At 35.3% G+C, this 262,987-nt stretch overlaps 2 protein-coding genes and 3 non-coding genes across 6 annotated transcripts in view; 4 read left to right on the top strand and 1 right to left on the bottom strand.

Annotated features, from left to right (window-relative positions):
- Positions 1-31,529: 31,529 nt before the first annotated feature.
- Positions 31,530-176,008, top strand: LOC140141941 (uncharacterized). Of its 2 annotated transcripts, XM_072163824.1 has the most exons (6): positions 31,541-32,098; positions 136,767-136,817; positions 139,270-139,335; positions 155,500-155,573; positions 164,812-164,967; positions 175,066-176,008. In XM_072163824.1, the coding sequence occupies exons 1-6, from the start codon at positions 32,020-32,022 to the stop codon at positions 175,096-175,098; spliced, it is 459 nt and encodes a 152-aa protein (XP_072019925.1). In that variant the 5' UTR covers positions 31,541-32,019; the 3' UTR covers positions 175,099-176,008. The 2 variants fall into 2 exon arrangements, with proteins under 2 accessions (XP_072019926.1, XP_072019925.1); XM_072163825.1 differs by lacking the exon at positions 164,812-164,967 and having other exon boundaries at positions 31,530-32,098.
- On the top strand, positions 82,280-82,353 carry Trnat-cgu (transfer RNA threonine (anticodon CGU)). The gene has a single exon. It is a non-coding gene; the product is annotated as a tRNA-Thr (tRNA).
- Positions 82,589-82,662, top strand: Trnat-cgu (transfer RNA threonine (anticodon CGU)). The gene has a single exon. It is a non-coding gene; the product is annotated as a tRNA-Thr (tRNA).
- Positions 176,009-191,635: 15,627 nt separating the features above from the next.
- Positions 191,636-262,987, top strand: part of LOC140143029 (DC-STAMP domain-containing protein 2-like) — a 77,642-nt gene continuing 6,290 nt past the window's right edge. Inside the window, exons 1-4 of the mRNA XM_072165061.1 lie at positions 191,636-191,765; positions 192,708-192,770; positions 193,378-193,591; positions 198,087-198,244. Of these exons, the coding sequence (XP_072021162.1) occupies positions 191,636-191,765; positions 192,708-192,770; positions 193,378-193,591; positions 198,087-198,244 (565 nt within the window). The remainder of the gene's footprint in view (positions 191,766-192,707; positions 192,771-193,377; positions 193,592-198,086; positions 198,245-262,987) is intronic.
- Positions 194,267-194,348, bottom strand: Trnas-aga (transfer RNA serine (anticodon AGA)). Its single transcript has one exon. It is a non-coding gene; the product is annotated as a tRNA-Ser (tRNA).

Below are 262,987 nucleotides of genomic sequence, written 5' to 3'. Positions count from 1 at the left end.
TTGTTTTATAATATTAATTTCATGATTAATGATCGAATTAAATGAATAACAAGTAGGCATATAATGCCAGTCATGCTATTATTAAAACGTTATAACTTGTTGGAAACGCTGTATTTTGTTTTTAAAAAAATAAAATAAAAACGCCGATTTTCCTGTTGATGTTCAAAATGGGACCAAGTTTCAAAAAGTGAGCCGAGGTGGGGCTTTTTAAACTTGCTGCTTTCTTTACGTTGTCAACGTTTTTTGGTAGATTTCCTTTCTTTTTATGAATGAAGCCGAGTAGCTCCAAGCTTGAAAAGTCATCCGGTTACGAAGTACTCCATAAGACGAATAAAGCGAAAAATAGAATTTTGAATAATATTATCCTTGATTTATGACAATAAAAAATACGAGTAGGCCTATATGTAGCTAGACCTATAACTAAAATGTACGTGGTTCTTTGTAGCCATGGGGCAATCTAGTTGGACATCCAAATTTCGCCGTTTGTGGTTCTTTGTAGCCCTGCAGGCAATCTAGTTGGATATCTCTATTGAGCGGCGGTTGTTGGCGGTCTTTCGCGGTTCGTGGTATTCTTCAAGCCCTGTCCTCTATCGGGGCTAATTTATTGTTTAAGCTTGTTGGATATCCATATTTCGCGGTGTGTGGTTCTTTGTAGCCCTGCGGGGCAATCTAGTTGGATATCCAAATTTCTCCGTTTGTGGTTCTTTGTAGCCCTGCAGGCAATCTAGTTGGCTATCTCTATTGAGCGGCGGTTGTTGGAGGTCTTTCGCGGTTCGTGGTTATAATTTTCCTTATCCTTCAAGCCTTGCCCTCTATCGAGGGCTAACTTATAGTTAAAACTTGTTGGACATCCATATTTCGCGGTGTGTGGTTCTTTATAGCCTTGCGGGGCAATCTAGTTGGATATCCAAATTTCGCGGTTTGTGGATCTTTGTAACCCTGCGGGGCAATCTAGTTGGATATTTCTATTGAGCGGTAGTTGTTGGCGGTTTTACGCGGTTTGTGGTTTTAATTTGTAGGATATCCATATTTCAAGATTTGTGGTTCCTGAGTCCTGCGGGGCAATCTAGCTGGATATCATTTTTCAAAACTTGGTATGATAATTTATCTTACCATGTTGACTTATATTGTTTGTTAAGGCAACTTTCGCGGTTCGTGGTTATAATTTCCTTAATCCTTCAAGCCTTGCCCTCTATCGAGGGCTAATTTATAGTTAAAACTTGTTGGATATCCAAATTTCGCGGTTTGTGGTTCTTTGTAGCCCTGCGGGGCAATATAGTTGAATATTTCTATTGAGCGGCAGTTGTTGGCGGTTTTTCGCGGTTTGTGGTTTTAATTTGTAGGATATCCATAGTTCAAGATTTGTGGTTCCTGAGTCCTGCGGGGCAATCTAGCTGGATATCCACATTTCGTGGTTTGTGGTTCTTTGTAGCCCTGCGGGCAATCTAGTTTGATATCCCTATTGAGCGGCGGTTGTCGGCGGTCTTTTGAGATTTAATTTTCCCTTTAATTTCGGGTGCCCCCTCCTCTACATCCCGAGGATGCTTTTCAATAATTTAAATTATACGGTGTCAAAAATTACTATTCCTTGGTATGATAATTTATCTTACCATGTTGACTTATATTGTTTGTTAAGTCAACTGGACGTGACAAAATATCCTGCTATGTAGACATTAATTTGTTGCTAAATTGACTTGGCATAATAATTTATTTCGCGAAGACGACATCCACTTTTGGTATGTCGACTTAGCATGATAATTTATCTTGCCATGTTGACTGGTTTGTTCAGTTGTCTTGGCGAGATATTTTATATCGTCATGTTGACATAATGATGATAATAAGTCGACATGGCAAGATAATTATCTTGTCAAGTTGTGTCACATAGACGCTTCCGTACTATATATGCTTGATAAATGTTATTTGGATATTATTTTTTCCTGCTGGCCTTCCATACTAGCGGACCAACCTACAGAGTGTTTGTAATCAACCTACCGGGACGGTATGACAATTGTCATGTTCTACGATAGCTGAAGATGACAGAGAGTCAGGTCTCTAAATCGATTCAACAACCTTCATACATATCACAATCATGTTTTATTGTCCTATTATCATGCGAATTTGCCCGTGGTAGGACAAAATATATTTAAATGAGAATAACAATGAGTAACGTCGTATTGCATACCCTATAATACCTGATCTAGTTTCTTGTGTTATTCAGATTTCTTTTGATCCTTGATGGTGTTGTATCACACTATGCTGTGTTTTTAAATAGGCCCTTAACACAATAAACAATTTCCCTGAGAATCAAACAACTTGCTTTAATTTAAAAAAATTATATCACAATAGCACTGGATGTTTAAAATTATGTTATCCTTGGTTAATGACAATAAATTGTTTAATAAAACATTGAAAAAAAAATCAGTTTGTCACCGGGTTTCGAACTCAGGATAGCGTATCTGGAGTCAAGCGCCCTAACCATTAGGCCACGGGCCTCTGCTGTAAATTACTGTGTCGAAATACAGCATTTATTATATAAATGGATGCGTCGTCCGATAAGAACAAAAGAATTGTGAAAAACTTGATTTTTTTGGCGAATGGGGCTCAGAATTTGTATGTAGGGTATCTCAGAAACTGCTAGGGTATATTTGGAAGTGAATCTGAAAAAGTAGTGGGAAGGTGATAACCAGGTAGACCTGTAGCAGTGTCTAAAAATTCTGGATCAGTATGATTTGCAACTAATTTTCGCTATGAAATACCGCGTGAAATGGAAGCAAAAATATTTGTCTATTACCAACAATGATTGACTGTAGGATTGGTGGCCCTTTTGGAATTAATGAGTTGTCAAGATATTACACCTGGGACTGTAAATAACATTTAGCATGGTTTTAGATACATTTTGTACCCAGCGAAAAATAACATCGAACAATAGAAGTCAAGTGTTTTAATGTTAGGTGTAAATCCACCAAAAAACGTTGACAACGTAAAGAAAGCAGCAAGTTTAAAAAGCCCCCACCTCGGCTCACTTTTTGAAACTTGGTCCCATTTGTAAAAGATACTGATTTAATCTTTGTCATAATTATCAACTTAAAACATTTCCAGAAGTGTTATGTATCTTTAATGTGCCGATGCGATATTAAGTTGTTAGCATTCTGGAACGATCAGAAAGGTTATTATGTTGTTCTTGGCCAATATCCTTATATATATGTTTTGTTTTATGATAATTATTAAGTTCATGACCAATGATTGAATTAAACGAATAACAAGTAGGCATGTTAATGACAATGATACTATTGTTTAAACGTTAAACACCGATTTGCTGTTGATATTCAAAATGGGACCAAGTTTCAAAAAGTGAGCCGAGGTGGGGGATTTTAAACTTGCTGCTTTCTTTACGTTGTCAACGTTTTTTGGTGGATTTTTCTTTCTTTTTATGAATGTAGCCAAGCAGCTCTAAGCTTGGAAAGTCACCGGGCTACGAAGTACTCCATAAAACAAAAAATAGATGTTTGAAATTATGTTATCCTTGATTTATGACAGTACATAATTTGATAAAACTTTATCAGCCGTTTATTTTTAAAACTTGCTGGTCACAGCTACCGCGTGACTGTGATGTTAATAGGGATACATATACATTTTAATATACTTTAATTATTCAAGGCAACTAAGAAAATGTAAATATGGACAACACATACCCAATGTTGACGATGCCAGCGAGACACAGAGTCCGATTTACTTCAAATTGAAACTACGGAAGCGTCTAAGTGCCACGACTTAGCAAGATAATTATGTTTTAATGATTGTGGTTTTGTAGCCCTGCGGGCAATCTAGTTGGATATCCAAATTTCGCGGTTGATAGTTCTTTGTAGCCCTGCGGGCAATCTAGTTGGATTTCCTATTAAGCGGCGGTTGTTGGCGGTTTTCGCGGTTTGTAGTTTTAATTTCCCTCATTCTTCATGCCCTACCCTCTATCGGGGGTTAATTTATAGTTTAAGCTCGTTGGATAACTATACTTTTCGGTGTGTGGTTCTTTGTAGCCAATCTAGTTGGATATCCAAATTAAGCGGCGGTTGTTGGCGGTTTTTCGCGGTTTGTAGTTTTAATTTCCCTCATTCTTCATGCCCTACCCTCTATCGGGGGTTAATTTATAGTTTAAGCTCGTTGGATAACTATACTTTTCGGTGTGTGGTTCTTTGTAGCCCTGCGGGGCAATCTAGTTGGATATCCAAATTTCGCGGTTGATAGTTCTTTGTAGGTGCGTGGTTTTTGAAGCCCTGCGGGCCAATCTAGCTGGATGTCTCTATTGAGCGGCGATTGTTGGTTGTCTTTTACAGTTTGTGGTTTTAATTTGTTGGATATCCAAATTTCACAGGTTGTGGTTCTGTGTAGCCCTGTGGGCCAATCTAGTTGGATATCCCTAGTGAGCGGCGGTTTTGGCGTTCTTTCGCGGTTTGTGGTTTTAATTTCTCTACTTGTTCAGGCCCTATCCTCTATCGGTGGCTAAATTGTCTTTTAAACTGGTTGGGTATCCATACTTCGCGGTTTGTGGTTCTTTGTAGCCCTGCGGGGCAATCTACTTTGACATCCCTATTGAGCGGCGGTTGTTGGCGGTCTTTCGCGATTTGTGGTTTTTAATTTCCCTCATTCTTCAAGCCCTGTAGTCTCTAGGGGGGGGGGATAATTTATAGCTTAAGCTTGTTGGATAACCACACTTCTTTGTAGCCTCGCGGGGCAATTTAGGTGGATATCCAAAATTCGCGGTTTGTGGTTCTTTGTAACCATGTGGGGCAATCTAGTTTGACATCCCTATTGAGCGGCGGTTGTTGGTGATCTTTAGCGGTTTGTGGTTTTAATTTCCCTCATTCTTCAAGCCCTGCTCTCTATCGGGGTTTCCGTGTGTATGTGGTCATGGTGGTGGGGACAGTCCCTCCTTGCAATAGGCATTTGGGTATTTTTGCCGCTTTGCTAATTTGTCTTTACGTATGACTTTAATGGCCTTACATATTTGGTGTTCTCTTTTTGGATACGTTTTTGTCCCTGTTGGCCTTCCATACTAGTGGAACAATACTTTTTCACACATATATCCAAATACACGCATTCCTACACCTGACTAGCAGCCTTTAGTTGGGTCCCCGTCGGCTACAATGCATCCAAAATGTAAAATGATTCGGAAATATCATGATCGTCAGGCATGGTGAAAGCATCTGCATGGTGAAAGTAGGCCCTAGGCCTAAATGTGAATAAAAAATCAAACATGTTTGTTTGATGAAAAAAATATAATATCACAATAGCAATGGATGTTCGAAATGGTGTTATTCTTGATTTATGACAATAAATTGGTTAATAAAACATTTAAAAAAAAGGTGATGGGAAGTTTCGAACTTGAGCAAAACTTCTTAAGTGGATTAGAAGTCCATGTCCTTAACCACTTCGCCACGTGGACGTCTCGATATAACGACGTGTGAAAGTGGAGTATTTATTAATATGAATGTATGCTGTGGTCCGGAAAGAATAAAAGAATTGTGAAAAACTTGATTTTGTTGGCGAATGGGATCCAGAATTTGTATGTAGGGTATCCAGGAAAATGCTAGGGTATATTTTGAAAGTGAATCTCAAAAAGTAGTGCGACAGTGACAGCCATGTATGGCTGTAGCAGTGACGAAAGATTCTGGATATCAGTATGATTAGCTATGATTTGCCACTAATTTTGGCTATGAAATACCGCGTGAAATAAACAAGAATGTTAGTTTATTATGAAATAATCGGATTGACTGTAAGATTGGTATAACTTTTTGAATTAATGAGTTATTAAAATATTACACTTTGGACAGTAAATAAGATTTAGCATGGTTTTAGATATATTTTGTACCCAGCGAAAAATATCATAGAACAATAGCGTTTTGTTTCGTGTAAATATAGTCTTGCGGTGCATCTGCTTATTCTTCTTTATCAGTCGTTTTTTTAAAAACTTGCTGGTCATGCTACCGCATGACTCTAATATAGTCTCGCGGGAGCATCTGTTATTAGTCTTCTTTATCAGTCTTTTTTATTTAAAAACTTGCTGGTCACGGCTACCGCGTGACTCTAATTTTAATGTTAGGTGTAAATATAGTCTCGCGGGAGCATCTGTTATTAGTCTTCTTTATCAGTCGTTTTTTTAAAACTTGCTGGTCACGGCTACCGCGTGACTCTAATATAGGGCGCACACCACTAAATAAACTCCCATTGAAATACGTGTAAATATACATGAAAGTAAGTTTGTTTTTCTACCCCATGTAAAACCATTTTTCATATTTTGGTAGCACCAATGTCTTAAATAAAGATTAAAATTTAATTTAAAATGGGTTTTTTGACACAAGTTGAGACTAACTTTTAAGCTACGGGGACCTGAACAGCGCCACCCTTATTTTCAGCTTGCACGAATGCCTCCTTACCATGTCCGTACGCGGATTAGTTTTGGGAGCCAAACTTTTTGACCAGATCAAGATGCATCATTTTGTGATATTCTGAACATTTACCAATTGCATATCTTTTAATTTAATTATAATAAACAATCATGGCTACTCATCTTGCTCCCAAGGGACACCCACTTGTTTGCACTACCGACCTATGTTTACCGGGACTATCAAGGGTTACACCAAATGCGGAAGGATTTAGTGGTGTGCTGCCTATACTGCAGACTGGCCCACGTGCTGTTCAATCCCAGACACGTCACTGCAACCTCAGTGTGACCTCAGAACTCACAAGGACAGCCAAGGTGTGCACATGTATTCAGTACATGTGCCATATATCCTTTACAAATACAATGGGTGATAAATTTCTGGTTTGTTTTATTACAAAACGCAACAGTCGATATTATCCATATCCAAGAGATATCGGCCGTTGATAGCAAGTCGTAAATCCGTTTTTGAAAGTGGGGGGGTACACTGACAGTGGGTGGCCCAATGTAAGAAATCAATAAATACTGAAAAAATGGCCGCAAAGCAAGAAAGTAAGAAACTTTTGCAAAATGAATATATAATTGAAGCGATTTGGGGCCCATTTTTGGCACTATTAGTGTGTAAAAGTTTAGTTTTAAAATTGTTAAGGGCAAAAGTCTGACCATTTAACTGTTTTGCGTAGTGTATAAAAATGAGGACAAGCGTATAAACACTATATATAACAGTGTATATAGATCTGGTTTCAGAATAAAAAACCACCCCGCGTATATTAAGAGTTTTTTAAACTTATAGAATATCGTCCGCGCCCTCTGTGTTTGGCTTTAATTACGGTAGGTCTAAGGGTAAGAATAAGCGTTGAGGTTGGGATTAGGAAGATGAAAGGACGATGCCCCTAGGCACAATGGGCTTTTCCAGAAATAAAAGGTACATACCCTATAGAAGACAAATTTGACACATCTAACCTCGTAAATAAAAAAAAAATATTTTGGGAATCCCAAGTCTTCTATAGGGTAGGTGCCGTTAATTTCTGTAATAGCCCAATTTATTTATTTATTCCCCCCCCCCAAAAAAAATTTCATAATGCAGAACCATTTTCGACCACGCTAGTAGATGCCATAGTTAAGTAGTGTTTGAGTTGGTGTGGGTGGGGGAGGAGATATAATTATAGATAGTCGATAACCGATAATCAATGATCAATCAGTTATCAACGTTCAGTTAAATTCTAAACCCTAACACGCAAATGATGAAACAGACTCTCATGTTCAAATGGCTAAGGATGATATCCTTGTGGATACTGGGGGGTGAGGGGTATTGATTATCTATAATCAATTATCGATTATAGATAATCAATAATCGATAATCAATCATTTAACAATTATTCAATGTATAGGCCTACGCAACCGACAAATCTGGGAATCGCTAAGGATGATTTCCTTCTGGGTATGGGGGGGTTGTGCGTGGAATTAATTATGGCTAATTAATTATCGATTATCGATAATCAATTATCGATTATCGATAATCAATTATCTAAAAACAATTATCGATCATCAATCATTAGTTTATCAATATCCAATGTTTAAAAATGTATAGACCTACGCAACCGACAAAACGGGATATCTGCATTAATTTGAAAATATGATTTTCTCCAAAGTGCTAGAAAAGCACACTCTTTGACCATTTCTATGCACATCGTATCTCTTGCAACCTGAAGGAACGAAATTTGTTTCCGTTTTGGATTTCAACAGCTTAAAATTGACATTTTTCGTAAAATGCACATGAAATATTTTGTTCTGAATTGGAAAATCTCTCTTGGTATAAAATGAAAAATATTTCGGATTTCGGTTGTCAATTTCAAACTTTTTTATATCAATCATCATATCCGTGGGCACGTGGTACTCTATTTTGAAAGCCATCCGAGTCTCCATTTTGACAAACGGATAAAAACAAAAATAGTTTTAACATTGTCATCTATGGAAGAAAAATCACAAAACAGCCTTTTTCTCAAGATAAAAATTGGGACTCGAAGATAAATTTTCTTCAAACTCGTTTTTTAAAATCTTTATATATGCTTAATAACTTAAAAAAAAAAAAAAAAAAAAAAAAACGAAAAAAAAATCTTCAGTTGATACTCCACGTAAATGATTTCGTATACGCTAATCCGAACCCAAACCTAACCATTATCCTTCTAATAACCCTTACCCTAACCCTAATCCTAATTTCGTGTAAATTAAGGCCTACATGATGAAGAAATAACCAAACTTTATTAGAATGTTGGAAACTAACTCAATAATAGCCTCATACCCCCAACTCTGCCTGCTGCTTTAGCTTCACTCTTGCATCTCTGTTATTGAACTGTGACAGAAGATTGATATGCAACCTCTCACAGCGTCCGCAGTTTTGTGTCACGTGACCCTGCTCTGTATGGGCTTTTCCAGAAATAAAAGGTACATACCCTATAGAAGACAAATTTGACACATCTAACCTCGTAAATCAAAAAAAAAATATTTTGGGAATCCCAAGTCTTCTATAGGGTAGGTGCCGTTAATTTCTGTAATAGCCCAATTTATTTATTTATTCCCCCCCCCAAAAAAAAATTTCATAATGCAGAACCATTTTCGACCACGCTAGTAGATGCCATAGTTAAGTAGTGTTTGAGTTGGTGTGGGTGGGGGAGGAGATATAATTATAGATAGTCGATAACCGATAATCAATGATCAATCAGTTATCAACGTTCAGTTAAATTCTAAACCCTAACACGCAAATGATGAAACAGACTCTCATGTTCAAATGGCTAAGGATGATATCCTTGTGGATACTGGGGGGGGGGGCGAGGGGGTATTGATTATCTATAATCAATTATCGATTATAGATAATCAATAATCGATAATCAATCATTTAACAATTATTCAATGTATAGGCCTACGCAACCGACAAATCTGGGAATCGCTAAGGATGATTTCCTTCTGGGTATGGGGGGGTTGTGCGTGGAATTAATTATGGCTAATTAATTATCGATTATCGATAATCAATTATCGATTATCGATAATCAATTATCTAAAAACAATTATCGATCATCAATCATTAGTTTATCAATATCCAATGTTTAAAAATGTATAGACCTACGCAACCGACAAAACGGGATATCTGCATTAATTTGAAAATATGATTTTCTCCAAAGTGCTAGAAAAGCACACTCTTTGACCATTTCTATGCACATCGTATCTCTTGCAACCTGAAGGAACGAAATTTGTTTCCGTTTTGGATTTCAACAGCTTAAAATTGACATTTTCGTAAAATGCACATGAAATATTTTGTTCTGAATTGGAAAATCTCTCTTGGTATAAAATGAAAAATATTTCGGATTTCGGTTGTCAATTTCAAACTTTTTTATATCAATCATCATATCCGTGGGCACGTGGTACTCTATTTTGAAAGCCATCCGAGTCTCCATTTTGACAAACGGATAAAAACAAAAATAGTTTTAACATTGTCATCTATGGAAGAAAAATCACAAAACAGCCTTTTCTCAAGAAAAAAAATTGGGACTCGAAGATAAATTTTCTTCAAACTCGTTTTTTAAAATCTTTATATATGCTTAATAACTTTAAAAAAAAAAAAAAAAAAAAAAACGAAAAAAAATCTTCAGTTGATACTCCACGTAAATGATTTCGTATACGCTAATCCGAACCCAAACCTAACCATTATCCTTCTAATAACCCTTACCTAACCCTAATCCTAATTTCGTGTAAATTAAGGCCTACATGATGAAGAAATAACCAAACTTTATTAGAATGTTGGAAACTAACTCAATAATAGCCTCATACCCCCAACTCTGCCTGCTGCTTTAGCTTCACTCTTGCATCTCTGTTATTGAACTGTGACAGAAGATTGATATGCAACCTCTCACAGCGTCCGAAGTTTTGTGTCACGTGACCCTGCTCTGTAATACCAACGTCATGTGGGAAATGTTGGTATCACTGGATAGAGAATATCCATATGTGACATAGTTAAAGTGAAAATACTAATTGCTGTACAATATTTGATAAAATATTGGGAAAATATCTGAAGACCAAATTTGATACATAGTACTGGTCACCTTTGGTGAGAAAAACAAGTTCCTTAAAAAAACATAAGATTTTGGCATCAATAATATTTCTATAAAAGAGAGGATGTTGACCCATGGGTGGATCTCAGTTGATCACAATGAAAAGTAAAAGTAAAATGAATAGTAATAATATAGAATGATCTTCATGAAGTTATTAACCTCTTCATGAAGTTATTAACCTTCTCAAGGCTTTGATGACAAAAGAAATGCTATCGTCATGTTCTTCCCACATTTCTTGGTAATGGAAATGTGCCAAAAAATGAAGAAAGACAATAGATGGCAGTGGACCACAATTGTTCCTACTTGACCACTTGCTCATCTTGGAAATCAAACATGATGAATATTAATTATTAATATGATTGGCTATTAAAGGGGACGCCCCTTACTTTTGAGAATCCTCATTGGTTAAAAGTATATTTTGGGGTGACCTATTATTAAAATTTTTATATTTAACGTTTTATATCAATCCCAAATTAAGTTAGTCTAATCTACAACTTGACTCAGAGAGCACCTCACTGAGGTGTTCGAAGAAGATTTAAAACGCCATCGAAATGTGAAAAGCTTATCTTCAGAAATAAAATAGTTATGCTTAGAGATATAAACATCAATAAGTGTACTTGTGTGTTAATGGCCACGCTATTCAATCGTTACACCATATCTATCCATTAGTATCAGAAATTAAGATTTAAACAAAAACTCCTTACAGATGTGAGTGAGACCTCTATAGTGAAGGCAAGCAGTTATGCATGCTAGTATACATGGTATATAGGAGGGCGAGAAACTCAGGATATGTTGGATTTTTAAAATTATAACTATATAATATCCTTCGCACCTTATGTGTTTGGCTTTGCTTAAACTTATAGGGGTAAATATAAGGACTTAAGGGTTAGGGATTAGGATTTAGCCCTAATCTTACTAGAAGTGAAGGGTTGCCTTTTGCCACGGAGCACTAAACGATCCAATAATCTACCAGATTACTTGGGCTTACCTTAGGATCATCCCTCGCGTTCATTTGCTATTACAAATCCGGTGCAAATTGTCTATCAGTTTTAACCATAATATCAACGCCGTATGGAAAATGCTGGTATCATTGGATAGAGGCATAGCTCTCCATTGGTACCAAACAGCAACAGGAGGTATTGCTTTACTTACTTACTTACTTACTTACTCCGTCGACTCTTGCTGTCGGGCATCAATGATGGCTCGCCATAACCGCCTGTCCTGCATGCTGGTCTCAATTTCTGCCACTGTGTATCCTGTGTCTTGTTGAAGCAGGTCCACAAAGGTCTTCTTGGGACGTCCTTTGGTTCTTTTTCCTTGTATGGGCTTCCATGTAACCAGATCAGATGTAATCCTCCCTTTGGCTCTCTTACAGTGTCCCGCAAACCGTAGCCGGCTTGTGCTGATTTTCGAGGTTACAGGTGGAATGTTCCCATACAATTCCTTATTGGTCATATGCATTTTCCGGCTCACATTTAGTACTGATCTTAACATTCTTGTATAGCAGTCACCCATTGCTTTGGCAATTTTCTTGGTAATGGTCCAGGTTTCACAACCATACAGCAGGACGCTTTTTACAGTATAGGTGTATTTTGAGGTGTCTGGGTAGAGACGATTTCCAAATATTATTGAGCTTGTTATAAGCTTTCCATGTCATTGCCTTTCTTACTTTGATGTCTTGCTCAGTATTCCTGACCCACGACCCCAAGTACTTGAAGTCTTTTACTTCTTCCAGTAAACTGCCATCCTCGGTTTGGATTTCAACATCTGTTGAATGGTTGTACACCATGAATTGTGTTTTCTTCGCATTCATGTGTAATCCCACACGAAGTGCAGTGTTTTCTACGTTTTTGAGCAATTCCTGTGCTTGGTTGGCAGTATCAGATAGTAGCGCAATGTCGTCTGCGAAGTCAAGATCAGTTATTTTCAGTGGATCAACTCGTCGGCTTTCTCTAGGTTTTATTGTGAAGCCTAATCTGGTATTGCAATGTAGAGTTAAATAGAAGTCCTTAAAAACGTGAGTGCGACCTCTGTAGGCATGGTAAATAATTACATAGCAATATATGAGGTTTTGTTACTGTTAGAATTTTAGGTGTAGAGAACGGGTAAATATTTACACTCGACTTATGGTTTATCCCAGAGGATGATTTAAGGAAGCCCCATCATGCACTGTAAAAGTGTTATCACTAGAGTATCAACTGCCACTTTACTTTTCAAATCCCATTGAACTCTGTGCAAAAGATATTGTTTTAGAATTGCCCGTGTGTCATTATTACTTGGTCGATTTCAGATCTAAAGTGATGTATGCATGAAGGATAATTCACACCTTCTGTAGATAACATAAAATGTGAAATCGACCAACTTTTTGAAGGTGTTTTTATTGTAAATATATCTGTCCAAATTCAAATTTAACCATGCACGTGTGTATGCAGTGGGCGGGCAGTGGTGTCATGTTCACTCACACAGCTGTGCTAACCGCAAGACTTGCTGGGAAGTGCTTAAATCATCCTCTGGGTTTATCCTAATCTTGCTAAAGGTAAAAGGCAAAATAAGCCGCCAAATAACTTTTTTAGTTATTTTAGTGAAATAAACTCCTAGATAATTATGAGAACCATTATCATCATCAGTCGGCTACAAACTTTCTCCAACTGTTGCGATCTTAGGCAAGCGAAACAATTTTGATTGGCTGCAGCATCCCTTCAGTATCTCCCAGGAGCTGCTGGACATACTGTAAGCGGCGGCCCGGTTTCCTCTTCCCATGTGGTGGAATATAAAGGACATGTTCTTTGACAGGTCTCCTGCCATGAACATCAAGTTTCATCTGCGTTTTCTTGAGTATTAAAGGGGTTAAGGACTGTAGTGATTCTCTTCATATTGGAGTATCTCAATGGCTCCAAATTTTCATCATGGGCCAAAGAGCGGAGGAGAAAGTTTTACTTCCCAAAGGTCATTAGGCTGGTGTTGAACATGTCATCATTGGTCAACCTTCTTACACTGGCCAACATGTTCCAGATCAGGGGCGAACTACTATGCATATTGGTAGACCTCGGCTGCAGCTGCTGTGTGTCCAGAAATAGGCTGAAACAGGGCTGATCACCCGTACAGCTGCTGGGACTAGACTAAAGTAGTTCCCAGCAAACTCTATGATTACAAAAACTACTGTGAAAGTGAATGAGAGCCAATCAGAGCAAACGTTAGTAAATTACTAGCCGTGCATAAATGCCGGGATAAATATTGTATAAATGCACCGGCCGGGCGGGCACTCTGCGTAGTATTCGCAGTGCTCTCAAACGCGTTCATTTTTCTTACGGGTGGATGCATTTATATTTGCTTATATATTTTCCAACATTTTTAGTGGCAATTTTAATAAAAATAACAAAAATCACGGGATTTTTTAGTCGTGTATAAGTTTTTAATACGTATCGAGAAATTGTACAAAATAATGTACTTGTACTGAGATGTTGATTCGTCTAATGCACTCCCCCCTTCAAGGCTCGTACATCAGATACATCAACATTTCACTACGCGTGCATTATTTTGTACAATTTTGAGCATCGACTTCGCAACATCTTGCCATCGTCTTGCTCTGTTGTTGTCATTCATTGTCCGAAACCTTTATGTTAATGTATATTGGAGTACTTACTTGAGTTTAATCACCGCAAGTAATTTGTGGATCAGTCGATATATTTCAAAATCCGTCATTAATTAAGGCATGGGATATGAGCGACCTTGAAGTACAGGTATCTGGAGAAGGGAAGCAACGAATTACCCCAAATCACAGCGACAGGTAGTGCCTGGGCCGCCGAGTGCTAATTACACAGCCGTGACATTAGTCACGGCTGTGTCTTTTTCTTACAGGATCTTCTTTCTTCTTTCTTCTTCTGTCGACCTTTACATTTGCTCTAGCACTGACATCCGTACACCGATTTTGACCTAACTTGGTCACAATCATCACTGACCATGCCCCTACATGTCACATGAAATTTGTGGGGTCAAAGGTTACGTAAGGGTCACAGGGGTCAAAAACGTGATTTCAGCTCAATATGCTACTTCTCCCACAAATTACGTAGGACAGTAACGCCACTTGCACACATGCATTGTTATTGTCCAGTGTCTGTAAATCGTACACAGATTTAAGGTCAAAGGTCATTAAGGGGTCACTTCCGGTATAAAACCAAATTCCTTCAAAAAATTTTATTAGGAGAGTGACGGTATGTGCACACATGAATTATGTTTACCTTATGTATATGTAGTATTTTTTTGTTTAAGGTCAAAGGCCATTAAGGGGTCACTTCCGGTATAAAACGAAAAACCTTCAAAATTTGTTATTTGATAGGAAAAACATAGGACAGTAACGGTATGTTCACACATGAATTGTGGTTACCCAATTCATATGTGGTATTTTTTTATTTGGGTTCAAATGTCATTAAGGGGTCACTTCCGGTCTGAGACGAAAGACCAAAATGCCCCTTCTGCCACAAGTAACATAGCAAAGTGGTGCCACGTGCACCCATGCATTAACATTAGCCAATGTCTATGGGCGTTTTCATATATTTTGGGGTCAAAGGTCATTAGGGGTCACAACACAGCTGTGTTCGTGGGTTAGACCACAGCTAAGTCTAGTATATATTTATTTTGGAAGGTTCGTGTTTGTTTTAAATTTTGGGGCGTTTTTCCAAAATTTGATATTTTTTTTGCACATACTTTGTTATTGCTAATACAACTCTTTTCTGCATACCTACGTTACAATTCGTGTTGGTGATTTAGTAATATTATGAATTTTGTGACTGCATTTTGGCGTTTTCGATGCGATTTTAGGCTTACCGTGATTTAACGTTGATATGTGGTCTTGCTCCTTTTATAATTTTACTTTGATCGTCGGCTTTTGTAAATAACAGAATGTAGATTGGCTCTGAATAAGTATCGTAGTCCTCTTGGTGGGTTTTTTCGTGATATACACCAGGCACAAAAAGAAACTCGTCAGTTATATTCATCCTTGCTGTTCAATAACTTGATAATTTTGGATTATTCTGAAATATACATTTTGTTAATTGGACTTTTCTTTCTCATTTGACACCCTGTTCGTGAACATTGAGCAAGAATTGACCAAGATATGCGCCTTCAAACTCTCAAACCCCAAAATGAAAAGTTGCAATTTTAACGATTCAATTGTGCCTGTTACACTGTGTGCTTTATTGATTGGCCCGTGGTGCTTGTGTGCAATACAACGATGCGTTCCCATTGAAAATCGTTGAAAATGCAACTTTTGATTTTAGGGTTTGAGGCTTTGGAGGCGCATATCTTGGTCAATTCTTGTTCGTCTTTCACGAACAGGGTGTCAAATGAGAAAGCAAAGTCCAATTAACAAAATGCATATTTCAGAATAATCCAAAATTATCAAGTTATTGAACAGCAATGGTGATTATAACTGACGAGTTTCTTTTTGTGCCTGGTGTAATTAGTTTGTATTTGCATGTAACAACCCAAAATCGACCTCTGAATTCAGGGTTGAAGGCTGTTTTCGGAATACCCGTGGACTCAAACAAGTGAACGAGTGGCGACTATGGTTTTATACTTCCCGCATTGATGATTGCGTCTACGCCTAACAATATACTAGTACTTCTTTCTATATGTTGACTGTAGCTGGTATATAAAGATTATTTGGTTAGTATAACTTCATGGATATACCCTTTATGCGCCTTTCTATCATGCAGTATCTTTACCCGCAGACATGTGCCCGTGTCATGTGCCAATATTGCGTAACGTTAAAGGTTAATATATTTCTTTGACATTGAATAGATTGTGTGATTCTATGCTATGGCCGAGCGGTCTAAGGCCTTGTGGTTTCTTAGTTGCTGTTCTGAGCGTCGCTTGTTCGAAACCGTGCGTCTGTCACTTTTCTTATGCTGCTTTATTTTTCCAGCGTAGGGACTAGAAAAACTAATTTATAATTTCTTTTTGTATTATTTATTTATTTATTTATTTATTTATTTATTTATTTATTTATTTATTTATTTATTTATTTATTTATTTATTTATTTATTTATTTATTTTATTTATTTATTTAATGACGTTTTGGGGCTCGAGAGAACGGACACATTTATTTATTTATTTATTTTTCGATTGATTATTTGATGATTGAGTGAGCAGATTTATCGATTGCCACTTTAGTTGTGGGACTTCTATATTTGATTTTGAATGACATCGTACATTAGTATTGATTTTTTCCGTTATGCATTATCAAGAATTAATATCACAGGTTTTAGTGCAGATAGGAAGTTGGCTTAGTGATACTATCCTTTGATTCAGAACCGGAAGGTGCCGGGTTGGATTACCACTTATGCCTATTTTTTTAAAGACTTGGAAAATTACTGCAGTAAGTTTATTTGGCGCGCGATCTCAGTTATTCATTTTCTGATGGCTGTGCCTCTTACAGACACCCTCCCTCTGGAATCCAAACCACGGTTCGCTCATTACACCTCTCTTATGCACTCAAGGACAGTAGGATTGCCAATTAAGGTGAAAAAAGGGATCTTAGGCGGATTTGTTTTCTTTATCAGCAAAAAGAACACACATTTAGTTACTAATTGTGTGTATAATCCTATCGTGATATACAAATGGCTTGGATTAAGTCCAACGCAGTGTGAAAAGTCTCACATCTGAAACCATGATTGGATCATAAAGTGAAGGATGAAGTGAGCACAAAAGTGATGGATAAAACCAATTAGATTTTTGTTAGTGAGTTTGAAGTTAAACTTGACTAGCGTATATACCATTTTCATTGATGGTGGTTTGAAAACTGAAAACATTTTTTTATTCTTATTATTCATTCTTATATTAATTTTTACTGTATAAAATAAATAAATAATAATTAAAAGATACCATTGGCATAAAATAAATTTAAAAAAAGTTACAATTTGCATAGCAATTTAGGTATGTATGTAACACGATTAAAACTATTCAATCATTTTGGTTAACATTATGTTAGAACACACATAATATAGTACAGCACGAGGATTGCTCGCCCTAATTTACATGCATAGCTATATCACTTTACAATATGTAAGGGTATGTGCTGTAAGATTTGTTTCCGTAAAATATCATCAATACTTGAATGCCCTTACCACATGTACCAAGTATTTTTTATCCTTTTGCTGAATGCATATATATAAAATACATTGAAATAACAACATTTCTGAAATTGTTGTATTGTAATTAGATTTAAAAAAGAACATCCCAATAAGAAGTAACCATTTTTATCTTTTTTGTAACTTTTAACATTTATATGATTTGGAAAAGAATGTTTGGATTAAAGAAAAGTTAAAGTGTTATCAGCAATAAACCATTAAATGCCCTCGTTAAATCGGTTAAAAACTAGGTTAATATGGCTGGTCTTAACCCTGGAATTATGCAAACTTTTGAGCCTCATAACTGCTAAATTGTTGTGAGGTCAATTTTTTTGGACCCAAAGTTTTTTCGGGAAACGTAGCAAAAAATACTTTAGTTAAAAAAGAATTAAATACCCAAATGACAATTTTAATTTCATTTATTCTTCACTTTTTAGTAACTTGTACTCAATTTTATTTTTTTATACTTTCGCTGGGATCACTGAATGGGTCTTTAAGAGACATGATTTTTGTCTTTATGTCTAAAAACCTTTTATAAAAATAAAAAAAAGAAATGCCGGTACTTAAATGGGACCATTACGACTACTGTGTTTCATTTTGCTGCACAAAGATTGTAGTAAAAATGGTAAAAAATTATTAGAAGCATAAACTCGCTAGGGCGAGTAAACATAGGTGACATCGGGTGATTTATTCCAACAAACCCAGGTACGGATGATGTTATAAGGCATTTTAAACGGCTCAAAGCAAACGAAACCGACGCTTTCTACGGATTATTTATAAAAATGTTTACTAGCAGAGAAATGCATGTCACATATCACAATTTCAAATGTACTGTGTACAAGTATTTGAAATAACTATGAATGAAAAATGAAATGGACAACCATTCTGCATTACGTAAAATAATACATGTCACCTTAGTATTAAAGCGTTGGGGCATATGTTTAATATTAAATAATTCATTCTTTACGTTTCAGTTTATTCCAAGAAACACTTATTTAGGTTTCTTCTAGTGTAATTTCTCTCCTTCATAACGATGAACTTACAACTTAACAAGAAACAAAGAAACACTTCGAAAGAAAACAACTTGAGAAAAATTGCAAATAAAGAAGTTAAAAGTAGGAATATTATAAGAAACATGTAGGCCTATTGATGAATTAAAATATTAAATGTGTAAAATAAATAAATAATTATAACAATAATAATTCATAACAAGCATTAACATTTGCGTGATAAAAAATAAGACAATTTCAAACAAACATTGCAACAGGCCTATATTGATGTGACACCGATTTATAGGCATAATTTGATAACGTAAACAAAATCAACATGAAAAACAAATCAAACTAATATAGGCACCATTTTGAAAAACGGAAAAAGAAAATAGCACAAGCCAAAGTTTTGCATAAACTTACGGCAGTAAAAGTGTAAATTTGCAGTAGACCTTTCAGGAAAGTGACAAGAAGTAAAACAAAATGCATGCTAAGCCTATAAATCAATTTTAAATATAACAGAAAAATTCTTGCTTCAAAATAAGTAAAGTTTTGGCAAATCAAAATGTATAAATTGAAAATGCTAGGCCTATAATAGGCATACTTTGCGAACTTCGGCTGAAAATTAATATCTCTTTTAAAACATATAAAAAACACAATTCGTTTTAAATATAAAAAAAAGTTTCAATAGGCCTATATACGTTTTCATGCAAAATATGAAAAATAGGCCTAATTTGATAGTAAAACATGTCATCTAACCACTGAAGTAAACAAAGCAATGATATAAGTTTTGTGGGAAAACAAGCAAACAAATAAACAAAATAAAAATGTTTGAAATGAAACAAACAAATAAACCAAGAACAAGAACTGCAAATAAAACACACACAGTTGATGAGATTATTAAACAGGCAGCACGAAAAGAATTAAAATATTATAAAAGAGAACAATAAATAAATGAAACAAAATGAATCGGAAGTCTCACAGTTGAAATATAAATGATAAAGAATGCAAAAGCACGATAAAAACAAAAACAAAAACAAAGACGGCAGTAGAACCACAGACCCACTGTACAGCATGCATCAATCAATTAATTATAAAACCAACTCATTCCATTCATGAATAGTCCATACAGGACCAACGCAATATTTAGTACTATAATCAACGCCGTCAGGCGTTGGTCCTTATAGATCCGACATATCCTCCTTGGAAAGTCAAGGGAAATGTCAAACTGACTAACCACGCCTACTGACAGCTACTGACGATATTTAGCCAATCAGATTAGACTTGCCTTCCACCTGCCAACTACTAGCTTCCAGCTTTGGATCTAACACCACTATTGCGTAACAATATCGATAATCATGTCCATTCATTCATTCATTCATTCATTCAATTTATCTATGTCCTCTTCAATCGCGATCAATGTTCATCATCCACGTGAATGAGCATTGATCTGATTTTATTCACAGGAGCGTGCTTATAGTGAGCCAGATTATGCGGTATTTAGCTGGACTGCCACGCAGTCTATATTTGTTTATGTTTTACTAACCATTGCAAATCTAGACTACGCGGTAGTTTAGCCAAATAACGGAAAGATTGTCTCACTATAAACACGCTCAGGGTTACTAAACCCGCGAGGTCGTAGGCAATTGGGCAACTATTGAAGATTTTCCCCGGCACTTTTGATAATAGAGGTTATCCACTTCACTCATGTGTGACTTCTAACAAAAGGCACTGGTTCCCGTAGTATTCCTCATTCAAACTAATTCAATGCACGACCTCGGAGTTACCTGCATGACTTTGGCGGGCTATTTTGAAACAGTCATGGTTGCACATGCAGGTACTTCTTTAGAATGTCCTAAACAAGGTTTAGCAGTCGTTTAATATGACATGCAGCTTATAGAACATGGATAACCTCTATTTTTGTCCCATATAAATCAATGGTTAAGAAGATACTTGGCGATTATTTGACCCGTGATTCGGGCTGAAATGTTCTTTTTCAAGTTCTTCACTTTGTATAGTTGCGCACATTATACAGGGGTTTTTTTTGGGGGGGGTGGTTGGCCATCGTTTCATTTTATCATTAGGCCTCTGTTATTATTATTTGTTTTACAATAATATAAAAATGGATGACGCCGCTATTTTGCATGCTTCGAATAAACCAGGAATTCAAGAAGTTACCCGCCAACAGACGAAGGGAGTTACAAGTTTTTTACATGGACATGGTTTTCCAACAGGAAATGGCAAGAGCTTTATTTTCCAGTCAGCGCCAATTTGTGCAGTCCTTTACTTGATTTGTAGTTTAGTCCAATTCCTATTAAAGTGAAGTAGGCCTATTCACTTTCTTTACTAACACAATATTTCAAGAGTTTGTTTCCAAAAGGCCTATAAACATTTAAATTTTGCAGTGTTCCTCTTTTGGACCTCGCCTCATACAAACAGACGGCTGCCAAAAATTGAAAAACGATGAAAGCAGTGCACTTTTTAAAATTTTGTCTTGTCTTGTCTTTTCTTGTTTGTAACTTAGAAATAAAACAAAGACCAGGAAAGTATTACTATCAACGGAGCGGAGAGCCGTTACCTCAGCTCCGTCCGTGAATGACGTAGTTAAAAGTGATGAATCCCATGTCCCTCGGTTAAAACGAGAAGACCATGTTGTTTTTTAAAGATTTGATATTAAAATAGTTTGAATCAAAACCCTAAATTCAAATAGTAATCACAGGCCCTTTCATGCCTTCGGGATTAAAGAAATATACTGTGATTTTTCCGTTCCTTTTTTTCACATGCATTTGAAATATCAACACATTCAACAGTAGGCCTACTTGCGACTTGTATCGCCTTTTATTTTATTTGACTCACTCTGTTATTTCCAGTTAGGTGTTAAAGGCTTAATGTACAATTTCTTAAAATTTTTAATTTGTCATTATATATTTAAAATGCTAAAATAATACCAGTAATAGGCCCTAATTATCGGGAATGGTTTCTGTCCATTTTGAACTGAAATAACGAGGTAAACACTGCTTGTTATTTTGGCCGTTTAACACGCAGTTCTATAGGAGGACATAAAGTCATAATTCTTGAATTATGACTTTATGTCGAACTTTTGCTCTGTTTACCTACAAACACAACAAATTTGGCTGATTCCATTTAGATGCAAGTTGTAACATGTGTATACATTACAAATATGCCATAAAATCAGGTTTGAAAAAATTAACCAAATTCATATTATAAGATCGTACATTATGACTTTAATAAATCAAAGTTCAGTTCCAAATAAACGGTGTGTAGAATTGATGTTCTTTTAGCTCTTTTAATGGTATCACGGTTAGGCCTATCGACAAATGTGACAATATTAAATAAAAAAAGAAAACAAACCTAGAATTATACAAATGACTTTTTGTTAACACTGATTAGGCCTACATTATCTCTGCACTGATATCATATATAGCAACAAAACACTTTCATTTAATTCATACCAGCCCGATTTACACTGGTCATGGAAATTGTACATATCTACTATTTCCATGCACTGGTAAGCGACCTCAAAAGTTTGTATTGCTTTGATTGCATTATCAAAATCAATCGATTGAGATACCAAGTACTTGAGATGACTTGAGAGTCCCAGTTATGTAATAGATGCGGTTGAATGATGGCCCGAATGATAGGCGGGGCTATTTTCCATATTTGGATTCATGACGTAACTTATCGACTGGTTTGGGTTTGGTCACTGTTTATTATAATGAGGGTGCACTGCTGGGGGTAGCGAACGGATTTGTAAGGACCAACGCCTGACGGCGTTGATTATGGTGCTAAATATTGCGTTGGTCCTGTATGGACTATTCATGAACGTATGCAAGCAGTAAACAAGCATGATACGCGTATTTGTCATCAGCAGCGAGTATTTGGTAGATATACGCGCGCGTCCCCAGAGTGTTCGAACTCATAACAGGGTTCGGTCAACGACCTTTCGGCAGCGTAGTCACCTTCAAGTTCGCCGACTGGGCACCGAGCAGGCGACGCATGGGGCACTGGCTACGGAAGTCACTTTGATGTGACTACAAGATGTGGACCACTGTCGGAATCTAGTCAGTGGTGTATAGACAGTTGCCTTTTGTATCTCTTTCCTTGTTGGAAAGGTATAACGTTGTGGAGATAGGAACATGTACGACCATCCGGGACCTACTCTGCCATGTTTGGCTGAGTAACGCTACGTTGAACACGGTCTTTTGTGCCTATGTAAATTATCCTCTGACAGGTATTGTGTTGAGAAATGACCTAACGACTTTCACGTGCTTGGAATTGTACCATTGACATTTATCAAATTTTGACGTTCGGACAACGATCGGATCTTTCTATATATGCAGATCATATTCGTTAGCCTGATATCTGGCCTTTAAACTTACCAATATTCTTCAGAAACTTGGTCATACTTCTTTACGGTATGAAATAGACGACATTTGTGTGATATTGGCAATGTCAAAGGTTACGATAATTTGGACTATTCTACTTTACGGGGGAGTCCGAAAATGAACTTTGGCAGGGGCTGAACTGCATTTTTTACTAGCGCAATCTCTGTTTGTAACTAAAGCATTTGGAGTTCCAAGACAATCCAGCGTGTATTTTTTATTCCAACGGGCGGCCGGCCGGTCGGACATGCGTGAGTTATTCTCGTTTTATACAGGTGTTTTACGTTTCATGTTAATTTACTATTCCTAGTCCACTACTCCGTCATTTATCCACCCCACAAGTAAAATGGACATGACGACCCCGAGATGTGGCGAGGTCATAATTGAAGACCGAATTAAACAAGACTAGTTTGCGTCTGACGTCAGGGCAAAGGCGCGACGTGATTGGTTACTGACCTGCGCAGTACGGCATTTTTGGTCTGGTTGACAGGACGTCATACGCAAACTAGTCTTTTCAATTCGGTCTTCAATTATAGGGAAGATTTCGCATCAGGTCAAGAGGTCAAATGATGCCAATGATGTAAATAACGGAAGAACTGAACAATTCCCTCCAAGTAAATGCAAGCGTTTTCACGGCAAATCAACAGGGATCGTCGAATTGAAGGTAACACAAATGGGTACAATATGTTGGTCAATATTGAGGTTCATTTAAATAGGTAGGGAAAGTGTGCATAAATATGAAAAATATGTTTTTTCAAATGGAATTTTACAGCTCTTGCGGTGACCCACGAACACAATGAAAAGGTCAATTTTCATCATTTATTTGTTCTGTTGCGTTCAACCATCTCCAACAATTTTTTCAATGTAAGTGCCTCTGGCCCTAGTGGAAGTAAAAACGGATACTATGGCCAGAGTTCTAGGGCTAGTGGTGTACATCATGAGTTGCCGATGCGGCATCGAGCAGGTAACACATAGGAGGCTAGCAGTTGTAGTCACTACGTGATGACACTGCTGCATAGTACCCTACTGCCTTGTTTCCGATGTAGTCACTCTCCTGTAGTGACTCTGTCGGCCACCATAAGGTAGGTTATTCTGGAGTGACGGCGGTAGTGACTTCAGAGTTCCAGTGCGATGTAGTCACTCTGTCGCCAGGAATTTTGCAGTGTATGTATATCTTTAATACGAAGAGTAAAAAGTTACAAGTGATCGTCGACTTTTCCTCCCAACTACATATACTTTAAATAAATATCATTAGATTTACATTTAAAATAGACTTGGTGATTTATTAAAGCATTATTTACAACATTGTTTCATGCAAGCCAGCCGAACGGCGATCTACACTCGTCAGAATATGCTTATCACTGGAAACTGATTTCTATTTCTAGCGCGGAATGCTCACGCCGCGAAGTGGCGACGGCGAGCGCGAAGCGCGATCATCGAGCGTAAAACGCGCGGAGCTAGTGCTAGATCTTTAGACAGTTTACGCTCGGTGATCGCGCTTCGCGCTCGCCGTCGCCACTTCGCGACGTGAGCATTCCGCGCTAGAAATAGAAATCAGTTTCCAGTGATAAGCATATTCTGACGAGTGTAGGTCGGCTTCGGCTGGCTTGCATGAAACAATATTGTAATAATGCTTTAATAAATCACCAAGTCTATTTTAAATGTATTCCAGCTCCCTTTTTGGTTGAGCACTTTACTGTGGATGATTTACCTTACTTGGATTTATTTATTTATCATTAGATTTATAAATTTTATTTCTAGAACTGTTAAATGTCAAAAATATCCATTTTTAATAATTTGCCATAATTTTTTTATTATATATTCGATATGTGTGATGTGCTCTCAGGCCCCACAAAAATACTGTGTAAAGGTGGGTGACCGACCCTTAATGTGCAGTTATTTTAGTTTCGTAATAATTGCATACGAACTAAATATACGCTAGATATATATACTTGCACACTAAATGGTTCTATACTTAGAGGTCCATTACGCCACATTAATATGGTTCTATACCGGTTATAACATAAAACAGCGGTTTGACGACAATAAATCATCCAAAACATTTCATATACGTTTGTATTATTACATTTTGCGACGCAAGATGTCTTTAAGCCTCTACAAAGGGAATAAAAAATGTGTCAAGTATTCTAAAGGCGTAAGAAAATGTGTTTCGAAATAGGGGTGTGTTGATTCGCCTAAAGCCTCCATGGCGACATCCAGGCTATTAACTAGTACCTTCTTTAGACCCCTGGGTTGAACAAAATATACACATTTAGCGTTAGGAAACAGTTGACCTGTTGTTTTTGTATCTGTTAAGCTATTAGTATTTTGTACTTTATTACAGAAATTGACACTTGTTCAACCTGTACAGAAAACATATCCTTTTGATAAGAAAGCTGCATGAGGAATAAAAGAGCCAGTAGGAATGTGATAAGTCACTTGATAATGATAATACTCAGAGAAATTCGCAATATTTGGTTTCAAAAGGGCGTTAAAAGTAGGCTAGTTCATAAAATGTATACCTTTTGAAGAGCATAGAATAAATTGTAATAATCTTGAGAACAAATATATAAACAAAGGCCAGACGGTGGTGAACAGGAAAGAGACATGGACAAGACACGAAAAGACACACGCAGAGAGACAGGCAGACAGGGATAATGAAACACATTGCTCTACCTGTTTTTCATTTTAACCCTATACTGTTTTGTAAAATTTAACTGACTACGTCTTGCCAACAATTTTTAATCAACCGTTCTTGGCAAACGGTGTAGTATCAAGTTCGGTGTATAATACGAGTATTGGTATTACTTTTGAAGCAAATTTATCATAATATGTATTTGACCATATACTCGGTCATAGGTAGGCCATATATACACTGCTAAACAAAATATACCGCTATTATACAGTAACTTGAAAGAAATGGCCATGATTTATAATCCAAAAGAGTATTGAGCAAATTAATAAACTGGCTGAATGCACCATTTCATACTGTTAATTTTCACACCTGATTTGTTGCACTAACATTGCTTGCGATTTATATCTAAGGCGACTTGTTCTAAAGTTATAAGTTCATCGTTATGAAGGAGAGAAATTACACTAGAAGAAACCTAAATAAGTCTTTCTTGGAATAAACTGAAACGTAAAGAATGAATTATTTAATATTAAACATATGCCCCAACGCTTTAATACTAAGGTGACATGTATTATTCTATGTAATGCAGAATGTTTGTCCATTTCAAGTTTCATTCATAGCTATTTCAAAAGTTATAAATATTTCAATGGCAAGGCGTTGGATTTCAAAAGGTGCAGAAGTCCCTATACAACATGTACAATGAGTTGTGTGACAATTTAGTACCATAAGATTATTCAAGATTACTTCACTATGATAATTTTCTGTGGAGCAGTTTACTTATAAACGTTTATAAATGTATGTTTCGTGTCGTAAATTCTTCAACCCATCGTTCCGATACAGTTCAAACTCCAAATCAACAATTAGTTTTCTTTATAATGTCACACTGAACATGCTGAATGCGCATAGTTTATTACTTTGCACCAATCTCGCATGTAATGGTGATCAGATTACACCGAAGAGTGTGTTACATGTACAGGGAAGTTATTGATATAGCTTTCGCAACGCCAAGATATCATCTTCATTGTGCACTCTCTTGTCTCTACTACACTTCCCTTAACTAGTATTTTCATCTACAAGATTTCACACCACCAAATAGAATTATATCGCTGTGCGCCCTTAATTTCACTTCTTAGAACATTTAAAATGAGCAGAAATTTGCATAATTTTAGCCAAATTTGGATTGGTCATGATTAGTAATATTATTTCCTGCAAGTGTACCACAGATGGGCGAGATCAAATAACTTTTAATGATTTTAAGCAGCCTTTTCTTTACAGAAACACTGGCATGGCTTTGCCTGTAAAATAGGCAATTCCCAGACATCGTAGACTTCGAGGGCCAGTCGTAAAAAATAATGACGGTCAACCTATATTTTTTTCCCAGCCAGAGGGATCAGGCAAGGGCTGATTTCAACCATCATAGCTGTCGCTTAAAACTGAGTCGCTCCTGTGAAGAAAAATGACGTTTTCTAAAGGCAAATTTAGCACATATCTCTATGGGACTCTGATTTGGTGGTGTGAGATCACAACACTGTGATGTAATCTGGCCTACCTGCAATGCTAATGATATGGATATGGTGCAAAAACTCCAGAAATTGCAAAACTATCAAATTATTATTGGCGCAAATGTCTTATCCTAGTTCAAATAATGCAATACTTTCTCAAAACTAGGTTAGGATCGTATTAAAAAACCGATGTTGTTAATACTATGTTCAAAATGTTTAGCAACGACAAGACACCTTTTCTCTAAGTTTATTTAATCTGAGAAATCACGCGTGATATGACCTTCGTGGCTTTAATGGGCTATAACATTCTTGACTTTAACACAAATTTAAAAAAAAGAAAAGTTTAAGTTACGATGGCGATATGTTTGGAATGCTTTTGACAAATCTATTGTTCATTGACTCGACTGAAAGGGTAGTTATCAATTAGTTTTCTGTATTATTTGTGCGCATCGTTTATTACTTCACAACAATCTCGCATGTTAATGGTGATCGAATTACACTGAAGTGTGTTTTACGTTACACGCAGAGGAAAGTTACTGGTATAGTTAGATATCAATGTGAACTCTCTTGTCTCTACAAATTACTACACATCCCTCACCTATTATTTTCATCTACAACACTTCTGTTATCGTGAATTACAGAACTAGTACTACTGCCTGTCTCAAAAAGAGTGAAAAGCGCCCTCTTTGGTAATTAAAAAATACTGCTGTGACATGATGCTTACATCAACGTCAAGGGCGCGGTCCACAGTGTCAACACCTTATATTATAAATATTTTTTCCATACAGCTCCATACTCCGTTGGTGAGCGACGGGCGATTGGTATTTTACCGAACGCAAGAAAAGGATTCCTATCTGATTGGCTAGAAATCGATCGCTAGATCGCTCAGTGGTAAAGTACAAACTCAAAATGTATTCAATTCTATTGAAATCAATATTCTATTATTGACACAGATAAAGAAAGTTTACAATGCATTGTGTTATAGACGTGTGATATGGGCTAAACGTGTTCCTTTATAAGAGCTTTTATATAATTGTAATTCTCAAAATTAATATATCACAATTTTGATTTACGATTCAATATCTTTACGCATAAAATGCAGTAAAATATAACCACAGCAAACAGCCATGGCCGCTATTTAGTGTATTGCATTTTGTATTGAATTTTGTATTGGAAACAAAACATCATATGGGGTACTAGAGCATGCGCAAATCGTAATAATGTGCAGAATAGAAACACTGCGGTATCTCATTATGATAGTCACATGGTTTATATGGTACATGTATGCTTAGCCTGAGTCGCTCGGCCTATCTCGAACAAAATCGCCACGCGTAGCTGTTGAAAACGAGAGGATTCGCCGTACTATCACGGCAATTTTTACAAATGCTGTTTGTTCTCTTCCATTCGCTTGTATTAATCTCGAGATATGTTTAGTTAACAACGAAATAGGGTAAAATCTCAATTGTGCCACTTTTACTATGGAAGAGGGCTGTACATGTAAATCAATGATAGCATCAAGTTTATCAAGAGTTCTTCGTTAAATCAAAAGATTACACAACAATACAAAATTGTTTTTACTGTTCTATCATGGTACTGGTATAATGATTCTCTTTTTCCATGTAAAACAGATTAAAAAATAATAAATATTTCACATTCTGCTGTAAAATTTAATTCATGTACATGTCAATACCATCATAAAAGGGTAAATACTGTTCTCTTTGTCACTCAAGACATGTTAAAAGACAAACAAATAGTGCACACTCATGTCAAGATCAATACAATTACATACTGAGCAATTGTTACATAATCATTTCTAATCTTGCAAATGAATGTTCTTTAATTAACTGTGTCACAGTGTCGATGCCCTATACGATAAATATAAATTTAATACTCCGTTGGTGAGCGACGGGCGAGTGGTAGTGAGCGACGGGCGAGTGGTAGTGAGCGACGGGCGAGTGGTATTTCACCGAACGCAAGAAAAGGAGTTCTATCTGATTGGCTAGCAATCGATCGCTTAGGTCGCTCAGTAGTCAACTACAAACTCAAAATGGAGCAATGTATTCAATTCGATTGAAATCGATTATTCTATTATTGACGTAGATAAAGAGAGTGATAGTGTGTCAATAATGTACATTGTATTGCACCTGATTTTACATGCATTCCTTTATATAATTATTTTTTCAAAGAGTTGAATATTATCACAGTTTTTACAGCGGATTTCAAATGTTTTACATCAAAATTGCAGTTAAACATATCCACAGCAAAATACCGGTCCTCACTAATTAGTGAATTTAATTTCCAGTTAGTGTATTTAAAATAAAACATGTGATTTACCTGACAACAAATACAATTTTCTTGTGCAAGCATCATCTACACCCTCTGAGCAAGCATCATCTACACCCTGCTCTGTGCAAGTATCATCTACACCCTCTGTGCAAGCATCATCTACACCCTCTGTGCAAGTATCATCTACACCCTCTGAGCAAGTATCATATACACCCTCTGTGCAAGCATCATCTACACCCTCTGCTCAAGCATCATCTACACCCTCTGTGCAAGTATCATCTACACCCTCTGTGCAAGCATCATCTACACCCTCTGTGCAAGCATCATCTACACCCTGCTCTGTGCAAGTATCATCTACACCCTCTGTGCAAGCATCATCTACACCCTCTGTGCAAGTATCATTTACACCCTCTGAGCAAGTATCATCTACACCCTCTGTGCAAGCATCACATCTACACCCTCTGTGCAAGCATCATCTACACCCTCTGTGCAAGCATCATCTACACCCTCTGTGCAAGCATCATCTACACCCTCTGTGCAAGCATCATCTACACCCTCTGTGCAAGCACCATCTACACCCTCTGTGCAAGCATCACATACACCCTCTGTGCAAGTATCATCTACACCCTCTGTGCAAGTATCATCTACACCCTCTGTGCAAGCATCATCTACACCCTCTGTGCAAGCATCATCTACACCCTCTGTGCAAGTATCATCTACACCCTCTGTGCAAGCATCATCTACACCCTCTGTGCAAGCATCATCTACACCCTCTGTGCAAGCATCATCTACGCCCTCTGTGCAAGCATCATCTACACCCTCTGTGCAAGTATCATAGTGATATAATGTCTTGGAGCATCACCCCCTCCTTGCGTTGAAACCTCATGGCCATAAAAACTTCCTTTGCCCTTTATCTTAAAATGCACTCAGTGTGTCTTCAATAGTTTTTCTAGCTATCCATAATTCCCATCATATTATAAAGTTAAATAATTAACATATTTATAATATTCTCAATTCTAAAATTCAATGAAGCATACTTGAAACACGACATTGAAGCTCTCTTTTCATCATTTTACTGGTTATCGTCTATCTTTCTTTTAATAAGATATTACCATGCCATAAATCAACTTAAATCATCAATATTATTATGTCATTCAAAAGTTAAGTACACTTATGTTTACACTGTCAACATTATTTTTGGATAACGAAAATAAAAAAAATGAAGGTTTTATTTCAAACTATAATGGTGACCCGCAGGTCAAATTGCTATAATTGTACATTTAAACACACCTAAACAGACACAATGCAATTTGCAGGCAGCAGCTTAATCAGCGCCAATATTGCAACATTGAAACAAACAACTATACAAATATCCAATCCAACCCCACCCCATCCCCCAGTTACCCAGTAGTCAATGAGGATAAAATACCTTGCCCAAGGACACAACACGTTGGCACGAGCGGGGCTCGAACTCGCAACCTATAGATTATGAGTCGGGCGCCTTATCCACTCGGCTACACGTGCTCCACAAAATAAGCGTTTTCAAAAGGAACATCAGTGTTAGCTTTCTATTTTCTGGATTTCCAACAACTAGGCCTACATGTATTTTTTCACAGTAAGTGAGTCTGCCGAGTTGTGCGGGTGGAATGTATGGGTGGTGGTGTAGGTGATATGCAGGGGTGGAATGTGAGCTGTGTGCCCATGTGGATGTTGGGGTGCGTTGGTGGGCGTTTAGATGAATTGTATTACGGCCAAAAATTCTAGGAAAAGATAAGTGCTATTGGTAAACACAATGGCAATATTCTGATGATTTTGTAAAAGATTAAAGATCAAAGTACACATCTATATTAACTTTAAATCACAAAAAGTCCGTTCGAAATGGCGTTTTACTCTGTGAGTGGCGCGCTTAATGAAGCTCTGTAATATTTAACCCTCATTGATACTGACACGTCCACTACGACGACTAAATCACATTTACAAGATAATTGTACCGTGTTACCTCTATTAGCTTCTAATAACATCAATAATTTAACAAAGTAGCTTGTGTCGATGATTAAAAGATTCATTGACGCTTCAGGAGCTTAAGGTGTATAACTAACCTACAAAACCTCTACGTTACCAATACTATATACAGCCACCACTACCAGCTCGATTGATTGGCTATTTACCCTCAATATAGTTTTCAGGCATAGTGTTGCTCATAGGCACTTTTTTTACGTGGCATGGCCACAATGCGCGTTAACTGCTGACTACTGGGAGACTGAGTTAATAACGCATGCGACCAATTGAACCCGTTCATTTTACATTCAGCTCGTCTACCGTGTAAAGGTGTGACTTACTCCAAGTGTAGCGTTTCATTCATCCACAATACGAAGGAAAACAATACAAGCATATCAGATTGGGTTTATTAAGGAAGGACATAGCTGGAGACCAAGTGAAGACAACACACTAACATTGTTTTCTTATTGCCAAGGTTAAGTGATTAAAACCACCTGTACTGTTCTGATTAGAAAGACTTTTTAATACCATTGTACTTTGATGACAATGGCATCCAGTGTATTCTTATCGACATGGATGGTGGCTTTCTTCTTATTAATGCTTGTCTATATCACACAAGGTAAGTGGATGCCAATGTTTCTTTTGTTTTATTCTATATTTTAATCATTGTACCCACCAATTGATACATTGAATGAATATTTAAACGAGAGCAATAGTTTTCATACATACCGGTAAACTTATGTTATACATTTTTAGGGAACATAGTTTAATATTCATTCTCCCTTCTTTGGGGCTTTTTAGGATTAAGCCATCAAGTTAGATATCGTTATCATTTATCATTATTATCTTTCAATTGAAATTTCATTTTAATTGATTTCATTTAGGTGTTTTATTGTTTACAAATTACTCTGTTCTTCTCTTCTGCCTCTTCTTTCTTTCTTTCTTTCTTTCTTTCTTTCTTTCTTTCTTTCTTTCTTTCTTTCTTTCTTTCTTTCTTTTTATTTTCCAATTATTATTCTGTTAAGGTTCAGATGCAGAGAGCATTATCAAGACATGTAAACATTAATGGGTTGGAATGTATTAAATACCGTATCCACGGGAGATGTGTTCTAATTAATACAATTAAGATCATAATTGATATGTCTGTAAATATCAGTCATTCAACCATCCCTTATTAAACAATATGTAAGCAAGGCAGGTAGATGAATCATTCAGTGTAACGTACACAGAAATAATGAGTTTATGTTTATTTTCCCTCCCAATTCAAAACCCAATTAGAACAGATTTTTTGACCTATTCTGGTCCCAAAGAAAAATAAAAGCACATAAAACCGATTATTATTTAGGCAGATACTCCGAATACATTTGAATCAGTCGGTTTTCCTAAGTATCTGATAGTAATTAACTAGTTAACCCGGTGATAACATTTTTGAAAATGAAGTAAGCTTACATATACATCATTTTTTTTCTCATTCGCAAGCTTACAATTTGGAGAATCTTAAATTGGCATTTACCTGTTTACTACAAAATCCAGAATTTGTTAGTTAGAACCTTGTATTTATTTCTCAGCCTACGAATCTCACAAATGCTTCGAACTACGTAGAAATAAACGTGATACTCTCATTAAAAATACAATAATTGTTTCACAAAAATGAACTTTGTTATCCTTCTCAATATTTCAATCGTGTGAATTAGTTCGTTGATGATCTAATTCGGCCTAAAATAGACCCTTATAGGGACACTAGCAATATAACCGACAAAATATAATGTTCGCTATCTCCCTGGAAGTTTGCGCTTCTCATGATTTAATGCACATTACGTTGGGTACGGACTACGTATAACATCGACTGTTATATCACGATGTTCAAATAAAGACGTCGCTGTACTTTAAATAAGATAGTTGTGTCTTTTTAATTTAGAAAAAAACCACACTATCTTAATAAGATTGTGCTTTTATGCAGGATGGTAAAGAGAAAACGAAAAAAAATGCGCTGTAAGCTGTAGAATCACTACGATTCTACAAAACTTTGAATAATTGAATTTACAATGATTGAATTAAAAATGCATTATTGATTGGCTCAAAAAGTGTAGGAATAAGTGACGTTTATTTTTCTTCGGTCGGTTTTTATTTTCTACTTCTAGTTATCTTTAAGTTCAAGACATCTTTCAAAATACCTATTGTCTGAAATATATAGTGATTTAATATGCACATTAGATTTAGTTATTATTAGATTATATAAATACATGTCAATGATTTGCAGCTTCCATATTTAGTATTTTTCGAGTCATGCGAAAGGATTCCTGTATTCATGGAATAAACAACATGGAATGCTGCACTCCAGAGAATCAACGAAACGCAACACATTCATTACCATCGTTTTGCTAAATCGAGTCGCAAATAATCTATGTATATTAAGTCTTTCTTCATAAGCCACAGGCTCTCATGACATAGTCTGAACAATTATAACTAAATAAACCTATACATACATTTCCAAAATTGGGTACTTGTCTTTTTGGGGAAATTTATTGAACAATGCACAAGTACACATTTTCCCATCCGAACACTATTATCGCGCTTCGTAGCTTTGGTAAATATGTAAGTAATGAATTCGTAGTTAAAAGCGTCGTTTATTAAGCACGCGTTAATGTTATGGATGGGTAAATATTGGGATTTGACCACTCAAAATGGTTGCCATCCTATATGCTTCTGTTCTTCATGAAATGACGTACTCTACACATTAGTTGTATTTGGTTTTTCTTGATTGTTACTAATCCAGCTACCAACAATAAAATTAGACTCTTCGCAGTTGTGATATTCAATATCTCAGAAACTGCATGCCTTAAACATGAATTGATTCCATTTCAAATATGTTTCAGTACAATCATGTAAATTGTCTCATAATATCGTAATTATCTCTAAAGAAACACGTGTTTCTTGGACTTGAGTGTATTCATGAAACCCATAATCCTTTCAAGCTATTTCTGTATCACGGTTTACCAAGAGGCTTACCACCTCCTAGATGTTCAAGCCGGTTCTTATGTAATTGTTGACAATACTATATACATGTATGTTTCACAAATACTGATATTACTACTAGAAGTTACATTAACAAGTGCATAAAGACTACATTTGTATTTTGCTGCAATAGATAGTATTTCTAGTATTTCCACACCACGGACTTCTTCATTGTTTTCATCCGGGAAAAACCAACAAATTATAAGTGATTGTCCGCTGGCCGTTTGTTTCTGTGTCTAATCGCTCCTTTTAATTTGTTCGTTTGATTTTATGTCCTCTTTTCTTGTTCTGATCTATTTTCCTTATCTTTCATTGACATTGTACTATAAACACTTCATCTCAAAACGGGTAGTTTTATCGTTTAAACACGCATTATTTAGAGAGAATAATACTTCTAATAGTCACTAATAGGTGCTATTTCTGACATCATGTTCATCAGCCGTGAAACAACCAAAAACACACAACCAAAACGCATCAACATTGAATACGATAATAGTTATTATTACCGTCGAATAGCATCGCTCATTTCGACCATCATTCACAATAAAAAGAGTTAAGGTTATTAAACGAATCTTTGTTTAAAGTGCATTATGTTATAGAGGTGCTTTATTTTATAGGGAATTACTGAAAGGCATGAACACGGAAGGAAAGAACATGAGGAAACTGTATAATTATACGTCAATGAAAGTTTATTTTTGAACTTACAGAAGAAATAATACAAAGTCAATATTACGAGTAACAATCCACAGCAATTATTACGACACGCACAGAGGAGTAAGATAAGACAGAGCGCGTACCACCAGTCAAAGTCTCCGCCTCATCCGATAATGAGGGCCGATTGTTCCATGAAATGCGACAGGCGAGACTGCTACGCAATTACCGCGTATTTTCATGGTCTATCGCGTAATCGCGAAAGCACGCAACGCTCTATCGCGTATACGCGAAGGCACGCAGCGCTGGCGTGATTGTTAGACACGACACGATCGAACAATCGGCCCTCATGAATATGCGAGAACTGGTAGCATACAATACACGGGGACTTTGACTGGTGGTACGCGCTCTGTCTTATCTTACTCCTCTGTGACGACACGCCATTTCACTAAATATAGCTTGCCTCGACTACCAAGAAAAAAAGCAAAACCAGCCGTTTTGTGCACGTAATACTCGCGTAGTAATATTATTCAAATTCATAAAAGAACTCAGCAAAGTGGCCCTTCTGTCTAGTTACACGATATGGAATGCTAGGCAGAAGCCGGCCTGGGGCTCCGAAGATCAGCCCCACATCAGTTTGTGATCGCACTCGCCGCCCTGCTATTTTTTTTGGTTTTTTTCAGTCCTGCTTGGTTAACTTTGGTACGTTTTCCTGGTATGTTCTGCTTGTTTGTATATTCTTGTGTATTTTTGCTAATGTATAATATGTCACCCTGCATTCATTTGGGCATCTTGTCCAGATTTTGTCCTGGGTATTTGTTCCTCCTTGTATTCTTGCATTGCTTGAATTTTGTATTTTGCATTCCTGAATAAAGGTTGATATAACACATGAAGAGTAATGCCATGAAAATTAGTAATTAGCACCAATTCAACCACACAGTCTAACAACGTAATAAGTCAGAAGGTATTGAACTAACGTACCCCAAGTTATAAGCGAAGCACGCAAAGTGGCCGTATCAATTTTATTATTATTATTGTATAAGCTCCCAATTTCTACTTTTAGGTTAATCAAACCTGCATTTGTATGTTATATCCAATGACCAAGCAGTAAATCGTACTGCTGGTGCAACAACCCCCTCATAGTCTATGTTAAAAAAATTTAGCTCAGTAGTTCTAGGGTTAATGCTTTATTAAAAACATTTAATCATCATTTCTGATTACTTTAAGGGTCGGTCACCCACCATTGCACAGTATTTTTAGGGGGCCCGAGAGCACATCAGATACACCAAATTGCATTCTGAATACGAGAAATGTCCTTCTGATATCCAATAATTTTGATTGTTTGAAATTCGCAAATTTAGGTCAAAATACTCTTAAGTACATTAGATTTATAAAGCTTACTTCGAGGACTATTAAATGTCACAAATATAAAATTTTAATAATGTGTAAAATAATACATAAAATGTGTATTATATCGCGAATTTCAAAAAATCTAAATTATTTGATATCAGAAGGATATTTCTCGTATTCAGAATGCAATTTGGTGTGTCTGATGGGCTCTTAGGTCCCACAAAAATACTGTGCAAACGGCACTATCGAACCTTTAATGGCACAACTTAACCAAATATAACTTACATAAAATACAGCGCACCCTGTAGACACATAATCTAATTTCCTGATATAGATATGTTGATTAATTGTCGCATGCTATAAAATCAATCACCATAACACTTTAATGATCCCACTTCAGCTCATTTTCTTAAAATTACTTGGAAATTAGAGTGCATCAGGAAATGATTATCTTGAAATGCCTCTAGTAAGATGCGTCTGTTTGCTAGTAAAATTAACCACACGCATCTTTTTATTATTGTCGGTGCAAAGAGCTGGTCAAAAAATAGGGCATTTTCACAAATGCTCCAAATCTTGATTTTACATGACCATATTTGAAGATAGATATTGAAGATCATCCATTCAGGTAATTACAAACATTCCTATAGAGTTGGGTCACTGGTTCTCGAAATAATTTCATATGATCGATCCATGTTCTTGCACGGTAATGTGCAGATAAAGCCCAGTTACGTTAAAGGCATCAATGAGCTTTTCAGGGCCAGATTTACCATTGGTTATTTTAGTTTAGCCGTATTGGTTACATACCACTAATAGGCCTGGGCGATACATAGAAATACGACGAGTAACTATTTCATGGCATGGCATCTGAAAAGAATGCATTAAAATCGCTGAAATTGATCAAGTTATATATCCAAAGAAGTACTTTTTAGGGTTTGATGCTTCAAAATGGTATATTTTCTCTCATTATATGACATTTTTGTTGTAATAGTACCAAAATTCATAAGCACGGCTTCGGTTTTTAGTAAATATTCGCCCTACCATATTGTAACTTTCAACTTCGAGGGCGCACTGCCATTTTAAGGTGTTTACGGTTCAGTGCGTTAAAACAAGAAAAGTCTCAGGTCAACCTATGTTGAATTTTTGATCATTTGGCCTCTAAATCAGTTTCACCTGATATAAGTGGCATTTAACTGTGAGAGTTATGAATATGAGAAAATTCCACCCGAAATTAGCCATTTTCCCATTGAAACCCGTGTAATACATAATTAGTGGTATTTAACCTATAACAAAAGTCCTTGACTGATCATGTCTTTGGCAAAACTACCAAAATCAATAGATGCAGTTCCCCCTAAAAAGGCAATAATGATGCACATTATATAGTACTTTAAAAATACATTCGATGCACTTTGCAAGAATTGGAAGAGAAATATGTGTGTTTTCAAATTGCATTCGATAGGCGCTGGGAAACTGAATAGAAATATAGAAAGTAGTGATACAATACGAAAAACTTACAACACTCTCACTGGTCTGATAAATGCCATTAGGTGTTTGAGATGAAATGATCTTGCAATCTGACTTCAGAAAACTACAACCTAATCAGATAAAAAAAAATCAATCATAACCAACGACTAATAGTCATTCAGCACGTGCTTCTTTGAGCTCTTTGGCCCTTTTGGATAACGAACACAGCCATAGACCACATAGACTTTCAGGCTATTTAAATGTTCGAGATAAGGGCAAGCTTATATAATTTCAAAGATATCTTTGCTTCAAGTCAAGAGAATCAGTGATTAGTTTTATTTAAACGGTTATATGAAAGACAACCAAATACATGATGCAGTCATGTCTACAGTAGAATTCATCTCGACCTTTGCAGGACTTAAACCCCATTAAAAGCTATTAAACCAAGATAACACTCATTGAAGCAGCTCAACTGATTAAATCAGATCTTCTCTGGTTGTGCACAAGTGTCTGTTTTACATGTGCGACATCGCAATAAAGCTGGTATTATAGCTTCAGTTGGGTAACCGATTATAAAGGAAACGAAAGGAAACAATGGTATGTGTACCGTTGTTCACGAAATGAGACAATGCCCTGCTTTTTGTTAACCAGCATTCTTCAAAATGAGCAACATAATGATTGTTGACTTAACACGGTTTGGAAATAATTTCTTCATATTTTTGGTGTTATCTGTCGTTTACATATCCTTCCTAAAACACAAAAGTGCGACCCTCTCCAAACATCTAAATTAGCTAAAGATTTAGGACATGTTACAAAACTATATTTTCTAGAACCTATTTAGAATTGTTTAAATGTAGCTTGTACCGTTTTTTTTGTGGCATCCTTCAGAACGGAGCGGTCCGTTACCAATATAGCTCAATATTTCCGGTCAAATCGCCATTCAAGTAACACGGGGAGGTGCCTAGCTATGAGCTAGCTATGCTTTGCCCTCACTCATATTCTACGAACGTGCGACCCCTTCTGAACATCTAACCTAGCTGTAAGTTTAGGTCATGTTAGAGAAATATATTTGCTAGAAGTTTGGAGAATAGTTAAAATATTGGCCGGTTATTTTTCACACAGTGATGTTAACTAGGCAATGCCCATATACCTATAACATACACTGTTTGTAGAGGTCACGCGTCAATGGTGAGAGCACTGTGTATTGTGTATAGGAAAACGGGCAGTAACTGCAGTATGATACGTTCGTACAATGTAGCCCCTGTTACTTCTGCTCTTAATATTATTCCTATTATATTTTTCTAACGTTTTGGAAAAAAACTTTTATAATTTTTGTAATCATTAACCTAAAATCAAGTTCCTTTCGTTAAGAACACGCAGATTGCTATTATGAGCTTTCGAGGAAAAAAAAGGCGACCATAATTGTGATTCACTGAATAACTTACATACAGAGGAAATGGAAATAGAATAACCTTTAAAAAACATTAATCGTGTAGTAATAATGGTCTTAAAGAGACGCGACATGGGAAACGTTCATTAACATAAAACACACCCATAAGCAACACATGATTAACTTGTTGAAACAAGGATTTTCATCTATAATTAAAATCGTTTCACCGGATAGGTCTTAGAATCGATGGAGATTATTGGCAGAATGTTTGAGGACAATTCACAATGCATAATGAGATCACTGTGAAGCTACGTTATAGCATTTGAATGTACTACAACATTGTAGTTTCAGGTATTTGAATGTGAAGGCATTGTTGCAACTGTAATGCGATCAATTTAAATATTCCGACTTCATTTTCTATAATATTTGATTACAGTTCATTTTCTACAAATGGACTTACTTGTTGAATTATAGATAAATCTCTACCCCTCTTAACAATTATTTTAAACTTTCCATTTGTAAAAAAAGAGAGAAATAAAAGAGGATTCTTCTATTTGTAACTAAATTCACCATCTTTTAAATACCTATTTCGAGGTTTCATTTCTTGCTATTTCTATTCGTCCTTAATACAGTAAGCCAAATAATTAAGGTACCAGTTATGATCACCCCTGTATATCCCAAACAAAGATGAATATGTTAAAATTAAAACCAGCAGCCAATACCTGTACCTTTTAGCTTTGATATAAAACCCCACTTGTTGAAATTGGTTGAGAATTAAAGTTAAACACGGCGCTAGTTATCTTGTTCGAGAATGCATCTTCCTTAGGTTTTGGATCATTGTGGCTTTATTTCTTGACCAATTTTAACGAGTTGGGTCTTAAATCCGAGCTGAAATATGCAGCTATTGGTTTGTGGCTCTAAATATGACATATCCGCCTTTGATATACAGGGGTAACAATAACTGGTATCTTAATTGTTTTGCAGACTGTATATCATTATCTTTATTGCCACTAAAACTTTTGGTGAAATTTGTTCCCTTCATACCTGTATTACGTGACATTTTTAGGGAAAATAAACTTTTGAGCCATTTACTATATTTTTGACATCACATAATTATGGTTCGTTGACGTCATTCTTAAGTTAGATTTAATTTTAATGTTTTCCAAGCGTTTATCATTTTATTGATTATAGCGATTGCGTACTCGTTGAAACTCTGTACGTATAGACGAATCAAATTTCACGCATTCCAACACCTCAATGGCAGCCATAGCTGGGTCCCCGCTGGGTCTATCCCACCTGAAATGTGAAATGATGCGGCCTTGGCAGGGATTTTAAACTGTATTCCATCACCCGTGTTACACGTGGACAAAAGAATGATGAAAGTTTACAACACAATACAACAAAACATCGATTTTTAAGCGGCTTTCATCCACCCAATTGTTCAGTCACAATACCAGTTCGGTACGGAGGGGACCCAGTAATGGCCGAATGAATTCCGACCATCACTTGTCTCGTTGGATTCGTCTATACACTATTTTTGCAATTTCTATTACATTCCGCGCAAAAGGGCTTCAATACCATTTCATAAGAAACCAACTAGTACGTCGTTAGACTGGACAAGTTTCGGTCAGAAGTGACTCTGACTTCATTCCCAATGCAGTCCTTACGAAGTCAAACTCACTTAAAACGAAAATTGAACAACTTAGGAGTCCGATTGCGTACTCGTTGAACCTCCTATATTTCCATAGGTCTTGCGGTTCTTGGCCAATAATATATCCAAACTAATGTTTTGGGCTTTTTGGGACATCGTCTATAGAACCTAGACGATTCCTCTTATGCATTAGCTTTTGCTTTGTCTCAATAGTTGAATGAAAAACCGCTATGTCATCGTCCCCGACTTAATTGGCCTGAAAACATGGTCTTGGCTATTACAATTACATGATCTTTAATTAACACGGTTTTGTTCAAATAACACCTCAATGAAGCCTTAAATTGCACCGGTGTCATAACAAAAATATGAAAGTCTTTCCTGATGGCAAAATCTCAAATCTAATTTTTAGCCAATTGGAACACCCACATTTAAAAGCCAGACACTCCGATAATGTGACAATTACAGACATAAGCCATTACGTTTTAAACTTTCGCGTACCCTTGGTGTAACGCGAGAACCGGTGTACAGACTGTAACAATAAAAATTATACAATTGCAAAATATAAGAGATCATGGCAACAATGTTATATGCAGTGGAATCAGTAACACCGTGGCTAACAGAAAACCTTGACTTGGTTTCTTTACTAGTTCGAATTCACCGCTATGCTCAATCAACTAAACTGTCCAGAAAACGAGTTGCGCCACTTTTGACATTTTCGCGCATAATTATGAAGCCTGCATTGCGTAAAATCGATTTTCATGATTAGCAATTACATTTTTGCTTTTCAAAAAAATAAATAAAAGGGGTCATGTCATAAATGTGATATGCAGTAGAATTAGTAATATCTTGGCTAACAGAAACACTTTACTTGGTGTCTTTCCTATATAGTTCAGGTTTAAACGCTATGCCCGAGTTGGGCCACTTTTGACCAATTCGCATATCAAGTTTGTACCGCGTAAAATGAACTCTCATGCTTATCGTCAACCCAGAACAAAATCAAAGGTTAATTGACATTAGTAAATAAATAATATGATATTTATTTCAAAAATATAAATTAAAATACCACTTCAAATGCCATGCCATTGTTTACAATTACCCATCTTAATACTAGAGCACCGACCAGATGGTTCATTATTCAATTCAATTCAGTCACTTTTGCTACATTAAAACACGAAAGTAGCCCAATCTGTTTAAGGACTACTTTACTTAATTAGCATATCTTCGCTTATAGACAAAGCTTATGAAATCACCTTGGCGACCAAGTAAAATTAACGTGTTTACTATTTTCTAAATTGTATAATTTTTTTTGTTACAATCTGTATACCTCTGGAATACGCAATGGTGCACATCATCAACCCCAGAATGAATACTTATTTAACCTTTTCATACGTTAAGATGAGATTTCTCAAAATGTTTATTTTCTCCTTCTGATTGCTTTACCTTTTAGATGAACCAGTGGTGTATGCACTTACTATGTAGGCAGCACAAAATCCAGGTTACGTGTGTAGCACCATACGCGTACTTCATAAGTAGAGTACATTGCAGAGGGATATATGTTTTAATGTGCAAACATGAAGTCCTTCTCACATGGTTTGTGTTTCCTTCACATTCTAATGCACGCCCAAAGCCTGTAGGTTGCACATTATCTACCCTAGAATACTTACTAAACTTGTTCATACTTTCAGAATAAAGCCGGGCTTTCTCAAAAAGATCATCTTTCCTTCTGATTGCTTAACCTTTTAGATGCCCAAACATGGTAGAGCCAGCTAGGTTTGGCCCATCTACGATGTACACAGTACACGGCTCCCGGTTACGTGAGAGTAAACTAAAGTACCACCACATGATTAATATTCAGTGGTACACCATGGCACCAGAGTACATTTATGGGGACATTGTGTCCGTAAGTTTTACATACTTTCCATATCAGAAATATGTCGTCCAAACTAATTCATATAATATGACATTAAGGGCTGGGGTATGAACGTTTGGACAGTATTTATTTTGGGACATTAGAGCACATCAGACATATCGAATTGCATTCTGAATACGAAGAATGTCATTCTGATATCAAATAATTTTGGTTTTTGAAATTCGCAATTTAATACACATTTTATGGCAAATCATTAAAAATTGATATTTTGATATTTAACAGTACTCGAAGTAAACTTAATAAATCTGATACTTAACGTGTATGTAGGTGGGATGAAATGCCGACGATCAATTGAAAATTTTGACCTTTCGTATTGAAGATATGGATTTTTTCCCAAAACACCAAAAAAAATAGGTCTTTTGGGAAAAAATCTATATCTTCAATATGAAAGGTCAAAATTTTCAATTGACCGTCGGCTTTTTCCCTGCTACATACACTTTAAGAATATAATTAGATTTATATAATTTACTTCGAGGACTGTTATATATCAAAAATTTGTCATAAAATTTGTATTATATTGTGATTTTCAAAAAATGAAAATTATTTGATATCAGAAAGACATGCTTCGTATTCAGAATGCAATTTGATAGGTCTGAGGTGCTCTCATGTCCCACAAAAAATACTGTCGAAACGCAATAAACGCTCATTTTAGATCCCTTAACTTCGGAAGTTTCAGTGACTAAATTAGTCCATCGTATCGTGTTTTCGTCCACTTGAGCACCCTTAGTATTTCCAGTATCTAGAGCATACCAGCCCACATTTGTGTTACTCAATACTTTACAGCTTCTGCCGATAGTGGTTTAAGAATAATTTATCATTTAAACCTACGTCTATCATAAAAAAATGTTTCCTAAATTTTTCATCACCCAGCTGCATAAGATTCATTCTAGTGGGCGAGGAGAAAAACCCGTAAATTGCCGTAGATTACATTTCAAACTGATACGAATATAATCGAAGTCCATCAAAATATTATCATCCCTTTAATAGTTTGCTTTAACAATGAACCAGCGCAATTTTAAGATATTTGTCAATTTTGATATTGCAGTGTTGTACGCTTCAAAGACATAAAATAATAAGCATTTTTTCTCTTCTTATTTTAAATAATTAACACAAATTTGTACTTTTTCCTTAAGCTTGTGTCTCTCATTGAGATTTTCTATTTTCAACTGTGATTAGGGACCGTTCACAAACACTTGTAAGGGGGGCCTGATGCAAAAAAACTTTATCGCGAAAATTTGCCGGGGCCCCCCTTTACAGACCTCGACAATTTCAGGGCCCCCCTTTTTGACATGAAAATTATGGGTCAACCCCATAGAAAAGCATATAAACTCAATTTTTCCAGGAAAATTTGTGGTAATTTTTTCAGGGCCCCCCTTAGGAGGGTCAAAAATTTTCAGGGCCCCCCTTTTTGCATCAGGCCCCCCTAACAAGTGTTTGTGAACGGTCCCTTAGCAGATGACCAGTTGTCACATTGCCAGATGTAAAATATAAACTAGTTAACAGTTGATGACATTGTAAAGTCGATACCTTAGGGTCATAATATAAACACTGTAAAGTGTGCTGAGGCTTGTGGATCAATATGCGTTTGTTCCTGTGCGTAGCGCACTATAAATCACTGCACTTTTGTTTTTTTAAGTCTATACCTTTAATACGGGCAGTGGCATAATAGCTGCCACGAAGTGACCTTTTGTTTGATCCAATTGATGATCAAATGTCGATAATCGGTTACAAGTGTTAAGCAAGTGGCGGTTTATTTGTAGAATGAGTTACAATTGTTACAACATTTTTACCTGAAAAAAGATGATTAGGTATAACACGTTTTTAAGTAGTCGGCATCGTATGGAGGGGTGGTTATGTGGTGTTCATGGTGATGAATTTAATTTGATCTATATGTGGCCACCATTATTGTGATTAAGTGAGGTGGTGACCAGGTTACTTTTGAGGAGTAAGCACGCTGTAGGCTATGGTCGCTTGAGTCCTGTGAGGCGAAGCAAAGTTTTCCAACAAGAACATAAAATTCTGGAGAAACTAGAGTGGCTAGGTGTGTTATCCTAGCGGCCTTATAAGGTCTTTAGAAACAAATTGCCATCTCGATCAACTTTCATCATACTTAGCCATCATTAAGATCATGTCATTGCTATTTCTATATAATGTAACGGGGGTAAAGTTTCAATCCATGGCTTGGCTCTAGAGGCAAGCAATGTCTTCATGTAATCGTAATGTCATTCCTATCATCTTCATTATCTCTATTACTATAGTGTTAAGTTCCATTGCTTGGACTGATTTCACACTTCAACATTTAGGTATGTGTCGATGTTACTTACAAATGATTGATTACCACCTGTAACAGTAATGGGTTACCTGTCTGGTATTTATATACATAAGAACAGGCCATTACACTATTATACATTTAAAGGAACACTCCAGCAATCACAACATTATGCTTTATATGTTAGAAAAACAATTCGAATCACATAGTTTAAAATAAACTCATATTAATCATAAAACGAATATAAACGCTGGCTCTCAACACGCGACATTCAAAGTTCCCGCGCCAAAATTGCCTGTGGCAATGACGTCATGGTTATGTGTGCTCAATTGTCGTCAGCCTTTACTGTGTTACTGGGATGTCATTGCCATAGGCAATTTTGGTGGAAGGATAATTTGAATATGATGTGATCGAGAGACGGCTGTTTTTAAGGTCAATATAAGTTTGTTTTAAATAAAACCACAATAAGGCATATTATTGTGATTACCGGAGTGTTCCTTTAAATATCCATAAAAGTACATGTATCGATATCTCATTTGCTATTTATTCTTTCTCAATGATGTTAATATACATTTCTGAATAAATAACATTGCTTTATGCATTATTATGATTTTTGCAATGAAATGTGATCATTTGTTAATCCTTGCTTACAGTAAAAAAACCGATATTGGCACACTATACACAAATGTCATCAATATACAAACACTAACCTCGTAACACTGTTTGATTGACCACACGAGAGCAATAAATACTGGGTCAATTACACATCAATTAAGATCATTAGGTAGAACTAAAATGAATTATTTATGACGTAATCTAGACTACATGTTATGTCTGACCGCCATCGATTTTGACACTTACTCAATTGATTGATATTGTATTAGTGCGCTTGCCACAAAGTGTCAAATTATTAATACGAATGTGATATTCGTTTACAATTTGTATTTCGTTGTTTGGTTTTTGCTTTACAAGAGACAGATGAGATCTCGTTTCAATTTAAAGTTAAAAGCCCATTCAGTGATTTGCTCATCCGGACGATCGTAAAAATCATCGAAATTCAGATTTGGGTACCTTTGTCATTGTCAAAGATGTGCTTACATAGCCTGCTGGTGATTTAGGCGAACGCCGTCTATTTAAGACAAAATGCATTTATATGAATTTGTAATTTATATAATGACAGTATATAAATTAGCTACATGTATTTGAATGGGCTTCAACTTCGTCAATACTGTTTTTTTTTTAAATAATTTTTTGCAAAAGTTTTCATTTCAAAAATACCAAATTACAATTTGAATGACTTATCCTTTACCTTTAAGCAATTTATAAACAATTTAATTTGTTACACTTGCGCTGGATAGGTCTTTAACTCGTACTTCAAAAGCTAGTTAAGTAACCTCAGAAATGTCATGAATCAAAATTGTATTTAAAACAAATATATTGCAAGCCCTGGGCCTCAAGGAAGAACAGATGATTAATTGTGTTTTCAACTGATTGAGTGTCCCAGGTTAAAGAAGAACTAAAACAAACAAACAAAAGAGGAAGCACAGAAAAGAGAAAGATATCATGTTCTGGATTAAATCCGTGTTTGTATATACAGTGCCTGGTTTTAAAGTTCATTGAAATGACTTTCCTTTGAGAAGCAAATTTACTTGAAATTCACTCATAATGATTTAGCTTAATTATGTTAAGGGTTTCAGAAATAGGTCATGTTAATGCTGGTTCAGTTTCAGTTTATGTTTCCCCTGATATTAATTTATTCGTAGTATATCTTCTGTATTGTCTATCGGCAGGATAACATTAATCCATTATATTTGTGTTTGATATCAAAAGGTGCTAACATCCTAACGCTTTTGACACCATCCTTAAATCTATTGCGGTATCCTTTTCAAACATTTAACATAGTTCAATATAGCTCATTAAAACAGCGTGGAAACTTTATACTTGATACACTGAGGTAGTTTCTGAAAACATTGGCCAAGTAAATGCTATATTCAAATTTACAAATTCATCAAATTATTTAGAAGTCAATGTACATTCCTTGACATGCGAATAGGTTGCTGAGGCTTTGAAATCAAGATGAATGTATCGTTAACATCCTAGTAAAAACTTGAATGTCTCAACAAATGTAGGAATACAAATGGCTATGGGATTAATCATTCACAAAATACCAGGAAAAACAAATCATGAAAGATGTCATAAAACCCTAGAACCGCCCCTAAAAGATTTTGTATCCGTCATACAAAAACGCACGCGTTTACGTCCAAACGACCTAAGCTAATCATAGATCCATCCTTTGCGCTCATTTTAGTGATAATATATTACCCAGCACCTTACCCAGAGGTAGGACCAGCCATCAAAGATGACCATAGAGGGGTGGGGGGGGGGGGTGGTGAGGCCCCAATGATTTTCATTTCACTCTTGTGAAATTATTCCAAGAGCTATTGGCTTGTTACTTGTAAGCTAGGAGAAAATAGCATTTTTGTAGAATTTTTAGCCGAAAATCAATTTTGCCTATACTTTTGCACACAGCAAGAATTTCCCAAATTTGCATGGGCGCCCTCACATTATGACGTCATAGCGACATTATGTGGTGCATGTTTGTACTTATATTGGTACCACTGGATAGAGGCGACCCATAGCTATACATTAAAACCAAATAATTGTATATGATGTTTATAATTGAAAAATAGGGGGGTCGCAACAACCCGCTATTCGTAGTTCGTGTTACAAAATATGACTCAATAGTTCTAGGTTAACAACATAATAAACAAATTTAACTAAATTTGTTGATGGTATTTATAAGTTATTATAGTACATGCCTTGACCAAATGAGAGGAAAGTAAAAAATAAAAGCTGAGCTAAATATAGAAAAAATAAAGGTAGTAAAAACTGCGGCTCTAATGTACATCAATTATTAGAATATACAAATACATGTCAATGTTTTGCAGCTTCCATATTTAGTATGTTTATCATGCGAAAGGATTCATGTATTCTCTATGGAATCGACGAGATGGGGTATACTCAACAAAGAGAAAGAAATAACCAGCATATCATGTTTATCATCTGATAATAATTGGTTGCGTAAATCAATGAAACTCGAGTTGAATGTTACTCCAGCTCATTTTGCTAAATCAGCTCTGCCAGCTAACGAATAATCTATATAAGTAGGAAATCTTTCTTCACAAGCCACAGGCTTTCATGATGAACCCACACTTGGATTTTTATTTACCATGTGTTACTGTCTTGTCTTTTCGGAGAAAATGAATGAATAAAATAATGCGCAAGTATTTCCACATCTCCCCATTCTGAGCAATATCATCGCGCCTCGTAGATTTGTTTTAACATTTAAAAATGTGTATGTAATAAATTCGTAGTTAAAAGCGTAGTTTATTAAGGTGGTACTACACCCCTTGATAAATTTGTGACTATTTTTGCATTTTTCTCAAAAATAATAACGCAGTGGTAACAAAAGTTATGTATATTATAGGGACATGGGACTTTTGTTACCAGTGTGTAGTTATTTTTGAGAAAAATGCAAAATTAGTCACAGGATTTATTAGGGGATGTAGTACCACCTTAAGCAAAAATGTTATGGATGGGTACATATTGGGATTTGACCACTGAAAATGGTTTCCATCCTAAAGGCTTCTGTTTTTCATGAAATGACGTACTCTACACATTAGTTGTATTTGGTTTATCCTGATTATATTATAGGCTACTATAAAAATAATGTAGCTACGAATACTAATACTTAGAATCTCGCAATTTGTGATATTGCATACCTTAGGTTACAAGTCAAGAACATGAATTCAAAGAGGTTCTCAGTATCATAATTATAGTCATATTGCCGTAACTATTTTCCGGAATTTGGAATGCATCTTGTTATAATATTAACCTCCTCATCATAATGATGAAATCCTTAACCCTTCTCTTTCCAGCTATTTCTGTAACACACTTTACCAAAAGGGTTGCTACCCTCTAGATGTTCAAACATAAATGTCATTGGTATATATTTAATATAGGTACAGCTATGGGTCTTAAATTAATTTATTTTTCATTCAAGTGACATCCTAACCGGATTAATGAATGAGTATAACGCCATAAACGAATCCGACCGTTGAAATCGTCCATTAAAATTACACGTAATGTAAGCCAAAAATGGACACTTACTACGTACATTTCGACTACTTCTATATTGATTATAAACAGGTAAAGACTTTTTTAGCGAACAAAGTTACCGAAAGTGGTATTTTAGCTGATTTTATTATTTTCATTCGCAATAGCACCCTATTATATCATGTATATGTGTTATGGATATTTCTTAAAGATGTTTTGTCAATTGAAAATAAATACGCTGTTATTAAAGTATTTTGTTTGTATATTTTGTTATTGCATACATAAAATGTAAGATTGATTGTTACATGAATAAGTAGTTAAGACCATACTACATTTATGTTACATTTGTATTTTTCTTTCAATTGACAGCGTTTTACACGTTACTTTTTCAAGTATTTCTAGCATTGCACACTACGGGCTCCTTCACTGTTTTGATGCTGGAACGTTGCTAAAAACAACCAATTAATTAAGTTTAAAGTGATTGTCTGCGCTAAACGCTGCTGGCAGCTTGTTTGTATGTCTACTCACTCCCCCTAGTTCATTTGTTTATTTTTATTTTCTTTCCCCTTTTCCTGTTTCGTTTATTTTCCACTTTCATTTTATGCATGGAGTGCAAAGATGGGATTTGACTATACACGTTCTATCTCAAAAATTGTATCTTAATAGTTTAAACACGTTTTATTTGGGGACAATAAAAGCTGCTCTTGAAACAAATTCATCAGGATCGTTCATACCGTAAACGTTCGCCTAATGGCGCACCTGGGCTCATTTGGGTAAATTTCATGTACAAATAGAGAACTCACTCCTCTAAAAATCCCAACAAGAATTAAGGGTATGTGACCTTATTTCCTGGTGGGATTTTTATGGGAGGGCACTTTTAGTTTGTGTCTATATTTCAATTCCTATCAGGAATCTTGATCACTCTGCTGTGGTGTTTCTAGATGTTTGATGAAACGGCAACCCTGTTTGGTCTTGATGAAGTTTCCAAACTTCCTGGTTGCCGTTTATTGCTGAGTTAATCGTAGATCTTGTCCAGTTTGTAAGCCCCCTCGTCTTTGTTCGTGGTGTTATGCCCCCTACTTCTTATCCAGATTGCCTCCTTCAGCCAGCGTGTTGTTTTGTTTGCTTCTTGGTCAATGATCTTTGCCTCCTCCCACCCAATTACGTGATATTTTGCTGCTACATGTTCTGCTATTGCTGATTTATGAATGTCTGATGTTGAAACTTTTCCTTGAGCCCTAGTAAAGCTTTTTGCTTTCACTTTCTCAGTTTCTGTTTTGTGTTAGGAAAGTCTTGTACCGAACAAACGACCAGTTTCACCATTATGTTTTGGGACAGTTTTTGCATGGTATTTCATAAATCGCCACGGCTTTCTGCAAAGGGTCGCGTTTGTCCTTGGGGTGCGGTGTGCGGTGGGGTTTGAAGCAAGTGGAAAAATCCTGGGAACACGCTCTGACAATCCCTCAACCAGAGGATGATTTAAGGAAGCCCCATCATGCACTGTAAAAGTGTTATCACTAGAGTTTCAACTGCCACTTTACTTTTCAAATCCCATTGAACTCTGTGCAAAAGATGTTGTTTTAGAATTGCCCGTGTGTCATTATTACTTGGTCGATTTCAGATCTAAAGTAATGTATGCAGGAAGGATAATTCACACCTTCTGTAGATAACATAAAATGTGAAATCGACCAACCTTTTGAAGGTGTTTTTATTGTAAATATATCTGTCAAAATTCAAATTTCACCATGCACGTGTGTATGCAGTGGGCGGGCAGTGGTGTCATGTTCACTCCCACAGCTGTGCTAACCGCAAGACTTGCTGGGAAGTGCTTAAATCATCCTCTGTCCCTCAACATAGGGAATGACTTACAAAAAATAATGTAAAGTCGATCTTGTGAGAAACAATTCCGAGCGTTTTACGGCACGCCCTTTCCCTAACATTGACCCGATTACCAAGAACGAAGCAAGACCAGATTTTGATTTGACATGACCGTAATTAATATCACCCATTCAGATAGAACTATTATTAAAGTGATCTATTTTATTGGACTAAAAGGTGTAGAAAAAAACCCAGTCACATTCAAGCCACGTATTTTTACGTCAATCATGCGCCTTTTTCCGACACGTCATTGACAAAATATAGGTTTCGTGAGTGCAAAGAACTATTTAAGCTGATTTGTCCATTTTTTGCCATCCCATTCTAAATCATGCAGAATTAAATATTAAATCAGTTTAGTAGCTTTGTTTTAATGACTCTTCAGGAAGACCTAATTGTTGACGCTAAATGACATTCTGTTTCTGGATTGTTTTAAATTTCGTCCATTTTTTTCAAACACGATTTGCAAGGGAGGCCAATGATAAATCTTAAAACAAATTATTTGATTATAAAACAAAAACGTATAAAACTTCAAAGTGAAACACAGACCTACCATGCATTGGTTATTCTATAGCGGCATAACCAAATCCCTTTCTGATTCTGTCTTTGGCAAAACTAATAAAAACAATAGGTTTTACCAGCAATTCCCTAAATAGGCATAATGGTACACACTTTTAAAAATATATTTCACGCACATTTCACGAATTAGAAGAGAAATAAGGGAGTTATGAAATTGCATTCGACACAAGCTCTGAAAGTAAATAGAAAATGAAAGTATATGAATGCAATACAAAAAAGACTCACCGGCAATGCTGATAGGTATTGTAGATGATGATCTTGCAACCTAACTGCAAAATACTACTTCTTAATCTGATAAAAAGGCAATCTTTGCTAATGACAAAATAACTTCACAAAAGACGTTCTTCTTTAAGCTCTTTGGCCCTTTTGGACTTAATAATGAGCAAAGTCACAGAAGTCCAGGCTATTATTGAAAAACAAATTGAGGTAAGTAAGCTTATATGATTTCAAGGACCGAGTCAAACGAGAAAAATATTTCAACCTGGATTTTAATTGCCTTAATAAGACTTATTTGGATGTGCTAATAATATTCTTTTTTTATATATATAAATGTTATAAAAGCCTATCTTTAAATTAATATATGAACAAGTATACAAGTTTCTACAATGTACGCGCCAATAACTCTTAATAAATACTTATTACCGGTGGTCATCCTTAACATACACGTATCTTGATTTGTATTGCCTCTAAAACTTTTGGTGAAAGTTGCTCCTTAAATACACTCTCTGGTACGTGTCATTTATAGGAAACAAACAATATGAGTATTTAACGCTAAAGTGGTTCCATTGACAGATATTTGAAATGATGTTCGCGCCATTATCACTATCAGTATATATTTGACGTCACATATGGCTCGTTGACGCCATTCTAAAGCTAATTTTTTATCACACGTTTTTTTTCAAAACATTTACCATTTCATTGATTATAATGGTATACAAAAGCTTCATAGACCCAATTTGTATCATCATTCATTTGCAGCTTTACGTCCGTTTCTTTAATATAGATTTATCCACTTTGTTGGTTGTCTTGCGCCTGGCATGATATTATGTGATATATGCTGATATTGGTGCGATCAAGGTTTTTTTTAAATATTAATTATACTTTTATGATATTTATTATTTCAACTCCACATTTTAGTGATTTTATTCATTTTGAACACTTATAGGATAACAAAAAACTTCAACTTAGAGACCTTCAATTAAGACGCTAATTATATTATGTCGTTTTGTTTTTATTGTAATGCCGATATTCGTACATTTATATTCGATTTAAAATCCTCAATAATTCCTATTATATTCAAAACAGAAATGGCTTTGATAAGGATAATGAACTGAGTGCAATGCATTCGTCAAGATAATCGCACGCCGTGGAGTTATTGCATTTAGCTTGAGAGCCGATAGGCTCGAAAGCTAAATGCAATAACTCCATGGCAAGTGCAATTATCTTGACGAATGCATTTGCACGAGTACATTATCCGTCATACACTTTGAGTGTAGGCCTATTAAAACAATAGGCAATATTAATTGCTGCATTCATTATATTAGTTTTAATATTAGGAAAATATCTTACATTTTAAAAACACCGTCAGGACATTGACCAGCTACGTAGCATTTAACTGGTAAAGAAAATCAATCCCTGTAATCAATGGTATCGATTGCGCCATACGTCATACTTAGGTAACTTATTCACGCATGGTTTAATTGACTTGACTTTATGTTGTGATCATTTAATATCGTGGTTTCGAACACAGAGAGCACTGAACCAGTTGGAAACGATCGATTTAGATGTCAGACTAGTACTACGGTGAATATCAACTGGACTTTATAGCTCTATAATTTGAACTACTTATATTAAAACACACGACATTGGGATTTAACAATTTGTTCAGTATTATCATAGGCCTTCAAACACATGTGTTTGAAGGCCTATGGTATATAAAGCATGATCATGATATTATGCGCTAGTGTGTGTTTCCAGGCCCGGCTATGTTATTTTAGATATAGGCCTACATGTATTTCATTTGTAAAATGCTGAATATTTTGCAATGGTGTCATCTTGTATAATTATGATCCACCTGTTTTTGGCCCTTTTTAATTAATAGAAGCTCGATTATTCTCATTTGATGTTTGATTTATTTGAGGTCGTTAATTATAATTTATGACAATGATATTTGCAAGGGTGCAACTCTACTAGTCTTATTACAAGACTGCCCTATCCCAACCCTAAACCCTAATCCTAAACTCCGTAAACGAGGACTGGACTCAAGTCTAGCGAGTTGCACCTTATTCGGTAATTGTACACTATTATAGAACACCGTTTGTAACTATACCATTTTAACACCACAGAATGTATATTCGTATTTTTTTGTTGGTATATATATCGAACAGACAATTATATAGTTATGTGATCTCTGTGTCTAAAGCGCCACCTAACTCTACTTTATGGTTATGTGAAAGTAGTATTTCTAGTATTTGAGCGTGCACGTATTATCTAGAATCTATTGTTTAGCGTGCAGGTTTTAGATAATGCATTGTTTAGCGTGCAGGTTTATATAATTTGGGCTGTGAAGGGTAGTTCGCGAAAATAATGCACGGGAGAAGAATACATAACGATGAATAGAAACGGGCACTAGAAGTGTATATACTGGATAATTCATTTCATAAGAAAGAATTCCAACGAGTGCGTCATCAGAGTGTACAATGGTCAAGCCCGTGGTCAAGCTTCGGCCAGAATTGGCTCTGACTTCATTCCCCACGCAGTCCTATGAAGTCATAATCATTTCAAACTAAAATTGGACAACTTAGCAGTCCGATTGCGTACTCGCTGAAACCCTGTGTTTATTTGCCATTGAAAATCAACTTTCACTGCATGTTCATGCCAAGTATGTAGTTTTAAGTCAGAGTGAATTGGCAGGAGCCGGCCATATTCGTCCAGTTTTATCCATTTTCCTAACAAACTGCGGTGTATTTCTTTATATTATAAGACACCAGTCAAGGTTCTTGGCCAATAATATATCAAAACGAAAAATGTGGGTGTTTTTCTCCACCCGGAAAAATATAAGGCGCATGAAGCAAAAATAACACCCCTTATATCAAGCCTTGGGATTTCCTCTTATGAGACCATTCCTCTGGTGTCTCAGCTTTATTTGTCTCAATATTTGAGTGCAAACAACGCTAGTTCTTGCTCCTCTCCAACTTAACTGGCTGCAGGGTCTTGGCTATTAGAAGCAATTGAATATGCTCTTAGAGTTACACGTTTTTCCTTCAAATAACATCTAAAGGGAGTATATCTTAAGCCATAAATTGTAGTAGTGTCATAAGAAAATATATCAAATTTTCTTTGGATGGCAAAATCTCAAATCTAATTTTTTAGTCAATTGGATCAGCCACATTTAATAGCCAGACACTCGACCGGTAGATTTAAATTTGTAAACTTTAAACTTTTTCGTGCCCTTGGTGTAACTCGAGCATTACCGGTGTATACCTCTGGAATACACAATGTTGCAGATTATCTATCCTAGAATACTTACTGAACTTTTCCATACTTTCAGACTAAAGCCGGGCTTTCTCAAAAAGATCATTTTCTCCTACTGATCGCCCCATACATGGCAGAGCCAGTAGTATATAGCCCACTTACAATGTACACAGCACACGGCTCCAGGTTACGTGAGAGTAAATTTAAGTACCACCACATCATATTCAGTGGTACACCATGGCATCAGAGTACATTTAGGGGGACATAATGTTTTCATGTGTAAACATGAATTTGAGGTTCTTCTTATATGGGATGGGGTTACTTCCCATTCTAATGTACGCCTAAAGCCTGCATGTAAGTTTTACCTAGTTTCCATATGAGATATATGTCGTCCAAACTAATTCATATAATATGACATTAACTTCGGAAGTTTCAGTGACTAAATCAGTCCATCGTATCGTGTTTTCGTCCACTTGAGCACACTTAGTATTTCCAGTATCTAAAGCATACCAGCCCACATTTGTGTTACTCAAGACTTTACAGCTTCTTGCCGATAGTGGTTTAAGAATAATTTACCAGCTAAACCTACCTACCGTCATGAAAAATGTGTTTCCTAATTTTTTCATCACCCGGCTGCATTATAAGATTCATTTTAGTGAGCGAGGAGAGAAAACATAAGTTTACTGCATTTATGGCAGACAACACTGAAAAGTGGTCAGAATATTTTTTAAATGTTATTACATTGAACCAGAGCAACTTTAAGATATTTTTTCAATTTGAATCTTGCAGTGTCATACGAACGTTTCAAAGACATAAAACGTTAAACAAGTATATCCTTTAGATATTGATTCTTTTTGAAATTTTTCCTCAAGCGTGTGTCTCTCATTGAGATTTTCAATTTTAACTGAGATTACCAGATGACCAGTTGTCACAATGCCTGATGCAAAGTAACCAACGGTGGAATATAAGTCAACGGTTGATGACATTGTAAAGTCGATAGCTTAGGGCAGTGTCTTGATATAGCTGCCACGAAGTGACCTTTGTTTGATTCAATTCTCCATAGAAGTGAAGTAACAGGATTAACCACCATAGCAATAGAGGGATACAATTTTTGAATATATCGCCCTGCACTACAATCAGATTGCACTCATCACCTATCACCCCATATTTCGTATGCTGTGACAATCAAGCCCAAAGACTTGTACTAAGACTAAGACTAATTTCAGTTTATGCATTCTAATTCTGGGAAAAGGTATGTTTCATTTTTATAACCAATCCTTTAATTATAGTAACAAAAAAGTGAGATTTGAGGAAAGGTTTGTCAAATACTCAAGATATTTAGTGCTTAGACTTGTTCCAAGTTTTGATTTTTGTGACTTGATTGTCAGAAAACATGCCCAAAATGCATGTTTTTGGCTCCTTTTTTCAAGAAATTAGTAAAATAACGAAGTTTTTCTTTTATCTCCAGTTAGTACTAAATAAATGATTAGGACTGAGATAAGTTTCATTTGGCAGACTTTGATAATATTTTTTTAATCCAAAAAATTAGTGCTGTATTTTCCTGGAATGGGATGTGCTATTCTAGGGGTTTTATCAGGTCTTTAGAATCAAATTGTCCTCTCAATCAGTTTTCACCATACTTAGCCATCACTATATTAAAACACATGTCATTGCTATCTCACAACAATAAAGTTTCAATGCATGCCCTGGCTCTGGAGGCAATCAATGTGTTCATGTGATCGTAATGTCACTCCTATCATCATTGTTATCTCCATAGTGTTAGGTTCCAATACTTGGACTTTTACGTATGGCTGTGTTGATGTTACTTACAAATGATTGATTAGCACTATCTTCCACCTGTATTAACATTAATTTGTTACCAGTCTAGTATTTATATACAGAAGAACTGGTCATTGAATATACATAAAAGTACATATATCGATAGCTCATTTGCTTTTAATTCTTTCTCAATAATGTTAATTGTGATTACATATCTGAATAAATAACATTGCTTTATGCATTATTATGATTTTTGCAATGAAATGTGATATTTTGTTAATCCTTGCTTACAGTAAAAACCGATATTGGCACGCTACACAAAAAGTGTCATCAATATACAAACACTAACCTCGTAACACTGTTTGATTGACCACACGAGAGCAATAAATACTGGGTCAATTACACATCAATTAAGATCATTAGGTAGAAATACATATGACTTATTCATGACGTAATCTAAACTACATGATATGTCTGACAGCCATCGATTTTGACACTTAGTAGATTGATATATTGCATTATTGTGCTTCCCGCAAAGCGTCGAAATAATTATTAATACGAATGTGGATTTTCCAATCAGTATTTCAAAGGCTAGTAAACATGGTAAAGGAAAATAAAACAGATATATTACAGACAGAAAAAAGCAAGTAGCACAGGATAGAGTAAAACATCATATTTTAAGGACTTAAGTACGTGTTTGTACATTGCACGTTCGTCAAGGTATTTGTTAATTGAAATGACTTTCCTTTAAGAAATACATTGATAACAAATTCACACATAATGATTTAGATTAATTGTAATGTTTTTAAGAAGTAGGTCACGATAATGCTGTCTCCGTTGCGTTTTATGTTTTCCAGAAGGCGGAAGATGTCTCCTAACATTAATTTATTCGTAGTAAGATCTTCCGGATTGTCTTTCGGCAGGATAACATTAATCCATTACATTTGCCTTTGAATCGTAAATAGTGCTAACATACTAGTTTCTTGGGCACCATCCTTTTTGGCACTATACTCTGTAGTGATAATTTATTCAAATATTTAGGATACCTCAATATAAGTCATAAAGAGTAAAAACTATATACTCAATATACGAGTACTGAACTAATTTCAAACATTGACCATAAACATGTAGCATGCTACAAACGTTTACAAATAATTAATCAAATTATCTAGTAGACTATGCCATAGTCGATTTTTGATAAATAAAATCATGTTATTAATCATGATGAAAGCATTCAGTTGAACTCGAAATTATACTGATATTTATTACATCAAAATACTAGTATAAATTGTTATGAAAAAGTTTGTATAATTATATTAGTGACAGTAAAAGTAAAGTGTACGAAGGCTTATATTATTGAATGCAACATATCATAATGTCATAATTATATTGGCACTTCAATACTGAACAATTCTGATTTTATAATCTACCAGTTTACTAATCGCGAAAGTCCGAGTTAAAAATCGACTATGGACGTTGAATTTTAAACGGGACTTCGAACGGGTAAAGTCCCTAACACACACACACACACACACACACACACTGTCAATCATACTTGTTTATCAATCCAATTAAACCGCAAGCAAGTATAGACGCGCTCATGCACCTAATGAGAATTTTTAAATTCTCAGTAGGTCCATTAAAATGTTCCCGCCAACACAAGGGGCGGTATAGTTGTGTACCATGTAGTTATTTTAATAATACATGGTACACAACTATACCGCCCTTTGTGTTGGCGGTGCCCGGAGGATTTAAACCATAACGAGATCTGGGCGACCAATCAAAAGCCAGATCCATTTAAAGATACATTACATCATGGCCAATTTTAGTAGGCCAGAAATCCGACAATCTCATCCATAGACAGCCGTGTTAAGCATGTAAACCGCAATCCAAAGTTAACTTGGGAAGCTTACAAACAGAGGGAGTACGGTGACTGAAAAGATCAGTTGTGAAAATCTATCAATTGTGCACACATTAATTAAATCAGAGTTTTAAGCTTAAATACAATATCCAGAGTATGCACAATGGGCAAGTGGACTACGGAGTAGTCTAATTATCTAGAAGCTCATGTGCGTTTTTGTTTTTGTTTTGTTAGGGCTGTAAATTCCCATTCAGTGATCCCAGCGCAAGTGTACAAAATTAAATTGTTTAAAAATTGTTTAAAAATGAAAGATAAGTTTCAGTTTCAGTTTATTTTTGTTTACTATGCAGATATATACATGATACATAATATAATTTAAATAATTGAATGATTAAGATACATAAGCATATAGTGGGTAGACCATACAGAGCAAAAGTTCGACTTAAATGGTCACCCAAATAAAATAGAAATGATTTTATTACTCAATTATAATATTGAATGTAGTATAATAGTGCAAAAACAAGGACACAGAGAAAGACAAGACGAGACAAGTGATAAGTCATTTAAATGGTCATTTTTTATTTTTGGAATGAAACAATTGACAAAAAACGAAAACAAACCCACAAAACAGAAGTATAGAGAAATTGAAAACCCATTCAAATACATGTAGCTAATTTCATATACCGTCAGTATATAAATTATAGATTCATGTACACGCCTTACTAGTATTTTGTCTTAAATACACGGCTTTCGGCTGAACCACTAGAAGGCTAACATAGAGCATCTCTGACAATGACAAAGGTACCAAAATCTGATCAATTTTACGATCGTCCGGATGAGCAAATCAATGAATGTCGAGTATGTAATGCATATAACTAAGAACAAGATATAATAAGCATTGGGAAACGTAGAGTCAGTCAATTTCTTGTATAATGTTATGTCACTACTATGCCCAAGACCTGAACTTCCTGACTGGTTAATTTTATTTATTTCTTATACAATCTTTAATTGAAAATAAGAATAAAAAATCTTACTCTCAAATTGATTATTTTTGAGGTAAAGAACTGGCACAGCTTACGAATGGCGACGATCCTCGAACAGTGAACGTCATACGCGAGGTACTGCAACACGGTCAGGGAGCGCACCAGACACGTCATACGCGAGGTACTGCAACACGGTCAGGGAGCGCACCAGACACGTCATACGCGAGGTACCGCAACACGGTCAGGGAGCGCACCAGACACGTCATACGCGAGGTACTGCAACACGGTCAGGGAGCGCACCAGACACCCTATTGTAAATAAGATAATCATTTCTAATTTCAAAACTACTTTCAGCAACAACAGTCATGACAGTATAAGTACGCGTGTATTACACACAGCACATTCAATGTTATATATTTCTAGTGTGAGATCTTTTGGTTCCACCTGGATCCAATGTTTTATCTTTGTTTTTGTAAAACTTAAGCAAGCTTCATTGAAGTAAACATATGAATAGCGAAAAAACACATCGATTTTGTTATGGTAAGAACTAATATCTTAACTGAAATGTGTATTTTATGAAAATTCATCGATAATTGTAGATAAGAGCTTCATAAAAGCATTTCAAAGAATGTGCTACAAACTTTAAAGAACCCCTATAAACAACTCAAACGACCAGGGCGATATGCAAAGGGTAACATTTTGAATACTTATATCTGAACAGTTTCAAAATGGATATAGTTTTGTCACGTTTAAGTTCCTTTTGGCACGGACCAATATTGTGCATATATCTTCCTGTGTTGGTCACACCTGCTACACTTTTGAAATGGGAAGAATAAATATAACCTTAGAGAGGGTTGAATGGCCTAGGTGTACCACAAACAAGCTAGATATTTGATTTTCAAATTGAAATGTATATTACTATAACCATTCCCTTATTAATGGAGTAAGCCAAAAGAAAACGTTTCAGCTAATACTACTATAGAATAGAGCGATTACGAACCTGTATATCATTATAGAGTGTTCGGTGTATTATCATGTTTCAAATGATGGAAGCCCACTTTAAATGCCACACCCAACTAAGACCTTTTTAGTTCTTTTGAAATTCATCTTACATATCAGCGGATATCAGTATTACATTCAGCATCGTCAAGTTTCAAGCGATTGAATAATAAGAATTGTACGGCCAAACCACCGTGACGTTACAAAAGTTTGCCGTACTTATTTTTTTATAAAGTGGGTGTGGCTATCTATGTGACATCTTGATATCAGACCAAAAAATTTAATGCAAGCCTTATGTTATTATCATGCATTTAAAGGCCCATTCAGTGATTTGCTCATCCGGACGATCGTAAAAATCATCAAAATTCAGATTTTGGTACCTTTGTAATTGGCATAGATGTGCTAACATAGCCTGCTAGTGGTTCGGTCGAAAGCCGTGTATTTTAGACAAAATAAAGCATTTGCATGATTCTGGACTTTTGATACTGACAGTACAAAAGTCCGACTCGAGATCGAAAGAAGCTCACTCTCCACGTACCAACACCATGCCAACACGCGTTGCGTATTGTTTCTACTACTTATTACATCAGTAGCTACTATTTTAAACAAAATACAAAATTTTAACAGCTTTTAACTGTTTTTCATATTTGAATTGACCGTTAGTTTGCCTCGGTGACCTTTAATTGCTGATTTTGTTTTCTACTACAAAAATTAAGCGTCTGTTTTAAATCAATTTAGACTCTACTTCCCCGTGTTAGAAACACTGGACTAGGAAGTTTTTCCAGTCGATTGGTGGCGCACTGTACGAAAATCTCGATTTTCTCGAGTCGATCTGAGTTGAAGTAGAAAACCTTTCTTAAACTTCTGTTTTAGACTAATTTGTCGATGTATTCAGGGAAAAGTGGTTTAATGAAATTCTGTAGACTTATTCTTTATTTCTAAGCAACTCTGACAAATTTCCATTTTTTTAATGTTCCTGTGAAATCACTGAAAGGGCCTTTAAATGAGGCTTATGAAAAATGAAGTATCAACGCGAGGTGGTACGACTTTTGCGATGGCATCCTGTCTCATTTTTTCCAAAAAGTTCAATTTGAACAGCAACTTTCATTTATCACTGATTTTGTTACTTATTTTAAAAAACAATGAAATTTGAAGCCATTTAGAACTAGAAATTCGATTTTCGAGGTTTTTGCGTCGCTGTTTCGGCTCTCACCCAAAGATACCATTTAAAAAAAGGTCATGTTCTCACCCAATGACCCAATATTTTTTACATTTTGCTCTCACCGAATGCCCCTTAGTGCGAAAGTGCCAGCCCTACACCTATATCCATTTCATATTGAAGTGCCCCCCGGGGCTACGAGTGCCAGTTGTTATGCTAGAGACTCATTCACAACACATAATGCACTCACACTGTATAGGTATATAAATTGTCTCTCCTCTATGCTCCTGGGCTGTGTGTCGTGCTGCGCTATCTGGTCGTGTGCCTTAGTATTGCATGATGCAGTCATGTCTACAGTAGAATTCATCTCGACCTTTGCAGGACTTAAACCCCATTAAAAGCTATTAAACCAAGATAACACTCATTGAAACAGCTCAACTGATTAAATCGGATCTTCTCTGGTTGTGCACATGTGTCTGTTTTATATGTGCGGTATCGCTATGAGGTGCTATAATACAGCTTCAGTTGGGTAACTGATTATAAAGGAAACGCAAGGAAACAATGGTATGTGGACCTTTGTTCACGAAATGAGACAATGGCCTGCTTTTTGTTAACCAGCATTCTTGAAAATGAGCAACATAATGATTGTTGACTTAACACGGTTTGGAAATAATTTCTTCATATTTTTGGTGTTATCTGTCGTTTACATATCCTTCCTAAAACACAAAAGTGCGACTATTTCCAAACACCTAAATTAGCTAAAAATTTAGGACATGTTACAAAACTATATTTTCTAGAATTTCATAGAATAGTTTAAATGTAGCTTGTACCGTTTTTTGTGGCATCCTTCAGAACGGAGCGGTCCGTTACCAATATAGCTCAATATTTTCGGTCAAATCTCCATTCAATTAACACGGGGAATTGGCTAGCTATGAGCTAGCTATGCTTTGCCCTCACTCATATTCTACGAAAGTGCGACTATTTCTGAACATCTAACCTAGTTGTAATTTTAGGTCATGTTAGAGAAATATATTTGCTAGAAGTTTGGAGAATAGTTTAAATATTGGCCGGTTATTTTTCACACAGTGATGTTAACTAGGCAAATGCAATATACTTCTAACATACACTATTTGTAAAGGTCGCGCGTCAATGGTGAGAGCACTGTGTATTGTGTATAGGAAAACGGACAGTAACTGCAGTATGGACACTATGCATATTTTCGAGCATATGCATGGGTTCGAGCCAAAAGACCGTCTCTATTTTTTTATCCTTGCTTTGGATTCCTTGTGGAATGAGGTTATAAATTATATCTATATTTGTTTTTTTCCCCAAACAAAGTGTCTCCAATGATGTTATTCTTGAATGTGGCCTATAAAGGTGACCAACCCATATTTTTACAACTACTCATGTGTAAAAAGCAAAGCAACTTCCTTCCTTTCCGCCTATTTATTGCATGCCCCAAACCGCCCTATGCCCCAACTGACCATGGACCTCACGTTTCCTAGCTAGTCCGACTACTATGGCTCAAAACCATCACATTTGGTTAATTTTGTCACGCATGGCGATAAGTGTCACGTACCCACCGAATTCTAACTGTAGAAAACCTTGATGCTTGCAAAGCATATTATTATTGGATTACATTTGTCCGTTTCACAGAACCGGTTTTTATGTAGAGAGATACGTATGTCATGGCGTCTTTAGTTTTATCAGTATGGGAGTGACGCGGGAAATGGCAGTAATGGTGGTGGGCAGGTGTGGGAGGCGTGTTTTGATTGAACTACGTAAGCCTTTTCAATGACACTAACCAAAACTCAACCTGAGTAAATCTATTTTTGCTGAATCAATTATTTACATATGAATTAACATATTCAATTAATTGTTTGATTCTATTAGCAGCTATTATTAGTAGAAATAATACTTTGCAAACGTATACATTGAAATCATATGGTAAAATGAGTAGAATATGTCTTTGAGACTTCAATGTATCCCTTACTATATTTAGTCTAGGAGCAAGGGGTTTTAAGAAAGGTTGAGTTTAACATCCATGTCAACCAATCTTTGATACCACGGTGTGTTAATATAGACCCTCTAGATCAGTGCTGGGGGAGTGGGGGGGGGGGTAGTGGACTCAAATTGTATGGTACGTTTTCTCTAGAGATCACGAAAGGTCACCACACAGGGGTAAAAACTCAAAATGCTTCGATCTTGTTGAAAGATATATCAAATTACTCGTCTGATGACAAGGATTAAAAATGTATAGTTTGTACTACCTACGACCTATCGTTATTGAGTTATTCTACAAAAAACCTCAGCTAACCCATGCACACACTGAAATATGATGGTGAGAAGTTTAAACTTTATGCGTTCTTTAACTGGAAGCCAATGAAGCTCAGTAAGATGAGGAGAAATATGATCACGTCGCTTTAAACCACAAATAAGACGGACGGCCCGATTTTGAATGCGTTGAAGCTTGTTAAGATTAGTTTCTGTAGTTCCAGTTAAAAGTGAGTTGCCATAGTCCAGGCGAGATGTAACAAGTGCACGAACAATGTGATTACATGAGTCATTATCTAAATACCTCCTAATGCGTGAAATGTTCCTTAGTTGAAAAATCAGGGTTTTACACAAATGAGAGACATGAGTATTCATTGATAATGTTGAGTCCAGGTGAATACCTAGATTGCGAACGGATGTAGATGGCATTACAATAGAATTTCCAACTGTCAGATGATCGGTAGAGTATGTTCTGGTATTATGTGGTGAACCAAATAAAATGAATTCAGTTTTGTCCATATTTAACTTTAATTTGTTTAATTTCATCCAGCAACTAATTTCCTGTATACAAGCTTGAAGACGATGAATAGCAAAAATGTTTTCACCCGGTTTCTTTGGATCATAGGCACAGTATTATCTGGGTGTCGTCGGCATAAATGTGAAAAAATAAATTGTGCTTTCTAATGATGTTACCAATTGGTTGGATATACGTAGTAAATTGAAGAGGCCCCATGATGGATCCTTGGGTGTTCCACATTCAAGTTTGATTTCTTCAGATAAAGTTTCATTAATGATAACACGACTGCTGCGATTTTGCATGTAGGATTTAAACCAATCCAGTGGGGCACCAGATACGCCAAAGGTTTTACTGCATTATAGGACACAAATATACAGCCTGTCTCAAAAAAAATTGTGCAAGTGAAAGGCGCCCTCTCTGGCAATTAGAAAATACCGTTGTGACATAATACTTACATCACCGTCAAGGGCGTAGTCTTAGCTCTCAAATGCCGTTTGATCTGTTCAATTTGCTTGTTTTAATCTCGAGATATGTTTAGTTAAAGACGAAAGGGTAAAATCACAATTGTGCCACTTTTACTAGGGAAGAGGGCTTTACATGTACGGTAACAGTGATAGCATCAAGTTTATCAAGAGTTCCTTCGTGAAATCAAAAGAATGCATCAATTACACAATACAAATATTTTTGACTGTTTTTACTGTTTTATCATGATGCAGGAAAGATGATTTCCTTTTTCCACTTAAAAGAGATTAAAAGATAAACAAATATTTCACATTCTGCTGTAAAAATTAAATACATGTGCACGTCAATGATTTTATCATGGTAAATGCTGTTCTCTTAGTCACTTAAGACATGTTAAAAGACAAACAAATATTGCGCACTTATACATGTTATAGGTTAATGAACGCCTATTACTTGTTGGGAGAGGTATAAGACAAAATAATGCACGTGTGCTGATGTTGATGCGTCTAATGCATGCGCCCCGAAAGGAGGAGTGCATTAGACGCATCAACCACAGCTATCATTGATTTACATGTACAGCTCTCTTCCCTAGTAAAAGTGGCACAATTGTGATTTTACCCTTTCATTGTTAAATAAACATATCTCGAAATTGGAACAAGCAAATTGAACAGAACAAACGGCATTTGAGAGCTAAGACTGTGCCCGTGACGTTGATGTAAGCAATATGTCACAACGGTATTCTGTAATTGCCATAGAGGGCGCTTTTCACTTGCACAATTTTTTTTGAGACAGGCTGTAGTTACACGATGATATGACATAAATATAGTTGCATCACAGGACACAAATATAGTCCTACTCAAGTATATAGTGTAAAATGAAAAAAACCCTGAAATGTTTAGACTTATTTAGACTTGAAAAACCCTCTTGCTACGAATGAATCCAAAATGTGGTAGTTCTGCACGTGAAAAATATTTTTTCTTCATCTTATATACGTGATATTGTGAAGAAAACTCGTAGAAATCAAGGACTATTTCAAACAATTGCACATCTAGCTAGGGTTCAATTTAGCGAGGCATTTATATCTTCAGCGATATATGAAACGCCATTCTTTTATAGAGTGAAAACACTGAATTACTATAGGATATGTTGACCATCGATGAATGTTTTTATACACTCCTTGGTTAAATGAGATTATGATCAAAATGTATTTCCATACTCGCATAATTTTATGTACACAATGTACACAATAAGATCGATAATCGATGTAAAGGTTAAGATGTAACAGTCATGGGCAAAGGTTTGGAATACATGTTTGGCTTTTTTTCTTGGGAAGACACGCCGATATTTTGACAGTGACCTAAGTGTTCCAATACTGGGACACATGGAATTATCTTGGAAGGTCTTAAGTTACCACAGACCTAAATGGAGAGGTTCCAAGACTGAATTCCAGAGGTGTAAGATCGGGAGATCTTAGCGGCCATTTCACTTGGTGCTTCAAAGCAAGCACACGATTGCCAAACATTATTCTCCATGGCATAACTCTCAACTTACCCTATATCCCTAACCCTAACCATACCCTTCCCCTAACACTAACCCCTGCCATGACACAGTATAGTACCCTAAACCTAACCCCTACCATACAACCCTAATCATAAATATAACCCTTACCCTAACATTAACCCCAGCCATGACACAATATAGTACACTAAACCTAACCCTTACCCTATAAACATAACCCTTCTCCTAGCATTAACCCCTGCCATGACACAGTATAATACCCTAAACCTAACCCTTACCCTATATACCCTAATCCTAACCATAACTCTTACCCTATTTCCCTAATCCTAATTATAACCCTTCCCCTAACACTAACCCTTGCCCTAACTTCCGTACTAGCAAACCTTTTATATTTTGAACCATCGAACCTTTTTCGGACCTTATTTTGTAACTAGCGACCATTACTTCGTTTTAGCGAACCTTATGACTATGTGCTTGCACACTCACTGTGACGTCGTGTGATTGGAGGATACGAGAAGTAAGCTGTATTTAGAACCATGCACTTTCTTATGTTGGTTGATGGACCAGGAATATGCATACATGGTTTCATCAGGTCTTGCTTTACAAATTTACTGGACATCTATATTTTCAAGTATTTGATTTTGCGGCTATTTGCCAACAAGATACCGTTGTCCTGAGGACCAATGACACAACCATCAGAGATCGATAATATCACTTGAATGATATAGTTGATAAGTATGACTGTATTATATGCATTATGCATGCAGATTCATATAATGAGCAAACAGTTTAGGAAAAAACACTCCCTTAGCAATGGTCGGTTGATTGAGATGACGTAATACTATGAGCAGGTCATTACAGTAAAACAACAAACGTTGTGATATAACAAAATAGTCAATATATGCCCGTATAGCACCAAATAGTTGAACATGACGCTTGGGCACCAGAACCAAATGTGTTCGATCTATGGATCGACCGTCAATGCTGCTTCGATTCTTGTTATTAAGAAACTAACAACTAATAAATCAGTAATAATGCTACATTTATATTGGTCAATATCAATTCAGGCAAAGATTCATATGTATCACAATTAACAATAGTCAATTAATTGATTTCATAAATATCATAAATAATAAACCAGCATACGTTGTGATATAACAACATAAACCATTATGTGCCCGTATAGCATCAGAGAGTTAAACATGACGCTTAATACATGCAGGATAATATGGTAATAACCATGAGATACTCCATATTCTGTCCATGGGAGTACAACACCCCACACCTCACTGTTGTTTATTTCATACAGATTGAAAAGGAAGATACGGAATATGGCGTAAAATTCACATAATTATTTGCACGTTCAACTCCCTAAGTTAGTTTCCAAATACTTTAAATTTAACTTAGTGCTAAGTAAACGAATATGAAAATGTAAATCCTTATTGATACCTTTCAGTTTAGTTCAGTTCAGTTCAATATCACAATTGTTGCGAATAATGGTGAGTGACAACATTATCATGACCATTAACTCGGGTAAATACAGGCGACAACTACAGCAGGTGATAACCCAGTTCCCCGTTAACGGTCAACGCGTAAATCTTAAAGTGGTTTATCCGAGCACAAACACACAGTATAGTGTCATGACAAATAGGTTGAAATCATGATGGTCAATGAAACATTGTAATTTAATTTGATTTAAAATTTTGGTAGGTTGTAAGGTGTAACACTCTAAAGTAATTTTAGGTCATTTTCTAGACTCACCGCAGTGTCAACTGGACATTTTGCTTCCGTAATCACAATATAATTTGATACAGTGTGATAAATTAATGGGCCTTTTTTTATAAACATTAATCAGTTAAGTGGAAATCTACCAATTATAGTCCATCTATATCACAGGAGTGGTATAATAGTTAACAAAAAAAGTAGCTAACCCCCTTTAAATAATGTCCATTATTCAAAAGCGGGCTATTGTATTACAAATCTGTAAAATGCGTTGGAAGCAGCATTTATTTCTGCGCATTTTGACACCTCATTTGATACGATAGCCAAGAAAACAATAAAACACTAATGTAGTGAGGTCCAGATTTGAAAGGTGCACTTACAGCAATACAAAAACACAGATTTCCTTCCATTTTACTGAATACATATTGTGAATGGTAGCGAGCTTTGGCAAAATTGCATTGATCATATCATAGCGAGTGTGTAGAAGAATTCAAATATCACACAGATATACTTTTTTAGGTCCCGTGGTTCTTGAGTTATGTTGTAAACAGGGCTGAAACAACAACACTTTTATAAAACGTACATAACTTATTAACAATAAGTATATGATTAAATGAACTTTTGCAAAACATCAAAGTGTTATTTTTCAATAATATATTGATTTAGATACTGAAGATAGATTTTTTGGCTGCTTCGAGCAACAATACCCAGTCTATCCTTAAATCAACGCCGAATTCAGTACCAATATCCACCTGATGACGTATGCATACATTTGACGTTAGTCTTTAGCATTACGCATCATCAAAGTATAAGTGTCAATTTAATACGGTGGTCATCATAATCCACTTGAGATACCCATCCTATAATGTTAGAATCCATACTAGAATTTAAAAATAATCGATATGGACGATATTAAAAGGAACTTACAACCTGGCTTAAGCCAATTTAACCCATTTAAGGTTAGTAACTATTTATAACTGTTGCGATTTGGCCATTCGTAGCATTCTATGAATGATAGTGAGCTTCAACAAAAATTGCATTGATCATTTCATAGCGAGCGTGTATACAAATATTGAATGTTTATGAGTACAATGGTAAGAATATTTTCATGACATGCATGAGGTGAAATATGGGCTGTTCCAACGAGGCTTTGCCGAGTTGAATGGAACAGTTCATATTTCACCGAATGGAAATACTCTTTCCATTGAACGAATAAAAACATTCAATATTTGTTTTATGTAACTCATATAAGATTCTTTATCTTCCACTTAATTTAATAAATCACCAAGAAAACAAAACAAATTACAAAAATATTACAAACTGTATTTATTTTTAGAAGCGACACCCACACCTATATTTGACGAGTCGAGCTGGAAGCGGACTGGCTCGTAAACTGACCCAGTAAAGGTGACCAACCCATATTTTACACCTACTCATGTGTAAAATCCAGCTTCCTTCCTTTCCGCCTATTTAATGCCCCCAAACCGCCCTGACCATGGACCTCACATTTCCGACTATGGCTCAAAACCATCACATTTGGTTAATTCGGTCACGCATGTCGACAATAAGTGTCACGTACCCACCGAATTCAATCTGTAGAGAAAAGCATATTATTACTGGATTGGTTATGTTGTAAAGAGGGCTGAAACCCTATCACATTTGTAAAACGTACATAATTACTCATTAACAACAATAAATCAAGCAAGTTTTTAAAGTAAACTCCTCAACAAAAGTTTGGACAGTTTTTTCAAGCATCTGTATCTCAAAGTATTTGTGACATATTCATATCGTGTTGCATATCGATGGATAGCTACAATACTCTGCTTTACAATGACACCCCATTTAAGGTTAAATACAATTGATTTTCAAGGCTTGATTCCAGAGGGGCGTAAGTTAATAATAGAAACAGCCATGCAGAAAATAATGAACTCACGCGTACAATAGTGTATCAATCTGAACCAGGACCACGGACAAACCGCGGCTCGTGAGTCAGACTCATCCTATGTGTTGCAGGGATAGGGAAGGGGCGACCATGATAGGATCATGGCTGTTGGGGGGTGGGGGTGATTGTGGGCAGCCGTTTTCGGCAATTTTCCTTTGGATTTTCTACATTTTCAATTTGTAAAATTATCCTGGATGATATCTGTCGTGAAATAAATCAATGCTTCTATAGGCTATAATATGCCTAGTATGCCTATTTATACCCGGATTATGCAATACATAGGCCTACAACAATAACTACAACAACAACAACAAAACCAACAACCAATATTTTGTTAATCTAATTTGTAAAAATATATTCATAGGCCGCGCCTATTAGACTAGTATAGCCTAAAAATTCCTGAATTATATAATGATCAATATATAATCAATCGCTGCAGTCAGAAAGAAAGAAACGAACAAGAAAAAAGAATCAAGTGAGAGAAAAATATAATAAAATAGATGGAATGGACCACATAGGGACTCGAACACGTACCAAAGTTTTCCAGCTCAAAACTATAGTATTATATAGTAGAACGTGAGTTTGGCGCGCTAACCGATTGAGCTATTGAGTGACCTGTGAAATCGATTGATCTCAAACTGACTATTATGGAATAGTGCATACCAGGCTCTTATAATAAATAATCTCATCACCGCTGTAAATGTCGGAGGTATCGATGGCGAAAAACCTCGATTTTTGCAAAAGTAGCTTAAATTTGGAGTGAAATTCAAATGGTAAAGGAATCGACATACTTTTGAGAAATAATGTAGGCAGTTAGAAATCAAAATTAACGTTCCACAATCCAGATATCGATAATGTAACATAACAGTGTTTTGTGGTACAAGATTCTCGAAAATTGTTCCCAAAAACGGGCTAATAAAATTTAATCGGTACTGTATTTGGTTCTTCCCCATGACAACATTATTTCTTTGGTCGATTTGTAGTACAATACAAAAAAGGAGAAAACAATCACTCGGCGTGGTTTTATACGGAGCAAATATTTGAAAAAAAAACTGCATGGAACGTGTTTTTGATCTTGTGAACATGGTGCGTAAAAATGATTTAAACGAAGGAATTTCAAACGGATTCTAAAAATTTGTATAAACACACAAAAATAATGTTAAGATACATCCATGCACCAACATTTGACTCACTGCGATATTTGATTGCTGAGAAAACGCGGTTTTAGAGAACAACTTTATACGTCTTTTATACGTTTTGTATACGTTTCTTCGTGTAACCTTAAAACAATTACATTTTTCACTATAATTGGCCATTATTCTGTGATCAAACAGCCCTAGCCATTAACCTCAATAGCTGGTGGAAAAACCACAGGCAGCCACAATAGTCAGGCACCTTCTCCTCGTGCTGCTCACCGACCTGGTTACACGTTACTGTGAGATGGCATTCCATTCTTAAACAAAGATTCGTCGCAGGTTATTCAATGTGGTTGCATATGGGCTTCTCTGGCACGCACAGCGCGATCAAGCAGGTCCCACAAGTGTTCAGACGGGTTGAGGTCTGGCCCCCGGGTCTGGCATGATGGCATGCCATTTTGGCTCTACTCCCATGTTCTCAAGGTAGTCGTTGACTACCGTGGCTCTGTGGGGCGAACGGTGCCATCTTGGAGGATTACATTAGGTCCCAGATTGTGAAGATATGGGATTGCAGCTTGCGACATAGAATAATGTTCAATTTGGCAAATTCTGTTTGAGACCCCACTACATTCACAAAGCGTGTACTCAGCCGTGAAAAATGTTATTGTTTCAAATGGGGGTGTCATTGTAAAGCGGAGTATTGTAGCTATCCATTGATATGCAACACGATATGAATATGTCACAAATAATTTGAGATACAGATGCTTGGAAAAACTTTCCAAACTTTTGTTGAGGAGTTTATATGATTTGTAGACTAAACTTCTGCAAAACATCAAGGTGTTATTTTTCAATAATATATTGATTTAGACAATGCAAATCGATCGTTTTAGCTGCCTCGACTAACATTACGTAGTCATCCCTTAAGAAGTTTTAAAGTTAGATGTGGTAGAAGACCACTTACAAAATCCATCATGTGGTCGACATCAAGTCATAAATTAACTGCTTATCGACTTGCCAAGTCATCAATTAACTGCTTATCGACTTTCCGTGTTGTATCAAAATAGTGGGACAATAAATGAGGGTTGTCTGCGTTTCCGTTTCCTAACCCATATTACCTCATCTATTCTTCTCGTTCGTTCGTTTTTGTGTTTTCTAGGGCTAACACAATCTTATACTGATTTTGAATTTGACATTTCCCGTCGGAAATTGAGATTTAAAGAAAATCGGGCAGTTTATTTGCCTGGTTATCAGGTTGATCTAATTCAAAAGGTATATATAATTTTACCTAAAAGGCACTCTTTATAACTTTAATGATCTTATAAAATTTCTAAGCTTTAGTAAATGCTGGTAGGCTAGTTTTAACTAGCCTACCAGCATTTACTAATGCTTAACTTTAAAAAAAAAGTTAAGCTGGTAATTGAATATAATATGAATACAAAACCCACCCAAGTCCATACTGTGGCTAAATTGAGTTAAGCATGGGAATTTGTTGCTCTGCATAGGCCTGTCATATGTATGAAAAACACAACTCAAATTCATCCACTGTGTCTATTAAGCGTGTGAAAAATAGCATTTATGAAAGAACAACCCAAGTCCATGATTTGAGTCTTGTAGCACATTGATTGCAATCCAGTATGTATAAAAGTCCGCTTGAAACACATTCATTGCTGGAGAGTGACTTTTGAAAAAAAAAACTGGGTTTAATAAAGAAAATTGTGTGGTTTATATTACATGGCAGAATGCTTACCAACATTATACATACATGTGTGCTTTATTTTGTATTATCTTACTAGTGGTAATCTCATTCAAACATTGTTGTCTTTATATATGATTCAAAAAACCACCCAAGTTCAAAATTTAAAATGAACCCCACGAAGTCCCTGAAATGCTAATCGTCATACTTAATACAGTTTAACCCACTCATTTGCACGTAAAACTTACCATATTGACCAGGTAAATATAACTGAAGGAATTAAAATGATACACAGGTTTTTCTCTCAAAATCTCTTCCCATGGACTTGGGTGGGTTTTGTATTCATGTATTCAATTGGTAAGAATAGAACGACACCACGCCCACATTTTCTCAAATGAATGAGCTGCTTTATAGTACTAAGAGACAAAACCACGATTTTATTTCTCAAGTGAATTAGCTGCTTATAATACCCAGGGAGTATCTAAGTAGAAACTTTTACACAATTTACGGTATAGTAACAAGCAATAACATTTCAAAGGGTACGTTTTCGGATCGAAAAAGATTTTCCAACTTCTCTCAAATGCGGTTCTGACCAATATCAGGACTGTAGTAGTAATATGTGATGCGATCAATCAAAATTAGTCGGAACTCGGAAATATTACATTTTCAGTTTCTTATCGGATAGTAACAAACATTTACAAAGCTGTATTTTGCAGAAGACCCCATTGAAATTGAACAACCAGTTCAAAAGATATGAGTTACTAAAGAGTTTAAAAAACAACACTAACAAAAGGAAATATTTCCTTTCCCTGGTTATATCTCAAAATCAATATTTCCGAGTTCCGACTGATGCTGCTTGATCGCATCACACTAGCTGTCAAGCACTATCGTCTTCTTTTTGGCTGGCAAGTATGTAAACGCTACCACTGAAACTATCTGACTAGCTGATTGACATTGGATGTATATAGATCGATGGCTTATTTGAGAGCCGCCAAAACGTCTTGGATGGTTGCCTGAACGTCGATGTTCAGAACCACTATAGAGAACGTTACACAAGCGACTGACATCCTTTCCGTACATTATGGTAGAGGATTCAATGTCTCTTATCTCCAAGGCTTCCCTGATTACATGATGCATCATTGCGAATCATCCGAAGAGGAACAAGACCTTCTTTGCATGTAAGCTCAGCCAAAGCATACCCTACTCTTTTACCTTAATAGCGGCCCTTGTATACTATGTTCTGATAGCAACTGTAATGCTCACGTAACCACGGCAATGTTGTGTTGAACTTACTATACATCTGTGTCCGGCTTTGTCAAATCGAAGTTAAAGTCGTCTTTGTCATTTTATATTTTTCATTTCTACATACTTCAACAATTGCTTTAATAAATGAATAAAGATTAGTTGTAAAATAATACTATGAAAGAACTGTAGGTCACAAATGAACAAGTTGAGTTTAGAATACAATTTCGTGATGAGACACCTATGCCGTGGTGTGGGAAACAGCTTCAACAATTATGTGCTTTCACTTGTAAAAGTTTGGATTTGGGAATTTGAACAAAAATTAAAGATTGCTTGAACTCTTCAATAGACATATAGGAATACATTAATAACACTTTCTAAACTTACCAGATTGAAATAAAATATGCGATCCTTTAATTGAGTGTATTTACAAATCTTAAACTTATAGAGAATAATAATGCTACTTATTTATTTATAGCGCGTGGGCACTGCAGAATTCAATTGATAAAACATCTTCGAATAAATCAAATATATTAAACGAGACATATGGTCAATAAGCGATTCACTCATAGTTGGAATTACAGTAGTTCAAATTGACGCTTGATAGATGCCAAGGATGTTTTAATATAATAGAGTTTACCAACTGTGACTCTTCAGCAACAGCCGAATGCGCAAAACTTTCATTGAACATTATTGCGTATTATGACAGTATGACGTCCACCTACCCAGTTTATCGTGCCTTTTCGCTCGCCTGTATTTTATTTCCACAAAATCGATTGGAATTCACTTAAATGTGAAGTTATCCGCCTTGGAGTGAAATGAAACCCGTCAAAGCATTTATCATCGTAAGCTTCAATTTGACACAACGTGAAGATAAATGACGAATGAGCATATTGAAGTTATTTGAAATAGAAATAGAAAATTGGGCCCTTCATGATTTTATTAGGTCCTTAAAATCTTCAAGAATATATCTTTGCTTTAAGTGAATTGTGTTTGCTTAAATAATAGTAAACTCGAGACTGGGATAGATCATCTTTTAGAACTATTTTAGTTATAAGGTTGGCGTTTTATTGCATTCTACTGTTTCATTTCTATCCAATGTGCGTTTTATCTACCTTTCTGTTTGTCTGTTTGTCTGTCTCTGAACGCCTCTTTCCCACTCTATTCTCTTTCTGTGCCATAATATTTAAATTGAATTAGCACAAAATATCTATTTCAAGCGGTATTACATGAAATCGAATACTGTTCCCTACAAATCTTTGCTTATTTTCTTGTGATCATCTTAGCATTAATTTTTGAGTTATAATAACTCAACTGCTAAATTGTTGGTCCAAAGTATATAAAGATATACATATTTAGAATGGCTAAGACTTGACAGATTCATCTGTGAGGTCAAATTTTGGCAAAATGCTCAGTTTTGGAGAATATCCTAAAATATTTTTTTATTAATTTTAAAAACTAGATATAAATATGTACGATCGGTTTAAAATTGTTTTGAATTTGATAATCTTCACCAAAATAGTTGAAATTTGGGTAAAATCAAGCAAAATGGGTTTTTTCAACTATTTCTGGTGACAATTTCTTAAAATTGGTCAATATTTATATTAAAAAAAACACCAAAAAACAAAAAAAAAAACAATGTTATTGTTACGTTGGGTCAAAAAAAAATTGGGGTCAAAAATGACGATTTTTTTGTGTGACTTTCTTCAAAACTGGGCCTTACTTTGCCAAAAAAATGACCTCAAAGTAGATTCGTCAAGTCTTTGCCATTCTAAATAATGTATACTTTTATATACTTTATGCCATAATTCCAGGGTTAAGACCAACCTTAATGAACTCACAAAAAGCGAACAATGTAGCGTAATGTTTCCCACATAACAGTGCAAATTGCATTTGATTTGGTTCCGTGGTTACAAAGAAATTGATGATTATGAAAAGCATGCCAAAATGTAGTACATTCCGAGTTTTACCATGTGCACATTCATACGAGCTTATTCTGATCAGATTTGCTTCATTTCGAATATTGTTCCCATTAGGAAACGAATTTGGAGAAAACCTCCTGTTAATAAAATACTATGCTGAGCCACCAGCCTGGGTGACTCACGCTCCAGTAATTTCAGATGATTGAGCTCAGTAATACATCAAAGAATGTCTTCCAGTTCATGAAAACAAATAGATAATCAGCTTATCGGATTAAAAGCTTAGAGGGAAGGTCTTGCTGCTCAGCGAGTGTTTGTAATTATCGGGAGGTTTTCTCCAAATCCGTTCTCTAATGCTTACAAGTCTTTCTTCATTTCTTGAGATCATCTCAGTTCTGAGGTATATCAACTGACTTATGTTGTGGTAATGACGTATCCTCGAAGCTATAATATTTATGTTGGTAAGTATCTTCAAAGAACTTCCGCTTGGAAAAAAGCTTTAAAATGTATAAAAAGTGCTTCGTAGCAGTTAATTCATCGAACTTATTTATCCTATTGCCAAGCATTTTATCAGTGTACAGCCTTCCAACCCTCCCCATAAAATATGACGATAATTATTTAAAAAAATGCAAATGGTACGATGTAATATCTAAAGGTCTTTCAAAGAAACAAACTGTCAATTATTCCACATGTTTTCCCATTTCTTTATTTGGGATGAGTAAACGTATTTGCGCCACCGAAATAATTTAGGTACATTTTAATGTATATTCATGAGAAAAGAATAGTGACATCAAGCAGCTCAATTCATTAAGAATGAGCGCATATAAAATCACTTACATGCTTTATATAATTATCCGTTTCTTTGTAACAACCGAACCAAATCAAATGCAATACAGGAAACATATTGTGCTAGGGGATTCTGTGTTTAAATGTAGTGATTCCTGTATGTCATTTTGGTTTTATGACAAAAAACATCGGAAGATAATTCTTAGTGTTCGTAATTTACAATCGTTTGAAAACGCTGCATTGCAACTTATCGTATACCCTTTTGGCGAAATTGTAAGTATTCAGCTCAGTGACATCAATTCATAGTATGAGAATAATATTATATTACGTATATTGTTAAGAATGAATGTTTGATATGGCGTATTCATTTTACAGAGTTTTAATATTACTCTGATTCACACGATATGAATAATATCGAAGCAGTTTGTCTCAAGGCATTTAATTTAGATCAGATGTTTGTTTGAAATTCATCAGAAGTGTATTTGAGAAAAATACAAGATGCACTTGAACCTTATAGTATGAACAGACCAAAGCAGTGTAAGAATATCCCAAGAACGACCGTAAACTCTCTACACTCAGAAGTTGTTTGAACTGTTGCTATTCCCCAAGCTAAATATCCCAGGCAATAGCACAAATGCTTCAACGTTATCTATACCTATAGATGATACTCTCGACTGCTTTATTTTACAATCACTATTATAAAAATTTGCTTCTTGGAGATAATGTGAATTTGATATAAACTTTAAATATTAAGAGCAATTAACCTATTCTTCAGCTTGTGGTTTTCGAAATATGTACAAATTGAATAGGTAACAGGCAAATTTACCTATTTTAAAACCTATATTTACTCACTAGAAAGTTCTCAGAATTAAGAAGGTACCAAACACAATATTATTACACGTTCATTTCAAAATTATAATGTTTGTAACGCGGATTAGCATTGTTTGCACAAATTAATTTGGGAGATTTTTGAAGTGTCTGAAAGTATATCGGTAAAAGACATCAAGTATTATGATCCTTTTGTAGACAATATTTCCGTGTGGATCGAATAGTAATGATTGGAATACTTGCACTCTTTATTTCCAATAATGTCTTATCTGCTACATGGATTTGTCAGTTAATTTGCAAACCGCAGTTTGTAGCATTTTTGATAGACTGACAGAATCATTTGACTGTGGAGCAGGCTACTACACAGTTTCTCTAAGCACCACGCCACGATCCCTAGCAAGTGAGGCAATAGCATCTACTATCCCCTAACATATTCTCTGTTATAAAGATAGCCCTTTGTCACCCTGGTCTCGTTTTGATTTTGCTATATGATGGACCACAAAGAGCATAAACTGTTTGGATAACAGCGGATGTAATTAGCAAGGAAAAATTTAATACTTATCCGGTAAGCATTTTATAAATGCCAAATGCCGCTTTCAAAGTGGCCTTATATTGGATACCATTATTTGTTACATTTGCAACAATAAGTGATGTCAGCATGTGCCATGCAATAGCAGTTAATTCATGAGAAGCTTTAGCATGTTTAGTGAGCAAAAAGGTAGTAAGAATGGGAGTTACAGGAAAAAACTTGTGGGCCTGAATTTAGGTTATACGCAAGTGCAAAAAATAAGTTATACTTATTGTGAGATATCTCAGCCCCTTATGGCTGACACAGGGGCTCTAGTCATTATTTGCGGGGCCATTAAAAATGTTATTAAAGATTAGTGGCAAGGCAAAATAAGGACGTAAGCATCGACGAAATAATGAAAGCAGTATATGTACATTAATGAAAATAATGAAGTTAGGAACTATGGTGGATATTTTAGAACACAGGAGGGGTGTGGATCCACCATCTGCATATGCCTCCACCCCTGGTTTCGTGCTTGTTTGCTTTTTGAAAGGTACCATGCAACTGCCGCGCCGTTCACCTGTTCTTTTAACTTCAGGTGGTACGTACTACACCCCCTGATAAATTCTGTGACTGGATTCCTTGACCCTATAATATACATAACTTTTGTAAACAGTATTTTATTATTTTTTGAGAACAATGCAAACATAGTCACAAATGTATGAAGGGTGTAGTACCACCTTTAAAGCTTTTTAAAGGTCTGTGTTTCGTCATCGATGTTGGAGTCTTTGTTTCATTAATAGGATGCTTGACTACAGCCCTAGATAAATCACAAAAGCGGTTTATTTTGTTTAGGGTCCATTTATTTATTTATTTATTTATTTATTCATTCGTTATTTATTCCGGAAAATTCCATCAATACAAAAGTACTGGTCTTCCTGGAAGCCCAGATAACATACATTATAACATCCATACAAATAACATTATAAGAATATGAATAATTAAATACATGTCATGTATATAACCATGGAAATATAGAACAAATTCAAATTAACAAATTAATGAGGAGGGCTATAATAAGTTCCTTATTAATATTAAACTCATTTAAGCTTAGTGAATCAAAATTGGCACAGAGAAGTCTATTCCAAGAAGTGACAGCTCTATAAGGAAATGTTCTCTGCCCAGAAGATATTTTCCACCTTGGAACAACCAATTTGTTATGAGATTGACTTCGAGTGCTCTTAGAATTAGTAGAGGATATGAAAGTAAATTGAGATGAGAAATAATGTGGAGACATTTAAAAACTAAAATAAGTAACTGATTCTCCCACCTACAATCAAGTTTAACCCAGTCCAGGTCTTTCATCATTTTGTCCATAGTGTTCTTATGTCTGCAGAAAGTAAAATACGGGCAAATCTATTCTGCATGACAAACATGAGATAGTCATGGGTCTTTTCAAAACTGACTGCGAGATGTAGGTATAAACAAACAAAAAATAAAGTACATTCCAAATTCAACAACATTTGTGTAAGAATCTTTGGAAGATTTTAATGCAAAACCTGTTAATTATAGCAGAAATTCATAATTCACAACAAATCTGCTCGTGTTTGTATTGACTCTGTATGAAGCGGGAAAAACATCGCTTTATATTAACCAATTCTGCGCGGGAGAACGTTTGCAGACGATCAGCAAGCCAAATATGCTATGTATATTATGTTCATGATACCAGTAATAGTTACCTATTTGCAATATCTTGCAAATACAAATTGTTGGCAGACTGTCAAAAGTCACTTTCGACGAACAAGTGATTTCAACGAAGTATACACAAAAATATTAACGATTGTCTCCTGCGACTACGATATTTCGTAGCTTGTCGTAAACTAGAATCTACTTTCAGGATGTATCAACTTCTTTATTACTCCCATTTTGACTAACTTACTGCTCCGTTGAATCTATGTCATTTATCAAGACAATGTTTGTCAATACAGATTATTTTAGCCTAATACTGACCTAGTATTGTAAGCAAATAAATAATTATTTTGTCTAGATACAGCATTTGGAAATACAGGTGCTTAAAAATAAGAGATCTTATATGAAACACAATGATTAATCAATTAAATTAATGCTAGAGGAAGTTGCTATAAAAATATATTGTCCACTTAGATCTAAGGTCAGATCAGATCTTATATGGTGATCAAAACTGTCGTGAAATAATCACACTTTTGAAATTTACTGTGTAATATAGAAACCTATACTTATATATATTTTTAACTTTCTTTTAAATAAATTTATATCATTGCTGTCATATATTTATACTATGCTAGGTTTTTATATCACAACCCAAGATAATTATTGGTGTTTGTAATTTCAATAGTGTGACAAAAGTTGCGTTTATGTAAGTTTTCGTAAGTACTGATATAGTGTTTACCTCAATGACATCATTTCATAGTGAACATAATTATTAATATTATATTTATACGCATATTGTTAAGAATGAATATTTGATATGGCGTATTCATTTTAATATTACTCTGATTCACACGATATGAATAATATCGAATCATCTTATCTCAAGACATTTCAATTAGATCAGATGTTTGTTTGAAATTCATCAGAAGTGTATTTGAGAAAAACATAGGACACACATTTGGTAAACTAGAACCTACTTTCAGGATTTATCAGGATCTTTATTGCTCCCACTTTGCCTCAACGTACTGCTCCGTTGAATCTAAGTCATTTATCAAGATAAATGTGTGACAATTATAATGATTATTTTTAGCCTTATATTGACCTAGCATTGTAAGCAAATAAATAATGGACAGCATTCTGACACACAGGTGCTTAAAAATAATCAATAAAACTAGTGATGGGAATTGATATATAAAATATATTGTACCCTAAGATCTGAAACAAAAATAGGGCCAATATAGGAAAAGTAACAAGTAACAAAGTGTCATCGTTTTAAACAGTTTAGCTCATACGGCATATATCAGGGACAGGTATTAATCTCAGATTCATGTTGATGAATTGTAGTTAATGCTGCCAAATGTGCAAAGCACAGCCCAACATGCATGAGATCCAGTGGGTCACTTAAGGGCCCCTGGTGGAGGTCCAGGGAAAGCCCTCGGAATCTTTGTAAAGTTTTTAAAATTTCAGGGGTAAAAATAGCGTCAAAATCTGACTTGAACTGTGACATTAATGTAATCATGGTAATAGAATGTACAATAAACAGGCCTAGTGTGGGCATCAGGACTAATGTGATTTTAGATGCAAAAAATCAGTAAGAATAAAAAGGTCTAGTGTTGATTCATGGCAACGCCCTAAGAAGTACAGGGATTTCAATGAAATCGGGGGCTAAAAATGCAACATGAAATCGTAGTATGTATTTGAATTGCAAAATGATGCTAAAACGACATTCAACAAAATTATCTTTTAAATCTGGGTAGAAATATATAGGGAAGTCTTTAAAATATAGGAAATATATAGGGCCGCTTGAAGCCTTGAAGTAATCATAATTTTGAAAATATATTAAAATGAAACCTACTTATTTATTTTTCAGATGTTCTGTTAAATATATCATTTGCAGATTTAATTACTTTCATATGTTTATACTATAGGCTTTTATGTCACATCGCAATATAATTCTTGCGGGGAGGAGATAAGTTTAAGTGACCGCTTATGGGTTCGAATTTCAACCAGCCTAATCATGAAGCTCCCGTGGCCAAGTGGTTAAGGCATAGGTCTCGTAAACCTGAGGTCCTGGGTTCGATTCCCAGGCGGGATCACTTTTTCTCCTTGTCTCCTATATTATTTGCGACGGCGAACCTGGTGAAAATTAATGTTTATTTTATATAATTCCCGTCGATCATGCCACTGTTTTTCCGTGTTATATTTCCTCACATGGAGGATGGCAATTTATTTCTCGCATTTACGGCTCTAGCTACTATGGGCTATTTGCGGGGAGGAGATAAGTTTAAGTGACCGCTTATGGGTTCGAATTTCAACCAGCCTAATCATGAAGCTCCCGTGGCCAAGTGGTTAAGGCATAGGTCTCGTAAACCTGAGGTCCTGGGTTCGATTCCCAGGCGGGATCACTTTTTCTCCTTGTCTCCTTTATTATTTGCGACGGCGAACCTGGTGAAAATTAATGTTTATTTTATATAATTCCCGTCGATCATGCCACTGCTTTTCCGTGTTATAATTCTTGGTGTTTGTTTCAATCGTTTATACCTATAAGTGTTTAGCTCAGTGACATCAATTCATATTGAGCATATAAATATTATATTACGTACATTGCTAAGAATAAATGTTTGATGGTTTATTTATTTTACAGAGTTTTAAACAGTTTGTCTCAAGGCATTTCATTTAGATCAGATGTTTATTTATAATGCATCAGACGTGTATTTGAGAAAAATACAAGATGCACTTGAACCTTATAGTATGAACAGACCAATACAGTGTAAGAATATCCCAAGAACGACCGTAAACTCTCTACACTCAGAAGTTGTTTGAACTGTTGCTATTCCCCAAGCTAAATATCCCACAAATATCCCACTAATAGCACAAATGCTTCAACGTTATCTATACCTATAATAGATGATACTCTCGCGGGTACTCTCGAATGCTTTATTTCACAAAGGAATTTGATATAAACCTTAAACTATAACCTGTTATTCACGTATCTACAGCTTGTGGTTTTCGAAATATGTACAATTTGAAGAGGTAATATACAATTTTATCCGTCTTAAAACCTACATTTGCTCACTAGAAAGTTTGCAGAATCAAGTACGTTATAGCAACAAGAAGCATGCAGACGGGGGAGAGGGGGAAAGTTTACTCTGGCTAGAAATACCGGGACTAAATTGACTAAATATGTAATGTGTATTTTCCTTTTGTCCGGTTTTAGGCTACAATTATCGTCCTAATTTTGACCCATTCTCATGTGAAGGTCAATTTAGTAGCGGATCAGCGGGACGATTATACATTTTTCCCCTTGGCTCGGTGGCCACAGTACGCCCCTGGATACAATACACAGTATTACTACACGTTTATCATTAGAAAATGATAATGTTTGTGACGTGGATTAGCATTGTTTGTACGATCTGATTTTGAAGATTTCTGGAGTGTGACAAGTATATCAGTAAATGACAGCAAGTATTTGATATGTCAATATTTCCTTGTGAATCGAATGGTAATGACTGGATTCTTTCTTCTTGCTTCCCACGTATGTGTCTTATAATCTTATACATGAATATGTCAATAATTTGCAAACCTCAATTTGTCTAGCATTTTGGATCCAGTGACAGAAGAAAACGTATTTGAATTTGCGATTAAAATCTATTAGTTAGATTCAGTTAACAGCTTTTAAAAACGCATATCATCTTTGCACTGTCACAATGAGCAAACCTTCCAGCAACAAAGATAAACGCGAGGATCGTGTAGCTTCCTTAAAGAACTCACCATTAAATGTTGACACAAAAATCGGGGGCATAACCTTTTGATATTGCCATTTTGGCTCCTGTTAAAACTTATACCTGGGACACAAAGCTGATACATTGCATGGACCTATATACTATTAGTTATTTGGCGACGTTGGCTGAGATATGGACCTATCATATGCCATCAAAACACTAGTAACTTAAGGTGGTAACTACCACCCATAGTGGGTAGGAGAACATGAAAACTAATATGAGATACTGTATTAGGATCACATATTAAGTATCATGTGAGAGTATACTCTTGTACTCCAGAAGACAGGATCACATATTAAATATTTGACACCATAGAATATAAAAACTAGTAATTTGATAAGTTAAAATAAGATTTTTAACGGAATAAATCTAAATAATATGATTATGCAGTTTATTCCGTTAAATATTTACCCCATAATTTCCTCATTCTTCAGGCCCTGCCCTCTATCGGGTGCTAATTTAAAGTTTAAGCTTGATTGCTATTGTTTCTTTGTAAGCCTGCGGCGCAACCTTGAACAATATTGTCTCTTTGTAAGCCTGCGGCGCAACCTTGAACAATATTGTCCTTGAGATAACGCGGTACGAAAAGAGGTACCGCTAGAATGTACCTCATTTCTTAACATATATAATGAACCACTTGTCTTGAATCACTGAAATTTCAGTGAAGTAATTGGATTACGTGCCCGTAAAATATACATAACTTTTGTGACGAGTGTGTAGTAAAAAAAAAAAAAAAATGCAAAATTAGTCACAAAATTGATCAGGGGTTGTAGTACTTGTGTAAACTCCTCAACAAAAGTTTGGAAAGTTTTTTCAAGCATCTGTATCTCAAAGTATTTGTGACATATTCATATCGTGTTGCATATCGATGGATAGCTACAATACTCTGCTTTACAATGACACCCCATTTAAAACAATAACATTTTTCACGGCTGAGTACACGCCTTGTGAATGTAATGGGGTCTCAAACAGAATTTGCCAAATTGGCCATTATTCTGTGATCAAACAACCCTAGCCATTAACCTCAATAGCGGGTGGAAAAACCACAGGCAGCCACAATAGTCAGGCACCTTCTCCTCGTGCTGCTCACCGACCTGGTTACACATTACTGTGAGATGGCATTCCATTCTTAAACAAAGATTCGTCGCAGGTTATTCAATGTGGTTGCATATGGGCTTCTCTGGCACGCACATCACGATCAAGCAGGTCCCACAAGTATTCAGACGGGTTGAGGTCTGGCCCCCGGGTCTGGCGTGATGGCATGCCATTTTGGCTCTACTCCCATGTTCTCAAGGTAGTCGTTGACTACCGTGGCTCTGTTCAATCAATCAATCAATCAAATCTTTATTTCATTCAAAATACAACAATACAATAACAGCAAAACAACACATTTGAATGAGGAGATGCTCAGAAGGCCAAAAAGGCCTGAACAAGCACCCCCTTAACCTTAGCCTAAGTTTCTTAATTTGTCTAATAAAATACAATTACATACATACAAACACCCCCCACCCCCCACCCTCTTCCATACATTCATGTAGAACGAACTAAGCAGGAAAAAAATGATGAATAAAGAACATGCAGAATATAAGTTTAAGACAAGATTTCATAACATATGCTCACGTATATCGCAAAAGAAAGCTGACATTTTGTGAATATAGTATAAATGCTAAGAGATCAGTTAATTTTAATCGATTTTTTGTTTTAAAAAGGAGAAAAATAAAAATAAGTAAATCAAAACTAAGAGGTATTAAGTGTACATTTCCATAAGGTTTGTTTTAATTTGGGATCTAAAGAGTTTTACTGATGTAGCCGTTTTGGCGCATCTGTCGATCGAATGCCATTTTCTTGGTCCGGCGGTTCTTATTGTTTTGTTAGCAAACTCTGTTTTTGTAAGACAGATCTTGTAATCTTCAGCGTTTCTTGTGTGATACCTGAGGTGATTCCTCTGCTCAACGAAATAACTATTGAAGGCCTTTGGTAACAGATTGGTATTATACTTGTACATGAAAGTGCTTAGTTCGAGATCATAACTATCATAAACATTAAGCAAATTGTAATTCTTGAAAATAGGGGCTGAGTGAATTAAAAAGTGACTATTCGATATCATTCTAAGGGCTTTTTTTGAATTTTGAAAATCTTTTCCAAATATTTGTGACAAGTATTTCCCCATGCTAAGATACCGTAGTTTATGTAAGGAAGTATTAAAGTACAATATAGTGAATACATTATTCGCTCGGGAACAAAATGTTTCAGTTGGTTTATTACACCAACACCTCTAGATATATTCTTTGAGATGTTGGTAATATGAAATTTCCAAGTTAGATTCTCATCAATTGTCACTCCAAGAAATTTGGTCTTATTCAACCTTTCCAGGATTACATTATCTAATATAATATTATTAGTAACATTGTACAATACGCGTGATGTTTTGTGATTTGTACCAAGCACCATATAATTAGTCTTGCTTGCATTCACTGATAGCTTATTAGCCTTAAACCAATTATTAACTTCTTTTAATTCATTGTTGATAAGATCGTATTTGGACACAATGTCCTTATGTGAATAAGTTATAGTAGTATCATCGGCAAACAAGACAAATTTTAGAATGGTGGAAGTATTTATGATATCATTAACATACAAAATGAACAATAATGGGCCTAGGATGGAGCCTTGAGGTACTCCACATATTATATCTTTATATTCAGATTTACAAGAATTGTAATACACATACTGTTTTCTATTATGTAAGTAATCTTTAAACCATTTTAAAACGTTTCCTCTAAAACCATAATGTTCCAGTTTATGTAATAAAATACTATGGTCGATAGTGTCAAAGGCTTTTGACAAATCTAAGAAAATCCCAACAGTTGTCTCATTGTTTTCGACAGCATTACTAATTTTGTCAATAAATTCCAAGATAGCCATATAGGTAGAATGTTTAGATCTAAAGCCAAATTGCTTATCATTTAGAATTTCATATTTATCAATGTAATGTATGCATCTGTTGAATACAAGCCTTTCAAGTATTTTTGAAAAGCATGGCAGGACAGAAACTGGACGATAGTTGGAGAAAACGTCTGGATTTTCTTTCTTATAAATGGGAATTACCTTTGCGATCTTTAACTCATTTGGTACTACACCAGCAGTAATAGACAGGTTGAATATGATAGTTAACGGAATCGATATTTCCTTTGCAATCCTTTTTACCACGTAATTACCAATAGTATCGTGACCAGCACTCTTGTTTTGATTAAATTTATGTATTATTTTTATAACGTCTTCATTAACAATTGGTTTCATGTACATGCTACTGCTTAATGGGCTCTTTAAATAATCACAGTACTTCTTGCCATTTGTTGTAATCTTGGAAGCTAATTTAGGTCCGATGTTAACAAAATATTCATTAAATTCATTTGAAATTTTCTGGGGATCTGACACCGTTTCGCTTTCATCATTTTTGAATTTAGCTTGCATATTTCTTTTGTTGTTACGTCCAATAATACTATTTATTGTTTTCCAAGTTTTTTGTAGATTGTGTTTAACAGATTCAAATTTCTTTTTATAATACTCTCTTTTTGATTTTCGTATTAACGTGTTTAACTTGTTTCTATATGTTTTGAATGACTCAAGCGTTTCATCACATGGCTTTTGTATATACCTCTTATACATCTTATTCTTAGTTTTTATACTTTTGAGAAGACCTCTACTTATCCAAGGAAATTTTGGTTCTTTTTATTATTACTCTTGCATTTGTCAAAGGCACACATTCATCATATACATTATTGAAAATATGTATAAACTTATTGTAACTATCATTTACATCTTCATTATCCAGTTCAGCATGCCAATTCACATTGGAAAGTTTTTGCTTCAAATTATTTATATTACAAGTATTATGATTCCTCTTATGGGGCGAACGGTGCCATCTTGGAGGATTACATTAGGTCCCAGATTGTGAAGATATGGGATTGCAGCTTGCGACATAGAATAATGTTCAATTTGGCAAATTCTGTTTGAGACTCCACTACATTCACAAGGCGTGTACTCAGCCGTGAAAAATGTTATTGTTTCAAATGGGGGTGTCATTGTAAAGCGGAGTATTGTAGCTGACCCATTCCATGTCAACTCCAGGGATGTGCACCGCAGCACCTCTTCAATTTTTTTTTTTTTTTTTGTGGTGGTAGATATTGATAAGAAAGTAAAATTCCGAAAATTTGAGCTTCATACTCTATTTCGTTTTCCCGTGGCATCATTTTGAAATTTATGGGGTCAGCTTAAAAATGTGTCGCAACGCGAAAGACAACGTTTGGAGGTCCATAAATGTATAAAGGGAACCATTTACAACTTTGAAAAGTATGTATTCTGGGGTACTTACTTGAGTAATGGAGAATGCAAATCTTACTGATGTGTTGAAGCCATCGAGTCCCAAAGCCAATATCTCTCAGAAATGTTGTCCAAGGACATATTTTCAACATACCTGAAGTTGATGGTGGATCAAAATGCCTGACATTGGTTTTCAGGGGGGTCAAAATGTACAAAAAATGTACAATTGGGGTTTTGCATGGGTAATATCTCAGCTAAAAATATTCTAATAGGCTCAATATTGGTTAAGAGTAATGTCCTACCAAAGGGCTCTGACTAGCAAAAAAAATGGACAGTAAAATTATTTTTACTTTTGGAGTTTTGACCCCCAAAGTTGGTCCCGGATGGACGAAGTTGCATTTTGAGGGCCCTATATCTTTTAAAGTAAAAGAGTTACAAGTTTTCTGATGCCAGATTTGAATTCTACACAAATAAGTACCCCAGGATACATACTTTTCCCAGGATACATACATTTATGGACCTCCAAACATCGTCTTTCGCGTTGCGACACATTTTTTACGCTGACCCCTCTAAATTTCAAATTGATGCCACGGGAAAACGAAATGGAGTATGAAGCTCAAATTTTCGGGATTTTACTTTCTCATCAATATCTACCACCACACACAAAAACAAAAAAAATGAAGAGGTGCTGCGGTGCACATCCCTGGAGTTGACATGGAATGGGCCAGCTATCCATTGATATGCAACACGATATGAATATGTCACAAATAATTTGAGATACAGATGCTTGGAAAAACTTTCCAAACTTTTGTTGAGGAGTTTATATTTGCCACTTTCGTCACAACCACTCACTTGACTTACTTTAATCAAAATTACATGAATTTTACATGATTATTTCGTTCTATATGAACATCATGAATGGTCTCTGAATGGGCATTTCATTACTAGGGCATTTTGAACACTACGGTTTGACCCCACAATATGTGATTTCGGTTTGAAAGAAAGAAACCACGTAGACGTTTAACTGTGGATGGGGCTCTAAAAAAAAAAATAAAACAAAAACTCTTAAATTTGACTGCAATTAAAGCACTTCAGGCACAGTGTATGTAAGTACACATTGGGTAATAAAAACGCTCAAAAGTAGAAATTGATATAAATTTATTTTAAGATTAATTTGGTTAAACATCAAAGTCTTCAGCGCTTTTGAAATACAAGATTCTTCTTTAAAGTACCCTTATTTTAAAAGAATCATATCCCTGTACTCTACATAAAGATTTGTTAAGATGTGCTAAATGCAAGCCGAGGACCAGATGTTAGTATGTAATAACAACATGTTCTTTATATCACACAAAGCTGAAGAAAACATATTGGCTTGGATAGACTACCAATGTAAATTGTAAGGAAGAATTTAAGTGCAATATCAGATATTTACTTAGTAGGGTTGGCCACGGTCAAAAAAATTTTTCTTGATGAGGTGAAAGGACTTTGGTTGGAGGTTACAAAAATGCATTTCAAAAATTCAGCTGAAGTCCGTTGCCATGGCAACGGCCCGATTTGAGTTTTTTACCATTTTCGCCTATTTTGGAGCTAAAAAAAGTGAAAATTTCCCTTAAAAGGACGCCTTGTTGCCTTAATATACAAGTTGGTATTTAAAAATAAATTATATCATAAAAAAGCCTTATCCTTGTTCTATCTACAAACGAAGTTGTGTTTAGAGATTTGTTTTCTAAATATCGATTTCGGGCCTGGCAACACTGCAAGTTTTTCAAATTTGAAAAATGCCATTTTTTACCAATTTTGGCGATACGAAAAATTAACTTTCGCGCTCACCTAGGATTTTGTCGATATGGTTATTGGTAGAACATACCTTGCCCCCAACATATCTAATAAGAACTGCTTGGGGAAATTTATTTCTCTAAGGAATGTGTTGCCAGAAAAACATACATTTTGTAAAAATTCAAATTTCATAAAAGGAACATTTGCTGCAATTTGCCCTAGATTTAGCACATGTGATGTAATGAGTTGTATCATAGAGTCACTTTATCATCATGGTCAACGATTCTGAATGTTTGGAAACAATAAATGAAGTTTAATTTTAATGCGGTGTTGCCAGATGCCCAAAATTATGAAAGCTAAATTACGCAAAATAGCCCAAATAGGTCAAGTTTTCATGTATGAATCTAGTCAATCCAGTCAAATCACAGTCTATTATTATAAATCATTTTATCATAATTTTCACCTGTTTTGAATGTTTGGAAACAAGAAAGTTCATCATACAGTGTTGCCAGATGCCAAAAATTAGAAAAGGTACAATTCTGGTTTACCCTGTGCACCCTGTGTTTTCAATACCATTTTTGGTTTACCGTGCGCACCCTATTTTCATATTTTTTTTTCCAATTTGCCCCGAATTTAGTACATGTGATGTAATTAATTGTATGTTGAGTCACATTATCACCATGGACAACTATTATCTATGTTTCGAAACTTTAACTTGCAGTGTTGCCAGATGCCTAAACTATGAAAAATAGGACAAGTTTTTATGTATGATAAACAATTTCTTTGATGATGCACCTAAAATACAATTAAATTATAATAAATTATGATATGACCCCTTAAACTATTTGTTTGGAGATTTGATACGGCGCCGAAGACTACAGCTGTGCCATAATAAAACTGAAACCCTGTTTCCAGACGAAAATTTGTATGTTGTTAGTGTTACAAGGAATTCAAAGTAATTTTATCATCAAGGGACCCACATAGAGGAATACGACATCGATCGTGAGCCAATCTGCATTCTGTTGATCAGAATGATCCGAAGATCAGAATGAAATTCTGAAACGACCATGACCAGATAGTTTTCTTAATTTCTTGGTAAACTTAAAATGTATTAAAACGCCAAATTGCAGTCACAAAATATATAATATTAGTAAATCACCAAAGCGAATGGTAACAAAGGTATGCGGAAACGAACTGCATTAACAATAACAAAGTATGTGCCCAAAGATTTGTCTTTGGCATGTCGCTTTTTGAAATATCACCAAAAATGTTAAATGTTGTAAAAACACCCCAAAATTTAGAACAAACACAAACCTTCCAAAATAAATACATATTCACACTCGGCGGCCCAGTCACTACCTGCTGCTGTGATTTGGGGGTAATTCGTTGCTTCCCCTCTTCAGATACCTGTACTTCAAGTATACCCCACGCCTTAAAGAAATTTGTGTATTAACACTTTGTAGGGTGTTAAATTAAATTGTAGTATAAGATGCATTGAGATTACAAGTAGATGGTGTGGCAGAATGGTGATGGACTGTAGACAGTGTAGGTTAGACCTGGTAAGAGTTATTGAAATGGCTCCACAGTATTCAACACTTCAGCGTGCTTTCATAGTGAAGAATTACTGGTTGACACGAAGCTATGGAGAAGTGCAGAGAAGATTTAGAAGACAGTTTCCAAGAGCATACAAACATGATTTAAAAACGTTTCAAAATGTTTCAAAATTTGATGCGGGCAGTTACAGAATGCATCTATCCCAGGTGTTAAGCTCATTTAAGATCATGAGGCTTCACCTCACACTGTCAGAGTCGTAAGGCAGAGACTTCGGGAACTATCTTTCTAAAAGTATACGTGTACAGCAATTTTATGTTATGTAGACTGAACTGAGATAATGATTGAGAACATGCATGCAATAAATAGTTCAAGCAGTGAAGCTATTCATCTTGTGCTGTGTAAGTAAAACAATGCTAAATTAAAAGAAATAACGGGCCCATGGTCAGAACCTGAATCCAGTCCAAAATCAAAACCACAAAAGGGTATAAATATAAAAGAAAATATCCGAAATATGTCTCACCTTGTGAAACTTATAAAAACCTGAGAAACGAAACATTTTATGATACATATATTATATATATCAAAACACTACTTTCTTCAACGTGTCTAAGGAAACTATACGTGTTTCCCAAAATATACTACTCTTTTCTTCGGAATTAGAATAGTATATAGTATAGCTTTATATGGTCATGTTGAAGAAATCTAATACTACTCATATCTCTCGAAACTTAGTAGTATTACTTCAGACATGCATATAAAATTGTCTTTATTTAAATAAACCATCTAAATATTTCAGGCTTTAAAGCCTATTTTGTTTCGAAATCTTTCAAAACATTCAAATTCTTTCCAAATTTCCAAAACAATCTTCTACTCAACCAATTGAACACTTCGCTGTCTTTTAGTAACAATGTCTGCGTCAGCAGACTAAAAATTGTAAATTAACACTAAAAACAGCAAGGCCGCAGGGCCGACAGGCCCGAGGCCGGCGACTCCCATACGACGACTAAACACTCCAAGTGAGTTTCTTTTATATAGGCCCCGCAGGGCTAGAAAGATCGGTAAACCGCTAAAGCCCTAATGCAATCTCTCGCCTCTAGAGCTGTTACAAAGTTCCCACTCATAACGGTAATCAACTTGATTTTATCCAATTTAGGACATTCTGAAAACCGTTGCTAGAAAGCATACAGCTAGCAAGACGTGTTTTGCCAGCTGTATGCAGGCTGTTAAGCAATGAACACGTTTCTGGAATCTTTTCCTTCGTCAGTTGCACTGTATATGTAGGTCTAGATTTTTCTTATGACCCATGCTTAGAATTCAACATAAATAAATTCGACATGTCGAATCTATGTACCTTTTCTGTACATTAATAAAAGACCAAGTATAACAGTACAAATATCCATCTCGGATCTCTCGTACGTGCGAAAGCTATTGTAAGCTTAAAATATTTATATACGACTACCATCTCTGGTCTGTCGTACCATATTAAAAGCCTACATGCATAAAACGTGGCCTATAAACACTTCGCTTGTTTCGTTTTTATAAGTTTCACAAGGTGAGACATATTTCGGATATTTTCTTTTATATTTTTACCCCTTTATGGTTTTGATTTTGGACTGGATTCAGGTTCTGACCAAGGACCCGTTATTCTTTTAACACAAGAAAGTGTTTTGATATATATAATATATGTATCATAAAAATGTTTCGTTTTTATAAGTTTCACAAGGTGAGACATATTTCGGATATTTTCTTTTATATTTTTACCCCTTTATGGTTTTGATTTTGGACTGGATTCAGGTTCTGACCAAGGACCCGTTATTCTTTTAATCTTCGCTTAAATGACTGTAGCTCCCAGATGCATCAACCTATTATCTTCAGATTATTGGAACAATAAGTTAACATATTCCCCTTTCTATCTGTTTTAGCAATTTTATATTTTTGATATATTTTTGAAAATGTCACATATCCCGGTACCAACCATTTTGATACACCCTGTACATCAAGAATGTCTTGTTAAACTCAAAATTATGTTCTGGGAACACTTTTTGATCAATACCTGGTCATATAATCATGATAATGGAACACTGGTAAAGAGTGTATGTGTATTGATAAGTTATGATTGGCCAATTCCTTTTCCAACTTTTCAGCAATATCTGAAATGAAAATGAAACTTGGCGATACTGAGGACTTAAAATTATAATTTTGTTTGTAAACATGTTTACTGGAAAGTTTATGTCAATGTTAAAGTGGTTAAGTAAAGTACAAGGTTTAAAAAGCTCTGAGAGTGTATGGCATGTATGGTGTATTTTTTACAAAATCCTCCTATGTCTGCTAGTATTTGGCATCCGGCAACACTATGTTAAACATTCACAACTGACAAACAGATAGGTTAACATGGTTAAAGGGGTCATATCGAAATTTATTATAATTTAATTGTATTTTAGATGCATCATCAAAGAAATTGTTTATCATACATAAAAACTTCTCATATTTTTTTTATAGTTTAGGTATCTGGCAACACTGCATTAAAATTAAAGTTTCGAAACATAGAGAATAGTTGTCCATGATGATAATGTGACTCTACATACAATTCATTACATCACATGTAATAAATTGGGGCAAATTAGAAAAAAAACATTTTATGAAAATATGGTGCCCAGGGTTAACCAGAATTTTACCTATCTTTTCTACTTTTTGGCATCTGGCAACACTGTATGATGAACTTTTTTGTTTCCAAACATTTAGAACAGGTAAAAATTATGATAACATGATTTATAATAATAGACCGTGATTTAACTGGATTGACTAGATTCATACATGAAAACTTTACCTATTTGGGCTATTTTGCGTAATGTAGCTCTCATAATTTTGGACATCTAGCAACACCGCATTAAAATTAAACTTCATTTATTGTTTCCAAACATTCAGAATCGTTGACCATGATGACAAAATGACTCTACATACAACTCATTACATCACATGTGCTAAATCTAGGGCAAAATGCAGCAAATTTTCTTTTTAAATGAGAATTTTGAATTTTTACAAAATGTATGTTTTTCTGGCAACACCTTCCTTAGAGAAATAAATTTCCCCAAGCTGTTCTTATTAGATATGTTGGGGGTAAGGTATGTTCTACCAATAACCATAACGACAAAATCCTAGGTGAGCGCAAAAGTTAATTTTTCGTATCGCCAAAATCGGTAAAAAATGGCATTTTTCAAATTTGAAAAACTTGCAGTGTTGCCAGGTCCGAAATCGATATTTAAAAAAAGAATCTCCAAACACAACCTCGTTTGTAGATAGAACAAGGATAAGGCTTTTTATGATATAATTTATTTTAAAATACCAACTTGTATATTAAGGCAACAAGTCGCCCTTTTAAGGGCAATTTTCACTTTTTTAGCTCCAAAATAGGCGAAAATTGTAAAAAACACAAATCGGGCCGTTGCCATGGCAACGGACTTCAGCTGAATTTTCGAAATGCATTTTTGTAACCTCCCACCAAAGTCCTTTCACCTCAACAAGAAAAAAAATTTTGACCGTGGCCAACCCTACTAAATAAATATCTGATATTGCACTTAATACTTATCCGGCAAGCATTCTATAAATGGGACAAATCCTTTCAACGTGGTATTATGCTTGTTACTATTATTTGTTACATTCGTAATAACAAAATGATGTCAGTATGTGCCAAGCAATAAATTCATGTGAAGCTTTGAACCAAATGCAAGAAATGGGTAGCGAGGAGTGTAAGTAAGAATTAGATTGAAATTAAAAAAATATAAATGAAGGTTTATACGCCAGTGTGCGAAATAAGTTAAACTTATTTTCTTGGCTATTTTAGCTGAACTTAAATTGTATTCAATATTAATGGCAAAATAAGGAAATTCTTTTTACTCTTTCAGTGTTACAGTCACGGCATAGGTCTCCTTTTCTTTTAACCTGAGCCTTTTTAAAGGGTTGTGTTTTGTCATTTTTATCCACTTTTGAGTTTTTGTTTCTTTGATAACAGCCCTAGATAACTCAAGAAAGCCTACACAGGATGGCCTAAGGATGGCAGTGGCGTAGATATCTTTTTTGACACTGGGGGGGAGGTGGGTTGGGGGGGAATAAAGATCTTGAAGTATAGTGAATCCAGCACCAATTTCGCGCCAGAATAAGTTCATGTTGCAAATTTTGAAGCTAAACTGATGAAATATGATGCAAAAGTGGAATAAATGCGCGCTAAAATAGGCAAATATGAGGTTAATTTGGTCAGGAACCCATATTCAGGCGTCAATATTGGAGGGAGGGGATGATTGTATGGAGCATCCCCATGGCAAAATATTGGGGGGGATTTATCCCCCCTCGGATCTACGCCTATGGGGGATGGATTGAAACAGTTGTGGGTCTTTTTCAAACTAACTGAGAGATATATGTTCACATTGTCTAAAAACAAAAAACAAAAGACCGTATGTTCTGAATCTGAAGATTACAACGCAGAACCTGTCAATTACAGCAACATTGTGTACTTCAGTTACATAATAAATAAATAAATAAATAAATAAATAAATAAATAAATAAATAAATAAATAAATAAATAAATAAATAAATAAATAAATAAATAAATTATTTCACAACAAAACATCAATGATGGTCCAACTACGGTGACCAGTAATAATCGGTGTCTTGTTGAGGTGTGGTAAGCTTGTTAATCACTCGGAAGGGAAGGCGAGACCCCGCTTACATATACGGCGAGCCAAAATAAATGAATTTGTTTTAATCGTTTAATCATTTTCCAAAAGACAAAATGGAAATGCTAATGTATTATCTTGTAAGAGTGCTTTTTCATTTAATGACATACAATTTGAAAATTATGGTAAGGAACACTTGAGGTTTTGACTTTTAAAACCTACATTTTGGTCAAAAAATGTGCTTGGATAGGTAGTTTTCAACAAATTTTCCACATTCGCCTTGCTATAACATTGAATTGTGTTATCTGTTGACCTAGTGACGAAAACTGTTTTTAGGGGGAAGTGTTAGGTTTCGTTCTGATTGGATGAAGGGAACACTTGAGGTTTCGACAAAAACTAATTAAAGAGGCCCATTTTGTAGCTAGAAGCTTCACAGCTCCTACATTGCCATGCACTCAACCATGTAGTGTAATCAAAGACTGTGGTGGAGACATTCAATGCTTGTTGTTCTCTGCTTGGAAGCTCTTGGACGAAAATGTGTGCTCAGGTGTATCGAGGTGGAAACTGTGCGCATGACGGTTTATAAGAGAATCGTTTTTGTATAGAAATCTTTCCATAAGAGGCGGCGGATTGTTGTGGGTTTTCTACGACTACTTTCGTGGCCTGTAATGTACTGCATTTAGCATGTTTAGGTGTGTAAACACCCTTGGTTGAACAACTCATATGGCTCTTTTTGTGCAAACTAATTTATCCGAATCGTTGCGTTTTGTTGGGAGGGGGGGGGATAAAGGTAGATTGATTATTTCAATTCAATTATGTAGGACCCATTTTTAGAGACGCAATACTATCTAATTTGCATTATTCAATAGAGGTGTTCTTGGTGTCATTCAGTATACCCGTATTGTTTACGAACTCCATTTAAAACCTTGCATAATATATTCAGTTAGCGCTGATGGTGTATAAAATATGTTTAAATAATTTTCAGTTGATCGTTCGATCCAAATAATTAAAATATGAAAGCTGTACTTTGATGTACTTAATATAATGTGGCAAATGTTCAAGATTATCTTGACCTGACCATAATTATCGTGCCCTGTCCACATTACTTGATATAATCGACAGTTAACCAGACTTTGGACAAAAGAAATACAATGGATAATGCAACAACAGAAGATGGCTAGATGTATACAATGGTTACCATCCAGTAATGTCTTTGTGAATAATGAATATTATTAGACGTGACATGTTTATCGATATGTGTAGGTGTATTATTATCGATCTGATCTGGCCACGTTATAACCTTTGGCATTTTTCAAAGTCTTCAAAATGATTCTGGGCAAATTTGCAATGCACTGGTCTTCAATAGACGAACGTAAGGAAGGAAGGAAGACGGCAGCAACTTTCTTGCTACTAATCCAAAGTAGCCAGTGGTTACCATCCGGTGATTCTTCAGTATAAGTGACATACGTATTACTATTTTTATGTCTATAGTATCCGTCTATTGTGTATATTGTTACCAATATCCTTTGCGTGACGTAGCGGTGACGTTATACGTTATAGTCTAAAATACTCGCTTAAAGCGCTCTGACACAGAACTCAAAACTGTAGACACAAACATTGGAATTTATGACGCGTTTTGCTAATAATAATTTAAACTGACTATTTTGCCATTAAATTTGATGTCATAAATTCAGGTCAAAGCTCCCCCCCCAAAAAAAAAAAACGAAGGGTCATTAGTTCAAATCGTCCTCCAGAAGACATGCAAATGCATGGAGTACAAAAGCATCAATACCACTCTAATACGTGTTTGGTATTGTACGCCATGGATTTGCATGATGTCTTCTGGAGGACGATTTGAACTAATGCCCTTTCGTGCAATCGCCCTATACCTTGACAGCCGCCAGGCTACCTTAAAGAGAGGTGAGCTTAATTCTATTTAGGAGAGTGTATTGCAAATGGAACAGTGCTATTGAGTAAAAAGAATGAAAAATGCTTCATCGCTCGGTTTCGAACCAGGACCAAGAGGGCCAAAGGCAACTGATTACTGATATTGGATTATTGCATTCATCCATAAGAACGTCTCTAGTATAATTTGGTTTAGTTTTCATTGATACAAATTAGTAAACAGGATTTATTTTCAAATAATGAAAAAGAAACACGAGTCAGTGTAAATATAAAGGCAAATCCTGGGGGAGACTCTTTGTAGAACATAACATACCAGTCTATACGCAGGACAACCAATTCTTTAGAAATACATAGTCGCGCTAAAAGTCGATCAATACATGTTAAAATCAGCACAATTCAGAGATACACCTTTTTGCTATGAAATTAATTTTCTCGGTCAAATATAAAGCAATATTTTTTTCTTCAGTAATGTCAGTTAAAAACATAGTGCTTGGATATACATTTTTTTAAATCCTGGTGTTAAAATTCAAGCATCATATTTTGTCTTTTAGTGTGATATTTTTGATTTTTATAGGCCTTTAGTTCGCCCGCGAGCTTTTTACGGAATTAGTTTTTTAGCGTCTCAAACGTGGGTCTATTATTATAGTTTTGTCAGAATTTCCGTTTTTATTTTACCCTTTTTCCCTTCATGCTCCGAAAATGTCAAACTCAGTACTTTATCTCGAGAGCAACCAGCAGAAATAATCGATATTTCAATTGTTGTCAACCAGGTCCCTTTTCCATTGAAAACCAGGATTGCCTGACCAGCGATTTGGTAGCCCAAATCCCCAATTGGATGTTCTGGTAAATGAGGTGAATTTTGGAAATTTGCTCATTAAATGACTGAGTGAGCCTTGCATAACAAAAGAATTGGTTGTCCTGCGTATAGGGGTGGGTGCAGAGGTGTGTGATGTGGGTAGTGGGGTGTATGTAGGGATGGTAGGGGTGGTACTCAACACATTTTAACCATGACTTACAATGCAAGGCTCATTGTTGCCATAAATGATTTTTCCTTTAGGTCATTATAATAGGTTGTTATAAACTTCCATGTTTAACCTTGTATGTTTTTGGCTGCTTCATTATGACTTTCGGTGGGTTTAAGCAATTTCAAACAAACACAAACAAAAGGCACTATACCCAGTCAATTAAAACACTAGGTAATTTCTTTGCTATATTGAAGTTCTGGCAACACTGTAGCCAGGCCGGGCACCCAGAGATATCGATCCACAATGCTAGTATTAGCCTAAGATTTCACGCATGGATTTGAAAAAATTTCAGCTGGTAGTAAAAAATTATGGAATCAAAACGGAAATTCTGACAAAACTATGATATATCGCTCACGGTGATGTGCGTTAGAAAGTTGGGAAAAATCCTTATTTAGCGAACTATATTACTTTGAAAAGCTAAAAGGTTGATCCAAAAAAAAGGCTCGCGGGCAGAGTTGAAGCCTATCAAATCGAAAATCTTGCACTAAATGACTGAATTTCACGCCTAAGTTTAACACTAGGATTTGAAAAAAAATACAGTATCAAGCATTGCAGTTTTTCCTGACATTTACTGAAAAAATTAAAATTATTGCTTTTCATTTGGCCGAGAAAATTAATTTTACATTGAAAATGTGTAACTCAAAATTTTGCTCATTTCAACACCAAATTCGATCGTTTGTATTGCCTCATTTTATGACTGAGTGAGCCTTGCATAACAAAAGAATTGGTTGTCCTGCGTATAGACTGATACTATGATTTATAATACTAACGCGATCGATACTCATGATTCAGACAATACTATTTGAATATTCCGCGATGTATCTACATTCATGACATGTCGTGGAACATTTTAGGCCAGGCTATCAACAGTATTCACCGGGCAATATACGAGTTTCAAAAGTTCACTGATTCATTATATTTGTTAATGGCAAACCATTTGATACATATTTAAAGTTCAGCAACTATGTTTTAGAAAACTTGATTCTCACAATTGAATTATAACGTTACAAAAATAGAAAATGTGTTACTCACCAGCTGAGACGGCCCACCTCAGGACAATGTCATGGTTGCTGATATTTGTTGCTTGCTATGTCCGGTCAGTATGGTCATTATTATGTTGTTATCAGCAGTGTGTCTGATACCATTTCAATTGAAATGGGAAAGCATAAGATAGCTGACAATAAAACTTCATGTTAAAAAATACAACTTCATGTGTAAATAATAATAATAATAATAATAATAATAATAATAATAATAATAATAATAATAATAATAATAATAATAATAATAATAATAATAATACAACTACTACTACTAATAATAATAATAATAATAACAACAACAACAACAACATTAATAATAACACTAATAGTAATAATAATAATGAGAACAAATCAACATACGTATTGCAAATATTGTAAAAGAATTTTTCAACGTGGTAGCCTAGACCTTGGAAAACTGATATTGCTTCCGTATGTTGCTTATCTACTAGCCTATTGAGAGACACTTCTTATGTTGCCTGATCCAGAACTTCAGATTTTAAAATGTTATTCTATACTGATTGTTTGCTAAAAATAAACGACTGCATACGTTAACGCTTTCAAATAAATACGTGTGTCTTTTCTTATGCTAGTCATATTAAACTATGAATGTACTTAAAATAAGAAAAGTTTAAAAAGTAAACGCAAAGAAAATTTTAAACATACGTTAAGCATGTTAAGCATCAAATCCTATTTGTTGTTAATTGAAAATTGGAAATAGCAGAAAATGTCCAGAATTAGCAGAAAATGAGATTACGAACAAATGTTCACAAAATGTTTTGGACACATTATTACATTGTATGAGGCGACAGATGGACAATGATGAATGGTTCCACTAAATCGGCGGAAGCTATTCGTCTTTCATACCATACTTACCTTAAAGTTCATGTCATCGAATCGATAATGACAAATGTCATACGTATACTTGTAATTTATCATACATTTACAAATTATAAATTAAAATAAGCTTTTAACATTAAAAAATTAAAAAAGCCTATTGTATTAAAATATCCATTCTATGAATTATTTAAATAGCAATTTATTTAGCCTGGTATAATCATGGAGAGTAAGTTGGATATGAGCTTCATTAATTTGCTAGGCTGTGCAATTTTCTATATTATATGAAAAAAATTAATTTTCGTTATGCTTCAAGCATGGGTGAGTTTTGTTATGAATGTTAACCTTGCTCGATGATATGACTGTCATGTCATGATTGTTTAACTACGGGCAGTATACATAGGTCTGGATCGATCAATTGGTGAAAGGTTTTAGCTTAGTTTTTGCAACTTGAGATAATAATAATAAAGCATTGATTTATAGTGCGCTACGCACAGGCATAACGCCTAGACGTTTGATCCAGAAGCCTCAGCACACTGTGCAGGTTGTCGCTGACCATTACGGCCCCACATCATTCCATAAACCATTTAACATTCCATAAACCATTTAATTCCCTTATGCCCTAGACAGTAAGGCCAGGTATTGCCTTTGCCGGAACATTTGTTGATAATTTGCCCCATACTCCCACAACAGTGACATATAAAAAAAGGAAGGTTTTTATTTCAAACTCTAATGGTGACCTAATCAGCGCCAATATTGCAACATTGAAACAAACAACTAAACAAACATCCAATCCAACCCAACCCCATCCCCCAGTAGGCAATGGGGATAAAGTGCCTTGCCAAAGGACACAACACGTTGGCACGAGCGGGGCTCGAACTCGCAACCTATGGATTATGAGTCGGGCGCCTTATCCACTCGGCCACACGTGCTCCCACTGACCAACTCCTATTTGACCAACTATTGCGATTTGACTTAAAATCCACTTGAAAAGAACTTCCCCCAACCTTAAAATTTGATATGATGTATATTATTGGAAATCAGCATCCAAAATTTACTTAACACACCTCAAGATCATACTGTATCTTGGGTATGGTTCAATCTTTTCTAGAGCTGTTTTTGTATGGTACCTGAGGATTGAACATTGAGATTGCCACTTGTATCTGTGTATTCGTTGCTTTAAGGTGGTACTACACCCCCTCATAAATATTGTGACTAATTTTGAATTTTTCTCCAAAAAATAACTGCACATTGGTAGCAAAAGTTATGTATATTATATGGACAAGGAATCCAATTACTTCACTGAAATTTCAGTGATTCAAGACAAGTGGTTCATTAGGAAATGAGGTATATTCTAGCGGTACCTCTTTTCTTATCATAAATAATGTACCGTTTGTCTTGAGTCACTGAAATTCCCGTAACTGGATTCCTTGCCCCTATAATATACATAACTTTTGTTACCAGTGTGTTATTATTTTTTTGAGAAAAAAGTGCAAAATAGTCACAAATTTATCAAGGGATGTAGTACCACCTTAAGACAGCTGTATTTAAAAAAATTTATTTTACCACAAGACACCATATGCAGGTTTAGAGAAAACATTTAATAATAATGAAAGACATGTATTAAAATCGCACTAATGTATGCAAATGCTGTGTAAGTGTAATGTGAGTGGCTTTGCACAGCACTTCACTAAGGAACTGCAACAACCGAAAGGACACGAAGAGCAACAAAATGAACAACATTAGCTACACAATTGTGCAAATTCAACTTAAAGAGTGACCTGAATTCCATTCGTGTCACATTGCTTAAACTTAGCAACTCGTTCATTTTCTACAATTATTTTAACGTAATTCTGTGGTAAAACATAAAATAAAGTAGGAAACAACATCACTTATGTCCTGAAAATTGTTGTGACAGCATTCGATTACAAACAACTTGAATAGTAGGTTAGTGTGACAGCCAATGTGGGAGTAAAGCTGAACGTTGAGAGAAAAGTTGCTAGCGGTAAGCGATTGTGTTTCAGCCAGTGAAACATGTAACCGTGTATAAATAAAGTGAATGAATGAATGAATGAGTGAGCTAGTTTGTATAGTACTTTGTAACACAATGTGAAACAAGGCATTTTAGTAGTTAGGGTTTAATCACCAGTCGTTCGTGACCATAACGTACATTTAGCTTTAATGTTTATAGTGTTTATTTAAGTTTAACGCTCAAAGAAATTTCGATTCTAAAAACCTGATTTGCCTGACACATAATGTTATGTGGTAAATCTGTTGAAAACTACCTATCCAAACACATTTTTTGACCAAAATGTAGATTTTAAGAGTCAAAACCTCAAGTGTTCCTTACAATAGGTGTTAAATGTTATGTCATTAAATGAAAAAGCACACTTATATTGTCCATACACAAGAGCCACTAGAATGAGCAATGGCAAATTCTCTTTAAATTGCATATCTTAGTTACTATTTTCGCCTGTTTTGTCATACGGTTGTAAATTCAATGAACTATGACTTTGTTAAAAGAGCGCTTACAAATTGATATGGCAGCAACGAATATATGGACTGGGCGTACTCTTTCCTGAATGCATTATGATTATTTAAAGGGGTTTCAGAGATTTGCTGTATGCAATATTTTGTCTAACTATCAACAATAATGGTAGGCATAAAATATCATGAAAGTAAATTAAATTAAACTTCAACACTACTTGTTTATTTTCGCTTACCGGGAGCGCTTTCGAGGAACTTCCTCGTCATCTGCCGATGTTGTTGGCTCTGATGAATTTCTTGGAAACGGCTAGAGACCAACCTGATCATGTGACATCACACTGGATGACGTCACAGAAGTCGGAAAAGTCCTGCCCCTGGTGCCGCTGGGTTTGATCAGGTTGTCCCCACAGGATCCAATTCCAATCCTGTGTCTCAGTTAAGTGAAGGTCCTTGTTTCTTGATCTGGATGGCTTCCAGGACCCTCCTGGAAAAGTCTTTTGTTTCTTTCTCCAGTACTTTCACATTGTCCCAGTCTATTTGGTGCGTGTTCTTACTAGCTTTTACATGTTCTTTACGGCTTATTTGGAGCCAGCTACTTTTGACTTGTGTTCCTCATAACAGATGAGATATGAGGAATCAGAGTCATTGTACTGTCCATACGAACACCAATAATGATCAATTATGAACCGAAGTAATAAAAGTAGGTTGATCATTTTTTATCAGATTGCAATCACGTTTCTCATTTTGTCTACTATATTGTATCACATCCATATGATTGTTCCAATTAAAACTACGCAAATCTGAGTTTTGAAGAGTTTTTTAGAATGTTCTGAATTAGCAAATCACCAATAATTCCATTAACATTAACCGGGTTTTTATTGACATACAAAGCCATTGTATATAGAGGCCCTGCATTCTTTATCGATTGGCTCCAAACAAAGGATTTGAACCGGTGTCCTTCACCGTAGTTATGGCGGAGTGCAGTCCATTCAATCAAATGTTGTCATCAACCTATTTGATCGTAGTGCAGGGTTATGTGTGTGAGACGAACTGTCACGGTAGATTGCAATCATGCTTTTGTTGAATGCATTTGAGTAGTCCGCCATATTTACGGGATGATACGTCACATGCAAGGCCTCTATTAAGCATCTGAAAACAAAGACAAAGACAAGTGTGTGGTTAGCTCCTGCTAGTTATTGGTATAAAGTGGGTGTTTTCAATATTAAACCCTAAATGCTGTCACTAGGATGTCATAATCTTATCCAAGTTTCATCAAATTTATGCGCAATATGCACGTCATTGTATTGATAGTAATTTCGATTAAACATCATGCAAAGGTGTGACATGTTTCCTATATTTAGGATGATTTAAGACTTCGAATCACTATAATTTAAAAAGAGGCAAGTATAAAAACGCAAGGGGTTGTTGAAAGCTGCCGAACCTCTATTGTATTTAATTCTTTATAAAACTACTGCAATAATATACCAAGTTCGTTAATTATCCCTTAAATTATAAATACACTGATGTATACTTTTAGTGTAACAATTATTCCCGTTGGTAAATTGAAATTCCCGAAGGATTTCTTCCTAATTATTTCAAAACAAAGCCATAGAATTATTTGTTATAACAAATCCATGTAATTATTATACGATTAGAGAGTATAATCATGATAACATTGAACTGGGGCATGACACGCAAAGCCATGCCGCTGTCCTTCGGGTGTTATTGTCAGCATCAGCCTTAGCTTCGAGCATTGAAATGATACTTCCTCTAGTTTCTAGAGAAGAAAATGAGAAAAAAAGATACAGAAGAAGAAGAAAATAAAAACATTGCAGGATATTCTTGACTCCAACAAGAGATATGGGTTAAAAATATGAACAGAAACACTGGCTAGGTTATACGATTAGTTATTAGTAAAATGCCAAGCCATCATTGGAGGAGGATGTTTCGATTGACAGCCTCCAATCTATAATATCAACATTGTATTTTCCATCACAATTTATTTATTCATTAAAATAGATGGATAATAGATTTAAAAAAATAGATAATAAAACCGATAACACTTTAATTAATCTGCTCAAATATATTCATAAACATCATATACTATTATATTCTGTACCAATATAAGATATTGGTCTCCTCAATCCAGTGATACTAAAATAAGTACAAATACCCCATATAATATCGGACTGACGTCATAATGTGAACGAACCCTCGTAAATTGGGAAATTCTGGATATATGTAAAAGTATAGAAAAAATTGATTTTCGGCTAAAAATTCTATAAACATGCGATTTAACCTAAATATGACAGGAAATGAGTGTTTCAACCAAACTACCAAGTAAAAAGTCGATATCTGTTACAATAACTTTACATGATGAAAATCGTGCATTTTACTGTTGGGCCTCAGCAGCCCCTCTCTATGGTCCTTTGTGATGGTCGCCAGCTAAGGTGCTGCGGTAAAAATTGTATCACTAAAATGAGTGCAAAGAATGGATCTATGCGCGATTCGTTTAAGTCATTTGGGCGTAAACAGACGTATTATTTATGCCGGGTGAAAACCTTACGGGGTGGAGTGTTATATACATAATTTTGTCAGTCATATTGAAAGAGGTTCTAAACATGAAATACAATTAGTTTGAAATGTAGTTTAAGGTCATATTATGTGAAGAAATCAGTTCTACATCCTGGAAATATATAAACTATATCAAGGAGGGTTATCTTTAAATCCACTAAAATCTTAAAGAATATTTCGATAAAGTACTATATGCTCAAGGAGATTATTGTTACAGCAGCACACATTTGAGAATGTACAAAATTGTATCTTAGAATTCCATAATATGACACATAAATGGCGAGGCCAATGACCACAGCTGCAGGGCTTTGATTGACAGAAAATATTGTAATTAAATGTATTAATTTCCATGCTTTGTTCCAAGTTTGGTTTATCTTTATTTACGGTTGTCAAAAACAAAGGAAAATAAAAAATGTCACATTTTTGTTCTGTTTACATAAGGTTTGTCTAAGGGGAAGATGTCACAATTCTTAAACTATTCTCTACCATCAATAATACAATCTTAAGGGCTTGCTAAGGTACATCTCCATCTCCAGAGGGAGGTTGTTTGCAACAGAGAAATAATTCATTGGTAGAACACCTGCGCGGTCATTCTGTGAATGTGATACTAGGGAAAATCACTTTCCCAGCAAACAAAAATGTTTTTAAAAACGTTTGAAACAAGTTATATTTTGGGTTTTGGTTTAGATAAAAACGTTTTACTTTAAATGTCGGGTTATACAAAGGTCGTGGAAACGTTTGTATGAAAACAAACTACAGCAATATTTTTTAAATGTCTTCAAAATGTTATTGTAAAATAATTTTTGCAAACATTTTTGCTAGATATTAACACTTAAATAACATTATGTTATATCACTGTATATGGTTTTTCACCAAGTGTCCGAAAAGGTATTCACCGCCGAATTATTGGGGCTAATCGTATAGGGTCACGGTTTGTGCTCATTTTATCCAAAATTTAAATGACCTAAATATAACATCTCACTTATAGGGATGAAATCAAAACTCGACTGGCGGTTGACCGCCGGTTCCGTCCGGTTGCTATTGTTCTAAACAATGGGAACCGGACGGAACTGAAACGGAACCGGTGGTCAACCGCCGGTCGACTTTTGATTTCATCCCTCAGGGAATATGGTAGACTAACAAACTACAAGACTGAGTGTGAATCCTCTCCTACAAAACTAGGTTATAACAAAGTTTGTATAAATTTAAATGCAGTTCTATGGGCTGTTTGGTTGTTCATTTTTGGTCAATGTTTGGTGCATGCTTTGTTTTCATGATGATTTCGCAATATTGCGGGGGTGCACTTACATTGTGATTTCTTAGTGATGTCATGTGTGTTACAAACTTCCATTCACTGAAACTAAAAACCCGACGGAATGTTAACATTGGTCCTAAAGAAAACGACGTACATGCAGAACATGTAGTTGGATTGGTTTGTTTTATATCGCGTTCATTGGGGGGGGGGGGATCGGGGCTGAGATAATACCCACCCAACTCTTCATGGCATTTAGCTACATATGATTACAACTAATTTACTAACTTACCATCAATATCGCAAAACAGATTGGTAGAGTATTTGCGAAGTAATGAAAACGGATTTATAGAATACCGTATAATATTTAACTTTTTTTATATGAAGGATTTAAACAATTTGTTGTTGTCTTTCACTATTATTTATTTGAGTTAATGTCTAGAGTAATCTCCCTTTAGTTAGTAACCATGGTAACGTTATCAGTTTGACTAAAGAGCTAGTTATAGATTTAAAGGACATAAACTATACGTTAATATGTAATAATAGAAAGTCGTGATTCAAAACATTCTCTTTCTTTTTCTTTAGAAAATTTGATAATGTTATAAACCTTTTGATTTCTTTCCTTTATGGTAGTACCCGATAATAAACAGTACAGTGTTGATATAGATAATAAACGCAAACAATATTCAACGAATATGTCACTCAGGGCACAACTAGCCTCAAGCTAGCACATAATGTTGCAAAATACCTGAAAACTAGATCAGTGATATACACCGAAAGGCAACTTATGTATTGACTGGTATTTGACCTGCTACCACCAAATGAGCGTAAAGTCGCAAGTTGCTAGTTTCGACCAAAGTATTTCGACATACTCCGCACATTTGTATAACACAGTACACTGCAAAAACTCCGATGTTAGTCTTATTCGCAGACTTCAAAAGTGGATCATAAACATGACTCAGATTGTATACCCCTCGTCTCTGTTCATCACTCCTCGCCCCTCCTCCTGATCTGAAATGACTCTTTGATCCATCGTGCTTTCTTGCCACGCTCTCTCTCTCTCTCTCTCTCTCTCTCTCTCTCTCTCTCTATTTCTCTAAATATCTCTAAGTAAGACTAACATCACTACACACAGAAAAATCGGACCTTCATTATGTAAAAAAATACCAAGTATAATGATGTTGTGTATAATTTCGACAATTTTTTACACAGGTTAAGTAAAATTTCATCAAAATGTTTTACCAGTTGTTATGTAATTTTAAAATGCACCTATTCGAAAGGCAAAACATACATTGGCCAGATATTTTGCCGAGTTTATGTAGTTTTACCTATTTCAGGTAAGAATATAGCGCCGACCGAAAGCAATCATGGCGGACACGACGTGTATGTGATCGTGTAGCGCATGCCTCCTGAAACATCATTCAAATAGGTAGGTTTCGAAGTCATAAGTTGGAACCAAACTGGAGATTCGTTCGATAAGCTCATGTATGAATATCTTTGAGACATTAAAAATGGCTATTTATGGGTTCATTTACTAGATTTATCAACATTGGAATTGACATTGCAGCGTACGTATTGCCGCGATCATGATTAGGGACGCACCATTAGATATTATCGGGGGGGCTAGGGAGTTTTTTTTAAAAAAAAGTTTTGCCTGACTGATGCGTAAAAAAAAAAAAAAAAATTGTGCCTCACTGATGAGTAAAAAAAAAGAATTTTTGCCTCATTGATGAGCAAAAAAAAAAATTTCTCCTTCCCAGCTCTGTATAAAGGTATACATTAAAATTGAAAAAAGACAACTTCGCCGCCAAAGTCGGCGGCAAAAAAAATTTGCCTCCAAAGGCAGCGAAAAAAAAAAATTTCGCCGCCTTCGAAAACAAAAAAAAAATTCTGCCTGACCCAAACTCCCTAGCCCCCCCAATAATATCTAATGGTGCGTCCCTTACGTGCTACAACATTCATTACAGTACGATACTGTACGTACTGTATACTGCGCCCGGACACTGCGTGTATGGTATAGCAATGTGTGTGTTGAGATAGATAGCGATGTAATACGGTGTAGACGTGATAATGCATTGAAATGACTTTGGTAGGTAGTCCTACAGTACCAAATATGGGAATTAGTAGGCTTGAAGCATTTCAGTGGCTTAGTGTATTATTATAGCATTGTATGCATGTAATACATGCGAGAGAGAAATGCTTTACAAATTACATTGAACATTCACTAGATAGCGGGTTGAACTGATAAAAAGGAAAACAAAAACAAAATAAAATATTTCATGCATGAAATTGTATTGTTGAACGAATCTGACAGTTGACCAAGATCTGATGACTTCAAATCTATCATGAATTATGTTTCAGCATAAAATAAAACAGAAAGAAAGAAAGAAAGCCCCAATCCTACCTAATAATGAAGTATTTTTTTGCTTAACTGGTATGTTTTTTTACAAATTCAAGGTTGTGTAAAAAATACCTATTTGTTATGGGGTTCATATCAGGAGGGTGAAAGTGCATAGGAACAATGCCGAAAACTACGTCACGCTATTGTTCGACCTAGACTACATCATTTTTAACGCATGCGTGTTCGTTAATACAGCTTTAGCCTCCTCCACCTTCGCAACACGGTACGTGGAATGTCTGGAATCACACTGACGGCGGAGGAGAATACTAGCTGGTCAGACAGTTTAATTTTATCAAGCATATAATACCTGAACAATCACCGTCATTTGATCGATTTACTACAGAATATAATTGATTATTCAAAATATAATTTTAATATTGTAAACCTGTTAACTTCTATATTTGTGTACTAAAGTATAAGGACACGTGAATAAAATCATGTCGAAGACAAAATGGCCGCTAATCCGCCTATTGTCTAGACCTAGGATACATATTTCAACAGAGGGCAGCAGTCTAGGATGCCTATCCCTTTGTCTATTATTCCTGTTCATATGCTACATAAATGTTATGTATGTTTTACATAAGTTGTGTAAAAACTACATAACAATTATGTAGTAAAATACCTAATAGCCGAGGTAAAAAATTATACATAAAAGTTATGTAAATAGCCATAGTATTTTTTTACTTATCTGCTATGTTATTTTTACATAATTCATGGTTATGTAAAAAATACCTATTTGTTTGGGAGTTCATATGCTACCTAATGTTATGTATATTTTTTACATAACCTGTGTAAACAATTTTCTGTGTGTACCGGAAGTGACATAACTTCCCGCCAGTCCCGCCTAATACAAAATTAGAAAAAAAAAAGACTATTAACAGTATTTACTACTATATAGTAAAGAAATGATGGGTACTGCACTTTAAGCGTGGAAAACACCCGAGGGGGGGGGGGCACTTCAATTTGAAATGGATATAGGTGTAGGGCTGGCACTTTCGCACTAAGGGGCATCCGGTGAGAGCAAAATGTAAAAAATATGGGGTCATTGGGTGAGAGCATGATTTTTGGCATTCGGTGAGAGCAAAATGTAAAAAATATGGGCCCGGGGGTAATTGGGTGAGAACATGACCTTTTTTAAAATGGAATCTTTGGGTGAGAACCAAAATAGTGCCTCAGAAACCTCGAAAATCAAATAAGTAACAAAATCAGTGATAAATGAAAGTTGCTGTTCAAATTGAACTTGTAAGGGTCTTTGGGTGACAGATCAAATGGAAAAATAGGGGTCTTCGGGTGACAGAGCATGTGTTCGTAAAAAATATGGGGTCTTTGGGTGACAGCGATGCTGAAAAAGGGGTCTTAACAGCCCTACATACGCGTCACCTCCAAAGTTGGAGTGCCCCCAGGGAGAAAACAGATATTAGACAATGTGTTCGAGGTGGGAACGAATCTTACGTACGTTCTGAGACCTATCGCTTAAATTCAGATGGTAAAATCCTGCCCACAAAAACATTCATGTGATCCACATAGCAACGAATTACTGCAGGCGAGTTGAGTGCAAAATGATCGCTATAGCATAGTATAACATAAAGGTTTGCGAGGTCATTGCTGATAGATGTTTCTGTTATGAGTGTACGCCCATGTTTTGACCTTAGGTTGGCCTACCATTGGTAATTCTATTGGCCTGGATAAATATCTTTTACTCCCTTCCTCTGGCAATGTTGGCACAGTCATATTTTGTTGGCATAGGCGTAGGTTTCAATTCACATAAATAACATTATGCAGATATAAAAGATCGGATTGTTTTATGACACTGATAATTTTAATAACTTTTCTCTGATTGCAAATTTGATTTGATTCTTTATTTGAAATCAATTCACTGTTACGAGTACGTAACTGAATTCCATGGTAAAATACATGTCTTAGACAAAATATTACAACATGAAAATATATTTTTGAATCATAATAAAACACGGTTGCTTGATGGCATGTAAAACTACATCATTTAAAGAAAATGTGAACACTGATGGCGCTATTTATCTTAAATTGTTTTTCATCTTTTGCAAGGGGTAAGCACTGGTAAAATGACATTAAACATCATAAATAGAGTAACAAATAGCAAGGACATTTTTAAAACACTTTTTTATCATATATTGTAAGGAATAATATATATTATTTTGCTAAATTAAATTTAAAATATATGTAAATTATGTCCTCAATTTGCACATAATACAGTTTATTGAATAAAAAGTACACAAAAAGCAGAAAAAAGATGAAGTTGATAAAAAAATGAAAATCTATGTTAAAAATATCTATATATTGTCTAGGTCTATAATTTAACATTATAATAATGTTTTGTTAGAAAAATTAATAAATGATCACATCAAACAACCGTGAAAAGTTAATGATTGCAGCGGTGAATAAATGATTTATTTATTAAGTATTGTAAACAATATGACCAGAGACCAGCAAAAGATAAAGGGAAAAAATAAAATAAAAACATTGAAAGCTTAAATTATGCCAGCCTTAACAAAATATATTTATAGTAACAAAACGCGATGAAGCAATGAACTCCTTTCAAATACACCAACGTAACAACTTCAAAATCTAAATATGTGATAAGTGAGGAAAAGAATGGCAAGGTTCCCATACCTTTTGACATGTTTGGTGTTGGCTTGGATGAACCTTAACAAACACATTGATGGGCGAGTCACTGAATGGTGAGGCAAGAGAAGGGGGACACCACACGGGGGGTGGCGACTTTATTATAAATTATATTTATACATCATTATTAATCATTATTACACGTATGCCCTGCAATAACTAAAAAAAAGGAAAAAGGAAGAGAGCTTTACTCAAGAGAACATTTGGTCCATACCTGTTAAAATACAGAGCGAAATATCATAGTGTCACTTTGCCAGGGCGGCACCAAATACACCTTAGTAGTACATACAAAAGGGCGTACAATAGTGTAAGAAATCAACATGGGTAATAAAAAAATTACATTTCCATGCCATTTGAAATCGTAAAATAAAATGTGCAACTGATAAACGAGCGTAAATACTTCATGACAAGTATGTCATAATTTGTGTGTTTGTGTTTGTGATTTTTTTTATCTCTCTATAAACATCCTGGTCATGGTAAAATTACCTTACCTTCAAAATTGTTGATGCCACTTATTTTCAAAAGCAAATTTAAGTTAACCAAACTTCTTCTCAAAGTTTAACAACGTGTTGTTTAACCTTAAATGACCTTGATGGACAAAGGCTATTACAAATGACACAATAGTGTAGATTTGTGATTTGCATGAATCTGGAGTACAAAATATTGGTAAATCAAGGCAGACATTTGCTAGAAATATACGTATTTTGTGTGTGTGATTTTCGTGTTGTTGTTGTTTATTTTATTTTAATTTTATTTTTATGCTTCCTGTAAGTATATGGACGTAAAAAGCAAGGAAAATGGTGCGTTATTAATGGCTTACACAAACACCTATTTTGAATCAAATTTACACCGATACCTTCCAGATGATTAGGCTTCTTAATCGGTATATATAGCAGATCATGGTAGAACGTTTTATATGCCATTCACAATAAAAAGCACCTGTATTTTTAACTTGAAAGTTGTCGCGAGATGGTTGTACACAATTATTACGTTATATATATATAACAATTCCCTTTTTGTGTTAATCAACTATATCTGCTTTGTTTATTTTAGGTCTACTATATATATAAATGATTTACAAAAAACTTTAATTACCATAAAAAGCGATAATCGAGAATTAAAACATACTCTAAAAGCCACCATTTATGGTAATTAAAATCTATAATTTTTTTCATTTCATATTTTAAAAGGTAATTTACGGGCATTTTTGATGGTTGTGAGTGTGTCGGGTGGTGTGGACTTTTGTTGGGTGGGGGATGCATTGTCTCGGTCCCAGCCAGTTTGTGTTCCTCCGCCACTAGTTTAGTGACGAAGGAACACAAAACGGCTGAGACCGAGACCAGGGGGGGTGTGTGTGTGTGTGGGGGGGGTGTGTGTGTGTGTGTGTGTGTGTAATTGATGGTGCAAAGGGGTGGGTACGTTTGTACACATATATGCATACTTATCTTTTGTTATACCCCTACAAGTGCTTCGTGAAAACTACATACGTAATGGCTTCAATTACTACCAAAACATAATTTATAAGCAATGGCCAAATAAAGCTACCACAAATTAGAACATAACATAATTTTGGACTATTTGGGATATTTCAATCTGCTGTGATAGTTATTATGTTATACAGGCATTGTAATGAACTGAACATATGATACAAAGTCATCAATATTCTTCTTGATATTGAACTCAATACTCAATATTTTGAATAGAACTGTGCTGCATGGCATCACCTAGTATCACTATCTCCCATGATAAAACGTCACAACGAAACTTGTTGGACAAATTACTTGATTGCATTTGGGATGGATCTGGGTGGAATCCAGGGACGAACTGGACAAAGGGCAATTTCTAGGTTATCAGCTTGCTTATAGGGAAAGTAAATGGACACAAGTGGTCTAAGAGGCATTTCAGGGTTTCTAGAAATAATGTGTCTTGTTTATAGCTACTCCAAATGAGCGATCTCATAATTGTTGTTGTTGATTGTTTTTCACGGCCAATTTATAGTCAGAATATTTTGGTGAGACTTTATCCTATTTTTCTTAATTACACCATCCACATAGTGAATTATTGGCGCCAATGTCAAGTAGTGCCAAAAGAAGTATCCCCATAACAAGGGGATCAATATCTTTGATTTATTTCTAGATATTCAAATAGTAATTGTAGTTGTGCATCATATTTGTTGTACATTAAGCTCACTTGTATAATATACCCGTGTATCTATTTTCCTAGGTTTATTCTGTTTTTGTTTATACTATTCATTTGTCACTCTGTTTGCCATTTGGTCACCTGCAACTACACTCCTCAAAAGAATTAAAGGATCAGTTGAATATAATCAGCAATTTTGAAAACATTGGATATGATGAGATAATATTGTTGATAATTGTGCTTGATCTTTCATTACATAACTTGTGTGCTGGTGTAATTTATTTACTATTTCTCTGTTTAATATTCTTATAGATACTAACTGCCCATGGTACACGGCAAATATCATATGGTTTGAATTTTGTTCGAGGTGTTTCTTCTCTGCATTGCATATTTGTCAGAAATCTGTTCTGGCTACTGTGTCATCTTGTAATCATGCAGTTATTGTTAACTACATGTATGCACACAACACAGGGGCACTCACAATAGGCAATTGAACCCTACTGGTAGCGCTGTGTTGTAGCTATAGGAGATGAACTAGTTAGCGTCATAGATGAAAAAGTATAAAAGCTATGATTTTAGTACTTTGTCTGTGTTTCAATTACTTATTCTTTTCAAAATATCTGAATTTTCAACCCGGTACAAGCTTTAATAACGGGGGAGCATGCATTTGTATGAGAAAGGAAATCTACCGTCGTATCCAAACTCCCGTGTTAATCCAATGCACATTTTGCTTCACCGGGCCGCCCTGACTTGGTCGCGTTTGGAAGTAGAGTGCAACCAAACCGTAATAGGTACAAATTAGTAAGTACAAATTTAATACTTTCTGTCAATCAAGTATGGTTTATTTTCTACATGTCAATTTTTAAATTATTAGCATAGTCCTTATAATAACGGTGGAGCGCCTTGATGAGTAAATGATAGCAAACTAGTGAAAAATCATCCCCTAAACTCAGTCAGTGGAGCTCCATCCGTACATGTCAATAGCGTCATTATCGATTGGATTAGTCGATCGTAGCAGACAATTCGATCGCTCATTGGATTAATATTATCACGTGGTAAGAAATGTGCATTGGACAATCGATTACTATAATGGTTTAGTACTGCATATTTCGGTTTAATCTTCACTAAGCGGGTTTATGGCTGAAAAGGTCACGCTGAATTTGCCGTGGACAAAACTGCACTATGATACTCAAAAACTCAAAAGAGCGATCCAGTTGACATAGTGATAATCGGATTACATGTAACACTTCGCTGGCGAAATCACCGTAGAAGTGACGATGCAACAGAATTAATTACCAATATGTAGATACAATTTATGAATACAATTTTTGAATATATCGCCCTGCACTACAAGCAGGTTGCACTCATCACCTGTGTATGTCTACAATCATTGATTGAATACAATACCGTTCTTTTCAAAGATGCTAATCATTATATAGAATTACCATTCAGGTCTTTATCCCTGTTCTTTGACATCTATGGTTCAATGCATAGGTATCGCGTGAACGTTGTAGATCAGGGTGATATATTCAAAAATTGTATTCATCTATTGCTATGGTAGTTAATCCAATTATTACATCACTTCTATGGCGAATTGGCAAAATGTTCAAATCAATACTCATGAATTGTGCAATCAACGTCCACTTTTCAAAATCGGGTGAATTGTGTTAGGCAGGTGTGAAATCTGGCTGTGCGTTTAAATTACGTAACACATAAGGGACCGTTCACAAACACTTGAAATTTTTTTACCCTCCTAAGGGGGGGCCTGGAAAAAATGACCACAAATTTTCCTGAGAAAATTGAGTTTATATGCTTTTCTATGGGGTTGACCCATAATTTTCATGTCAAAAAAAAAGGGGGGGGGGGTCTGTAAAGGGGGGGCGACAATTTTTCGCGATGAATTTTTTTCCATCAGCCTTCCCCCCCCCAACAAGTTTTTGTGAACGGTCCCTAAAGGCTTTGGCTTCATCGAATATCTGCCTAGTTCTGTTATGTGTTGAGTTCCTTTATCTGCTCTTATTCTTTCTTACGTCTACATTTTCTTACTCCCTCTCTTTATCACTCCCTCTCTATCCCCTTCTCCCTCTAGCACGAATGCCATCCACGCCGTCAGACGTTGTTGTCAAGTTTTGTAGAGTGGTGGGTGAACTTGGGTCATTTACAATGTTTACCAATTTAATGGCGGAACCACTGTGTTCGAAACAATAGTTGCACTTTCATGAATAACCTGTCGGCAAATCAAATTGGCATCAAAGAAACAAATGAAAGATTATAATATTATAAATATTTATAATAATAATATCAATGTTATCATTTTTAATATCGTCAAAAACAGTGTGATTTATTTTTAAAAGTCTTTTGGTAGAACTTGGAACTTATGATCCCTTTACTATAATTTCCATGGACCTTTAGATGCATTGTAATGGGACGAATTACACAACATTACACAATCTTTTATGAATGGTTCAATTCTTATTCACTGCAGCACTCCCTTCGTAGTTCGTGATGGCTCAGTAGGATGAGGATGGATAAAATACATCTTTCCTTCTCAAGCCATGATTTACTATAATACGCTAATCTGCTGCTGTACACTTCTCAATCCACACTGCAAGATTCCTATTTGGGTCAATGTATCTGACTGGTACACACTGCGTACCTTCACACTACAAATGCTGGTACTGTACAGGACCCACCAGCAGTGGTACTGAACTGATACTACGCTACTACTGCACTGGTACTGCACAGTACCAGCTTAGTACCTTGGCGACGGTGAACCTCTTTAGGCGGCCATAGTCGGAATCTGGTAGTGCATTTGCGCTGTGATTTGTGCATTCTCCATTTCCTACAGATTGTGTACCTACTTTGTTTTCATATTTTTTAAACATCAATCAGTGCGTATTTTGTGCTGGTTTTAATGCTCTTTTAATGATATTCAAGTTTGGTAGATTAATACTTCAATATTATCTGATCAAATTTGTCCGATATGGACTACAGTCCCAGAAGTGTGCAGATTTCATCTGAATGCATGTCAATGTTCAGATCAGTTTAAATGGAACGAATCAGTATTTAGTGATGAGTGAAGTGTGCAATTTACTTTATTGATGTTCAGTAGGTTGAAACATGCACGTTTTGTTTCGAATTTGAAGACCACATAACCAACATATTATGAGGGCTGTATTTTTTCAAATTCACTCTGATTTGGAACGCCGTTAAAAGAGATCCAGTGTTAGTCTTATATCATGTATATATGCCCTATTGTTTTTCCTTAAATAATTTCTTGATGGTATCAACTCGGGTTATGATAGTAAAAAACGTGGGTTATGATAGTTATGAGCCAGCAATGATTTAATTCCTGGATCTTTCGATTTAATGACAAAAGTGGACAGGAATAACTTTGTATTTCGATCGCATCACTCACGGTATGATTCGCATCGGATGCTTAAGTTGATTTCTGAGTTTGTTTGTACATTTTATCAATAATAATACCTTCAACATTACAAAATGTCAGAAAATCGATGATCTTGTTGTCAATCAACAATGATAAGCCTTATTTATACATGTTTGCTTTGTGTTAAGCAAGGATAATAATTGACTATTTGTATTTGCCTCTTCTGGGTTTGACCATGTTAAATTATTTCATGGTAGATAAATTGTGCAATGAGCATGGTGAAAAAGTAAATGTTCACATTCAAATCGTTTTGATTTCTAGAACAATGGTCTGAACTTTCATCTCTTTTCAGTACGATATTAATTCAATATAATACAATATGCTATATGATATGATATGCATGAAATGATAGTAATTTTATGTGCACAAAATCGCGGCCTGGAGGCTGAATTTCTAGTACACAAGATAATTAATGCAAATAATATAATATAATATAATATAATATAATATAATATAATATAATATAATATAATATAATATAATATAATATATTGTACTAAAGTCAATAGGCTGTTTGGATATTCATAAATCACAATAGAGAGTTTGCGATTTCCAAACGCCGTGATCGGGCGTATGATCACGGCGTTTGGAATCACAAGTTCTCTATTCGCCATAGAAGTGATGTAATAATCGGATTAACTACCATAGCGATAGACGAATACAATTTTTGAATATATCGCCCTGTGCTATTCGCCGTAGAAGTGACGTAATTAATCGGATTAACTATCATAGCAATAGATGAAAACATTTTTTGAGTAGATTGCCCTGCACAACAAACAGATTGCACTAATCACCTGTACGAGTCAGCAAACATAAATTACATTGAATACAATACCGCTCTTTTCAATTATACTAATCTTACAGGTGCGAGTGATCAGCTTTTTTTGACATCTATGGTTCAATGCATAGGTACCGCGTGAACGTTTTAGTGCAGAGCGATATATGTGACCAGTTCCAACAAAACCCGAAACAAGTCGCCAGGCATGTTTTTGAGTTATAGGCCTTTAAAGATGATATTCCCATAAAAAAAATTTGGAATTCTTAATTTCATGGTATTTGACCTTGGGATTGAATGGACTTTCAAATCCTTGAAAGTGCGTATTAAAAAGCGCTTTATTTAAACAATAATTGACAGTTAAACTGTAACAATCCCTTGTGTAAGGCAGGACACTAATTAGCACATTACTCAGACTAACAATATGGCAAAAATATCAAGGTATCATTCACAAAATTATTCAAATCTTGAAAAGTATTGATGCTACATATATAATTTTGGTATCATTTTGAAGCTTATTGTCCCGTGCTGACATTTGTATTCAAATCATGAAATGTCAAAAATGTGACTTGTTCCTGGTTTTGTCGGAACGGGTCACATATTCAAAATTGTATTCATCTATATTGCTATAATCCGATTAATCACGTCACTTCTACGGCAAATAATGTTCACGCTGTACCTATGCATTTAACCACAGATGTCATAAAAACCTGGATCGTAATTTTATAGAATAATTAGTATCTTTGAAACGAGCGGTATTGTATTCAATCAATGGTTGCAGACATACACAGGCGATGAGTGGGACTTGCTTGTAGTGCAAGGGCGATATATTCAAAAATTGTATTCATCTATTGCTATGGTAATTAATCCTGTTACATCATCACTTTTACTTCTACAAATTGTGTTATATAAAAATCCTTGTGTATTTACTTATGTCTATTGCGATTATCAATGGCGAAACAACTATAATTTATAAATTGTTTGAAATGATTGATATATTGTAAACAGATCATAAAGCATGTAACGCACACATATATCGTTAGGAACATTGTTAGAAATATAAGACATGGTTTTCTACATAATCATCGCCTGTTAATCTCACTATAAAAAACAATCACCCTTTGGTCACAGACAGGGAAAGAGCTATAAATGTCTCTATGTTCATTTCTTTTCAATATGTTTATTTCACGTGAATAGTTTCAATTGAATTAAACCAGTAGTTTGTTACAGGCATACTAAGGGGCTATGCAATAATTATGAGCCCCCCGGGGGTAAAATGTCTGAACGGTCCGCCAAAAATCGCAATTTTCAAACCTTAAATGGTCTGGATTATGTTGTGAGCGCAGCTAGCAGGACAATTTCATATTAAAGTGTTTCCGTACATGCATGTTTTCCTAAGCCTTTTTAGAACATCTAATTTTAAAGGCTTCCCCCTCTCGGCTGGTCAAAAATTGCCCCCCCCCCCCTTTTCGGGTTGCCAAAAATGCCTTTCCTGGTGTTGATCATGCAGCTTCACATGACAGCTAAGCCAGTATAAGGCGCCAAACTAATTGTACTAAAAATGACATTGTTAAAATCCATTTATCGCCGAATACAAAACCGTTATTGCAGTAAAATGAAAACCTTGCATGGTGTACACAGGAAACTATATATATCTTTACTCTTTCAACGAAAGACAGAACTTGGCATGAATTTTTACCTGATCGCTGGACGTTGAAAAATTTGACCATATGCAAAACATTTGCAAGACCTTTGTCTTGTTTGGAACATAAACCTAAAATGTCAGATTAATGAAAGTATCGTCTTTTTTGTTCCTTTGTGTTAGGGATACTTTTGAATTGATTTTGAGCATTTTCCAATTCTAATACCATTAACACCCCCCAAACACACATCAGGGGCTCCTTTGGATACATTTACATTTTAATTGGCGTTTTACTAACATGTTCGCCACACACACAAGCTAAAATCAATATCGAATATAAAGTAAACACTGTTTTTCCCATTTGAGAACAGGTCTTGGACTATAGGCTTGTAGCCGGCCGGAGCTCGCAGCTCGCTCAAAAGGAAGCAGATGTTTCAAGTTCATGATGAAATCTTATTAAGGACCTTTGCTTATAATACGTATAGTACAATGATCTCAAAGCTGGTAATATGTACAGGGCGCTCTGTGGAGATATTTGGGTTAGCATTTTGTCTTGCTACATAAGTGGAACCAATGATTTTTAACATCTTTACACCTCAAATGATAAAACTAGAATTGGTTCCATTTTTTCTATACCCCCTATGATTCCCACAAGGGGTTGAAGGTCACAATGGGGGCCAAAATGTAAAATTATTCTATCATGTTGTAATATATATATCTAAAATTATTCCTCTCAATGTTAGGAACAAAATAGTCAATTTTCATATTGCACTAGGGTGCTTAGTTCAGGAGTTATAGAGTAAATTAGGTCAAATGTCAAATATCTCATGCACAGACTGAGGCCGAATTTTCAAAATGCACCAATTCAATCGCGTTTTGTCTCAAATTACTCCTCTCGACAAACGCAACAGGAAAAAAATTTGTTTGAGAAATATATAACCTCGGAATCAGATGAAATCATGGGTCAAAGGTTATGCACGCACATAATGCCATTGGACTTTGTGACATGACAATGCAAATTGCACCAAAGTTGTAAATTAGGTACCGGTATATGTTTGAGATTTCTTATGTTAAGATGAGTAATTTGACACCAGTTTCGATGAAATCGGTCCATTTTTAATTTTGACCTATGTGTATAAAAGTTTTGACATTTAACCTATTTAACCTTATAACTCTTGAACTAAGCACGCAGAAAAATATGACAATATTGACTTTTTTATTCTCTGTAATAAGAGGAACAATTTGAGATACACTACAACATGAAAGGAATATTTTTAAGTTTTGGCCCCACTGTGACCTTTGACCCCTCGTGGGAACTACAGGGGGCATAGAAAAAATAGAACCAATCAAATTTGTATCCTTTCAGGTTTAAGGATCCCAAAAACATTGATTCCACTGATGTAGCAAAAGAAAATCCCAAACTCATAGCGCCCTACTATGGCTGCTTTGGTGTCTTTTATTGTACATGTACTAGGCCTATCAGGAACAATTGTAACTAGTAGCAAATGGTGGTCATAGACCACAAACCTAGCTGGGGCATGTTGGTGTTTTGGACGTATCTGACCCCTGCAAAATGTTCCAAAAATGTTCCCCTGGTCATGAGGTTTGTTGTCACCGAGTTTGAGTCCCATACTCCTTACAGATGTCCAGACAATTAAATTCTAATATTTGACCCCAGATAACATTTGACCTGACCCCTGCACAGCGATCCTAAGTGTTCCCCTGGTCAGTAAGTTTGTTGTCACGGAGTTTGAGCCCTGTACCCCTTACAGATGTCCAGAATTTGCATTTCGAAAATTCGACCTCTGCATGACCTTTGACCTGACCCCTGCAACTGTTCCCCTGGTCATGAGATTTGTTGTCACTGAGTTTGAGCCCAATATTCCTTACATATATCCAGAAAATGAGATTATAAGATTTGACCCCGATAACCTTTGACCTGACCCCTGCAAAGTGTTCTGAAATGTCACCCTGATCATTAAGTTTGTTGTCACCAAGTTTGAGCCCTGTACCCCTTACAGATGTCCAGAAATTATTGCATTTCTAAAATTTGACCTCTACGTGACCTTTGACCTTACCCCTGCAAAATGTTCCCCTGGTCATGAGATTTGTTGTCACGGAGTTTGAGCCCAATACCCCTTACAGATGTCCTGATAATGCAATTGTAAGATTTTACCCCCTTAATGACCTTTGACCCCAATTCTGTTTGCAAGCTATAGGCACTGGGTATAGCCGATGCCTATATGCATGCCCCCTTAATGACCTTTGACTCTAATTTTGTGTGCACCCTACAGACACTGGATATAGCCGATCCTTATGTGCTAGTGACGTCATTGTAGGATAAGAAGCATTTTTAGCCGAAATAACATTTTTAGCCTATTTGACCCCTCGGTGACCTATACCACATTAAAAGTCTGGTGACATGTATGGTTGTGGTCAATGATGCTTGTGACCAAGTTAGGTCAAAATCGATCAAGGCATGTCTGAGCTAGAGCAAAAAAGTGCATTTTGTTGCCAGAAGAAAGAATGGATAGCATTACAGTACCTAGCTGGGGGGGGGGTTACACCTCAAATTACCTCAAATACATTACGGGATCGAATTTTCCCTCGCTGGCTTATCTTCTTTGTCTGAACTTGAAATCGAAATTTAATTGCGATGTTCAGAATATGGTTTGAAGATTCACTGAAATGTTAATTTTATTGCGTGTATGTTTTCACTGAAATGTTAATTTTATTGCGTGTATGTTTTATTTCATGACATTTGATTTCGAAAATAGAAGTTTATTCGATCTTTGCAACACATTATGTGCCTAGTTTCTTGGTTTAAAAATCAGATACTGTTAAAAATATTGGTATTTGCGTAAGCTACCTGTTTAGTGTGTAAAAGGTACTGAAAATTGTAGGCTAAAAGAGTACATAAATTAAAATCGCGAACAGTAATGTCAACAACATGTGTATCTACATTCCAAGCGGAAATGCTGTTCAGAAACAAATGACTTTTTTTTTCGGGCAGTCACTTAAACCAAAATATGCAATTCCAGGCCATCTGTAAAAAAAAGCATGTTAACCTAAATGACCATGAACTTGGAAAATTCACAGCAAATTTCAAAGTTGTTCAAATTGTGTTAAACCCGATTCAAAATTGCTATTGTGGTTATAAGGATTAAGAAAATATATAATTTGACCTATCTTCAATATATCGTTCCTGAATATCAGCAAAAAAGTCGAAGGTCAACATTTGGGCGTCACATGGGTCAGAACAGAACATTTCCTCCACTTGTGGCATCAAAGGTGATTAATCTGCAGTAATATCTGGAATAACTTTGTATAATTCGTATTGGACGTTTAAGTTGATTTCTGAGTTTGTTTGTACATTTTTATCAATAAAAATGCCTTCAAAAATAAGAAAATCGCATTCATCTCACTATAACTCACAGACAGGGATAAAACTATAATTGTCACAAGGTTTGTTTTTTTCAATATGTTTATTTCATGTGAATGTTTTCAATTGAATAAAATTAAAAGAAAATTGTTCATGAAAAATGTCATTGTCAAAATGCATATATCGCCAAATACACAAACTCATATTGCAGTGAAACGTCCCCAGCATATTCTATTTTTGGAGAGTTGGTCTATATCGGTGTAAAAAACCAAAAAATTGAATAGTTTTATTTATACCTACAGGGTTTATACAGCTCTGGAGTGGAATACTGTGCAACATTCCCTTTGAATTCCTTGTAATTGTAATCCCAGTTGTAATTGTATATATAGCCACAAGGGAGAGTCTAGCCCAACGCTACAAAAGAGAGATGGACAATCCAGTATATGGACACTGATATGAACTTTTACCGTTATACTATATTAGCTAATGGTCGCCTCTAGGCTATCCGATGATACCAAAAATAATACTTTAATATATAAATATCATCACATTTCAGAGGGCTGCCATTTTCTACGGAAGGGGTCCGAAATATTTCAATGACCAAAGTCAAGTTTTTTTGTAATATGACCACTTTTCCACATCATATTCATATTATTCATATTCATATTTTATTAACATTTATCAAAAGGTGACCCGAAGGTCAAATTACATGATAAATTTACAAAGTTAAAAACAACAAACATTCAAATTTTGTTTAAAGAATGACATCTATAAAACACACAAAATGATATGAAATTTCATTTACAGAAACTAATATTGCACTTTTAAAATAGTATCATTAAATATCGATAAATAAAAAGAAAGAAAAACATAATACTAATAAAAGCATAATACACTACTGGAATGGGGGATTGCACGGCCACGGCATGCAGGGTACAATGAGCACATGAATAAAAAGAAAAATTACACATTACTTGTTTAGCAGGTTCACAAAATATGGTATGGGACTATTTTGGAAGCGGAAGGTTCTGAATCGCAGTTGGGTGAATTTATACGCATTGCGAAGGTTGCGACATCAGACCCAAAAGAAATTATTCGAAAAGGTCGGGCTATGTGTTATGAGGGATCTCCCTGAAGTTTATTGGGCAAGAATTGTCTCGCAGCGAGCTGCAATTTTAAATGACATTTAGTCCGAACCCTTTGACAATTTCATGATCCTCTATTTTTGTGTGTTTTATACAGTGGTCATCGGGTATTTGCTATTTTATCAAATTACAGGGAAACCTGGCATGGTACATATAGGAAACCATATACCGCATTTGGATCGAAAGAAAGAATTTGACATGTACTTTCACCCGATTGGTGGATGGTGAATATTTTTACCCCATGCCAAAGGTCATTGACATTTGTCCTGTTTTGAACATAATCTCCAAAACTAAACATCTCAGATTAATGCTTTCGTTCCTTGAATTGATTTTGAGAATTTTCCCATTCTTATACCATTACCTCCCCTCCCCCGTGACTCCAGGGGACCCCTTTAAACACATTAACTGTTATAGGGATATAATAACCAGAGGAACAATTGTAATTACCCAAATACATTTAAGGGGTCGGGTTTTTTTATAGTTAGTTTATAGTTAGATCTGATGATTTCTTGGAAACGGCTAACAACCAACCTGATCAGATGACATCACCGAAGTCGGAAAATTCCTACCCCTGGTGTCGCTGAGTTTGATCAGATAGTCACACACCGGATCTAGCTCCAATCTTGTGGTTTGGTTCAATGAAGATCCTTGTTTCTTGATCTGGATGGCTTCCAGGACCCTCCTGCGAAAATTTTTGCTTTCTTTCTCCTGTATTTTTACGTTGTCATCAGAGCTAACAACATCGGCTGACGACGAAGAAGTTCCTCGAAAGCACTCCTGGTATAGGGAAATAAACATACAAGTAGTGTTAATTTTAAATTATCCTCATTAATTACAACTACGAATTTGGAGAAAACCTCCTGATATTTACAAACACTCACTGAGCAGCAAGACCTTCCCTCTAAGCTTTTAATCCGATAAGCTGATTATCTGTTTGTTTTCATGAATTGGAAGACATTCTTTGATGTATTACTGAGCTCAATCATCTGAAATTACTGGAGCGTGAGTCACCCAGGCTGGTGGCTCAGCATAGTATTTTATTATCAGAAGGTTTTCTCCAAATTCGTTTCCTAATGATCTATCATAATGATTTATTTTAAAACAGGTCCGAGAAAAACTTGGCAAATTTGTTCCTACATAAACTAATAACACACTTTCTGTATAATACGTACATTTATGAAAATTTGTAACCAAAACATTTTTTTTATTCGTTGAGAAAAGAGTTATATATTAATTTACACTGATCGTCTGTTGTGAAAGAGATGATGTGCAAATCATAACCTCGGTTTATTTCAACGAGTAAAATAAAACCTGACCAGATGACACCGACATCTCTTTTTACTCATAAACAATTGGTGAAAATTAGGTTGAGTATTCATTGGAGAGTTTAGAAAACGGGTTAATGACGATTCAAGTACTTACATTAATCATATTTATTTTCATTCTTATCAGCTTATACATAGAATACTCTAAATGAGTGGTGTCTATTATTTTTAGGCCAACATATACAGTCAGCAAACTTTGGTGTGAACATGCCTTTCTTCTTTTAATATCGGAAATACACTATACATTTAGTGAGTTTTTACAGCAATGTCTATAGTACCAAGATAAGAATTCCCTTAAAAGGTCATTGTACTGTATTAAAACTTGATCTATTTCTAGATACTTCTCAAAATATTAATAATTATAGTGTTTGTCATAAATTGGGGTCACCTTTGAAAGACATGCCAATGCATGGCTCCTAGTTTTCTAAAACGTTTTCTAAATTCGTCAGAAGTACTATTTTTTAGAAGAGATTTTAATCTCTTCTAAAAAAAAGCACTTTTGACGAATAGACTAGGTGCATTTTAAATTTTTTCCGAACCACATCCCCCATAATGTCAAAAAGAAATCTACGCCACTGGAATTCCCAAGCCATAGGTCTGACTGACTTTGTTTTGTTTTGTGATTAGTGATTACATTAAAGAGAATCTCCATCTCCTATGAAATATTTTGTAATGTAAACAATGATCAAATTAGATTACTCTGGGTATATGACAATAGACAGATGAAACATTTTCTGCATATTTCAGTACATTAATAAAAAAATAATTTTTTCTTGGAAAAAATAAAAATAATGTAAACTATTAAATTGGCTGCCGCCGCCGACATGGTCGAGGAACGCGGGAAAAGAGATGACGTGCAAATTATTACTTCAGGTAGCATAACATAAATTAATCAATGACAGCGACATCGTGTGAAAATTGTCTGAGGCTAGTCGACCCCCTTTACTTTAATTGATTCGGAAAGAGAAGTAACAGTGATACGCTTCGATGAAAATTGTTTTTTATTTTTGCTCATGGTTTATATTTTAATTTCCCCTGGAAATTTCTGGATTTTTATAGATCAATAATATGATACAATAGGTGTTTCTCAAAAATGTGAAAAGTATTGCTTCTTCAGGAAATTGAACCTGAAATGGGCTATTAATAACAATTGTGTGACATTATTTTGCTTTACGTCACTCTATGATCGGAATTTATTACATTACTTTGGTGACTACAAGGCGGTCGACTAACTCGACAAATCTTGTGATATCCTGTAGTTTGAATATCACATTGACTTCATAAGAGATAGGGATTATTGCAATAATACAAACGCGTTACGATGTATCTATAGGCAGGCATCATAGTGCAGTATTCTCTTAACGGTTTTACTGTCTGGTACTTAGATATAAGCAATTCTTCAATATAGAATGATAGCAATATTGATTTCGAATATTTCGAAGACATAACGAATTAAATGAACCTGTTTCCTTGGCAGAAAATCATGTTTGAACCAGTTTACACGGAAGTCAAAGAGTGCTGATTCGTCGCAGATGTCATTTTAGGCAACAATTGCCTCCATGTCTTCAGATTTTGGATAAAATGATAAAAAACACATTTCATCGATATGTTATAAATTCTGTACAATCTCTCCCTCAAAATAGCTCGTTTTTAATATTTTACGGTTTTTAAGAAGCAGCGATTCTTCATTGTGACAGAACAGAATTATATTACCTGTTTGTATAATTTTTAGAAAAATAAAACTTACAAGCGGTTCAATGATGAAACGTGTGTCATCCAACGACAGTGTTTGATATTATGGCAAATAGACTTGGAATTTAAGTTAACTGCAAATATACATAAAAGCAGCGATTCTTCACATAAAGTGTGCGATTTATGTAAAAAATTGGATATCTGAAATGTGTGACGTTTGAAGGACGTAGTAATTCTTTAAAGTAGCAACAGAGAATAAATCTAAATCTCTTCCTGTGTCTTGATCTAAATTTAAAGTTCAATAGTTTGATGTATGTGATCTCTATTTATCCAATGAAAAAGATCTTATTATTGGCGCAATGAATCACCAATCTGTCAGATTGTGAAGTGAATAGTCACTCGTCTCTAACGATTAAGGTTTACTTTAACGAACTGATTATTGATATTTTGCATATAGCCGTTTATTTGAATAAAGCTCCTTCCTCTAAACCATATGATGAAATTCTTTTATAACTAATTCTATATAATTATTTGATCAAAATTAATCTATTCTATCGTCAAGGGCTGGGGTAAGGGCAAACTTAAATTACAGGTAACTGGAGAGAGGAAGCGACGAATCACAAATCATATCGCCAGGTAATGACCGGCCACTGAATGTGCATTTATTTTAGAAGGTTCATGTATGTTTTAAATTTTGGGGCACATTTTTTTCCAAAAATATTTTGGTGATATTTCAAGAAAGCGACATGCGAAAGACAAATCTTTGAGCACATACTTTGTTATTGTTAACACAACTCTTTTCTGCATACCTACGTTACAATTCGGTTTGTTGATTTAGTAATATTATAAATTTTGTGACTGCATTTTGGCGTTTTCAATTCGTTTTAAACTTACCGTGGAATTAACGCTGATATCTGGTTATGCTCCTTTAAAAAATTCTGTTTGATCGTCGGCTTTTGCAAATAACCGAATGCAGATTGGCTCTGAATAAGTATCGTATTCCTCTCGGTGTGTCTTGTCGTGATATAATTACTTTGAATTCCGTGTAACGACCCAAAATTTACCTCTGAATTCAGGGTTCAAGGCTGCTTTCGGAAAAGCTGTAGTTTTTGGCGCTGAATTTTAATACAGATATTTGAGATATTAAAATATCTCAATAAGTGCACGAGTGGCGACCACGGTTTATACTTCCCACATTAATGATTGCGTCAATGCCTACGCCTTGTACAGTGACTGGTTGCATGCCAATGAACTAGATATATTTATTTGTGACAGGTATAGACCCTTTATTCATCTTCCTTTGCTTTTCTAAACCGCGACGCCTCTCGAATAGCGACAGAAGGAAGCACCGAGCGTAGCCTCCCTTCGGTCGCTATTCGAGAGGCACCGCGGTTTGTTAAGCATTATCAAGGATTAATATCACAGGTTTTCGTGCAGATAGGGATTTGGTCTGGTGGTTCTATCCCGTGCCTCACAACCGTGAGGTACCGGGTCTAGGAAAATCCCTGCAGTAAGTTTATTTGGCGCGCGATCTAAGTTAGTCCTTTTCTGAAGGCTGTGCCTCTTAAAGACACCCTTCCTCTGGTATTCTAACCACAATTCGCTTTGTTCACACCCCTTAATTGAATGATGTTTTTCTTTTCATTTTTATTTTGCTATTTAGGTTAAATGCCCCCCCCCACACACACACACTTTTCAAGACGGATTGAAATCACCGCCTTTAGTGATTAGTGAGCATTCATGTATTCACCGTAGAAGTGATGATGTAACAGGATTAATTACCATAGCAATAGATGAACACAATTTTTGTATATCGCCTGCACTACAAGCAGGTTGCACTCATCACCGATTATGTCTGCAATCATTGGTTTTTGTCCTTGTTCTTTGACATCTGTGGTTCAATGCATAGGTATCGCGTGAACGTTGTAGCACAGGGCGACATAGTTATTCAAAAATTGTATTCATCTATTGCTATGGTAGTTAATCCGATTATTACATCACTTCTATGGCAAATATCCAACGGACTGCATGCATCTAATCATCTATTGCGTCCGATTTGAGCGCTGACATATTGGAAAATGTTGCCAATTTATATGAATAGGAGTGTATACCAACGGTCTGTAGCGTTTATAAATGATGCGACAATATATTGTCCAATTAGGGCTTCTGACATATTGGAAAATTTTGCTAATCAATATTCATTAGATTGTACAATTAGCATTCAATTTCCGAAATTGGGTAACTTTTTAGGCAGGTATTAAATATATATACCCCACTGGGCGTATTAATTACGTAACGCATAAAGGCGTTGACATCATTGAATAGCTACCATGTACTGTAATGTGATTAGTTCATACAAGTTTCATGTTTCAAGTTCCATGATTCTTTTCCTATCTGTTTTCTTTCTCAGTTTTTCTCCGTCTTTCTCTCTGGATGTCGCCCTCCCTCCTTCTGATTCCCACCATATTTCCCTTTTCTTTCTCTCAATTTCTTAATCTTAAGAGCTCTTGTATGAGCGTTTCGAAAGTACTTTTTGTGGAACATGAGAGCACATCAGACATATCAAATTGCATTCTGAATACGAAGAATATCCTTCTGATATCAAATAATATTTTGAATTTTTGAATTGTATTCTATTAATGGCTTGTACATTATACATAGGTGTCGCATGCGACCTGATTATAGTGCATAGAAATACATTCAAACATAAAGTAAACCCATCATTACTTCTACGGCGAATAGAACATACGCCAATTTTTTTTTCTTTATCGTCTATGCATTGTGCGGGCTCTATTATCATAATGGTAAAGCTTATCAAGATACTTCATCCACATGTCCACTGTCGTTTTGTTTGTTTATAACCATATGCTGCTGTTACATTTGTTTATATTTTTTGCCTATGTAGGGCACTGGCATAATTTTGCTTTAGTTTACAAAGTATCGAATAAATATTTCATAACCATAGTGTATCATCCTACCATTGGTTTTAAATCGGGTACAGGTCGGAGACCAAAGGTATATTTTTAATAATAATTTTCATTGATGCATATCCTAGGCCAGCTAATTTTGCACCTGAGAATTAAATAGGTTGGTCGGAACCATGGAAACGTCACACATGTATTACAAATACTGGTTTATTTATGAAGTATATCATTTGGGAAATAACTTTAGTGTCTAGTCGTAGTGCTATTTTTGTCTCAATATATTGTAATAAACATATCCCAAATGTTGTATCAAAACATATCTCAAAATAACAAAATAGCTTATTTTCTCTACATCATTAATCATGTTAATGTACTAACTCGGTATCCTTAAAAGCATGATAAATTATTTTGTTCATTCATTTACTTTTTTACATTTTACCTTACATTTGTAAAAACGAATATAAACAATCTTTATGCGAAATACAAATTAGACGGGTATTTGATTCCTGCACATTCATACACAATATTTAGGCAAAGAAAATTTTCAAATCAAAATGCTATCGTGAAGAGATACCATTGCAATGTGCTATTGGTTTAAGCTAATTGCGCTGATTATTATATACCCAAGATTTATTTCCATCCTGGTACGTATCATTCTGCACATTCATACAAAATATTTAGGCAAAGAAAATAAAGGCGGATCGATGAATTCCAAAATAGAAAACTTTAACTGTAAGACAACTATAAAAGTAGTTTGTAACAGACGTTTCACTGACGACCTTGAACAATTTACAACGGGACTCGACCCAACAGTTACTCTTTCCTAATTTTTTGTGTCTAAGATATGTTACTTTGTGTCGGCTACAAGCGACAACAGTAGAAGAGACATTCAACACTTTTCAACACTAAATATTAATAGGCTTTAATAAGCATAACAATACACTGCCACAAATTCATCCCCAACTATTCATAAAGCCACTTAGAGTTTTGTACCCTTTATACTCCTCTTTGGATTCGAAGAAGTAGCAATCTTGATGGAATGGTAGACGTGTTTACGCGTACAGCTGAATGGTGCCCAGCCCTAAGGCTATACTACCAGTGAAGACAATCTCTCTCTCTCGGGATTTAAGCTTTACGGGTTAGTGTGTCCGTCTTGTTCAGTCATTAAGTCCATGCCTGACTTCTGACGATATCAGGGTAAATTTAAGGTCTGATAATTAAAGCAGTGGAACGTAGGATACAGAGCCGACAAAAACGCAATTTGGGTTTTGTAAACATCCAATATGTCATTCTCGGTGCATACGTAGGCATGGTAGGTGGAAAACAAAGACGGTATTACAAAATGACAGATTTGAGGCCTGACATTACATGCTATGAAGTGGAGAAGGCGGAAACGCAATGAGACTTTCAAAGAACTTTGAAAATGTGATTGCCAATGAGTGATAAAGATACACCATGCACAGACAGACCTTGCAATTCATGTTTGAATTCGTTCAGTTTGGGACCTATTTTATTCTTGAATGTTTAACAAGAACTTTAAAACATCGAAAATATCTCGCATATATATTTAGTTTGTTAGTGATTACCTTTTTCAGTACCGGAAATGTCCGTAATTACAGCAAAATATTTTTCACAGTGTATGCCTACATCAGAGATGGCCATCTACTGTCATATTTCGTAAATGACTTGTCTGGATGAAGCCTAAACCTAAAGGCTCTGTTACAATTGAAAATAGTATTTAATAAAAGTGTTGTTGAGGAATTCATAAACTGAACGTAGAGAGTGAAGAGATTGACCTTGTCTTATTTCGTTGTAATATCACGACTGCGATTGTTAAAGTGCTTCTTCTAGTTGCAATTCACCTTTAAGGGTTTTTTTGGTTGTGGAAGTTATGAAAAACAAATTGTACCGCGCCACTAAATATCATTCATAACCCAAAACATAAAAGACAGAAGTTTCAACTTATTCCGTCCAACTTAAATTCCAACCTTTTTTGGATAAAATACCGTAGTGCAACTCGATTTTGTTCATCCTCTATCTTTCTTATTTATTAGGGAACCCGGCACGGTTGTTTGATGGCATGTAAAACTGAGTCATTTTAAAGAAAAGTTGAACAATGATGGAGCTATTTATCTAAAATTTTGTTTGCATCTTTACAAGGGGTAGACACTTGTAAAATGATATTAGAACAGACTAACGAATGTCAAGGGAATTTTAAAAAAACCTTTTTATCATGAAATGTAAGGTATAACTCATTTGTTCATTTAAATTTAAAATATATGTAAATAGCGCCCTCAATTTACACACAAATGTACATTTGATACCATTAAAATATTATGTTAAAATATGCTACAAAATATATGTGTATATATTCTTTATTAGTCTGATAGCTGTTGGCATTATTCAGGTCTAGAATGAACAGTATAAAAATGTTTTGTTAGAAAAATTAATAAATGATCACATCAAACAACTTGGCCGGGAACGCACATTTCACACTGTTTTAGTTCTTTTTGGATCAATGTACTTCCATTATACGCTAAGTTGTATGCAGGGTTAATTTCTCTTGTCCAGTGTTATTGTCTATACACTCTGCAATGTCAATCAATACAGTGTTTGATTCCCAAAATAAACACTTCTTTTCTCTTTAAGTGACGAGTGTCAATTTAAACATCAGTATACATGTAGTTCTTATTAAGGTACAGCACTTATTAGTATTGTATACTTGTTATAAATCTTACATATGACTTTTTTCAGTGACTTCCATTTGCTTTTTATTATCGAAACATTTATAATAGCGAAAACTTGAAGGTTATCATTATCAAGTAATCTACTACGATATTTCAAGTAGCTTTTATATTAATTCAAGAAATTCAACAAATTACACTTTTTAACTGTTTCCGATGGAATTCCATATTTCCCCATGGAGAATATACATAGTTTGGATCATGTCAACTTTGTCTGTCACAGTCTGACTATCAGGTTTCATCTTAAAATAAACTTTTCTTGAAATAGGAATCACATTAGGTGTGTTTCAATACTACGATGTATTGGGTGTACATTACTGAAATTACGCGATGTTTTACAAATCCAGAAGGTATTCTAGATCTGTTCTGTATGTGGACCTTGCAGGTTCTACTTGGTGTATCTTTAGTGTAAGATATTCATGAGTTGGACTAGTCTACTGGGGTCAGCAAAACAGTATACTCTATAACATATTTTCTTAGCTCAAGTTTCAAAAACGCTTTTTCTTGAAGAATCTTATGTATCATCGTGGTTTGTCATGGTAGGGAATTGTAGAATTCTAGAACCGCTTCATTATCACATAATGTTGCAGCACATCGTGTGAGCACTCCCCAGGTAATGGGCAATTCCATTTGGAATTCATATGCCATACTCTCTTATAATGCTTATGCAAGATTTAGCTTAAGTTTTCCAGAGGGAGTATAGGTCTCAAATAGAATAGACAATAACTTCCATTTGAAATTCTCACTCCAGTTATAGAAGATATAGGCACAGCCATATACAGGGGGAGTATGAGTTTCAAAATAATTAACTAATCCAATTCTATGTGAAAAACATACTCCCTCTGTGGATATATTTTTCTTAACAGATTTCAAATGGAATATCGCAATACATGGCCATGGATGGTTTAAAATCTGCAATTCATTAGTTTAGAAGAGAAAAAGGATCATTATTGCTAAACTTCTTTCTGATAGAGTGACACAATTCAAATCCTTGGTAATTTGCCTGAATAAATAGCAAAGCTGTTTGTAACTTCTTTTTCCATAATAAAGGAATTATCATCAAATCCGAGTCCCAATGGAGAGAGAGTGTGTGTGATGTCGGTCAAATTTTGAATTAAACAAAAGCAGTTACGACATCAATATACGAGTTGTACGCGTTTGTCAGAATTTAGATTTATACAGGGGGGGGGGGGCAACCGTCACTCAGAAGACCCGTTACTCAAAAGGCCCACTATCCAGAAAATCCGTCACCCAGAAGGTTCGCTATTCAGAATTGTGAATAGCGGGTTTGTTTTCATTTAAAATGACCCGCTAACCAGAAGACCCGCTAATCAGAAAACCCGTTAATCAGAAGGCCCGCTACTTAGAAAATATATTTTGAGTAGCGGGTCTTCTGATTAACGGGTTTTGCAGAATCACACCCTCTATTCAAACAACCCGCCACTCTGAAAACCCAGTTCTCAGGGTTAGGGTTAGGGGTTAGGGCTAACTCATTTCTTTGAAATGATTAAAACAGCCCACTAGTCATTAGTCTTCTGACTACCGGGTCTTCTGAGTGACGGGCTGCACCCGTTTCATACATCCGTACACCTCAATGGGCCCTGTCTAGTAAGTCCAAACCCACACTACTATGATGATACTAATGGACTATAATGTTTGAGAATTCCCTGTCATTCTCAAGATTGATCAAAATGAAGTGCTCGGAAAGAAAGTCAAGTGCAAAATGAAGTGCCAGAGAAGACAATAAAGTGATATTGACCAAAGCTACAAGTATTTTAACCCAAGGTTGGCTGTAATCATTACTTAATTCTGTCAAAATAAATTGAACAAGAAGTTTCGATTCAATTACTTTCTAACTGGGAATGATAAATTGTAATGTATGTTTTGTAGCAATCAAAGATTTGTTAGTATCATGTTTGAACGTTAGAAGAATTTCGACGTCTGTCAAATTTGTTTATATTTGACTCAACTGGTACAAATCATTCATTATTAACGGTTTCAAGTAGAAAATTAACGTCCAATGTCCAGCAAGACCTTATTCTGTCAATCGACATGCGGACATTACAATTATTCTACTTCAGCTAACAACTCGCTGGACATTGAGTTCACTTAAGAATTTAAAGGATTTTCAATTGTCTTGACTTTTGAAGGACTTCATACTTCGCAATTTGCTTACGGGAACGAATCGCAGTTTTATTTAGTACCAAGCGATACGAACATTAAGAACTATTCAGTTGGAACAAAATCATCCTTTTAATAAGACTTAACCCAATCAATGACCAAAACATTTCATTTTACAGTCAAACATGTAAGACATTTAAGAAAGAAAGAAAGAATGAAAGGAAGAAAGAAAGAAAGAAAGAAAGAAAGAAAGAAAGAAAGAAAGAAAGAAAGAAAGAAAGAAAGAAAGAAAGAAAGAAAAAAAGAAGAAAGAAAGTAAGAAAGAAAGAAAGAAAGAAAGAATAGGGTCTATGTTTGTAGCCACAATCTGTTTCATTTATTTTATACATCCCTGTTTTATAACATAACATGGTATGAAAGAATTTTCAAATGATATTCAGTAACCTTACAGCAGCTCTCTCTGAAAGGTTCATTCAACTTCTGCAGCATATATTTATACAAGATAAGCCGTCAAGCCTTTTGGTGTTAAATATACAAATGCACTTTCTAAACCTATTATGTAGCGTTATATGGATTTAAATTTGACATTTTGTTTCCTCGTCCCAATTATGTTTAGGAATAACATTGCTACTATGACCATTAATTCTTACACTAAACCCTACTTATTCTGGATGAAATAGATTTAGACTGAGAGTACTCAATTATGAGAGACGACACTCCGATCCCAAAACCGAGGACAGTTGATCGAATTTTAAGTCTGTCATATATTAGATAAAATTGTTTATCATTGAACTGTTTTTGATTTGTTTGTTTTTTATATACTGTGCGTTCACACGTTCAAACATACAGTGTCTAATTTATCATTGTTTATATTTTCTTTTTCAGGAAATGGTTGTAAATGTGGAATTGTAGGAGCATTCAAAGCAACATGCCCAAGTAAGTTCATTAGGTAGTGTGATCAAGCAGAATGATTTATATGTTATTATTTTTATTATTTATTTATTTATTATTTATTTATTATTTATTTATTTATTTATTTATTTATTTATTTATTTATTTATTTATTTATTTATTTATTTATTTATTTATTTATTTATTTATTATTTTATTTATTTATTCATTTTATTTATTTATTTATTTATTTATTTATTTATTTAATTAATCTAAACTGAGCTCAAAAAGAAACTTATAATTTTTCACAAGGTCATATCTTGAAATCCTGTCCATCAAATTGAACCAAAATTACACACAGATTTACTTCAATACTCTACTCTTAACACATGTCAGTAACCAAGCAGTTATCCAACTGACACAACAGCAAAATGCACTGACATGGGACAGCTTCCTGGACCACATTCACAGCCCAGCCCTGTTTCATGAAAAAAGTGTATGAAAAGCAGAAAGCAGCACCGTTTTATCATCTGTGCAAGGATCTTGTGTGCATTCTCACATATTTTTTGTCCTGGGTGCCAAATGTTGGGCTGTGAAAGTGAAGGAAGTCCAGGAAGCTGTCCCATGACAGTGCATTTTGCTGTTGTGTCAGTTGGACAACTGCTTGGTTACTAACATGTGTTTTGAGTAGAGTATTAAGGTAATCCTGTGTGTAATTTTGGTTCATTTTGATTGACAGTATTTTAAGATATGACCTTGTGATTCACAAGCTGTAAAAAATTATAAGTTTCTTTTTGAGCTCAGTTTATTTATTCATTTTATTTTAGCTGACGACGGTTTTTTGCTCATTTCCATTATCTAGTTTGTATTTAAACCTGTTGACCAAATTATTATCAAATTTCTAATTCTAAACAAATGCAAACGTCTTTTTAAGCTCGATGTGCCAAATTTATTAACCTTCAAATTACATTATTAATGATGTAATTCCAACATTGACTAATACGATTTGCGTTACATAGGAATTAACCATCACCACATTCAATTTCCATTTGAAAGAATACCGCAGGATTTCTATATGGCCTAGTCGGCTGATGAGCCTTTCCCATAATTTTATGTTCAAATGTGGCAAGATCACCCAAAATGAGACGTGTCTCACTTAAATTTATTTGAGATACATCCAAATGAAGCATTCAATTGTATTGATTTTAGCAACATAAAACTTATCGTATCTTAAGAACCACACGTCAAATATTAATAATATTATCTACATATTGTAGCCTGAAAAAGAACAATACTATTAGATTTTATAATGGAAAGTAAGCTTCTGCCGACAATTGACTCATTTGACGTGATTACGTCATAACCATCACCTGTCATACGAACAAAAGATCAAGTGATACCCTACAAGTTAAATCAACCACAAATCTGTAAGTGTTAATCCTCTATAGAGATTCACAAACATGATGTTTTGCGCTCTAGTGTGGTAAAATAGTTGCGTTCCGGAAATCTTGTTTCCCGTAAGGGTAGCGCCTCCTCTCACTTGTTTCATAGAAAAAGCACGTTCTCCGAACATATACGTAGATGAACACCGTCCCATCATGCAATGCTTTTATTGGAAATACGTTATGTAGCTATTGCTCTCATAAGGCAATGAAATATGACAATATGACTTTATAAGAAGCATTGTGTTGTGTTTGGTCTCTGGCATACAGAATAAGGTTCACAAAAAAACAACAAATACAAAATACAAAAATGACAGTTTTTTGTTTAGTGACGTACGTTGGAAAGATAAGTACATTAATAATATACAAGAAATGAGTTCGGATGTGTTACTACCAAGGGTGCACGATGGGAAGATCGAACGATTAGCCAGAGTCATTTGGACGCACGTTTGTGGTTAGTTTGATCTGGTAGGGAATTTTACTTTACTTTCAGGAATCTTTGTTTAAACACATTTGAGCAATAATTGATATTATTAAATCTGAATTCCATAGCATTTATTTTTGAATTAATATTTATTTATTGTTATATCATTATGATCATCGTCTCGATATCATTATTATTATTATTATTATTATTATTATTATTATTATTATTATTATTATTATTATTATTATTATTATTATTATTATTATTATTATTATTATTATTATTATTATTAGTGTTATTATTATTATTATTATTATTATTAGTGTTAGTGTTATTATTATTATTATTATTATTATTATTATTATTATTATTGTTATTATTATTATTATTACTATTATTATTATTATTACTGTTATAAATATTATTATTAAATATCATCATCATCATCATCATTACTATCATCATCTTATCATCATCATTATCATCATCGTCATAATCATCATCACCATCATCGTCGTCGTCATTATCATCATTGCTGTCATTATTATCAATGTTGATGTTTCTAAACATATAAATTATGACTTCTGTAATTCCGAATAATTGATGACCTTTTTTCATTCTATTTCAGATTTAGATAAATCAAAATGTGATAAAACTTTAGTGGCAAAGAATTTAAACCAATGCAGGAGAAACTGTAAGTATATCTTTATTTGTAACTATACTATACTGCGCCAATAAAGTATCCTTACACTTGGAAAAATAATCACAATTACAAAACTGAACAATATTGGGGTGAATTTGTTTTTATAATAGATGCACTATCTAATCCTGCACATTATGACACCACATTGAATCCAATGTGACCCCAAGAAGTAAAGTTACAACCAATTGAATAGACGAAGGTCCGATTTTAAAAGTGACAAACTGGCCTATACAAGGCACAAAAATATTCCAACAAGCGAAACAAAGAGACAACACAGTTTCTTCAATAAAGCGTTATTTAAAGCAGTTTTATTTCAGTTTTTGCTTCTCTGTACTTTTCATAACTTTCATTTTATTTGTCAGTTCTTTTGTTTCAGTTTTCGTTTGTTCCTTTTGTTTTAAATTAAAGCCAAACGCATAAATTAGCCATTCACCACTCTCAAACCAGATGTCTAGTCTGTGGAGTTTTGAATAGGCCATTTTGTCACTTTTAAAACTGGACCTTCGTCTAATCAAATGCTTGTAGCTTTGCTTCTTGAAGTCACATTGGATTCAATGTGGTGTCATAATGTGCAGGATTAGATAGTGCATCTATTAAAAAAACAAATTTACCCCAATATTGTTCAGTCTGGAAATTGTGATTATTTTTCCAAGTGTAAGGATACTTTATTGGCGCAGTATATTAATATTCAAACATTAATACCCTGACATACCCTTAACGAAAATATTATTGTTATAAGAATATCCATATTAACTTAAGAGCTTGGATAGCGACGTTTTCACGTATTTCTGGTGGATACGAGGAATGTGCTTCTGATATCAAACAATTTAGATTTTTTGAAATTCGCGATATTATACATATTTTATGGCAAATGATTAAAAATGTATATTTTTGAAATTTAACAGTCCTCGAAGTAAATTGTATAAATCTAATGATATGTACTTAAAGTGTATGTACAGGGTGAGTCAAAAAACTGCAATAGAGCAAAGAATCGATATTTATGAAAGAACCAAATCGAACTTTCACAATATTGAAAGATTCTATAAATGCTACACTCAATGGCCACCTTCTGTGAAAATACGAAGTGAATCGCAACTACCGTTTAATTTTGATGAGTCCTTTTGTTGCGATACCCAATTTCGTTATTTGTCCACGAGGTGCCATGTATTTTGAATGAGAGCACACAGTGCGCGGTAAAGGCACCATATCTAAAACTGACTTTAACTTAAATAAGGTTGATTTTTGCGTTAATTTAATTTCTTTTTTTCTGTTCAAACTAACTTTCTAACATTACTTTAAGTCCTTCATACCTCACTCGACTCCAACTCCAGTTTTTTAATCCCAATATGTCCAACTTACTGATATTTTGTAATTCACTCCATTTCAATTTGCGCGCATTTCATTTTGACATTTGAAAAAACCGCCTGCAAATTTGTATGTTTTTGATAGAGAATAAACATCTTTAAAGTAAAGGTAAAATGAAAATGACAACAAATAATGTTTCTTCTCCTTAAACAAGACCAAGGGCAATATCACTCTGGATGCTCCATTTTATTTTAATGCCAATGAGGTTAAGAAAATGGCAGTTGTTCCAAAACAACCTTACACAGAGTGGGCTGACATTCAAATTCTAGATGTCTTTTGGACACACAATAAAATTGGGTAGCGCTATAAAATGTGTCATAAAAACAAAACGGTAAATGCTAATTCCTTAATTTTTTCACACAAGGTCACTGATGGATATACCATATATAAAATGTTTTCAAACCTAAAAAGTTCAACCCGGTTCTTAAGTAAAAATGGATTCTTTTCTCTATTGCACTTTTTTTGACTCACCCTGTATCTGGGATTAAAAGCCGACGATCATTTGATAATTTTGACCTTTCATATTGCAGATATAGATTTTTCCCAAAATCACTAAAAAAATTAGGTCTATTTTTGGTACAATGTAAGTATAATTGTAATAATCATTAAAGCAATAATGTGTGATTTGCATAAAGAATATATTCCAATTTAAATGTTTGTTTTCACTGATCACATTATCCCCTTTTAATTTCGAGCCAAACAAATCGAGGGCTTAGAACCAGAACTAGCTATGTCCATCTGTTTTCTCAATTACATGTTACTTATTTCGGCAACAAACATTATCACTTGAAAGTTAGACGCAAGCCTGCATATACCCCAAAGTCACTTAAATTTTCTTATTGAGGGTACAATTAACCGTCCATTTGTTACCGAAATACGTAACATGTACTTGAGAAAACAAATGGACATAGCTAGTTCTGGCTCTAAGCCCTCGAAATGAGGTATAACGAAGAAAAATGCGATTTCATTCCAGCGCTATACAATGCGTGTACTACGCTCGCCGATTGTATTATATGTAATACTGCACGGAGCATCGCGCTTGACTGGTGTACACATAAGCTGGCACAAACGGGACATGTTAGCAAGCATTCGATCGGTGAACTCCGAATAAAACCGTTAAAAGTTAAATTTGACTGTTATTAAAGCACTTCAGACTTAGTCTTTTACGTAGTATTTTAGTACACCACTGGGCATTATAATTACGCAAAAAGTAGAAATCCGAGTAAAATTGAGGGCGTCGCCGTGAAGCAAATCACACATTAGGCCAATGGAACTCGATTATTAGTTTCCGATTGGATGTTTGAAAAAAGGACGAGGTCGCTATTTCATTATTCATTATTCGGTCTCTTTTCATTATCCATTATGTCAACAAAATCAATGATTTTATGAACAGCTTTCTCCAAATTTAGGTACCCCACCAGTACCAAAGTATATATTGTTGATGAAAGACCATTTCAAAACAGGTATTAATGCTTAGATCTTCATTACAGACATTTTGCAACAGATTGAGAAAAGATTTTATTTTTTTAAATTAAAATGAAAAGAAATTTGCAATTTTTGTAATCACCAGAAACATGATGAGGTAATCGGTAACTTTCCATTATTTACCACATCCTCTACCCCTACAACTAAGAAAAACTGCTGATTATGATCAGCAGGGTATGTCAGACATTTTGAGAGTTTCAATTTTGATTAGTTCCATCTCAATTTTCAGATAATTGACTTTTTTTATAAAAATAATGAAAGTTTTGATCAAATTGAAAAGGTGATGCGGGAGGTCAATAGGAAACTAACAATCGAGTTCCATTAGCCTTATGGCTTTAATGAGCCTTTTTGCAACATCCGTAGTGAAGTTTTGCTAATGCTAAGGCAAGGTCACTCGATCTTGCTAGAACGAAAATAAGCAGCGATTGGGTGATTTTTTCAGTTTGAGTTGGCTAGCAATCCCAGGTTTTCTTTCAAATTGAAACTCTATTAAAATAAATTTATGTTTTTGATGATAAACGAGTGACAATGAGGATGTGAGTACAATGGGAGTGGGAATATTTTAATTAAGGTCTCTATAGCGGTACAACGAGAATGGGGGTACTTAATTAAAATCTAGAAAATTCCCTTCCCTCCAATATCAAACAACTTGATTTAATCACTCAACTCTTTTTTATATAATCCTCAAGTTATAATGTTTATACATATAACCATTAATTAAACTGACACACATTAAGTAAATAATATTGATTTAACCATCCAAACACGTTTTTTTATAATTCTCAAGTTATAATGTATATACATATAACCTTTAATTAAACTGACACAAATTAAGTAAATAATATAGGCCTAATAAATATTAGCAAGTGAATTCGGGTTAATTCCATTGGCGCATATAGCGGTACTTACTCGCAAGTGTTCTCTTTACAAAATTGAAGAGCTTATTTCCAAACCGTGTTAGGTCCACAAACACATGTTTTTGATTTACCTGTGCGATATTGCAATGGGTTGTGATGCTATAGTTATTTCAGTTGTAATTTTCATTACAAAGCAAACAGTGGATGGCTGCGCAGTAACAACACTGTTTGAGGCCGTTGAATCCCAAATGAGAAAAATAGTCTGCATATTGTTTAGCAGTATTGTTATGGTAATTAATAGCTTGTCGATGGTACAACTCATTGTTGCCAATGTCAAACCTGTTAAAGTAATTGTGATTGTATGACACAAGTAAATGAGAAACACGTGGTTGTGGACTTAACATGGTTTGGAAATAAGCTCTACAAATACAGATGAAGTAAAGTAGAATACATTCTGATTAATATAGTCTCTGCCTACGTAGCCTCTGCAACTATAAAAGCATTCTCCTTAGAAAATGTTATTAAGGTATTTATTATTCTTTATGTATACTATGAATGTACATTGTGTAGTTTTATTGGAAATTATCATATTTATGCAGACTTTGATGAATTACACTTACGATATTAAAACTGCAGAAACAAAGTGTTCATCAACCGTGCCATTGCTTACTCAAATTACAAAAGCAGAATAATCGCTCAAAAAAATTTAATCAATATAACAGGCAACAAATTAGCTATCAATAAATCATCTGTTTTTATTCTTGAAAAGAATGACACCGGGAGTAGATTTTACTATAAAGCTATCGTGATATAAACACCTACCAATAAGTAATCACCTCCTTAAGGTTAGCAACTAAAGTCTGCACAAAAAGTAACGCAGCTGTTATAAATACGTCTTTAACTTCAGACCTGATAATTGTTTCCACAATATTTCTGCATTGAAAGAAGGATGATTTATTTACGCGCATTTTGATACCCCATTTGTCAAATGTCGTTCAATGTTAACAACACAGTAGTGCCTTTGAAGTAAAATGCCCGAATTTAAAAGTTACAGTTTACAGCGATCAATGGTTATTACGCAAGTATTGTGGCACGTGCACGTAAAACCCTCCATTATCTTCGCTCTGACACAAATAGCTGCAAATTTTAAATTCGGATATTTCTCTTTAAAAACACTGCTGTGTTGTTAATATTGAACGATATTGGACAAATGGGGTATCAAAATGCGCGAAAATAAATAATCCTTCTTTCTATGTTGAAATATTGTGATAACTGTAATAGAAGCCATTGGAAATTATTTATAACAAAATGAAATTGAAATTCCTTAAACATTTGACTCAAAACAATCGCGTTCAAAAGGTACATGTACTTTACATTACATAATTTATTTTCTCTTAGCCATGTTTGAACAAGAATGAACGTATATTAATCTGCCAAACGATTACAAATGTGTGAATTATCTATTCATATTTACGGAGGCTTGGTCCAGTTAAACGTGATGTCATTTAGCTTTGCAAATTACTTTCACTCTATATGTGTGATACGGCTCAACGGGTTTGAGAATCTCCCCGCTCATCTCATGTTCATAATTATCTTGGTCCATCTGTCGGTTAGCGTGGGCAATTTACTTCTACCAAATAATTTCACCATTTCATTAATTATTAATGTGATTTTCCACTCATATCCTGGGTTATTAAAAGCCGATGAGCAACAAGCGATCTATCATTAAATCATTGCCATTGGATGGCGGTACTTATTTGGATATTTGCTTGTTTGTGTCTTTCTTATCTATGGAGTTTACAAACACACATACTGCAGTTACTGTTCATTTTCCTATACACAATACACAGTACTCTCACCATTGACGCGTGACCCCTACAAACAGTGTATGTTATAGGTATAGGGCATTGTCTAGTTAACGTCACTGTGTGAAAAATAACCGGCCAATATTTAAAGTACTCTCTGAAAGTTTAGAAAATATAGTTTTGTAACATGTCCTAAAATTTTAGCTAATTTAGGTGTTTGGAAATATTCGCACTTTGGTGTTTTAGGAAGTTAGGGCACGGCACGGCCTGCACAATTTTCTGTGTAAATCGAATGCATCTTTTACAGACTATCACTCACGTGTGTACCGCTCTCTTGTGAAGGGCATTTACCAACCTAAACCACTTGACGGATATTTTTTAAACTTGGATGTCAATCAAGAATAATGAATATATTACATGTAGGCTAAAACCTGAGTAGGTTGGGCATCTGCAAATGGTCGTACCTCCCTGATATGTGAATCGTGATCGTTCACACAACAGAAACATGTGTAGTGTGGATTTAACCAGAGAAGATCTGATTTAACATAGTTGTTTTCAATGAGTGTTATCTTGGTTTAATAGCTTTTAATGGGATTTTAAAGTCTTGCAAAGTTCGTGGTGAATTCTACTGTAGACATGACTGCATCATGATAGTATACTGTCTTCACAGTCCATAGCCATTTTATACGGCTACGTTTCTTGTATTCACATTTTAAGATTACAATCATTATGAATGAAAAGTGTATCAATGGGAAGAAAAGACATTGGAACATTATTTACTTGTCCATAAAAGAAAGACATAATTTAATATGTAAGCAAATACATCTAAAATAAAATTTCAAAGCAAAGAAAAGTAACACGTATGTTCAACATGAGGGCATCCCTAAACTCCATTGTAGAAGAAAGTGCTGTTGATCCAGATGATATGAAGGTTATATGGTTCTCAGCAACAATGAAGTCACATAAAATACTCTTTGATGCGGTCTATTAATAGACCACCTAGTGATAATACGCGGCTCAATTAAAGGGCATATCTATTGCAAAAACAAGTTTAATTCCATATGAGGAGAATAATTATTACATTACAAGTTGACACTCGTTGCAATTTTTTTATTCGTATTTCTCCTGAAAAAAGACAAATTGCGTTGGTAAAATGCTGGCTCGTACGGCCCTTTTAAGCGTTCGAAGCGAAATTGATTTCCAATGCAGCAGACTGATGACGTATTATTGTATGAACAGTAGCCTCCTACGCAGCCAGTTTCGTTACGCGTAACCAAACTGGCTGTGTATGACACTATATTGTTCACGAGCAGTGCATACACATGAGCTCTCTGAGAACTCTTTTGATGTTCATTGATGTATGTAAAGCGCGACCTTCATCACGGAGGTTAGTAAAAGCTAAGATTATGAGGACAATGAAAATGACTACTTTTTTGAGAAAATAAGTCGTTTAAAATTGCAACTGTAAGCGGTGAGTTCCTTCGAACGAGACAGATTTGACCTAGAAAAAACTGTGATGTCATGAAATGAAGTGTGCCAGCTTTGAGAGAATGGGCTGTTAATTAATTTTTCAGGAGAAAGCCTCTGCAACTATAAAAGCATTCTCCTTAGAAAATGTTATTAAGGTATTTATTATTCTTTATGTATATTATGAATGTACACTGTGTAGTTTTATTGGAAATTATCATATTTATGCAGACTTTGATGAATTACACTTACGATATTAAAACTGCAGAAACAAAGTGTTCATCAACCGTGCCATTGCTTACTCAAATTACAAAAGCAGAATAATCACTCAAAAAATTTAATCAATATAACAGGCAACAAATTAGCTATCAATAAATCATCTGTTTTTATTCTTGAAAAGAATGACACCGGGAGTAGATTTTACTAAAAAGCTATCGTGATATAAACACCTACCAATAAGTCATTACCTCCTTAGCAACTAAAGTCTGCACAAAAAGTAACGCAGCTGTTATAAATACGTCTTTAACTTCAGAACTGATAATTGTTTCCACAATATTTCTGCATTGAAAGAAGGATGATTTATTTACACGCATTTTGATACCCCATTTGTCAAATGTCGTTCAATGTTAACAACACAGTAGTGCCTTTGAAGTAAAATGCCCGAATTTAAAAGTTACAGTTTACAGCGATCAATGGTTATTACGCAAGTATTGTGGCACGTAAAACCCTCCATTATCTTCGCTCTGACACAAATAGCTGCAAATTTTAAATTCGGATATTTCTCTTTAAAAACACTGCTGTGTTGTTAATATTGAACGATATTGGACAATAAAAATAAATTATCCTTCTTTCTATATTGAAATATTGTGATAACTGTAATAGAAGCCATTGGAAATTATTTATAACAAAATGAAATTGAAATTCCTTAAACATTTGACTCAAAACAATCGCGTTCAAAAGGTACATGTACTTTACATTACATAATTTATTTTCTCTTAGCCATGTTTGAACAAGAATGAACGTATATTAATCTGCCAAACGATTACAACTGTGTGAATTATCTATTCATATTTACGGAGGCTTGGTCCAGTTAAACGTGATGTCATTTAGCTTTGCAAATTACTTTCACTCTATATGTGTGATACGGCTCAACGGGTTTGAGAATCTCCCCGCTCATCTCATGTTCATAATTATCTTGGTCCATCTGTCGGTTAGCGTGGGCAATTTACTTCTACCAAATAATTTCACCATTTCATTAATTATTAATGTGATTTTCCACCCATATCCTGGGTTATTAAAAGCCGATGAGCAACAAGCGATCTATCATTAAATCATTGCCATTGGATGGCGGTACTTATTTGGATATTTGCTTGTTTGTGTCTTTCTTATCTATGGAGTTTACAAACACACATACTGCAGTTACTGTTCATTTTCCTATACATAATACACAGTACTCTCACCATTGACGCGTGACCCCTACAAACAGTGTATGTTATAGGTATAGGGCATTGTCTAGTTAACGTCACTGTGTGAAAAATAACCGGCCAATATTTAAAGTACTCTCTGAAATTTTAGAAAATATAGTTTTGTAACATGTCCTAAAATTTTAGCTAATTTAGGTGTTTGGAAATATTCGCACTTTGGTGTTTTAGGAAGTTAGGGCACGGCACGGCCTGCACAATTTTCTGTGTAAATCGAATGCATCTTTTACAGGCTATCACTCACGTGTGTACCGCTCTCTTGTGAAGGGCATTTACCAACCTAAACCACTTGACGGATATTTTTTAAACTTGGATGTCAATCAAGAATAATGAATACATTACATGTAGGCTAAAACCTGAGTAGGTTGGGCATCTGCAAATGGTCGTACCTCCCTGATATGTGAATCGTGATCGTTCACACAACAGAAACATGTGTAGTGTGGATTTAACCAGAGAAGATCTGATTTAACATAGTTGTTTTCAATGAGTGTTATCTTGGTTTAATAGCTTTTAATGGGATTTAAGTCTTGCAAAGTTCGTGGTGAATTCTACTGTAGACATGACTGCATCATGATAGTATACTGTCTTCACAGTCCATAGCCATTTTATACGGCTACGTTTCTTGTATTCACATTTTTAAGATTACAATCATTATGAATGAAAAGTGTATCAATGGGAAGAAAAGACATTGGAACATTATTTACTTGTCCATAAAAGAAAAGACATAATTTAATATGTAAGCAAATACATCTAAAATAAAATTTCAAAGCAAAGAAAAGTAACACGTATGTTCAACATGAGGGCATCCCCAAACTCCATTGTAGAAGAAAGTGCTGTTGATCCAGATGATATGAAGGTTATATGGTTCTCAGCAACAATGAAGTCACATAAAATACTCTTTGCTGCGGTCTATTAATAGACCACCTAGTGATAACACGCGGCTCAATTAAAGGGCATATCTATTGCAAAAACAAGTTTAATTCCATATGAGGAGAATAATTATTACATTACAAGTTGACACTCGTTGCAATTTTTTTTATTCGTATTTCTCCTGAAAAAAGACAAATTGCGTTGGTAAAATGCTGGCTCGTACGGCCCTTTTAAGCGTTCGAAGCGAAATTGATTTCCAATGCAGCAGACTGATGACGTATTATTGTATGAACAGTAGCCTCCTACGCAGCCAGTTTCGTTACGCGTAACCAATCTGGCTGTGTATGACACTATATTGTTCACGAGCAGTGCATACACATGAGCTCTCTGAGAACTCTTTTGATGTTCATTGATGTATGTAAAGCGCGACCTTCATCACGAAGGTTAGTAAAAGCTAAGATTATGAGGACAATGAAAATGACTCCTTTTTTGAGAAAATAAGTCGTTTAAAATTGCAACTGTAAGCGGTGAGTTCCTTCGAACGAGACAGATTTGACCTAGAAAAACTGTGATGTCATGAAATGAAGTGTGCCAGCTTTGAGAGAATGGGCTGTTAATTAATTTTTCAGGAGAAATACGAAGAAAGAAAATGCAACGAGTGTCAACTTGTAATGTAATATTTATTCTCTTCGAATGGAGTTACACATGTTTATGCAATAGATATGTCCTTTAAAGACTCTAATCTACAAAATGATTATGAAGAAAGTACTTTTTTGGACCAGTATCCTTACTGAAAATTATCGCTATTCCATTTTACGAAGAAAGTTAAGATATAAAGAATAGTGTAAAACCTTTCAAATTGCTTATTCCATAAAAATAGGGACATAAACCAAATCAAAAATGCTTAGAACTCTTTAAATTGAATCATTTTACAATTAAGTCGATGTATGCTCTTTTTGTTATAAATTGTTTTAACGAGCCTAGTTTTGACCAAGTTTATGACTTTTTTTGTTGAAAAACAGCTTTTAGCTTGGATCTCGTGTACACCTCCTTATTAAAGTTTTATTGCAGCCCAAGCGTGTTAGATTTCGTTCATAGAATTTCGTAATAAATTGTTATTTTGGTATTTTCATATGTGCTGATAATAAAACTGATCGCAAAAAAGCAAAGTTTCGGAGTTAGATTGTAAGCAAAATCAATTCCAAATTAGTACTGTTTTTTTAGAATACTTGCTATATGCATTCACCCGCGAATTCACGTGAATTAGGATTGCTCAGTGAGTATGGTGAGGGTCAAACTATAACAGTCAATGTCTGTGTGGACGATACAACACTTCAAAACAACAACACTGCAGATGAAGTCAACCGATTGTTGATGGAACGTCCATAAGGCGAAAAAGGAAACCCTGTTCTACGGGCAGACGGAACTTTCAAGTAGGGTCGGTCGCAAATACAAAAAATAAATTGTTCCTGAAATTTCCGAAATTTAGGTCGGTCGGGCCCGTAGAACAGGGTTTTCTTTTTTTGTCGCCTAAACGTAAGTTTGACTGGTCATTATGTGATCAAATTCTTAATGTTATACATTGGAATCGCCCTTATGTTGTAAAGAGCATAACGAGGGTTGAGAGCCAAGAAGCCTCAACCCACAATCACCTGCTCCCACAAAATGAGAATAAAGTCGCCAAGGCACTATATAAAGATACAGTCCATTAAGGGTGTGCAATACCATGCTTTTCATCAGGACCCCTCTTCATTTTTTGTTGCAAATTTATGAACTACATAAATCTGTTCATCACCTCATGTCCTGAACTTATAAAATATCTCTACATACAAAGTGCTATTAAACCATTTTTATAAATCATTTTGGCCTTATATATTTTTTGTTTACTGTATCCTAGTAACTCAGATGTGTGGTTCATAACAAACCATAATTTATTCTATTCAAGTAGAGTACATGAATAGAATACATTAAACCCTTTGTTATCTATAGAAATGTACTCATCGATGCATGCTAAATAACACTGAATAAATTAAATAAGCTCTTCCACATGTGGATGCATAACCAATTTAACACTATATACCTTCTATAATGTGTTGTTAGGAAAAGAGATTTAAAACGGCTATAGGTCATCATAGGTCAGGTTATAGGTCACTTGGTTCATGTCAAATTTAGGCATCCATTTTGAATACATGTGATAGTCTGTGATATCATATTGAGGCATCAATTTTGATATTTTGTCTTTTACTGGAGATATATTGAAAAGGTGTGAGGTGGATATATTAACATACCTTGGAATGTAAATGGTGAGTACAATTTAGATTGCCTAGTTGAAGTGGTTTGGACGAACAAATATAAAATAGTTACCAAAATCACAAAAGTGAAGCTTACGAAAAACTACCTAATATGGTGGTATAGGTGACGATTACAATTTAGGAAAGAAGGGCAAATATGATACGATTTTTTTTTCAATATTGATGTGGTTGTAGTAATCTGTTACCTATGGCTTAATTAAGTTTCAGTGAAATAATGTCGCTAGTTAAAATACAAAATATAGCTCAACATTGAAAATAGAAGCATTTTAACCAGTTTATTTTTGATAGGTGTGGAGCGCCAAGTTCATGAAGTCATAAAAGAAATCAGAAACCACTTATTCCCATTTTACATATCAACATTATTTCTCTACTGTCTGTTCAATTAGCTTAGATTCTTGAATTTTTAAGATATTTGAAAAAAATACAAAATTGCGGTCAAAGTCATCAAAGAAAAGTGTTAGCACAGCCTTAGACCTAACGTGATTTATACTTTTCAAATTCTAAAGTTCAATTTAAAACCCCATTTCTTTTCAATTTTGGTCTTTTCCAGCGATATTTTCAAAACAAGCCGTAGAACGTCGGGTACCATAAACTTTTTTGAATCAATCCATTTAGAGCAATGGGGACGCCGGACGATATGTCACAATGCGCTGAGATAGTATTTATTCGACCATCCCATCAAGAATTGTCCTGCAAAATTAGCTATATTTGTCATTAGGCCTATTTCAGATTTGTGTTGAAATCCTACTGTTGAAACATTACGTTATTATTTATGAACTACATGTAAGTTTTCTAAAATAGACCCAGCTTATATAAATACATGCCTTGCGTATTTATTTATTTATTTATTTATTTATTTATTTATTTATTTATTTATTTATTTATTTATTTATTTATTTATTTATTTATTTATTTATTTTTTGCGAATTTATTTAATTTAATTTATTTTTATTTAATATTAATTTATATTTTAATTTATTTTGCGAATGTATCTGAGAAGGCGTAGGCATTTAGGCCTATTAATAAAACTACACATTTATTTTCAATTAGTTATTTCGTTTTGTTTGTTGAATACAAACTATGAGAAGGACATTTGGAAACAAAAGAACTTTTGTACAAGAAAATATTCAAAATAATCAGGTTACAGAAAGCAATTTTTGAAAAGTCACTGTATCTGAAAATGTCAAGCGAATGCTGATATTCTTGGGAAGGAATGATGGTATTAAACAAAACTCAATTTGCATTGTAAACCAGTTGAAATAAGATGGAAAAAATGTTTAGGAAAAAATAATGCTCAGAATAATGTTATGCATAAAACGTAATCGCGCCATATAATTACGTGTAACAAAAACCGGTGGACCATCATCACCTATAGAACCTATCCAATAACCGGAACGGTATAACAATAGAGGCATCATTTTATTCATCATTTTATCGATTGGCTCCAAACAAGGGATTTGAACCGGTGTCCTTCACCGTAGTTATGGCGGAGCGCAGTCCATTCAATCAAATGTTGTCATCAACCTATTTGATCGTAGTGCAGGGTTATGTATGTGAGACGAACTGTCACGGTAAATTGCAATCATGCTTTTGTTGAATGCATTTGAGTAGTCCGCCATATTTACGGGATGATACGTCACATGCAAGGCCTCTATTGAAATGACAGGACAGATTGGTGAACAGGTTGTTTTGCTATATTGGATAGGGTCTATGCCCTAAGTTGAGAATGGACCGTCCCACTCGATTTGTAAAAAGGTCGCGAACCCTTTGGGTGGGCCAAGTAACTGCCTAAAATGAGGCAAAATTGAAAAGAAATCATGTTTTAAATTGAACTTGGGAATTTGAAAAGTATAAATCACGTTGGGTCTAAGGCTGTGCTAACACTTTTCTTTGATGTTTTTGGCAGCATTTTTTTATTTTTTCAAATATCTTAAAAATTCAAGAATCTAAGCTAATTGAACAGACAGTAATGCGTTAGCTGCACATATCCAAAATTTTAACGTAATCTGTTGATAGTAAGCTTCCCAAAATGAAGTGAATTTAAAACATCAGTGATGTACCACCTTTTAGCTTCTACCTTTAAAAGCATGTAAGCTACAATGATACCGATGCCACCAATAGAACGAGAATATTTGCCCCTTCATTTTGCATACCACTTTGTCCAATTTTTTTCTCATTTCTTTACAAAATTAAAAAAAAACGCAATAAAATGCAATGGGTGTAGTACCGCCTTAATCATGACAAAACTCTATAGAAAACAAAAGACATTGTGAAGGAAATGTTGATTTTTTAAAGACCAAAGCTAAGGATCCAACTTTATGCTCATTTTGAGAGAGCTGGTTATAGTGAGTTACGGCTTTCTGGTTCTGAACCCTCGGTAATTTGAAACGACTCTTGATACATCTGCTTGTGGAATTGATTGCAAACAAATTTAAAAGCAAAGGTATCACAGATACAACAATTCAAAACGATACAACTCTTGAAGCTTGGCCTTAAAGTATAAATGAATCAAGGCAAAGTTTCATATAAAACATGGTTACCTTTAAAACAAAAAAATAGTTTAGGGCGTCCTACTTAGAGATGAGAATATGTTTTCAATTTGAATTTAATTATAGTGCCCCACTTATTTAAAACATCTTCCTGATCTTAGATTGTAGATTCCAGTTTCCTCGCCCACCCACTGAATAAATTTAGCTGTTATTTGTCAAGTGCCTCTTTCAAAATGTGATATTTATTGCAAACTGTAACCATGTGTTAACCTTTGGTACAAATAATTCTTTGAATTTAGTTTAGTGCTGTTTTTGAATAAATCGAATACATTGTATTACAAACGATTTAGCATAACGACAACTGGTATCCATAAAAACAGGATCTTCTTTCAGTGGTTTTTCTAAAATATGGTTTAGCTGTTTGTTATCTGCCAAGTGCCTGTCTTGAATGTAAAACTAACCGCTAACTTTGACATCCGGTACAAATACAAATCTAAGTTGTTTATTTAGGGCAAATTTGATTTTACATCATCAAGATGATTTAAAACTGGTTTATTCTAGTGGCTTCAATTTCAACATGTTCAAAATGATCAGCCAGATCAAGAACATATCAAAGAAAATGGAAATGTACCATTATTGGATAGCCTCGTATATCTTTTTGCTCTAGGTGTATACTAAAATACAGTTAGCCAAAAATTAAGGTACCAGTTATGTTCATCCCTGTGCATCCTAAACAAAGACAGATATGTCATAATTGGAACCGGCAGACAATAGCAGCATCTTTTAGCTCGAATTTAAGACCTCATTCGGTGAAATTGTTCAAGAAATAAAGACACGGCGATCCAAAAACCCAAGGAAGATGCCAATTTAAAAGTTGCACTTTGCTCCATTGAATATCCTATTGATTTGTACACAATGAAGCGTTCGTGAACAAGAGAACTAGTGCCGTGCTTTCATTGATTAGAACACAAAAGTGCAACTTTTGATTTCGCTTCTTCATTAAGTTTTAGATCACGGTTTTTTTAGTTCTGAACCAATTTCAACAAATATGATGCGATCAAGCAAAATCAGTCGGAACTCGGAAATATTACATTTCCAGTTTCTTATAGGCTACTAAATACTATTTACAAAGCTGCTTTTGCAGAAAAACCCATTGAAATTGGACAACCAGTTCCAAAGATATTAGCAATTAAAGTGTTTCCAAAACAAGAGGAAGAAAAGGAAATATTCGCTTTGTTTGGCTATATCTCAAAATCAATATTGCCGAGTTCCGACTGATTTTGCTTGATCGCGTCACAAATAAGGTCTTAAATCAGAGCTATAAAAGAGTACAGGTATTGGCTGCTTGTTTTTATTTTGACATATTTGTCTTTATTTAGGGTATGTTGGGGTGAACACAACTGGTACCTTATTTCTTTGGCTTACTGTAGCATTGAAAGATTTGTAAAACAAGAACATACAAAATAAATGTAGATATTTATATAGCGCTTTATGCCGTAAACAACCTCAAAGCGCTTTACATTTATTCCACCGTTATTAGAATATGTCGGAACCACGTTTGCAGCCTACAATTGGCGCAGGGTTCATCAGTACAACGACTGTGACTACCACTAACAGCTTCCCGTTACACCTGGGTGGGGTGAGGCAAGCGAGGCAACGCGCCTTGCCCAAGGGCGCAACACGGTGGTGGGACGGGGACTCGAACCAACGCACGTCGAGCAAGCTCTCAGATTATGAGTCCAAGGCCGTAACCACTGAGCCACCGTGCCCTCTATGTTATATTATTTGAAAAAGGTTATGTATATCATAACGTATAATTATTTGAAGTAAATTCTTCAGTTGTTGATTTATTTTATTCAATGGCAAACCATAGTCTGAAATGCGTAATGTCTTTTCTAGACGGCGTGTTTTAAAGTTTGTTTACACTTTGTGTTCCCCGTTAGATTTTGTGTCTTATTTGCCCCTTTTGTACCTCTAACTGACTGATATAATAATGAAGTTGATTATTGTTTTTCTGACTACAGGTGCGGGGAAGAGAAGCAACATTGAAAGTCTGTTAAATACAGGTGAAAATAACGGTCAATATAGAGGGCAAAAGGTAAGGTTATACCTCCAATCTATGTCACACAACGCCAGATAATGGGTGGCCTGTGGGCCATCACAAATTTGGATATTTATAAATATAGTTACAATATCAAAATCATCATGTTATTGTTTTTAATAGAAACTAACTAATTATTTTAATTATCATTACAGTTACACCAATACAATAAAAGCCCCAAATTTAATTGAATATTAGGTGCATTTCAGTTGCAAAATATTTTAGAAATAATTCATCTTCCCCACTGTTGCTATATTGCATGTTTGAAAGGTACAAAAAACGCGAATGTTCAAGATAATTGTTTTCAAACTAAAACATACACTTATGTTGCCCGAGACTTGTTGTTATGGAAAATTATGTTTGCATTTAAAGAATCGGATAGCAACGTTTGCACAGTACTGTTTGTTGGACATGAGATCACAACAGACATATCGAATTACATTCTGCAGAATGTTTTTTTTTATTCGTGATATGAAAACGCAGAATGTAAGTATACAAGAGCCTAATTAAGTCTAAGTTGGTTACATAATTTAATTAGAGGTTGTGCGTGAAATTACTGATTGGCTCAAAACGAAGGATTTGAAGCGGTGTCTTTCACCGTAATCATGGCACAGTGCAGTACATTCAATCAAATAATTATTATCATCAACCTATTCGATCGTGGTGCATTTGTTATGTGTGTGAGACGAACTGTCGTGGTAGATTGCAATCATGCTTTTGTTGAATGCATTTGAGTAATTCGCCATATTTACGGTATGATACGTCATATGCACAACCTCTAAACAGTTTATTATGAAATGGTGCAGTTCACAACATGTTAAGGACGGGTAAAACTGTATTAACCATTGTTTTAAAAATACGAAGATTTTATTAATAATAAATTGCGCATTGTTGAGTTGAGGAATTCTCCCATCAAACGAGAGGGATCTCAGTGTTGCCCGGTACTGCCTGGGTTGGTCCGATTTTATTTGTTTACCCAAAACTTTAACAATTGTTCCTCCCCCGATGTTTCAAAATAAACCGCGTCCTGAGCCCTCTTTTTAACTAGCCAATGAAAGAGCTATGGAGCATAATGTGCATCATTTGCATCAAGTTAGAATGACTAAGTTAGTGCGACTATGCATGTACAAAACACAAAAGATGATGACGATCGTGTTACATAATCAAAACGTTGACTAAAGGGGCGGCGATTATGATTGTTTTAATGCGTGCCAGCTTTCTCCTTCTCTACTACGTTCATGTACATGATGCAAAGTGTCATCGACCCTATATCTTCATGGGAGAAATCGCCATGGTAGGTTGAATCCACAGCCACGATTGGCCATTTGGTTCAGACCTTTGAAGCTCTTTGAGACGAATACTTAGTCGAGGGACATGACTAAGGCTACTCACAATAGCCATGTAATTGATCTTGGTTGTGCGTGAATAAGCTTGTATACCCCCATTGAAGTCAATGGTCATCGACTTTTATACTGCCTAGTAGTGAGTGCAGCTGTACTACACGATGTAGCCATACAGGACCAACGCAATATAAAATTAGAGTTTTTGGTCCGATTTTGAGTTCAAAGCGCACGGCCAATTTTCAAAGCGCATTCTAGCGACCATCATATCTGTTCAACACGTATTTTCAAGTGTATGAGACCACATCTGGTTTCTTGAGAAAAATTCATTTACGGGAGATATTCATCATTTTCTAACCCGGTATCCGAAGATTTTCGTCTGATATCAAAATCGTGCATAGCAATTCACGTGTATCGATCCCGTGTATTCATTTTAGTGTCTCTGCTACACCAAATAATTATTAGCCAGGCGGTGTCGGTGTGTGATGCGTCAATGCACCAGTATTAATTAAGATCCTGAAAATCACTGGGGCAAAAAGATTAATAATATGTCCATAAATTGATATTAGGATGAAGTTTTAATCATAGTATCATGTTCTCGCCGACCAGGCCGACAAAGAACATCCTACTATAGTCTGTTCCTACTAGTCTCATGTTGAGAGTAACGCCATTTTTCGATTTCACGGTGGACATTTGGACTCTCCCGGGGGGGCCACTCAAATATAATGATGTAAGCATGCGTGACCAAAAAAACGCGTGAAAAGGGGTGTTTTTTCTTGGTTAAGCACGTTACGCGCGTGACGCGTTAAGGGGGTAAAAAACGCTGATTTTCATGAAAAGGGGTAGTTTTAAAATCGTTTGTAACGCATTTAGGGTACCATTTTATTCCGCTTTTCAAATCTGCTGACACTCCGATCCCGGAAAGTTTATTCACTCGCCGGAATTCCCCGTTCGTAGAAATGTTTACAGTATACTCCAAATCTAAAGTGTCACGGTGTTATGCAAATATTTCATGACGTGTTAGATGTGATTTAATCATGGCCTCGTACTTCCATGTAAAATACCGTTTAGAATAAAAAACATGCATATTCATTTATGACGTCATATAAAATTTGATGGGTATATAGTTCAGTGGACAGACGGATCGACGAAAATATCGTGTGTTGGCCTACTCGCCGACATCATCCGAATTTCAAAAAGATTTTCAGGACTTTATAGATTCCTCATGCATTATTTATTACTACTGTAGTAGATTTTGAGCTTTCTCAACTGAAAAATGTAAACCTTCTCTGGATTACTTAATGAAAATTTGCGGTAGAAAGCACGGAAAGGGCACATGATACCGGGACACGATAATCAACTTTATGTGCCGAATTCGGAATCAAATACAACGTGAATACTGAGTATTTAAACGTTGCTTCTGTATAAATTACGCGGTATACTGGTATTTTATATTCTCACAAAACTACTTTATACAAGAATCCAGCAGATTCACGAAACAAGCTACGAATCTGAAGGCCTCATATACACTCTGAATTCATCGTGTCATTATTTAGGCTATGTATTAAAGCTTATTAAAGTGGTATGGTATGGGCCATATCCAAGAGGGGCCTGTTCAATGAAATGTTAAGTCCAAAAAATTGTTCTAAAGTTGTCAAAATCCATCAAAGCTTGTAAAGTGGGTCAAATTTATAGGCCTACTCAAACTTGTTCAGGGGTCAAAATTAGACAAAAACTTGTTTAGGGGGTCAAAATTAGACAAAAACTTGTTTAGGGGGTCAAATTTTGGGGGAAAGCGCGCTAAAAACTTGCTTAGGGGGTCATTTTGCTCACAGAGGAAAACTTGTTTAGGGGGTGTTCGAAAAAAATTTGGTCACGCATGCGTACACTGTCATATTTGAGTGGCCCCCCCGGGGGACTCTCGCGCTAGCCTAATCCCGCGGGTCGTATAGACACACGCGTAGAAGGGTAATTTATCTGAACGCTGACGACGCAACCACATAAACGCTCGAATCTACCACTGCGGAATCCAACATGGCGTCTTAACTTGAGACAAAACACAATATAGTCTAGTTGTATGTCCTTCGTCGATCTGGTCGTGAACATGAGCAAGTTTCATACGCTGAAGTGGGGAACGTGGCACAACTATTATACTGCTGCAAATTAGCCAGTTGTAGTGCATTGAAAATCGTGTAACTGTTTAGGTTTGGGCCCACAATCTACTCACAAGTCGAACCAAGGGCAGGTGCTTAACTTAAAAGTACTAAAAAGTAAAACACAGCAATAAACCTTGTTTTGTGCAGGTGTTTTTCATACTAAACATACCTTGCTTCCATTATGTTGCTTTTGTAATCATTGTTATTTTCAATGATAATTAGCGGTGATGCTGATGATGGAGAGAATAATCATCTTGGTTATGTTCTCATTGCTTAATTTGTCGGCAATTTTTTTAGAAACAATGATTCTATCATTGAAAGTCAAATTATTTCTTAAATCAGTTCTTAAGAGATCTTTTTATATTTTGAATAGGAATATTATAAATAAGAAATATTGTAAGACCAACAGGTTGCCTGTAGCGATACTCGGTCTACCCGTGAAGCATCAACAGGGGCATGTAATTCCGTAACGAGGGTGTCGAGAAAGACAATAAGTCTGGCTGAGACCTCGTGAAGCAAGAGTGACACTGTAATCACACATGAAAAAAAGGTCCTGCTCCTAAGAGTAATTTGATTTTTATTTGAATGTCACTATCCATGCATAGATTATATCAATAAATATGTAACTTCTTGTTTTTATTTAAATTAGTGTTTTAATTGGAATTGGCCAATGGTTCAATACAACAATAATTATGGTGCTCAGCTCCAGTGAGTGAGAGGGGTTTTAAACATGGCGTCATACAAGTGTACTTTTAAATGAAGTTAATCAATAACCGAAATTGTAGAACAATATTGTTTTGTCTTTTCTAAATAATGCTGTCAACCAACCGACCTACCACACTTATACTAGAAAGGGTACCCCACGGGCAATATGTAGGGAACTGGGCTAGTATGAGTCAGCCAGACACTTTTCCGATGTACCACTTACATAATTTGGGCATTATGTTATTATCCCAGGTTGATTTTTATTTTACTTAATTTAAGACGATCAGACGGTTATATTTTAGATATATAGTACATTGTATGTTGATTAATGTAAAATGGTGATAACGAATACGCACATTATATCAATGATTATAATTAATTAAATATTTTGACCAGGCGGTTTACCAATCCCTCATTTCAAATTATAAGTTTTGGTTTCTCTTTTGTTCAGAAACCAAAAATCAAGGGATTAAAAATTGGAGCAGATCTGGGAGGACACAGTATAGGGTATATAACCATAAGTATATAATGGCTTATTGTGCTAACATAATTATTATCGGATATCAATCTGATTTAGTCTTACTTCAGATAAGTCTGTCGTAGGTGGCATACATTCATATCACCGTATAATTACACCCGAGTTCTTGGCCTAAAATCATGCGCGTATATTGAGGGGTGGGGGCCTTTGTTTGGATTAAAGAGGAATCAATGTTGATGGAGAAAAATTAACAGACCTCCGATTGTCAGATGACGTTGCCCTTACTACCTCAACAGTGAAGGACGTGGAAATACAACTTAATGACTTGAATAAAGAAAGAAAGAAGGTGGGATTGAAAATGCACAAAGGAAAAAGAAAATATATGACAAATATGGCAACAGATGAAAAGATCATCATTGAAGATCAGGAAATTGAAAGAGTTGAGGAGTACAAATATCTGGGCCAAACACTGAGGTTAAAGGATTGATCGAAGGAAGAAGTATTGAGAAGGATAAAAGCAGGATGGAGTTGCTTTGGAAGACATAAAGAAATCTTGTGCCAAAAAAATATACCCATGTCACTCAGAAGGAAAATATATAGTCAATGTGTCCTTCCAACAATGATGTATGGCTCCGAAACATGGTCATTAACTAAATACTTAGAAACTAAACTACAATTCGCTTAAAGAGCAATGGAACGGCAAATGTTAAACATCTCAGAGCGAGACAAAGTAAGGTGCTCAACCATCAGACAGCTGACCGGTGTTGCAGACATTTTGAGAAAAATCAAACAATCAAAATGGAGATGGGCTGGACATGATTAAACTTTTGATATCAATTTTGGTATCAACCTTCGAAGGAAAGTGTATAGAAAATTATTATATAAATTATTTTGCCATAAACTCATCAGATTCTGATTAAATGGGGATGGAACTAGTGGCGACTTTTTAATTTGGCTGTGTATAGACCCACACGATGTGCCTTACAGAGGTGGGAAATATCTTTCTTTGGCAAACTATATTAGTTTGAAACGCTAAAAATCTGACACTAAAAACACAATTTCATGCCTAATTTTAACACCAGGAATTTTTTTTAAATGTATATCCAAGCACTGTGTTTTAACTGACATTTCTAAAGAAAAAAATATTGCTTCATTTTTGACCGGAGCAAAAAAGTGTATTTCTGAATTGTGCTGATGTCAACATGTATCGATCGACTTTTAGCGCGACTATGCATAACAATAGAAGCTGGTGACTTAAGTTCTGAGTGAATATTGCACTGCGAAATTTACACATTTCTTTTGTATACTTAGATAAACTTCAAACCAAGCGATTATCTCCTTCACAGTATGATATAACAAACTGATATGAAAACCGAATCTCTTTGCTACAAATTTAAGTTTCTAACAAAGGATAGAAACAAAGATATCGATAATCATGTCACGTCAGTCAAGAGCTTAGGCAGGATAACAGGAAACCACATGACCAAAACCAAAACCAAAACTCAGTATTTGAAATAAGGGAGTGTGTTAGCGTAAACTCGAATTAATCATACAGCTTCAACTCTCCTGTGGTGGTTGCGGTTGGTGTGAGTGTACAATACCCACCACCCTTTCACGCCCAAACACACATGTTATTGTATTTCGTCGGATTAGGAAGTCTAGTTTCTAGAATATGTGGTCACACGGGACTAGACTTAGACTAGTCCTAAAATATTACTGTATACGCCGCAGAAGTGACGTCATAATCGGATTAACTACCATAGCAATAGATGAATACAATTTTTGAATAGACCGCCCTGCACTACAAGCAGATTGCACTTATCACCTGTGTATGTCAGCAAACATAGATTGAATACAATATCGCTCTTTTCAAAAATACTTCTCTTACAGGTGCGAGTGATCAGCCTTTCTTTGACATCTATGGTTCAATGCATCGGTACCGCGTGAACGTTGTAGTGCAGAGCGGTATAGTCAAAATTGTATTCATATATTGCTATGGTAGTTAATCCGATTAACTACGTCACTTCTACGGCGTATAAGGCGCCAGCACTCAAACACCAACATGTAAAATAACATATGAAAAGGTTTGACTACAAAAGCGATTCTCTTATAAATGTATACGCACAGTTCCCACCTCGATACACCCGAATACACCAACAATTTCCAGCACAGCGAGAATGAGCGAATCTACGCAGTCTGTGTTATACTACACGGTTGAATGCATAGCACCATAGAGAGCTGTGAGAGATCTAGCTGGAAAATATGCCTGTGATTGGCTTTTCTCAAAACCTCAGATATTCCTTTATCCAATCAGAATTTTTATATCGAACGAAAACTAACACTTCCCCCTAAAAACACTTCTTGTCATTAGGTCAACAGATGACACAATTCACTATTATTTAGATTTTTGTGTGACAAATCCAATAAAATATACTCACTGATCCAGGCTGATGGCTTGATCACAAGTAATATTATAATATTCATCCATAACATACTATAAGACGGATGGTTACATTAAAACCCGAATTAACTGTGACCCGTAGCGACATGGGAAACATTTCCTAAATTAGAAATATTTCTACAACCAAGCCATTTCACTTGATTTCACTTGGGAAGATTGTAAGAATCAAAGTGTAATTAAGAGAATAGAAATAGGAATGCACACTGTTGTCGTTATTAGTGATTGAGGTATTTTATCCAATGATATGGGTAGTTAATTCGGGTTTTAATGTAACCATCCGTCTTATTGGTCAATATACAATAGTAAGAACTTGCGACCAAACTTTAAATTCGGTTTCATAGTACGTTGACATCATCCTCCAAGGTAGCGTGCACATAATCGCTTCGTCTAGAGTTATTGCATAGTCATTACAAGGTCCTTAAGAACAAATGCATGGTGATCTAAAGTTGCCTGAAACCAACCTTTGTATGGTCAGTCTCGAGACAGGTACCGAACTGAACCATTTTAAAAAGTGTTTAAGTTGAAACTGTTGCCAAATTAAGTATAGTGTTACATTTTTGACCGACTTGTACATTTATTACTTAAAAACAAGTCTAGCTGGGTGAATCGATGCAGTTATGTTTCAGTCATAGCTGCTTTGAAATATTATATTGACCATACTCCTGACACCCGTGTACATGGACCAACACGTGGTTGAACAAATCTATCAGGATTGGTAGAATAAAGTCAATCAAAATGTTCTTATTTTTAAGTTTCTTAAGTTTCGATAAAGCTCTTTAATATCTTTGTCAACACTGGATGAAGACTGCTACCGAGAACTGGTCATCACCTATTACTTTTCTGATGACTGACTTGATATCGCCCTACACTACAACATTCTCGCGGAAACCTATGCATTGAACCAGATAATGCTGATCACTCGCACCTGTAAGATCAGTATCTTTGAAAAGAGCGGTATTGTATTCAATCTATGATTGCAGACATACACAGGTGATGAGTGCAACCTGCTTGTAGTGCAAGGCGATATAGTCAAAAGATGTAACTTGAACATGTAAATATTTAGTGTTGCTTTAAATTAACTATATAACCTATATAATAGGCTAGTTCAAACACACCTGTTGCAGTGTGTTCAATTATGGATATCTAGTGGGACACCTAAAGACTTGTTTCCCTTTCACATAATCTTTACTCTAAAAGTCAGTCAAACAGCTGTGATAAAACAAAGAAACACTAAAAATGCTAAAACAAATAGAGCACTACTCGACATCAGTTGTCTGCGTCTCGGTGTCCTAATTTGAAATACGTCCTCTAAAATTGGAACAGGCTCCATAGGACAAACTCAAAGTATGTTAAAACATACAAGGAACATTCTTCATTTGCATCCCACCTACTTTTCAGTCATCCAAACTTGTCGTTTCCTACAGAGATAAGTGCAAATACTTCAACTTTTAGTCGTGCTTTATATACTTTTTTAATGGAAAGATATGTAAACAAAAACGAAAAAGCTGCCATATGAATTGTTTCCATTCAATATCTTTTTGATCTCATGTCGTTTTTGCTTTAAAATCAGCTGGCATCTGGTTATTTATTATTCTATGACGAAATTCCGTCAAGAAATTCGAATATTGAACAAGAATGACGACAAAATGAATATATGTCTCTAAAAGAAATAGGGTCAATAAAGGTTATGTAAACCAACGGCAGCAATTATTCCGTTGTCCGTATGCGTTTTTGCACTCTCAAAGAAGATCTGCACTTTAGACGTACCTATACGCAGCGGACTTGCATTTGATAGTGGCTGTGGCGTTTTATTTATTCATTTATTTTTCCTTAGTGCGTAAATACAATTGAACATCTGTTACGTGTGCCAAACCAGGTGAAAGTTAAGATGTAGTTCAGAGAATGTACGTTATGTGAAAAAGTGATCAATGGACACTTTGAATGTCAAAGTTTTGAAGTGGAAAGAAACAACCAATCAACCACAAAAATAACTTGCTTTCATCTAAATGGATATATTAAAGTATACCATTTTAGGTAACGATTCGGACTGCCAATAAAAACGCAATTTTTTGCTCATATTTGTTTATTTCTACAGATCAATAAGGTACCAGGTTCATCGCAAACTGCATGGGCAAATGACATGCAGCAGCAAAACGACTGGACCAAAACGACTACTAGTGACTATTCACAGTGCCTTCTTGATGAAATCATAAATACATTGCCGCAATTTTGGCAGGACTATATACTTGAGGTAATCCACTATTTTTAGTCTTTTTTAAAATCAAAATTGTATAACATTAAACTTGGTTAGATTTTTTGATTGTCAAATCTAAATATATCACTAGTTTTAGACTTTCGCCATCTTGGTTGATGGCTTCTTAAGCAGTCCTGTACAATGATTTTATAAAGTCGATAATATATTATCGAGTAATCCTCATGGAGGCGGCCATTAGCGGACCACCCATTGTCAGATGTCTGGATGATTTAGAATGACATTTGAGTAATTGTAACTTTTACACCAAGATGACCTTATAATAACAGAATATCACTTCATTGTTGCTTGGATGTGCCAGAAAATAGACTGTTTTTGTAAACTCAGGCTGGAAAATCAGGTCAAATTTCAGCTTATTCAGTTGTAATGGTTGTCGAATTCTGCATACATCCGGCCCAGCAACCGTTTTTCGTGGTAGAAATTAATCTGTTCAAAAGTTTTAAAAGATTTCACGACGAGAAATACGAGATCGCATTTTTTCTCTGTAATGTAATCAGCTGGTGATTGTTAAGGTGGTATTGGAGGCATTTTGGAAGTGCTCTATTTATGTTTAAAACATATTAATTGAATAGGGCAGAGAACACTGATCCATATGCCTTTTGTTTGAAGCTAATCGGACATACGGTTTTCATAATACATACATTTTAAATGTCTTTGTATTGTATTGTTTTGATCAATAATCAATACAGTTAATGAGCTAATATGACTTGAAAGTGTTCATTAAGGGGGTACACCCCTGTGGTAAATTTGTGACTATTTTTGCATTTTTCTTAAAAAATAATAACACACTGGTAACAAAAGTTATGTATATTATTGGGGCAAGGAATCCAATTACTATACTGAAATTTCAGTGACTCAAGACAAGCGGTTCAGTATATATGATAGGAAATGAGGTACATAGCGGTACCTTATTTCTTATCATAAATAGCGAACCGCTTGTCTTGGATCACTAAAATTCCAGTGTAGTAATTGGATTCCTTGCCCCTATAATATACATAACTTTTGTTACCAGTGTGTTATTAGTTTTTGAGAAAAATGCAAAATACACATTAAATTTATCGAGGGTGTAGTACCCTAAAATATGTAATTTTTGCCAATATTTTACTAAATTCCAATGCATAAATGTTCATAACCTTTTTATTTAATAGAATATTGGTTTCAAACTTGGTCAAAGTGTTCCTAATGACTTCCAGATAATTTATGCATAATTAATGAGCTAGCCGCCCTAATTTGCATAATTAATTAGCATATTAGCTCATTAATTATGCAAATATGCAAATTAGGGGCGGCTTCACTATATAATACATTAGAACATATTAGAAACACTTTGACCAAGTTTCAAGGCAAAAGTATGCAAAATAAAAGTACCATTATGCAGTTACTGTCCGTTTTTCCTATTCAGTGCACACACAGCGCTCCAATTGAAGATTGACCTCTAGCTCACTCACTGTATTGTAGGTATATGCAATAAACTAGTTAGTGGGCTGGTGGGAAAACCCTTCACCCAATATTAGCCATAGAGGCTCACATGTGAATTATAATATTCATCCATAACATACTACAATTTGAAGTAAAAAATGTCACGGAAAAGCTGTTGTCGAGCTATTTTTCCGAAGAGAGAATTTCAAAATTTCATAGCAGTCGGACGTGTAATTTCAATGGCAAATTGTGCTCAACAGCTGACTTGTGATAGCTCCAACTTCGAGGGGACACCGTCGGGTGATCGGTTTGATCAATTTTCGCCATAGAAGCTGTAAAAAAATTTCAATTCTTTCCCTCTATGGTCATCTAAATATTATTAAAATGCGATTTTGGGAAGATTGTTGTCGAGCCCTCCCAAATATGCAGTTCTGACTGCCCGATAGGGAGCTAAAAATGAAAAACTTATTTCCAAACCGTGTTAAGTCTAAAACCACATGTTTCTCATTTACTTGTATGATACAATCACAATTGCTCTGACAAGTTTGACATGAGTTGTACCATCAACAAGCCTGGTTAACAATACGCAGACTATTGTTCTCATTTGGGAAACAAAGGCCACGCACAGTATTATTCTGTGCGTTTGCTTTGTAATGGTGCATCCAACTGAAATCATGATACCTATTTCACCACAGCCCATTGCAATATAAGACAGGTAAATCAGAAACATGTATTTGTGGATTTAACCATGAGACACATCACTGATTTACCATAGTTGAGCTGTATTCAATGAGGTTTATCTTGGTTTAATGGGGTTTAAGTCCTGCAAAGATCGTGGTGAATTCTGCTGTAGACATGACTGCATAATGCCATGAACATTTATGCATTGATTTTTAGCAAAGCAAAATATTAGCAAAAATTACATATTAATGAGCCTTTACAGTCCTTTTAGCTCATTAACTATATTGATTATTGATAAAAACAATAAGATACAAAGAAAATATAATTTGATGTATTATGGAAACCGTATATCCGATTGGCTTCAAACAAAAGGCATATTGATCAATGTACTTTACCCTACTCAATTATTCTGTTTAAAACATGCTCAAAGCATTTCTTAATTTCTAGAAAATGCATCCAATACCACCTTAAAACCTTCCCATCACATGACGTACTCATCGCGACATACATATTTGGCTGACATCCTGAATCGATTGCGAAACATTCAGTACGCAAGGAGGAATGTCATTTACCAGTGTAATAATCATGACAATTATGGAATCGTCGATTATATCAATGGGTGACGTCGACGAGTTGCAAACCTCAGCAAGTTAAGAAAAAAGCAAGGCACACCAACTTGATGTGGGGTTGGTGTACCTTGCTTTTTTCTTTCCTGTTGTTCATATTCAAGGTATCCTCTTGTATCATTTATTGATCCTTGATGTGTTTTGTGTCCTCGTCCGTTGGATTCACTATTACCCACTTTCTCAGCAAGTTAATTTACAAAATTTCCATTCGAAATTTACCAAGAAAATATTTATGGTTTTGAAGAGGTGTTTAATTATCGCCATAATGTTTTTTCAATTGGTAGCTTTACCCACACGCTTTTTATTTCGCTTTCACGCTTTATAGAAACCCACCTAAATTTTAACCCCACACGATTTTCGGAATTTAAAACTCACACGCTGTAGAAATAAGTGTGTTGGATAAACAGTGCCGAGACACTACAGATGGGTTGTGGTCTTACATTTCGCTAACATTGTGTGCGTCTATGTTTTTAGACAAAAACTCATTTGTAAAATGATCATTGTTTTGTAATTATGTCCGGTTGTGATTTGAAAATAATGTTTACTCCGTCTATATTGGCAATATTTTGAACTTTATATTTAATTTGTATCCATTGTATAACCTTTTGGAGATGGCTCGATAATTCTCATTGGATTTTTGATTTATTTGGGTTCATTAAACATTATTTAATGACAATAATAGTCCGCATTTCTTATATTAATTAGAGGGTTAGTGCTTATAGCATATTTGTACAAGATTGACTTAAACATCCAAATGATTAAGCAGAATTTCAAAATTATTATTCAGGTTTAAAGAAAAGAAATTTACATACATTCTACTCACTTTGTTTTTCTTTCTAAAACTGATGTTAAGCTGGTATATTTTGAATACATAGCGAATTAATTAAGGAAATATTCTTTTAATTTGAGTGCCGGAAGTTCAAAGTTAATGAATATATCACTATCGATTATCATTGCCATAATTTTGTTTTGATATGTATCACGTGACTTTTATTGACTTAACCTGCATATCTGTTAAACTTCTAAAATTCATCTCAAAATTAATATTAGTCAATAAAATATTTTTGCCCCTCAAAGATTTAAGCTTAAGTGCCTTACTACAAGGTGATTGTGGCAAGACAACTGTGTTCGCAAAAACTTGCTAATGATCGTTGCATACACACAATACAATGCGCCAAAAGAGTATCCTTATACACTTGGAAGAAAAATCCTAATTTTAAAACTAAACCATGTTTGGGTAAATTTATTTGTTTAAGGGGTACTACACCCATTGATTTTTTTTTGCATTTTTTTGGATTTTGTGAAGAAATTACAAAATAAATTGGACAAAGTGGTATGCAAAATGAAGGGGCAAATCTTCTCGTTTTATTGGTGGCATCGGTATCAATGTAGCTTACATGCTTTTGAAGATAGAAGCCAAAAGGAGGTAGGCCTACATCACTGATGATTTAAATTCACTTCATTTTGGAAAGCTTACTATCAACGGATTTCGTTAAAATTTTGGATATGTGTTGCTAACACATTAGGGAAATAATGTTGATATGTAAAATGGGAATAAGTGGTCCCTGATTTCTTTTATGACTTCATGAACTTGGTGCTCCACAACTATCAAAAAACGAACCGGTTAAAATGCTTCTATTTTCAATGTCGAGCTATATTTTGTATTTTGAACTTGCAACACTATGTCACTGAAACTTAATTAAGCCATAGGTAACAGGTTACCACAACCACACTACAGCAATGTTGAAAAAGATTGTATTTTTTGTCACCTATACCACCATATTAGGTAGTTTTCCGTAAGCTTCATTTTTGTGATTTTGGTAACTATTTTATATTTATTTGCCCAATCCAACTCAACTAGGCAATCTAAATTGTACTCACCATTTACATCCCAAGGTATTTTAGTATATCCACCTCACACATTTCCATTATATATCCAGTAACAGACAACATATCAAAATTGATGCCTCATTATGACATGTATGATATCACAGACTATCACATGTATTCAAAATTGATGCCTGAATTTGACCTGAACCAATTGACCTATAACCTGACCTTTGATGACCTTATAGCCTTTTTTAATCTCTTTTCCTAACAACATATTATAGAAGATACATATACGGTGTAGTATTAAATTGTCTATGTGGAAGAGATTATTAAGGCCTATTTAATTTATTCAGTGTTATAATCAGTGAGTATATTTCTATAGATAGTATAACAAAGGATTTAATGTATTCTATTCATGTATTCTACTTGGACATGTTCAATAGAATAAATTATGTTTCTCATGTTTTAGTCAAAATCATTTGATTGTTTTTTAGATCATTAAGTGCAAAATAAAAAGTCTCATATCATGTATTATGTATACTCCATGATTAAAAAATGCACATCAATGTTATGACGCTTTACCATCAATAATAGGCAACTGAACCGCAATTCCACTTACCGCAACTTAACATGATTACATTAGCATGATTACATCATGTGGCCTTACAAAACCAACAATCCTGAAACCCTTGTTTTTGACTATATTAATACGTTACAGTGACATCGATAAACTTAAAAATGCAAATGTAATAAAACATGTATGTTGCAAATCTTTGATAGGGCCTGGTTATATATTTTTAAATAAAGAAGAAAAAAAGGGAAAAGGAAAAGGAAAATTTGGTGTATCCATTGTCACCCTATGGAGAATGGTAACTGACGTGTTTCTTGTATTAAATTTAGTGATTTTTGAGGATTCCCAAATCGGAAGTGTTGTCACAATGTCACATCGCGAGTCTATAAGGTGAAGTGATTTGACACAATGCTTACGTATCGTAACTATTAATAGATCACCCCGATTTTGATAACCTAATAGAAAACCATTCTAGTTGTATCTCTAGAACCACATTACGAATAGTATGCATATTTGTACTCATACGTGTCCATGTGATATGCATTTCACAATTGTCGTATGAAAAGTGAAATTACATTTTTTAAAACAAAAATGTGCATCGATACTGTCGTCTGTCTGTTGATTTTGGCGGGAACGGGGTTAAGGTAAATTTAGACGAATATATTAAAAGAATATGATTAGATATGAGAATTCCCAATCCTCATTAGGTATATTGTATCTGAAAATCACAAGAGGGTTTATTTACATCATTTCATCAGGATCAACTGTACTGATAGGTTAGAAACCAGTGATTATGTATATTCCGGTCAACTTGTGTTTCTAAATTTAAAATGTTAAATGCAAATAATTGTCATTATTTTATGACTATATGTTGTGCATTATGCAAAGATGGTTGACGATTTACATATAGTGCTTTCCCAGTTTTATAATTTTTAGGAATTTTGCAAATGCAAGAGCATCTGAAATGAGTGTACTTGTAAAAAATGAACGAAGAATGTTATTTTGTTGTGTAAAAAGATTCGCAATTTGCTTATTGTTCATGCTGTGCGTGTGTATAGCACTGTGTCCCAAAGTGACAGTAAATTCGCCATTAACACATTTAGTTAAGCAAATATCGTTTCCTCAACATGCACAATGCATGATACCCCGGGCATGATACATTTCTGTTCTATAAATTTTAGCATGCAAAACTTAGTAATATGTACAATTTTCGGTAAAATCAGGGAGAGTCGGCATACCAGGTCCCTGGTATAATGCTGATTGCATGATTTGCATCCAGTGTCATATTCTTAATTAAGTATGCTTCAATACGTTTTGTTATCTTATGACGAAAGTGGCTTTTGTAAAAGCTGACGTAATTGATAAGTAACCTTGCACAGCCAGTTCCAAAAATACAAGCCGAAATATATAAACCAATTGACTCCGAAGTTGATTACATGCTAACAATCTATATGGAGTCGCTGCACTTGAGGTTTTTAACTTAATCATGCAGTAAATAAGATGTTCAATGACATTCTGCCTTACGGTGAGAGTAGAATGACATATCAATATGGTATATGAAATGTTATATTTACGCGAACCATTGAGATTGTTCAGTTATATTACGCCTTAAGAATAATGTATCAGATATCCACTTTTGTACGATCCTTGTTCTTAATTTCATATAGGTTTGTGACTTTAAGGTGTTGTTAACTTTTTGACTTACTTACAATTATTGGCAACTATTCAGACACCAATTCGATTTTTTTAATCTTTAGGTTGTAACATAACATAGTTCTTGGCAAAATATAGAGAAGTAACATAATTTTGTATAGAGTAGTAATATAATTTTGTAGGTACAATTAAGCTTTATAAGTAGGCTACCTAATTTATAGTAGTTTGGTATACCATTTAAAGTTTTAAAAAATCCTCAAGAAATTGGTGATCGGTATAGCAACCGCAGGCCCAAGCGCTAGGTAATTCCTTGCAAAAATGTAGGGTTTAATTTGATTAAATTTTTGATTTAAACAAAAAATATCTCGGGCACTAAATTCCACTTGGATAATGACAAAAATATGAACTTTCTTCTGATACCAAAATCTCAATTTTGATGAAGAAAAATGGGGGACGAAGCTGTCGATTGCCTTTAAGATTCGCCGAGTTGTTTTATAGCCAAAATAATGATGTCGCCCCGATGTCGCGACGAAAAATGCACGACAGCGGCTAAAATACCTTTATTCTGTAAATAATGCATATATATTATTATTGGCTTTAACTATATGTTGTAATTATTATATTCATTTGTTGGAATTGTTTTGACAGTGGTGGTCTCTTAATATAGTTTTTAAATGTGTTTTAGAACTAGCTAAGTAATAGGCTACTGGTAGTTTTATTTATTTTTTACATTGCTTTTGTTCTTTTTCGGAATAAGCATTGAAACAAGACGAAGTTGGCTGTTTTTAATGGGTATTAACTATGCCGTATTTGCTGGAATTGTTTTAACAGTGGTGTTCTCTAAATATAGTTTTTAAATGTGTTTCAGAATTAATTAAAGTTTAAAAATAGAAATATTGGTGATTTTATCTAAGCATTTAAGCATTTAAACAATAAAGAATTGACCGTTCTAATGGATATTGATTCCACTCTAAGAATCAAACCAAAAGTGTGCATGGGTGACAATTGCAAACAACTTTGAATGAATGGGTAAACAAGTTGTCAAATGGCAACAATTTCCTTAAATAACTCAACATTTATTCCTTAAAGGGGCATTTCGTGATCCACAGCCTCATCCCCCCACTTTTCCCAAAAAAAGTTGAGATTTTTACACCACTGGATACCTCTGGCTACATAATGTGTATGTACCAAATATTTCTTGCAGATTAATTCGTTTAGCAAAAATATCGCCAAATTTGAATTTCGTTCTGGTGCACCAGAACGAAATTACAACACATTGTCTATGGAGCAGTGTAATACACATAATCATGCATAACTCGCAAACGCAAAATCGGAATCAACTGAAATTTTGGAAATAAGCTTTTTCGTGGATATCTACTGAAAAATGTCATAAAAAGAGGATGCTAGGATCACGAAATCCTCCTTTAAATATGTCACAAACCGCATAAGAAACTATTATTAACCAATACCATTGATCTGTGTCGACATAATTTGCATTTACCTATCTACATCCTGCCATTTCGTTTTGTGAGTTGTGACCCAACACGAGCAAGTGAGACTGATGTCGCAAATTACAAATATGAGATTTGTGAGTAAATTGACACTTTAAACGTGTATAGTATTTCTTGTACACCTTTGAATACATACAATATTTTGCAGTAATTATGCATACATAATACACGTTGCCACAGAGAACCTGTAAAAATTTACTCCGATATTTTGACATTTTGTATAAATACTGAAACCTTACTAATTCATTTTGCTGGTGTAAGAAAGTCTTCAATTTCGTCTTGAGTGTCGTGTTGATAGATGAGTAGTATGTCTTACGTGTTGCCAAATTTGCTGAATTTTATGATGACAAGGCGCCCAAAATGGTTTACTAACGAATAACCCACTGGCTGCAGAATGACAGAGCGCACAATACACGGCGAAGTAGCCCAATATAAGGAATGAAATGAGAGGTGAATGATTTACCCATCATGCCCCGCAGCATCAAACACGGACGTCAACTGCCAGCCTGGGCTTTAAAATCTCGTCAAAAATCGTCAGCAAACAGAACTTTCTAACAAGAAATCCCATAGCTGCCGTGTGTTACTTGTTGTAGTAATTGTGAGATTGGATTCGTGATTGGATTACATGGTAAAAGTGTCTAAAAGGAAACAGAAATCACTAGTATTCTAGTGTCATTAGGTATTATTGGTTTTATTTCATAATCGGTTCTTCTTATTTAATTTGGGGAAACAGAAATGCAATGAAAACTGTTTGGACACCTTAAATTGGAAGACTATCTTTGACCACATTTTTATTAACTTGCAGCATTTATTGGTGGTGTCGGACTTAAAAACCCATCTCCTCCCAATATGCCCCCTTAAGTATTGGGCATTAGTATCAACATGACTTCTGTGTGTTTTCACTGAGTGAAGAGGTGGTTGGAACTCGCCTCATTTTTACATAACTTTGAACACCACCATCATGTATCAGTGTGTTTTCACTGAGTGAAGAGGTGATTGGAACTCGCCTCATTTTTACATAACTTTGAACACCACCATCATGTATCAGTGTGTTTTCACTGAGTGAAGAGGTGATTGGAACTCGCCTCATTTTTATATAACTTTGAACACCACCATCATGTATAAGCTCATTCCTGTGACTTACGAGATAATAGTAGACTGGTGGACACCATTGAAATATGGATACAACCTCAAGAGCACATGCATATTAATTATCGTATCTGATAGTTCAATGACTTTTTCAGTAAATGAATTAAACCATTCCATGTAGAATTGTGTGAATTTTTCATGATCACTTTGTCAGTTGAAGTAATATAATTTGCTTAGAGCAGCATTCGCAGCAACTTAAACGCGTACCTTGACATTCATCTGAAAGAATATTATAACTTGTGACACAAACACGGCAAAACAGGTTATACACCTCCCTAATATGTCTGTTATATGCCACCATAACATCTTAATGTCATCATTGATGCCACTCTTAAGAAGTCTGATTCGTAGGTCAAGACATCGTATTATGGAGCAATGCGTTTTTTATTGTTGTGTCAGAACAAATGATGTCATTGAATATTTAGACTTATGGAAGAGTTTATGAAATGCCTTGTGTTTGAAAAATCAGATTTATTGATTTTATAATATTGCGATAGAGTAAAAGTTATTAAAGTAAAGGCATTCAAATATTACGCTTTAGTTTCAGAAGTTCTCTGGGGTTTGGAAACTTTAATTTATTCCTACAAGTTGCCGTACTATTTAACGAATCATATTACGCTTTTATTGTGTTTTACAGGCATTTGAAGTTGCTATGTCAGAAGATCAGTGAGGGGAAGACAACGCCATTGAATCATGGGAATATAAGCATCATGGGAAATGGGAATTCACAGCAGGAAACTGAAGGCATCATGGGAAACCTGAAAGAATCATGGGAAATATGAAAGACTCACGGGGAATCTGAAAGAATCATGGCAATTTTTGAAAGTCTCGCGGGAAATCTGATTGAATCATAGAAAATAAAATAACTTATGCAGAACCAGACACAATACGGAAAAAGAGAACTTTTGGTTGAACTTTAAAATAGGGGAACAAATATATTTTCAATTCGAAGTTTTTGAAGACTGTTTTATTAATTTTAGAGCGTGTGATAGATGGATACCTTTGAGTAAAATATTAAAGAAACTAATCAAGAAAGTTAGATCAAATAATATATATTTTGACAGTTTAGAGAAGTACCTCTTTAAATACAAAGAATGTTTTAATGTTATTAAAGATCTTGCTCAACAATCTCACCGTACATGTAAGCTTAAGACATCACTTCCATTTAAAATGGCGTTATCGCAAACATTGATGCAGAAATCGTGAAGTAATGAAGCATACTAGCTAAAATAGCAATGATCAATGTAAATAGTAGATTTTTAGAACCAATCAAGAGATGTAACATCATTTTGAAGAGCGTGTAAATACAATTCCGATTTTTTTAGTATGCACACCAGTGAACATGGTGAATGAGTTGAGATAATACAGTGTCCGGAAAAAGTGGGCCCAATCAATGCATCTGAGATCAAAGGATGTGCTACAATTGCTACCTATTGTTTCTGGGTATGTGATTATGTGAACGTTATTTTTGATCAAATTGGAGGGGTGTATGGACAAGAGTATAAAGGACCATCGTTTGCGTAAGAACAAACACCTTAAAATATTTATCCTTTATTGGTAATTTTCAGAAACAATAGCTACAATTTGTGTCATTTTCACCGTTTAAAAAAAAACATAAACAGAAAATACTTGGTTGAGTCCACTTCTTTTTGAAACCCTGTATAAATATGTATTTAGATTATCATTGTAATATTTGTTTGAAATCATGGCTGAAATAGTTAATATTGTGTGATAGAAGAGGGTTTTTATTTTCTTTAAAGGATATTTCTTTATTTTAGAAAGATTTGTATGCGAGAATATTTTGTTATCAAGTGAAATTTTTGGCTATTATTAGGCTAAAAGAGCATTACATTAGATTCGATTCTCACTTGACAAAAACTGTTTCTTCCATTTAGAGGTTATGTTATTGTCACTACACCCTCATGTACACAACTTGACAAAGTGTACGTTTTCCACGCTCCGGTAAACCATTATCCCAAACACCCTACTGTAGCAGTATTATTTTCGTATAGTAGTAGTTATAAAGTTTACAGTAAAATTGTTATAGTAATAATAACAATAATAATAACAATAATAATAATAATAATAATAATAATAATAATAATAATAATAATAATAATAATAATAATAATAATAATGATAATGATAATGATAATAATAATAATAATAATAATAATAATAATAATAATAATAATAATAATAATAATAATAAATAATAATAATAATAAAAAATAATAAAATAAAAATGATAATAACAAAGGTTTGTTCAAAGTGTTCAAAAACAAATAAGATGAAGGGAAAATACACTATACTTTAGTTGGAACCTTTTTTGAACTCGATACTTCACGGTGGCTGAAAAGACTGCGTTAGTACCATTGTTGCGTTGATGGGCTTATTACCAAGGATAAACACCCAGGTCAATTCAAGAAAAAAAATACTATTGTTGGTAATATTAAAAGTCACACAAATTATTGAAAACGTACAATTAGTAAAAATAATGTTGACCATTGGAGTCAACATCTTGAACACCTTGAGAGCATGTTGGTACGAATATTTATGTAAAATGTATAGCTACATGATTATAACACAAATGTGTTTGCCCTATAATTTTGCAGAAATGTATAATGCATGATTTATGATTCAGATATAAGATTGAATTTATTTCTAATTTCCATAAAAGTCCATTTTTGCATAGGACTCAATAAGTCTTTAATATTCATTTTGTGTTGAAAGTTATATGTATGTATACTGTATTATAGCGGTGAAAATGAATAAATAGCTTAATAAACTGTACAATAATGCATAATAATAAATAAAATATTAGAACTTAACAGTCCATTAACCCATGCACAAATAACGATTAGTGGCCCAAAAATGTGCGAGTGTTTGAATGACATGATTGCCAATAATCCTAATGCGTAAAGAGTCATGACGTTAACCACGTGTACATTTTATAGTCGGTTGTCAACACGCAAGAGGAATCAACTGCAACTCAAAATCATGGATCAAGAATCTCTTGACACGTATAACAAGTGTGGGAAAGAGTTTGATGGATGTAAATGATGCTTGTCTTGTCTGGGTCGATTACTACTGCACATTTCAGTCCAGATCAATGCGGATTGCTTACAATTAATCTAGATCTGATCCAGATCAAGTAAACACTATTACGCATGCGAGAACCTCATACAATTATGTTTCTTCCTCTGTTTATATTGTATCCAGCATTCTCTGGTGACGAGTGCTTCCTATTATTCGTTGTATATCCTTGCATTCGGTAACTCTTTTTGTCCACCTAATAAATCTTTATGCTCCTCATTTCCTTCTTCCTCTTCTTTTTCTATTTTCTACCTTCTTTTTCTTCTTCTTCCGCGTCTCCTTTGTCTTCTATTTCATCCTCTTCGTCGTCTTCATATTCTCATTCTCCTCCTTTATTAACTCAATCGATAAAGCAGTCAAGTTAGCTCAATCGATAAGATGTTCGACTATGGTGCGATGAGGTTGCGGGTTCGAATCCTGGCGGTGGTTTAATACACTCTTATGGAAAAATTATTTTAGCTTGAAATTCCCCTGGAAAAGGATCTTACTGCTAATTGTCTGACGAAACTCTGGGAGCTGATCCTGGCTGCGAAGGTCATTTTGTGGAATGCCTAGGGTGTGCGGTTCCAAGGCTTGTGCCTTTGCGTAGCGCATTATAAATCATTGAGCTTTTTTCCTTTTTTTCCTTTGTTCTTGAAGTCTTCTTTTTCTTCTTCGTCGTCTTCTTCTTCTTCTTCCTATTCTTCTGCTTCTTCTGCTTATTGTTCTGCTAAAATAATTTGCATTTAGTCGGTTAGTGATTGACCATTGAAAACAAGGTAGAGCGATTTTTACCGGTTTTTGAAATTAACTAAATATAAGTCGATCGTCGCTCCCCAGCAAACACAAAACGTTTTCGACATCATTCGCAAAAGGTTATAAAAGGTTGTCAGAAAACGTTTAAATGTCGGGTTATATAAAGGGTATATTAAGAGTATAGGACGTTTTCATAACCTTAAGTAACATTTTCTACTGCTCAGCAAACAAAAATGTTTTACAGAAAACGTTTAAATGTCGGGTTATATAAAGGGTATAAAAACGTTTTAATAACATTCCAAAAACATTCTTGAAAACTTGATACAAAACATTCTAAACAGAATGTTATTTTGGGAGTTGAAAAAAATATTTTGCGAAAAATGTTTGCCCAAAATATTTTCAATAACGTTTTAAAAACGTTTTCATGACCTTTATATAACCCGACATTTAAATGTTATTTAAAGGTTTTGATAAAAACATTTTAAGAACATTTCTTTGTTTGCTGGGTTCAAACATTTTAACATGATGTTATTTAAGTATTGACGCAATATTTGGCAAAAATGTTTGCAAAAATAGTTTACAATAACATTTTTTGAAAACATTTAAAAATTCTTTTTGTAGTGTGTTTTCATACAAAACGTTTTAAAACGTTATCATGACCTTTATATAACCCGACATTTTAATGTTATTAAAACGTTTTTACCTAAACCAAAAGCCAAAATATAACTTATTTAAAATGTTTTTAAAACGTTTTTGTGTTTGCTGGGTCAGCAGATCAGTGTAAAATCAGGTTGATGTAATTATAGTAAAACAGATTCTACTGGATTACTGTGTAAAATTACCCGTTGCAATTAAACTCATGTACATCTCTAGAGGCAAACTTTGGAAGTGAAAACAAATATATTTAGAGAGTGTATCACGTCATCATCTTCGATGGTGTAATAAATATGAACACTATAAAACAGCTTTAGGGCCCTCAATTTGCTTGGATTGAACACCATTATCGTAGGTATCGTCGTGCCAGTTTATCATTTTATTTGAAGTGTTTCAAGATGTGTATTCATAGTAATGAATGTATTTGTGCGTATTATGAAGTGCGAGATAGAAGTGTCCAGTCGTAATATCATGCGGTGTATTGATATGAATTTGAGGCAAAGAATGAAGCATGTGACAGCACATACTTGCTGGAAGTATACATGTGACGATAGCGTTGTTATTTTCCGTCTTAATAATTGGTGTATTTATTTGTAAGTATGCATAAAAAGATTGAAACATGTCAAATTGTAAGTAAACTTGTATAATATAATTAACGTAGAGAACATCATTGAAATAATTGGTGTGGTTTATCATACAGACAAATCACAGATAATTGTACACCAGCCGTTCCCTTTGCATTATGCAGATTATAGAGGGCGATGTCATCGGGGTCAGCTGTCAGTGCTTGTCATGCACAGGCAGCAAAACGTCTTTCTAAAAACTGACCATTGATACTTGGACATGTGATGGTTTATTAAGAAATCTGCATGATTTTGGCAGTATGATGATATCACAACAAATAATTGCGAGGTTACGATTCCTTACAGGATAAATACGCTAATTGCCTATCACACGTTCTGATTTTGTACAGAGTGTTTTCGTACCAGATGATTTATAGGCCTATACCAAATAACCAAAAAATAACCACCATAATCATAGGCCATAATTCAGTGGCGGATCCATGGGTTACAAAGAGGCCATGCAGTTTCCCCCAGCACTGACCCGGACGGATCATGCAGCGCTACAGAAAAATGGGTAATTTTGACATACATTTTGGCACTCTTTTCGACTCCGTGGGATGGCTCCTCCCCCGTGCACCCCTAGGACAGGTTGTGTAACGTTACAGAAAAACTCAAATATGTCCCCCACCCCAGTAATATGGATCCGTCACTCTAAATTAATAAGAGTTTTTTCCTGTTTTAATGCACTAATTCGTAATTACCTTAAAAGGTAGTTGCCTCCGAGTTTAAGATCAGATTTACACTGGGCAGGAGCGCATAATTAGGCCTACTAAAAGGAATGCATGGTGATTTTTGGCCAAATTTCTAGAAAAACGCCAAATAATGAAAGAAAACATAACATTTTAAAGCATCAAACCCCAAAATGAAAATTTGTATAACTTGGTATTTTGTCAGTAAACTTGTTCTTTTTCATCTTTCACAAATAATGGGCGTAAGTAAAAGGAATTGCAACCTCTCAATCATGTTCATTAGCAGCTGTACTTTAATATAATAGGCTTGGATTTTGTTTAAAATGTTAGCATACGATTAATGTACCACTGTTGTCATTTTTGAGCTCTCCATCTGAAATGGCATTTGTCAGTTTCGGATGTTCGAATTTGCTCCATGTGTATTGTCAATAGACATAGCATAACATTTAACTAGTTGAAATGAAATACTATAAATTAAACAAAACTAAAATAATTTATATTTTTGAGCGTGAATGAAGGTAATAAATTAGAGTAAAATATTATGGTATAAAGCTAGTAGTGTAAAGTAGTAGACCTAATGGCATTGCTGTAAATATATGTTGCGTAGAATCCATAAAATGAACATATCATGTTAGTGTAGAGGTTTGGATTTGCAAACATTTAGAAGAATAGTGTCTTATACCCAATTTACTTATAGATAACTGAGATACTAAGTAAAATAGTTAATATAGTTAAAAACATACACAATTTGAAGCAAATTCATCAACCTTGGGATATTGTTTGAAGAAGTAGGATTCACCCGCAGAGAAGATCAATGAAAATGAGCTTGTAGCGTTTTTAGATGCCTTGTGTATACATTTCTTGGGCTGAAAAAAGCACGCGATTCATTTCAGCAACAAAGAGAAGAAATAAACGACATTGGTTGATGTTTGTGGTTAAAATCTGATACAAGGGTCATTCAATAAGTTCTACCTCCACTCTTATAGCCAGTGCCGTATAACTGTGATTTTTTGCCAATTAAGGGTCAAGCGATATGGGGCGGGACCCAAACCCACCAAAAAAGGGGAATTAGTGCGGGTGGTGCGACGCACCCGTCCCCCGCCGCCCTGATGTAGGTCCTACATAAAAGTGCACTTTTCAGAGTAAAATACCAAAGAAGGTCCAAAGTAAAAAAGGGACCACTTTTCATGCTAAACTCAAAATAGCACACAAAAGTTCGTTAGATTGACGTAGTCCACTTTTTGCATTAATGTGAGTTTTGGTAGGGAAAAGGTCTACATTTTAAACGTGCTCACCCTTCCCTCGCAAAAAACACCTGCCTACGGGCCCTCTTTGTCTAGATTTTAACTCAGAGACAATGTTTTAAAAAAGGAGGGTAGAAATTGCCCATTTTTTGCGGCATGTTGTCTCATTTTTGTTTTAATTTTTGGATGTTGTATGAATTAAAAAAAATGCTAATAAGTTTGGTCCAACAGGGGAAATGGCAAATTGAGTCATTCAACTTACCAACCTCTCCATATACTAAAAAAAACAACAGAAGTGATCATTTTTTATGGTCACGTCAAGTTGGTCTACTTATTTCTTTGTAGAATTATGTAGAGATTTTCTCCATTTCCGCGACATCATATTCTAATTTAATTTTTACTTCGCCTGCAACGTAATAAATATTAAAAATATTAAAACAAAGTGTTCTCACAAGCTAGATAAGACCCAAACAATCGTGGGAAAGGGCTGCTATGCAGAGATGTGCGTATTATATTGTAGTTGAACTTTTTGAATGACCATTGTCTAAATGACCATAATGTGTTTGTAAAGGAACTGTTGGAACTAGTATCTTTTAAGGGGGTACTACACCCCTGTCCAATTTTGTGCCTATTTTTCATTTTTCTCAAAATTATAGCGCATTGGTGACAAGTAAGATATGTATATTATAGGGGCAAGGACTACAACTACTGCACTGGACATTTTATTTCGGCACAGACAGCAGTTGTGGAGTTGCAGTCAAAAATGAGGGAAAACCAGTATTTGATCAATAAATCAATAACTACTTGCCTTGAGTTGCTGAATTTTCAGAGCAATAGTTGTTAGTTGTAGTCCTTGCCCCTACAACATGCATATCTTAATTGTCACCAATGCGCTATAATATTTGAGAAAAATGCAAAAATAGGCACAAAATAGGCCAGGGGTGTAGTACCCCCTTAAAAGAGGCGTGGGTTTATCTCCTGGATATTTGTACAAACAGCAATACAAAAGCTATTAGTGGTAAGAATTATAACAAACGATTGTTTCTTATTATGGTTATGTAGTTATATCAAATGTGCACATTAATTTAATAAAAATTACAAATTGTATGGAATGGGATAAGCAAAATAAATCAATGCATTTAATAGAAATTATTGATGCGGTTTTGTTGCATTTATATATTACAAGAGAAATGAGTCTAGTTTAAGTTTATTATGAACGGACGAATGAATGAATGGATGAATGAATGAATGAATGAATGAATGAATGAATGAATGAATGAATGAATGAATGAATGAATGAATGAATGAATATTAACTAATTAATGAATAAATAAATAAATTAATTAATTGACTTTGTGAAGCTTGAGCAAACTGACATATAATCAGGACTCAGCGGAGTTTGAACCCCGGAGATCACGATTGCCGGTCGAGAATTATAAGCCTGGACTATCTGAGTTCACAGCTAGAGTGAATGAATGAATGAATGAATGAATGAATGAATGAATGAATGAAGAAAGGAAGGAAGGATTAAATGAATGAATAACTGAATGGATAAATTAAATAATTAATTAATTTAATAATTCATTAATTATTAGTATTAGTAAGTTTAATCAATTAATTGCAAAAACAGACGAAAAAAGAATAAATAAATAAATTAATTGATTAATTAATATTAGTAAATTTAATTAATTGATATATTTATTTACTTATTTGTGTATTGTTTTATGTATTAATTTGTGTATTTGTTGACCAATTCACTTATTCATGATTGTATTTATTTATTTATTTATTTATTTATTTATTTATTTATTTATTTATTTATTTAATCCTGTATTTTTTTTATTCAGTCATTATTCATTCATTTACCTATTTATTTATTTATTTATTTATTTATTGACTTAACCGATTAGTTTATTTATATATTTAATGATGAATATTATTCGTGTGTCTATTCCATTTATCTGTTTCATACACAAACATTCCTGTGTTTTCATGGTATAAAAATAATTACCAGAATACGTGCATAAATGATGCAATACAAATTTTATCCTCCCGATTTGACCAAATCGCGCAAGACCACTTTGTACGCAGATCGCGTACGCGCGTTGAAACATAGTGACGCGCTGACTTTCGAAATGAAATTTATAGCGCGAACGCTGCATTTAATGTAAACAACACGCTTGTGATCTGATTGGGATACACGTGCAAGATTTGAGGCCTTCGTGACGGAATTTTCATTCTCGTCAAGAAAAAACTGATACTATTGCGAAGTTTTTGTCAGCAAGATGGCGGTAGCAGCTCAAGGGGCTCGTTATGCAGCTCAGCAATCAGCAAAACAAGCGGCAAAGAAAGCGGCACAGAAAGAAGCAAAAAGACAGATGAAAAAAAGAATAAAAAAGCAGGTGATGAAGAAAGTAAAGAAAAAAGCAAAAGACCAAGCCAAGAAGCAGATCAAAAAGAAAATCAAGGACAAAGTGAAGAAGAAAGCCAAAAAGAAGATGAAAAAGAAGATTAAGGATAAAGCTAAAAAGAAGATGAAAAAGAAGATGAAAAGAAGATGAAAAAGAAGATGAAAAAGAAAGTGAAAAAGAAAATGAAAAAGAAAATGAAAAAGAAAATGAAAAAGAAATTGAAAAAGAAAGCGAAAAAGAAAATGAAAAAGAAAATGAAAAAGAAAGTGAAAGATAAGATGAAGAAGAAAGTAAAGAAGAAATTGAAAGATAAGATAAAGAAAAAGATCAAGGAAGAAATCAAAGACAAGGTGGAGGAAAAGGTAGAGGAAAAGGTTGAGGAGTTCATCGATAACCAAAGACAGAAGTTGATTGATAAAGAAACTGAACGTCGTGAAAAGAATCGACCTGACGATGAGGTAAGGTTTACTGTGTTTCAATGCGTATTAAGTTTGCTATTAAAATGTTCATTTGTTGCTACTGATAATTGATATCATTCAATGTGCTATTTTGTTATTAAATGAAATAGGGTCAATGTGAATTTCCAAAACACCGACTGCATTCAAAACACAATACATCTGATTTCAGCAATGGATTAGAAAGTAGTCATATACATAGGCCTAACTGCTGATTTTAGTATTGATGAAATAGGCCTATCGGCTATCGTTAATGATATAGCCTACCCTGCAAATTTCCAAGAATGGCCAAATCGCACAATCGTTGGTGGTGACCCGCTTCAAAAGTTACTGGGAGAAAGCTGCGGGAAAATCTGGTATTTTAATGCTAATGGGTTAAAAAGAGGATAATTATTATGACCTAAAATGCTCAAATGGTTTCGGGCCAGGGCAAAATTTAGTTGATGCATTTGTGTTCAGTTTGTAAAACTGATGGTTGACAGAACACACATACTAAACTGGATCTCTGAAGGTACACTCCCGTCAAGTAAAATATAAAAAAACCAACGGAGACTGGAAACAGTTATACTTTAGCAGCAAATTTTCGGTACCAAGCGTACCTTCTTCAGGCTTTATTATAAAATGACACAAGAAAACAATCTAAAAATAAACAAGAAAATTAATGCGTAACGTGTAAAAACAAGCGTGAAAAAATCGCGACTGAAAAACGTCGCAGCGTGAAGGCGCATCAAATCTCATTAAAAAACCCTTGCGCTTCATTTAGATGAAATTTGTGATACAGGGTGTCCCTGAAAGAACTGTATCGTCGGAAACTTAATTGTTTGGGTATATTAACGCCACAACTAAACATAACAGTCAAGTTAGCTCACAGCAGTCAAGTTAGCTCAATCGATAAGGCGTTCGACTATGGTGCGACAGATTGCGGGTTCGAACCCTGGCGATGCCTAGTAGAGATCTGTTAAGATTCGGAATACTAATCACTGCGCATCATCATCGCATGAGACGTCTGTAATTGTCATTGATCTGTTGATAGATTTAATTCTGAGGTAGTTTCGTAAACTTTTTTTATTTCAAAAACGGAGCGGTCAATTGTCAAAATTCAAATCGTATGTGATAGCTGATATTTACCTCAACCACGCTTGGTTATTATGTTTTACTTATGTTTGGTTTATGCCTTAAAATACCCAAAAAATTCAGTTATCGGCGATATTTGGTTATTATGTTTTACTTATGTTTGGTTTATGCCTTAAAATACCCAAAAAATTCAGTTATCGGCGATACAGTTCTTTAAGGGACACCATGTATTTTTGAATACAAACTTTTATACTAAAGTTGTAGACCTATATAAATGATGAACCATTAATGTTATACAAGAGGCCCCAAAATGAGACCCATATTTGCTGCTCATTATTTAGCTATAGTGGCGTTAAGTTGTGGAATAATATTGACCCGCCTACTAGAAATGCTGTCAATGTTCAGTCGTTCAAGACAATGTATAAAAGTAGCCATCTGAAGTAGATTGCATATTCGCAGATTATCATGATTTGATGTTTTTAAAAGTTGTATATACCTATGATTATATGAAATTACGTGCCATAATTGTTTGTATATCTAAATGTGCTTTTATGTATAATTACTATATTTTATATGAGTGTCTTTTAATATTGTTGTAACTTAATTGTATATTGCAGGGCCCCGGTTAGAACAGCTTTAAGCTGATTCGGGCATACCCTGGGTAAAGATAATAAATAATAATCTCATCTCATCTCATCTCATCTCATCTCATCTCATCTCATCTCCATTTTCATTTTCATTTTCATTTTCATTTTCATTTTCATTTTCATTTTCATTTTCATTTTCATTTTCATTTTCATTTTCATTTTCATTTTCATTTTCATTTTCATTTTCATTTTCATTTTCATTTTCTTCTTCATTTTCATTTTCATTTTCATTCAAGGAGGGTGAAGACGACTGGGAAGACGTGCAAACATACGAACAAAAGCCGGGACAAGAGCAAGAAGAATCGGAAGAGGAGGACGAGGAACAGGATGAATCAGGAGACGACGAGACGGACGAAGTCGAGGACGAGGAACAGGTGGAATTTGGAGACGACGAAACGGACGAAGAAGAGGAAGAGGAAGCGGACGAAGAAAATATGGACGAAAAAGCATTACTTGCGGCCATGGAAGCGAAGAAATCCTGGCGACAAATCTTCAAGAGTTGCTGTAAAGTTCTCTGCTGTTGTTGTATCTGCTGTTGTTGTCGAAAGAAAAGAAGAGAAAAGAAAATGGAGAAAAAAGCCGACGCACTACGCAAGCAAATGAAGGCGGAAGAATTGAAGAAACAAGAGCCGTGCTGTAAATGTGCCGTGTGCCGTGCTGGGACCTATGCCAATGAGGTGGCTAAAAACATCTATGGCTTTCTTACCGGATGTTTATTGATGTTTGTTTTTTACTGTTTCTTCAGGTAGGCCTAGGTTGGTTTTTGTGTGTTGGGGATTTTGCAGGTCATTGTAACATTTTGATTGATTATTGATTGATTGATGTCTTGATTGATTGATGTCTTGATGATTGATGTCTTGATGATTGATGTCTTGATTGATGTCTTGATGATTGGTTCGTAATTTATTCATTTATTAATTAAGTCAGTCAATCATTTAATCAGTCATTAGTCATTTCTGACTAAGGTAATTCATAAGTGAATTCTGTACTGGTAACAATGAGGGAAATAAAAATTAAGTTATAGTGACGGGCCGAGATCTACCAAAAAATGTCTTGTAGAAACACCAAAACCATCCAAGCGTGGAGAGGACATTCAGTCCGTCAATATAATAGTAACAGTAACAGGTTTAGTATTAAAGGTACATAAGAATTTTCCTTCAAAACTTATCATTTGACACTTTCAAAACTTGGCTTTGCTTTACAAGGAGAGAAGTTATTCATTGACAGAACAGCAGCGCAGTCACTTTTGGAGCTGCATTTCACCCGTATTAAGATGTCAGCTCTGTTATAATTAATTTGTGAAGGTGACTCGGGAAAAATTACGTAAACTATTCTCTCCGCGTCTTGGATTAGACATCAAACTTGTCTCTGATGTCTCTGTATTTCGCGCCAGATATTGGTGGTAATGAGCCAAATCCGTTATTTAGCTAGACTGCCGCGCGGTCTATATTTGTTTACTTTTTATTAACCATGACAAATCTAGACTGCCTGCGCGACAGTCTATGTAAATAACAGAAAGATGGTCTCACTATAAACTTGTTCAAGGTGATAATCTAGTAACATTTTGTTATCTTTCCTCAGATTCGCAATGCATCATGACATCAGTCATGCTTTGACCGAGACGACGGGGTTGGGAGTATTCCTCACATTTGGGATGGCCTTTTCGCGCGACATCAGATGCATTGTGTTTCTTATGCTGCCATCTCTCTTCTCAAGTAAGTTCCACTTTTCAGCACACCAGAAAAGAAAAAAAAAGAAAAAAAATCTCTGTGGCAGTTGAAATTGGATTAATTTAAGATCGCCTTTCTGTATGACCCAAAGACTAAAAATACGTGTCCACTTTAGTGGCCTTTATAACCATATTATAATATTTCTGTAAAAATAGATTAGTATTTATTTTCCATAAAATGTTAACTTTTACTGTCAGATATGTCCCCTTTTAATTTTGAGCCGAACAAGTGAGGTAAAGCATAGAAAACTGGAATTTACTATAGCGCCCATGCATGTTACTCCCGCGATTGTAATACGGTCCGATCCTCTGGGTGTTTGTGTATGTGTATCCCGCACGCCGTGTACGTACTGTGCATACGTGTTCGACTAATATTTCCATCGTAATAATAAAACGACGGTTCCAGCGTTTTATTCAAAATCTCAGATTTTGACAAAACTACAGCACCTAAAGTCTTGATTTTTGCAGAGTATCTTTATTGACTCAAGTACATTACAATCGTGTAAAAACCAGAATTTAAATTTTTTCGAGGGCGTTCTCCTCAGCAAATGTTATAATATGGCTTTAACAACAGCAAACGGTCTGGTATATCATGGTACTCGTATTCAGTTGGCGTTTCTAATAATATAACGAATTTACTAACTTTATAAATTTTCCGTTTTCGGCCTGGTAATTAAATGGGATTTCATTTAACAACTTTAACAACGCTCAAAACATCCCAAATGTTAAGTGTTAATAAATGACAATATTAAATATATCTAAAACAGTTAAGGGTTCGACAGTAAACCCCACTGACTTACCTTTAGATTATTTGAATATAATGTTATTGTCAATTCATTTTAAGTTGCTGGTAACCAGTATTTCAAAAAAGGGTGTAGCTTTGAATTGATGTGATGGGATTCAATCTTATTCAATATCTATGCTGACCAACAGATCGTTCTACGGCTTAACGATTTAAATTACTATAGGCCTATGGCCCGAGATTGCCGAGAAGGCATTGAGGCAAACAGCATGCATGTGAAATGTTCCAAAGGTTAATAATCGAGAATGAAAAGAACAGATTAACTTTATCATGTATCATGTCTCCCTATGCATGAGTGCGTAGGCCTATGCCTTTACAATATTTTCTTATGTTCTTGGTTAGGTATGGGGTATTATTAAAATAAAAAATAGTTATATTAAATGAAATCCTAGCACAAATATCGTCTTCATTCAATTGTGCTCTCTTTAAAGCAAGTAGAAATAGCCTGTCAACTTTCAACATGGGAACACGTTTTGACGTATCTATAATTAGTGAAAAGATGTAGCTCAGCGGCCGGCCAACAAAAAGAAATTGTCTATAGTAGGCCTTATACGAGAAAAAAGATTTTCTCTCTGAATTGGCCGTATTTTTATGTGTAAGAAAATCAATCGCATTATCGTGTTCACTCTAGCGTAAGTTTGGGCCCTATTTGACTCATTGGAACGTTCGAAAGGACCCCCCCCGTGACTGTCAAGGTAAAATGAATCAAGTATATTAATAGGGTCGAAATAACGGTGTGTGATCCATCTTGTCATAAATTATTTAAATATGATGTGCCGTGTTTGATTAGATCAACATGAGCATTGTACGGCCGGTATGAGTAAGCACGACAATTCCCTTTATCATGTTTATACGTATGAGGTGTTCCACGCCTGTATGGTATGTATAATGCAACAAGAGAGAAAAGCCAAGTTTTGATAAACTAGCTTATCGAGTAACAGATGCAGGTTTATCGACAAAAAACCTGGTTGTCGATGGACAAACCAGGTTTTCGATGCATGGAGAAACCAGGTTTCTCTTTTATTGTGCAAATTTTACTTTCTTTACGACTGAGCAGTTTTGCCGTCTATAATTATCTGAGCTGATGCATGATGATGATGATGTATAATAGTCAGAATGTTGTCAATATTTTATTAATATAAACACCAGTTATTAGAAGAGACAAGAGATGTATCTACAACTTTTCATGGATAACGTGTACTAGATGTTAAATTTGTCACCACTAACATAATATCTTGAATATTGATGGCAGAGTAGAACTATGTAGCGCCACCTATAATCTTAACGTTTTGTTCCCGTCATTCTCAACCTACAGGCAAAGGTCGGACGATGTTGATGGCGTATGCATTCATACTCGTTCTCAGTGGACCGGCAGATAACTTGACATACAACATGAACGTAGCAACGAAAAGTCAAACTTGTGGTAGCGCCCTCGCCATGAACCAAACGCGACAGATGTTTGCATTGGCTTCTGCACCTGTGGCATGTATGTCGCCCTCTTGTTTTATTTTTACATAGAAAATTATTTGGAAACTGACAAAAATAGAGGGTCTGCACAATTCTACGTTGCATTATTAATTAATCTTCATAGCATATATGACCATTATCATAGCGGCTTATGAACCGGGGGCTGGGGACCTCAGCCCCTCAATAATTTTAGTGCAGGGCTGGAATACTTTTCAGTGCCCCACCCCCTCCCCACTGTCATCTTTCTTTTGTCTGACGTGTAACACGGGTGATAGAATGGAGTTTAAATTAATACCCTCCAAGGACATTTTAAGTGCAATGGAGCCAACGGGGACCCAGCTAATGGCTGCCATTGAGGTGTAGGAATGCGTGAAATTGGATTCGTTTAAACCACTGCGCAAATCCCTGTTTGGACATCCGCAATATAAGTGTAATCTAATGTAATTTCATGTTATTTTTCAGCAATTCTGGACAGCGTGAAAGAACTGATTGCTAAACTAAAATCCATCATAGAACGTGTTCATCAAGCTTTCCAAGCCATTGTGGACGCGGTACAAGCTATAGGTCAGTTACATAACCATTTTAGTGTAGTTGGAAGAAGGGCTTATCGTGCACCCTCTGAAACAACGTCTAATCAACTAATTCGCTAGATCAGCCTAATGACTATGACCTATTTTGCGATGTTTCCATAGTAACGAAACCATTTGAGGCCATTTTCACTGAAATCGGAGCACTTTTAGTTTTTAATCACCTCTTATCACCACTCAAGAACGATAAGCTGCAGATAGGTCAAACTATACTTTTTCTGAATTGTTATTACCCGCGGAATACCTTGACATGCTCAATGACAAAATCTGAGCAATTTTAAAATTTGAACCCTGTTGTATGAAATTTGAGCCCTGTTGACCTCTAGGGCTCTAGGGACATCTTTAAAAAATATTTTAAACATCAGCTTATCGTTTTCTACCTATAATTTTCTGATCTAAAGACTTTGATTAAAAGTTGATTTCGAGGGCGCACGGTAGGCCCTAAGGGCCCTTCTTCCAACCGAACTATTTAGGATATCTCTGGTATAACGACAATAGTACATTGGATACAAACAGGAAACAAAACCCTATGGCCTTATTCCCTCCCTCAATGGGAGACATTGAAAAACTGCAAATGAAGAAGAATGGGTTATATTTTACGCTTTGTTTTGTTATCCGGCTCCCATTATTTGCGAGATGTCACTACGTTTTGACGCCGAGTAGGACTGGGGACGGGGAAAGGAGCAATCGTTTCATTGTCTTTGTCAGGAGAATTTGCTATTGGAAAACTAAAACTTACACCCGAGTTGCTAATGAAAAATATATCACTATATAGCTTTAAAACTGAAGTTGCCGCTACACGTACAACTCATATGAAAGTGCGAAACGTGTGGCTATATCTACCAATTCGTAATCAGAGAGGAGATTTTGTGCAATTATTCTAGAGGGTTTAATTTACATGAACAACCATTTATTTTGCTTGATTTTAACAGGTAGAGCGATAAAGACATTGTTTGAATGGTTGGGTAATATGGTGGAACGATGCAACGCTAAAATGTCGGCACCCGCCGTAAAATGCAAAAATCAGGTGAAAACGGCGAACAAAAGATGTAAAAAGAAGATGCCGTTCGACAAGGTTTGTGACGTCACCAATATCCTCCTTCCGATTTGCGAAGTTGCTGGAAGTAAGTTGAAGCTTTCAATTTTTACGTTTGGATTTGGAGTTTGTTTAAATGTAGATTAAAACCATAATCAAACTGAATTACTGAATCCCAGCAAATCAACAACGTTTTACAGAAAAGGTTTAAATGTCGGGTTATATAAAGGGTATAAATATGATTTAATAACCTTCATAAATCATTTTGAAAACGCAAGGGCACTTGTAACACAAGCTCACGAAGTTTATTTAACTAGTCAAGAAGTCACGAAATCGTGCACGTGTGCGTGAGTTCTTGAGTTCCTGAGTTCCTGAGTTTAAGTCACGAAAATAGGATCTCGAGATAACGAATCAAAGTGGATGGGCTTGCAATTAAAATACTGACGCCTATTGAAAAGATTTCATGAGATTCGGAGTTGTCTTAACTATTTCTTTATTTTTTTTAATATCTTTACTCTTTCTTTATTTCAAACTGGCTAAGTCAAGATCACAAGAAGTGTGAATTCGTGATCACAAGATGTTGACTTCCTGAGTTACAAAAAACCGCATGGCCTTTAGTTGCTTCCGTTCAAATGATATTTTCATGACTTATTTTACCAGTTTTCACTCACAAGTGTAAAAATTGATATTATACATAGTTCTGTCCATTTTGTTTTGTCGGCTGAGATTTGTTTGAAAACATCAATATTAAATTAGCCAAATATCTCAACTCGCGGCAAATTTTATAAATGACAACTTTAAGGGCACAGTTTACAAATCTGGATTTTCATTCCTTGTATTTATAAAAAACATAACAAAGTACAAACATATAAAAAAACTCAATTTTGCGAAAGAAACAATGTTTAGAGTACACAGCTGCCTTAAGTGAATAAAAGAACATTATTGTGTAGATTATCTCTACGTTGATGTGTCCTATTATCATGACTATAAAGATATTTGTTTTGTATGTATTCCTTTCTCTTTATTTTAGTGGGTAAGCTACTGTGCTTATTTCCAGCTACAGTGCATTTTGTGGCGTCTAGTGCAACGAAAGGTAATACTCATTGTGTGTGTCCTATATATTGATTCCCGCATAGTGCCGAATACTCATTGTCTCTTCATAAATACGAAGTACCTTACGCGAATCACCCAATGAGCACTGGGATGGTGACGTGGCTAAACGACTTTACACTGGGGACGACATCGTCAAACATCGCTATGCCTCCTCTTTTCTGATCATTATGATAATAAATAGAACGGTTTATAGTTGTCGTCAATATGCGATGATCAAGACCAAATAGTGTGGTCATTGTAAATATCCCTTTTTAAAGGGGATCGTGCATGTATTCTATTATATATTCAGTGGTGTATCAGGGTCATGAGGGGCAAAGATGAAAACAATCCCGGTGGGCAGCATTTTGACCCTGTGTTACATTTTACACTATATTTTAGCTCGAATATGATCGTTATTGTCAATTGTTAAGGAAAATTATAGGGGGAATTTTATCAGTAGGGATGGATACCTGTCGAGTGTGTGGTAACAACATTACTTCCGTAATTTCATAAATTTTGTTTTTAGACTTTTGTGTACCAACGCATTTACATAAACCAAAAATTAAACAGAACTAAAAATTCGGCTGTTTTGTTTTTTCTCTTCGCAGGTTTCACGAAAGCTATTGATAATTTAGAGCGTCAATTTTACGTTGAATTTGACATCAGTCACAACTTTACCTTCCATGCCAATGTATCAAAGACACCAAGCGAAATAAAGGACGCCATCATTGGAGAGTTAGATGAGCGCACTCGCACATTTAGACTTGTTCTAGGATGGTGCAGTCGTTTGCTGTCTATCACGTTTCTCTACCTCTTTATTAAGTAAGTCGAAGTAAATGATAAACAACATTGTCAAATACTAAATGAAAGTATAAGGTCTAACACGATGCTAATTATTAAAGTACCGATATCATATTTCATTTAATGAAGTAAACTACACTTTATGTCCCCCTTTCTGCATATAGCCAGTCAATACAAACACTTCCAACTGTAATCAGAGCGGAGGTCCCGGGTTTAACCATCTCCACCTACTGATGTCTAACCAATAAAGACATTTGAGTATTTTTATGTTAATTGTTGCGAAACGGCAAAATCAACATATATAATGAAATATATATATACACGAAAAAAGTTATCACAAACTGCTGTAAAAGAGTGCTCGATTTCGAAAAAGAGCAATAGTATTACACGTATATCAATACAGTATGTATTGGAATCGCTACACTGTGTTTCACGTTGCTAAACGATCATCAGGCGAATGACTACAAACTACGGAGGTTTTTTCTTCTTCCTGGCAGTGTTGCCATGTCGACATTTGCTTATGAATGAAATATATATGTAAACAGTGGCTCATTTCCTATCAGATCACTGCAGAAATAAAATTACTGTATTATTTAAGCAAAATTACCAAAACTGGAAAAAGATCGCCTGAAGGCTCCGTCACACCTTAAACATGTTGAAATGAACAAATTAAAAACAAAAGGAAAAAAATTGACCCGTAGTCGGCAGGATTCGAACCTGCGCGGGGAGACCCCAACAGATTTCTAGTCTGTCGCCTTAACCGCTCGGCCACGACTACCTGTGCACGCTATTCACAGTCACATGAACAATCATGACATAATATCCTTTGGCTTTGATGTTCCACGCAGATCAAGTAGAGAAACCGAATCTTCACAAAATACACCTTGTTTTGATGAGCATAAGATCATTTCTGAGACATGTACGTGTAGATAGCAAGGGCCGATGGGAATCAAACTCGTGAACAAGTGTTTACAGAGTAGACACCGGGCCCGGGACGCTTAATTTCTTTCTGCAACCATAATGGGCCGCAATATATCACTAACCGCATAGTCTGAGGCAAGGTTCATTATTGTCAGGGTTAGGGTTAGGGTCTTATGGTTAGGGTTAGGGTTAGGGGTTAGGGTTAGGGGTTAGGGTTAGGGTTAGGGTTTAGGGTTTAGGGTTAGGGTTAGGGTTAGGGTTAGGGTTAGTGTTAGGGTAGGGTTAGGGTTAGGGTTAGGGTTAGGGTAAGGGTTAGGGTTAGGGTAAGGGTTAGGGTTAGGGATTAGGGTTAGGGTTAGGGTTAGGATTATATTCGTATTTATTAGTACTATTCTTACTAGTATAGAGGCCTTGCATTCTTTTATCGATTGGCTCCAAACAAAGGATTTGAACCGGTGTCCTTCACCGTAGTTATGGCGGAGTGCAGTCCATTCAATCAAATGTTGTCATCAACCTATTCGATCGTAGTGCAGGGTTATATGAGCGAGACGAACTGTCACGGTAGATTGCAATCATGCTTTTGTTGAATGCATTTGAGTAGTCCGCCATATTTACGGGATGATACGTCACATGCAAGGCCTCTATACTAGTAATAATATATTGTGTGTATGCACTTTATTCCGTAATCAATAAGTATCATAAACAAACACCTTTCTGGCACAACGAATCATAGCACAGTCGTGTAGGCATTAGACTATGGATACATAGGTTGTGGGTTCGAACCCCAGGTAAACCTTTGTAGAATTTTAATTCTATCGATTTCTTTTTATTTTATTAAGTAAGAGGAAATAATAATGGTAATAAACTCGTGTTATACCTAGCCTCATAGGCCTATAATTACATGTATGTACTATACGTGTTATCGCATTGCGGCCCATTATGGTTGCAGAAAGAAATAACGCGCCCGGGACACGAGGACGAGGCCAGGCCTTCCAAGCATGGAGATATTAAAGATGGAGAAGCAATTATGTAACACATTGTTCACTTGTGCCGATTTGAAAGCTGACAAGCTATTCATCGAAAGGTACCTTTTGTTTGGGACAAAGGGCTTCCGCCATTAAATCGGTAAGCTGAACCGACAGTGTATTAACGCTTGACCTAGCAGGCTACTGTCAACAAGTGATCAAACGAAAGGCGCGTGAAAGCGACTACTGGAACGAAAAGTACCTTTTGTTATCATAACACACAAGTGTGCTTGAGAAGCCGTAAGCACAAAAGGCACACATTAGCCGCTGATGTACAGTTCGTGATCACCCCACTGACTTTAGGTGCTTTATTTAAATAAATTGAATGCGCTTGCTGAATGATTACACATCAAGGCTGCCATGTCTGCATGTCTATAGTACTGTATAATGGTAATAGCTACGTGTACATGTAACAAATAATAAGTATACCGGTATAGGCCTATATAAAAGTTGTTTCATAAATTGACATTTTATTTTATTTTAAGAAGGAGAATGTCATATACAGTGGAGTACTGAAGGGGGGCAGCTCTTTTGTGAGAGGTCTTGGGAGGGGATGAGGGAGGAAGAGGTGAAAGAGGGGATATGAAGAATGAGAGGGGGACTGGAGAAAGAGAGAAAGAGGAAGAAATGAAGAGAAATAAATAAATAGAAGTAAATAAATAGAAAGGTAAGGAAAATGATAGGAATGAGAGGGGACAAAAAGTAAGAGGGAATGGAGAAGGGAAGGGAGATAAGAAGAGGGGGTGATACTTTAGCAAGGAAAGAATAAGTACAGAGAAAAGAAAAAAAAGGAATGACAAAATGTAGGCCTTATAATAATTATTATAGAAATTAAACACAGCCCCCCATATAGGCCTAACACTAACAGCACTATAGGCAGCCATTCGATGATGTCAATGCCTTTATGCGTTACGTATTTAAAACGCCCAGTCAAATGTATTTTACACCTGCCAAGCACAAGTCACCCAATTTCGAAAATTGGACGTTGAATGTACACTCTCATGAATATTGATTGGCAACATTTTCCAATATGTCAGCGCTCAAATCGGACACAATAGTACGTTGCTTCCAAGCAGATATTTGTTGGCAGTGGCGGCGCTTGAACGCCTTGTGATTTATTCTGATTTCGTTATTTCTTTACTACTTGATTTTGACCGGTATTTCCATCAGATATTTTGCAAAATGCGAAGATTACTTGAATATGTTGAAATAGATCCATAATAAGATATTCTCAGTTTAATAAAAATGTCAACAAATTGTTAAAATTCATGCGACTTCTCAACATTTATCTAATATACACTCTTATCGCCGATATTAAGAAAACGCTGTTTAGATGAAAATTGTTGAACATGTTTTGCCCTGATTACGATTTTTTTGCTTTAAACAGCATATTATATTACTCGTATTTTCTTTGGCTAATCAGGGGCTATTGATATTCTTTAAACATTTGCGAAGTAAATGCTTTAATCAGCATGTTTGATTAAAGAAATTACATGCGTTTAAACAACATTTGTTTTATTTCGGCAATAAAGTTCGCGGAACCCCCTATTTTAATCGAAGATTGATTAAAGAGTACAATAAAATGGTGGATGACGTCGACAAGGCATTGCGTGGTGGATGTCGAGCAATGATCATAAAAATTTGCCAGAATATCTACTTCAATTTCCATCTACATTATTCAGATGTGTAGCCAGGAAGCCCAGGATAATACTGAATTATGACAGGCGATTACAGAGAGGTTTGGGAAATTCTACAGATCGAACTTGTTTCGAATCTGTCAGCCCCGTGCAGTGTAAATTCATACACGGTACACGGCATTCGATACGCGATCGATGCACCGTGTGTAATGCATGTGTAATAATGAAGGCATAGCCTATCAGTACAGTGTGCAACGAATACAGATATATAATCTATGCATTGATAGACGTGGATATACGGGACGGTATTTTGTCTGTTTTGTGTTTGTTTGTTTTGGTTTGATCCTTCCGGGGATCCTTCCCAAAAGTGTCTTGCTTTATTATGTTTATATCATAATGTACGGATCTCGTTGTGTACATGGTGTACATTGGATGGAAGACATGCCGAAGAAAATTAGTCGTTAAAAGTGGATATCCAAGCAAATTTATGATCATTGCCTGGCAGCTACTCTGATGTCAACACTATTGGATTTTTTTAAAAGAATGTAAAAATAAGAAAGAAAGAAATGAATACCCAATTTCATGGTCCCAGTATAATCCATTAAATAAGTAAACAATAGCTGAATAAAAATAAATATATATAAATGTAAACAATAATGTGCTTAATTTTTTTTAAACAACTAAGTCGTTTAGACGTTTAACTCGGAATGATTAACGCCAAATTTCGCTGTTTAATATATCAAAAGTTACGAATTTAACTAACCATTGATTTAGTTTTCTTAAACCGTGAAGAGAGTTACAACTTTTAACCAATAAAGGGTTCACATGTAGTGAACCCGTTGCTTACGATTGCATAAAGTTCATTGTTTAAGGATTTCGTATACGGCAAAATAAGAGTGTATATATAATTGGTTCTATCTTTCCTTTTTCTAGGGCCTGGCGTTACCGTAAAAAATACCTGTCAAGAGATAAATTTGACAATATTTATGTCACGGCATACCTGGAGAAAGTGGACAGAAAACGCATACGTAGAGGATGGGACGGGATTTTACCGTTGAGCAAAAAAGAAAGCAAGAAATACATCAAACCATGTAAGTTGAGTTGATCTACACATCCAAAATGCAATAGAATCAGTGGCGTAGCCAGGGGGGACAAAGGGTGAAGCTGCCCCGCCCTCCGTGAGACGTCTTGTCCCCATATTATTACGTCACTTCTACGGCGAATTCGCTGTCGAAGTTATGTAATAATCGGATTAACAACCAAAGCAATATATGAATACAATTTTTGAATTTTGAATAAACCACCCTTCACTACAAGCAGGTGTCTGTAATCATAGATTAAATATATTAAATACCGCTCTTTCAAAGATACTAATCTTATGCGGCCCATACATCAGAAGACCCTAGATACAAAAGTGGATACAAAATCTACCATTGTGCACTGAACACAATAGTGATTTTATTGTCCAACCGTCAATAAAATCAAACTAGATTATGCGGCCCATACACGATCAAAATATTGATCAAAATTGGGAACACTGGATGCAGGAGTGGATACAAAATCTACTATTGTGCGTGTTCAATTGTAGATTTTGTATCCACTTTTGTATCTAGGGTCTTTGATATTGATCAATAAGATTGAACGTGTATGGCCCGCATTAGATCTCTTCAATAATATTGAAGAGAAATATTATTTTGTGTCCAGTCCTGGTCCCCAATATTAATCAATCAAATTGATCGTGTATGGACCGCATTATACAGATGTGAGCATTCAGCATTTCTTTGACATAATGTGGTTCAATGCATAGGTATACCGCGGGAACGTTGTAGTGCAGGGCGATCTATTAAAAAATTGAATACATGAATACAAAAGCCACCCAAGTCCATGGGAAGTGACTTTGAGAGAAAAACCTGTGTATCATTTTAATTCCTTCAGTTAGATTTAACTTGATCAATATGGTAAGTTTTACGTGCAAATGAGTGGATTAACCTGTATTAGGTATGACGATTGGCAGTTCAGGGACTTCGTGGTGTTCATTTTAAATTTTGGACTTGGGTGGTTTTTTGAATCATATACAAAGACAACAATGTTAGAATGCGATTACCACTAGTAAGATAATACAAAATAAAGCACACAGGTATGTATAATGTTGATAAGCATTCTGCCATGTAATATAAACCACACACTTTCCTTTATTAAACCCATTTTTTTTTTCAAAAGTCACTCTCTAGCAATGAATGTGTTAAAAGTGGACTTTTATACATACTGGATTTTAATCAATGTGTTACAAGACTCAAATCATGGAATTGGGTGATTCTTTCATACATGCTATTTTTCACATGTTCAATAGACAGAGAGGATGAATTTGAGTTGTTCTTTCATACATATGACAGGCATATGTACAGCAACAATTTCCTATGCTTAACTCAATTTGGCCAAAGTATGGACTTGGGTGGCTTTTGTATTCATATATATTGTTATTTCACTCCGGAAAATTGATTTCAATTCGATTCAAATTCAATTCTTTCTAAACCCGGAGTCTTGCTATTCAATTCCAATTCAATCCACCTTGCTTTAGAATTAATTCAATTCGATTCCAATTCAATTTTTCATTTTCAAAATCATTTCATTTCAATTCCAATCCAATGCAGTGAAATTAACAGCTAATCAATTTCAATTCAATTCTAAGCATTCATTTCAATTCCAATTCAATTCCAATTCCAATACAGTTGCAGTTTGTGTTAATTGACCAAAGGCACACTGCAAAAAAAGTGTGTCTAGAGATTGAACACTACTTTGCCCTCGCTTTGTAAACACACATAACATCTAAACACAAATGTCAAACTTCAAAACATCAAGTGTTTAATATCTTAACACAAGGCATCAAATTACTAAAAATGTTTAGCATTTAGACATGTTTACAAATTTAGGACAAGGTGGTGTCTAGAATGGTGTTTAATATCTAGACACTGTTTTTGTAGTGCATGTTTTAAATTTAACTACCAATTTTGTAACACTTGAGTCAGCAACACAAAGTCAAAATCAAGTACACTACTTTTTTAGTACTTGTCACAAAAGCATTTCAATAGAAGATACTTTATTGTTATGTTAACTCACTTTTCACATTCAAACAATGTGAGTGATCCTTGACCTCTGGGTCCTATTTATTGAAACTTTGGAACTTCTTAGTTCTTAGGTGACTGACTTCCTAAATTTTTGTCTTAACTTCTTGTCCACCATGCACATTATTTTCTAAACTTAAGATGCGCGGTCAAAGATGTCAAACAAAAATCAAGGTTTTGATACTATTAGATAGCCCCTACTTGTCTCCTGCTCCTCCTAAGATTTTACATCCAAAATCCATGTACTTTTGAAAAAGCGTGAAAAAGCTGTCAAAGAAGCATTTTCTTTAATGGTTTTCTCACAATTTGTTCAAATGTACAATGATTTTTGAGCATAAAAATCAGGAGGTTGAGAAAAATTGGGGCTTTATGATTGGTGCCAAAAGTTTGAGATCTTTGGCAATGGGGGGGGGGGGTCTCATACTCACATTATCGATCATATCAAGCAATTTAAAACATTGGAAATGTTAAGAATCAATTTGCATCATATTAGAAGATATTAGTGTCTTTATGAACATAGAACTGTAGAACCTATAATTTTTCCACATGACAAGAGAGACAGTAGATATTCTTCTAAAGAAAGATTTTAGAACTCCAAAAAGTTTAACTATACCGGTGTATGAGAAATGATATCATATATACTTTTAATTTTCTTCAATGTGTATTTTATGCTATCATTTTTAAATGAAAGCTTTCCAGAATACTTAGTTGCAATATGTTTTGTAACACTTTATGTTTATGTTTTATACCAGTTTCTGGTGAGACCACTGTTTCTTTTTATTTATCATGTTTAAATGGAGCAGAACTTCACGTTCTATGTGATCTATTGATGTTAAATTTTTAATGTGTGTCTCTTGTGTGAATAGACCTGGAAGTGCATCAGAATTCAGAATAGGGGAATGGCACTTTTTACAGGTGGAATGATCTGGAATCACAGACATCTGCTTGTGAATTGAAATGCTGAATTGAAATCAAAGCTGAATTTCATTTCAATTCCACTTCATTCTTCGTCACTCAACATGATTTCAATTCCAATCCAATTCAATTCTTCATTGCTCACGATGATTTCAATTCCAATCCAATTCAATTCATGCCCAAGCCCACTCATTTCGATTCCAATTCAATTCCAATGCATTGAAATGAAAATCGCCCAAAATTCATTTCAATTCAATTCGATTTCAATGCATTGAATTAACATTATTCATATATTCAATTGTATTCATCTATTGCTACGGTAATTAATCCTGTTACATCATAACTTCGACAGAGAATAGGTACATCATTGACCTAAAACCTGTACTTCTAGCTCAGTTAGTGATCGAAAAATAATTTCCTTTGCAATTTGTTTCCCTTATGTTGTCATGTTTTGTCAGGTGCTCACTATTGATATCTAATGGGTAAGAGGGGAAAGAGGCCATTATTTTATATGGGAGCAGACACAGGTGGCTTTGATCAATAAAATAACTTTGATCATAATATGATAAAATGAATATCGCTCGTTGGTTGTATTTTTTTTCGGCTCATAACTTGTTGGTTTAAAGATATCTTATCTGGTTCCGAGATATGTTGTCTACATTTCTGTGGTAAGTAACTGAAATGTAGAAGAAGTAGAAAGATTAAAACATTCAACTGCACTCACCAGGTTATTGATTTTGGACTGCGGGTCTCTCGGAATGTGGATCGCTTCACGGATTTTCCTTGTGTCGTTCCTGCTGCCCTTTTCCAAAATGGTATGAGCGGATACAGGGGAATTGGAACTTTCTCCAGTGTACAACAGTTTGCTGAAATCAGTGAAACCAACTGGCAACTCTAGTATAAGACCTTCTAGAAACACTGATCTCAGCAACATCTCACACACCGCCAACAGTGTCATCGCCCCGATATTTTCATTAGCAGAAATCGCCATGGTAGGTTGAATCCACAGCCACGCATGGCCATTTTGTTCCGACCTTTGAGACACATAATGAGCCGAGGGACGTCCGACTAAGGCTACTGACAATAGCCTGGTAATTGACCTCTCTGTGTGTGAGTGAGCATGTATACGCCATTGATGAGGTCAATGGTCACATGCTTTTAGACTGCTTGAACGAGTGAGGCCAGCTAGCTATACGCTGCGCTATAGTTCGGCACATATAAAATCAGAATATTTTTGTCAGTTTTTGAGTTCAAGACGCAATGGTTCTTTCTCAAGTCGCAAGCTAATGACTATCATATCCGTTGAACACGTATATTCAAGTACAAGGAACAAAATCTGGCTTCTTTATACTAAATCAATTACGGGAGATATTCATCATTTTCTACTCCGGTATCCAAAGATTTATCGTCTGAATATCAAATCGTGCATAGCACATTCACGTGTATCGATCCCGGGTATTCATTTCAGTGTCTCTGCTGTATAATGTAATTAATATTATTAATAATAACCGGGCGATGTCGGTGTGCATCACCCACTGAGGAAGGAACCAGTTGGTTCTGAAATATTTGGGAAAATAACCTGGTGAGTGCAGTTGAATGTTTTAATCTTTTTATTTTTTGTTTACTACCTGCACGTATGAACCTACATAACTGTATGAAATGTTAGTAGAAGTGGGAAGTTCAGGTTGAAGTACACAAATTTGAGGAAAATTGCTAGAAATTAAATAGTTAGACATGTCAATAACAGGGTTTCCTTGTCGTTTAAATAAAAGTATGCATATATAGAATGGCAACATCATTCAATCACCGACTCGTCGTGAGTGGCGGTCGGGAAGTGACCACGGTACGAGCACGCGAAGGTACAATAGAGGCAAGACCTATTGCGCTAAGAAGGTTAAGGATAGTGACGAGGGCGGCAACAGCTAGACGTTTGAATGTGCACACCGCCGTGTCACTGCACATGAGCCTATACCTGTTGTGTCGAAGCACCCAAGCTATCCCGAGCTTTCCAGCAGCATAAGGTCGAACCAAAGTTTTACCACATAGTAACATTATCCCATTATGGTTCGTTGTACTGGCTTGACCGGTTAACGGACTGGGGGAATAATTTACTATCAAGGCTTGGCAGTTTGCTATAAGGGTCCCGACGACTCGGACTCAGAGCGAGCTAGTATAAATCCGATACGCGCCTTACATGGCTGCCACAGGCGACTACGTTGAAACACAAGTCTTCATAGAAGTCACTTCAGATTGACCAACCAGAGTGGGTCGGCTTATACAGCGACCAAAAGTTACCCAGTTCCTGTTCTTTGAACAGACTTTTGCAACCAGAGGGACAAGCTTTTTAGCAATGACACTGCTCCTACGAGAGCGAACCAAACGAACGAACGAATAGAATGGCAAACATTGTTGAAATTTGGTTGAAATCGGGTTTGGATCATTTCAACCATTGTTGGTGAATATTGATATAAAATTGGATGGTTTGAACCCAATACACAAATTTATTGGTCGAGCTATGAGTTTTAAAATATTCGACGAGACGAAGTCGAGTCCAATATTTTTAAACTCACAGACCAATAAATTTTGTATTAAAAACTCATCAATTTTATCATTATTATGTTTTCAGAATCTTTTCTTGGTCAAAACATGACTTTTGGTAAAAAATGTGATTCTTGGTAAGATTAGCTCCTTTTTTCTAAGAGTTATATTCTTTATTTGAATTCTTTATTAAAGGACATAATTTAAATCGTTATATATAGGGCCTATAACTTGCAACTTGGGATTATCTTTTCCAGGTTCGTACAAGATGTCCAAAAAAGAGAAAATCAAACTGATCCTGGGGTTGATATTTTGGATTGCTCAAGTATACAACGCCGCACTCATTCTGTTCGCTGACTTCGGCGCATTTTGGTTTCTGGACATGGTGAGAAGACATACAGAACTCAAAGTGAATTTTGGAGGTAGGTGTATTATATGATCTACAAATGTAGGAATTTATTTTTTCCAGATTTATAGGTGCTGAAGATGTAATGGTGTCATTTTATAATGGAGTTTTTCTATTTAAGGTAAGAATAGTATATACTACCTACAGTGTACGAGTCAAATGACCATGATGACTGGACAACAATAAGAACAATATACGAATGATAAATGGCTTTCGAAAACCTGTCTGAATTTCAATTCAAACCTTATGATATTGGACTAAAAATAACAAATTACACACAAGAAACAATTACACTCTACCGGGTTTATCCGTTCTAAATACTGTTAATGCCTGAAGCCAAGGAATAAATAGCTGATGCGGCTGTCACACTACACCGAATAGGTCTTCCGTACAAGAAACGGATGGTATTTTAGTAAATCCGTTGTTGTTCGTCAATGATCGTTTTATGTTCTTTTTATGTCCTGCTATCATCCGCCAAATGCGCTTCGTGTTAGGTGATGTTCGTTAAGTCCGTCGGCAAGTTTTGTGCATGCACAAAACTTGAAACGGAGTGTACCGAATACACATGTTCGGTATTTATCCGATGTGTGTTCGTATGGTGCTGCATATTGCCGGAGTTTGTTCGCTCTCCTTTCGTTCATGTTCGTTCTTTGTTCGTTGCACTCGGCCCGTGTTCGTTGCAAATACGTTCCTGTGAGGCCTTCACCACCGGATAGCATATTTTTGCATTCGGTGATGTACGTTGACCCCGACCGTGTTAGTGTCACACTACACCGGATCGGTCTTCCGTATAAGAAACGGATGGTATTTTAGCAAATCCGTTAGTGTTCGTCAATGTTCGTTTTATGTTCTTCATATGTCCTGCTATTATCCGCCAAATGCGTTTCGTGTTAGGTGATGTTTGTTTAGTCCGTCGACAATACGTTTCAAGTTTTGTGCATGCACAAAACTTGAAACGGAGTGTGCTACCGAATACACATGTTCGGAAGTTGTCCGATGTGTGTTCGTACTGTTCTGTATATATACCCTGGGTTTGTTCGTTATTCTTTCGTTTATATACCGCAGGTGTTTGCAAGGTTTCGCAGGCGCTTGTGCCGGATGTAGGCCTATGGCGAACATGATATGTGCATCGATCATGGGGGGGACTTTCTGAAGGGTGTGTGACGCAATATCATATTTTCCCCAGTACTTTAGTGACTGACAAGTTGGAAAAAGGGGGAAAGGAGAGAAAAGAGAAAAGAAAGTGAGAAAAATTAAAGAGAGAAGAGAAGAGAAAAAGTTAAATTGCACGTAATTTAGTAGGCCTATAATGCATGTAAGTAGTATTGAGGGAGGGCACTTTCTGAAGGGTAGAGGACGCAATATCAAATTCCTACCAGTTTTAGTGATTGACAAGAAAGAAAAAAGAAGAGAAAACATGGAAAAGGTTAAATTGTACGTTATTGCGTAGGCCCAGGATAGTATATAGTATAAGCCTAAGTATAGGCCTGTGATTATTATAGGCAGTGCTTAAATGCGGTTCCTTGGCCCAAAAGCCTGTGAAAATTACTGCCGGCCCGTCGATATGTAGGGCCCGTGACATTTTGTCACCAAAGTCAGTATTTAAGACGGTTTTAGGTCTATTACTAACTTTAACATATCAATCCATGCATGCTTTACCTGAAATTACGAGTCTGAAGTCTAATATATCTAAGTGTCAGTGGATCAGTGTAACATTTTTAATTTGGCAAATTCAGTTCGGGCCTTCTTTGTTTTTTGTTTAAGGCAATAATAGTGTAAAAATGATGCACCAAAAACAATTTTCCAAATTTTCCATTTTTAAAACTAAATTTTTACACAGTAGGCCTAGGCCTAATAATGTAAATAGGCCCTACAGTCCCCATGCAAATGGCTTCAATTGGACCTTCATTTTAAAAAATGGACAAGTCTTCCTTTTTGCTTCTGCTATGGACATCCACGTGTTATTTTTAAAACGATTGTTTATATTATACAATAATGGTGAAAACTTTTCAATGGCTTCAGTTAGGCTTTCGTTTCACCAATTTGCGGCTGTTTCAAACTAAAATAGTACCCAATAATAGTGCTAAAATTGATCCAAAAAATGACAAATGGCTTCAATTGGGCCTTCATTGTCCAAAGGTTTCTCACCTCTATTGCCCCCGGACGCTGGTTGCCCTGATATATCAGATTTGTAGCCCTTTTGTACTTATTAGCCAATATTTGACCATTTTCGTCAAAGTGTTCCCCCTTAAAAGTTGTCTTTCCCCACTTTGTTCACCCTCTGAAAAAGTGCTTGCTACGTCACTGCCTCTAAGGGGTCAAAAACCCTCTCAAACACCCTCTCCTCCCCCACTTTTCTGATAGGGTGGACGTCCCTGTTGGTGCCACATGCCACGGATTCGCCGGCCATTTGTCGGACGTTGAACGATTGAATATAAAACGCCTGCAGGATTATTAGCGGCGACAACGCATAGAGAAACGAATCGACCCCAAATCCGGACATTTGTCGGACGTTGACCCCCAAATCCGGTCATTTATCGGACGTTGAACGATCGAAAATAAGACGCCTGCAGGATTATTAGCGGCCACAACGCATAGAGAAACGAACGGGAATCGGACCCCAAATCCGGTCAATTGTCGGACGTTGAACGATCGGATATAAGACGCCTGCAGGATTATTAGCGGCCACAACGCATAGAGAGACGAACGGGAATCGGACCCAAAATCCCACCGAATCTTCTGCCGGACTGGTGATTTTTCCACCGAATAAAATATTTTTGTATTCGGTGATGTACGTTGATCCAGTCCGTCGTAGTGTGACAGACCTATGAAGCATTGATTTTGAAATATAAGAATTGTAAAACGACGATTCCTCGATTTCTAGAATCTATAGTTTAATCTTCTTGATGAAGACATGAGGTCGTATAAGTTGCTATATAGGCCCAATGTCGAAGGTATTGTACGTAGGCCTATATCTGATATATTTATAAGGGATGATTCCTGTCTCATTATAATTGCTAATCATGAAAGTCAACAGGCAAGTCGATCGTTAATTAGGTATTCAATCACAAATAACGCAATCGTCCACTACAACCTCATCTTTTACGAAGTTCGTAAAGTACGCGTTCGTTCGTACACGCGTAACGATCAATTGAACCATGCACACATCCAGAGACGTCGAGTTTAACTACAATCAATAGAGGTTATCCACTTTACTCATGCGTGACTTCTAACAAAAGGCGCTGATTCCCGTAGTAGTCCTCATTCAAAGCAATTCAATGCACGACCTCGGATTTACCTGCGTGACTTTGGCGGGCTATTTTGAAACAGTCATGGTTACACATGCAGGTACTTCTTTTGAAAGTCCTAAACAAGGTATAGCAGTCGCTGATAGGATATGCAACGTATAGAACACGGATAACCTCTATAGACAGTGAGTATCGAAGTGTAGATTCAAAGCACGTAAAAATTATGAACTTCGACAAATAGAGGAGGCTATCCGAAGTGGAAAATCTAAAACTGCATCCGGGAATTGAATATAACATTGTTGCCAAGATCTCTTCTATCTGTTTTTAAAATGTGAATTGCAATGGTATAAATTTTATTGCTATAGTCTGTACATGTTCATTCATTCGACAACCTAATAGTAAGTCTTTATTTATAATAATAATAATAAGTCTTTATTTTCCACATCATCTACATTAACAACAACATTAAACAACAAGCAAGAATATATAAAAAAACACGAAAAGACAAAAAAAGACGAGTAAAATGACATGGAGGAGATGATCAAAAGGCCATGAAGGCCAGAAGTGATCATCCCCTAAGACATAATATAAACAAAGATGTTTAAATGTCACCACAATGAATATAACATCATTAAAATGACATAGGCATTGTGATGTACCCTGTGTAATTCTATGTCATGAACTAGGGGAAGTTACCTTTCTAATCATGCAATAATTTGTTTATTATGACATCATGGGGGAAAACCCAGATGAATGCAATAACAACATCATTAATCAAGACTATTTATGTCATGGGGAAAATCCCCTGAGACAGATTGTGAAATGGACATAATAGTGGGAAAACCCACAGGAAGTGATGTAAGGTGAAATGTTAATGTCTATTATTAGAACATTTGGAAAATCCCAGATGGGGAATAAAACACAATGTTAATAGTAATTCTAGGCAGACCTGTATCGATATGATTGTAATGTGAATGGATGTAGCTATAGCTCTCAAAAAGAGAGTAAATAATGTTAACCAGTTAAAATCAGGATACTCAAAAAGTATTACTGAGTGTGGCCATGGAGATCATGAGTTTCCTACAGTGCTATTTAAAACAGCCTCTGAGCGATGGATGGATATTTTCACCGACAAGCTGGAAATATGGTTATTTCAAAGCTACGAAAATTGACCAAAGTAAGACATAGAGGGTCTTCTGCGGATTGTGAAGGACTTTACGAAAAATGTTACGATTATTATCATCTGGATACAGATCTGACAGGCGGTCATAGCCTTTACTACACTCACAGAAAAAAATACATAAATTATGTAAAATGTTACACAACTTCGATGTACGTATAGAACTCCAAAACAAATAGGTGTTTTTTACATAACCATGAATTATGTAAAAAAAACATAGCAGATAAGTAAAAAAAATACTTACAAATTATGTAAAATATTTACATAAATTTTATGTAGATTTTTTAACTCAGCTATTAGGTATTTTACTGCATAATTGTTATGTAATATTTTACACAAATTATGTAAAAAATACATAACATTTATGCAAAAAAAACCAGGTCAATAGGGTTGGGGCTTTCTTTCTTTCTTTCTTTGTTTTATTTTATGCTGAAACATAATTCATGATAGGTTTGAAGTCATCAAATCTTGGTCAACTGTCAGATTCATTCAACAATACAATTTCATGCATGAAGTATTTTATTTTGTTTTTCTTTTCTTTTCTATCAGTTCATCCCGCTATCTAGTTAATGTTCAATGTAGCATTTCTCTCTCAATGTGCATGTACGATATACAATGCTATAGTACACTAATGCATTGTCGCTTCAAGCCTAATTCGAGTCCCACACTTAGTACACTAGGCTACATTATCGAAGTCATTTCAATGCATATCACGGCTACACTGTCCGTATTACCAGAGGAGATCTCCTGTGGTATTTGTAATCTACATGTATCTCAACACGTACACACAGTGTGCTAGATACACGCAGTGTCCGGGCGCTGTATACAGGTATACAGTACAGCATTGTACTGTAATGGTTGTCCTACTCGTGCTCATAACACATGATCGCTGCAATGTCCCGGTGCTGTGCATGTCAATTCTAATGTTGATCAATCTATCAAAATGAACCCACATTTTTAAAGTCTCAAAGAAATCCATGCATAACTTATCGAACGAATCTCCAGTTTGGTTCAAGTTTAATGGCTCCGAAACCGACCTATTTGAATGAAGTTTCAGCCGGCTACCCGATCACACACACGTCGAGTCCACCATTGCTTTCGGTCTGCGCTATAATTTCTTACATGAAATAGGTAAAAACTACACGTGTGTCGATTTACATAACACGTTAGGTAGATTTTCTACAATCAGCGAAGTATTTTTGGCTGACATTTTACTTCATTTCATGCAATGATTACACAAACTAGGTAAACTAGCTTCGGTACAGTTCAAATATGTATTTGAAGCATTTACAAACTGGCATGGTAAAAGTTTCAGTGTGACAAACTTGTACATATATTGTGTATAATTTAATTTACATCGTGTTTTTTTTACATAATGTGTGAATATTTCTCTGAGTGTATGACTGAAAATGTATGACAGAATGCCGTGGGAGATTGAGAAACTCCACATATGTGTGTGATGGTCTTCGTGCTTCAAAAAAGAAGTACATTTTAACCAGTTTATATAGCCAATAATTTAGCTAATTTTAATACAGCAACGAAGAAGACAGCGAGCACACAAAAGTGCTCTTCCTCATCAAAGGATTAAAAGTTCTTCTGTCAAATTGCTGGAGTTTGCTGGGTTTGTGAAGGCCACGCATCTGTCAAAAACAGCAGAGCTGTGTTAAAGAAACCTGTTCCCTGGAAAAGAGTGATTGGTGAAAGAAACACCATTTTTGGAGAAAGCAGCGCAAGGAGATATATTTGTGGAGAAAGCAGCGCAAGGAGATATATTTGTGGAGATAGCAGCGCAAAGGAGATTGGAGGAAGCATCATCATTTTCGTATGAGGATTTTATGTGCAAGGATTTATAAATGCAAGTGTACGATGGACTTCGCTGATTTTCGCAGGACAAGTGAATAAGGATATATTACATCAGTCGTCCAGAACATTGCAAGAACTCTAGAATCACCAACAAGAAGACCGCTGGTTAAGTACCGATATAATAAAACTGATTGTGTGATTTTATTGTAATTGTTGTTATATGTACCAAGCATACTCTATTTTCAATTAAAGACTTAGATTTGTGAGCTTAAAATCAAACAGTGTATGTGTGTTGTGCATTCGTGTGAGTTCGGGTAAAAGGTGATTTTGGCCTTGAGTCAAGTACGACTCGTAACAGCATTAATGTATAAATATAGAATTAGCATACAAAATTTGTAGATAAATTAAGACATTAATCGCTCTAAAGAAGCATGTACATGAAATTACAACCATGTTTGATTCAATAAATATTTCTTAAATTGATTTCTGAAAATTTTAACATTCATAGCATTTTTTAATTCGAGAGGAAGGTAATTCCAAAGGGAAGGCCCTGATGTCCTGACACCTTTACTCGCAAAGTTTGTTTTTCTTTTCTGAATATCATAATCATCGTTTTTCCTAGTTTTGTGGCTATGAATTTCATGTCTTTTACAAAAGTATTCCTTAAATATGTTTGGCAAGTCATCATTAATATGTTTGTACATAAGTACACCAAGTTCCAATTTATAAGATTCATATACATTCAATATATTTAGATCAATGAATAATGGTCTGCTATGGTGCCTAAAACTAGTTTTACATAATCCTAACAGCACGTTTTTGAAGTTTAAAAATTCGATCCAAATGTGTTGTACATGCGTTTCCCCACGCTATAATGCCATAGTTTACATATGGTAGAACAAGTGTACAATAAAGGGTATACAATACATGTCTTGGTACAAAATGTTTCAGTTTATTAATAATTCCAATATTTCTGGATATTGTCATTGAAACTCCCCCTATTTGGTCCTTCCATGTTAAGTTTTCATCAATTTGAACTCCAAGAAATTTGGTTTTATTTACTCTTGTTAACGCGGCTGTGTACTCTAGCCATTGTTTCTTTCTCAAAATTGAGTTTTTATGATATGTTTGTACCTTGTTATGTTTTTTATAAATACAAGGAATGAAAATCCAGATTTGTAAACTCCAACTGCAATATTTTAAGGATTTTATTTCACTATTCCACTCGTGTTTGAAATTGAAAAGGAAAGAAAATCTTTGTTGTACCAGCAAGGTACACGCGCGCAACAACTCATCGCGTTGCGTATCGCGCAATTTGTTAACGCACAAATACGCGACGCATATCTGCATGCGCGGCGCATCTTATGGAAACACCACGGAAGCACTGATTTCACAAAAACCTTGTGGTCAAATGGCTCCGTTTTAGCTGATAAAATGTGGGTTTTTCAAGTTCTTTCCCCGATTTAAATATCAAGTTATGAATGGATTTCACACAGACTTCTAAAGGGTCTGTGTTTATAGCAGATGTTCACGTAATATAAGTTTCAAAAACGAAAACTGTCGCATTCTCCTGTGAGATTCGATGAAAGTGCAAAATGTGACCACTTTAAACTTCAACGGCCATTATTTCAATGTTCATTTTCTCGGTAAAATGACGATTTAGGTACACGATAACTCAATAAATACAGCATCTATAGGTAAGCAAATGCATGTCTGAGAGTACACAGCCACCTTAAGCTTGTTCCATCCAGTTCAATATTTAGTGCTTCAAATTGTCTATTTGTTTGGTGTTGAGTTCCAAGTACCATATAGTTTGTTTTGCTCGCATTCAGCGAGAGCTTATTAGCTCGAAACCAATTTGTAACTTCCCTTAATTCGGAATTGATCAGATTTACTTTGGAGTTAATATTTTTATGTAAAAAAAGGTTAGTAGTGTCGTCCGCAAAAAGTACGAAATCCAAAATTGATGAAGTACATGTATAAATAATATCATTGATGTACAAGATAAATAACAACGGCCCCAATATTGACCCTTGAGGAACACCGCACCTTATTTCTTTGAGTTCGGAGCTATGAGCGTTGTAATTAACAAATTGTTTCCTATTTGACAAATATGAGAAGGTGGTAAATTTCATGTTTGAGATGGCAGAATTAGCCCCTTTACCAGCCGGTAGTTTATTGGAGTATGGAAGAATGGGGCTTGTGCTTAAATTCAATCTTAGTTACACCAATGCTATGTATATGTAGCCGACTCTTTCAATCGTTACAATTAATAATTTTTGGACGAATAAAGCCAAACGTTTACCAAAATTTAATGTAATGCAATGGAGGCATTTACAGATTTCGCCTGCGAAAACTGAAAGAGGAAAGATTACCCTTTTTTAATAGCAGCTGCTCACCTCGTTGCAACTGTAATTCTTCAAGTACGAATATCTATTACAGGTGTTGTAATAGATATATAGCCTCTTCTACTCTACCCTTTTCCTTAAATCGATATAGCCTTTTTACGTTGTTTAGTCAGATTCGGTTTCTATTCTAGAATGTCCATCCAGCTTTCCCAAGTGTCATAATGGAGAGTGAATTGCAGGGTACAAAAAGGGGAATATTGTACCGTTTACGAGAACAGCAAGACGTTCAACGGGTGTTTTTAAAGTCGTTTAGTTTGTGTTTTGTATTTTATTTATATTTATTTTGTGTGATTAGAAGCACATACATATGTTGGTGTCACCTTAGAAGAATAATAATATTATAAATACAACACGCAACTATAGGAAATGGCCTTTACGGTGCATGTAAAGTATATTTTATATGGAGGGTATAGAGACGTGCAAACATATTCTTGCACTAGGAAGATATAACGTTGTAAAATAAGAAGAAATCACGATATACTATATTTACTTTATAAAGCTAAAAAAATTCGATTTAGAATGATTTACTTATTAATTGTGTTACAAATAACGGGATTAAAGTTATTTACTCAATAATAAACTCCTCAACAAAAGGTTGGAAACTTTTTTCAAGTATCTAAATTATATCTCAGGTTATTTGTCAGTGAACAGCTAATTTATTTTCCGTTACAATGCCACCACTTTTGAAACAATCCCTTTCTTCACGGCTGAATCTTGTGAATGTAGTGGGGCCTCAAACAGAATGTGCCAAATTGACCATTATTCTGTGCAGCAATCTGTAATCCCATATCTTCACAATCTGGGACTATAATGCAATCATCCAAGAAGACAACGCTCGCCCCACATAGCCAGGGTAATCGTGGTAATCAACTAGGCTACCTACAGAATATGGGAGTAGGGAGATTGGAATGGCCTACCATCAGCCCAGACCTCACCCCAAATTGAATACTTGTGGGACCAGCTTGGTCAGGCTGTAGGCCCCTACATGCCAAAAGTGGCAACTAGCCAATGCAACCACATTGAATGACCTGCGACGAATCCTGGTTGAAGAATGAAATGCCATCCTACAGTAACGTATGACCAGACTGGTGAGCAACATGAGGAGGAGGTGCTTTATTTCACCCACTATTGAGGTTAGTGAATAGTAGGCTATTGTTTGCGCACAGAATACTGGTCAATTTGGCACATTCTGTTTGAGACCCCACTACATTAACAAGACGTGAAGTTAGCCTGGAAAAAGGTGATTGTGTCAAATATGATGTCATTGTAAAGGGGAATAATTAGCTGTCCATTGATATGCAACACGATATGAACATGTCACAAATTTTGCACCCTGAACGAGTAGATTGGACGTCCAGCGCGCGGTAAAACGAATTTTTATCAACTTTGTATTGCCATAATGATCAGATTGAGTGACATTCTCAATTGATTATGTGTTTAGCATTGTCCTTCCTTTAAATATCATTCCATTGTAAGTCAAGGTTTGTGAGTAAGAAATTCCACTAAAGAACTTGAAATGAGCTAATTTTCTCAATTTAAATTTGTCTGAAGTGAAAATTACTTATTTTACATTTTAGAACCGCTGGGTATACGCAGTTTATGCAGACTATTTAGGTAAATCAGGGATATGAGGGTTAACATTTTTAGCATTTTTGCAAGCTAAATATATATATCCGCGATAAAATTATGATATAAATAACAAGGGACTAGATATAGGTAACATCCCTGGTATACACACCAGGTGTTGCATCGAAAGTGGTATATCATGTATAGGGTCTGCAAATTAGAGATTTAAGTGAAACAAATGGCACCCAATCAGACCAAGTCCAGCATCGATCATATTTTACATACACGTCCTTGGCTTTGGAAGTCTGAAAGGGTCCATGCTCTCTCCCATTACTGCCCCCTTAAACTTTAGATTTCTCTGTGTAAGTATATTATAATGATATACTTTGGGGCCCCTTTGGGGATACATGCCTCAGTTTACTATAATTGGTTATTCTGGATACTAATATTTTATATCGGAGCATGTTGCCGTAGGCTGTATGTTTTGGGCTAATAAATTCAATACGTTCTCAAGATGCATAATAATTGTGCGGATATAAATTTTACATCAATATATCAAAGATCACGATTTTGAAACACATAATTATGACCCATTTAGCTGCTTGGTCACGGATTAACTATGGCATAATTAAATGTCATGCTCTGGAATGTAAAATAGCTTTTTCAACATGATCATCAGGCCTATAGGCTGGAAAAAAGGTTATTTTACTGATAAAGCACTCAAACGTTTCAATGAAATATTAATGTTAAGTTAAACGTCTTGTGTAAAGTTATCACCATAATGTTAAGTTAAACGTCTTGTGTAAAGTTATCACCACTGTCGGCACTGAAGACACTCCGAATGGTAGCTAATGGATTCTTCTGTATAGTTGCTGGAAAGTTTATTTTGAATTGATTACAAAGGGAGAACACATTTCCACAGGAAACACTCTCAAGTTGGTCGTTCATTATTCATTCAAACTGACAGGGGCAAAACTTGAGGTAAGTCCACCAGTATGAAGTGATGTTTTCTGGGTATCATAAACTCGTGACTTTCAAAGAGATGCATGCATCCCAACATCCTTGCGGGATTTTGTCAAAGCAGCTGAATGCGAGGTCAGACTGGTCAAGCTGGGTAAATTTCGAGAATAAACACTTTAGCGGTTTCCATTAGAGGCGAACAAGGATTTCGTAAAAATAAATACTTTTCAGTAAATAACATCCCAGGTGGATATACATTTTGATATTTAAAAACACTTGTTGATCTCTGCTGTGTTATTTTTTGGGGAAAAGGGCATATTTATCAAATAAACGCGCTTTACCATAAAGTAACCGCTAAAATATGGTTTAGTGTAAGGGTTAGGTGTTGGGTTATGTTTAAATTAGATTTAGGTCTAGGGATAGGGACAGGGATAGGGTTAGGATACTAGCGAATTTCGGACTAGCGACCTTAGGACCAGCGAACATTAGGACCAACGTACCTTAGAACTAGCGAACATTAGGACCAACGAACCTTAGGACTAGCGAACCTTAGGACCAGCAAACATTATGACCAACGAACATTAGGACCAGCGAACATTAGGACCAGCGAAAATTAGGACCAGTGAACATTAGGACCAGCGAACCTCAGTAGGACCAGCGAACCTTAGGACCAGCAAACATTATGACCAACGAACCTTAGGACTAGCGAACCCTTAGGAGCAGCGAACCTTAGGATCAGCGAACATTAAGACCAACGAAACTTTAAGGACCAGCGACCTTAGGACCAACGAACCTTAGGACTAGCGAACCCTATAGGTTAAATACCACTAATTATGTATTACACGGGTTTCAATGGGAAAATGCCTAATTTCGGGTGGAATTTTCTCATATTCAGAACTCTCACAGTTCAATGCCACCAATATCAGGTGAAACTATATGATTTAGATGCCAAATGATCAAAAATTCAACATAGGTTGACCTGAGACTTTTCTTGTTTTAACGCACTGAACCGTAAACACCTTAAAATGACAGTGCTCCCTCGAAGCTGAAAGTTACAATATGATAGGGCGACTATTTACTAAAAACCGAAGCTGTGCGTATGAATTTTGGTACTATTACATCAAAAATGTCATATAATGAGAGAAAATGTACCATTTTGAAGCATCAAACTCTAAAAAGTATTTTTTGGCTATATAACTTGATCAATTTCAGCGATTTTAATGCAGTCTTTTCGAATGCCATGAAAACAAATAGTTACTCATCGTATTTCAATGTATCGCCCAGGCCTATTAGTGGTATTTAACCTTAAGCAAACCTTAGGACCAGCGAACATTCGGACCAGCGAACATTAGGACCAGCGAACATTTAGGACCAGCAAACATTATGACTAACGAACCTTAGGACTAGCATGACTAGCGTACCCTTAGGAGCAGCGAACCTTAGGACCAGCTAACATTAGGACCAGCGAACATTAGGACCAGCGAACATTAGGACCAGCGAACCTTAGGACCAGCGAACCTTAGGACCAGCGAACCTTAGGACTAGCGGGCCTTAGGAGTTAGGACTAGCGAACCTTATCACTATTATAGCGGATGTAACCAAGGAGCTATTTGGCAGTTAACTTCGTTCGTACTTCTGCCCAAATAACTATATGTTCAGATGAGCTCAAACAAAATAAATAAGTTTGATATTAACCAATGGAAATGTGGCCCACTTTCTCATCTTATTACATTTGCTACGTTAAATTTGTTTGTGGCCTATAAACTTATATCAAATGAAACACCTGCTTAAAATATGTTTTGTTAAATTCTTCTACGATCCTTCAATATATATTCCATCAAAATAAAGAACAGGTGCTAGCCTAGTGACACAATATCCCGTGGCTTGTTTTTTTACACATCGTCCTTTGGCATGAGAAATATTTATTTGTTTTACACCGCTCAAGCTTGTAAACATACCGTATAACTTCAAAAAATTGCTACATAATCACATGGACAAATAAAATGGTGATCCCAGGCCGGAAACACATGTTATAATAGCACGGCAGAGCCTGATATGAAACATCATTATTATCACCATCATCATCATCGTCGTCGTCGACGTCGTCGTCGTCGTCGTCGTCGTCGTCGTCGTCGTCGTCGTCGTCGTCGTCGTCGTCGTCGTCGTCGTCGTCGTCGTCGTCGTCGTCGTCGTCGTCGTCGTCGTCGTCGTCGTCGTCGTCGTCGTCGTCGTCGTCGTCGTCGTCATCACCACCGTCGTCGTCTTAATTGCTAGTGCCATCATCATCATCATCGATAAAACTATTATTATTATTATTATTGTTATTGTTATTGTTATTGTTATTGTTATTGTTATTGTTAAATGTTATTGTTATTGTTAATATTAATTATCATTATACATACCGAACAAAATGTGTCTCGATAGGTAAGAACAATCGACTGTCACGACTACGGATTTGATTTTGCATCTCATATATCCCTAGCTTGCGTTTCTGGTTACACATATCGTTTGTAAGGAATCTAGCCAAAACACCTGCCCCAAAGAATTTTCTCAGAATACTAACGGAATATTATACACTAACATTGACAATGAATCTATGGCATATTTATGACGATACCATAAATTTAAAGCTTATGTCTTATCGAATCTTTGTGGATATTTGTTATGAATATTACTATATTGCATCATACAAATCGTCAAACATTTTAGACTCCGTGTAAATTGGGGCATGTCATATGGACACAACCATTTTAATAACAAGTCGACGACATCTTTCATATTTGCAAAGATATACCTTTATCAGGAAATTTAATTATACTGGTCTTATCAAATACAATGACCTTGTGACATACTTCTTCCTCCAAATTTACATTATAACCACCGGGCCAATCTGAAACATAGGCACATGCAATGTTTATTGGAAAATTTAATGGCTTTAATGGCAAACTTGATTTTAAACTTGGAATAATGTAATCGGAATACGAATAGAAAGTATTAAAAATGAACTATTAAGGGTCATATGTGGTCACAACAGCCCTCTTACCTATTAACTGAATGGTCTCCTATAAGGGCGTAAACCACCAAATAACTTCTCCATTGAAAAGCACGTAGAAATCAACTTTTTTAAGCGGCGTTTTCTACCAGGCGTGACAATTTTTTCACTTTTAACGTCATCCCTGTATTAATTAAGGACTGAAATTTCATTTTAGCTTCAATTTTGGGGAACTTTACAGATTCAGTTTTTTTTTTAAAAATGTTGAAAAGCGACGCCGCTATTTCAACGCCAAAACTAGCATTAAAACATGTTCCGTTAGCAGTAATTCGGACAGGGCCTACTTTTCTTGTGAAATCGATTTGTATAATTTCATATCTATTTCAGTCATTAATAGGTTAGCATCTTTCATTTAAATCATAACATGCCAACCTCACGAAGAACATGGTCCCTAAGGACACCACATTGTCTCCAGTAGCCATATACTTTTAACCGGAACTCATCACCATTGCACCTTTCGCGCAGTGATTTGGTGTCATGCGCCCATAAGGGTCATAGCCGGTGGTCACAACAGCCCCCTCACCAATTCACTGAATGATCTCCTAAGTAGAAAGGATTTTCTTGTTGCATTTTCACATTTCAATGCAACGCTCATTTACTAATAATAGAATTTCAATTACATAATGGTAATAGATACAGACAAATTTGTTACAAATGTTATAAATGAGTTGTTCTTTAGAATAATTGGCCAAAGCAGTCGGTCACCCTCTTTGCATAGTATTTCTTGTGGCATCAGACACACCAAATTGCCTTTTGAATACGAAGAATGTCCTTCTGATATCAAATAATATTGCTTTTTTGAATTTCGCGATATAATACAAATTATCCAAAATTTATATTTTTTTAAAATATTTAACAGTCCTCGAAGGAAACTTAAAAAAATTATGATATGTATATGGAGTTTCTCGTATTCAGAATGCAATTTGGTGTGTCTGATGCTCTTAGATCCCACAAAAATACTGTGCAAACGAAATGAATTTAGAATATGATAATGGCGGGACTGAAATAGTTGACATGTAGAGACTAAATTTCGACACTAAGATCGAAAGACTCTTCTTGTACGGTCGGTATTGTAATGTTGTTTTAGTATTAAGTTCCTATTGGCACGGCAATCGTGCAGGTGATTTTTCATGATGCCTCTATTTGGTTCAATACCGTATATCATTATCGATGCGATTTCGAACAGTTTATGGTTTGCTGTATCAAATCTCTCAACACAGACCAATTCCTCCTTGGTACAGTGTCATAATGTGGTAAAAAGCAAGTATTTAATGAAATGTAGGATTGAACTATTGTTTGTGAATAGAAAAGAGAAATGTCCCGATCTATGAAACTGAATTGGTTATTTTATTCGCTGTCAAATGAGTGGAGCAGTTTACTGGGACATCCAGAAACCGGAAAAACAACTTGTCTATCAGCTTTGTAGTACCGTGTCCTAAAGGTTTAAAAGATATGGAATTTATTTAACAATATTATGCATGCTTTAATAAGCACGTCTTTGGTTCTTTATTCAAGTTTATACATTTCTCTTTGTTTAAGTTATATACTTTTGAGACGCCGTTTAGAATAGTGGTTGGTTATTTTGAAGATCTTTATTTTGATATTAGAACATCGTGCTGTGGGCAATGCATTCCACAGACTACTTGAGCTATTAGGTTAAGTACGTTCTCAAGATACATAGATCCATGCTAAATATACATTATGAATAACAAGCGATAATATTAATATTCTTTCCACACGGGATGTACCCGGCAGATCTAGCAAAGATTATATTTTTAGTTACACAAGTGACCAATTTAGTTGCTTAGTCACGGATTAACTACGGCATAATGAAATATCATTACTTTTAATATAACTATCATGTTATGGAATGCAAATAATTCTTTCATCCGAAAAAGGCTATTACGTTGAAAATATTATTCCATAAACATTTCAATGAAATGCTATGTAGTATTCATGTAAAATTAAACACAGATCCTTGTGCATTAGTGTGAAATAACTAGATTACGAATGAGAAATAAATAGTGACCCAATATCGGTACTGTAAACACCCCAATGGCGGGTAACGGATTCGTAGGTTACTTTAAATATTTAGAAAAGTTTGATTCACTTTGAAAAAACAACAACAACAACAACAACAAACAAACAAACAAACAAACAAACAAACAAAACACCAGATTTGTGCGCTATTCAGGCTAAGAACAGGTGTCAACAAGTTCAGGCTGTGGAGGAACAGTGGCGTGAAAAGTGGGAAAGCTCCCCTCGTTATGCCCATACATGAGCTGATTTTTGTACCGGCATATTTTGGTCACTAGTACTGATCCCGGGTACTGATAAGAAAACACGTAAAACGTGTGTGCATCCGTTCTCCAAAAATGACTTGCTTTAGACACGCTTCATACAGCTCATGGGGGCACGCTGGCTCAGTGGTTACGGTCGTGGACTCATAATCTGAGAGCTTGCTTTACGTGCGTGGGTTCGAGTCCCCGTCCCGCCACCGTGTTGCGCCCTTGGGCAAGGAGCTTTGTCTCGCTTGCTTCACAACGCCCAGGTGCAATGGGAAGCTGTTAGGGGTAGTCACATTCGTTGTACTGATGAACCCTGCGCCATTTGTAGGCAGCAAACGTGGTTCCGACATATTCTAATAATGGCGGAATAAATGTAAAGCGCTTTGAGGCTGTTTACGGCATAAAGTGCTATATAAATATCTACATTTATTACAAATTGGAATTGCCGTCCTGCTTGTTACTACAAACGTGGCAAAGATGTTGCTTACTTGTTTGAAGTGACGTTTCCTGGGTTTCATAAACTCGTGACTTTCAAAGAGATGCATGCATCCAAACATCCTTGCGGGATTTTGTCAAAGCAGCTGAATTCGAGTTCAGAGTGGTCAAGCTGGGTAAATTTCATACACACTTATTATGCTTTAAAGCAGTTTCCATAAGAGGAGTACAGGGATTTTGTAAAAATAAACATCCAGGTTGGTATACATTAAACACTCGTCTCTGCTGTATCAAAACTCTCATTTTCTGTAGGGAAATATGGTGCACTTGGCAAATAAAACCGCCTTACAAAGTAACCGCTAAAAGCAGAATAATTATTGCTGACAGTGCATTAGGTTGGTTTTGATTTGATTTGATTTGTTCGGGTTTTGACAACCCTGGATAACCAAAGAAAGCCTCTATTGAAGCTTATTTCCATTGGGGTCCATTTGAACACCGGGATGGGTTGGGAACAGTCAGGGGTTAACACCCTACTCTTTTCGAAACTGGCTGCGAAATACATGTACAGGTATGGCTATCTGCACACGGGACCGACGGCTTAACATCCCTCCGAAGGACAGAGTACTTTCATGATTCATTTACCCAATTCTAAATGAACCATGGGGAGAGCGGAAGTCTAAATTTAATCTACAGAAGTTGCCAATTAATTTCAGACTTTGTTTTCCAAGTCAATATCCCAGCAAATCGCCACCTCCGGGAACCGAACCCGGGACCTCACGCACCAAAGGCAACACCCTAACCATTGCGCCACGCTCTCCTTGGAAGGTGATCGGATTTGTTTTGCTTTCTGTATTATGGCACTTGAAAGAATATTGCTCAGGTTCAGACTCAATAATATAAGTTGTATTAAAATCAATGGCCCTAAATTATTGACACAAAAAATATTAACACTTATTTTTTGAATATGTTATTGTCAAAACGATACTCATATGTTATGATTCCACAGAATCTGACGTCAAGACGCCATCTTTATGCCAGTTATAAATTTTGGTTATTGAAATTATTATCTTTAAGTCTCACAATCATATAGTTCTCATAAAATTCAAAATTAGATCTCAATTATATTTGTTTATAAAGTTGTATTTGTAGGATTCACTCGCCCGTTGATTATTGTGTTCTTTTTTTTTCAACAAAACTTAACAATCAAAGAATACATCGCCAACTACAGAACCGAACCAAAATCTCCGGTTGGCTCATACCGGGTTAAGACATTAATTAAGTTCCTTATAGCTAGTTACAGTATAGCTGAATCCAAGATTAAAATTCACCAAAATATCCATCTACAAAGGCTCTGCTATATAGTATATGAAAACATTTACGTGATTAGATACCAGGAACAGGTTCCTTCAATTGTGACATCTAAAGGCGTTATTAAGATACAATGTTACCTTGATGGCTTGCCTTATGGGATGTTATATCGGATCTTGCCCTCGATTAACCTTCACTATTTACCCTAACCTATTTTATGTCGCTATATAATGCATTACACAAACTGATACGAAATATATAAGCAATGTTCCGTAAGTGGTACTGTATTGGAAAATGATTGGGCAAATGGGCAATGTTAATATATTTTTAGTTTAACTAAAATGTTTAAATAGCTATTTAGTTCATAAACAGCGTGTTTGGTTCTTAAAGCAATTATATATATTCTTGTTATCTAAATGCTTTGATGTGTTCGTCGGTTAAGTGTTCAGGATTGTTAATGTATGGATGGCCGCCAACATCAAAAACACGCCTAAGATTATACGCCTAACCTGGAACGTCCAAGATGTATCGTTCAAAAATTCGCCAATGAAATCTTTGACGCCAAAGATTTTAGACGCCTATGATTTTCTTGACAAGTTAAACGTCCACGATTGACCATTTACCATGATTTAATGATCACCCATGTGAGAGTTCGATGACATCTTGACGACTGTTATGTTAGCCTCTTCCCTGCTTGAAATTAATGCGAATGTTTACCCCAAATGCACCAAAATGAATATATATATAAAGAAAGAATGTAAGTGGTCCGACAATTATTAGCCTGGTGCATTTCATGGCAAAAATAATTAATATCCAAAATATGTCCAAACCAAGTAAATTCCACTTGAAACCTTACATAAATTGGATACTGATAGTTTATACGTTTTGATAAAAATTGGCTGATCGTAATTTCTGACTCTGCAATTATTATTATTATTATTATTATTATTAGTGTTATTATTATTATTATTATTATTATTATTATTATTATTTGGAAAATTGAAAGAGACTATTTTCAAAGTAACAAATAAAGTAAATGTACAATACAGGAACAAAGGATGACTTTCGAACCAAAAGTAAATAAGACATTTTAGTATGTTGGAAACATTTACAATATCATTGGCATAAAGTATAAATAATAAAGGACATAAGGTATATCCTTGGGGAACGCCACACGAAATAATTATACTTAACATTAGATTTACAAGAATTGAAACGGGCAAATTGTTTTCTGTTACTTAAATAACTACGAAACCCCTCAAGTACAATTCTTTTAAAGTCTTAGTATTCCGATTTATGTAATAATATTTTGTGATCATCATGTTTTGGCTGCGGAGCAGGCGAACACACCACGATCTGTGGGAAGTGCTTGAATGCCTTCATCATACACATTGAATGTAGGTTATTAGAGGTGTGTGGAGGTCCTGGTCTTCTTTCTTCCAACGACGGGTGGTTCTGCGACGGTAAAACACCAAACGTTGTCGTCGTCGACTTGTAATGCGTCGTCGTCCAAATTCTACAACACGCAAAGAGTTTGACAACCGTGGCGACGACGATAACGTTTGGTGTTTTACCGACGCAGAACCATCAGTCGTGGAAATCTAAAACTCCCTAATGATGTCCGTTTCTGCGTTGGCAAAGCCCATGATCAATTGTTGTCAAACGCTTGAGGTAAATCTAGGAAGATTTCATGTATGGTTTTATTGTTTTCCGAGTTGCTCTATTTATAATTTTTAAAATTGCCATACATGTGGAGTTGTTTGATCTGAATTCCAATTGCTTATTGTTGAATATTTTGAACTTATTATACTTTATTTCACACCGCTGTTGGTCGCTAACCTTGCTAGAATTTTAGAAACATAGTATAAGTAAGACACCGGACTATTAGTTTGAACATAATTTGTAAACTGGTATAACTCTGCTATTGGAATCATATTATGTTCCTGCAACTACCTGGTGGTATACATGTTCCTTCAAAAGTACATTTACCAATACAGGCATGATACTTATTTTCTTCAATAATAAGTGCTTGCTTGACTACCGTCGTATCTTAACATCTGGTGACAGTTTTACGGTCAAAGAAACGTTGAAGTATGAAAAATCAAAAATAGTTGCTTTTAAACCTAAATCATCTAGTAAAGATCAAAGGCGGCATATCCTTGTTGTTGTACAACCACTCAATAAGCAGTTCTTGTAAACAACACGTGCTGTTCTTTCTGATATGATGTAGATACGGTTCACAACTTTTCATCGAAAAAATTATTTTCGTTTTTAAAATGAGTGGATTTTGAGTAATGAGTCACTGACCTAATCTGAAACATAATGCACACCTAATTACATGTTATGTTAATTGTAAACTTTAAATACAGATAAGAATATTTCAATTAAACTTGATTTTAAACTTCTAACGATGTAACTAGAATAAGAAGAGGAAAGATTAAAAGTGAACTATTAAGGGTCCTAGTCGGGGGTCACATCAGCCCCCTCACCCATTAACTGCATGCTCTCCTGAGTAGAAACTATTATCTTGTTCAATTTTCACATTGCAAAATGACGATCTTTCTCTATTTATAGATTTTCAATATAGATGTAAACCATGTAAACGGACGCAGGTTTTCTTACAAACGTCATGAATGATTTGTTCTCGAATGATATTTTGAGTGTCGTAGTGCTTCTTTGTTAGAACGTAGCTGCCATTAAAGCAATTTAAATTTGATAATGGCGGGAAAACGTTCATTTGTGTTCTTATAGCACGTGGAGACCAGCTATCGACACTTAGACTAAAAAAACTCGTCTTGTAATGTTGTTTTAGTGTTAAATCACATTAAATCATATTAAATCACATTAAATCATATTAAATCACATTAAATCATATTAAATCACATTAAATCATATTAAGGGCAGAGTAATGGGAGAGAACATGGACCTTTTCGAGCTTCATTATTTCTGAATTGTATGGCCAAAGTATACAAAACTATACATTTTTGGAAAGGAAATGAGTCAAGGAATCCCATGGTGACGTCAGATTTGTTCAAAAAAGTTTTTGAAAAAATCACAAAAATTCACTTTTTTTTGTGACAACTTAGAAAAAAATCCCTTCTGAGTAAAACAAATTCAGTTAGCTTTTCATGAAGAAGAGACGTGAACTTAGGGAAGGTTTTTAAATTTTTTGAAATTCGTCTCTTTTTCGAAATATTGAAAAAACATGTGAAAAAAGCCATTTTGTCACTCTATTAAGCTAAAAATTACACATAATGGTGTATATTTTTGTTTAAAACAAATATTTTGAAAAAATGAAAAAACCTTCCCTAGACTTGATGTACTCTAAAGGATAGTGCAAAAGTTTGAATCGCGCGCGTAATCACAATATTTCGCATTCGCGCATTTCTGACTCATTATTTCCCGCCAATTTACTAAGCTGTCTTGAGCCATGTGACTTTTTAGAGTTGAAAAGAGTGAAATAAATCAAGCAAAAATACGAGTAAATATTAGCAAGTTGTATTTTATCAGTTTCAAGTGAAAGAATACATCTTTCAAAAAATCTCAAATTCGGTCGTGGACGAATGTGTCTTCCATTACTCTGGCCTTAAGGGTACTTGCCCATGAATTTCATTCAGGGGCGTGTTTGAAAAACAGCACAGCGTATTAGTAAAAAAAATAAAAAATACTAAAATTTACACCAGGGTTCGAACCACTGCCGATATGGATGCTGAACAGTGAACGATGCCACTGTGCCACGGCGGTACCTGTGGTTAATGTCTGACGATTTTCAAAGATATACATATCAACACGTTTCTAGTGTATTGAAAAGCAGATTTTGGTAGGAATACAGTCATAGTAAGACATTGGACTCTACTTGTCTGTTTGTTTTCATTTAATACAAATTAATTTTAATGAATTGAACTGGTATGACTCTTAGGACTGTAATAAACGACGATTCAGTTTCTAATAAATATAATAAAAACGCGGGGTCATGCAAGACGTCCTTGTAATTTATGTCAAAATCAGGGGAGCGACAACACACCCCTACGTGTATAAGCCTACTTGCGCGATCGATACTCAATGATCCAGACAATAGCATTTGAATATACCGCCCTTATGTATGCATCTGCTTGACATGCCTGGTACCATAATAGCTTCCAATGGCCTACCCCACCGTAAATAGCTCTCTTCATTTCCTCGATGTCCCAATATTTACTTGTCATGTACGTAATTTCGAGGCATATTTTGTTCAAAAATGATAGGAAGGGACTGTTTTCAGCAATATTGGCTGTCACCAGATGCGCAATGGTACCGGGAAGTGTTGCAGAAAGGTAAGCGTACTCATTATTTATTCAAAATATCATATTTTAATGAATTCGGATGTGAAATCCGATAAGGGATTGACAGGTCAAAATTCTGTAACTAGAAATATTGTGAAATAAAATCAAATCAAATTTAGGCTCCGCAAACAACGTCCAATTATTCCCATTGGTGTTTGCTACACGTGTATACAATAAATTATGATTTGGGGCTAATTTGAGACGAGTTATGGCTTCGAATTTCAAAATACACCGAGTGACGTTTTTTGATTATAAACCTCGTCAATTCAAGACTCTGTAAAAACAAATCAAGAATTGTCTGGGATAATTGCAACTAAAGTATATGAAAGTTATGATCTAAGCTACCAGATGCATCATTAATTTCCTGACTATGATATTTAGTTGTGGGAAAAGATGCTTTAATATTTGTGCGGGATTATTTCCCGCCAAAAATTTCAACCAAAAAGAGCATGTAGCCTTAAATCACATATTAACAAACATGGGATGATCCTGATGATACACATTCAGCCGTTTGGAGCATAGCATCCCTTTATAACAACGTTGTTGGTTTGTTCGTAGATAGTACAGGAAAATACTTGGTGAATGTAAAGAATGCTAGATTGATATACATTACTATTTGGATTGCAAACATTCCTCGCGAGAATACTTTCGGGCGATGCACCTGCAACGGGAAAGTATACATTGCGATCGTTATTGTATAGAGATACACAAATCTATTGGACATTTTTAACAGTATACAGCAATGATGTATTGATACTATACTAAAGTAAACAATTCTGAAGTGTGTGAGCTATAAAATAATATATCTTAATATAAATGATATTATAGTCACTACATTATTTCAATTATCAAAAATGTATTGAACACTATTTTATTGGACAAGAACAAACCATTTTCTACTCTATTATAAATTCCAATTAACTTGAGGCTCTTTGACGTGGTGACGTTCGAGAAGGGTGAGTGGTCTGTAGTTTGCCTCGCGATATTTGAATATGCATCTGAAGCTGATATAGCCCAGAGCAATTTTTATTTCAAGATTTTAGTTGTGCATGTTCTAACACTAGCGAGTACTTCATATTAGATTTGCCTAAAGCATGATAAGAGTTGGTAATTTTTGATGCTATTGTAAAATCATTAAGCTCTTTAAGAATCCATTTTTCTTACTGATTTTGTTAGACGTGACTCTTTCCTGACGACTTACACAAAAGCAGGTAATCATCACTCACTGTAGATTTGAATTTTAGCACATTCATGGCATTTGAAAGAACATGTTGCACGTACACACAGATTCTATCAAGGCCATGAGCCTGAAGCGAGACACTCGTAGTATTGAGAATACATTAGTAACTGTAAATGTAAGAAACTGTATGTTGTGAGGATTTTTGCAATTCTTTACGTAAGTTGAACGGCCTTTTAAAGCACAAAGTGAATTCCAAACCAGCTATGCACCTACTAACAATTTTTTTCGAATATACATGATTGTAGATGTTAAAAACTTTATGCAATGAGGAGCTTTTCAATGTTTCAATACATTAACGTTAGTTATACGAATTTGTACAGTACAAATAAACGCCAAATATGTGATTTAAAACAGCGGAAAAAACGCCTTTTAGAAGTTATCACGAACTCTGTCAAGGACATATGCCAAAAGCGAGAACCGAGTGATGTTCAAAGATGATGGTTAACATGTTAAGAAAACACTCATGTGAAGTATAGGAAGTACGAGGATACTAATGTATATTCCCAGTGGGGTTGTCCTTCACACTTTGTCCGTCAGGTTAGGTTCTCTCTGGAGGTAACAACAATATATTCCCTTGACTGGCGCTGTCTTCTTAATTAATTTAATCTACGCCGGCTCTAAAATTTGTTCTGGAGAGTTTGCACAATGTTCCATATGCCTTGCCCCTAACGACCATTCACTCGTACGGACATTTGTACGTACAATGTGCGGTATTTACGTCGTACATACCACACAAAGCTGGCATCTAAACCAACATTGTGTAGTTCAAGCTAGGTACTAAGATGGGAACGGCTGCCCAATATATCAACGGTCTATCTCCTAGTGTATGACTACTTTAATTCAGCATACTTTTGATTTTGACTAAGCAGGACTAACATTCTACTCAAAATAGCCATAAAATAAACCGGTGTAGCCTAATGTAATCTGTTCGTAAAAAATAAACAAGCGAATAAAATGGGAACATATGGGGTGAGCGTAGCATAAATCCCCCCCCCCCCCCGGGGAAATAACCACAAGAAGAACCTTGCTGCTAGGGGGACTTGAATCCAGGACCTTCGCTGTTCATGAAGCGATGCTCTAACCACTATGACCTATAGCAACTCATGAGGCTAGGAAGCGAGTTATTTACTTATACATTGTTCAACATCTCTCATCATTCAGGAGGAAGTATAGCCATATTATAACATTTTCTGAGGAGTACGCCCTCAATATTCTGTTTTTTTGCACGATTGTTGTGTACTTTAGTAAACTAACTAAAAATCAAGACTTGAGGTGCTGTAGTTGTGTCAAAATTCGAGATTTTGAATAAAACGCAGGAACCGTCGTTTTATTACGCGTACATGATGTGTATAACACAGTACGTACATGGCGTGCGAGCAGTCGTGGCATATCAAAAGAACAGACACGGCTCACGTTCGAATGAGTGGCTCGCATTGGCGACATACTGCGCTGGTATTAAATAGCGATTTTCGTTGTATTGCCTTGTCTGTTTGGGACCAATTTAAAAGAGGACATATCTGACAGTAAAAACTAATGTTTTATACCAAAAAATACAATTCTAGTTCTTATTGAAATGTTATAATATATGACTTCAAAATCCCCAACCATGCACAGCATCCCAAATCAGCCAAAATCATCTAACTTCGCCTCATACAATGAAAAATGCTAGTTTCTTTGCACGAGAGTACAACACATCTATTATACATTAAGCTCCCGAGCACACCCTAGTTGTTTTACAGCAGAGCTTTTAACTGCTTACAAAATAAAAATTATAAAAAGTCCCTTTAACATTCAAATGCACCATTCCGTTTGCCTCACTTGACTGAAACGCCTTCCAAATTCAACTAAATATTGCCACGCCGCAAACATGCGTGTTGGACGTATTTTGCTTTGATTAATTTAGAGGCCGATCGATTATATGAAAAAGGAAAGTCGCAGTGGACCCAAGTACGCCCCAAGCGTACGCGGCCGACTAGAGAGACAACTTCCTGTAAGAATCGATTTTTGGCTTCAGGTTTACAGGCCACGATATATATAAAGGAGGAAAACAGAATTGGACCATAGCTTTGTTTTTATATTATTCTCTTCGTAACGTGACTAGCGAGAATAACAAGGTTTCTGTCAAAAAATGTTGGAAGCTCAACTGATGCTTTTAAAGTACTGTACTTTGATTTGATGACATGACTTTTTAGTTTGAATGTGGAAAACAACAATATGCACACACTTATAATAAAAATAGCTTTGATAAAAATTGATTTTTACAAGAAAATGATAGTTGATTATAGTTTGTCCAAAACAATATATTTTTGTTATTAATCCATTCAGATTGAGTGATATAATCTATATATTTCATTTTAGTTATCATACCGATGTTTGCTTGGATCACAGAAAAGTCGTACAAGATGTTTGAATAAATTATTCTGTATAAAACTATATTTATATAAGGTGCTTTATGTATGTCTAACATCCTGCTTAGATATTTGAATAAGAAAAGTAGATTATAATAAAATGATATGCCGTTGAACTATGCTGTGCACGTACAACAGAGTTTTGAAGCACAATTGAACATATAAAAACGATACGCACTCACTGCAGATCGAGAACATGTTTGCTAAGTTATCATGAACGCTGTCTAGGTCCTACGTGTGCCAAAAGCGAGACCAAAATGCTGTTTAATGATTCTAATGATAAAGCCAACTCTCATGTGATGAATATAAATAAATAAATAAATAAATAAATAAATAAATAAATAAATACATACATAAATAAGCATCGAAAGATGTGAATAATATACTAATGTACGAGTACATACCAGTGATGTTGTACTTTACACTTTGACCGACAGTCTACTCTATGGCTCATTACTAAGGCACCACATCTGGTCCTATAGCACTATCGGTGACTGGTTACCGATGACTATTTCTATCATACCCTGATGATGAAATAAATCATATCAAGCATAAAAATTAACCTTGTATAGTGTTATTGTTTTTCATTTAAATGAAAAACGAAAGCACTATTCAAATGTTCAGGGTACGATTAGACTGTGTTCCTTAAGTGTTCAGGGTAGTATTGATAAAAAATATGCACATATCAGGTAACCGATAGCGCTATAGGATCAAATTGGACGTCGTTCCTAACAATGATTGCATTACATTTTCATTTTTCGTCATTCAAAAGACTTATTAAAAGCATCATTTGTCATCTATATCGAATCTATATAACGCCACCCCAAAAAATAAATTGTCTAAGACATTTTTTTGAGGTTTTGTTTTTTGCTTAACTCAATCTTTATAACACTTGCCAAAGACTTAGACATAAGAGCGTCTTCAGAACCCCATTTCGGACCACATGACTCTGAGTGTGACTTAGGTAAATTATATCAATAACTAAGACAATTATTTCAGATGGCTTACCATGTCTTTATTTCTTGACCGATTTCAACGAATGAGGTCTTAAATCTGAACTAAAGATGCAGGTATTGGCTGCTGGTTCAATTTATGACATTATTATGATTTCAGGGTTATTAGGAGTTAAGAAAACCTAATAATGATAATATTGGATGGCTTATTTCGCATGATACCATAACATATCGGATTCGTCATACAAATATCTAACTCGCCGTTGGCTCGTCCGATATTTTTATGACTCATCCGATATGTTATGGTATCATGCTCAGCCATCCAATATTATATCATTATCTGCATATGTTTAGAATATAAGAGGGTAAAAATAAATGAAACCTTTAAATTCTTTACCTGTCTGTTTATACATGATATTATATTCCGTCAATTGGCAGCATTCACTGGTGCATGCAACATGATATGTTTCGTTAAATATTGATGTAAGCTGTGAGTATTATACGTATCTCAATATGATCACAAGCTATAATCTGAATCACTATGTAAAATCGATCCCCTAGTACTTGTACCATTAAGGCATTATAATGTTTACTTGATGTCCTGTTATGTAGAGCTACGTTGCACAATCATTAAAAAGCTTCGTCTGATTTAAGAAAAAGCTAAGATGAAAGTCTGTTTTGGCAACTTTAATGAATGTCATATCTGCTCCTTACGTGAGTACCTGAGTAAGTTGGTTAATTCCTGTTTATTATTATGGAAGCACATGACATACATGGAAGTCGTAATGGAAATTTAGTGGTTTACTCTACTGTTTCTAAAACCAAGCGTTTGTATAGCTCTCATCAGTACAATTAACCGACTACTTCACTTCTACTGGTCATTGTGCCCAACCCAAGGTGGTGCGAGGAAATGCACATAATCTGTACAATATCCGATTCAGGTTTGTTTACATTATGTCCCAGCAAGTAGTCCGAACCCGATGTACCAGATCGGTGAATGTTCTAGCAAAAAATTGCCACAACTTCTCTATAATTGATAATTATATTATAAACGCGAAAGCTATATTCATCTGATAATAGTATTTTACCAGAAGCACTAGCACATCTTGTACCAATAGCATAGATGGTACAAAGTATTTACGTCATTGCTGATGACGTCGAAAGTGTGACAGTTATGTTTGTATTAGGGGGGTGTGTTATTTTGCAAATTTCAACTTTTTAATATGAATTGCAGTTCAAAATATGGTATCAACATTGGAAATCAAGAATATGAAAGAATTTTATTCAAAATGATTTCTAACCCCCCTGTACATGCCCCTTGAAAATTTTGAAACAAGGTTTCCGAATTCGGCAGGCTTGTGTAGCAGACGACATTAATGGAAGTTGAAATGGCTGTAAACACTTGATTAAAGTGCTTTTCGCTAAAACTATGGGTTGTGTATGTGGTCTTCTTGATTAGCTAGTGTGAAATTAGTTCCATATGATGACATTTGAGCAATTTTGGACATTTAGGCCTATAGGTTGGTGTGGTGTAAAAAGTGAGTAGGCACCCTAGGCCTATCTTTGTGATCTTAGAAGCAGCAAGTGGAGCTAAAACATTTTAAAATGAAAAGATAGACTTTGTCATTACAGATCAAACAGCTCATAGTGAAGGTGTAGAAAGTCTTATTGATGAAAGGCTGGATTCTAGGTTTATGTCTGACTATCTTTTCTAGACTGTGTAGGCCCTAAGGTCCGTATGCACAAAAGTGGGATTGAGTTCCATCAGGAATGGTCTTTTACTCTTATTTACTTCATAGAGTAGCTAGCAGATTTACATGCAAAGTCCAAAAATAAGACAAAATAAATAGCTTAAGAAAATGTAAAGGAAAATGTCCCTTGTCCTGGGACCAGGTCTAACTTTAACCCATTTGTGCATATGGACCTAAGAGCCGGGCCTAAGAGTCTTACCAAGCACGTTACACATAATTGGGAACAGAATAGGTAGACCCAAATAATACCCAAGAATAGTTCTACTCAACTACTGCCTCATCGTCGAGCAGTTTGACTCAACAGGCACTTGGCTGCATACAAAGTTAATAAATCATGGAACAAGGAAAGTCCAGTGAATTGACATCCACATTTCCCAGTGAGCCTGAAGGACAAACGCTTTAATGACTTAACATATAGGATATAACTCTAGCTAACTAGAAGATCTTCAAAAGTAGGCCCGATATAAACATATACTTGCATGCATTGTCAGTGCTTCTGGGATCTGGACTCCCTGAAACCATATAGTCTTACTATACAGGAGTTCTGATTACGTCATGTAGTTTACATCATAATTATAGAGCCATATTTTTCACTAACTTAACTTCAACAGTTACAACCTACTCAAAACTGATATCAGCCTTTTATCAACTTTATGATGACTAATTGCGCAATGAACCCAAGAACCTTCTTAACATCAACATTCTAGCATTCTCCTTTGTGTCAATGGACAGATTCCAGCAAATCAAGTACAGGGTGTCCCAGAATGATTTGTACCGTGTTTGCAAAAATAACTAAAAATAGAAGACGGGCAGTGTATCTATTTTTGATACCAGCATTATAATGTTAGACATGTCTCCTACTTATTCTGTAAATTTCAGCACGCTACCTTTATTTGTTTTGGCGTGGCATGCAATAATGTAAAATCGATGAAAAACGACTCGCAAACCTTTGAACAATGGTACGATACGATTAAATGAAGAATGTGGGATGTTTGGAACAGCATTTCGACGACAACTACTGTTGGGGTTGCACCTTAAAGCTTGCCGGACAGCTGCAATGTTCGCTCTAGTTCTTACTTACAGTCTTACGAGCACCTGAAGCTTCACTCTGCCGATTCCTGACAGTTCCATGCTCGTCAAACTTCTTTACGTTATTTACTCTATTTAAAACTACAGCCAAAGAGAGAATGGGATTAGGCCACAAATCCTTAATTTCATATAATGATTGCTTCGTAACGCCATAAATAATGGATAGATATCGGCTATTTAGTGGAAATATGAACAGGGCACAACTAAATCATCTGCATAACTTTTTCCAAATAACTTTGTGCTGAACGGTTAGTAATGTTACAGATTTTCAAAATAGGTTGCGTTGTCAAAACTTAGAATTCACCATTTTTACGCAAACTTCTATAGCTTCTACTAGAAACGTCCAATTTTTAAAATCTAAAAAATCTGAGAACGCTAAATATATGTAGAACTTAAAATGCAAAACAATATGACCATGCAACATGCTCTTCATACCTAAAAAATTCCATCTTTCCCGGTATAGATCATTCTGGGACACCCTGTACATGTATGATAATGACATTTGTGACTGGCCTACTCATTTAAAGTAGCAGAATCTTTCTTATATATGAAGCCACAAAGATAAAGATGATCGATCATGTCTTGTTCCGGGTTTCAGAAGCAGAAGGGAGACAGTTTTACCTTTGGGGAATGTGATCTTACAGATGAGCATGCCATAGGCCTATCTTCCATGGATCCAGAGAAGCTTGACAAGCCACCGATCCAAAACCTTGCAGCTGTATCTTGAAGATATGCAAGGGACACAAGTCTTTCACTTCTTAAATCAAGTGATGTTTGCAATTAAAAAATCATAGAAAACTGTGTGTGAAATATAATGCCGAAAAACTGAACCTCTATTTGAGGAATGTGATGTCTAAGGCAGACTGCGGTTGGATTATAGGACTTCAATGAAGCATTGAACTCTCTTCTAGACAAATAAAAAGTGATAATTATCCTCCAGCTGATAAGCTTTTTATGATATTGTCAACATATTGTATCAAACTCAGCAGTTACAATACAAAATAATTATTAAACAGGCTCAAGAATCACAATTTCTTTCAGTTTCTATGATAATCTACTACATTAAGCATGTGCAAGGCTGCCGAATTCGGCAACCTTGTTACCAAATCTTCAGGGGGCATGTACAGGGGGTTAATCTACTTAAATTTATTTTTAATGATCATATTCTTGTTTAGTATAGTCGATACCATATTTTCAGCATCAATTCATAAAATTTTTGAATTATCACACCCCCCTATTTGTATGGTTGTTTGGTTTGTGGCCTTTGCTGTGACCCTGTGATGAAATTAACGTTCACCAGTTGCGTATTATTTTACGATATTAACTAACCTTGCCACAAGATGATGTATATCATATACCAGATCCGGGACCACATCGGTCACATCATCTGTCCCTATACTTTAAGGATAGCTACACCACCCACTAAATGTCCCATGAATGCCTTTACTCTCAATCGATGTCCTTCAAAATGCCTGTAAACCTGTCCTGTTGTATTGAATAACCGATAATGGCCGGTAACAACCTTCCATAAACGCGATAATGGTAGGTAAAACCTTCCTAAAACCTTCCTAACTTTATAACTCCTTGTAGAACATTCTTAAGTATAATGTGATATGTCTAATAGAGAGATGTTGAAACATCCTGCTTGCAGTTTAGAGGGTCAACCAGCTGCTTCAATAGTCTATTCGCGTTATATTGTCAAAATCCATAACTGAAACCCTTCGCAAGCTGCGAAAACACTATATTGCTAAACATGGCTATCTTAGCAAATAACGCCCGTGCGCTGCATACAACTTTATTGTAGGCAAAAAACAAATGTTTTGCCCAGCAACATGTTTTACGCTCTGATGATAGGCTTCTAGAGATGGGCCATTAAAATATACTGATTCAAATAACAAAATATTCCGGGAAATTTTACGCACTATTTTACTTTTACTTTAACCCCAACAGTATCTTCGAGTCTTTCAAAACGATGTAAAGTTTACAATAAAACAAACATTCATACTTCAAACTCTTGTTTTTGTTAGCTGGCTGACTGTAATAGTGTTTGCTCAGATGGTTTACACACATTTAGCAGGCGGATAGTGCACTGATCCGACGGATTGGTTATTAGAGTATTCCTGCGACGATTGAATCGTGAGATATCATCTAATATTGAGTTTATTGAGGTACTTGAAATAAAATGTAAGAAGATGAAACAATACATACATTTTTGCCTTGATATTAGTCCTTGCCTAATTAATGAGTTAATAAAAAGTAACTTGACAACTATGAATGTAAAGAAATGCAATACACTGTAATAAAATGAGCGCAAGTTGAACGAACCTTTGAAGCACAATGTGATAAAAACCTTACTCACTGCAGATTTGATTTAAAACATCGAGAACATGTTTGCAAAATGAACTCTGTCAAGGTTGTACGTATGCCAAAAGCGAGAACAAAGTGTTGTTCAAAGATTACGATGGTAAAGCAAACACTCAAGTGACTATGTGAAGATACTAATGCATATGCCCAGCAGGTTGTCCTTCATACTTGTCCGACAGATAGGTTTTACAAGGGTCATTGTTAACAATGATTATTCCGTTTTCATTTTTGCCGTTCAAAGACCGTCTTTATTAGAATATTAGAAGCATCATCTACATTGAAAACTTTTACTGAAATGCTTTCCCAAGATGGAGTGTACTTTATTTTCAAGGTCAAAGATCATTTACAATATATTAATAATATCAGCTCTCCTACAATTCAAATTTCTCTGTGGTGGGAAAGAGGGTAAATTCAGACTCTCTACACACGTCATCCCTTGGGTTTGTGACCTGGCGATGAATCTAACTTTCACTAGTTGAAAATTATTTTTTACAATAATGCCTAAACTTGCCCCTAGATTCCGTATATTATACCAGATCGGTCATATCACGTGTCCCTACACTTTTAGGGTAGCTACACACCACTAAATGATCCATGAAAGCTTCTACTCTTAATCGATGGGACATGACGTGCTTCAAAATAAGTGTATGAAACCTTGTCTTGGAAAACTCGGTAATGACAGGCAACTTTACAACCCACTGTACCTTCACTACTCTATTTCCTTAGCAAAGTTCTTTCTTTCTTATAACGAGCCACCGTAGCCATATACTTTGCTAACTAAAAAATTGAGCTATTGTTTGTGAATAGAAAAGGGTAATTTCCCGATCTATGAACCTGGATTGGTTATTTTCTTCGCTGTCAGTTGAAGTCGATCAGGTGCCATCCACGAACTGGAAAAAAACCCTTGTCTATCAACTTTGTGTAGTACCGTGTCCTACTACATTCTATAGACTACTCGAGCTATTAGGTTAAGTACGTTCTCAAGATACATAGATCCGTGAATAACAAGCGATACTATCAATACAACTCAGATATTTATTAATTCAAAGGAAAAAAATGACAAAAAGTTTAACAAATTTATTTTTTACGGTATATAGCTGCCGGTCCTGTGACCATGACCCCTCAGTGTGACCATAGTCTCTTGTCATTGTCTGTATGGTATGAAGTGTTCTTCAAGGTGGAAGTAGCCGATATGGTCAGATACATAACCCTCAAGCCAATGTCAACAATGCTCATTGCTACATGATCATACTGCCTAATAGACACTGTGTAGTTGTGTATGTTTTGATAGGAAATTTTGATACATCCATCAATATTAAAGTCATGGACTAAATGGTCAATCTTGGACGTCCAAGCAATCTTAGACGTTTTGGTCAATTATTGAATACGATTATTTAGATGATTGATTATAATTTCTGACTCTGTAATTATTAGTATCATAACAAGAGAACTTAAATATTATTTCAATGACATTCAACGTACATGATCCCCAATTTTGCTCATACCGGGTTAGGACATTTTATTCCTTATAGCATAGTTAGTAACTGAATCAAAGATTAAAATTCACCAAAAATATCCTGATCCATCTACGAAGGCTCTGATATATATATGAAAACCTGAAAGTTATAAGATAGCAGGATCAGGTTCCTTCAATTGTGACATCTAAAGGCGTTATTAAGATACAATGTCACCTTAATGACTTGCCTTATGGGATGTTATATCGGATCTTGGCCTCGATTAACCTTCACTATTTACCCTAACCTGTTTTATGTCGCTATATAATGCATTACACAAACTGATACGAAATTATGTTCCGTAAGTGGTGCTGTATTGGAAAATGATTGGGCAAAATGGGCATGGGCCGGGTAAGTTGGCTATATCGTATTAAGTCATCCGGAATGTTAATATTTTTAGTTTAACTAAAATGTTTAAATAGCTATTTAGTTCATAAACAGCGTGTGTGGTTCTTAAAGCAATTATATATATTCTTATTATCTAAATGCTTTGGTGTGTTCGTCGGTTAAGTGTTCAGGAGTGTTAATGTATGGATGGCCGCCAACATCAAAACATGCCTAAGATTATAACCTGGACCGTCCAAGATGTATCGTTCCAGAATTATCCAAGATTTTAGAGGCCTATGATTTTCTTGACAAGTTAAACGTCCACGATTGACCATTTACCATGATTTAATGATCACCCATGTGAGAGTTCGATGAGATCTTGATGACTGTTCACCTTTGTTCTATAACCATTAATGTACAGGACATTTTTTGCTATAGCCCCCGAATGAAATGTATTTAATTATGTTTGTACTCACTCAGGTAGCATTGTGTGTGAATTTTACATCCGAACTAAGTGCTATTCTATTTTTATGGACATTTTAGTGTCTAAAATGGCCCAATATGAGGGTTTTTCAATATTGACGTCTATTTAGTCTAATCGTCACCCCCATAGACTTTACATGTAAAATAAAAAGGCTCAAATTCAATAGCAATTAGTTCGGATGTAAAGTCACACAAAATGCTTTTTGAATGATTACAAAGATAATTAAAAACTTTTCATTCGCGGGCTATGTGGAATTTTTTGTGAAATGTATTCCTTGTACAATGACATTTCACAATAAAATGTCCATTGGAAACAAAGGTGTGTTAGCCTCTTCCCTGCTTTAAATTAATACGAATGTCTACCTCAAATGCACCAAAATAAATAAATAAATAAATAAATAAATAAATAAATAAATAAATAAATGCTTGAAGTCGCCTGGCTTTTTGTGGCGATCTAGTGTATTTACTATCGTTTACGATATACAACATTATGCATTGGTATGTCCTGTACTAGTATCCACACCTTCATACACCTTACATGAACCGTAAGCATATTTTGTTGCTCGACGAATATTAAGGTAGTTTTTTCATTTTTTTCTTTTCATTTACAAATATCTGTATATTTATCAATTTAAAGGGGAAAAAAAGACAAAAAGTTTAACAAATATTTTTACGGTATATAGCTGCCGGTCCTGTGACCATGACCCCTCAGTGTGACCATGGTCTCTTGTCATTGTCTGTATGGTATGAAGTGTTCTTAAAGGTGTAAGCAGCCGATATGGTCAGATACATAACCCCCAGGCCAATGTCGACAATGCGCAATTGCGCATGGCTAAATAATCATACTGCCTAATGTTGTGCCTATAACCCTACAGGGATTACGAACGCGGCTAGGAGAATCTTACTAATTATGCTCTAAAAGAAGTAACAGTTAATCCGCCAACTGACGGGTTATTAATATCAAATTAGGTTTATGTTCAGCAGCAAAATTTTTCAGAATGTAAATGGTCCGACAATTATTAGCCTAGTGCATTTCATGGCAAAAATAATTAATATCCAAAATATGTCTAAACCAAGCAAATTCCACTTGAAACCTTACATAAATTGGATACTGTATAGTTTATACGTTTTGATAAAAATTGGCTGATCGTAATTTCTGACTCTGCAATTATTATTATTATTATAGCAGCAAACTAGAAAACTTAAAGGTTATTTCTACGGCATTCAAGGTACGTACTGAGCAAATAATGTAAGAGAAATCGACTGTCACGACTATGGATTTGATTTTGCATCTCAGATATCACTGGATTACACCTATCATTTGTAAGACGTCTGACCAAAACACCTGCCCGAAAGACTTCTCTTAGAACGACAGCGGAATATTATACTTTTAAATTGACAATGAATCTATGGGACACTTATGACTAAATATTACCGGTATTGCTTTTAAAACACGGTAAAACACCAAACGTTGTCGTCGCGTCGTCGACTTTGTAATGCGTCGTCGTCCAAATTCTACAACACGCAAAGAGTTTGACAACCGTCGTGGCGACGACGATAACGTTTGGTGTTTTACCGACGCAGAACCATCAGTCGTGGAAATCTAAAACTCCCTAATGATGTCCGTTTCTGCGTTGGCAAAGCCCATGATCAATTGTTGTCAAACGCTTGAGGTAAATCTAGGAAGATTTCATGTATGGTTTTATTGTTTTCCGAGTTGCTCTATTTATAATGTTTAAAATTGCCATACATGTGGAGTTGTTTGATCTGAATTCCAATTGCTTATTGTTCAATATTTTGAACTTATTATACTTTATTTCACACCGCTGTTGATCGCTAACCTTGCTAGAATTTTAAAAACATAGTATTAGTAAGACACCGGACTATTAGTTTGAACATAATTTGTAAACTGGTATAACTCTGCTATTGGAATCATATTATGTTCCTGCAACTACCTGATGGCATATATGTTCCTTCAAAAGTACATTTACCAATACAGGTATGATACTTATTTTCTTCAAATAATAAGTGCTTGCTTGACTACCGTCGTATCTTAACATCTGGTGACAGTTTTACGGTCAAAGAAACGTTGAAGTATGAATAATCAACTCTTATCAAAAATAGTTGCTTTTAAACCTAAATCATCTAGTAAAGATCAAAGGCGGCATATCCTTGTTGTTGTACAACCACTCAATAAGCAGTTCATGTAAACAACACGTGCTGTTCATTCTGATATGATGTAGATACCTTTCTGCCAAGACGGTTCGCAACTTTTCATCGAAAAAATTATTTTCGTTTTTAAAATGAGTGGATTTTGAGTAAAGAGTCACTGGCCTAATCTGAAACATAATGCACACTTAATTACACGTTATGTTAATTGTAAACTTTAAATACAGATAAGAATATTTCAATTAATAGAAAACTTGATTTTAAACTTAGAACGATGTAACTAGAATAAGAAGAGGAAAGATTAAAAGTGAACTATTAAGGGTCATAGCCGAGGGTCACATCAGCCCCCTCACCCATTAACTGCATGCTCTCCTGAGTAGAAACTATTATCTTGTTCTATTTTCACATTGCAAAATGACGATCTTTCTCTATTCATAGATTTTCAACGTAATGATATAGATGTAAACGGACGCAGGTTTTCTTACAAACGTCATGAATGTTCCCCGGGGGGGCACTCAACTTTGGAAGTGACGGGTATGTGCCTACCGGAGTCGCGAAGTAGGGGCCTATCGGGTACAAAGCGTTATTTTAAAAAAGGGGGTCATTGGGTACAAACAAAATAAAAAAGGGGGGTCATTGGGTACAATATTTTGAAAAAAGGGGGTCATCGAGTATAAGATTTTAAAAAAAGGGTCATAGGGTAGAAAATTTTGAAAAAATGGAGCAAAACTTTGAAAATTTCGGCATAATTTTGAAAAAATGGAGCAAAATTTGACAGTTTCGGCATTTTTTTGTTGCATTTTGATGATGCTATTCTAGAAAAAAGGGGGTCATTGGGTAGCCGCAACCAAAAAAAGGGGGTCATTGGGTAGCCGCAACTAAAAAAAAGGGGGGTCATCAGGTATGGCTTTTAAAAAAGGGGGTCATCGGGTATAGTCGACTTCAAAAGAGGGGGCCTATTGACAGGCACATACCGTCACTTCCAAAGTTGAGTGCCCCCCGGGGAATGTTCTTGAATGATATTTTGAGTGTCGTAGTGCTTCTTTGTTAGAACGTAGCTGCCATTAAAGCAATTTAAATTTGATAATGGCGGGAAAAAGTTCATTTGTGTTCTTATAGCACGTGGTGACCAGATATCGACTAAAAAAACTCGTATTGTAATGTTGTTTTAGTGTTAAATCACATTAAATCATATTAAATCACATTAAATCATATTAAATCACATACAAACAAACATGGGATGATCCTGATGATACACATTCAGCCGTTTGGAGCATAGTATCCCTTTGTAACAACGTTGTTGGTTTGTTCGTAGATAGTACAGGAAAATAATTGGTGAATGTATAGAATGCTAGATTGATATACATTACTATTTGGTTTGCAAACATTCCTCGTGAGAATACTTTCGGGCGATGCACCTGCAACGGGAAAGTATACATTGCTATCGTTATTGTATAGCGATACACACATTTTATTGGTCGTTTTTAACAGTATACATCATTGATGTATTGATACTATACTAAAGTAAACAATTCTGAAGTGTGTGAGCTATAAAATAATATATATTAATATAAATGGTATTAAAGTCACTACATTATTTCAATTATCAAAAATTTATTGAACAGGAACAAAGCATATTATTGGACAAGAACAAACCATTTTCGACTCTATTATAAATTCCAATCAACTTGAGGCTCTTTGGCGTGGTGACGTTCGAGAAGGGCGAGTGGTCTGTAGTTTGCCTCGCGATATTTGCATATGCATCTGAAGCTGATGTAGCCCAGAGCAATTTTTATTTCAAGATTTTAGTTGTGCATGTTCTAACACTAGCGAGTACTTCATATTAGATTTGCCTAAAGCATGTTAAGAGTTGGTAATTTTTGATGCTGTTGTAAAATCATTAAGCTCTTTAAGAATCCATTTTTCCTACTGATATTGTCAGACGTGACTCTTTCTTAAAAAGTGCTGGCGACTTACACGAAATCAGGTAATCATCACTCACTGTAGATTTGAATTTTAGCACATTTATGACATTTGAAAGAACATGTTGCACGTATACACAGATTCTATCAAGGCCATGAGCCTGAAGCGAGACACTCGTAGTATTGAGAATGCATTAGTAACTGTAAAATGTAGGAAACTGTATGTTGTGAGGACTTTTGCAATTCTTTACGTAAGTTGAACGGCCTTTTAAAGCACAAAGTGAATTCCAAAACAGCTATGCACTTACTACAAATTTTTCGAATATACTTTATTGTAGATGTTAAAAACTTTATGCAATGTGGAGCTTTTCAATGTTTCAATACATTAACGTTAGTTATACGAATTTGTACAGTACCAATAAACGCCAAATATGTGATTTAAAACAGCGGAAAAAACACCTTTTAGAAGTTATCATGAACTCTGTCAAGGACACACTAGACTATGCCATAGTCTATTTTTGATGTTAATCATGATGAAAGCATTCAGTTGAACTCGAAATTATACTGATATTAATTACATCAAAATACTAGTATAAAATTGTTATGAAAAAGTTTATATAATTATATTAGTGACAGTAAAAGTAAAGTGTACGTAGGCTTATACAGCGTGTCCCAAAAGTAACTTAACATTGTGAATTGGCCATATCTCAAATATTTCCTACTTCATACCAAAATGGAGAACATATTCATATAGATTGATCTTTTAGAATTGTTCTGATACCAAAAACAGCATCATTGATGACCCTTTGACCTTACTGTGCGACTGTACATATGTGTGTATCAAACCCACAAAAGCAAGCTCATGTGTTCTTTGTATAAGAATATGAATGATGTGCTTCCCTGAACAATAGAGTTGGTTCACTCACTGCGCACGCTACATTTAGGTATGAACATTCATGGATTACATGGCTTAGCGTAAGCGTGACTGCTGTTTTAGATTATAATTAGGATATATTGACAATATTAAACTTTACTTTAAAACAGTTGAAGTGAAGATGAATTTCCTATAGATCAACGGATTCAGGTCGTATGGTTCTTTGCCGAGACAATGTCGGACAAACTGTGCTGTGGTTTTGTCAAAATTCGAGATTTTGAATAAAACGCAGGAACTGTCGTTTTATTACGCGTACAGGATGTGTATAACACAGTACGTACATGTCGTGCGAGCAGTCGTGGCATATCAAAAGCTCACGTTCGAATTAGGGACCGTTCATAAATACTTTGGTGGGGGGGGACTGGGCAAAGTGTGGGGGGACACAAAAGTTTTGAGATGCACAAAGGGGGACCAAAAAGTTTTGGTTATTAAAGGAGGGGGGTCAACAAAGTTTTAAACTAGTAAATGCCAAAAGAACAAGAGCATACAAAAATTTTTCGCGCTACGCGCGCATATATGCCAGTAAAGCCATTTTACCCTGATTATGGCCCCAAATAGTGTAAAATACATTTTTGGGCGCGCTACGCGTGCTCATTACCAGTATCCCATTAAAGCCTTTTTGGAATCTCAAAGACTTTACATGTATTCTACAATTTGCTATAAGAAAAGGGTATATGTATGTATATCCCACTGATAATACTGGGTCAAAATGATGGAACCAGCATTCGTTTGTCTTTGCCCCGAAATTTATATGTTGCACCCCTGACAAAGAAAGTTGGCTACGCCCCTGATAAACAAGTCTTTTAAGACTTAAAAGTATTAAAAATCTTGAGTATGTGCCCAGATGTTGCTCTCAATTTCCAGTGGCATAGCGACGGGGGGAAGGTGGGGGCATGTGCCCTGGGCGCCACTCTTAGGGGGCGCCGAATTGACCGATTCAGCATCGATTCTGCGGCCCTCTAAGCGATGAAAGTCAAAATTTTTGCACGCTACGCGCGCATTTCAGGACAAAGTCATTTGAAAGGTCAATTTAAGACCGATATCCACTTCAATATAACCAAAATTAATTAGCGCTATGGCCAATTTGTGCTCCGCGCACAATAATTATTTCAAGAATCGGAGTGACACCTATCCTTAGCCCTGGGTGCCACAAGCCTTAGCTACGCCACTGTCAATTTCCCTTTTTTGTGTTACTGTTATTAATTTAATTATTGGTTATAAGAATGAAACATGTATTTTCCAAAAATTAGAATGCATGAATTGAAATTAAACTTCATACAAGTCACAGCATGTGAAAAACACATTCAACTTTCATGTTTTTAGGAAACAGAGCTATAAATAAATGTATGAACAAACATGTAGGCCTATAATTGTGACTGAGTTTGCACAAATGGAGTAGCCCCCCTCCCCAGACTGTTTTATAACCTCTTGACTTGGAAAAAGGGGGGGTCAAAACAGTTTTGTATGTCTATAGAGGGGGGTCAAAAAAGTTTTAGGTTCTCTGGAGGGGGTCAAAAAGTTTGACTCAAAAATGTCCAAGTGCCCAGCCCCCCACCAAAGTATTTATGAACGGTCCCTTAGTGACTCGCATTGGCGACATACTGCGCTGGTATTAAATAGCGATTTTCTTTGTATTGCCTTGTTTGTTTTGGCCCAATTTAAAAGAGGACATATTTGACAGTAAAAACTAATGTTTTATACCAATACAATTATATTTCTTATTGAAATGTTATAATATATTACTTCAAAAACAGCAGAGCTTTTAACTGCTTACAAAATAAAAGTTATAAAAAGTCCCTTTAACATTCAAATGCACCATTCCGTTTGCCGCACTTGACTGAAACACCTTCCAAATTCAACTAAATATTGCCACGCCGCAAACATGCGTGTTGAACGTATTTTGCTTTGATTAATTTAGAAGCCGATCGATTATATGAAAAAGGAAAGTCGCAGTGGACCCAAGTACGCCCCAAGCGTACGCGGCCGACTAGAGAGACAACTTCCTGTAAGAATCGATTTTTGGCTTCAGGTTTACAGGCCACGATATATATAAAGGAGGAAAACAGAATTCGACCATAGCTTTGTTTTTATATTATTCTCTTCGTAACGTGACTAGCGAGAATAACAAGGTTTCTGTCAGACAATGTTGGAAGCTCAACTGATGCTTTTAAAGTGCTGTACTTAGATTTGATGACATAACTTTTTATGCAACACACTGTAATAAAATGACATGACTTTTATAATAAAAATAGCTTTGCTAGAAATTGATTTGTTACAAGAAAATGATAGTTGATTATAGTTGATCTAATACAATAGTTATTGTTGTAAATCTATTCTGATTGAGTGATATAATCTATATATTTCATTTTGGTTATCATACCGATGTTTGCTTGGATCACAGAAAAGTCGTGCAAGCTGTTTGAATAAATTATTCTGTATAAAACTATATATATTTATAAGGTGCTTTATGTATTCTGTCTACCATCCAGCTTAGATATTTGAAAGAGAAAAGTAGATTATAATAAAATGATATGCCGTTGAACTATGCTGTGCACGTTCAACAGAGTTTTGAAGCACAATTGAACATATAACAACGATATGCACTCACTGCAGATCGAGAACATGTTTGCTAAGTTATCATGAACGCTGTCTAGGTCCTACGTGTGCCAAAAGCGAGACCAAAATGCTGTTCAATAATGGTAAAGCAAACACTCATGTGATAAATATAAATGAATAAATAAATAAATAAATAAATAAATAAATAAATAAATAAATAAATAAATAAATGTGATAAAAGATGTGAATAATATACTAATGTACGAGTACATACCAGTGATGTTGTACTTTACACTTTGACCGACAGTTTCCTCTATGGCTCATTACTAAGGCACCACATCTGGTCCTAAAGTACTATCGGACTATCGGTGACTGGTTACCGATGACTATTTCTATCATACCCTGGTGATGAAATAAATCATATCAAGCATAAAAATTAACCTTGTATAGTGTTATTGTTTTTCATTTAAATGAAAAACGAAAGCACTATTCAAATGTCCAGGGTACGATTAGACTGTGTTCCTTAAATGTTCAGGGTAGTATTGAAAAAATATGCACATATCAGGTAACCGATAGCGCAATAGGATCAAATTGGACGTCGTTCCTAACAATGATTGCATTACATTTTCATTTTTCGTCATCAATTGACTTATTAAAAGCATCATTTGTCATCTATATCGAATCTATATAACGCCACCCCCCAAAAATAAATTGTCTAAGACATTTTTTGAGGTTTTGATTTTTGCTTAACTCAATCTTTATAACACTTGCCACCTTGGAACAAAAAGACTTAGACATAAGAGCGTCCTCAGAACCCCATTTCTGACCACATGACTCTGAGTGTGACTTAGGTAAATTATTTCAATAACTAAGACAATTATTTCAGATGGCTTACCATGTCTTTATTTCTTGACCGATTTCAACGAATGAGGTCTTAAATCTGAACTAAAGATGCAGGTATTGGCTGCTGGTTCAATTTATGACATTATCTGCATATGTTTAGAATATAAGTGGGTAAAAATAAATGAAACCTTTAAATTCTTTACCTGTCTGTTTATACATGCTATTATATTCCGTCAATTGGCAGCATTCACTGGTGCATGCAACATGATATGTTTCGTTAAATATTGATGTAAGCTGTGAGTATTATACGTATCTCAATATGATCACAAGATATAATCTGAATCACTATGTAAAATCGATCCCCTACTACTTGTACCATTAAGGCATTATAATGTTTACTTGATGTCCTGTTATGTAGAGCTACGTTGCACAAACATTAAAAAGCTTCGTCTGATTTAAAAAAAAAAAGAAGCTAAGATGAAAGTCTGCTTTGGCAACTTTAATGAATGTCATATCTGCTCCTTACGTGAGTACCTGAGTAAGTTGGTTAATTCCTGTTTATTATTATGGAAGCACATGACATACATGGAAGTCGTAATGGACATTTAGTGGTTTACTCTACTGTTTCTAAAACCAAGCGTTTGTATAGCTCTCATCAGTACAATTAACCGACTACTTCACTTCTTCTGGTCATTGTGCCCAACTCAAGGTGGTGCGAGGAAATGCACATAATCTGTACAATATCCGATTCAGGTTTGTTTACATTATGTCCCAGCAAGTAGCCCGAACCCGATGTACCAGATCGGTGAATGTTCTAGCAATTGCCACAACAATATTATAAACGCGAAAGCTATATTCATCTGATAATAGTATTTTACCAGAAGCACTAGCACATCTTGTACCAACAGCATAGATGTTACAAAGTATTTACGTCATTGCTGATGACGTCAAAAGTGTGACAGTTATGTTTGTATGGTTGTTTGGTTTGTGGCCTTTGCTGTGACCCTGTGATGAAATTAACGTTCACCAGTTGCGTATTATTTTACGATATTAACTAACCTTGCCACAAGATGATGTATATCATATACCAGATCCGGGACCACATCGGTCACATCATCTGTCCCTATACTTTAAGGATAGCTACATGAATGTCCCATGAATGCCTCTACTCTCAATCGATGTCCTTCAAAATGCCTGGAAACCTGTCCTGTTGTATTGAATAACCGATAATGACAGGTAACTTTATAACTCCTTGTAGAACATTCTTAAGTATAATGTGATATGTCTAATAGAGAGATGTTGAAACATCCTGCTTGCAGTTTAGAGGGTCAACCAGCTGCTTCAATAGTCTATTCGCGTTATATTGTCAAAATCCATAACTGAAACCATTCGCAAGCTGCGAAAACACTATATTGCTATACATTGCTTGACTGTCTTAGCAAATAACGCCCGTGCGCTGCATACAACTTTATTGTAGGCAAAAAACAAATGTTTTCCCCAGCAACATGTTTTACGCTCTGATGATAGGCTTCTAGAGATGGGCCATTAAAATATACTGATTCAAATGACAAAATATTCCGGGAAATTTTACGCACTATTTTACTTTTACTTTAACCCCAACAGTATCTTCGAGTCTTTCAAAACGATTTTTTTTAAAAAGATGTAAAGTTTACAATAAAACAAACATTCATACTTCAAACTCTTGTTTTTGTTAGCTGGCTGACTGTAATAGTGTTTGCTCAGATGGTTTACACACATTTAGCAGGCGGATAGTGCACTGATCCGACGGATTGGTTATTAGAGTATTCCTGCGACGATTGAATCGTGAGATATCATCTAATATTGAGTTTATTGAGGTACTTGAAATAAAATGTAAGAAGATGAAACAATACATACATTTTGCCTTGATATTAGTCCTTGCCTAATTAATGAGTTAATAAAAAGTAACTTGACAACTATGAATGTAAAGAAATGCAATACACTGTAATAAAATGAGCGCAAGTTGAACGAACCTTTGAAGCACAAATGAATGTGATAAAAAACGGTAACTCACTCACTGCAGACTTGATTTAAAACATCGAGAACATGTTTGCAAAATGAACTCTGTCAAGGTTGTACGTATGCCAAAAGCGAGAACAAAGTGTTGTTCAAAGATTACGATGGTAAAGCAAACACTCAAGTGACTATGTGAAGATACTAATGCATATGCCCAGCAGGTTGTCCTTCATACTTGTCCGACAGATAGATTTTACAAGGGTCATTGTTAACAATGATTATTCCGTTTTCATTTTTGCCGTTCAAAGACCGTCTTTATTAGAATATTAGAAGCATCATCTACATTGAAAACTTTTACTGAAATGCTTTCCCAAGATGGAGTGTACTTTATTTTCAAGGTCAACGATCTTTAACAATATATTAATAATATCAGCTCTCCTAAAATTCAAATTTCTCTGTGGTGGGAAATAGGGTAAATTCAGACTCTCTACACACGCCATCCCTTGGGTTTGTGGCCTTGCGATGAATCTAACTTTCACTATTTGAAAATTATTTTTTACAATAATGCCTAACCTTGCCCTTAGATTCCGTATATTATACCAGATCGGTTATATCATGTTTCCCTACACTTTTAGGGTAGCTACACACCACTAAATGATCCATGAAAGCTTCTACTCTTAATCGATGGGACATGACGTGCTTCAAAATAAGTGTATGAAACCTTGTCTTGGAAAACTCGGTAATGACAGGTAACTTTACAATCCATTGCACCTTCACTACTTTATTTGTATTCCTTCCATTGACCAAGTGTAAGGATAGAACTTTCTTAAGAGATATGCGATATGTCTACAAGTGGAAAGATATTGAAACATCCTGCTTACAGTTTAGAAGGTTGAGCAGCTGCTTCAATAAACTCTGCACTCCGATTTATCAAAATCCATAACTGTAAAGTGGACAAAAAGTTACCACAAATTGCTTGAATACATTTACCAAATAACGTATGTGCTTTGTAAGACACCTTTATTATAGCCGGGGAAAAATAGCAAAATGTTGTAGGCCTTGGCCTGTACACCATCCGCGATAATAGATGGTGTACATGCTACAATGGGAGTGACCCCCGGGCATAAATATAAACACATCTGAAAGAAAAGAAATGCAATAATGAAATAAGGAGCATTGCAATTAATGTTCGTAAAGACTCACAATTGAATGTGATAAAACGATATTCAAAAGTTAGCATGGTTGTCGTTAAATGCTGCTTTTGTTGCAAACCTCCATATAATTATCAGTACTTTTTTGATAAATTTTTGATGTTTTCTCAGAATTGCTCAAGTGGATGTAAGGGAAAGCTCTTCATATGTTGAATCTATTAGCCAGCTTACACTGGAGTATTATATAATAAAATATGTTGATGTTAATTTTTATTGTTAGTTGATGTGTTAATTACACGGAAATATTAACATTTGCGTTTCTGAATGATTCTGAGTATCAATCTGTAATCTGCTAAATTATGCAACATCGACCCACTTATAGTGTCTTTTTTTCTACATGTGCCATAGTTACGTTGTGCACAAAATTAAGTTTTAGATTTATAGAGAAGTTTATTTTTAATGACAGCTTTCTTAAAATAATTAGTCTTTTCTTCCATATTGCCATCTTAACACATGAGTTTATTTGCATCTTATTATGGGATATATCCATTAGCCCATGCTTTTTTATTTGTGTTATCTTTGATACAAATTAAATGGAAGAAATGGATCAAGTAGAGCCTCTTTCAGAAACTATTTGTCATGTCATGGTAACTGGTTGTCAGGATACAGGAATGGTCACTTTAAAAGCCGCTATAAGCAAAAAGGTAAAACACTGTTTCATTTGTGCCTAACTTTAATTGTACTATTAAAAGTAGAGAAATAACGTATAAGATTTCCCGGATCATATTCTATTAAGTACGACAAAGTCTCACTCCATAATGAACCGACCAAAATCATTTAGGCATCAGAGATGAACGCTCTAACAACTACGCCAACCTGACTGAAAAAACCCAAATTGGCGTTTCATCTAAAAAACAAAACCCATAATCACTAGCTCTTGTCCTTGCTTTGTTCATAATAGCTGGTCCTTCTCAGTTGAACCACCTCGCATGCATACGTGCTGATGACGTCTAATTGTTATTGAATACGTTTGTACAGTTGTTTGGTTACCAACCTTGTTTGTGTCCTGTGGTTTGCGGCTTTGTATAAACGAATCTATCGTTTACCAGTTGCGCATTATTTTACGATATTAACTAACCTTGCCACAAGATGATGTATATCATATTATACCAGATCAGTTATATCATGTGTCCTTATACTCTAAGGATAGCTACACCATTCACTAATTGATCCATGAATGCCCCTATACTCTCAATCGATGAGACATGACGTGCTCTGAAACTTGTCCTACTGTATTGAGGACCGATAATAATAGGTAACTTTATAAGTTGTTGTATCTTCACTACTTCACCACTTTAGTTGGTTAACTCTCTGTAAGGCTGAAAAATACGTAAAAGTAATGCGATGTGTCTACAAATGTCTCCCCAAGCGGGCTGGTCCAGTATATTTAAACACATTAAACCAACTTTGTCGAGATGTAAAAAGCATCCTGCTTGCAGTCAAACATACCTTAACGTTAAATTGATGGGATGGGGCATTTAATACGATCAATAATTTCTCTAACGGAACTAATAAAAGACATGGTCTTCAAATCCACAGTGTTCGTTAAAATAGTTAGCCCATTCTAGATGGATTATCATCGGCTTTATAGAGTTTGCTCAAATGTCCTGCAGATTTTGCTGACGACAACCAACCGTTGATCTCGTGATCCTTTTAACAGAGCTTTTATGTACAGAGTGTACATATTTGCAGGTGACACGTACGAAGTATCCATTTATATTGATCTTGTGTTGAAGACCCTGAGGTGGTGTAATAAAAATCATGGTCATAATCTCACTCACGTAGGAGCTCCGTGAAGACATGTTTTAATCAAAAGGATGTAAAGAACACCTACAAGACAACCACGAAACGGGCCACGAAATAATATTTTAGTTTTCGGTTAAAATAAAAAGCTGGGTTGCAAAAACGAACAAAAATCCCTATGTAACCAATGTTGAATAAATTATGATTTAGATTAGGATATAGGTGTTATGGTTAGGTTTAGTTAGGGTTCCCTAGGGTTATTAGGTCGGGTTACAATTAGAATCAGTGATCTAAAAGGTATTACGCATGTTTTGCTGTTTATAACAACTTATATAAAGTAGAGGGCTAAAAAAGGTCAGAACCGTATCATAAACAATTTACGCCGACTAGAGAAGTAAAGAAATTATACCATAAATTGGTAGTTGCGTTTGTCAACGTAAAGAAAGAAAAGAAAGAAGGTGCGAAAGTTACACAGAACAAGAATGTGAATGACATGACCACATTGGTGAAGACAATAAGTGAATGTTATGAATTTCGATAGCAATGTTCTCTTTCCAAGTAATGGGTGCACGATTAAAATGCGCCAGTTGACAATTAGAACTTTTTTTGCGTGTGGTAGATTACTAAACGTAAAGAGCGTTGGTAAATAAGGTTATAAAATGCAATACATTACCTTACCCTATCTTAGATTTCGTATACGCAAAAACCTTTACAAATTGTCCATTACCACTTATAAAAGAATCATTATTAATTACTTCACATAATTATTAGCCTACCATGTTTACGCTATTATTATTTGTAGAAAATAAATCAAATAGATTAAATGTTAATTGATCTGAACATGTCAAGTTGACATAGCACTTATGCAATGTGGAATAGAAATTATAGAATCATATTTTTATTTTGTAAAGTTACAATTACATGTTTGTCTTCTAATGTCTTTATATACATTTTGGCTTAAAATTGAACTAATACGTTGATTTGAATATTAAATACAGACAATGTTATCGTTTTTAGCGCAAGGGTTCAGTTCAGTTCAGTTTTATTGCATCACAAGACATGGTAAATTCCAAGCAAGCTCGCCCAAGTTCAAGTATGTGATTTTGGTCTCATATTGTAGCTTAAAGGCTATATATTTTCTGAAAACGTACTTTTTTCTGAGGAAAAACACTCTAATGTCCATAAATTTGCATATTCTTGGTAAAAGCAGCAAAACTAAAAACACCGCAGCTGCTCAGTAATATAAAGATGTGGAAACAAATTATGCATGTGAATTTAAAGCAACGACCATAATTGATTCATAAATTCAGAAATTAATATATTTCACTGCATGTATACTCTACGTTGCAGTTAAAATAATAATGAGTCTTGGTTTTTCTCAAACATTACACAAATACATAATTGCATAACTGCTTCTGGGCTCACAAATAGATAATATGTCACAACTTTCAATATTGGTATTGAGGTGAAGATATTTTGAGCAAACTATGGCGAGGCGAGTTTTGTTTGTTTCTTTGTTTTATTTCTTCTTTAACCTGGGACACTCAATCAGTTGAAAACACAATTAATCATCTGTTCTTCCTTGAGGCCCAGGGAACAACAGTGGTTGTGTGCATGTGTAGGGCAGAGGTAATAGAACGTAGAGGAAATAAATACGGGGAGAGAAGAATTGAAAGGAACTAATGAATGTGGAAATTAGTCTTAAGTAGAGGATCCAATTGCTTCCTTGAAGGTAGTCGTAAGACAAGGTTTCATTTGATAGGAAAACTTTTGACTTCCTCTTACTGCTTCACAAAATGTCACTTGGATGTCCATATGGCACCTTTTTATTTGGCTTAATCTGAACTGCCTTGATATAGATCAAGTACTAGTACGCCGGAGTGCATAATATACGATGTGTAACATTGATATTTAATTTTGGGAACACCAAAATTCATTTACTAGACACCTTGAGGATTACAAAACAGAAGAAGTGATGTAACAGGATTAATTACCATAGCGATAGGTGAAAACAATTTCTGAATGTATTGCCCTGTACTATAAGAAGGCTGCACTCATCCCCTGTCATGTCTGTGTATGTGTGCAATCATAGATTGAATACCATACGGCTCTTTTCAAAGACACTAATTGTACAGGTGCGAGTGAAACATACATGCATAATGTGAAATGTGTATATAATTATGATCAAGGTCTTTATGCCTATTCTTTGATGATCAATGATGCGATGCAGAGCTACAGCGTACGTCTAGCTAGTGTAGGGCAATACATAAAAACACCTATCCCTATGGTAATTAGTCCTGTTACAGCAACATTGTGGGACTCTCACATGCAATCCTGTACCAGACAGCCCTAAATTGTACAGTTATTTCAGAAGCTTGTTCATTCGGAGTGTAGCCCTATAGCATGGTGGATGACAATAAGTCTATGTTTGCCTTCATCTTTGTTATTTTTTTAATATTACAAATACCTGCTTTTTGTGTCAAACAAATCCCTGCTTACAACTGATCTATATTAGATTTGATTGATCGTTGATATTTTCTTTCTGGTAAGATATTCTAGACATTTGATTCCAAGTACCAATACCACCAGCCCAACCAGCACAAATATAATTGGTATTCGTTGGTTATATAAATAGTTAATGGGAGCACAGTTGTCGGGTTAGTTCTCCATAAATACCTAATGGCAATTCTCTATTTTTCGATGCAAAGTACATGTAAAAATCTTGTATTGTATAAATGAGTGCCACATTTTACAGCAATCTTCACTCCTAGAAATGCCGGAAAATATGTGTCAAACATTTCTAGAAAAATTAGACTATGGAGAAAACGTTTTAGGAGTGTGTACGCGTTTATCATAATTACTATCTGTCCTTAGAGACGGGTTTTATTACTCATTTGAAAAAAATATATGGGTTAGAAAAAAGTCATGAAAGGAAAATGTTCGTGTAGACCTCTGACCTAACAATAGTTTTGGTAACATTTTGAAAATGGTTTTCTTCATGTCAATTTTGAATACATTTTGACAATAAATCGGGACCAGACAATTATTTCTGATTAATAACTTTTAAGGAAATGGAGCTCAGACAAACTGGCATTATAATAAAGGAGAAAAAATCAGAACCGTTCGGATTCGAACCAGCGCGCACCCACGATTACATGTCGTTGAGTTCACCACCACACGCCATAACAGCTCATGGCGGATCTGCCGGCGAATTGAACATGTAATGATTTTATTCTCTCGAAAATGTCACACGGCCAATGTACATTAATTATAAGTAGACTGATGTCCTGCCAGGACACAGCAGATAGGCCGCCCTCTCTACTTATAATAACTTTTGACAGGAAAGTCCATTTCAAAGGTAGGGGCGATAATGTGAAAATGATATTGATCAACCGACAAAGGTTTTCTCCTTCCCATATTAAGAGCTGAACCAGACACTGTCGGACTAAATGCTAAAATATTTATATATTATAATTTTTATGTAATTTCTCGATTTTCAATTCACTTAGTTCATATGCATTTATTTTATCACAACACACTATACACTATTCAAAAGGATAAACAAACATTTATATTGGTCACACAATAAATGTTATTCTGCTTGTCCTTTTTAAGAAAGAGAAACAACGACCTCTAATTATCTACCGCTTTACCGTATTGTATTGATAGAGAATAGATTTCCTTATTTGACTGTCACAGGCCCTATGTCCCGTGGATGTGCCACGCAGACTTTCGGATGCTGACTTTCTCTATACCTACTTTTTCCTGTTTTTGCCACCCATCAGTATACCAATTTTTTACAAAAAACACCCCAAAAGCACCCAAATTTGACATAATTGGGCGCTTTTAGGGGCACTATTGTCCAAATGCGCCCAATTGGGCGCATTGGTCTCCACTGAAAACCCACACATCGATATACCAAAATCGCTGAAAAGGTACCCTAAAACCGTGGCACATCCCCGTATACCTTCAAAAAGGGAGAACCCGCTCCGGGCCCTATGTCACATGGGAAAACAAGGTAAATCGCCCACAACCGACAATTTGCCGGAAATTACTGTAAATTGCGGGAAATGATGCTAAATTGTGACCGATCACTATGAATCGTGTTAAATTTTGATGAAATAACAGCAAATTGAGGTAATTGTTTCAAATTTTGGTCAAACGGCTAAAGTCGCCAAAAATCACCCTGAAATCTCCTAAGAAAGCTTAAAATCTGCAAAATGGCTTGAAATCACAGTAAATTGCTGAAAATGATGCTAAATTGTGCTAAAGTTTGATCAACCACAGCAAACTGAGGTTAATTTAACAAAATTGTTTAAAATATTGACCAATCGGTTAAAATCGCCGAAAATCGCCAACAAATTTGCCAAGAAAGATTAAAATCCACAAATTGGCCATATATTTAGCAAAAATAATTTACCGCGTTTTCCCATGTAACATGTTGCCTTGTCACATCCGTAGGACATCTATTGTTAAAATAACCGAACCGTCCAAATACGTATTCGGTAAAATATGGTACCGTTTCGCTGATATTTTTTTTTTTTAATTTGCCGTGAAGTTGCTCAAATTTGAATTGATCTATGGTTGTAATGTTACCAAATATCTGTGGAACAAGAACACCTTCATGGGTCTGAAGGTCACTAACAACTTTTTTTTCAAAAACACTAGTACCGTATTCGTCCGAGTATAGTCCCACGTTCGAATATAATCCCACCCCCATTTTTCGAAAAATTGTAAAAAAAATTAAAAAAAAAAAAAAAAAAAAAAAAAAAAAAAAAAATAAATAATAAAAAAAAAAAAAAAAAAAAAAAAAAAATTCAAGATATTTTGTATTTTTAATATGAAAATTGATACTTTGTTTTCATGTCATACTCTATTAATGATTTCAAAATGCATTCAAATTCAATGCATTTTCAAATCATTAATAGAGTATGACATGAATACAAAGTATCAATTTTCATATTAAAATACAAAATATCTTGAATTTTTTTATTTTTATTTTTTTTAGGTCAACTGGGTCAACCATGAATGATCCTAGCATCTAGGTAATAAAAACTGGGTCTCTCTAATAATTGGACAGATAGTATGATTACGATTGTATCACTCCCTATATACGAGAATTAAATGTCCATGATAGAGTTTTATAAAAATGCATCAGATCTATATCATCCGCGGTTCTTGAAGATTGTGAACACATTTTCCTTTGAAGTAGTTTCAGGTCTTGCTATGTAATTTTAATTTAAAACGTGAAATCGTGATGACATTATTGAAACTTTATTGTTTATGAATACTTAGGCACGTCAATTTTAATCATTTGCCTTCACTAAGATATGTTCGTCACTGATTTTGTTTGTAAATACCTGTATCCTCTGTTACTATTCAAATAAAAATGTTGCCTACCCCTTGATCTATATCATATTTGTTGATATATTCTTTCTGGTAAAATAAGATTTTTACCAATCTAATCGACGAGTACCACCTGCCTCAACAGTGCATTGTAATATTTTTTATTCTTTATCACTTGTGGTAGAAATATCAAAAGAAATGGGAAGAAATATTGTCGGGTTACTTCTCCTTAAATACCTAATGGCTATTCTCGATATCATGTCAATATAAAGTACTTGTAAAGAAAACTTGTATTCTATTTATGAGTGGCAGGTTTGCAGCGATGTTCACGACTGGTACTGCTAGAAATTGTGACAAACACACACTCTAGAGAATGGCGATGTAGTTTTGATTGCCATGATTGGTATGAAGATTATTTTAGTGCAGATCGGGTTATGTTTTCTTGGCATTACGACTATGTCACTGCCTAAATACGAGAATTAAGATTTCCATGATAGAGTTGTTGAAGAAATATGTTTTAGTCATGACGGACCAACTTATTATAGCAACTATACCATTTGATATCTTCGGTTCATATCAATGAAAAAGGCGCCATAACCATGATAACGATTGAGACTTGTGATATTCATTTAAACGAACAATAACACATCCCGTTTATACATTTTCTGCCTTTGAATGTGCAGCAGACGTAATCGTTAAGCATCTAGTCTGTGAATAATACGTCTCAAACCTTGGGAGATTTATTTCCCAACGTTCCTTGAAATGTACGAAATATTTTTTATTTGTGTTTACTAATTCTTTTCCTTAAAATGTCAGCTAGTTTTTATTCATTTGAACCAATTCGCACAATATATCATATGAGTGATTTACTTGTGAATGTAGGACGTGTCAGCATTGTAGCTGAAAGCCACACTGTTTTATTCTGTTAACCTATCCTCAACTTCCTATTCATATATTATTGCATTTCGCGATCGCATTTAACTACAGAACTCGTGGAAGCTGCTAGCGTTAGTGTTCTTGTACAATACATTACCAAAGGAAATTGAATGCAATACAATGATATTATATAGGTTAGAATCATTGTCGCCGATATCAAGGGAATGTGTTTTTAGCTTACGAAAAGTCATCGAGGTTTGTTGAATTATAATCTAAATATACCATTGCCATTCAACGAAGTATGAAGTACTCGTTTGAACATTAAAGGAAGGTTTTATTTCAAACTCTAATGGTGACCCGCAGCTCAAATTGCTAGAATTGTACATTAAAAACACTTAAACAGAAACAATGCAATTTGCAGGCAGCAGCTTAATCAGCGCCAATATTGCAACATTGAAATAAACAACTATACAAACATCCAATCCAACCCAACCACATCCCCCAGTAGGCAATGAGGATAAAGTGCCTTGCCCAAGGACACAACACGTTGGCACGGGCGGGGCTCGAACTCACAACCTATGTATTATGAGTCGGGCGCCTTATCCACTCGGCCACACGTGCTCCCACATTTTTAATGTTCGGTCTTAATATGCTTGTAAACATGTAAATTTGGTACTAATTCAATAAAATAATTTAAATTTTGCGTTCAAAAATATATTAGTCGTCATCAATATGGAAAAGTTGGGTTAAAACGATCTCAGTAGACAAGAGTAATTGTGTTTTACTGCGGGATAAAATCGTGAATGCGATTTATGTGTGTCATACGACTACCGTTTGTTTTCATTTGGAGATTGTCAAAGATTGTCAAAAAATTTGGCTCTAGAGACAATGGGGGTACTGTTGGTTACTACTATTATTGATAATTATGAAGATGTTAGTGGTAATGGAATTGCGTTATTTTAGGGTTAAGATTGTGTCACTGCCTAAATAAGACGTCAGATTTGCACTTTTATAAAACATTATACCATTAGATATCTTCGTTTCTTAACAATATTTTGTGTGTTTTTTTTATTCATTAAAGGGTAAATGGTTATTCATACAGTTTCAATTTCTACGAGTGCACGTCAATCATAAATTAATAGTATTCTCAAACCATACATTATCATAGCTTCTCACGTCTTATCTACCGTGCATAAATTATTTCATGTCAGGTAGGGGCGATAATGTGAAAATGATATTGATCAACCGACAAAGGTTTTCTCCTTACTACCCATATTAAGAGCTATATGCCTGCTGCTACTGATTCACGATTTGAACCAGACACTGTCGGGCTAAATGCTAAAATATTTATATATTATATTTTTTATGTAATTTCTCGATTTTCAATTCACTTAGTTCATATGCATTTATTTTATCACAGCACACTATACACTACTTTAAAGGATAAACAAAGATTTATATTGGTCACACAATAAATGTTATTCTGCTTGTCCTTTTTAAGAAAGAGAAACAACGACCTCTAATTATCTACCGCTGTACTGTATTGTATTGATAGAGAATTGATTTCCTTATTTGACTGTCGCAGGCCCTATGTCACATGGGAAAACAAGGTAAAACAATGTAAATCGCCCAAAACCGACAATTTGCTGGAAATTGCGGGAAATGATGCTAAATTGTGACCGATCACTATGAATCGCGTTAAATTTTGATGAAATAACAGGAAATTGAGGTAAATTTGACAAAATTGTTTCAAATTTTGGTCAAACGGCCAAAGTCGCCAAAAATCACCATGAAATCTCCTAAGTAAGCTTAAAATCTGCAAAATGACTGGAAATTACAGTAAATTGCTAAAAAATGATGCTAAATTATGCTAAATTTTGATCAACCACACCAAACTGAGGTAAATTATACAAAATTGCTTCAGATATTGACCAATCGGCTAAAATCTAGACGACCGAAAAATACAACACCAAGATAATAATAACAACCGAACCCAAATAGCGTTTGTATCAAACATTGTGCAGCAGACGTAATCGTTAATCTAGTTTGTGAATAATGCGTCTCAAACCTTGGGAGATGTTTTATTTCCCAACGTTCCTTGAAATGTACGATGTATTTTTATTATTATTTATGTTTACTGATTCTTTATCCTTAAAATGTCAGCTACTTTTTATTCATTTGAACTAATTCACACAATATATCATATGAGTAATTTACTTGTGAATGTAGGACGTGTCAGCATTGTAGCTGAAAGCCACATTGTTTTATTCTGTTAACCTATCCTCAACTTCCTATTCCTATATTATTGCATTCTGCGATTCCTTTTAGCCACAGAACTCATGGACGCTGCTAGCGTTAGTGTTCTTGTACAATACATTACCAAAGGAAATTGAATGCAATACAATGATATTATATAGGTTAGAATCATTGTCGCCGATATCAAGGGAATGTGTTTTTTATTTAGCTTACGAAAAGTCACCGAGGTTTGTTGAATTATAATAGAGAGATTGCGATTTCCAAACGTAGCATCGAACGTACGTGGAATCTATTCAAAATCCTGTCACAGGAGAGTGATTTTGAATAGATTCCACGTACGTTCGATGCTACGTTTGGAAATCGCAATCTCTCTAATCTAAATATACCATTGCCATTCAACGAAGTATGAAGTACTCGTTTGAAAATTTTTAATGTTCGGTCTTAATATGCTTGTAAAAATGTAAATTTGGTAATAATTCAATAAAATAATAGTAATTTTACGTATAAAATTATATTAGTCGACATCAATATGGAAAAGTTGGGTTAAAACGATCTCAGTAGACAAGAGTAATAATTCTGTTTTACTGCGGGATAAAATCGTGATTGCGATTTATGCATGTTGTACCGACCACCGTTTGTTTTCATTTCGAGATCAAATTGGTTGACAAATTGCCCAAAACTATGTGTCAAAGATTTTCTGAAAATTTGACTCCAGAAACAATGGGGTGCTGTTGGTTACAGTTATTATTGATATGAAGATGTTAGTGGTAATCGGGTTGCGTTATTTTATGGTTAAAATTGTGTCACTGCCTAAATACGACACTTTGCATTTTTCTAAAACATTTCCCCATTAGATATCTTCGTTTCTTAACAATTGTGATTTTTGTATTCATTAAAGGGTAAGTGATTATTCCTTGTGTTTAAATAGTGTTGTAAAAACTTTAATAAAGAAAGTAGCGCTACTCTATAATAGTGCACTCCAATCATTATTATTAATCAAACCATATATCATCATAGCTTCTCATGTCCTATCTATCTTGCACACTAATGTGTTGCCTTTTTTATCGTTAAGTTAAATGACAGCAATTGTTGGGACTTCCTGACTGACCTTTTGGTAGTGTTTTTGCATGTACCTATGGACCTTTTTCCCGGGTAAAGCCAAAATAACTGTTTTTACTGTCTGTAACCATCTGTATATTGAACAACAACAACGAAAACACTCTAGAAGTCTTTCTAATTCTCAGTCCAATCATTCATGAAGGGCGCCATAACGATTTTTACGGTTAAGAATAACACATATCACTTTTACACAACGTCTGCCTTTTAATGTGTAGCAGACATTATCGTTTAGCTCTAGTTTGTGATAATATATTTCAAATCTTGGGAGATGATTAATGGCAATATTACTTTATGTCCTGTGATTTCGGTCGTGTGATAACTTCAAATTTTCCAACGCCAATTCAAATATACGACATGTGTGTGCGTCTTAGCTGCAAGTCCATGTGTTGTTGTTTGTGGAATGATATTGGGCCGTAGTGGTCAGCGACAACCTGTAAAGCGTGCTGAGACTTGTGGATCAACATCTACTTATTATTCATTTGAACCAATTGGCACAATATATCATAAGTGATCTACTTGTGAATGTAGGACATGTCAGCATTGTAGCTGAAAGCCACATTGCTGTATTCTGTTAACCTATCCTCAACTTCCTATTCATATACATGTATTATTGCAATCCACGATTCCTTTTAACCACAGAACTCATGGAAGCTGCTAGCGTTATTGTTCTTAAATAGTACATTACTAAAGGAAATTGAATACAATGCAATGATATTATATAGGTTAGAATCATTGTCACCAATATAAAGGGCATGTGTTTTGGGTTACGAAAAGTCACCAAAGTTGAATATAATTGGCAAAACTTCATTGCATGAAATGCTAGCCATCCAGTTGCACTATTTTCATCACCTTTTAATGCTAGTCTTAATAAGCCATAATAAAATAAATTGGAAATAAATTTTAATTCTGCGAAAAAAAGATGACAGTTGTTATTAATACGGAAAAGGTGGATAAAAGATCTTAGTAGGCAAGAGTAATAATTGTGTCTTACTTCGGGATAAAATCGTGACTACGATTTATGTGTGTTATACCGCCCACTTGTTTTCATATTCTGACATTATTGGTTGACATTATTATAGTTTCATTTCTGTTTTTCAGTGTATTGAATGGTTTAAGAGGTCGAATCCTAAACTTATGCATATGATGCATGATTTAGAATATTAAGTAAGTATCTAGCAAACACA

This window comes from Amphiura filiformis, chromosome 20 (assembly GCF_039555335.1).
Source record: "Amphiura filiformis chromosome 20, Afil_fr2py, whole genome shotgun sequence".
In the NCBI taxonomy this organism is placed as follows: Eukaryota; Metazoa; Echinodermata; class Ophiuroidea; order Amphilepidida; family Amphiuridae; genus Amphiura; species Amphiura filiformis.
The sequence above is the reverse complement of the archived record's forward strand: the minus strand, read 5'-3'. Positions and strand labels throughout refer to the sequence as shown.

Bases quoted from the DNA above. Each gene is read 5' to 3' on its own strand.
- LOC140141941 (XM_072163824.1), top strand. From the start codon at position 32,020: ATGACAATGGCATCCAGTGTATTCTTATCGACATGGATGGTGGCTTTC. The intron at 136,818-139,269 runs GTAAGTTCATTA...ATTCTATTTCAG, and splicing joins ATTCAAAGCAACATGCCCAA to ATTTAGATAAATCAAAATGT. The intron at 155,574-164,811 runs GTAAGGTTATAC...TTATTTCTACAG, and splicing joins GTCAATATAGAGGGCAAAAG to ATCAATAAGGTACCAGGTTC.